The sequence below is a fragment of the Lagopus muta genome, chromosome 1 (assembly GCF_023343835.1).
Source record: "Lagopus muta isolate bLagMut1 chromosome 1, bLagMut1 primary, whole genome shotgun sequence".
NCBI lineage: Eukaryota > Metazoa > Chordata > Aves > Galliformes > Phasianidae > Lagopus > Lagopus muta.
In genome coordinates, this window is record NC_064433.1 from 108542014 (window position 1) to 108822496 (window position 280483).

Below are 280483 nucleotides of genomic sequence, written 5' to 3' on the forward strand. Positions count from 1 at the left end.
CAAAACTTAAAATGTTTGTTTTAAGATCTGTTCATGGCAAATAGATGGCAAGTGAAATGCTGGGCCCCTCCCTGATGGCTGAGGTGAAACTCCCCTATCAACTTCAGTAAGAACTGTACTTCACCCAGTATGGCATGGTCCCACATGCATCCAGCCCAGCGCAGCACAGTGGGACAGTGAAATTCAAACAGATCCCATCAAACGCCAAAAATCATAACTTCAGGTATTGAGCTAATATTTGCTGGTAAATATTGGTTGATTTGGCTGATTGGTAAATATTTGTTAATTTGCTCATCTCATTTGAGGAAATAATGAGTTAAGGGTCCTGTGGACCTTCAGTAAGTATAAAGATAAAAAACCTTAGTGTTATCTTTTAGGTCACTGTAAGAACATAGTTGCAGACAAATAATTGTAGCTGCACTTTTCGTAGAACCATAGATAGAATGGCCTGGGTTGAAAAGGACCCTAACAATCACCTAGTTTCACCCCTCCCCCCCCCACCATGGGCAGGGTTGTCAACCACTAGACCAGGCTGCCCAGAGCCACATCCAGCCCTGGCCTTGATTGCCTCCAGAGATGGGGCATCCACAACCTCCTTGGGCAACCTGTTCCAGTGTGTCACCACCCTCTGAGTGGTGACTTTTAATATTTTGTTACTAATATCTATTACATAGTCAACTACAACCAAGAAATTCTGGAGATGTCCCTTTTCATGTGCCATTGAGCTACTTGCTTTCCACTTCCTGAGTTACTTAAATGACTTGTCTTCTACTGATGAGGCAGATAGACTTATCTGAAAACACATTCCTGCAGAAAAGTAATGTGAAATGGATGTCAGGAGACTCTTTAGACAAACCTAACTACTACTCCAGTCCCAATCCTGTTCTAGTGAACTCCTGGGCATTTTGTTCTTCCATCTTTGGGGCAGGTTTCTGGTTATTTCACCAGTAGTTGACCTGCAGTTTTTGTTGTTGTTTTGCTGTAGCTTTCTCTGAAAACAAAAATTAGACTCCAGATTTGGGAATAGTGCCAGAGCAATACAGTCACAGTCTGGTATGTGATCTGGAGGCATGCTCTTGCTGTTATTAGAATCACTGTAATCAGGCTGATGTACATACCTGCAAAAGCAACAGGAAGTAAATGTACTTACATGGTGGTTTTCCTTCTGTTGAGCTGATGAGGGCTACAGTGAGGATGACAAAGAGCAAGCAGATCCCCTTTACATCCATTGCTCTTGGAACCCTCAGGCCAATGGCTGGAAAGGGAGGTGGAGAAGAGGTGCTGCTTTGCTTCAAGCAGCCTGTTTTATATGGTCCTCATGTTTACCTGGAGAGATCTGATAACATTGTTCTCTGCAAAGCTTCACCCAGAGGCTGCTTTTTTTGTTGTTGTTTAATTAGGAAATGTTACCGTGTATAGTTTGATATCCCTGAGATAAATTTCTAAGCTTGTGTGAACTTTTCATTGCGTATTTATTATATACCCCTAGATCACATATCTATTACGTGATCCCCTAATCTATTAATTGGACATTACTGCATGCCTCTGGCATTCCTAGCTGACATCATAGCCATGTGAATGTTTCAGAACACTAAGCAGCTTCAAATGGTTGCTTGTACTGAAAAACATATACATATATTTCCTTTCCGAGTGCGTTCTTTCTGCCACAAATATTCCTTGTCCTTAAGTTCAGTCTGAGTTACATTTACTCTTCAGTTTATGTGGCAAAGCAGCTGGAGCTGTGACACCTTCAAGCTATGGGACACTTGGGTAAGAAAAGGAGAGTTTTTGTGTGATATCAGCCTGACCCATTGAGGATGGTGCTTGTCCAGGGGCTGGTCCCCCACCTCCCAGCTGATACTGCAGAGTAGTCATCCTATGCAAGGGTGTCTGCCCCATGGAAATCTGGCTTCTTTAAATAACTGAATTTAATGTATGAATATTTTAATTGTATTTTTCTTTACTAGTTCCAGCTAAGTGAACCTAGATAGAATATACGCATGCTATCAATTTCAAGGGCTTATGACTTCCCAGCCACCAGGGAACTCCTCTTGCTCATAATCAAAAGTGAAATTCAAAGTTGTTTTATTTTTTCCTTGACAAAATTATGTCTTTATGTCTTTAATTATTATAGATGAGTTTATTTTCTTCCTCTTTCCTTGATAAACTTTGAACTTCTAAGACAGTTTTGAAGGTAATTTATTTGTTTAGATGTATTTTGAACCCTATAGGAAAGATCTTGGTCTACAAAGAAGCAAAAACAAAACACAAGAATTAACTTTCATAGAATCATAGAATCATTAACGTTGGAAAGACCACCATGATCATACAGTCCAGTCATCAACCCATGCCTGTGATCACTCCAAACCATGTCCCTCATCCATGCGGTTCTTGAACACCTCCAGGGACAGTGACTCCACCACCTCCCTGGGCAACCTGTGTCACTGCCTCAATACCCTTTCTAAGAAATATTCCCTAATATCCAACCTGAACCTCCTCTGGTGCAACATGAGGCCGTTCCCTCTCATCCCATTGCTGTTGCCTGGGAGAACAGGTCGACCCCACCTCATCACAACATCCTTTCAGGTGGTTGTGGAGGGTGATAAGGTCACCCTTGAGCCTCCTCTTCTCCAGACTGAACAATCCTAGTTCCCTCAGCTGCTCCCCATCAGACTTGTGCTTCAGATCCCTCACGGCTTCTTTGCCCTTCTCTGGACATTCTTCAGGCCTCAATTTCTTTCTTATAGTGAGAGTCTCAAATCCTGCTTTAGAACTTCTTAAAGACTTTTTTAATGTTCTCTCATTGAAAGCCATGATTCAGATATCAGACACTGTGTGTATCCTTCACTGCACAAGATACCAAGCTGGAGGTGGAGGAGGACTGCATGCCAGCCCTCACCTTTTACTTTAACCAGTGAGGGAAAACACCAGATCTAAAATTCAAAAATCCATTTTTCTCCTTATATGGAATGCTGACAGCACTCCCAGAGGTCAGAGGTGATGCTTGTCCTGAGGAAGCCGAGATCAGTTTTCCACCAGCTTCCTTCAGAAGCCTGGCTGAAACGTTGTGCCTCGCACGGGAGCTGTGCAGCCTTCATGCTACAGCAGCAGCTTGCAGCTGATTATTGGCCCTGCCCATGAATCAGGCAACCACGATAACATCTGTCCCTCCTGCCTCTTACAGAACATTAGTTAAGCCCTTATCTGCCAGCTGTCAGCTCTTGGGCCCAATCCTACCACATGCATAATGGCAAATATACCGCTGAGTTCTTGCTACGGAAAGAGCACATGATTGGCATCTTAAAGCAAACACTTTGAAAGAAATGAGCCCCTCGCTTTCTGCCAGCGGATCACTTTAAGATCTCTGATATGTTTATGTAGCAAAGCCTTGGACACTATCAGGGGTTTCTCCACAAATGTGTTTCTTTCCCAGAGGCCAGTATCCACCCAGACCTTTGTGTCACTCTGCATTGAGCACCAAAGGGACTGGAAGGGCTCTTCGCCTCCTTCCAGTCTCCTGGCCTCTCTCACCACCACTCTCTGGTATCCTGGGGGTTGCAATGGAGCTAAGGGCTCAGGCACAGGGAAACAATGAACGTCTCCAGTTTGTATTTCTGGATTTTGTGGGAGTCTTCATCAATTCTGCTCCTTCAAGCTCTGCAAGGGATGCCCAGTAAGGAGGAGGACCCGTGAGGAAATAGTACATCTACACCATCTAGGCAAAGCTCATCTCATGCCATTCACTGCCATGCTGAGTTTTAAGAGAATGTTTATCAGAACTGCAGGAATGAGCAACGGTCTCCTCCTTTATTGTCAGACTGTTTTCCTTATTCTACAAGGGTGCTGCAGATCAGAGATTCCTGCGCTTGGGTCATCCTTGCAGGGCATGAGCTGGAGCTGGGTTTTCCCTTTCCCTTTTAGGGAGGGCCCTGCTTTTGGACCCAAACAGCAAAACTAGGCCTCATAGACAAACTAAGAAATACTTCTGGAAAAAAACATCTAAACCAAACTGCGGAGTATGACAGCACATGAGACCACAACACTTGGAAGTGTGCATGCCGTTAAATACAGACTGAAAAATAGAACAGGTGAGACTTAGGAAAAATTTAAATACATGTTTATAAATGTAAACTCCTGGAGTACATCCAAAGGCTTTGCAGCTCTCCATTTGCACAGCTTACTTTGCAAGACACACCACAGAGAAATCTGCCCCTGTTGCAGAGGTAGATACTTGTCACTAAGAAAAGCATGGCCAGACACTGAGTCAGGAGCAATTGGAAACAGAGGAACTCTGTAACCCTTGTGTTCACCTCAGTCTGGATGAATGTTCCTTCTGAAGGCTGAGTCCCACCACACCTCACATTTCCCCACATTGCCAAGGCATCATCCTCATGGGACCAGAGCCAGAGCTGCATAAGTATGGGGAAGAACTACAGAAAGAGGTAGAAGCCTTCCCCTGTAGAAGAGGAAACACAAAAAAGCATGCAGTAAAGATAAGAGATACAACAGGGTCTCTGACAGTTCTCTGAGTTGTTTTGAGGCATACACTGTGAGAAAACCCTTGCATTACTGGTGCCAATGGGACCGTCAGCCTCCCACAAGCTGAATGAGCATACAAAAGCTCTCAGTTCAGGTTGTTATTTGCCTATCTACCGAATAACACTGTGGGTTCAAAAAATAAACAGAGGAAACCTTACATCTTAACTCTGGGAACGAATGGTTCAAAGTAAGCGTTGAGAGCCATTCAGCCCTATCTCTTAGATAAATATACCTATACCAGATATATATTAGCGTGGGTTTAACTTGGTGTGCACAAACTCTTTCAGAGGACGTTTGAAAAAGAATATGAACTTTCTACACATTTCTGTGGTCAGCATTCATGCCTAAATGGTAAAATGAAAAAAGCAATGAAGTTAATCAGATATGTAACGTCAGGCCTGAATTTCAACATCCAAAACACTCAGACATAGGGTTTGAATTTTGGGTGGTCCTCTGTGGATCCCAAAAATGGACTCGATGATCCTTGTGGATCCCTTCCAACTCAGGATATTTTATGATCCTATAACTAAATGGAACTTAAAGGGTCAGTAAAATGGGTGAAATGCTTGCAAACAGCACAGTGGTATTTACAGGCACAATATGAGGGACTGAGAATAAATATTTACCACAAAAAAAAAAAAAAAAAAAAAAAAAAAAGATGTCCTCATGCATGCACATAGATCCAGAAGAGTTAAACAAAAAAATAAAGGAAGCTACTATAAGAAAAAAGAGCCTTTTCTTTCAAAGCCAAATAAAGAAAACAGAAAAAAAGAATGAGTGCATGGAGGTAAAATCAGAAAGAAATAAACAAATAACTTCTTTTGAGATAGGAGACAAAGGTTAGTTATCACAAAGAGTAAAAGAGGATTTTTGTTGTTCAACAAACTCAGAAATGATAAGAAAATGTTGGTGAATAATGAAGTGATGAATATGCAGATGATTCAGAATTATTTGTCATATTTTTCCAAAAGTGCAGGTAACTGAGGAGTTGTAGAAATATCTTACAAGAGTGATAAATGTCAAGTGAAAGGCAGAGTAAGTAATTGCAAAGCAAAGTGCATGGAGGAAAAATAACTTAATTATATGTAAACACAAAGATGGGTTGTAAATTAGCTCTTGTCACTCAGACAGAGCTCTGCTTTGCTTTGGTTACACCAAGTGAATATTCAAAGTGTCAAGAAGGCAAATTGAGTTTTAGTTGTTATTAGAAAAGGGACTGAGCGCAAAGTGGCAAAAGTAATTCTGACACCACTGCAGTTGCCACTGAGCCCGTGCCTGGATCCCTTTGTGAGGATGCCCCACATTAAAAGGAGAAAACGCAATTTGAAGAGATGTTGAGAGAAGTCCCAGGCTTGGAAAGCAATCAGCTATGGACCCAGATTTAGAAGAGTGTAGAAACTTAGAAACTAAGTTGTCACAGGCCAGAAGGAGAAGTGTTTGCCTAGATAAGAAAGAAGGTAAAAATGTGAGAGTAAGTGAATGATTTTCGTTGAAGGGAAAGGCCAGAAGGAGCCATGCTGGGACCTTTGCATCATAACAAACTTGTAAACTGTCTCAAAACGGTGGGAGAGGGTAAAATTTGTTGGCAACACCATGGTGGTGAAGATATGAGACAGATGCAGAACTGATGATATGAGAATTTTGCAGAACTGAATGGCTGCAGGGTAAGATTGCAGTTGATACTGCCCATAAACATGAAGCACTGCTCATTTGGGAAAGGAGCAACCCTAACTCTTCAGACAAAATGATGGCCCTGAGCTGGTTCTTATCACCTGGTTGTGAGTGAGTGCAGTGTGTGATGTTGGCATATGGAGTAGAAGAGAGAGCTCTGTGAAAACAGAACTCAGTGCTTTGCTGCTGAGGAAATCAAATGGCAGCAGTGGTTCAGAAAGAGACAGCACATTGAATGGAAAACTCTGTTGTGCCATCTTATAAACTCACAGTACATCTGCTTTTCTCATGCCCTTTTTTCAGTCTCCAACTTCTAACAGGTCCAGTCATGAGGATGAAGGAAAGCTGGTAGGCTAGAACAGCATCCACACCAGGAATTACCATGTAGGTTGGGTCTATTCAGGCTGAAACGTCTACAAAGTCACAAAAGGCTGAGGAATATACCACTAGCTCATTGTCTCACCTAATATAAAAGTCTGACCATCTAAGAAGCACATTCTAAGTGGAGAAAGGAAGATGGGCATGTGGGCAGGAAGTAGGTAAGCTGTGGAATTCCCTCCTGCAGGATCCTGCATTTGCTAAAGCTTCACAGTGGGGAGTGATCAAAATCTGTAGAAGAAAATTTGTTCTGGGCTGTAAGTCTATCTCAAGAAAAGCCTAAGCTGAAAATCATTGGATGTTGGAAGAATTTGGGTAAGTATCACTGCCCATCTGACTTGCTCTTTAACTCTTTCCTTGGCATCAACTCCTGCTATTTAAGACAGGATGCTGGCTGGCCTTCAGCTCGTGTTGCTCACTGCTCCTCAGAATACAAAAATGAGAAAGTCAGTCACTGAAACAGTGAGGCTGCAGCTGCACGTGAGAAGAATATAATGTAGGACTGGTCTGGAATTCATTTCTCCAGAAGCAGAAGGCCAGGGATGTGCAAGGACTGTAAGACAGATGGTACTACCCAGCACAGAGGGCCACTGGTAGTGCTATTTATGATGTTTTAAGGTATAAGTTCTGTCTTCAGAAGGCTCTAAACTTCTTGTTTGTCTGGGATGACCTACTGGAAAGATTGGTCTGTACTCCCTAAAGCTTTCCTGTAAGCACCTGTAACTGGCCATGCCTGGCATTAGATCAGGAATAAAGATGGATCTAGCCTGGCTTAGTCTGGCCAATCCTATGATTTTATGATTACTTCTTTTGCTTTTTGTTATATTTTTAGGAAAATCTTTTCAAACTCTCCTAAATTTTGGCATTTAATCACATGCTGAAAGTGCAAAGCTCAGAATCAAGATAATACAGCTTGGTTTAAATTCTAAATCTGTTTAAAATGTCCCACTTTGCAGAATGGAAAATGCCATGATGAATGGAGATGCTTCTCGGACTCATCTGATCTCAAAGCAAACCCAGTCCTGCATATCAGTTGTGATCACTGGAAGAAAGACTCCACTGATGAAGGAGGGGATGGTTCTCCTGCAATGGTATCAATTAAACGTAGACAAAAAATAGGAGAAATGCTAAACTCTAATGCTATATAGAGAATACAAAAAATAGGTGGAAGAACTTTCAGGGAAAACCACGTGGTAAAATTCTTCAAAGGTATTAGCAAAATAATGATGGAAATAAGTAGATTTTTTTGTTTTAATTTTAAAAGAAAGAAGAAGGCTAGCTATAAAATTTCTTTGAAATTTTCCTTCTAAGGATTTTAAAGAGATTGAGCATGTGAAGTGAACTGTAAAGATTTGGAAAGAGACAGAAAGGGAAAGAATATTTTCCTCCCTTCAAAGCCAAAATCTCCTAGCATTTTAGCAGGGGAAGTAAAACATTTCCCTTTCAATTCTTGTTCCCTCTCCAAGATGTTTTTATTCTTTCCACACGGGCAAAATCAGAAACATATTATAATGTAATTTACCCATTTCAGGACATATTTATAGTATAAACTAGCTCAGGAATGGGTATCTTTCCATACAGAGGGGCAATCAAAAGGCATCATGGCAAAAAATTAAAGTTTGGGAGATATTTAGGTTCCAGGCTCTGTTTACAAATATGATCAGTATTAATCAGTATTAATCAGTATTAATTAATTAATTAAGTGGCAAAAAATTATATGAACTGATCAGAGAGCATTGTAAACCAGTGTCTTGGCAAAGGAAAATCCTTTGTAGGGAAAGACCAGCCTATAGCTCTCCATCATCTCATGCAGACTTCTCTTTGGGGACCAAGCCAAAGTTTGGTCCAAAGCTGAGCTGGGAAATCAGAAAGCCTGTCTGGTGTTGGGCCAGTACAGTCAGCATGTGGGGCTGCTGAGGGTGATGCCTTCGAGGAGCCCTGCAAATGAGGCTCTGACATAAGCGTTATGCTGCAAACAGCTTTTCACTATGTATAAGGCAGATGATGACAGAAGCTGGTGGAGAGGAAGGGTCTTTTGTTAGTGGTAATTTCCCTAGAACTGGGCTTCAGCATCCTACTAGAATGCAGTGAATTCTTGAAAGAATACTTCATATGCTCTCATTTGTAACACAACTGACATCCCCTAGCAAAACATCTCTTAATTCTTGCCCATAAATAGAGCGTTGAAAATATTAATATTTCTATAAATCAAGCCACTGCCATCTCTAACATACTTTGCTTTTCAGAAGTAAGACCTGAATTCTCAGTGTCTTTCTGCTAATGGAAAATTTCTGAAACCTAATTAAAAAGTCTCTATTCAATGGGCTGTGGAGAATTTATAGCAGTGAAGCTGCCTGTGTCAGACAAATATGCTATTGATGGTCCTGTGGGAACTGATGATGAAGGGGCTACAATTAAGAATAGATATAAAAAGGAAACACGCAGTTTGCTGGGCTCGGTTTCAGCCAGCTGGGTGCTGGTGTGTGGGAAGGGCAGGGAACGGAAAGGGCTGGTGTCAGTGCAAATGAATGCTGCTCTGGGATAGCTTCAGTGAGAGAATCAAAGATGTCCTGAGGGCTTTTACCCTTCTCAAGGAAGGGGATGCATCTGTGCTAGCAAAATAGACTCTTACATGCAGCTTTACATGGATACTGGCTGCAAAACAGTAAAAAATAGCCACTAATGAGTGCGCTGGGATTGTCAGCCAGTGCTGAGAGGTCAGAGAGGCTTTTCACCCAGGTGAGAAAAGACTTGTGCATGTACACCTGGTAGAAGAGGCGGCTGTCTACCCTCTGCAAACCTTCAAAACCCACACCCAAAGCACCAGGCAGCACATCCCCAATGGATCCCTCCAGAAGGATGAAGGGAAATAGCATCAGACCATCCAGGACACTCTGCTGTCTCTGGTGATATTTGGCCACTTCAGCAGTAACCCAACAGGCACAGCACACACAGCAAGCCAGATCAGCTACAGAACCATAGGAGGCTTTTGGGGAGATCAGGGTCTATTGCTTTCTTGGAGCTTTGCTATGTGATATCTTGCACATCCCTAGAGCCCTGCTGTGTTGCACCCTGGCTTGGTTGTGCTCCCAGCCCCACAGTCCCAGCACTTTGCAGCCAAGGGCATTGTGATGGCAGCATTCACTGCTGATGGGAGGGATAGCAAGATTTAATTATGTATGAATGACAAGTTCAGTGTTGCTAGAACCCATCATTGCCTCATTCCACAAAGGCTGTTCCTACATCATAGTCTCGGGCTGGCTGGATTTTGTTTGGAGAGGCTTATAACCACTTTATTCATCTCCTTAATAACAAAAGAGAACTTTAGAAATGTGGGAAACCTGAGGCCTCTGTAATGGTTTCGGAACAACAAACCAGCTGCCCCTACCTTTCTGCCAAAGGTATTCATTAAGCAGCAAAACTGGCCACATTCACGTAACACAGATTTATTTGCACTAGGGAGGCCACCTGCAAAAGGGGAAACAGAGAGGAACTACATGAGTCGGAGGGAGGCCTCAGAAACTGGGAGTACTGGCCAGGTGCCCCAACATGAGCATTTCTCCCTTGGGGTTTCCCCTTGTTCTCTGCAAAGTCCAGCCTGGATTGTACTCTAATTCCTGGCTCAGCCCCTTTACCCTTCTGAAACACTTATCTTTAGTGAAATTACATTAGTATTCAGAAAAAGTTCTGCCAATAGTTTAACTCAAATTATTTCTTGTCTCTATAATCTTTGATGATTGCGTTGAGATCTTTTCTGAATAACTGTTATTTAGTAAATGCTTTGTTTGCCATTCCTAAGTGTTCCTTTATACAATTGTAGATTAGATAGTTCCGTGCCCATGTTAGAGGAGCCAACATGCTGGTCTGAAATTTTCAGAGGTTTTCTTTAGTTCTGCAACTGTGTGTGGCCATTTTAACTGTAACAAAATGATCACTACCTTTAAAGACAAAATTGGGAAATTCTCAGGTATATGTTAGTATCAGAGATCTTCCACTGTTGGCTCTTGGGAAAAACAGGGCTGGAAATGGTGCAAAGAAATGGTTTTCTCAATAAAAAAGCTCCCTAAAAGACAACGTCCAATGAGAACTTGAATGGGAAGTGCCATCAGGAGATACGAGGGGTGATTTAGGTGGGCTGTTAGGTGGAAATTCTTTCCCCAGAGGGCAGTGAGGCGCTGGCACAGCTGCCCAGAGAAGCTGTGGTGCCCCATCCCTGGAGGTGCTCAAGGCCAGGTTGGATGGGGCCCTGGGCAGCCTGAGCTGGTGGGGGGCAGCCCTGCTCACGGCTGGGGTTGGGGTGGGTGGGCTTTGAGCTCCCTTCCTATCCAAACCATTCTGTGATGCTGTGATTCTGTGATTCTGTAATTCTGTGATTCTGTGAAGGTGAGCCTCTCCAGCTTTAAATGAGCTTTGTGGCCAGCCTCCAAGAGGTATCTTCACCTTCTCATGGTTGCTGTGAGGCGATGTCCCAGCATCACCAAATTGGAATGTGGGAACTGTGGGCGTTTCTGTTCTCAGTGCCCAGAGTGCTACAGTGCTCTCCTCTCTGATAGAAGCAAGTAAGGCAGCTGCCTGAATAATGTTGGCTAAACAAGGTACTTGGCCACATTACAATCCTTCTGATGTCTTACACTTTTTTGGCTGCCTTTTATGGGTTCTCCTTTCAGCTGCTTAGTTTGCTTTTGCCCATATTCTACTGGACCGTATAGATATATATCATCCATAATCTTTCCCTGTAAAGATGATGCTTACCTGCCTGTCTGAAAGCATCCTGTGCTGTCTGGTGCAATGATAAGCTGCCTCTATCAAATGACTAACAATAACAAGTACTTCAGTTGATCTTTGTAGTATGCTTTTACCTTTATTTGTTAGTACATGTGCATTCTGTTTTCTATAGTAAAATTCTTGCTTCGTTTCCATCATGAAGAGTGTCACTGGGAAAAAAAATGTAGACAGAATTTTTTCATCAGTTGAAATAGTGGCTGGAAACTTGAGAAGGAAGTAGTAAAATTAACAGGTTGAAAAATGTTTGATAGTTTATCCTTGGAAAGTCATTTTAGCCAATTTAAGTGAATTTTCTGCCTTCATCAGCCAGAAGAATGAAATATTTTCTTCTACAGACATGGCAGCTATGGTTCACAGGGTCACAGCACACCCACGTCCCGTATATGTTGCTGTGCTTCTGCTAATCCTTTTATGACAGTGAGTACTGCAGTGCCCCAATGGCCAGAGCTTCAGCTCTGCATGAACATTTGGTTCCCATTTGTGTTAGGTGGGTCACACTACCCCGACAGGACTTTGTGCTGTTGGTTTGATCTCAATCACTTCCTTTTTTAACAGAAAGAAATAAAACAGGTTTACACATGTTATTGAAGTGACAAACTCCTCTGCTCTGGTCAGAGCAAAATGGGTGGAAGAGGACAAAAAGATTCATATGCTCCATCCATCATCTGTTATGTTTCTTTGTGGTATAAAAATGTGAACCATTTATCTGTAGGCCTGACAGGAAGAAAATAAACCCTTAAATACTGTATATTTCTTTATCTTCCTTTTGTTTTCTTTCCTTCTTTTCCTAGCTAGTTAAATCTAGGAGGTTCTGGACATACATGAACTTCCATGAACATACATGGACTTTCATGAAGCAGAAGCACTTTAGATCCCACGCTTTGCTCAACTAACACTGTTTTGAACTCTTTATATTCTCCCTTGACACAGCTGGTAACTGGAAGAAGGAGAAGGCTTTTAAAGATAATTTTCTTTTAGTATCATTTTTCTTTTTAAGATGTTTTAAAATGTAAAGTCTACATGCCATGGTGGTACTTGTTTTCAAGTTTCCAGCTGCACTGCAAGCTACCCCTCTGATGGAGTGTCACCCAAGCTCCTTGTGGGACCTGCATATCAAGCTTTGGAGGGCTTAATGTGCCAACACCTTTCCACTGGGAAAAAAAAGCCCAACAAAAGGGATTATGCCAACACTGTATGCTCATTCCTCCTTGGCTTTTAATCTGGTACACAATGAATGAGCATCCTGTTGGCCCAGAGCCACCCTTACCCACCAGTCCTCACGCTGCATGAGCAGGGCTGGTAAGTGCAAACCAGGTGTTTGCCTTCTGCTTTTTCTTCTTTACCAGTGTTGGGACAAGAAATATGAAGGGAATAATTACTGGAGGTCTTCTTTTTTTTTCTCTGTAAATTAAGCACGTTGGAACCCAGGGAGCACTGAGATCTTCCAGCGATTTGTGCTCAGCTTTGTGAGTAGATTTCGCACTCCCTCTTCTGGCATGTGGGCTGGGTGCTGTGGAAGGTGAAGGAGAACAGTGGTGATGGTACCCTGCCCAAAGGTGCTGGCAGCTGGGACCTACCTGCCCTCAGCCCTTATATGATCTGCTGCTTCCAGCCCAGCTGTCTCCAGTCATCCCTGCCCCCGCAAAAGGACTCTGGTTCCTTTTTGAAAGAGAAACTGCTTGATCCGTCTGTGCCAGGAGCCTCCTGTTTGAACTTTGGGAGGTGCAGACCCCCATGGGAGGGTCTCCTAAAGCAAAAACCTTGTGCTGGGGAAATGACCCTGATGGTGCTTGCTTTCACATTTGGGCCCTTCAGCTCCCAGCTCTCTCATGAGAGCATGGAGAAGTTCTCCACTGTTGGCACATGGGACCAGATTTGTCTTCTTGCCAAATGGTGCTGGTGCTGCCCACGCTCACCTGGAAGATCCCAAACACCTACACAGAGCTGGTAGGACCTACAAAAGACCACGGTCCTGCTGGACAGACAGTTCTAAACACTATTCTCAGATGTATGTGGCAGCTCTGGTAAGATTCAGCCCAAATCAATTGTACTGGCACTTTCATCCAGAAGTACATGATACAAATATGTATGTAGTGCACATGTTAGGCAGCTATAAGGTATCCATATTTATAGCTAATAAGGCCCCTACTTACAGATGTCCACATGTGCTGAGGGTCCAAATGTTTATTATGTACAATGAGGTTTGAGATATGATGCAGTTGCCTATGCCTGCCTCTCCAGTGCCATTGTGCATGACTGAAGCCACTTCCAGCTGCTGCTCCAGGGCACATGTTCCCTGCAAGCCCTTCAGGTCCTATACCAACTGAAAAATTGCAGAAGTAGTTTTTGAACCAGAAGGTGTATACTATACTAAACAGAAGCGTGACATTAAGAAATACAGACAAACAAACAAACAAAAAACGCCAAACTATTTCAAGGGTCATTTTGACATAATATTTTTGTTTTTCTGTTATATTATATAATAATATAACAGAATAATATTTTCTGTTTGAAGCAGAAAAGCAAAACTGGTTGAATAAATACCTGTAACTGAGCCCTTCCTTCTGCAGGTCATCTCTATATTGCTTCCTTTACTCTGATAATGATTTACTCTGGGAATTCAGGAGTCTTGCTGATCATTTCTGCTTGTTCAGTCATTAAAAGAAGGTGAGCTCTTAAACACTCTACTCACTGTTTATTATATTTTTTCCTGTCTGAGAGAACATTTTAAAATTTGAACAATCCTGCTGCTGCCAAAATTGCTCAAGTTGAACAAAGATCTTCCTTGGAGTACACTTTGTTGCCTGCACAGAGCCAAGCCAGTGAGGGGCAGGTGCTGGTGTGCTCTCTCTGCTAGCCAGTGATAGAACCTGAGGGAATGGCATGGAGCTGTGTCAGGGGAGGGCAGCTGGGGGTCAGGGAAAGGGTCTGCACCAGAGGGTGGTGGGCATGGAATGGACTGCCCAGGGCTGTGGGCACGGCCACCAGTGCTGGAGTTCAAGGAGTGTCTGGACAGTGCTCTCAAACACATGGTGTGATTTTTGGGTGGTCCTGTGTGCAGCCCAGAGCTGGACTTGACAATCCTTGAAAGTCCTTTCCAATGTGGCATATTTTATTGTTCTATGATCCCCCCAGCTATGGACAGGAGACACAGCAGCTCAACCCAGCCTACCAGGCAGGTCATAGCTTGGATGGAAAACTGCATTGCTGTACAGCACCAGGCAGCAAAACCTGCTCTTACAAGATGGCTGGTGGCACTGGTAGCCTCACAGCCCATCCTTCACATAGTTCTGCTGCTGTTGTGTGACATTTCAGGTAAGTTTTTCTCATGGTGCTGCATCATACAGTAAAGTCATGTTCTAGTTATACACTGTTGAGAAATGTCCATAATGTTGCTGTGTGTTTAATGCTGCACAGTGGCTACATGGGTTTCTCCGCAGCCCCCTCATGCTTTAGCTGCCTTCCAGAAGCAGAACAAAGCAAAGCCAAAAATAATGTAAACAATATACATTTATGTATGTCACAAATATACGCATACATATATGTATATATATATTATAAAATATATATACTTATATATATTATATTATATATATATAATATTATTTTAATATTTATTTTAATAAAAAATATTATATTTTTTATTTTTATATATATATATATATTTTTTTAAACTAACTAATCAGTGCAGGTGCTCCAGGGTCACAAAGCTGCTGGTCACATATCAGACATAGCCATGAACTCAGACTTACATTCACTTCGCACTATAAATAGGAATAGTGCAGGTCAATGCCTTAAGCAAAGAGCTACTTAGTGAAGAAGGCTGTGGTCTTGGCGGACCTTCAGAAGTGCAATATGCTAATCCTTACAGTTTAAACTGACTCTCTTTGCATTATCCCTAGTGCCTATCCGTACTTACAGCCATACCATTGCCTTACAGTGTCACCTGGATTAACCTGTGAGGGGCTATTTCTGCACTGCCATGCAAACACACTGCTGAGAGTTGTGGCAAGCTGAGAGTAACAGGTACTGAAAGTTGCCTAGGTGTAAGCATGAAGCAGGGCTTGACTGTTAAATAAAACATGAGACAGGGCCACTGAAACTGAGAAGAATGTGGCAGAGTAGTTCTGTGTGAAAGGGGAATGGGGATCATGCAAAAAATCCCAGCTCCTCTATGAAGGTGGGCTTGCTGAGTGAGGAATCTTCCTTCAGTCTTGCCAGGCAAAAATGTTCACTTTCCTGTGCAGAATCCATTGTTGCACCCTGCCTGGGTGCCAAAACACAGTGGAAATCCTTTCTTTCTTACTTTGCATCATACTGCCTGTGCACATCATACTGCCCATGCACACTGCACTGTGATATGTGAAAGACTCTCTGAGTGACCCCTTTCCTCTGCTGGATAAGCTGCAAGCACTTGGATTAAGAACATTTCTCAACAATGTATAACAAGGATAATATAGGATGATACCATAGAAACTTATTGAAATAAATCAAACATATTAGTAGTAGATTAATGACACTCTTAGAAAATCTCCTTTACTTCTGAATATTGGATTATTTTTTGAGTTCAATTAACATGGAGAATGAAAATTTATTAGGTCTTTTGTAATGCAGTACCCTAGAGATGTTCCCAACACTACTTTTCCTGAAGCCATATACCTGGCAGAGAAGAATGCATACACAATTCAAAGCAGCTAAATAGCTTCATTGTTTCACACTCTGCCTGCAGAGTGATGCTGCTCCTTTTGAGCTGCTGAGTAGTTAAATTAAATCTGCTTGCTACCAAACCAAGAAAGACAAAAATCTGCAGTAATTCCCAATCAGATTCGGAAAAAATTAAGTTTTTGGTTACTCATTTCTGTAATCAATTCTCCCACTGGGAAGTGTGCAGGTTGACCTTACCAAAACACACTTGTTCACTGCCATTCACTGCTATGTAAGAAGCTGTCTCTGCACTGCGTCACACCAGCCTCAGAGAAATGTCATCAATAACCTTCTGTCCAGCTTTGTCCCAGCACCATACCACGTGCAGTGCCATCCCACACATCCACCAGAGACCATCCAGACTTCAGATGAATCTGATCACAGCCTGCATTGCTCTTCTCCGCCTTTAGTCTTTGGGCAGAGTGTGTGTCTGTATGCTCATTTTTAGAAAAGGGAGAAAGGAAGACTGCAGGCCGGTGAGCATCACTTCTGTGCCTGGGAAGATCATGGAGCAGATCCTTCTGGAAGATATTTTAAGGCACACGGGTTGAGATGAGAAGGCAATCTGAGATCATCAGTGCAGCTTCACCAAGGGCAGATCATGCCTCACCAATCTGGTGACATTCTGTGATGGAGTGACAGCATAGGTGCACAAAGGAAGGGCAACTGATGTCATCTACTTAGACATGTAAAAGGCCTTTGATGTGGTCCCACACCATATCCTTATTGGAGAGATATGGGTTTGAAGGCTGGACTGTCAGGTGGATAAAGAATTGGTTGGATGGTGGTACCCAGAGGGCTGTGGTCAACAGATCTATGTCCAAGTGGAGGCCAGTGTCCCTGAGGGGTCCCTGAGGGGTCAGCTGTAGGTCTGGTGCTCTTTAACATCTTTATCAACAATATAGACAGTTGGAGACTGGTGGTGAAACAGGGGGAAGCAGCAGTGTCCTGAAGGGGGGTTGGTAATGAATAACAATATAAAGTTCTTCAACCTGTTGGTCCAAGTCTTTTTATCTGGTTGGCCAGAGGGGTTGTGGGGGCTGTAAGAAAGAGAGGTGCTTGGTTTCTGGATGTCATGGTCTCTGCAGGTTCTGCACATGGCCCCATGCCCTGGAGCAGGGGACTGGGATCTGCCATGTGTGAAGAAAGGAGCAGGGAAATCATGAGGTTGCCATAGGAAGGGGACATGAAGGACAATCAATGGCATTTAGGGGAGGGAAGGTGTTTTATACAGGGATACCATGGGTGGGTGGAGAATGCAGAGGGCTTGTGAGATGAGAAAGAGGTCTTGAGAGGTAGACAGGATCCAGGGGCACTGCAGGGAGGAACTATAAAAAACAGAGATGATGTATGTGTGTGGTGGACATGGGGACACATCACTACAAAAGGCAGGGATGGAGATCCTGTCTTCAGCCTTCCACTGGGAGAGCAAGGAGGCTGAGATAAAGGAAAAAAAATTGTAAACAGACCGCCTGCTTTCCCTGCACCCAGCCTACATTTCCATTTTCCCACTAACTTTAAGGGTTTATTAAAATTAACTTGTCTGATGGATGTCTACACACAGCTGTAAGTGCTTAGCACTGGGCCTCCGTACCAAAATATATTCTGTAGCAGACGTTTTTCACCTGAGGCCTGCAGGTTGTGATACTGTCCTAGTCTGATGTCAGTAAAAGGGAAGGTCGCTGAAAGTTTAAATAAACATTTATTCGTTTATTTATTCTGCTGAGCGGAGGACGTAGGCGAAATTGTGATGTATGCTGCCATCTGCTGTGGGATGAATATTATCCAGAGCCTTTCACATTCGGTGCTGATGGAGGCAATGCTGCAGAGGATAGGGATGCTCAAACAAATGAGAGATCTGCAGGAGAAACCTCTAGGAAGGAATTACAGTTTACTGGTGATTTCAAGTGCAAATGATTTCCCTTCCCAAGTAATTTATGCTGCTGAGCTTCAAGACAGCCTTAAGTTACACCTCTCTCCTCATTTTTCACTCTCTGACTACTTTTCCTTTCTCACTCAAAAACTTTGGGGTGACCACATCTATTTTAAAACTATATCTCAGAAAAGAAGGCCTTGTCCCCATTATTGCCCTCTGCAGTTATTTGAGTTTAATCAAGCAAAACCCATGCAAGGACATCCTTCTCAGGAGAGCCCCAAACTTCCATAGTCCCACCAGCTAGCCCCGCAGCAGGCTTGGCAGGGGACCTTAAAAGATGGGTGCAGAGGATAGGATCCTTCTTGCTGCAGCTAATTTACATTTATGTAAGTCTCTGCTAATAGATTAAAATATATATTTTTTGCTTCATTCTGTGAACCTTGTTTTCAGCTGTACAGCTGTGTCCAGCCCTGGCAATATGGACACAGCGTAGGTGCCCGTAGTGATTCCAGGCTCACAGCTCAGCTTCAAGTCCTGAACCTGCAGTACCCTCGTGTAAATACACTTCAGCAGTAATAGTTGGGAGATCATTAATTTTTTTCCTCTCGTCTGTTGGAACATTCATATTGCTTTCCATATTCATACTGCTCAGGCTGGCAGCTATCAAAGAATTCTTTGAAAAATGAATCAGGTACAGAGTCGGTATTCTTTACCAAAAATTACTCTGTTTTCTGCCATCCCCATAACAACTTTTTTATTTCTTGCATGCCAAATTTTGAAGCCAAGAGTTCAAAATCCTGCCTGGCTAACCAGTGCTAATGCTGGGGATGCAACATTGCTGTGGAGCTCCACCAGTGAGAAAATCATGTGGCAAAGGCAAGAAAACAAACTTGGAAACCTCCATCTTGTAAAACACATAAAAACAGAGATGAAAGGCAATGATCAAGTGTGCTCTTTCAGTTTAGATAAGAAACACTTCCTTGTACCTTCCCTAAAGTTAAACACCTGAAGTAAGCTCATTTTTTACTGTGCTCTATGTAATCGCAGGTTCCTGCAGCTCACAGGTGTGATACTGCTTTTCACAGGGCTTTTTGTTGAAGAAAAGAAACTTGATCCACATATCTTGAAACAGTAGTGCACTCACAAAGATACTGGAGAACATACCCCTTCCAATGATCGACCCAGGTTTGTCATCACAATAGCTGGATTTACAGTGCAGCAGTTAGGATAGAAGCTGGGTGTTGAAGACTGTCAAAAGTTAGATGAGCCAAATCTGTTCTTTTTTTAAGTTTAATGTGCTGTTATTATATTTGTATTTAGAGCCTTACGTGAATCTCGACAGTGAGAAAGGCCTTATGAGCCCAGCTCTGTTTCATACTCCCCTCCTTGTGCAGTGATTGCTTCCTGGTGCAGGATGTGTTACCATATGAAAGCATGTAAAGCCTCAGGAAATACTTCTGCTTTCTTGAACATAAGAAACACAAGCTTGCTCACACAATTGTTCTTATGCTAATCTCTGTATCACGGCAGAAACTGTCTTTCTATTTATGCATCATAAGTGAAAAATGATGTTATTGGAGCATCTGGAAAAGCGCATATTGAAGAAAAGTTCATCCAAACTTATTAACTTTGTCTGATTTTGGGACAAATATCATGATGACAAGAACAGGTGATAGATGGTAAAATATTGTTTTTCATATGCTAGATATTTATTGGAAGTTTTACAGTGGATGAATTTTCTGAGATGCTTGCTGTTGGTGCAGGTTTGCTAAATGGGTGGTGCAAAATAGGTTGTATTTCTAAGGGATACTGTGACTGTAATGTAATCCTTCCTTAGCAGCTGTTTTAACTGGTGATGTGAGTTCACAAGATAGAAGCTGTTTCATCAGCCTCTTTAATAATGCAGTAGACATACACTCCTCTAGAATAAAGATCTTAAATATTTCCAAGGTGTTTGCCATGAAACTCCTAATCAAAATTAGTTAATGAGAGCTGCCTTCATCTCCATCTGCTTTGGCAGACCTCTGTACATAAACATGTGATGTAACTAATTATTTTCATTGGTCAGGAAGAAGAAAATTCAAGGAAAAGAACAGGCATGTGGTTGTATCATCTCTTTGAAAAGGTACTTTATTGTCTACTAGTTCATTCCCTAGAGACCACCTCATTGATCCTACCTCTCTTTAAATAAAAGAGAGATGGAAATGGCCATCTCTGTAACAAAACTCTTCCCACAGTAAATGTTCTAAACCTCCATGTATCTCCACCTGGCTTAGCAAAAGAAATACGTTAGTACTGTGATTAAAGTTATTTTTAAACCTCTGGCATTCTTATTAATGGCGTAGGTTGGGGTAGGAAAATCCAGCTTTTTGGAGTGACTCTTTTGTGATTACATTCTTCCTCTACCTGAGACACCATGGGAAGGGCCATGACAAATAAAGAGCTGCAGCTCTGAGATCTTGGGCATCCATCACTGATGATCATTGATTTAGGGGATAATGTGCCTTCTTGTCTGGAAGACTTCTCCATGGTTTACATTGGACTTCTCTAAAATATAAAGCAGAGCACAGTGGATGTTTACCAAGTAGTCTTTTTATGGAAATAGAATAATTCAAAAGGATTTTTCAGGGGTATTTTCAGAAATAATGAAATAACTAATCTATGAACTGAGAGCAATCCCCTCATCTCCAGACTGCTGACAGTATCATATATGCGCCATACTGTGGCAGTGAAAGTGTTATGAAAACAAGCACTGAGCAATAAAACACTTCTGAAAACCTATTAGTTACACAAGGATTCAGCATATTTCATTTTAATTCTGTCAAAGTTCTTTCAAGTTGAAATTTCCCATTTTATTCCAAGTTTTGTGTCAGATTTGCAATGGCACTTCCCTCTTGCTTCCAACATGATGTCCCTGGAACTGTTATTCCTACAGCACTGCAGGTCTTTTAGCCACAGAGAAGGGTACTGGTGCAGTGACCTCTGGGTATATACTCAGTGTTCTCAGAGCAGTGGGGAGGTTGCCAGTTCATGCTGGTTTACTGTTCGCTCTCAATTTACAGCCAATGTGTTGTAGTGAGAAAGCAGTTCTCATTTCACCAGTGCTTTCTTGCAGCTGTGAGGGGTGGCATTTGTGATACAGATACTGATTTACAGGCAAACAAAACTGCCTCCAAAACCACATATCAAGCAGATCAGCAGCATGTGATCACCTGATAAGATCAGTTTTGGCTGGTACTGAAAATTTCTGACAACATTATGTGTTATTCAGCCTACCTAGCCCCTAGAACTCAATTCTAATAACTTGCATCCCAGGATTTTAACCAAGAACAAGTACAAAATGATGAGGCATTTTTCAACATAACAAGACGTTGTATTAGCATGGCTTGTAAAACAGGAAACCACAGCAGCACTTCAGCTCCTCTTTTCTTTAAGACTGTTCAGCGATCTCAGAGTTTTTCAGTAGTTACAGTCTGTACATTGCTCATTTCCAAGCCATTTACAGCAACAAAATACTTAAGAATTCCACTTTAGGGACTTTGCTCACATCCACATGATATAAGACTTGAATCCTATGATTTTTTTTCTAACAAGAGTTGAACATACTTGCCAAATGTGTGCCAAAACTGCCGGCTGCTTGCTTCCTACTTGCTTTACGGCTATAATGAAAGCTGCTGGTACCTGCAAAGCAGCTTGAGCTTTACATGTGGATATTTTCAGGAAAAAAAGTATTTTTGATGCTTGATTCTTGGAAGAGAAGTATCAAAATAGTAGGAAGCAACCTGATCTGAAGTTCCTGTAGACTTGTACACATGGTGCCTGCAAAATGTTATTGCAGCTTTCTGGGTTATCAGTTTTAGCACTTTTTTGATGTGTGAAATTACTAGCTGACAGGGAATGCACACGCCTATCACCCGGAATGAAACTGCCTCATCCATCCAAAAGAGGCTAAAAGTGCAGTAGTTTTCCTTAGGTACAGTTACCAGTACAAAAAAAAATGATTAAAAGTAGCCCATGAAGATACAGAGCTCAGAGCAGGTGTCCAGAAGAGTGTGGTAGGTCCTTCTGTGGGGGAGCATGGATGTCCAAAAGCCCAGCAAGTCAACACGCCCTTCAGGTCTGCAACTCTTCTCTCTAGAAAGCAAAACCAATAATGTATGTATTCTGCTTGCTTCCGTTTGAACCAATGGCACCACGGGTCTGCTGGAGCCAATTCTGCCATCTGAATGGTTGTGCTTGTTCTTCACAAAAATACACCGTCTCCTCCTGATGGAGTGCAACTCCCATCACACGTACTGTGAAACTGAGGAAATGCCATCGGCTTCTCTCACCACTTGAGTTCACTGATTGCTAACTTTGTGTAGGCTGAGACAGGAACAGAAGATTCGAAAAGAATTATGGTTATGGGGGATGGTGGAATATATTAGCAACAGCAGCAGCAGACACTGTGCATGGGATAATGCATACAAGGAGCTAAGTAAGATTTGAAGGGCTTTGTTTTGTTTCTTCTTAGTTGTTCCATTGCTGCTTTCTTTCTCTTTTTTGTTTTCATTTTTCTTTCTCCTGGGGTGGGAATCTTTCATGCCTATTCAGATGCACTAGCTAAAGCATAGTAGATCTCAGATGGTAATGTATGTAGACCAATGGTACTCCCATTCTGCACTACAAACTTTGCTTCCTCCCCTAGTGCTTCAAAATGGAAGCAAGAGAAACTACGCTCACAATGTTGGATGAACACTTTGATAAGCAACATCACCTAACTTTCACTCCTAGAGGAAAGCAGTAGAAAACTTTCCATTGCCCTCACAAGAGAGAGTCATCAACAAAATATTTGCATGCTCCCAAAAATCTGCGAGGCAGAAGCGCTTACCTCGGGGTTTAGACTAGGAAATGGAAGATCAGAAAATGCAAATACCTTCTCTTTGATTATGCCTGGCATTAAATGAACAGTCCTGAGAGTTGAACTGTCACACTGTCAATTTCCAGAAAGAAAGCATTTAAAGGGCAAGCTGATGACCAAGCTCCTTATCTTGCTATTTTACATCTCTTAGATCAAAATGGATCCCTCTCCCAGCCTCTTTGGTAAGCCTTAACTACAATAGTTAAGTTAGTGTGAAGAACATAAAGGAACTTCTGGAAATACCAAATGAACCCCAATCCGTGGTGTGCAATAGCAGCTAAGAGCAGATCAGAACTGTGGTCTTGTTTTCGAAGTTCACATTACATTATCTTTACTTTCTTTTGGTTTCTTTCAGATTGCATTACAAAGTGTCTGTGTTTCTGTGCTGCAACTGACAATCTTTTTGAGGAGGATGAATAAATGTCTAACCTGAAGGATGTCCCTGTGAAAAATTATGACTTGTTAGCATCTAGCCAAACAAATATTAAACTGTACTTTTTTCCCTCTTGATTACTTCACCATATATGACATTCATCTGAAATGTCTTCACTTATCTTGAATATGCAAAATGCCAGCCATTTCTGGAACCTATGGTTAGATGTAGGGGAAACACAATGCCAAATATACTGAAGGGAAAGGAGGGGAAGAATACCAGAGGTCTGAAAGCTTTGGGCATGTTATCCTGTCTTCTCTAGCTTTGTCAAGTGGCAGATGGGCAGTGTGATAGTGTTAACTTTTGCATGTAATACAGACTGTGAAAACAGCATGTCATGCAGTATACAGACTGAGCTGATCTAAGACTGCACACATAATCTTGTTTTGGGAATTTTCTCATCTGAAAGTGCTTGACATTAGTACTTCAGATTATGGAGCAAGTCTAGCCTATTTCATAAGCAAGATGAGGCAGGAGTGATTCCATCACACAGCACTGTGGCAGTACAGGCAGGTGTTAGGACTGGGAGTCATGCTGCTGCTGCTGGCACATCACCACTGCTATTCACTCATTCATTCATTCATTTGCTCATTCATTCATTTCAGTAAATTGGGTGCTGGAATAGCAGCACTGGTGCCTCTGTCCTCTCTGTGCTGCTTTGGTGCTTGGAGTAGTTTTATCTTGGTAGGAGAATGACACGTAAGAGCCTGTGTATAGATGCTTACCTGTGAGCTGTGACTCACCCAGGTAGGTGAAGGTGGCTGCAGCATCCCCACACTTCTTTGCCTCTGCTTTCCTCTCAGCCAACACCTTCTCTCCCCACTCCCAACACCTTCTCTCCCCACTCAGCTTCTACAGGACAGACTCACTCTTGTGTCACACACTGCCATACAGCAAAAGTCATCTGTGACAAATATAGGATGAATCCTATGTGGAACAGGTGAAGCAAAGCTACAGCTGGAGATGGAGACAGGGCAAAACCACACCTCCATCTGCTCATGTATCCAGCCCAGGAAGGAGGTAGTTCGGCTGTAGACACCAGGCTTGTTTGCTTCTGCACAGCCCACTCCAAAGCTGGTGGTTCCCACCAACTTCCAGATACTCATATCTTCACATGCTAAAGGGCCCCCACTGTCTCCCTGGAGAACAAAGAATTAAGACAAATGTCAGTGCCTCAGACACTTAAATGAAAACTTGTGCACTTCATGCCTTGGTTTCATCTTGTCCCTTGTGTGATTGTATCTGGTAACTTTGCCCCTCATTCATGACTAGCTAGGTGAGCCTGCATTACTGTGTGTGGGGCTGAATTATTGGCAATCCACTGATACTCAAATCCTTTTTTCCATCCCTCTGCCTCTACGTTTTCCAAAGTTCCACACTTCTTATCTTCTCATGTATGCTTTGGCTGCTTTTCACTATGGGGTTTCTGCACCTTGCAGGTCTCCAGAACTGCTCACAGTGCAATTCAGTGCAGTGCAGAGGCCATAGTCAGGGCAAGGAAAGGATGGTACCACATTGTAGCACATACAAGAAATTTAAAAATGTCTTAAGTAAATTTGGCTTCAGAAGTAGCAGATACGGCCCGCAGAAGAAAGGTAAAGAGAGAATTGTAGTGCATGAATGTGTGCACAGTCAGTGGCTTGTATTCATGGTGAACAGAGTAAATGGTACAAGAAAACAAATATTTGTCCAAGAAAAGCCTGGGAGTGCCTTCTGATAGCTTATCACTCATGTTTTTCCATCACTGCTGTTAATGAGCACACTTGCAGTTTGGAAACTTCCATACCTGGCAGGTGTCCACCCCTCCCTTTAGGAAACCAGCACAAAGCATTGAAGAGGTTATGATCCCACCATAGACATCTCTGTGATTGCAAATTCTATTAGAAATCAAGGGAACACCTGCATAATTCATGGTTTCAGATGTATCACCTGTTCAAAAACAGAACAAAACCAAAAACTAACAAACGTTGAAAGTAATCTCTACCGTTGAAAGTAATCTCTACTGAAACACAGAAGATGCTTTACAATATGAACTGGCAAGCAAGAGTGAGAGAAATGTAGTTATAATGGAAATGTAATGTAAGTCTCATCATGTACATAATCTGGTAACTAGTGACTGCATAGAGCTGGGCATTATCATAGTGTGTAATAAAAATTGGTGAGCTGTATGTTTCTACTTCAATTGTGAACTTAAAAGCTATTTGGGCTCTGTCTTCTAATTCTAGTGCACAGATTTGTTTTGAATTTAGTCTCTGTTCTATTCATCAACAAATCACCTGCAAACATCTGTTTTATTTTACAAGTATTCATCAGAGTCTCAGTGAATCATATCCACAAACAGGAGCACTTGCACACTATCCTTCCAATTTAGATCTCATCTTTTTATGTGGTAAACATTGCTTTTTCTTTTTTCCCGCCTTTTGCTATTATCTATTATTTTGTTCCCTGAATAACGGGAACATTTTAAATGAGACAAATGAAGAATGAATAAAGAACAATAACATGAACATTCAAGCACTCTGAAGTGAGTCAGTACATATTATTGACTAACGTAACCCACGAGTCATGCTAAAAATAAAATATTCCCTTTTGTTTGTAACATAATTCACAAATCTAATTTCTTTATCATCCAACTCGCCTGAAAATAGACATGCTCTCTCTTGAAAAAATGAATGCTTGATTCCTGCATTTCTGCTCTGCTTTGTGTGCTTGAAGTTATAAAAAAACATGAGAGGTTGGAGGGTGCTCTGCCTAGATGGTACTGCACCTACATGAGGTTTTCATCCTTTTCACAGAGTGTATCCATTCATTCCTCATGTTAAGAGTTAGTTCAGCACTTTTGTCTCATATTCCCCCCATATTGCAAAAGACTGAATTCCCTTTCCAGGGTGACCATAAAATGTAGAGATATGTCATCTTCTTCCCCTCAGATATCCCAGACAATTTAATGTTGATCAATTGCTCCAGCCAAATCCTATACTCTGTGTGAGATACTTTCATGTACTGTAACTGACAGCAGACATTTAAAATACCTCCTTCAACAGTTGCTCCCCATCCTGATACCCAACACATTTTTCCTTCTGGGAACTGTTCACCAAAATTAGGCAGACAAATTGGCTCTATGTGACCTAGTTAAAAAAGACAAAAAAAAAAAAAAGAAAAGAGAAAAAAAAAATAAAGTAGAGAGAGAGAGAACAAGAGAGAGAAGGGAGAATCATTTTCAAAATCTGACACAAAGTCAAAGCTTGAGTAAATCTTTCAGGATATGGCTTGCAATGAAATTTCTAAGAAAACTATCCACTCATCACATAAAGAAACTCAGTAGTTCATAGGATCATAGAATCACAGAATCTTAGAACCATTACGGTTGGAAAAGACCTCTAAGACCACCTAGTCCAACCACCAGCCCATCTCCACCATGTCCACTAACCATGGCCCTTAGTGCCATATTCACATGGTTCTTGAACACTTCTGGGGACAGTGACTCTGTCATCTCCCTGGGCAGCCCTTGCCACTGCCTCACCACCCTTTCAGAGAATAATTTTTTCCTAATATCCTACCTTCTATAAGTTTTGTCTTATGGCCAAATACCTACAGCTGGCTTAGTTTTCATCAAGAAGGAAGTAATAAAAGAGGTGTTGGATTGTCAATAAAGTGAAGAATGAGTAAATAAGAAATACATCTCGTACTCAGCTGATGGATACAGAGAATTGAGACCCCATGGCATGCTGCTCTGCCAGAGAAAAGGGCCATGGATAGCTGTAACTTGACTAGTATAGTACCTTGTGATGTGTTTTGTGCAGTGGCATGTGAAAAGAGCTGTAAGCATGCATTACTGCAGTCTTCTGAAAGGGCAGCACGATGTCTGGGGTACTCTTTCCTTCCTATCCATGTACTCATAGACCTAGAGTACCTCTGTGCTCTGGGGTACTGAATTCTGTGCAATACAGTTAGTGTTTGATGTTCACCGGGATGAACTACAAGCTATCGAGGTGGCCTAGCACTGCACAAAGGGAAGGAACATATGATGTTATAGTGGGTAATTCCTAGCACTACCCTTCTCCACTATGCAATGATTCCAGCTAAAAGCATCGAGCCTACAAGGCTCCCCAAGCTGCCCCTTGTCCTCAGTTCAGATGCAGAGCTTTTCCTGTTCTTGGCGGGCTCACAATCTTGATCCTGAGCAAAAGAAAACAGCAGTGGCAGAAATTTCAAACAGAACAAATTCAAGGTGAATTTTTATCTAAACTGGAAGTTGGAAAGATTTAATAGAATAGAATCATAGAATCACTGTATGGCTTCAGCTGGAAGGGATCTTAAAGGTCATCTAGTTACACTCTTCCTGCTGTTTCAGGAATGTTTTTTCAAGAGTATTGATTTAGGAATGGGCAATCTAGATGCATCGAGGAGCCAGTCCACCGTAGCAGAAAGAGCTCACAGTGAATAGGAAATACTGGTAGGTGGTAATTTATATTCATACAGTATTATTACAAATTATTTCAACTCACTGATTAGTGTCAGCCATAGACAGCATCCTACTAAGAAAATAAGACTGGTTTCAATTCAAAAGCACTGTTATGTTTGTATTGTGTTGGCTTCTCTTTGAAATTTAAAATTGATTTTCAGCTTTGGGCACTGCTGGACCTCCCTATATTCACAGAAATAAGGATATAGTAAAAATCTCTGTGATGTCCAAGAAAAATCAGGTGGGATGTATATTTTAGAAAGGAAAAATTATTTAGAAAGAATGAAGTTAATATTTGCCTATTATTAAATGCCTTCAGCAAGCCAACACCAGAATGAATTGGAAACCTGCAGTGCCTGTGATCACACTGTACCTCTGTACCTGAATACAGAGTACAAGTGTTTCTGGTGTTGGGGCTGGGAAGGCTTTCTGCTGCCATGTGGAGACAGTACTTGAAACAGTAGCTAAGGCTCATGATATGACTGCTGGTGAGCAAGGGGAAATAAGCCAGTGCCATTTGGGTAGGGACCCCTTGCCATCACAGCAGCAGGCTCACTACATTTATGCTGCTCTTCTCTCAATGTTTTTAGAGGCAGTGAGAATGCACCCAGATGGCCTGTGTCAGACCAAAAGAACTTCCCAGCCCGTGCTCTTAGCTAGAGAAGTGAGAAAATCAAGTGACAGCTCACACAATGAATTACCATTGAAAGCAAGCGGTGCTGCCAGTTTCATCAGTGCTATATCATTTCCCATGGTCTTGGGTTTATAATTTCGATGGTATATAATCTTTTCCACTGAATATGTGTGAACCTGGGTATCTTGCTGAGTCACAAAGCCAACTTGCACACTCCATGAGCTTGGTAAGTACAAGCTGAAATGAAGAGGTAGGGGAAAGTGAGAAACCTTTAAGAAAACTCTTAGGTTGTCATTTGTCTCCAAAGCTTACAAACTGATTGATCCTGTTAAATTGAAAAGCGTCTTGTCATTTACTTAGGAGCTTCTGAGTACTTTAGTACTCAGCAGCCAAGTAAAAAATTCCTCCTGGGCCATTAAATCACATGCAACGTAGAGAAATCAGTGATCTAAATTCTAAATAAATGATTTAACATTTATCAGTTGTTTAAGTTGATTTCCCAGGAAGCTGAGAGTTTCCAGAATTTCTGAAAATTGGGCTGTGTGATTTGAATACTTCTGTGGAGGATCCTTTTTCATAAGGATTTGCACCAGTACAGAAAGAAGGAGAGACAGTTTAAATGCTATGGATAAAGTCTGTGAAATCAGGAGCAGAAGGCAATCTCTTCTGCAGGTTTTCGAAGGACAAAGCGCAATGCTTGAGCCTTCTTCTGCAGTGTTCCCAAGATGTGCTGCAAATAGAGTCAGTGGGACACCTGAGTAAGACAAGTTAGAAACTTACTCGTAGACACAGTGTGCAGCTGTGATGATCCAGCGTGGGGTGATGACAGACCCTCCGCAGAGGTGGTGCCCATGGAACTGCAGGCTGACCTGCCAAGGCCACTGCTGGGGCAAGGATGCATTGCCTCCCACAATCCGCGGCCTGTAGCTGGCCCGCATCCCGCATGCTGTCAGAAAGCAAAGTTTACAGTCCATGGGGGAAACATGGGAACAGTTTCTGTGACCTTAGGAATTCTACTCCTAACCCTGCCAAGGCCAGGTGGTCTCTGCGGCAGGACCATCTGCAAGCCCATCTCCAACGCCCACTGACTTTTCATATCCCAATTGGAAAACAAGCTGGCATGGACAGGTATGCATTGAAGTTCAAGAATTCAGACAGAATTTCCCTTTCCATGCTAAGATGGCAAAGACTTTGAATTGTAGCACCAGATCATTGATCCAATGCACAATCCTTACATGTCTACTTCCTGCAATTATTTTCACTGAATCATTCTTGCTATGTGATACTCCAAATCTGCCCTCCAAGCCTACTCTGGACTCCTGAAGTTCTCTGAAATTTTATATAAGAAGTACAATTTTTCATTGCGTGTGAAAAACTGACAGTATTCCCCTGAGTATCCAATTCCTCCCTGCTCTTGCTCTGAAGTGGATGAAGGACAGGTTTTCATCTTATTCTCACTTTTGCTAATGCTTACCCAAACACTTTAAGATGACTACATTGCCAGAAGTGCATTCTTCCCTAAGATAAAGAGACAGTAAAGTATTAGATACAATTTAGGAATACCATTTTTTCCCTAGTACGCATGTTTACATAAATATAGAATTCATATATTAAGAGAGACAAGAAGACAAGCACTCATCCAATCTACTTAAGGCATTTAACTGAAGTATGTAAGGAAGGAGCTTAGACACTGTCAGGATTCTGCAGACCACTTGCTGTCCTGCTGAAGAGTGTTTCACTCTTCTGTGATGGGAGGTTACTTTTAGCACATGATCTGTGTCTCCTTGGATCCATAGCTTGCTTCTCAGTGAAAAGCAACTAAGAAAAGCAAGCTGTTGTCAAGATAAAGAAGCACATAATGGAGGGACTATATTCCCTCTGGGAAACAGCTATGGGTCTCTAAACTCAAAGGAACTGCTTTATGTTAGAGAAAGATAAGTGCCTGGTGTCTATCCATTTTCTGTAAAGGGACTGTGGGACAGACAACTTTGTCAAATAGCTCATTAAATTCTCTCTTTCCACCAGTAAGAACAGCCTGGTTTTCTGTCATTCAACCAACAAGTTAAAGTGTACCTCAAGTTTGTTGCATTGTGCAGGGATGTCACTTGATCCATGGGTAACCAATGGCTGAGGGATACAAAATGTCTTTGAAACTGTTTTTCAACAGCAGCCACGGGCAGGTAACCTGAACTCACATAACTGCAAATAAAGCATAAATACCGCTTCATCAGACAGACTTCCAGTAATCCGCCTGAATAATTTAGTGCCTCTATTAGTGGAAACCAAGTGCAGCAGCCACAATTATCAGATTATGGCACTTGGTGAATTCATCCCACTCCCTCCAAGAAGTGCTTCGTATAATGCACGCATCCAGTACCATGTCAGAAGTCACACATACCAGGAGGTATTTAACTGGCAGAGAAAGTCAATTTTAATTCTAATGTTGTGCTAGAACTTCACTGTGACTGGATGGCAAGTATCTTCAGCAAGTGTCAATGGATGTCAGTGGGTGCTATGTTTTCCACATGGAGGAATTCAGTGACACACCTTTGCTTCATACACACTTCCATGTGTCAGACGCTATTTTGTCAGACTGCCCCTCTTCTGCCTTTTGTCACATGGCAACAGTATGTAATGGGATACTGGTGGGAAGGTTCAACCTCTGCCGCCATACCACCAACATCCATCTCTGATGTTGTGGGCCAACATCATAAAATAGGAGAGGCATTACTTGCTGAGCAGACCTCACATATAATTTTTCTGCTGATGTGGAAAATGAATGGAAAATGCTCATATGTTGCACAGTGCTTCTCAAACAGGTTGCAGTTACTAGGGAGACAGGTAGGATTCAGATACCTGCAACCCATAGGGAAGACTTAACAAAACCATTGCTGCTGCATTGCTGCAAATCTTGCCGTCATCCAGGATTTACAGGAGCAATAGCTGGCATTTTCAGTGTGCAAATATTCATGACAGTTTCCCACATTATCCTCAATTATATTATTCACAAGTAAGGATTAAGTCCTTTTTCATTTTAAAGCACGGCTTCATGCAGGGTTTCACTAAGGAAATTGGAAATGTCAGAATTTGTTAAGAATGTCAAATAAATTCCTTCTGTTTTACATTCATACCTTGAGAAACCCAGGTGTTTACAGGTAGTATTTCCATACTCTGCCTTCCAGTCATCAGAACACACTGTTCGCCATGATCCAGAGGTGAACACCTGCAGCACAGCTCTCTTGCCACTCAGCCTGACTTTGAGATTCAGAGGAAGAAAAGCCTGAGTGAGATGCAAAGAACCATTGGGACAACAACATGAGCACAGCTGTGTAATGCACCACTGTGGCATCCACATTTCCTGGCTCTTGAAGTTTTTACTACTTGTCTTTTTGATCGCTTCAATTCTTTAGCAGAACTTTTCTGTGCATTTTTGTTTCTTAACTTTAAGGAAGGAATTAGTAGAGGAGTTTTTCCTTACGAGTGTCCCTCTTGGTAATATACTGAGGCACACTTATGATAGCACAGTCAGGACAAAAAATCTGTGCTAATCACAAATCATAAAATATCCCAAGTTGGAAAGGACTCACAAGGATCACTGAGTCCAGCTCTGGGCTGCACACAGGACCACCCAAAAATCAGACCATGTGTCTGAGAGCACTGTCCAGACACTCCTTGAACTCCATCACTGGTGGCCGTGCCCACAGCCCTGTGCAGCCCATTCCATGCCCACCACCCTGTGGTGCAGCCCCTTTCCCTGACCCCCAGCTGCCCTCCCCTGACGCAGCTCCATGCCATTCTCTCGGGCCCTGTTGCTGTCACACAGCACAGAGCTCAGTCTATATTCCTCTGTCTCACTGAAATTCTTTACAACACATCTCTCTTAACAATGTGCCAGACACTGCAGGAGAAGATAGCAGGGATTTATAATCGCATCTGAATTACCACATCCATACTCATCTTCCCCTTCTTTACAGTTGAAGACACCATTGCACCTGGCTGATTTCTGGATACACTTGAAGGATGATCGACAGCGAAACTTCCCAATGCAGTTGTATTGGACTGGCAAGAATGGAAGAAAACAAGGTGATGAAACAAACATTCTTGCTTTCATTATCTGGCCGTATTTCTACCTTGCTGAGGCAAAGGCAACTCCTGTACTCTAGGAACTTCTGAAATACAACCCAGACGTTGCTACATGGTGCTGTTAAACTCATCCATTAGTAATGAATTGTAGGATGAAACAGCTTTGCTGCCTGTGCTGCCTCTTTCACAGCTACCTTAACCTAGTTTATGTTCCACACCAGGATAAGTTTCCAGTTGCTGTGAACCCTTACCAACAAAGCAAGGAAATCCTTACTCATTCCAGCTGTGAATATGAACCACTTTACCACCAACATATTTGTCACCTACCACTGGGTAGGACACACCTTCCAGTCACAATTGAACTTATCCTAGCTTTCTTTTCCTTCATACAGACTTGTTATAGGGGAAAGTTTTCTGAAACCAAACTGAAAGTACTGATTTACAAGACAAAACTATGCACGTTACCTTAAGTTCCCCTTGGCTTCTCAATTCTTAGAGCACAACTCAGGAGGAATCAGTGAAATTAAAGGAATCAGACTGGAGAGTTTTCTAAGTCCTACAGGCTCCCCTGTGTCCTAATTATTACATCAATCTTGTCGTGAGTACCAGATCTATTTTATTTGTACATGTAAATAAAATGTAAATCCATCATTCCAGCAAGACTTTATACTTCAGTTAGCAAGTGGCAGTAGCAGGTTAATTCCATTCTAAGTAAAAACCTCATGAAAAATTAAGAATTAGAATGGTTAATTGAGAATGAATAACTAATGAATAACTTAATGAATAACTAATTGTACTCACCACCCAGGCCAGTGGCAACTGCTAGGATTACTACAAAGAATAAAGCACAGACGTAGGGAAGGTATTTGGGGGAGGTTAATAGTTGGCACATCGAAGGTGGTTCAATATCCCCTAGAAACCAAACAGAGATAACAGCTTCTATGAAGTTTAAACAGCTGGAGTTTGCAGTGAAAAGATTTCTCTAACATTAAGCTAGATGAAGCAGTAACTGCTGCATGCAATTCACAATCATTCCTGTCCATGACATCTCCTGACCCTTGCCTATACCATATCTGTGGTCCCAGTGCTCCCACCAGCAGCAACCCCAGCTGCATGGTGCTCTGAGCGCAGTGTACAACCCCATGCAACAGCTCCACTCTTCCAGTGCTGGGGGAACACTCCTGTCAGGGAGGAAGAGGTGCTAAAGCTTTGAACGTGAGCAGGAATATTGGAAAGACAGCACCTGTTAACAAATAGCATTCAAGGCAAGAAGGAAGAAAGTTTTGGACTTTGAAGCAGAGTTGATTGAAAACAGTAGAAAGCAAAAAACCACGGGACCTCCAAATTAGAAGATAGCTTGAAAAAGTGTCAAAAAATGTGATCTGGAGGTAATTTTACTACAAAGGCAAGGAAAGAACCAAGTAATAGCTCTGTGCTGAGATTCAGCTTTCAAGGAAAAAGAGGCATCTGAAGTTAAAATAGACACCAGCAGGAACTGCTGAATGCATTTCATGAGCAGGAATGATCCTGTTCACCTCTGTAGCTGACCTCAACTTGGTAGCATTGTGATTCAGAAAAAAAAACCAATGGATCCCATTGAAAATAATGAATGATTCACTTGTGACAAACATATTCTGACATACAGAACGCAAAGTATGGGAAAATAGCCTACACAGCTTTCTCATGTATATACACAAGAGCTGTTAGAACCTTGTTGTCAATTTTAATCCATGCAGCTCTTAACCCCTTTCATCAAGCTTTGAATCTAAGATTAGCAGGAACTTAGAACCAGTCAAGGATGCTGAGTGTATCCCAGTGTTCATAGAATCACAGGTAAATCCCAACCTTCCCAAAGCCTCCCTAAAGCTACTGAGCAACTGATTTTGACAATGGAGTTGGTGTCTGATATCCAAAATTTTACACAGCTGCAGTTAGTATATTTGCCATGAAACCTAAGGGAAGTAACCAACATGTTTGTTATTCCTCCTATAGATTGTTATATTGTGCATTCAGGTTTTTTTTTTTAATGGGCTGAATTTCCAGTTTGGAAAAATTTCAAATAAGCCAATGAAAACAATGTCAGAAAAGCGTGGGCAAATATCTGCTATGTGACAGAAGTGTGTGGATAATTTGTCTATAAAAAATGCTTGTGCATGCAAGCACAAGACAGAAGATGTCATCGCCTGCTGATATGGTGGCAAATCTCACGCCTGGGGGAGTGAAGTTGTGTTTCTTGTTCCTCCGAGCAATTGCTTTCTCTGAATGTGTGGGCAAGCTAATTAGCTGTTCAGATTACAAAGGTCAAAATGCTATGCAGCATCCCTACCAGATCCATCTGCACTGGGATCAACTCTCACTTGTATGCTGAAAAATCTTTTGAAGGAGAACTGAATTTCTGGTACTGGCGGTCCATCTTCTGTAATAGAGATGATTTCAAGACTTCCAGTAGTGGGATTTGCCCCTTGAGCCTGGCTCGACAGAAGAAATAACGAGACAATATTTAAGCAAATTATTTCTATTATCTCAAAAAATCTGACACTCTTCTTCTGATATGAAAGGATATTTTCTTCCTACTTCCATTGATAATTCTTCTTCCATGCAATGCAGATAAAAAATGAATCTGCAGACACACCTGCAAGAATACTACGTTTGCCCAAAATAAACCATTTCTTCATGATAAAAGAAACCATACTTCATGAGAGAAGCTCTTGCAATTAATTAACCAGCAACTACAGAAGTTAAATTATTTTCAGGTTTGTCTAAGCACATTCAATAACTGTAGTTGGCGACTGCGACAAATAACTGACTTCTTTTTTTCCCTTAAATTTCAACCTAACCCCTGTGAGGTGCTCTCTTTAATTGCAATCAGAAACAAGAGAGACGGAAAAGCACATTACATCTGTACAGTACCTGGCAGCAACCTCATGCTTGGGCAGAATGAATTTTAGCCCAGAAAACCCTTAATCTCTTCCCATACAGTGGAGAATTATTAAAACAGGCCACACCAGAACTCAAGGTAAGCAGCTTCAAAATTCTGTTTTCTAGCTTCAGTTCCAAGCACTATCAGTGACAAAAGGTATCAGGTTTTTGACCTCATGATGGTGTGAAATAGGTCCAGGATTGCTAAAGACAGTGGAGTTTGTAAGGTGTAAAAGCAGCACAAGTGCTTTTCAAAGCAGTCCCAGAAAATATTTATAGTGACACATTTTAGGCAAAGTATATGTGTTTTGTTGGCGGCACTAATCTCTAACCACCAGGAATATCTTCACTTCTCAGCAGAGTTGCAACGGGGTTTTGATAAAGTCCAATTTTCATTTCATGACCATAAATTAAATTTCATATGTAGCCCACTAATTTTAAGGCAGATAAAAGGATGGTGTGCTGTATATGATTTTTAAGTGTTTTTAATACTCTTCTACCCTTAAAATCCTCCTAACTGGCACAAAAGTTGTTCATCTGTAAGTAAAACAGCATTGAGAAGTATAAACGACATGAGAGATAAGCACAGACATGTCTTCTTTAGAGGACACACGCCGTCCCAAAGCTTCACTCACCTCTTCCTGAGAAGTCATAGTTAAAAGCAAAACTGTTTTCTCTCTTCATCATCAAAAGAAGCCAAAAGGAAGTCCTGAGGTTGCTAAGCCAGCCCACTCTGAGAGGTTTCCTGAGCTGCCCTGGGCCGCCCGTTCAGCCACTGGTCACAGGCAGCTTTGTGGAGACGGCTGTGAAATCCAACCTGGGGATGGATATCAGGTAGCTTCGGATGGCATGGCTACGGAAAGGGGGGAGATAAAAATTCAGCACGCGTTTTAATCATCCTAAGAGCGTAAAGTAATATTGCAGTATTTGCAAACCTTTCTGTAACCTTCCATGGGAAGAAATACCGCTGAAGTTAAACCATGCAGGCTCATGCTTGCTCATCTTTGATCAAAAACTGTGTAGTGGAGGAGTCTGCCTGCAGCCCTGAGTGGCAGCAGGGAGAGGCCCAGGTGTTTCTTCATGTTGTCACACAAAGCCCTTGGATGATGCTGCTCCTTCTTCACTTCCTTATCCTTTGCTGTGTGCTCATAGCAAACAGCACATTTAAACTGGGGTGCTGGGAAAAAAAAAAAACACGCACACATATGTTAATTATGGATAACTTCCATTATCAAACATTGCACAATCTTTTGGAAATGCTTTGCAAGTGGTAACTCATTCCTGAAAACAGTGTGCCTGTACTGAGAGTGTTGTATCAGCTTATTTGTAGTCTGGTTTTAGAAAATGAAAATGTATGTTCAGCTTTGTAAAACACTCAAAAGTAGTCCTAATTCGGCTTGCGGTTTTTCAGTAAATAGAGAGATGTTGCCAAAGGGAGGGTGGAGGGAAGAAGGAGAAAGAGAGCTAAAGTAAAAGCTAGTGGTAGTGTAAGTGAAACAAGACTCCTTAGAGACCATGGAAGAAAAGAAGGCTTTCCATGTAAACACTTCTCTGGATCTTCCTGCAGTGAGGGAAACCAATCAGTCCCTTCACTGTGCAGGATGGAAGCTGGCACTTACAAAGGACAGAGCACAACATCACCTTCTTATTTACTGCTCGCATCCAGGTTGTGCCTTTTGGGTTGCTTGAATGCTCTCCTCACCAGGCTTCAGAGATAAAGACTGGGAGAGGCAGCCCAGAGTGCTGAGTTGCCCCAAGAGGAACTTCAGCCAAGAAGGAGATAGCGATGGCTTTTTTCTTGAGACCAGCAGCTCTAGAGACCCTATCATTCCCATACTTCCTGGATAACAGTGGTACCATCAGCAAAGATAGCCCAGGCTGGGGAAAGCTGCCTCTGCCATTTTGCCTGCTCTGACCACCCTGGATGTCCTGCGGATGGGCCAGATCCAATTTTTGAAGTCTCCATTAGTAGAACAGCACTGTCTGGAAGCACAGGCCTCAATGAGCTGCCTCTCTGAACTGTTCCAAGCACAGACCCAGGGCACTGTGTCTAGATGGGGTGCCTGGTTTGTCTTTGAACAGTTGGTCAGCTGGTGGACTATGGCTGTGGCCATAAAGGGGTCCAAGTACAGCTGAAACTGGAGAATATGAACGTTGAGCCCAAGAGGAATGAGTTCAGCCTACAAAATAACTTCTTATATGATGCAGGAGGTCCCCTCCCTCTCCAATAGAAGCTCAGATGGATTTCTTGGCTTCCAGAAGAGAATTTAAAATGAAGATTTAGTCTCAGACTGTTCAGCAAGTCCACCCTGACTCTTACATTTTCCCTTGGACAACGCGTCTTGTTCTACTAGGGCAGATGGGAACAGCCTGTAGATTTGCTTTTTTAACTGCTTTAAAACAAAAACTCAAAGACGCGCAGGTTATGAAAACAGGATGTCAGCTTTTGTCAGAGAAGATCACAAGAAGTTTGAGGGTTTTTTTATTCTAGCTGCCTCTTTCTCTTTCTTTCTCTCTCATTTTCTTGCTCCCTCCCTCCTCCCCCTCCTAATTTCTGTCAGCACCGAGCACAGCTAGAGGGAGAGAAGAGGATGGCGGTGGCTGAGACGCAGCTGTATGCAAAGGTGTCCAACAAACACAGGAGCAAAAGCCCCTCTGCACTCCTGGAGTCTCTCCTGGCCAAAGGATTCCCAGCTCACATTGCGTGAGTAATGTTTTCAGCTACTTTTGTACAGTGAGAGGTGTTTCTTGTATCTACTTAAATGCAGACAGTGTGCATTTTCCATCAAGAGAACAAGATGCTTCTTGGGGGTAATGTCTCCATAGGAGGAGCAGGTCTGTCTCACTTTGAATACCTTGTAGAGCACTGTGTATTGATCTTATCGCTAAAAAAAACTTGTTCTGTATCCATTTCTAAAACTATTCTGTATATTTGAAGACACGCTTTTCTGCACCTGGAGTTTGAGAGACTTCACAATGAGTTAAGTTGATATGTATAGTTCACTCTTGGGATGAATCCTTTCATTTTTTTCTACTTACCACTGTTATTACAACGGAAGTAAATGTGGATGTAGCATCTGTACAAAGATTTTTTCAGGCCTGGCAAAAAAAAAGTGCTTGCTGGGTTTTGTCACAGGAGACTGTTTTAAAAGGGTAAGCTTTCATTAACAAGATGCCACGTGAGTCTGTCCCTTTTTCTTTCTGTCCTAAATATGAATCTTGTTTCAAAAGCACATCCTTCCTGGAAAATGTCAGGCCCTGTCCTTGGCAGCTCCATCTGAGGGAGGATGAACTGGTGGCAGCACTTCCAATTGAGTTAATAAAAACTCCATTACTTGAGTTAATAAAAACTTGTTAATAAAAACTTGTTAATAAAAACTCAGTTACTTGGTGGTAAATCCTTCCCCAGATATGGCTCTGGTCAGAAAAAGACGTTTGGAGGTTCTACAGAGCATCAACAAATTTCTGAAGGGAAAGTCTGGACTCTGTGGTGGCAGACAGTTGTGCCATGGACTTATGACTGAAGAAAATAAGTCCTTTCATTAGAATGTCAGGGGAGTACTCACATAAGTGTTTGAAAAAGGACATCAGTATCTCTGTAACCTCCATTTTGATTCTAGATTGAAAATTAAACCAGTTGATCAGGCTCCATTTTTCAGGAACACCAGGTGCTTGGTGAAGCATCTTTAGATGTGATGCGCACAGTTTACAGGGAAGCTGTGGGTTCATTATTCCTGGTTATGTCCAGTGGAATTTTAGCTGTGGAACTTAAAATCTGTCTTGTCATTTCTCTAGTAGATAATATTAGTATGGTCACTCCAAACTAAGGTCTAATTTTTATTCTGTATTTTATGTTCTCCAAATTGCTTTCAAAATATTCTCCCCAATGATTGATGAGGCTTTGTGCTTTCTAGGTCAAAATCAACAGATGGTGGACAAAGTGCAAAGCAGTCAACATAAAATGGCAAAAAAATCCAAAAGCACTTTATTTATTTGTTTGTTTTTCCTTACAGACTTTAACACATTGAAAATTTGGACTGTAGCTTATGAAACTTCTTAGTTGTTTCTGTAAGTCCTGGCTTCAAACATTGATGAACGTTCTGAAAAATTGCTTGTCTGTGACATCCTGGCCTATAAAAAATAAGGCTCATTGGAAATAGTATAAAATCTTTCATAATATAGGACCAGCATGCAAAAGCAACATTTTTAGAAAGAACAAAACACAAATACTTGAGCAAGTGAGCATAATGAATACCTCATGCTTCGGTGGAACAGAAATGTGATAGCTGTTTTCTGCTTTAGGGAAGAACTAGCTTATTCTCCCCTATAAATACATTACTTTTAATTCAAATTTTAAATGATTTATTCCTACTGTTTGTCTGAAAGTATTAGGCATGTATAGAATTTATCGTATACATTATCTTTCAACCTCCTTGGAAGCACAGGATGTCTAATTACAGCCTAACATTTTGCTAACACTGGGGGCTGAGAAACCCTGCTGGAAAGTATTCTACTACCAACCTATGTGATGGGATGAAAGATGGAAACAGACAGAGGAGCATGGGGGAGCAAGGAGATGATGCTGAGCATCATGACAGGCCATGGCCTCAGGTCTCCAATGGTCTTATTACTTTTATGATTGCACAGAGTCAATGTAAAGGAAAACTGCTGTCAAGCTCTGCTTGCCTTTGGGGCTGTTTACAAAGAGCTTGTTACCAAATGGGAGGAGCAGCATGGCATAAAATGATAAAACACTCACATTGAAGTGTAGCAGTAGGTGACAAAGGCTGGCAGTTCTGGCCAAGCAGCAGTAAGCATTTACATTCCAGCAGGGTATGACAGGAAAAGCTGCATGGGGAGCACAACAAAAATACAAGTTGTTCATGTTTGACGTGACAGAGAAGGGAGAATCAGCAGAGAGTCAGAAAAAAAAAGGATGCAGGTCACAGGGAGGACCACAGAGGAAACAGGGTCATTTTTGACCAACTAGCTCATGGTTTGGGGATTGATTTGACCATAGTCGTCAATTCTAATTTTAGAGAGGAGAAAGGTAGAAGGTAGAGCTTGAGTGAAAAGATTGAGTTAGTCTTCAGCTGTGCTGATCCTCCACTAAGAACCAAATATGGTTGCACATGCACATATGCATATTTCATTGTTTTTAGCAAACCAATATGTATTTTTGCATTAGAAAGAAAAGTCTGGGAAGAAGCAACCACAACAAGATTAAGACTTGCTCCTTAATGCACTTATAGCACTCTAGTACATGCACAGATGCCATGTGGATAGAGGGAGATAAAAATGTGAGGATTAAGTTAAACAGATGGATGCCCTCAGCACACAGCGGTCAGAAAAGATAACCTCAAGAAAGAAGGAAGGATAAGCAGATGTGGAGTAACTTGGCAGTTTTTCTTCCGTTTCTGCTGTTTCTCATTCCCCTTCATGTCACTTCTGAGAAGGTTACAGGTGGATTGCAGGGCTGGAAATGAGGTTCATGGGTGCAGGTGCTACTTAAACACAGGGAATCCTTCACCCTCCAAAAACTCAGCATTTACTCACAAAGACTCTGTCACATAAAGAATGTCAATGGCATTTTGAAAGCTCTAGCTATTCTCCTCTCTCTGGTGACCAGCAATAAAACCTGTGGGAACTGAAACAGGGGAAGGCCAGGTTGGAGGTTAGGATAAGGTTCTTCACCAGAAGTTGGTGGGCATGGAATGGGCTGCCCTGAGCAGTGGTCACAGCCCCAAGAAGCTGAAGCTCAAGAAATATCTGCACAATGCTCTCAGACATAGGGCTTGATTTTTGGGTGGTCCTTTGTGGAGCCAGGAGTTGGACTCCATGATTGTTGTATGTCCCTTCCAACTCAGGAGATTCTATGATTCTATGAAAAGGAAATATGAACCAAATTTGATCCCAAAGAATGTCAGTTGAATAAAAGGGGGAGAAAATTGAGATATTGTATGTTATCTTGGAATTAACCTGTGGCTTAGGTCTGGCTCTTTCTGGGCTATGGGAAATCCTCAGTCCAGAGTTTCAAACTCCAAACAAGTATGTTTTGCTTAGGTTATATGTGTGGACTTGAATCTGGCACTTGAATCTGGGCTTCTCATTAATTATCAACAGAGCAAACCCTGTTCTTACAATGTGTGAAGGGACAACTAAACCAACCCAAAGGAAGCCCATTTAATCAGTAGGGGTGCTAAGCAAATTTCTTCAAAACACATTCTGTGGATGTTGTGTGGAAAGGGCAGATTACCAGTCTACAAGGAATTAAAGACATGCAACAGATCCGACTGTCTGGAGAGCTTCTAGAACATTAATATGTGCCAGGAATAACCTTGTCATTATAGGTTAGGTTATTATAGGTATGTATTATGCTGAAAAATAGAATTGGTTGTCACGTGTCCATTCTTCTTTATTTTATTAAAATCAAAGAAAACAATTTTAATGTTTTCTGTTATTCTGATGAATCCACTTGGTTTTCATTTGGTTTGTGTGGTTTTTTTTCTAGGCAAAAAGCCTTGGTTGCTACTGGCCAAAAGTCAATAGAAGATGCTGCAAAATGGTAAGCACCTGTGATTTCTAAGGAGTGCTTTCAAATTAAAACTGACTAAAAACACTTGTTTACATACTGATTCTGTTACTCAATTTGAAGTTAGCTGCTTCTAAAGACTTTGCATGTGAGTTTCGTTTGTTTGTTTTTCATTTTAAATCATCACAGAAATAAATAATTGTATTTACAGTGATTCTGGGAAGCAAGATTATTTGCAGAAGGTCTGGGGTAAATTAAGAGCTGGGGAATAGACTCCTGGGCAGAAGAAACTACTTTTACCACAGTAATGTCTCACAGGATTGGGGGACTGGCTGCTCTGGGCAGACATTTATCCTCAATTTTAAGTCTCCTTCTTAACTGTGGGCTATTCACTGCAGTGGGGCTATAGTATCTGAGCTGCAATTGTGTGCATGCATGGGGCATAGCCAGACAGGCATTCAGAGCTGTATCACAGTAAACGTGCTCCCTGCCTCAGCACAGTGCTTGTGTTTGGTGCGCATCCAAGGAAGCAAAGGAAAGAAGAGTAGGTGGCTCACATGCTTTCTCTGTGTGACATGTTTTGATTTCAGGTTGCACTCTCACTGTAACGATCCCTCTTTGGATGACCCCATCCCCCAGGAATATGCTCTTTATTTGTGCCCCACTGGCCACTTGTTTAACTGCCTGCAAGAGTTTTGGAAGGAGAGCAAGCGGCAATGCGGGAAGAACAGAGCCCATGAGATTTTCCCTCACATCACACTCTGTGACTTCTTCACGGTAAGGCACAAAAAGTAACTACTGGTGGAACTGGACAACCTGGCAAGTCCATGCCAAGAGGCTATTGCTATGGTACCATTGCTATAGAGCAGCTGCACAAAATAATTGTGTAAATCATACTATGATGTGAAATGCTGAGCATAATGAAAATAGAAGCATTTTGTTGCAAAATATAGAATAGTGTGGTGCCCTGCAGCCATTTGTCACAATTATGCAAACCAAAAAACATTAATAACTAATGCTGTGTTCTTGAGAAGTGTCGAGTTTAAAGGCCTGACCCTGGAAAAGATGCCTGAATTGTAAGTCTCACCTCACACACCTCAGCTCTGTTTCAGATAGTATATTTCTAGGGATGAATGTACACCAGTGCTATTCTATTTTCCTCAGCTGTCAGTGACAGATGACCTGGGTGCGTCCCATATAGGATATAAGACTCCCTGCCCTGCTCCTACCTCCCAGCCCAACCTCTTCTGTTTCCTGACACCGTGCATCTCCTGCACCTGAAAGGAGCAAATAGCTCTGCTAAGGAAAAAAAAACAAACAGTGTGGAACTGGAACATCATTAATGTCTGTAACTCTGGCTGGATGGCACAAATTCCATCTTTTTCTATTTACTTCTTAAATTGTTTAATTGACACTTTTTGTGGAAGCATGGCTTTGTACAATCCTTTAATTTGCTGTAACTAGGGGACAAAAGATTACAAAGATTCTGAATTAACTTTCCTATGTACGTTGCTCAGCTCTTAAATTTTTTACCAGAGCAAAGAACTGTGGAATAACAATAATAAAAATTCTTACTTAGAATTGAAGAGAGAAGTCATGCTCTCTAACTCATTTCAGATTACTTCAGGTGGTAAAATATCTTGCTTTTTCTTCCTTCACTTAATGGTAAAAGACTTCATCTCCTCATACAGTACCAAGACACTGCTGATCAAGCTGGCAAATATTAATACATTTAATACCAGGAATTTCAGGCATGTTTATAGACACGTTATCTTTCTAAGGAAGTAATGCCCATCCTGTTTTCTGGTGTAACTTTACAAGACAGGCTGCCTCAACAACAGGCTGTTGATCTTAGAGGGTAAAGGATGTCCTTCCTCTGTTTTCTTTCAGTGTGAAGACCAGAAAGTGGAGTTACTGTATGACATCTTAAAGAGAATCTGCAACAGCTTTGCACAGAGATTTCCACCAACTATTTCCCTATCATTACACTCATCCACCAGCTACCTTGGTTTCTTTGTTGGTGACAGCCATGCAAATATCCTCAAAGAGTTTGCTGTGGCCTTCTCTTCAGAGGCTTCAGCCCTAGCAGGTGGGATCAACATGAGAGGGAAAATGAGTGGGCTGTTGTGCAAACGCTTAGACATGATAATGAAACTATCTCCCGTGTCTCCACAGCAGTGTAGCAGATGTTTTACTGCTGGCAAGCACATTTTCCTCCTACAGATTCAAAAACAATGTGGCTAGAGGAGCTTGATTTAGACTCTGAAGATATGCTGCTTTTGTCTAGGAGGTGTTTGTTGAACTCTATGAACAAGAAAAAAGAAAAATACTAGAAGTCTTCATAAATTTATTCTATTTAGTAAATCCAGGTGAAGGTTTTGCCTGGCAACATCTTTCAAGCAGCAATCCCTTAAAACAATATCTTTGTTTTCTGGGCACTTACACTGTGCTGCTCATAATGGGTTTTGAAATGACCAGAGGTTATTCCATTTTGAGCTGTTACGGAGTAATTTCTGTGGGATCAACTTTATTGGGTTTGTTGTTTTCTGGTTTTTTTTTTTGTTTTTTTTTTTTTGCTTTACTTTTGTTATATTGGTCCACAAGCTGAAATGTTTGTCAGTATAACTTGAGAGCCCATCAGGATCAGGATATGTAAGATAGAAAGAGATCTACTCCTAAATACCCCTAGACCTCTGTACCCAACCTCTACTCTGTCTTTTCTTCATCAGGGACCAGTGCCATGATTGTGTGAGGACAGAAACAAAAGAGAAAATACATGTTTGGAGGAAATAAACCAAATCTTAACTATACCCAGTTCTCTGTCTCACATGTAGCCTTGGGAAGACAGACCTTTCCACCTTGGGGATATTCAATTCTCCATGGCCAGACTGAGGAGGAAGGCGGAAATGAAAAAGCAAAGAAATGCAGCCCATTGGGCCTGGGTTTTCCCTTGTGCTCACATAAGTCTGTCTCCTCCTGAATCTGAGTCACCCATCTCCTTTCAGTGGTTGTGTGCCAGCTGGGGATCTCCCACACCCGCAGCATTCTTCATCATAGCGAGGACAAGCATTTTTTACCTCACACCACCAATGGGTGAAGTGCTTTTTACATTCACAGTTGTCAGGGTAATAAATACAATAAGGAAATGAAGATGTATATTTTAAACCAAGCTTACGGAACTAAGGAAGGGAGACCTCTATAACTTCCTAGGAGCAGACACATACTTCAGACACTGGTGCAACAAACACCATATAAACATTTCCCATGACACTGGGAAACCTCAGACTGAAACGCTGCTGCCCTTGGATAGCGTGGTCTGGGAAAGACAAATTCTATACATCAGGCTGGGAAAGGAATTCCAACAGTTTGTTTTTCCTCTCAGCTTAAGCCAAGGCTCCAATTCAGTCCAGATTTCTGAATTATTTTGGCATAAATAAAGCTATGACATCTGGTAAAACAATTATTTAATAAAACTATGGTCTACTCTTCTACTAATTACAAAGATATTTCGTGAATCATGCAAAGCATGCAGGATAAAACACAAAGAACTTTAAACGGCCTTCCCTTGTAAGTCATGATATAAGTTGGTTGCTTTATTCCTAGACTGTCACGTGAAGCCCTGCCTAAAACAGCTCCACCTTACCTTGGCTCACAAGTTCTGTCCTCACCACCAGAAGACTTTGGAGCAACTCGCCAAATGCATTAACCCAGAGGAGACCTGCCACTGGGTAGCTGCTCTCTACTCAAGGGACATGCGTTTTGTGCATTACCAGGTACTGTCATTGGGTTTATTACATTTCTGGGTCTGTAGTTGGAATATTTCCTGCAGTCATCTTATATGTTTTGTTTTGTTTTCTATGGGGAAAATCAGTGCATGCACAGTGCAGTGTTCAGAACGTATGGCTGCTTCAAGTATCTCTTTGGGCTGAAAAAACTGTATTCTTGAGTCTATAGGAGATATGTTTATGGTTACCTGCTTGACCTGCATGTCAGCAAGATCCAATCCCAAACTGCAGCAGCAGAACTCATCTTACAATGAGCTATGAGAAAATAAAAGAGACAGGAAATGATGACCTTTGAACATTTCCTTGTCAAATCACTGCTCTGCAGTAAAATTCCATTCAACAGAATAAGTTTTTTTTTTTTTTTTTTATTGTTCAACAATGATGAAAAAGGCACAGGTTAAACTTCAGTGAGCACAGCACAGTTCTCCCTGGTCAACTTCAGTTTACCAAATTCTTAGTTTAAAACAGTCAATATTTTTCCTGTTTTCATTTCCAAATTTAAACTACAGAAATGATGAATAACAGCTGTTTTTTTAATCCGGACCAGTATATTGTTTGGTTTTGAATCTCATATTTTACTTGAGAGAGCTACAAGTAATCACCGAAATAGCTGACAATCCTTTTGCTGTGCCTTCTTTCAAATATGTCACACTAGTTACAGGAAAAAAGAAAAAAAGCCCTAATATTACGAATACCAAGTGCCTATTTTTACACTCAGTGCATATTCGCAGTTATCTGTCTGCTGAAGTAGCGAGTCAGAGCAAGCTGCAGTTGGGAAATGGTGCTGATGGCAGTGGCTGCCACAAGTTTAGCACATGTCCCCTGCATGCTGCTGCCCCTGCAGCCAGCTCCTAGCCTGACCCAGCTCTGTCCTTCCACCAGACACTGCGGGCTCTCTTCCAGTACAAGCCCCAGAATATTGACGAGCTCATGATCAATGCTGGGGACTTCATCTACGTCAACCCAACACAGCAGTCTGAAGTCAGCGAAGGCTGGGTCATCGGGACCTCGCACCAGAGTGGGTGCAGGGGTTTTCTTCCTGAAAACTACACAGAGAGAGCCAACGAGTCAGACACGTGGGTTAAGCACAGGTTGGTTGTGATCCACTCCACAGGTGCTGGAGTTTCTGGGCTTTCATGACGCAGGGTTTTTATGCAGCTGCTGTTCCTCCTTGCTGCTGGGAGAAAGCTGGAGGTGAGGTGAGCAGAGTGTACCTTGGTATCTGGGTGGGAAAATGAAATTTCGTAACAAGAAGTGATAGGACACATGCACACGGAAGCCTGGAGTCCAGCTGATCAAAGGATAGCCTGCCTGTGCTCTTGAATAATGTGAAGCACAGAATCACAGAATGATTTGGGTTGGAAAGGACCCTAAAGCCACCCAGCCCCAACCCTCTGCCATGGGCAGGGCTGCCACCCATCAGATCAGGCTGCCCAGGGCCCCATCCAACCTGGCCCTTAGCACTTCCATTTCTTCTTTTGTCTCATTTCAGGAGGTAGCAAAACCAACTTGAAATTAAATGAATTAAACCATGGAAAGATTACTCCAACACCTTGTGCTCATCCTTGCCTTGTCAATTCAACCTTTATCAGCAGGCATTTCATTGGCTTCCTGTGTAGCAAATGATTCTTCCAGATTAGATCTAATCTTTCTAAGCAAGAGGTATAGATTTCATCTGTGCTGAGCCCTTAGAGGCAGAGTGGTGACAATCAGGTATTATTTCCTACTTGAAGCTCAGAATTCAGAATAGTTACATCCAATGCATGTCATCAGTTCATATAATTTACTCTTATTTTTACTGGGCAGATTACGACCTGAACAAAGTGATAAAATGGATTGCATGTGTGTGAAATATATTGAAGAGAATATGGAATCTTGGTTGTCATATGCCTATGGACAAAACCTGGACTTAAAAATCCCTTCTGTTTTTGTGTGTGCTCATATGATGTGTGTGCACTGTTTTTGCTTTTTCTACAGGGAATATGCTTTTGTGCCAGCTTCAAAATTTTTCACCCAATCCACAAATGATCCTAATGTTAAGCTGAATGGAGAAGTCCATAATCCTGTTATGTCAAGGAGTGTAACTGATGTTCTTTCACTTCAGGTAGTTGGGATTTTATTTCTTATCTTCACCATGTAGTTGTACATGATGTGCTATTAAGAAAAAGCATATATTAAATTTAATACTGTCTTCCTGGTTCTCCTTAACATTTTTCATGTTATAATGAATATATGTAGCGTATGCATACACTGCACATACATTTACAGTACCATATCCCATAAATATTTTGTAGTATATGTAATGTGGTATTAGCCTTGCCATCTTTTACAAAACTCTCTTTTGCAGGAGCTATATGTCTTTCCACCAATTCATGTGTGCTCTTTAACCCTCTTGCTTGGATCCATGGCGGAGCCACTGCTTGCCCTGAAGAACACTTTTTGTAGATGTGCACGTCTTTAATCTAAGCATTTCCCCAGCCTATGAGCTTCTCCCAGGAAGAATGTCTAGACCACAAAACCTTAAACTCTGATCTCATAGCAGTTGATTGGTGCCTTACGGCAGAAATGCAGAGTATTAGCAAAATAGATATATATATGTATATATATAAAAATATACATAAATATGTATCTCACACCACTTCTTAAGAATTCCCTTCTCTGTTATTGAAGATACACATCACTAACCTTGATGTTGCAACAATAATGCTGTGATGAATTGTTTTTTAAAAAGTTTTAAAGCTTTTGAGGTATTCTTCCTTATCTTTTCCTCTCTGTATTCATTGTAAACTAACTCCTACATACTTAGAACGTGTTTGTAGCCTCGTGCAGACTATGGGAAAACAAGGCCTCAGATGAGACCTGGGCTCACTAATCACTTAGCCATACACTGTTGGAAAAATGTAAAATCTCTGTTTTCATTTGGAAAAAAAGATGCGATTGATGTTAGAAAAGAATATTATTACTTAAATCAGCTAGCTGCTTTTCCTTTTTGTTTGTACCAACTACACAATACATACTAATGTAACTCCTTCCCACAGTGGAATTAAAAGATTTATCAGTGCTACCTTTCACTAGAATAAACACTGAATTTAAATATAACCTGTAGCCCATGAGGATCAGAGATGTTCTTCATTTGCTTTCAACAGAGAGCTAGTCAGGCTTATTTTTGTCCTAAATATTCTAATCCATTTTATCAATTTAATACTCTCCCCCTCTGTGGTTGTTATCTATCTCTTGGGACAGCCCTGCTGGTCCTTGCTATGTTAGACAGCATCCAGCAATTTAGACTTTCCATGCAGGTTGTATATTATATTGTAATGGAAAGTAATTTTTATATAGCTTTCTCAGAACACCAATCTGCGAAGAGGTTTGTTGGTGATGCGCCATGGAGAAAGAGTTGATCAGGTCTTTGGGAAATCTTGGCTTCAACAGTGCTTAACTGCAGATGGTGAGTAAGATAATGGGAGTTTCTGAGCAAACCTGACCCAGAACTTCTTTACCCCAGTATCAGAGTATAAGGGATACAGGCTTCTACCTGTAGATGTAAATGCTGACACAGAAGAGTGAATAATGATGCGTAGTCAGACACAACACTTCTTTGACCTGCACCTAACCATCATCATGTCATAGAATCATAGAATCCTTAGAATTGAAAAAGACCTTTAAAGCCCATCTGGTCCAACTTCCATGCAATGAACAGGGACATCTACAGCTAGAACATGTTGCTCGGAGCCTGGTCCCACCTGGACCTTATGTCCCACTGTCTTTTATGTTTGTTTTGGATAAACACCACAGAACAAACATTGCTCTGGTACGGTTGTCGCTGACAGAAGCACAAAACATAAAATCTCTACTATTAGTTATTCAGATGACCTGGTTGAGGCTTATCAGACACCTCCACTTTCTGTGTTCTTTCTCCTCCACTCCCTTCTTTTGCTCCTTTGGAGCTTGCAGAAGAGGTGTTATTTTGCTACGACAGGTGATTTCCCAAGTCAGTATTATGAACTTAAAACGTGATCTCTTTGAGGTAATTGGTAGTCACTGGGATTTTTTAACAGGGCTCCAGCCTGTTTTTATTTGCCAGCAGAAATATAATTCTGGTCTGAGAATTCAAAATGAATGGAGCCATTACAACGAAAGGCAGACGGTGTATTTTGTTGCTGCCTCCCTCTCATCACAGCAAAATGTTCCACCTTGTTTTAGGAAAATACTACAGGGCAGACCTCAACTTTCCTTCCACCCTACCAAAACGGAAAGACAGTGTAAAGCATTTTGAGCATGATCCTCCTTTATCTTCCTGCGGTGTTTTCCAATCAAGACTTATAGGTAAGATGGATAATATCCTACAGCAACTATATGGGTTTGGGAAGCGATCTTTCAGCATCTGGCAGAGCTCACACTGGCCTAGTAGTAGAGAAACTTGCTAGCAGCATTGTTTGTGGTAACCATTCTGGATGGACAACTGCTTGTTGTCTTGTCTTAACTACTTGTTAAACAGTAAAATAGAGAGAGAGGCTGGTTGTTCATCCTAGAGACCCAGTCTGCCAGTTCCTGGCCAAGATAGTTAAAAGAAGGAAACTGCAACACTACCTGTGCCCTGCTGCACATCTGCAAGAGAGTGATGTCTCATTCAATTGTCACTGAGGGAGAGGGCTGGCTGGAGGACACAGCTTCGTGGTCAGCAGACTGTGGTCAGCTTATCACAGATAAAACTGCTAGCTGGGTGATATGGGTTAGTCTGACTCAGTTCACTCACCAAACAAAGTTATTTCTGCACCCTGAGCATGCACGTCTGATGTTGACAATACAAGTCTGGTGCAAATGCTTAGCTGCTGTTGGCAGATTTTGTGACAGTCTTCTGTAATTACCTTTCCAATGCTTGGTCCTAGCTTTTTTTACTGAAACACTTTTGCAGTAGTTTCTCACTTACAGTGATGAGTGAAACAGCACCTCACGTTGCTGTTCCCACCAGGGGAAGCTCTGCTGGACCAGGAGGTGACAGTCAGCTACATGTACTCATCGCCTGCCCTACGCTGCATACAGACAGCCCAACATGTACTACAAGGTAAGGCATAAAAAATGAAAATGTCTTTGTCAAACTGCCATCAAGTTTCTGGGGGTAGCCAGCAGGAGCAGGGAGGTGATCATCCCTTTGTATTTAGTACTGGTGTGGCCACATCTCAAATTCTGTGTTCAGATTTGGGCTCCACACTACAAGAAAGACATCAAGGCCATGGGGCATGTCCAGAGAAGGGCAGTGGAGCTGTGAGGGATCTGGAGCACAGGTCTGATGGGGAGCAGCTGAGGGAACTGGGGTTGTTCAGTCTGGAGAACAGGAGGCGCAGGACAGACCTTGTTGCTCTCTGCAACCACCTGATAGTAAGAGAAGTTATGGTGATAGTGACCTCAAGTGAGCCAGGGGAGGTACAGGTTGGATATTAGGTACCATTTCTTCTCAGAAACAGTGGTCAGGTGCTGGAATAGGCTGCCCAGGGACTAGATGATCTTCGCCGTCTTTCAGACTTCAATGATTCTGTGTACAATTGTGTGGTTATTTATTGCAAGCCAAAGGATTTTAGTTCCTTCATGCTTCAAATCTCTTTCCTTCCTCCTCTTCCATTCCCTCTTCTCCTCACTGTTCCTCACCTCTCCCCTCTAATAGATCTGTGAAGGGCTCACAGTTCATCATCATCCTTACATCTTCAGTAGGACATGTGCATTTCTTATGGGAAATGGTGCAACCCTGTAACCTCTCTTGAGAATAATAAACAAAAGAATGTATCTTTTTACAACAATTACATTAAAATTCTGCTGTAGAATGATTTATTGCCCCACAGAGTGGTCACTCTACAAAATGTTATATACGAATGGGTAAAAAAAGACATTTCCTTTATAAAGTTTATTCAGATTGAAACATTGCTGAGGTCTTCTGCTCACTTCTGTACTTTGAAAGTATCACAAGAGAACTCCAGAAATAACAACAATAATAATAGCAATATAGCTATAACATAACAAAAATGTCTCATTTTTTGTGTGTCCTAACATTAGTCAGACAAGAATATGTTGCCTTCATTTAAACACAATCCTTTTTTTTTTTTTTTCCAACAATAAGCAGTTTATTTGGTTAATGAAAATATTACAGCAAACAAAACAGAATGTACTGCCCAAATGTGACAGTTTGAGTATACCTTCTTCTTTTTAAGAAATACAGTTTGTCTTTGCAGGGCTTAAATTAGACCAAAAAGTCAAAATCAGAGTGGAACCAGGACTGTTTGAATGGACCAAGTGGGAAGCAAGCAGAGTAATTCCAAACTTTATGACTCTCACAGAACTGACAGAGGCTTCTTACAACATAGATACAAGTTACAGGTAATTTCTTCCTCTCTAGCTGTTGAAGCCAGTTCTTCTTCTCCTGAGGTACCTCCTCCCTCTTTATATGTCATAAACCTTTAGGGACATTGCAAACAATGGATGATGCTAATCAAATTCAAGACGGCGTGGTCTATTCCCAAAGATATGCAGTCTTCTGTCTCATGGCAAGAGTCAGCTTTGTTGCCCTAACATGGAGACAATATGGGCCTTTTTAGAAATGGGCACATGGGCACACACTGGAGCTTGCATACTGCATTAGCCTTGCTCTGGTGCTGCTTTCATATCCATTGGGTTGAGAGAGGTGTCCCCAACACGAGCCAGCTTTCCTTGTGATCTGGAGGGTGGGGTTGGGGGGCAGCAAAACAGTTCAAGCCACATTCAGTCGAGGAGAGCGTTGTTATGAGTTGCAGCAAGGATTTTTTTGGGGCCTCCAGAGCTGAAAGAGGGGACTGATGCTATTTCTGAGTACTTGCAAACCACAGAGGAGCAGGAAATGAATGAGCTCCAATTTACCTAGCTGCTTACTGTGCTCTCTGGGGCTGCTCCGTGTGTGCAGTGCACAGCCAGCTCCAGGAAATTGCTCAGCTAATAAAAGTGAGCGTGTCTGAGGTGTCCCACTTGTGTAAGAAAGAGGGAAAGGAACTTCTCAGCTCATAATGTATTTCTTACAGCCAAGTGAGCATCTTCATTTTAAACTTTGTGAAAGAATAAAATCTTTCCTATTCATGGGACATAGGTCATTCTAAACTTTTTCAACAGTTTTTTCAATATGAGATCATTTTCCTCAAATTTCCACACAGGACAGAGTGCAGGTATAGAGCAGTGGGAACTGGAGAGGAAACCTTTGCAACAGTGCCAACTGCAGCCTTACAGCTCACTCAGGTCCAGGCAAAAGCAGAGAGGATAAGCTGTAACCCTGCACATTCGATGCCACTTTCTTGCTGTCGTGGACAGGGTTCAAAATCCTCTGGTTGCAGAGGTAGTTTTACCATATGCACTCACTTCAAGGAGCAGCTTTCACCTGGGTCAAGTCCCAGACTGTTCCATCAGCAGACTTAACCTAGCCAGAATTAGTATTAGCTATGATTAACAATTTAGCATGGGCCTGCCACATGGTTTTACCACTTATTTTCTACTTCTGTAGTTTGTGCTGCTGTAGTTTACCTGAAATGTATCAAGGACTCACTGGTAAAAGTACACTTTGATATCAAATCTTACTACAATATATGAATCTAATCTCTCTTCTGTCTATTCACTGAAAAAGGAGGCTAGCAAAACAGCAGGGCAGTTTTTTTGTAGAAAGAAATAAACATTCTGGATTGTGTCACAGCATGTGCCTAATCATATAATCACACTTGCCAGCCATGGCTGTGAATTTTTCTAGCTCTCAGATTCAAAGGATGATATGAAAAATAGGAAATGAGTTTGAGGAGGCTGAATTCTCTTGCCAAGAAGACCTAATATAAGCATCAACCAAGAAAAGCAAGGAGATTGTTGAGAGGCAGCAAATCACTGTTGTCCTGCTGACTATTTTGCTAGTCCTCCAGCACTGGGGAGGCTGGTAGGGCTCTCATCACTCGGAATTTGGCCTTCTCAGCTGCCTATCCTTGGCACCACCAGCCACTGTGCACCAAGACATGGTAGACTCTGCATCTTTTTCCAAGTATGGACACAGACAGGTCAAGGAAGCTCCTGAGAAACTTTGGGATGGGTCTTAATTTAAACAACTTCCACTGTAAACTAGGAGCTTTATTAAAGCATGGTTTTCTCTGCTTCTGGTGTTTTATGAACTACAAGATGTGGACTTAAGTTTTAATGTGAATTGCTGAGGTATCGGTATGTCAGTCAGGTCAGTGGATAAACCCACATCCTTTTAACCAAGCGCTTCCTCTCATGTGTGCTCATTCATCTAGATGAAAACGTATTTCTGATTATATTGTCAGGGGAATCATCCCACTCTCTTCTCTGGTCCCATCAGAAAGTTATGAGGAATATGTGAGCAGAAGCTCTGCAGTTATAAAAGAGATTGTCACTGCCTGCCCCAGCAAAGGTAAAGGTTTCAAATCTTTGTATATTCTGCAAGATACTTTCAGCATCAGGAATAGGCATGTGTTTGTCAACAGAGGCACATTTATCATTGATTATTTGTTTTGCACAGAGTTCAAGGTAGGCTTGTAGCTGTTGGCCTGTAGTAAGTAAAAATAAATACAATTTACAGAACAGAAAAGAAAAATCAAACTTAAACAGAAGGCAGTAAAAAATTACAAGAGTAATTTTGATCATTCTACTTGTGCCTTGGGATGAAGATCAGCATCAGAAAATTGCATTTCTGGAAAGCTGTTCACTGAGCAAATACTTTTTCTCATTAGCTGCCATGTCTGCAACATGTCAGACTTTTTCTGACCAGCGCAGTACACTCTGCCACATTAACAAAGATGTCTGCAAAGTCAGACAACACCCTAACTACCTTTCTTTTCTTACTATGGTGTTTCAGGTGTCATCCTTATTGTGGGGCATGGCTCTTCCTTGGCATCTTTCACCCGACCTCTGATAGGACTCCCTGCCAGAGACAGCAGCGACTTTGCCAATGTAGTTCGAAAGGTAAGAAGACTTTTTATTCAGTAGGCAGCTTTCTGTATGTGTTTCTGTACTTTCGGTATCGAGCTTTCCCAGGTGGTGAGATTTGTAACGACACGTCAATACCACTGACATTAGCTAAGTACAAAAAGATCTATCTTGTGTAGTTTTAGCATAGAACTAGTGGTCAAGAGAAGAATTTTGTCCTGTTAAATAACATATTAGGAGATTTTCATTCAACACCCATGCATAATCAGTATCAGGTAGCAGCTACATGTGAGGTGTGTGTGGAAACATCTCCCTCTGGCATGAGCCTCCTAACTACAGAAGCAGGACTAAGAGCCTTCCTTCTCCTCATAGTGTTATGAGCATAAATTGCAGCTATATTCAGTAAGTGACTCTTTAAATTGTACATTTTCAGGTCACTGCAAGTTCACAGCTTAATTGCTCAGATACAGGGCAAAGCAGAGAAGGCTTTTCTTGCCAGCTTCACAAGTGAGGCTTGCCCTTGAGACTTTGCTGAAGAGTTTTTTTGCTTGTTTTACTTGTGTATTATCACCAGTGGCAGATTTTTTCACTTCAGTTTTCCTTATCATCTGTCTCGGTATTACTAAGAGGAGAATTCAGTCTTTAGACGTGATTTTACTTCCTACAGTTGATGCATAAGGAGTGAATACATCTTGATTTTCAAATCCAAGTGTGAGCTCAAGGTGATGGCACAAGCTCAGCTGTTTCACCATAGGCATCCAGCCAGTTTTCAGTTTGTCTCAAAAGTGGCAAAATGTTCCAGGCTCTATCTTCAGAATGGTCTCAGAATCTGCTCTTCTGTTCTGCTGCAAAACCAAATCAATGACCCTGCTGGTAACTGCTGCTTGTATCCTTCCTTCCTAGATCCCTTCTCTGGGCATGTGTTTCTGTGAAGAGCTCAAAGAGGAGAAGAAATGGCTGATGGTTAACCCTCCAGTGAAGACATTAACTCATGGAGCAAATGCAGCATTTAACTGGAGAAATAGTATCATGGAAGGTTAGAAGGCCAGCTTTGTCCTTGCATCTGCCAAAAACAAGGTGAAGATAGCTTGTGGTACAGCACAGTCCAGCAATACATCTAGAAAAGTTAAGAGTGGATGAGAGTTGTCCTCTCTGAGTAGTCAAAGCACAGAAAGCAGTTTGGTGCCTGAACTTTGCTTTCTTCTCAGTGATTGAGGAAAAAGAACATAGGCATACAAGAGAGCAAATTCTACTGCTAAAGGCACTCTAGTAGACATTATTACATCTTCCAAGACCAAAATATAACCAGTTCAATGCAGTAAAAATTACTTGTTTCATGCACTTCTGTATTTTCAGTCAGGCAGAGAAATAGAGACTGAAAAAAGCAGTCTCCTACCCAGAGATATCAGCTCTACCCAAGGCCAGTTGGTTTCCTGTTGACTCCTCCAGTTCTGCAAGAGCACAGGAGGAGGGGAAATACCATACAGACAATATGTTTACCTCTGCTACAAGATAGGTTCATTTTCTACCACAGCAATTCTCCCACTGTTTCCAGAGTGATCAGTGTTGCAAAAAAAAAAAAAAAAGGCTTTCCTTCAGAGAAGATTGAACCGATTGCTGTAGTGTTACTGGGGCAAACAAAGATGCCCTGTGTTACTTGTACTGGTGACAAAACCTTGATTTGAGCAACTCTATCTGCTGAACACTTCCTGAGATGGCACTGGCAGGACAACAGCCATGCTGTGTGCTGCTCTGTGCCAAATCATATGAATTGTGACACACTGCCAGATGGGTTGTTTGACTGGTCTCCATAGCTCTTTGCTTGATTATTTGTCTGATTAAAATGTAGTCCCAACATTTTATGCACAAACAGGAACGTGCCCTTAAAGGGCAGTGTTGAGCTTTGCACTTGTGCCTATAGCCTGAGGGCACGCAAGGGGAGCCCATCCAGCACACCACACAGGCACCCACCAACCTCCCTTAACAATGGCATGGAGATCTCCTGTCTCAGTCTTGCACCTGAAATCATTCATTTTGGTTTCCCAGATCCATCAGGGATGCTTGGGCTCCTGTTCTTTTAAGTCGCTTTGGACACTGAAGGGTCAGGAGTAGCATGGGATGAGGACCTGGCCCTGGGCATGTTATTCCATGGTGCTTCCAGCTTCATTTCAGCTGAAGTACCAGCTCCCACTTCATTGCCCTCCCATGGGATCTTCCTATCTGTGAATGTTGTTGCTTTTGGTGAGATTTATTCTGATTTCACCAAGTGATTGCACAGGTGCCACTGGAGAATATGTGAGGCCAGAGCTGCCACTGCAGACTGAAGCCCAAATGCAAGAGGGTGGTGTCGGGGGCTCTGGCTGGGTGTGTGTGATGGCGTTGTGTGGGCTTCTGAATTGAGCTTTTTTCTAGGAATGCAGCCTCCAGATGGAGAAATGGCCCTGTCTTAATGCATGGGAGCAGCTGTACTTTGCTGCTATTTCACACTGCTATTGTCCCTCACCTCTGACAAGTTCCCTTTTGAGCTCAAAGACAGCTTTGCAGTCTGTGTCTCAGCCCATCTGCAATCCCTCCTCCCTGTGTGCGAAGAAATGCAGGCAAATGGCAAGCTGGGCCTCCCTCCTCCAGCATGACACGCTTGTGCATGGCATAAGGGGAGAGGTCTTGTGTTTGGTGACACTTCCATCTGCACTGCTTGGAGCTAAATAAAAGCCCAGGTGAGGATAAGGATGGGCAGGAGCGATGGAGCTGCTCTCAGTTCATGCGACAAGGGAAAAAGCTCACTGCTGAAATGGCACCTGTATCTTCCTTTAAAGCAATAAAACACAAAACACCTCCTCTCTCTTCATCCAGCAGCATCAGATCCATTTTCTGTGTGGCTCCACTAGGAGGGTGATCTGCAGGTACAGTGTCTTCCTTTTTCTTTGAACAGTTCCCTTGTGCTTTTACCACTGCACACAACATAGTAATGCTTTGCTTTTCATGCCTCTCCACCTGCAGAATGCTTCTTACAGCCAGTTTATTGCTCTCTACTCCTGTTCATGTTACTAAGTTGGTAAGCACTGCTTGGCAGGGCTTTCCTTACAGGTGGGGGCATAGGGAAAGAATTCAACAAATTTACTCAGTTCTATCATGCAGAGAGCCCACAGAGCACCAAGAAACCCATCTGCAAACCAAATATGCTTGGTAGGAATGTCATTAAGACATTTGCACCACAGAAAAAGACAGTGTACTGTTTTTCACTACATATACACTCCAGTAATTTTGAATTTGGTGAATGCAGCGAATTGAACCTCAGAGCATGTAGGAAAGAGGATTTGGGGACTTGAATATTTTTCTTGTGGTGTTTTCTAAACCTCATACTGCACCGCTGAGCAGAAGAGGAGAAAAGTTTTGTTGCAAAGTTTTGTTTTAGCTTATACAGATTTTATTTCAATCATCCAAATTAACTGAACAGGCAGCAGAAGTGGCAATTGTAACCAAAGCTCAATCAAAGGGCAAGGATAAGCTCTTCTACTCACAAGTTCCCCTTTTTGGGCTTTCCTACAACCCCATATGAGCACAGACTCAGCTCCAAAAAACATTTTGTAGGATCAGAGCTGCAATTATATCTTTCTTCTACAACCTACAATCTAAGAATCTACAAGGATTTTTAGCTGTAAAAACTGGTGCTTAGAAGAGAGACAGAATTCCTGATGGGATGTGTTCATCATATGAAATAAATTGCTGAACACAGGTAAAGCTTTTATTTTATTTTATTTTATTTTATTTTATTTTATTTTATTTCATTTCATTTCATTTCATCTCATTTCATCTCATTTTTTGTCGTAAGCAAAAGAAATGGAAAATCCCTTTACGGTTTCTTGATTTTTTTTCATGTAGCTTCAAAATTAAATATTACCCAATTGTAATTTTCTTTAGTTGGATCTATTTCATTACAAAGTTGTGTACTTTAACAGATAATTCTAGTAGCACATAGAAGATCTGAATGCTTTGCTTGTCTTAAAAACTGAATATGAAATTTTGTTAAAGACGTACAGTGAAGTTAATCTCTGGTGACACCTTGTGGGAAAAGAAAACCTCAGCCTTACTGCCTACATAGGCTCTTTATGGTGTGATTGAAGGATGGGGGGGAGAGAAGCGACACCTATTGTTTTTTAACAAGGATGAGCAACACTAGATTAGTCACTCTTTGAAAAGACAGTAACAAAGAAATTCATCATTTAATCACGATTTTAAGCACACAACTTGAAGAGTCACTTGGGTCCAGTTCTTCTGAAAAACAGAAGAGCAAATCTGTGGTGTCTGTCCTGATTTTTCTGAAGCCCTTTGCCAGCACTGATATTTGTTCAAAGCAAATGTGAAAATCTGTTTACTCAGAACAGTAGTTATTTCTGTTCCCTTTGCACCATTTTAAGTCATCAGGCATTGATTAAAGCTGTCAGGTAGATTTTTGACTGTCTTGGAGGATTTATTACTGAAATACTCTGGAGCATAAGGATAATTTTTGGAAAGATTGTATGAAGCAGTTTTTGGTGGATCTGCTCTTGATCTTCTTTTTTTTTTTAATGGATGATTAAAAATTAAAATGTTCGTGCCTCTTTGGATTTGGGAACAACATAAAAGTTTTGAACAAACAGAATATTGTTCTCTGGTGCATATGAAGGAGTTAGTGAATCATCAAATTTTACAGTCCAGCTTTTTGTGGAGATCTTATGCCTTTCACAGAGGGTCTGTAGAGGCCAATTGACTCTAACATCTGGTTAGGACTGTGTTCAGTGTCTATATCCTTCAGCAATATTCTGGCTTTTAATCATAACATCAAAGCAATTACTGTGTGAAGCTTGAGGAGCTGATAACTAGTCTTGGATTTGCAGTTCTTATTGTTTCCTGCATGTCTTGTGGAGGAAACTCCCAGTGGGTCTTGCAGCCTCACTCTTTCCCTGAGCACCGGACTTTGCTTGGGAAGCAAATTCCCAGTAGTCTGCTATGTCCAGAAGTAGCTTCAGCATCTTCTGGCAGCAGCAAATGTCCATTCACCTGTTCTCTTCCATTTCTGCAGTCCACAGAATCATAGAATCACAGAATGGTTTGGCTTAGGAGGGGCCTTTAAGATTGGAACAGCATAGGCTAGTAAACCCACTAATCTATCTGCAAGGCCATGTCTGCTGAAATAGATGTTTTCAGATCTCTTTCAGATCCTGCCAATCTGCTTTTGATATTCACACTCTTCTTACTTAAGCTTCTGTACTTCCCAAAAGGGAATCAACCATCAATATTGTTGTCTGCGTTCATTTGATAGGTTTGCTATTTAACACATACCTTCAAATCTGTGACCCCATTTAAGCAACGGGCCAGTTCAGACGACAAACTGAGAAAGCATTTAAAAGCTGTGGTAAAGACCAGAAAGCCCCAGTCTCTTTTGTGAGGGGGCAACATAGGAGCACTCTCTCCATACTGGCCTGGGAGCAAAGGTAACTGGTAGGTTCACGGGTGCTCATCTTAGAGGTCGGGCCCTATGGATCACTTATGGGTCCATGCTACACCATTTTGTACTACCATGAGAAACTCTCAAGTTAAATAAATAACTTAGTGGCTATTTCTCCATGCTCTTTTCAGTTGGAGGGGAAAGATATTATGGACTTCTAACAGAAGGAGCTCATGAGAATTTTACTGTCCTGAGGCTGATGGGTTTGGAAAACAAGCCTGGTACCCCGGTGCCAACATTTCCCCAAAGCTGGTGTAGTTCTTAGGAATGTCTTATAGCACAAAGTCAGTGCTGAATACCTGTGTAGACATGGCCTCTGCATACTCCCATGGAGAAAACCTGTGAGAAACCTCCAGCTGGCATCTTCCTGAGCTTCCTTTACTCTTGGTAAGGAAACTCAGGATGCAGCATCTCCTACCTCTCACAAAAAATAAAAATAGGAGCATGATGATAAAAAACATTCATCCCGACTAACCTGAAGGTGCCTCCTTAATGGAACTACTTGTGTAATTAAATATCTGGAGAACAAGAGCTTAAATCTGAAGCACATTGGTGCTCATATTTTGCTGGAGGGGAAAAGCAAATAGAGATGCTGGTAACATACTAGTATTTTCTAATCCACTGCAGGATTTTATGTTGCGGCTTTGTTTATGTAAATTCACCAATACAATTTTGACAGAATACATTTAAAATATAATGACTTTATTTCTGTCTTTTGGAGCTCATTTTACCCTAACTTTTTTAGTTGCTAAAACATTGCTTCTCAGGTGTCTGCTAGGTTTCTCTTGTTACCTGTGGGCTTGAACACTGAATAAATAATACAATGCAATATAAAACACGAAGTATAACCTATTAGCAGTACCAACTCATTAAAAGTACCAGCTTACTCAAAAGAAGCTTTCTGAAGCATCAGTCTTTTTGAAAAAAAAATAGCAAGCCAGATGTATTTAAGAAATGGGGCTTTATGATCACACAGAACTTGTGTCAAAAGTTGTTAATTTACACTGCGGTGTTCAATTTAATATCACCTACTGCATCACTGTGCTTGAGGGAGGCTCAGAAATTGTACAGTACTTGAAAGTAACTGTGCTATTTTAAAAGCCTCTGAAGAGTCATTTGTGTAAATGCATCTGCCAGTGAATTTGTGATTTTGTAGGTTGGCAAATGCATCATAAACAATTGCTCTCCTTCATGAATGGAGCCATACCATGTATTCTGGATGCAAGAATAACAAATGTACTTACAAATAAAATTGCAGATTCTCTAGTTATCTGTTCTTTTGCAGGGCTAAAAGGCAAAATACCACCTTCTTTGCTGTAGTTTCACTCTTCACCTGTCCATATGGCTTAGTAGTGATTTGTACAGAGAACTTTGTGTCCGTGCCACACATGGACAAACACTCTCAGAACAATGCAGACATTTTTTCACTCTAGTTAATAATAGCATCAGTTAGCTCAGGAACAGCTTGATACTAATGTGACTACAACTTATGGACCTTTAGCTGTTACCTGCAAAGCACTCTAGTGTTCTCGGTGAGTGTAAGAGTTAACACAGCAATGTATGCACTGCCTTTCTATAGACATGTCCTGTTAAAGTCTCTTAGGAAATCTCTTTGCTGAGCCTACAGGCCGAATAGGGAAGGCTACCGAGGACTGTTTCAAGAGGACATCACCTTTTGTGGTGTATATGTGGGTAAATTGTTGCAGTCTTTTAATAATTGAAGGGGAGATCATAAGAAAAAGAGAAAGAAATCTTTTTCAAAGGCATGTAGTAATAGAACAAGGGATAATGGTTTAAAAACAAAAGGGAGTAAATTAAGATTAGACTTAAGGAAGAAATTCCTTATCAGGTGCAGGCACAGGCTGCCCAGAAAAACTGTGGATGTCCCATCATTGGCATTGCTCAAGGTCAGGTTGAACGAGTTCTTGGCAGTCTGATCTGGTGGAAGATGTCCCCGCCCATGGCAGGAGTTTGGAACTAGATGGTCCATAAGGTCTCTTCCAATTAAACCATTTTTTTTGTTTTGTTTTGTTTCCCCAGCTGTGAATGTAAAATAGGCATCTCTCTGAAGGAATTTAAAATATTTGCACTTTCAGGAAGTACGTGTGCTCCAGACTTTCTTGGTATGAGATGGACTTGAGAACTCCAGGTGCCTTCTTTAGCTGCAATGAGCTCTCTTGGTGAGCTTCCTTCTTCACTGTGGAAAGAATCCTATCTCTGGGGAAGAGACAGCTCTGCAAGTGAAATATGACTGTGTTTTCTGATTCTTATACTCAGCATATTATTCAGGTCTCAAACATGACTACTGTTTTCTTTCTTCATTGCTGAAAAGTGAAGAGGCAGAAGGATGAGAGGGACTAGCACACCTCAGTGCACCAACTTTTGGTCAGGTGTTTCTCTCCAAAATAGGGATGAAGGAATTACTGACTTTACAAATTATCCTTACGGTATTTCTGAAAGTTACAGTGAAATGAAATGCCTTCTTCTACAAAAGCATTGTTTTCCCTAAGAAGTAAACCATCTTCTCAGGAGCCCTTTCTAACCCATAGAGGCTTCCAGATGTTTTTAGCTGTATTCTAGACAGTTTGCACTTTTCGCAGCTTTGCCACTGGAGGTCACTAATGTACTAATAGAGGGTACAGCACTGGGTGCTGGAGGGGAAAAGGTAATTTCCTAAATCCTTCAAGAATTAACTCTTCTTGAACTGAAGAGTACCTTTAAATGGAATTGAACTGGGAAATACATTATGTTGCTGTTTCTCAAATTTACAGTAAAATATAGTGAGTAAACAGCTGGTAAACTAATGATTTGTAAGTTTTTATTACAAATAAAAAATTACTAAGCCAAGTATGCTTTGATCAAACTATTGTAATAACACTGCACTTCTCTTCACCAAAGAAAGCCAAAAGAGGAAAAGGCAATCACCTCTAAAAGTGCTTACTGAAGTCACAATTATGTGAGAAGAAACTGACAAAAAAATAAAAAACACATGTAAGGCATTGGGGAAAAGTTTGCATGGGAAATTTCTCACTGTGACATTTCTGATAGGAGAAACATTTCGGGAAGAAGTAATAAACTCTATTTATTTCGTGTGACTCACCTCACTACCCCCATTTTATCTTAATCCATATTTATCACTAGCTTAAACTTCTTGGCATATCTTTGCTTGAGTTGTTGAGTTGTCGAGAAAAGGAACTTGTTAAAAGTTTTCCTTTATTTTCCCCCAAAGGAAAATTTATGAATAAAAAAAATTCAAGTCCTGTTTAAGCAATGCCAGCTCAACATCTCTTACCCTAATCAGGCCCAAACCAGTTACCTTACTTTGAAAGCAAACTGCTGCAGGGCAGCAACATTCTGCCTCAAACTCCAAGTCCATCAACATTCATACCAGTATTCTCAGAAGTATAAGAAAGTCAATTAAACAGATGAAACAGAAGGTTTCATTTATATATTATCAGGAAAACAATGTTTCAGAGCAGCTTTTTTTTTTTTCCACTTGAAGAAGTGTAACATATATGTCTGTAACAAATTGTGCTTTCACAATATTTTGTGCAGCTCTACCTTGCTCTTTACTTTTAACTTATTATTTATAGGATGTCATTTGATTCAATTCTGGTAGCTTCTGGAGGCCTTCTTCAGCTGAAATCTCCTGGTAGCTCTCTTCTGAGTGACAGGTTCCTGCTCATTAGGGATTGATGGTTGGAGTTTTTTGTTGTTTTGGTTTTGGTTATTTTTGTGTGTGGTGGTGGATTTTTTGGTGTTTGGTTTTGTTTGTTTGTTTGTTTGTTTGTTTGTTTAGTTGTTTGATTTGTTTTTTGGGGGCTGAGGAGGAGGTGCTGTTTGGGTGCTGAGTGAAGGCAGAAACTTTCATCCAGTCAGTGTGAGACTGTGCTCACCAACAATCATGAGCTGCTGGGCCTGACCTCTGCCACCAAAAGAGAAAGTCCATGTCCTTGGCATAGTAGTGTCAGTCTAGACCTGGATTGGGCAGGGGGATGTTGTATCCACAATCTGAGTTGGTGTCTCTTGGTGAGGCTCTGTGTAGTGATTTAGATGTTGCATTATTGCATAAAAGACTTGTAGGAGGTGTGGAGACTGTATATCAGTAAGGAGGGCAAATGAGGTATCAGCAGCGTTTCTCTAGTAGCAAAAGCCTGACTTGTGAGGTTGAGGTGATGTCTAGGGACTGGACTGGGTGGAGTGTTGGAAGGATTCTCCCCTGAGCTTGTTAAAGTTCATAACTTCTGGCAGCAGGAGAAATGTTCCACCATTGCTGCTTAGACCTGGATGTAGAGAGTTGGTATTGAGGCCCAATAGCCATGGGAGGGGAACAGAGGATGTAAAGGGAGGCTTCCAAGCTAACTGGCCCCATATGAAGCATCAACACTAAAGAGAAACAGCAAGTGTTAGAAGCTGGAGGTCCTCTCCCATAGGGGATAGAGACACCTGTCTGTGTACCAGATATGCTGTCGTGGGAGGTTTGCTGCTTGACAAGTGACCAGACTGTGGGTATTGTAGAAGCATGGCCGAAACTCATCCTGTCCAATGACCATTACCTCCTTGTTTGCTCATTGGTGTGAATATCAATTATGCTACTCAGGGAGACCTGGAGCAAAATAAGAGTAACTACAGGATTCTGGCAAAGGACATAGGAACCCACAGGACATCTCCTTCATCCTCAATTGGAAGAGGTCAAGTAGGAGAAGATCAATCCTGGGTATTAACCGCTGATAATGTGGCCGTTGCTAAAGGTAGTGCTTCAACTTCCATCATTGTGGGTCAGTCTTGGAGGAAAAAGGAAGCACAGAAGCCATTTAACAAAGTGGAATAACAGTATCTCTGCCAACAGGTTTGCAAATCAGGTAAGGAGAGATTTGAGCTTGGTATCTTGGAGAACAGTGATAACAGCTTACAGTAAGTAATGTGGCCCTATACTTGGTTGTCCAGTGATAGTAGATACAGACCGAGCTGGAGTTCTTGAGTTCACTTCCAGCATAAAAGATTCTAAGACCATATTTGAGCATGTTAACTAACTTCCAAGATGGATATGATGTTCTGAAGTTTTGGGCAATACTGATGTATTCATCAGGTTTGAAAATCTGTCTTCCTGTGAAGAGATGAACATAGGTCACCAAAAGCAACCTAATTACTACAGGGACAAGTGGTTCAGTCAGTTATTGGATGCATATATGTTCTGCCTTAGAACTATCATGCCAAATGTTTCAAAACTTTGATTCCATGAATGTGTGAGGACTCAACTTTATAGATCCAGAATCATCCCATATTGAATTCAACAACTGCCTGCCACTATGGAATGAAGTGGTCCTGAGATGGCATACTCTGGGATTGTAAAAGTTTTGGAGAGGTATATTCCAGATAGAACAGTAACAGAAATGTTTATTCAAAAAATAACAAAGATACAAATAAAAATATTGTTGTACATTTACCTTAACCAATGATTTACTCTGCAATTTCCTTTTCTGCCTTTATTTGTCTTTAGTTGTATCCAATTACTCTGCTTCCTCTGATTCCTCCTCATCTTCTAAACCAGCAGTTCCTGTGGAGGCAAAGTTTGAAAAAAAACAAACAGAAAACTGAAATGAATTTTATAATAAAATACTGGAAAGCAATTCTAGTAGCTTAAAACATAATTCCAGAATCACTGTCTACCCCAGTCCTCCTTCCTACTGGCCTTTGCTGCCAATTTTTGAACTTAACTGACATAAATTGTTTCTTAGCTGTCAGACAGACTCTGTACACACACACTGACTGCCAGCCAGTCCATATGTAACTCAGAATAGCTAAAGAACATCTCCTATTTAGAGGATTTTCATAGAAAGCTGCCCTTGAAAAAATACTACTACTACTAATAAAAAAAACAATGAGGATATCAGATCTACTTTACTGTAGTAGGCCAGAAGATCTGTTAGAATCAAGTTCAATAAAAAATCATTTGAGTCCAGCAGACTTTGAGACAAATCAAGCTCAATGAACTCTTGCCAGATCCAAAGCAGAGCTACACAGGAACCCTGCTTTGATTTCTGCTGGATCAGCTGAGGGATCCTGTAAGATGTCAGTCCTACACACCTGATCATCTTGTTGGCTAGTCTGTGCTGAAGCAAGAGATTACATTCAAAGGTGATGAGTGAAAAATGAGATCAAATAAATTAACAGAATTCCAAGACCTGTCCTTAATGTTTATATTGTACTTCTATGCAATTTTCAAGGTTCTTTTACAGTCTTTCTGATCACTATAGATAGTGCTTTGCTCTGATTTATTATAAAATGTGTTGACTACAGATGGAGAAATTTATCTAATGTTTTCCTACATCAGAAGTTTGTAAATGTTAACATTTAACAAATGAAAAAAACACAGTTGAATGGAGGCTTATAAGTGATGTATGGGTAAACACAGATGCTTCCTTTCATGTTGCCTTTTTGTAATTTTTTATAAAAACAGGATTCCAAACTGCCTGGAGGAAAACCTGAGCATCCAAATTTCAAAGCTCTTTGCCTTTTAAGAACAATCAATGAGATACTAGCCTTTGTGTCTCCAAATCATAATGTGTAACAAAACCTAAGACTTATTTCTTATTTAACTTGGGAGGACAAGAGCATACAGTTCTATTCATGATAGAAAAATCATGTTCTCAAAAATACCTGAATTCCCCAGTCTACTCTCACATTTTTTACAAAAGGAAGCTTGCAAATGTGATCACTTTTAAACTCAGCTCTTCAAGTACTGTCAGCTCTGTATTGCACAGGTAGTGCTGCACTGCAGTATCACTGATTTGTACTCTTTTATCACTGTGCATTTATATCACTGTTAAATACATGAATTTGACTACTCAAAACCAGTTTACAGCTTTAGAGGAGCTCTATCCTGTGACAAAAGGTAGAGTTCCCGTGTTTTCTTTAGCCTGAGAATGGGCCTCCCCGCAGCAGCCAATTGACATGCATGGTTTCCAAACCTGATTGAGCAAGGAAGAAGAAGCACATCTCCATCATTCCTCACCTTGGTACTCTTCTCCTTCTTCATTTTCTTCTTCCCTTATTTCCTCATCTTCTACTTCTGCATCCTTTGCTGGGCTGAAAACTTCACTGGATACTTTATGAAGAGAAGGCATATCATCCCTATGTTCAGCAGATTCGTCAATGACTGAAATATGAAAAATTAGAAAATTTGAGGAAAACTTATTTTTACAAATTTGCACTCAGTCATTGTTTTCATGCCACAATTAATAACTGACTGAACTCTTCAGACTTTACTCACGTGAGAAAACCCATACATATTTTTGCAACAATTTATAATCAAGTTTGTATAAGAGGTGATGACATAGACTAAAATGATTCACAGACTTCCCAAGATAGTTGTACCTTGTGCTATGTGAGATAGAACAGATGTGTATATATACTGTCCCATTTACAGATAGGCCTAGAAATCCTCAATATTAAGTGTAGGGTAAAAAAAGTGAGAGAAAAAAATCCCTCTCACAGTAATTAAATTTGAAAAACATGGTTTCACAGGATAGTCAAAACACAGGGTTTCTAGATGTCCAACAGAACAAACCTGGATTTGTTTGCATTTTGTCTTTTTCGTCTGCTCTTTCTTCCACTGCTTCATCTGCTGCTGCTGTCTCTCCTGCTGCTGCTGGGGGGCCTTCACTGGGAGAAGGTGCTTTTTCCACCTTGGGCATCCAGTGTATTAATTTAGTGATTTCTGTTGCTTTCCACTTTGGTGCAGCAAGTACAGAGGGCTCCTCCTCTTCTTCTTCCTCCCCTTTATCCTAAAAGACAATTCTCAACATCCAAGGTCTCTTCTTATAAGTATTAAAGGAGTAGTTAAGATGATTTTGTACATTAAAAGCTCGTAAAGAGCTGGGCTCAAATGGCAACATGACAGTCTTTTAAAGCACTGACAAAAGGAGGAAATTCAACAGCAAATCTTGCAAGAAAACTATGCTTTGAACCTTGTTGAAGCTGGCTGACCAATACTGATGATCTATGCTTGCCAGTTTTCTTTCTTAAAGATAAAATTTTGTCTCTCCCTCGAACAGAATAGCTGAGAGGGACCTATTCAAGCATGGTTTCTCTCAAAGGAATATTGTTCTGTTTTTTAAGATAATTGCCAAATACCACTGATAAAAAATTACAGATCCATTGTAGAGAGCCAGAAAAATAAAAAAGAAAATTTTGGAAAAGGTAAAATGTATGTAGTAGAAGAAAGTTGCAAGTTAGTGAAATTATATCATGAAACAAATATTGTAGCAGAGAATTTTTAAAGAGCATGTAATGGGAATTAATGTGCTGGACATCAGAGGTATAAAGCTCAGGTATAATGTGTAATATTTTCTTGGAATCAGAATATTAAGATACATTTCTTATTGTGATATCTATTTTATATCATATTAATCAGAAAGACTTAGAAAAGTTCATGAGTGAAGGAGAATTAAGAACGAGCCCTCATCCCAGCTGTTTCTACAATTAATTGCTATGAAAATTAAGCTTCTTACAGGACCAGGAAAACGATGGACATGTTTCCAAAACAAGAACCTTTTGCAAATCACCTTTTGCAGATGTAGCATCAAGCAATTCAGAAATACAATAATAAATATTTTCTTTGTTTTCTGGTGTTCAGAACAAAGTGGAACAGCAGTTAAATTTACAGACAAATATCTATGTTCGTGTAGTTTAAAACCACATAAACCTAAAATATTTTGGGCAAGTCCTGATTCTTCTGAAGTTTAAGAAAGCAGACAGATTCCTGTTTGCAAGCAGGTCAAAAATCACATCATATAGTTGTCTAAGCTTACACAGTGGAGAAGATAAATTTAAAAAGCAGAATGAAACCTTATTTAGTATTGAAGAAACCACAAGTTTGCACCCTTTTTTGACTGGATAGATCTAGGATACCCTATATGTACTGATGTTAAAGTATTTTATATGATAATCAACAGTAGTTACTGAATTATTTGATACGCAGTACACCATTACATATTTTTTTTTTACCTCCTCTGACTGTATGTATTCACCATGCTGTTCACATCCAATGTCAAAGATATATTTGCCACGACCGACAGGCTGCACAAAGAGATGCAAAGAAATCAGTAGAACTATACAATTAAGAAATTCTACACGTGTGAATATAAAATGTGCTTTACTACAAAATTCATACATTAGTCAATAACAATACTGTACTACAGAGACATGGACATGCAGGTGTAAGTCCAACAGAGAGCCACAAAGATGAACAAGGGACAGAAGCACTTTGCCTGTGAGAAGTGGCTGAGAGAGCTGAGGGACTGTTCAGCCTGAGGAAGAGGAAGCTCAGGGGGAATCCCATCAGTGTCTATAACTATCTGAAGGGAGGATGCAAAGAGGATGGAGTGATGCTCTTTTCAGTGGTGCATAGTGCCAGAACAAGAGTCAATGTGTACAAAATTGAACACAACAGGTTCCATTGGAACACCAGGAAGCACTTCTGTGCTGTGAAGGTAATACAGCATTGACAAAGGTTGCAAGAAAGGCTGTAAAATCTCCCTTGTTGGAGATCTTCAAAATGTGCCTGGACACAGTTCTGGGCAACCTACTCTGGGTGTCCCAGTTTGATCAGGGGGTTGGAGTAGATGATCTCTACGGGTCTCTTCCAACCTTAACCATTCTGTGATTCTGTAATACTGTTTGAAAGCAAAGTTACAGACACTTGGCTTTCTGCCTTGCAGATCAATTCAGTTTCATCTGCTACATTGATGGTACAAGAAATACTACACAAGAACAGGATCTAGCTTGTCATTTTAAGTGCAAATAAATCATATTAAGAAAGTTTTATGCTAACTGTTCAAATTAATTGAGCATTTTCTAGCACACTCACAATTCCATCCAAAAACTTGCCCCTATATCTGTGATTTAGGTGGATAAGCTCTGCTTCTCCTTCCTGTATTCCATTTACCCAACCACCAACATACATAGATCCAGTCTCTTTATAGATGTATGTACCTTGTCCATGCCTAGGGAGAAGAAAAATTGATTTATTTTATGGAATATGAAGAACATAGGATGTTGTTATACTTAAGGTATTAAAACTGTATTTTTTAAGTGGCTGAAATGGCTGAAGTTGGGCTAACTTGCAAATGCCATCCAGTAGCACTTGATTAGCTGCAGTCAGCCACACTTTGAAATAGCCATCATATTGTGATGCTGCAGAGGATGACTTCAACCATCATCATAAGAATGAAACAAACCTATTGTCGTTAAACCATTCTCCAGCATAGGTGTCTCCATTTGCGTACGTATATTCTCCATAGCCATGTCTCCGATCATCTACCCAGCTTCCTTTAATGAGAACATACCAATAACTTAGTGAGATGTGGTATATTTAATTGTGTGATATAATGGTCAGTTTGTAAAATCATCATTCATTAATTTAGCTGAGTCATTAGACATACACATCATTAGAGAAGGAAAAGAAAACTACAACACCATTATGACTGACTTCAAAAACAAACAAATCCTGCTCTCTCCTACTGAACACAAAAAATCTCAAGTGAATGGGAAACATCTGTCAATTAAACTCTAAGCATATCTGATTTGCCTATCAGGGTTTAAGTATGTCACTGTTATTATCAACACAGATTATACCAAAGAAGTACTGAAGTACTCTGGCAAAGAAAAGGATGATTTATTATACATCTGACAAATGGATGAGAACTCTGCCAGCCATCATTAGATGCAACAGGGTGGATAGCAGTTCCAAATGCAAGACTCTCCAATAACTTTCCACTTTCTGATCTGAGTATAATTGTATGAACGAATTCTATGTTAGAGGCAAAGAAAATGCTAATGTTCTCACTTGAGATGGTTTTCTTCCTCTATTCAGATACTATCTTCTTTGCTCTTTGTTACCAAGGAAAGGCTTCCCCATACACAGAATTTCCAAGTTCTGTTATCTGTGTTTGCAAGTTTCCTGCTTATTCACCTCCACTGCCTTTTTTTTTTTTTTTTTTCCCTCATTTGTTACTTCTTAAACAACAGTTATAAAATCAATACAAAGAAGACAATATGAAAACAGAGGACCATAGTATTTGTCATGTCAACTATACTGGTTCTGGCTTGAGACATATCCTGTTATATACTTTTTCCTTTTTTATACTTTTTTTCCTTTCCTTCCATCTGTAGGTTTCAGCTGACATGCTATCACAAACAGGAGTTCCTCATTTCTCTCTCTAGAACAATTTTGAGATCACTTTGAAAAAGACAGTATGGGTAACTATACTCAAAGGTAGACATAATATTTCTCCCTAGTTCCCTGCCACCTCATTCCGGGCCCCTCTCATTCTTTTCTTGATCAAACCCTTCTTTATTCTAAGCCCTTGCTCTTTATTTTTTTTTCCTTTGTCTGTCCCTCTCCTCACATATTTTTTCAGCTACCTGCGTGTGACACCTCCACTTAAAATCAAAATGAGTTCTTGTTTAGTTTAGCTAATTCGCTAAAACTGTCCTTCCAGCCAGCATGCTTATAAATGCAAAAGAATGCTAGATTTTGTGCCTTAATTACTACTCTATTCAAACTTAAAAAAAATAATAAAAATACATTACAGATGAATATTATCCAATAAGCAATAACTGGGCTGCTCTTTTTGCTCTGTGCTTCTAGCTCTTACAGTGTGAAGGCTCCTTCTTGCCTTCTTTAAAGGACAAAGACTGTTCCTTGAAGCCTAACTGATATTTGGAGAGTTTTAGGTATTCTTCTGGAAGAAGGGAAATAGAATGAGAGACAGACACTTTAGTGGGGTCTGTTGTGACAGCATGAGGGTAAATTGTTTCAAACTACAAAATAGATTTAAACTGCATATAAGGAAGACATTTTTTACAATGAGGCACTGGAACAGTCTGCCTGGAGAGGTGCTGGATGCCTCATCCCTGGACACATTCAGTGTTAGGCTGGACAGGGCTCTGAGCAACCTGATGTAGCTGTAGGTGTCCCTTTTTATTGCAGGGGACTAAATGACCTTTAGGGAACCCTTCCATCTCAAATAATTATATGATTCTATACAGAACAAAGCAATTCTAATCATCATGAAGATGATTAGATATAAGCAATTATACTCTCTTCTATCAAGATTGTACCAGATTAGACACGATGCTTGGCATTTCTCAGCACCTGTAATACCTCACTTGAAATAAGGACACGTCTAGAACAAATTGCTAATAAATACAACACTTCTCACAATATTCCAAGTAAATCCCCTAACTAACTAAATAAATAAAGCTGCTCTCAGAGCTCCTAGTAAAAAAAGGAATAACAGGAAAATGTTTTATAGCAAATTTATCTTTTTAAAATAACCTTCACTTTGCTATCTTCTTGCATTCTAGGAGTTGGAGAAACATGTCTTTTTAATTACAGAAATCTTTGCAACTGTGTTCAGTATTTACCTTCATATTTTGATCCATCTGGATAATAAAAAGTACCATGGCCGTGCTTTTTATTTTGAAGATATTCTCCAATGTAGTAAGCACCAGTTTTAAATCTGTAGGTCCCCTGAAAGATATTTGGTATAGATAAAAGACTTGTCAGTTCTCACTATTTCAGTACAGTGCTGAGACTCACAGAACGCAGAAACACAAGCACACAGCCACTGTCTGGTCACTGTCTCACCTGCCCGTTTCTGAGACTGTGCTCATATTCACCCTCGTACGTATCACCATTGGGCAGCTCTGCTTTCCCACGTCCATGCCGTTCACCTTCAGAATTGCGCTCACCATCGTACTCCTAATCGAATGCAATTAGAAAAATCGTTTAAGAGCGATAGACCTGCTTGAATCCAACCTAATTAGAGGAAGCCACGTTTGCTCAGAGGTGCTCCAGCTTTGCTCCAAGCAGAGCACGCAGGAGGGCTCTGCAGAAGCTCTCCCCTCAGATCCCAGCACACTGAGCCCTTCCTCCCTTCTTGACTCAGTGGTGGGAAGAGTGGATGACTTGTGAAGAAAATAGGTTCCAGCCAAAATAGCTCAGCGCTCCCCTCTGCATCTACCATACCCACTGATATAGCACTCTGTGATCTCCCCATGGGGCCTACAGTATCAAAGCCCCCATAAGCAGTAACGTCTCTCTTCCCTTCCCCGCCCTGCCCCGAGGCCCCGCTCCCCGCCGAACCCCCAGGTAAGCCTCGGCCTCCTCCTCGGCCTCCTCGTCGCTCAGGTCCGACATGCTGCTGCCACCGCGTCGCAGCCGTCGCGATGGCAACCGGGCACGCGCCTTGTGCTACCGTTATGGCCGGCGGGGGCGCGCCTGCTGTCCCGGGTGCTGAGGGCACGGCCCCGCCCCGCAGCAATACTAGCTGTATGGAAGAGACTTATTCAGCATTTTACACGTCCCATTTTCATAACATCAGAAAATCAGAGAATAGGAAGATCAGAGAATAACAGAATCACAGAATGGTTTGGGTCGGAAGGGACCTCACAGCCCACCCACCCCAACCCCTGCTGTGAGCAGGGCTTTCCCCCACCAGCTCAGGCTGCCCAGGGCCCCATCCAACCTGGCCTTGAGTGCCTCCAGGGATGGGGCACCACAGCTTCTCTGGGCAGCTGTGCCAGCGCCTCACCGCCCTCTGGGGAAAGATTTCCCCCGGCATCTAATCTGAATCGTCCCATCTAAGTTTAAAGACACTCTCCCTTGTCCCATCACTGTTTACTAGTGTAAAAAGTCACTCCCTCTTCTGCTTAAATGTTCCCTCCAAGTACTGGAACACTGCAATGAAGTCTCCCTGGAGCTCTCTCTTCTCCAGGCTGCTCAAGCCCAGTTCGCACAGCCTGTCTCCACAGGAGGGGTGCTCCAACCCTCCGGTCAGATTTGTGCTCTCCTCTGGACTCTCTCCAACAGCTCCACATTCTTCTTGTGCTGGGGTCCCAGGCCTGGACACAGTATCCATATGGGGCCTAATGAGGGCAGAGCAGAGGAAGACAATCCCCTCTTTCTCCCTGCTGGCCACTCCTCTTGTGATGCAGCCCAGTGTACCACTGGATGTCCAGGCTGCAAGAACATGCTTCTGGCTCATGTTACGTTTTTTGTCCACCAGCACCCCTAAGTCTCTTTCAGCAGGGTTGATCTCAAAGAATTATTGTCCCAGTGCGTACACACATCTTGCATTGCCCAGACCCAGCTGCAACATCTTGCACTTGGCCTTGCTGGACTTCATTAGGTTCACATGGGCCCATCTTTTGAGTGTATCAAGGTCCCTTTGGATGCCACCCCTTCCTTCTATTGTATCAAATGCACCATTCAGCGTGGTGTTGTCCACAAACTTGCTGAAAGTACACTAAATCCCTCTGTCTACATCACTGATAAATAATTCTGGTCCCAGGACACTACTGGTACACCTGGGTGACACTACTCATTACCAACTCCACTTGGACATTTCACTATGCTTTGTATGTGAGCTGCGGTATGCTAGATCAATCATTCTCATAAATTTATTTTATTTACCTGAGTGCAAAGCAATCCTTTGTTATTCTTTAGGTAAACACTCTAGAAACCTTCCCTGGCTAAGGAAGTTACTAGTCATTAAAGGAGTTACTGGTCACTAAGGGAGTTACTGGTCACTTTGCCATAGCTCATTCCTGCTTGCAGATGTTGTGGGCAGGTTGCCTCGCTAAAAGCAAGGAGTACTTTGCTTCTCTGTGGCAGCACTTATGCCTGCTTCATAGTGCTTACAGGCAAAGACTAGGGGGCTGCCAGTCCTGCTTGAGCAGGGAGTGGACCAAAGGATCTCCAGAGCTCCCTTCTCACCACAGTCACCATGTGATGGTGTGGGGCAGCATACTGCCTTGCTGTCACATTGTGTCATAACTTAATGGCTGAGTTTTCACAAGAGGAGTCATGTGAGGTTATGTGGGGTGAAAAACAGCAAACTAAGTGCTGGGAAGTGGTGGTGAGGTGACTGGAGCAGGCAGCAAAAAGAGGGGTAACTGGTTGGAAAGTGTGGCGGAGGTCACCTTGTCATCTAGGTCAAAGTTCCACCCAAACCAGGAGGAAAACAGGATCTCTGTACAAAGATAAGCCACGTGTACTGGTCATTTTGTTGTTCTCGTAAGTAGAAATCAAAAGAGCCAGTTCCGAGTTGTGTCACTTTTTAGCATGCGTCTCTTTGTTTGTCATTTTAGTAAAGATGACAAAGGAAGAGACCTATTGTTAAATACATCCTGTTCTTAGCTAATAGGAACCCCTCGGGCTCCTCAGTTAGCACTCAGTCATTACTTTGAGAGCGCTCTCTGTCTGCAATATTTAAGAATGCTGAAATCACATTTTGTTAGCTGGCAGAGCATTACACAGCCATACATTTATTAACTCAAAACTATGTGGTTATTTCTCTTTCATGCAGAGCACCAGCATTTGACAAGGGAAGTCTGATTTGCATAATGGCTGCCCTGTTAATAAGTAGCTGCAGAGTATGCAAACTACTGCTACAACTGCTTGCTTCCTGCAGAATTTGATCTGAGTACACTTCTTCAAAGCATCAGCATTTCCTCTTTTATCACTCTTGATGATGCTTACCTCTCTTCTTTCAACTAAGGTAGGCTAGATGCCTTTATCTACAATAGGGTGATGTCTCCAACTGAAAAACACTTACTAAGACTATGAGTGGCACATTAATTGTAAGCAGACACCATGGCTCAGAGCAGTAAGGGAGAGTATTTTGGGCATGTATACAGAGGTGATCCCAGTTCAGCTCAATGACAAAAATAACCGGATGTTTTAGCTTCAAAGTTCACATGGCCAAGGGGACAGCTGGAACAGACACAGAAACAAATCACAAGCTATCACATATACCCCCTTCATTATTGCTAACTTCTTGCTGGGTAGCTTGTTTCAAAGTCCTGAAGGAGGACCCTGAAGGGTCTGAGGGAGGAACAGCTCACTTTGCTTGGAGAACAGCCAAGAACTTCCTTTATAATATTTAAATTTACTTTGAAACTTCAAAATGGCAGGTATCGTGAGTATCTGTAAGTCAGAATCTCTAAGTTTGACCTCAGTTAAATGTGTGGTGCATGCTTTTAAATTTTCTATAGCTAGAAGCTGTCCTGTGAGGATAAGATTATGTCTTTTGAGAGGTATGTAAAGAACAGAAATCAAACTATGGGGAAATATTTCATTATTTCATTAGAAAAAAAATTTATTAGTATCTTTTTCTTTATGCAAGCTAAAGACACAGGCTGATATGCTGCATGGTCAGGACCACATACTAGCAAAATTTAACTGGAGCTGTCAGAAAGATCAGTTATCTTCCTCCTGAAACTGAAATATAAAGCAGGTTGTCTTCAGAGTAAAATTATGGGATTAAAGAATTAAAATAATATTTAACAGGAAGTTCTTGTTTTGGAATATACCTTTCAGGTCTTTTTATTATTCTGCTGTAAGTGCTATCAGACACTTAAAGGATTCAAAATAGTCTTAGCAGAATGTTTTCTTAGGTTCTGGAAGCAAAGGATGAATGAAATGGAATTTACTGTGGGGTTTATTTCCCCTCCAATTCAGAATGAAGCCAGATTTTGAAATGTCAAAATCTTTCGCAGAATGGCAACTCCTCTCTGCACATCTGTTTTAAGCCCTTTACAGGTAAAATAAAAGCTGCTTAGTCTGTTTGCATGCCAAGTAAAGACAAACTCTTTTTGAGCTCATAAGGAAGCCAGAAAAACAAATGAATGACTTTCCTAGCCACCCTGCTAGGCCACCACAACTTCCACCTTCAACTGCGACAATATCTGGATGCTCTGAAAGCCAGATGATTAGGAAAGAAACAGTTGTAGGAAAGCTGTTCTGGAAATACTGGCTGAGCTTCTTTTAGTCTTGGCTAAAATTAACCCTTCAGTTTTATCCTGCAAAGTGGTCAAGGAAGAATGCTGTATTGTATTTATACTTTACCTTCCATTCCTCTGACCTTTCTTCTAATTTTGAAGCACAGAGCACAATGGGAAAATTTCAAAGCCTTTTTTTCAGGTTTTTATTTCTACTAAAGTGCAATTGGAACATATATATGTCACTGCTATTCCATGTAGGAATCACTGCAAATGTCTTTCCCCAAGGCTTTTATGACAGTCAGCATTACCGTTGCTACAAAGAAAGCAGTTAGCATTCATAAAGTAAAAAATATCTTAGGGCCAGTGTTAACAAAGCAGTGTCAATATTATTGTTTTGTTTTGTTTTGTTTTCCTGCAAGTGGATTTTGTTTATTTAAGGACATAAACAAACAAACCAAACCAACCAAGCAAACAAATAATACTTCCAAACCTTAGCTTCTCTCTTTATGTGCAGTTTATAATGACATAAAGATAAAGCAGCACAATCCTTTTCTTTTTTTCTTTTTTTTTTTTCCCATAACATCTGAAGTTCTAATCTGGCAACTCAGCATGAATTCAACAGAGAAGAATGAAATGACTGAGGTAGATGGGACTACTTTGCTGTCTTCTCATTCCCATCAGCTCACATAACTTCATACCTCACGTCCTTACTCCTGACTAGCAAGGCAGTTGCTTTAGTGTAGGCTCCCTATTCTGGCGTGCTTTCTATTTGTAACTGTTCTGGTATTTCGTTTCTATTTAAAAATGCCACAGCACTCCCTCCTCATATGATTGCTTTTTGGCAACCTGTAGCATGGAGAAATGAAACCCCTCGGTAGCCTATCTGCCTGGTTTAATCTGCCTGCTCCTCTGAAATTGTTTCTGTAGCCATGTCTTGCACTTCTACCCAACCTCCTGATCAACTAAAGAAGAGTACAAATAAAATTAAAGTAATAAACTATGTTTTCTCTTTGTGGAAGTAAAATAAATTCTTCAAGATAAGATCCTCCTTAATAAGTATTCTTCTTTTGTCTTGTTAGGTTGGCTATATCTTGCCTTATAGATTCCATTTTTAATAATACTACTTGATATATATTTTTAAATTCTGTATTGTCTGCATTCTTGATCATTCTTCCATGAGTAATTGGCTAAAGTATAATATAGCTTGTCTGGATCTCTCACCAGGGATTCTCCATCCTAATTAGAGGGTCAGTGATCCCTATAAGCAGTAGCTTTGCCTGGGACTTCATCCAGTAGTTTCTACCACAATAGACACCGTTGCTTCTATGCTTGCTTTTTTTTTCACAGGTCTTTCCTCAGAGAACACGAGGTGATGTCAGAGTTTCACTCCTCATCCCTCTGGAAAGCCCTCACAAGTGTCAGAGTAGTGTCCTACCAGCAAGAATGACTTGATCTAATTTTGAACCAATAGGCAACTCCCAGGGTTCAAACAAATGCCACATTCTTAAATGTCTTCTGTAATCACAGCAACACCTATCTTTATATAGGGGACTCAAGAAACAGTTTTACTGCCTCTTCCATGTTCCACGTGTTATAGATTTTCTTTGTAAGTAGCCCTTAGCACTTGGGCACTGACCTGATCCAATTAAGAAAAAGGCTTTGCTGACACTGGTGTCATCTGCTGATCCCTTTTTCTGGTGTTTCTCGCTACCTTTGATCCAAGATAGATGTGGTAAAAATTACTAGTCTGGAAACTGTGTAATCATACTATTGTGGCCCTGTGCCAGAGCTAAAAATTCTCACCAGCAGGCAGGGCATGCTGTGATAACACAGCTTTCCAGATCAGAGCTGGCTCACCTCCAACCATCCCTGAGGATGGCTGCAGCAGAGCTCTACCTCTCGGCTCCCATGTGTACAGATATATTCCCCACAGCCTCTTTTTTTTTTTTTTTTTTTTTTTGGCTCTTTTGCATCTATATATGTATATATATTTACTTGCCAAAGCCTGATGGCATGTTATATTTGGACAGCTCCCAATATTGATGTGAATTGCTTATACAATAACCCAGCTGCTCTGCTGGGAAAACAAAGCACGCAGAACTAACAAAGGAAACTAAAAAGCCACGCATTTATCAGTCCTGGGAAGTGTAACAGCCAGCAGGTGTCAGTGATGCTAGAGGAATGGAATAGGAAGGTGCCTGCATTTTAATGGAGAAAGTAGGAGAACAAAAAAATATATATATTTTTTCTTTTGTGGCTGCTTGGTTTGTGTTTTTAGCATGTGGTTTGTAGAAGAAGATAGAAAGATCCTAAAGCAAGGCTAAATTCTTTAAGGAACTAAAAAGGGCAAGCTAAAATATATTTGAAATATATGAGCATCCTTCATGATGATGGTGGTTGCTGTGCTAATTCGGAGCGGCTCACCATGGATACAAAATGTACCATGATGGGGCTCACCTTCCTTGCACATCTTCATTTTGCATGTATGCTGATTGGAATAACCACTGCCCGGGTGCTTTCCCGTGGTGGTGCAGCCACCCAACTCATGCAATTCACTTCCTGGGGAGTACTCCCTTTCTATTTTTCTCTCTGCTAAATGGCTGTTACCGCAGAACTGACAAACATCGGCATGCGCAGATGTAATGTCCCACTGTAATTACCCCATCTACACCCAACGTTGGTGTGTGCTTTTCCACCGCAGGCAATGGCATTTCCATGACAAGCCTGCACAGAACAAAGAGGATTGAAGCGTTTCCTTGTTCAGTTCATGTACCATCATAGTGGGGATTGTGAAGGCGGAGGGCAACTAGGAAAAGGTGAGCCCGAGCGGCAGCCCCCATCTGCTGGTGACAAGATGCGAAGCAGTAAGCTGTGCAGCACAGTGGTCACGCTGAGACCCTGACTGTTTTAAGGGAGAAGGGTTCGTTGTGACTGCATAGCAAAGCTCATGATCTAAGCCTTCAAAACGCGGGGTAAAGTCACAGCAGGGATTTGAGCGTTTTCTATTGGCACTGCTGGCACAGACAGTGTGAAGGGAGAAAGGAGGAATGAAAGAAACCGCAGCATTTCGGTGCGTGCCATGAGGTTGCCGGCGTCAGGATCAAGAAACCAGAAAGCAAACAAAAGCTCAGAACGGCAGAATAGTTTGGGTTGGACGGACCTCACAGCCCACGCCGCCAAAACCCCTACCGCGGGCAGGACTGCCCCCTACCAGCTCAGGCTGCCTAGGGCCCCCTCCAGGTCCCAGGCCTTGAGCACCTCCAGGAATGGGCCAAATGCTTAAATGGTTATTATCATTATTATTATTACACCGTTTTCCCGTTAGGAGCGTGCTGGGGGCGGCAGCTTTCCTCCGCCGGCCGTTAGAGGCGGGCCGGGGCCTCCGCGCCGCCGCGGCAGCCCGGTCCATGGCGCAACTCCTAACGGCGCGGCGGGGAGGGGCTCGGGCGGACCGGTCCCGCCGCGCAGCTCCCGCGGCCGGGGTGGCGATACGCGGCCGCGCCCGGCTCTGCTCGGCGCGGCTCAGGCCAGGCAGGAAGCAGGAAGCCGCCGGCACCGGCTGGGAGAGCGGCGGCAGCGGGTAGGCGCGGAGGGCGAGGGGTGGCCGTGCACCTGCCGCGGGCCCGGGGAGGGCCGGGAGGGAGCAGCTACGGCGCGGTGTGCCCGGGAGCCCGGTGGGAGTGCAGCGGCCAGCCCTGAGGCACTTTGACCTCGGCCCGCGCTCGGCGTTCGGGTGCTGGGCCGGCCTGTGCTCCCTCGGCCCCGGGGTGGTTTGTAATGCGGTGTTACGGGCCCCAGGTAAGGGCTTGCAGGAACCTTTGGCCTGTGTTTTTTAATCTGTTTCCTGCTTGCTGCATTAATGTTAACCGGCATGGAACTGTGTCAGGGGAGCGGCAGCTGGGGATTAGGGAAAGGGTCTGCACCACAGGGCGGTGGGCATGGAACGGGCTGCACGGGGCTGTGGGCACGGCCACCAGTGATGGAGTTCAAGGAGCGTCTGGAGGATGCTTTCAGACATAGGTTTTGATTTGGGGTGTTCCTGTATGGAGCCAGGAACTGGACTTGATCTTTGTGAGTTTCTTCCAGCTCCATATTCTATGGTTCTAAACAGATATGGACGTTTAGGTTGCCATACAAGCTCTAAAGCCAATGGATCTGACTATTTCTGGGCGAGGCTTTGCTGCTGAGTATTACAATATGCCTCCGCTATGTGTATGTCTGAAGGCTTCTTGAGCCCACACCCTGAGGACTTGGATTTGGTGTATGAGAAGCAGCGGGCAGTGTGTGCCTGTCCTCAGACACAGCAGTGCGCAGAGAGGCAGGCACCAGGCGAAACTCCACACTGTTCCTCCAGCACAGTCGAACCATGGTTTGCAGTATTTCTGGTGAGAAAGGCCAGTTATGAATGACCATGTTTTCCTGAAACAAGGAGAGAGCTGTGTTTCAGATGGTGCAGTGGAAGCCTGGAGAAATAGCATAAAATTTCGAAGGTTAAATACAGATGCTAAGTACTACTGCTTCTAAGTGTTGCTTCATGCATTGCAGTACAGCCAAGAGGAACTACAAGTATTTGCTCACCCTTAGGTAAAAATGTTGCTGAAAATGGAAGTACAAAAGACCAGTTCAAGTGATTGAAGTTTGTCTTTGTGCTTCATTTGTGAAATGAAAGTGTAACAAATGTGTTGGTAAATTACCAGTTATTTGTTGTTGTCTGTTAGTGCCCTTTCTGAATAATAGCTTGTTTTAAGAAACCAATCTCATCTACAGGAGGATATGATCTTTATAACCTGTTCACGACTTTTATTGTCACAAGTTTCTTGGCTTTTGTGTGAGAAGTTTCATTTGCTAGTAGAGGCATGACCTGGAAGCCAGAGAAACTTCTGGGTATACAGAGATAAAGCGTTGACAAGGCAGTAAGAACTTGAGGCATGAAACATGTTGCAGACTTTGCACAGCCGTGGTCTGGGCCCCCTCCTGCACTAGATAAAATGAAATCAGCCCCTGCCAAATAGACTCCAAGTGTAATTCCAATGTCCAGTCCTCCTTGTGGGGCTACAGGGCTCTGCATTTACAATAGGGATTTAGGAGCTTGTGGTTTTAGCTTTGGTTGTTGGCTTGTTATTTACTGTCTTCCCAATAAGCACTTTGGAGGTGTGAGTGTGATCCGTGCAGCAGGTGTAGGGATTTGCAGCCTTCTGTAAACACAGAGCACTGAAACCTTTTGTAAGATGTTTGAAGTCTTTTTGCAACTGCTTGAGCTGAAACTGTAAACAGTAACCTGTTGAACAATTACTTTTCTGTGGTGGCCATTGCCTCATCCCACGATATTGTAAAGGAACCACATGAATAGGCTTAAGACTTTGGATCTTTGTTCTTTGCAAGCCTCCCACTTTTTTTCCTCAGTAGATGTTTCTGCCACCTCACAGTGAGATCACTTAACTCAAATACCAAAACTGTTGTTTAACTGAGAGAAGGGGAGATAGAGTCGGGATGTTGAAACAGATCAGCTACTGCTGGAAGAAAAGTTCATTCTGCTCCTTTGCCCACCTCTTTTTCCTCTTGCTTCTCTTTCACAGGAGCTATCTGTAGCTCATTTCCAACCAAATGTGAGATCACTGATGGCCATGTGTTGGTCTGGAATTTAGCTGCCATAACAACTAGCTGTTGCTGTAACGGGGCAGTGCCACCTTCAGTCCCTGTCTTTATACTCCTGCTGCTTCAGATTTATCCTACTTATCAATTTGATGGCCACAGAGGGCGTTAGTATTTTCTGTTGGATCATCTGGTTTTCAGGGCAGATTTTGTGATAGATCAGCCATCAGAACCATCGATGTGTGGCTACAAAGACCAGTACATAAGGAGGCAGGAACCCACAGCTGGGAGCGGGAGCAGGGAGGAAAGCAGGGTAGGAGACTCCTGGCAGGAAAGCTGGGAATGATTGTAGGGTTTGCTGTTTGATTGCACAATCTGATGGAGAGTGCGGGGAAGGAGGTGGAGCACACCAAACAAGATTAGCAAGTCCATTCACTTTCAGAGAAGGGAGATAACAAGGACACAATGTGCCTTGCAACCCAGAAAGCCAAACATTGTCCAGAGAAGTGGTGTAAGCCCATCCCTGGAAATGCTCAAGGTCAGACCAGACAGAGCTCTGAGCAACCTGGTGTAGCTGTGGTTGTCCCTATTCATTGCAGAGGAGTTGGACTAGATGGCCTTTAAAGATTTTTTTAAACTCAGACAATTCTATGATTATATGACGCTGTGAAAAACAAAAGGCGTGACAAAAATATGCATTAGAATAATGAACCAGACCCTTGATCTGGTCAGGTTTGGCACAAGGGGACTGAGTTCATTGTTGTTATCCAGCTGGCTGAGGACCATCAACTTTGATTTCTGTAATAATGTGAAGGATAAAGCTGAGAGGAGAGAGGCTCATACCTCAGCCTGCGGGGTGGCAGTTTCTAAAATTTCCAGGTTAAGCCAGTCCTTTGGTTTTGCCAGGTGTGCTTTCTTCAGAAGAGGTTTTGCTTTATCTCACTTCCCATTGTTTTCCAGGAGACCTGTTTCTGTATCCTACCAACTTCCAGGCTCAGGAAAATGTGCCTGGTGCTGAGTTTATGAGCTTGGCTGGTGACAGGGCTGGGGGTACGTTGCAGATCCTGGTCATAGTCCTGGCACACTGTTTGTCATCCTGCTGGGATGGCCCTGCTGTTAGCACACAGGGAGGCTCAGCTTGCTTACTTGGTTTGCAGTCACACCTTATGCCCACAGAGCCTTTTGTCATCTTACTCAACAGCTGGCTCATGCTTGCTGCAAAGTAATTGCAGCTAGTTCCTGTTGCAGCACCTGTAATAAAGGATCAGCTGTTTCTGTTGAGGTGCTTCAGCTAGAATTCTCCTACATTGTAAATCGATCTGAATCAATGCTGCCATAATCTCACCATTTCCCTGCATGCCAGGGGATGTCATTCACATATGTGCATGAGCCTGACTGCTGGGTGAGCTGCTGTAAGGAGCTCAGATGGGGACATTTTCTTTCTTTGTTTTTTCAGCTTCACTGACAGTTTGGTGCCTTGTGTGTCACTGATACTTGGACAGGGGAATCAGGCTAGAACAGGGAGTTCTGGTCAAGTGTTGCTGATAGCATTGTTCAGCTGCACCCGATTGCAAGTTGAAGAATTCTCTATTCCTGGGCTGAAAACACTGCAGTTGTTTTTGAGCAAATTTCAACCTCATGAATGTTTATGATATGTTAAAATAGATCTTTCTAAGGTGGCTAATTGCCTATTTGTACTCTTTCTGAGACAAAAGCAGTGTTTTGATGCCAGCAGGCTTTGGATCATGTTTAAAGTGCATCTTTTCCTTCTGCTTCCACTGCTCTATGCTAAGCTGACTTCTCAAAATAGACTGTAAATGATAAAATGTAGGAAAGGTTGCAATTTATATTGGCTTGAAGTTGTCTGTTACATTTTTTGATGTCTAGAAGGCTAGTTATGGTAATGACTTGTGTCTTGAATAGATCATCACAGCTGAAATATTACAGTTAGAAAATACTAAGTACCTTGATGAAGATGTTTACTTACCAGATTTTCTTTTTCATAGATCAGCAATTAACAAAAACAGAGAGAAGCACTTGCCACGTAGTGGCTGAAGGTACAAGACCAAGATCTAAAGGGAAGTCTTCCAAGTTTGCAGCCTACAATTGCATGGCTTGTGGAAGATCTTTAATACACATTCTGAACAGCAGCTAAGGTTTTCACAAGCACGTAACTGTCGCCTAAAATTTGATACCAGCTGTAGATGGCTCAGCTGCCTCCCGGGATTTGCTTCATCACTTCATTTTCACGAGATCAGTGGTAAGTCTTGAAGTATGGTGCTGACAATGTGAGTTTGAGTCTGGGATAGATTATTTTGTTCTCTTGCTCTGTTTGTGCTTTTTTATCACTTGGTATGTGAAGCAAAAAATGTTGTAAGTTGTATAACAAATATTGCTCATTTTAAAAGTATTAGTCAAGTATCCTAGAGGATTTTCCTGTGCAAGATATGCACTTGAAAGGATAACTTTCACATTTTTATATTCAAACTCTTGAGCACCCTTCTCGACTTAGATTATGTGTTTTAACCAGAAGTGTGTATTCTTCTCCATGAACTGATGTGTGGTACAGACCTTTAGAATTAGGTTTTAATTCTTAGTACTGTAATATTTGAAAAAACAAACAATCCTGATAAGTGGATGGCATTGTTTTGTGTGCTTTCTGAAAAAGAATACTGAATTAATTGTGTGTGAATAACAAAAATAACAAATGGAAGACCAAGCACTTCTGTTGAAACAATTTATCACAGTACAGAAGCAAGGACAGTGTCGTCATACTTTTATAACTCATGGCAATGCCTTCAGTAATAAGGGTGAATAACTCAACTCACAGTAAAACTCACCCCTTTTTTTTTTGTTGTTAATGTCTTTGTATGTCAGAACTATAAACAATATCCTTGCTATACAGAAGTTTATAAGATAGGAGTCGATTGAAGATTGATTAAAAATTAGGGACTGTATTAAGCTGTCTGCTATCAGATCTTCTTATGTGCACATGCAGTTTTATTTGCAGATTTTTACATTAAGATCAAGGCTAGAAAAAGCCAGCAGGTATACTCTGATCTCTCTGTGTTGTTAAAAGTAGAAATCCACAAAACCACCTCAGCTTCTTAAGCAGCTGAAACATACGTTCTGTAGGTAGGGAATAGAATAGATTAGATTGCTGCATTTATTTTATGCTTGCAGTGGTGGAGTGACCTTATAGTTCATAGGAACTGCAGAGAAAGACCCCAGGATGCCCAGTAAAGTATGAGGGAAAAGCCTATCCAAACCCAAAGCTGGAGAATTATGTTCATACGCTCCAACTGACAGCACATGCAAGCAGTGACCATGCTGCAGTCCCTAGAAATGGCCAATTGCTGTTGTTGCAGTGGAAGGCAAAAATAAAGCAAAAATCCTAAAAGCAGCATAAGGAAAGAAAAAGGTAATAATTCACAATAGTTAAAATGACAGCTCAGCCATCTTTTACATCTTAATTGTAACAGAAAGCTGGCTGAAACCATAAAGCGTGAGATATGACTATCTGTATGTTTAATGTTTAACTGTCTTTTAATAGCCCCTGAAGGAAGATTGTGAACGTGCAAATCAGCTCTGCAGACTCATGTGTGTCCTGCATATCACCTGTGTATCACTATGCTCCCTTCCAAAGCTAAATGACAGCGGGTACTACTGCTAGGGCGATTCTTCTGGCTGTTAGAGAATGTGGAAAAAAAAAGTTGTCTTCATCTATTCCCAGATTACCATTGTGTAATGTTTTCTGTAAAAGCACTAGAAGTAAGTTACATCTTTTTTTTTTTTGTATTACAGGTATAGAGCCTTCATTTTTACTCTCACCTTCTTCTTATATGCCAGCTTCCATTTATCAAGGAAACCTATCAGTATAGTTAAGGTAAGCAAGGTTGTGTTGTTATTTAAACATCCTTCTATTGTTATAAAACAAGGAAGTAGTCATCTTTTTCAGTGTTTTCTTTTGTAAAGGCCATGTTTAACTTGGAATGGTTTTAAAGATGGAAACCTGATGACACTGGCACACAGGGATATTTACGTAATAAGTTTGATTGAGACCATTCCTAGAATGTTGTGTATACTTCTATTCTTTGGGCTTAAGACTCAGAACAGTTGTGCCTGCACTTGAGGCAGTTCATGTGAATTAATCCATTGTGTAGATATGTAACAGAGAACACGTCTGCATTCTTATATTTGAGAAAATCTTCTTGCAACTGATGACTCAAATGTGCTGAAATTCGATTGACATTTACATGACTGCATGAGTGCTGCTGAACATCATAGTTGTCTGTATGCTTGGGACTCCGTGCTTTCACTTCTGTTCCCAGTGAAGCCAGTGACAAGATATTCTCTATCCCTATGTTTTTCTCATTCTAATGTCATGTACCTGTAACTTGCCAAGCACAAATCAAATCTGCCAGGGTTCTTGTATATAACTGGTGAGTAACAATGGATATGGTAGTTCAGGATTAGTGAAGAGTTTTGAAATTCTGCACTTACAAACACCACTTCTCTATAGCACATCGTTACTGGCCACATGGTTACTCTTTGGTGTAAAGGTGGCTTCACTGAACAACAGCAGTTAATAATGGCTTAAAATTTTACTGATTTCATTGTGTTTGACACAGGTTCACACAGAATTATTAAGTTTCTTGCTGTATGAAGCTTAACAAGGGCTCTGTTGGAAGTGAATTTTCCGTTTTCAAATTTCCTTTCTGTATCAGGGAGAACTACATAAGCATTGTGCTGCTTCACATGAAGTTGAACTCAGCTCCTACAGAGAATATGCTGCCCAGATTCAGTCTGTCAAAAAGCTGTCTAATGCATCTCAGTGTGGATGGGAGCCATTTGGTAAGGCATATTTTTCTCCCTTTTTTTTCCCCCATAATAAAGTGCTTATATTAGTAACTAGTTTTTCTGCCTCTTGCTATTCTTCATACATGGGGAGATTCAGGGGTTGTATATGGGAGGGATGTTTTTTTCAAAGGAAGTAAAGACTTAGCTTGCAATGTCTTGCCTCCTTAAAATCACTTAAACAACTGATGTTGTTTTACCTGTTAGAGCTATAAGGTGGTTTCAGTAGAGCTATTTTCAGTCAGAAAATGGGCCTGAAATGATGGATGGCTTTGGGCTCTGCAGGCTGGAGATGCAGGGCAGGTGAGACGGGATGGGATTGGTGGTGATACTGGCACTGGTGGGCTGGATGGAAAGAAGCTTACAGTTAGTAATGACGTGGTTGAAAGCCTCTGGGCTTCAAGGGACAAGGAACTAAAGTGGATGTCACTGTGGGAGTCCACTATAAGCCATTCAGCCTGGATGACGATACCTATGAATTATTCTTTATTCTTTTATGAAATATCTCAAGAAGAGCCTCTCTTGTACTAGTGGGTCACTGGTCTTTAAAATGTTTAAGGGACAGGATAGAATAAATGGTTATGATTTTCTGCTACTCAAGTTCAAGGTGTAACAGATACTGAAATTAAATTACTTGGCGTTTATCCAAACTGGAAATTTTCAGAGTCTTTATTGGGAGAAAGTATATTTTTTTCATCATTCTGCTGGAGATTAAAATCTTAGGACTTAATTGAAGAATGGAGTTGACAGCGTACTGGCTAGCTTATCAACATGTCTTTTTACTCAAAAAGAAAGAATATTTGCCTACTTAGAATGTAATTGTACTGGAATTTAATGGAGATTTCAAATCATTCCCTGTCACTTTAATCATTGCCAAGAAAATCAGTGAAATAGAATAGTCAACTCCAGTCTCACTAGCCATCAGTAAGCTATTCTAATTACTCTTTAATTAGCAATTTTTTAAAAATCCACTCATCAAAGAGAATAAGAGAAAATAAGAGCAGAGAGCTCTAGGCTTTCTGACAGAATTCTGTGTACTAACTGCCTGGTAGTCAACTGAAATAATGTAGTCTCATGTTTTCAAATGTTGTCATGTGCAGTAAAACTGATTGATTCTGGGTTTTTTTTGTCCCTTGACCAAGGGGAGACTGAGCTTACTTGTCTGATACTAGTTGGATTTATTAATACTGAAAACTTCTGAGCTCTAGCGTCCTACTTTTTTCCATGAACACACATGCTGTTGCAAAGCTGTCTCTTTGAGATGGCTCTTTAAAGATGCTCTTTCAGCTCTGTTTTTGAGATGTCAGAGCTGGCAAGCTGGAATGTCACTGGAAAAAAAAGGGCGTTTTAGTAACAGCAACTTTATTCTCAGAGTCAGTGGGAGAGACATGGACCTGCTGGAGCATGTCTGGAGGTGGGCCTCAAAAATGAACCAAGGGATGGAACACCTTCCCTACCAGGTCAGGCTGAGAAAGCTGGGGCTTTTCAGCCTGGAGAAGAGGTGGCTCCAGGTGGCCTGTCAGTATCTAAAGCAGGAAGAGTGAGAGGGGACAGTGAGAAGGAAGGGAACAGACGTCTTTTTTAACGGGATCTGTTGTGATAGGACAAGGGGAAATGGTATCAAGCTGAAAGAGAAATCTAGGCTGTTATGTTACAAGGAAAAAGTTTTTATGCTAAGGGTAGTGAAGCATTGGAACAGGTTGCCCAGAGAGTTGCTGGATGCCTCATCCCTGAAAACATGCAAGGTCAGGCTGAACAGGGCTCTGAGCAATGTGATCTAGCTGTAGATGTCCCTGTTCACTGCAGGGGAGTTGGACTAGATGAGTGTTAAAGGTTCATTCCAACTCAAGTGATTCTATAATTCTTTGAATTGTGGCTCCGTGCAAACGTAGTTGTCATTCTTGGTATGAATTCAGGTCTCTTGAGGCTACACATGTTTTTTCCATCTGGATGGAGTTCCTCCTGCTGCACTCTTCCATCCTGCAAGTTCCATTTTGTTGTGATTATGGTCATTTCTTGTAGAGAGCTGAACCTTATTTTTCTTTTTTTAAACTAGACTTCTGTCACTGTGGCTTATGAGAAGTTAGAGAATGAAGTGCAGAAGAATTTAACCATTCAAAAAACTGTATTAAGATGATTCCTTAAAAAATACAATTCCTTAAAAAGCCTGTACAATGATGGATTTTTAAAAAAATCTATTAAATCTATTTTTAAAAAGGTATTTTTGCTTTTAGCACCACATATATAGGAAACTCATCCTTCTGCTGCGCTTTTGAGAATACCCTTTATGGTTTAGTTGTTTGGTGGCTTTTTTTCCTTGGTTGGGCTCTATTTTTTGTTTGTTTGTTTAAGTAGCTATAAGAAGTGGTACCTTGTGAATAACTTCCTAAGTGATGTTTTGAGTAAAGCAGAATTAAAAGTGGGCCTAGAAATATTTTCCTAATGTGCTACAAGAGAAAGCATAAATTGTAGCTGGTTTTTTTGTTGCTGTTATCAAATGTGTTTTACATAATATGTGCTTAAGTCCAAATAAATATCCAATGTACATCCGCCGTGTCCTATGCATGTCATTTTTCTCATCATATATAAAAATTATTGGCACGTATAAACTGGTGATTTATTTTGAAAATATGTTCTTAGATAAGAATAACTACAAGCAGTTACTGGGAGCACTGGATTACTCATTTCTGTGTGCGTACGCAATTGGAATGTATTTAAGGTAAATCTGATTCTCTTGGAAATCTTCATCACTTACTGTAGGAGACCATACTATTCCCGATATATTGTCCTATCCTACTGTAAAGTTTCTCATGAAGAGAATGAGAACTCAAATGTTGATGCCTTCTCCTATATCTGTGCTAATTGCTATAGAAAACGATGCATCTTCCTTAGTTCCCAGTGGTATTATACCTCTTGGTGTGCAGAAAGATTATTTTAACTCTCCCCACTGCCTTGTGCATGAGTGCTTTTCAATTTGCAGTCTAACCTGTATTTCTTTGGGGGTGCAGTGGGGTTAGGAGACGCATCCCCAAATTTTATCCGTGTCCAATACACTTGTGTAGACTGAGGTGATGTGTCCTGTAGTGAAAGAGCAGTAGCAGACACTATCAAAACTATCCACGGGTTATTAACTGCCATTTGGAGTTGCCTCTTTTTCTTTACCAAAGTTGGAACCTTCATAACTAGAGTCATTAGTGAGAGAGATAAATCTCATTTTAAATGACTGGAGATGTTCCCAGTGCTGTGGGCCATTTGGAGAATGATTCTGTAAGTCACTTCCAATGGGCTTCAGGTGAGTATGTCCCTGAAAGATTGTTGTGCAGATGTTAGTTCTAGGCACTTATTGATCATGAAACATTTATTGCTTTTTTTCTGTCAAGTACTTTACTAGTAAACTTTCCCTTCAACAAGAATTAAGCAACACAAGATATTACTTATTCCTGAAAGCCTTATGATCCGACTTTTAATTACAGCTTCTCTTTTTCTTTCCTTCCACATTTCAAGTGGAATAATAGGAGAACGGCTGCCCATCCGGTACTATCTGACAGTCGGAATGCTTGCTAGCGGGCTCTTCACTGCAATGTTTGGATTGGGTTATTTCTGTAATATACATAATCTGTGGTTTTACATAATGGCCCAGGTAGGCATGATTTTCTTTAGATAGTCTGAGTTTCCATGGTGCTTTTTAATGTTATGTTGCTATTGTTTCTTTTGAGTTCCTAGCTATGATTAGTGGTTAGATGGGAGGATACGAAGGCTGACATCTGTCATCAACAATAACGTACAGAAATGATAGAGTAGGTAGCCCCAGGTTTAAAAAAAAAAAAAAAAAAAAAATATTTGAAAACAAATTAGTGTTTTAGTCTGTGGCAAATTCATTGATGATCAAATCTTTGCGAGCTTAGATGTGGATGAGTTTTAAAACAAATGTATTTACTTTTGTCATTCTGCCAAGACCTGAATGATTCATCTTGGCTTCCTCTTCAGGAAAATTACATTTTATGTGCCTAATGTTGGAGTCTCCCACGTTGGTGTGGCTGAGAAACTGTCAGCCTTTTTAATAAAATTTGTTGTGTGGGATTTTTCAGAGTGCTTGTAGATCTAATCACGCATCACAAGATTATTTACCATTGACCCAAAATGGAATTTTGATCATGACCAGTGTATGATTAGCACTTCTGAGTCATTTTGGACAGGTCTGCATTGTGCACTGTTGCTTTCTTTGTATTATCTTGGTTGCATTTTCACAGCTGGCATGTTTGCGTGGCATGTGTAACATGACTTGCAGCAATACAGACTTAAGCACTGAAAGCTTTTATTTCACCAAGTCACCTGTAAAATGTATCAGTGCCCCAAGGCTGTTAGCCTGTGTGGTTCCCAAGACTGGAGCCAGCTGCCTTAGGCATAGGCTGTGTGCTTACCAGTGATGTGGACAGTGAGTCCTGTAACATGAAGGTGTGAGATTGCTTCACTTCATGTTCAGTTGCTCATATGCTGTAATCTTTGGGTTAATGAACGATTGCCTGACAGGTTTTAGGAATTGAGTTAGGATTCCCTTACATCTGTGCAACTTGCAGGCCGAAATATCTCTTACCTCAGTCTGAATACAGTGTATTACGTTTCTCCTCTAAGCTTATTTGCGTATGTCTTTTAATCACTTTAAATCCAGTGTTCAAAATTGTCCAGTCTTCATGAAAGCTTTTTTATTTTTTCACTTATATCCCAAATATTACTTTGCCATATGTTCAAACTGAGTGAAGTATTGTGTAGCCCTTAGAGTTTGGGGAATTGGTTTGCCTGTTTTGTGTTGTGCATGAAATGAGATTTTTGGTAAGCACGTGATTGAATTTTACTTTTTTGTGGTTTGCATTACTGGAAATATTTATGGACAGGGAAGAACCCCTGTGAAACATTTCAGCTTGTTTATTCTTGAAAAATAATGCTTTTGAAACCCCCCAGTAAACTTCTGAAATCAAAGCACTTGTTCAATCTTCCTGACACAGCACTCAACAGGGATTATGTAGGAACTTAACTTGTCGTAGGCTATGCTTATTTATTATTGTTTCTATATGCTTTCAGATAGCTAATGGGTTGGTGCAGACTACTGGCTGGCCAAGTGTCGTTACATGTATTGGCAACTGGTTTGGAAAAGGAAGGTAAGTAATACATAATGCAAAGTTTTGGAAGTACAAATCAGTGCATTCAGGGCTATAAGATTGTAGTCAGTATCTACCTATCGCTTCAGTGATGCTTTGGGATAAAAGAAAAGGTAGGTGGATCCTTGACAGAAGTTTTCTGGTTAGCTTACATTTCAATCTGAAATGTTCTCTTTCATGTCAAATTAGTGTTATCTGGTAACTCCTTTGTTTGATGTTTAATTTTTCAGATGAATTGTTTTGAAATTCTTGCAAATATTACCAGTCTAAAACCACTTTTGATAAAGGCTGTTATCATGCCTTTTTAATGTGTTTTCATCTGTGTTTCAAAGCAGTTGTCAGAGTACAGCTCTAAAGATATCTTTTTGTCTGATATATTCCTTCTAACACACTTAGAAAAACTTGAAATTTAATTTAAAAAAGAAGAGAGATATCATAGCTGACTTAACCTTTCTTTTTGTCACTTTCTTTAAATAATCCTTTTTCTTCCTTTATTTTTTTTAAATCCTGCATAGAGATCACTCTTAATGCTTGTTTTATCATACCATGCAGAAATCTTCCATTAATTTTGTGAGAGCTGCATATTAAATTTATTGCCTCTGATGATGGTTGATGGCTGTAGCATATAGTAATGCTATTTAGTGCTGTCCATTGTAGATATCATCAAAGGAACATTACTGTCAATCAGTTCCAGGGGAGTACATATGAAAATTCAGTATAAATTTTCTATGTAAAATTGTGAGATAGTTGAAAAAATACAGTATCAAACTACTGGAAAGAATTAACAGGTCTGTGCATAGCAGATGCATTCATTCAGATTTTCTTTTTTAAGCAAAAGCAACAGTCTTTAGTTTTAGGAGGCTACGTAATGGGCTGTTGCATAGAGCTCTGGTCCAATGTCACTGAGTTTCATTTTGCTACAAATTCCTTGAAACGTGAGCAAACTTCTTGGATCTTGTCTCCAGTCAAAGAAAAAGATTTATTTTATTTAAAATTAGGTTGCTCCAGGTAACCTCCTGCTGAAGGCAAGGCAGTTTTCCTGAGACTTACAAGGATAAAAGCCTGCTAACTGCCAACACTTGAGCAGAATTGTTGTGATTTACAGTGGTTCTGCTGGAGCTATTCTATAGCAGCTCTAATCTAGGATTTCCAGGCTGACAAGTTCAGTGCATCTGTGAGTCATGTCTGTGAAGTGTATTTGCAGGACTTCTGCTCACAGAAGCATTGCACTTAGCGTGTATGTATGTATATGCTATGCAACATCTATATACATGTTTCTACCAAAGAAACTCTTATCTGGATGTATGCAACCCCCCGTGGTGCTTTTACATGCAGGATGAGTTCTGTCATGCACAGAGAAGTTCTTGGAACACTTCTCTAAATATTTAGATGCTTTGAAACTGACAGATGAAAGGCTAGCATAAAGAAGTGGTCAGTTACAGAGCAATGAGTTTTCAGATATTTCACTGTCACCACAGGTAAGCAGTCTTTTTTTATATACTTTTTTCAAGATTGCTTACTGTTGGAATAATAAGAAATGTCTGTGGGACTTGTTTGTTTCTTTTTAATGCAGGCGAGGTTTGATCATGGGAATCTGGAATTCACACACATCAGTGGGAAACATCTTGGGATCCTTAATTGCTGCTTATTGGGTATCTACGTGCTGGGGTCTCTCCTTTGTGATGCCTGGTGTTATCATTGCTGTGATGGGGATTGTTTGTTTCCTCTTTCTTATTGAACGTAAGTGCTTTGGCGTGATAGAACCATGAAAGGGCTCATTATTGGCAAATCATTGTTGTTTAAGCTAAATGACCTGGGGCATAGTAATAGCTAGCAATTATTCTTCAAGATACACTTAATACTGCAACAACTTTGTCCTAGAACTAGATTAAGAAAAATCTGTGTGTGTCTGACAAGTTAATACACCCAGATTATCATATCTGAGAGTAACACTTCAGAATTCAGTGCACTGTCCTATCTTTAATCCCCTGTCTTTAAAAAAAACTGTTCAGGTGTCAGACACATCTAAATATTAGAATATCCCACCTGGCTGTAATGTGTATTCTGTGCAACCATTCAATGTATGACATCCGTATTCTGTTCTACAAATAATCACACAGAATCACAGAATCACAGAATCAAATAAAGAGATTGCCTGATAAGAGCAAGTTCTGTGACCTTAAATTAGAAATGAGAAAGAAGTCCTTTCATTTGTCTCTTTGTAGACTTAAAGATAGCAATATGAATGGTTATTTTTCTGCATCTGTCCTGTCTGAGGACATAAAAAGCTCTGTTGACACAACTAGAATGATGCAATGAACTGGGCTGCCAGATAGAACTGTTGTCTTAGAATGCAAAGGGTACCGTGAAGCATCCTTTTCTGTTTCTCTAAATGTATAACCAGATGTTCATATGAGAACTATCTTTGTATCTTCTGTACTGTTGGCTTATTGGTAGTAAATTATACTACTGATAAGTGTTCTAAGAGAGATTATTTATGCTTTCTTTCATTATTAACTACGTGTGTTATTGTATTTCAGATCCTAAAGATATAAGTTGCTCCTGCACTCCATCCAGTGTAAGTGAATGTTTTTTCTGCTGTGATTTTTTTTCCTTTTAATATAATATACATGTTTATAGTAGCTCTAGTATTCAAATCATCTTCATGGTCCTTTTGTGCCATGTTGTTATAAATTACCCAGATTTGAAAGAATGATTGGTCCTCTGTGCTTCAGTGGTAAAGCAGAAGCTTACTGTCTACCAAAGCAGTACAAATGAGGAGGTGAATGACTTGGTTTGAGCTAAGGTTTTGCAGCAGATGAACTTAGCACAGCAAACTCAGTAAAAGCTCTTCATTTTTCTTCATGTTATTTTCCTCCAATCTTCCTGAGTGTATTCAGAGTGTTTTGACCGGTGTCCTTCAGTTTCCCTACTTGCTTGGATATGAGATAGCTGTCAACCATGGCCTATCAAGGATCTCACTGTTAAGAACCCTGTACTGGGCGCTGCAGAAAGTAAAATGCAAGCAGCCCTTTACCTAGTATGTGGTCTATGAACCTTGTATCTCTGAGCTTGAACAAAAGGTGTGATATCCCTTGGATAGAGGGAAGGGCAGCAGGAACGCATGACTGGGGAAAAGAGGAGCAAAAAATGTATGTGAAGCTGCAGTTCATAGAATCATTAAGGTTAGAAAAAACCACTAAGATCATCTAGTCCAACTGTTAGACATCACCACTGTGCTCATTAAGCTGTATGTGCCATGCCTACGGTGTTCTTGAACACCTGCAGGGATGGTGACTCTCACCTCTTAACTAAAAGATTAAGAGACTAGGGCAAGCAGTCAGTCTGTGGCAGAGAATTTTGTTGTGATACAGTACAGCCTTTATTTAAACCAAGCTAATCAGAATTACTACGGGCTGTATTGATATTAACGAAGAACTGTGAAGTGGAGAGAAAAATAACTTGTACTTAACGGTATTGGTCACATGACAGTGCTATGTTGTGTTTGTGTTGTTTTTTGTTTGTGGAGTCATAGAATGATTTGATTTGGAAAGGATCTCAGTAAGTCATCTGATCCTACCCTCTGCTTGTATTAGGACTGACTTTTACATTGGATTAGACTGATTAAGGACTGTCTAGTGAAATTTTGAAATCTCCGAGAACAGAGATATGTTATTTCTCTTTAAATATTAGGTGAGTTTTAAAATGTGTCAGTTATGCAATTTACTGCTGTCAAAACAGTCTACATGTGAATACATAAGCTATCTTTGTCTTGCTGAAGATTACATGCGTTCTTCCTTGTGCCGTTGTGGCAGCAAAACTCTAGCTTTCAATTGCTTCTAAAAGAAAATCCTTTTGTTCAAATATTTAGTACAGGGTTGTTCAAACACTGTTTAAAGTAAGTTGGTTAGTAGTGAGCTCTGGTACTGAGATGTTTGCCCAGTACACTTAACACAGAAGTTCAATTTTTGTGCGCTCAGAATTAAGTAATGTAGAAATCTATGTCAGTGATAAAGAGATGCGCCTTTGAAAACTTCAGCTGCTATGTGAGGATCATAGAATGGCTTGGGTTGGAAAGGACCTCAAGAATCATCAAGTTCCAACATCCCTTCCACATGCAGGGTTGCCATCTACTAGATCAAATATACTAAATCAGGTTGCCCAGTGCCCCATCCATCCTGGCCTCCAGGGATGGGGCATCCACAGCTTCTTTGGGCAACCTGTGCCAGCACCTCACCATTGTCTCAGTAAAAGAAAACTTCTGGACATCTAATCTAAGTCATCCTTCCTTTAGTTTAAAACCATTCCACCTTATTCTATCACTGTCTACCTGTGTAAAAAGTTCATTTCCCTCATTCTTATAAACTCTTTAAATATTAGAAGGCTGCAATAAGGTCTCCCTGCAGCCTTCTCTCAAGGCTTCTCTCAAGCCCAGTTTGTTCCACCTGTCTTCATAGGAGAGCTGTTCCAGCCTTTAGATCATCTTCATGACCCTCTTCTGGACCCTCTCCAAAAGCTCCAAATCTTTCCTGTGTTAGGGACCCCGGACTTGAATACAGTACTCCAGCTAAGGCCTCATGACAGCAGAGCAGAGGGGGACAATCGCCTCCCTCCCCCTGCTGGCCACCCCACTTCTGATGGAACCCAGGATAACATTGGCCTTCCAGGCTGCAAGCACACTGCTGGCTCATGCTCAGTTTTTCATACCGGGACCCCTAAATCCTTCTCAACAGGGTTACTCTCAAGGAATTTTTCTTCCAGTTTGTATACATATCTGAGATTAGCTCGACCCAAGTGCAAAACCATTCACTTTACTTTCTTGAACATCATTAGGTTCACAAGAGACCACTTTTTGAGTTTAAGGTCCCTTTGCATGGCATCTTTTCCTTCTGCTGTATTAAGCCACTCAGCTTAGTGTCATCAGCAAACTTACTGAGGATGCACTTAATCCCATCATCAATGTCACTGACGAATATGTTAAAGAGTACCTGTCCCAAGACAGACACCTGTGGGACACTGCCCGTTACCAGCCTCCACCTGGACATAGAGCCATTGGCCACAACCTTCTGGCTACAGCCTTCCAACCAATTCCTTATCTGGTGAACAGTCCATCCTTCAAATTCACGTCTCTCCAACTCAGAGATAAGGATGCAGTGGGAGACCATGTAAAAGACTTCGCAGAAGTCCAGGTAGATGACGTGAGCTGCCTTCCCTTTGTCCACTGATGCCGTCACTCCATCATAGAAGGTGACCAGATTGGTCAGGCACGACTTTCCCTTTGTTAAGCTATGCTGACTGTCTCAGATCACCTGCTTGTCCCTCATGTGCCTTAACATGTCTTCCAGGAGGACTTGTACAATGATCTTCCCAGGTACAGAGGTGAGGCTCACCATCCTGAAGTTCCTGAGGTCCTCTTTCCTCCCTTTCTTGTAGGTGGAAATGAGGTTTCCTTTTTTTCCAGTCCTCAAGGACTTCATGTGACAGCCACAACTTTTCAAATATGGTGGAAAGTGGCTCAGCAGCCACCTTAGCTGACTCCCTTAGGACTCTGAGTCACTGGGGTGCGTGTCATCCTGCCCCATGGACTTGTACACATTCATTCTCATGAGAAGTAGATTCCTTTCTTGATTTGTGTATCTGTAACGCAAGAGGAGGGAGGCAATTCAAGCAGAAAGAAAAATAATAGACAAGGAAAAAAAACAAAAAGGAGAGTACTTGGAGACCAATTATGTTACAGAATGTCATCACTATCCTCCTGTTGTTCCAGAATATGTTTGTGGGTTCATCTCTGTTTCATGTTCAGTAAGACTTTGGTATGTGTTTGTTTCTACTGTAACTAAAACACAGAGCAGTATTTTGCTCCAGGCTGTTTCTCCTTTGACTCCCAGGGACCCGTGGGCAGTCAAGTCTGCTACATTTTCAACTAGGTCTTTGGAAGAACAAGAGAGCAAATATAGGTCTCGGGGTTTCCTGTGTGTGACAGCAAGTCAAGGCTGCTGAGGAGTGTGTTAGAGGCAGGGTCCTAAGGAATCCCATATGTCTTTTCATAAAGTAGAGAATTACTATATGTGAAGGCTGTCTGCACGTATATGTGAACTGCACCTACTGGTTTCAGGTATCTCAGACAGATAGTTCAGGGATGATTTCTGCTTTTTACTGTGTTCACCTTCCCCTCCTCCCCTCCCTCCCCCCCCCCCCCCCCCCCCCCCAAAAAAAAAATATCTTAGATGGCTTTTTATGTTGTAAATTCTCTCTTTTCTTGAATAGTAACTGATGGTGACTTTTCTGCTGTCTGTTATTTTTTTTTTCTTTACCAGTTAATGGATTTTTTCCTCATATGGAAGTTTCCTGATAAAGCTTCTGATTGCCTTTAATGGTCTGTGGAACTCCTATTCTTAGTTTGTTGCTGTGAGATAGTTTGTACTTACAATGAGCTCTGTATTTTTCATTTATTTCTTTTTCACTTATTAAAGGTAACTTCTGTCAAATATGAGAATCGTTTACATGACTTGTAGAGACTCCTAACAAGAGGCATTTTTTCCTTGGGCTTTATGTCGTTCACAAGTTCTCCTGCAAAAATGTCAGCTGCTTCTATAATACCTTGAGCATAATATTGTCAGTATTGGCTCTTAAGCTTTGTGAAAGTAAATGTTTACTATTTGTCTCTAATGCACTTTTATTGGGAAGCATGACTAGGAAATTGCATGCAATAGCCTGTTCGTATGCCTCAAGGAGCTAGTAATAAAAAAAGGCCTTTCTTTGACCTAATCTCCAGGGCATCAGTAAGATGCACTGCACCACGCGCAGTCTCATTGTATAGCATTGCATTTGGCATTCTGTTTCCCTGGAAACCTTACTCTGCATAGCAGAAGGCATCACTTCTTCCTTCCCTATTCTGCGTATCCACATCTGCAAATATTCTAGGGTTTTGTGAAGTATTTCCCTGCCTGCCTCTAATGTTTCTCAGATTCTCTCTTGGGAAGCTGTATACCACTTTAATTGCTTAGATATCTCACTTCAGACCTGTGTAGTCTACAAAATACATTGGGTCACAGTTTCTGCTCACTATGGGGAGGGCGGTTTTAAAAGTTAAGGAAATCGACAAGAATAGAAGTCTGAGAAGATCTCCTAAAAATGCAGATGTGGTAGTGATTGTATCTGATTGCTGAATTGAAGGAGGAAAAAAAAAAAAGAAAAAGGAAGGAAGATACATGTAATAAGACAGACTGTTGTCACTGGGAACAAACTTCCAAACTTGTTAACCAAGGGTTAAAATTTGCTGGCATACATAAAATGGTAACTGTCACTCTGTGCTCAGTCATCTCAGGTGACAACCAGAACAACTTGTGCTTTTGCAAATAGGTAGAAATTATTATTAAATATTATTTAAGAAATCAAGGAAACATGTCTGTTTGTTTTACTCATAAGGCTGTAGCTTGTCACTTAGGACAAATATTTTGATTGGGTGCAGACAGCTGTGCCAGTTGGTGCCAAAAGCTGAACCTCTAAATGGAAGAATGAGGCTGGTTAAGTTCAAAGACAATTGAAATAAATAGGGAAGAATTGAAGATATGTTCATATTAAGGTTTAAAGGTTAGGTTAGTCTCTCTGTGATATCACTATCTTAGATGAATTTGGTCTACTGTTTATTTGCAGCGTGATCATGAGCCCAGTATTTCTACAGAGTTTGTAGTGGTGAGTAATCTGATTTCACTGAGTTGTCCAGAAGAACAGATGGAGAGCCAAGCACAGAGCCTCGGATGTGCAGTTCTCGTTCCTTATTCAGCAGTTCCTTCAGTTGTGCTTTGTTTGCTCATTGACTCTGATTTATGAATCTGGGATTTGCTTCAAGACATTTGATTATGATAAAGGGCTTTTGAGTACTACAATTGGAAACTTAATCTGCAGCATTCCAGAAGGATATACCCATGACAAATGCAAGCAAGAAGTCCGTGGGCTTTATTATACGTTGATGTACTATTTATCATCAAAATTGAAGGAAAGGTTTAATGGCATTTGTAAAATATGATTATTTAAAACTGTATTTATTGCTTCTAGTCTTTTCTCCCTGTGCTTTCTTTTTATTTTTTTTCCTTCTCATAAGTACACATATTCATTGCAGCCTGTTCATACAGACTTGCCTTTATTGTCTAAGAACTTTCTTTAACCTGACTTGCATTTCCAGGAAACCTAGCTCTCTTAAACTCCTTTGGCAACGTGCTTGTGCTTTTAGAAGAAACCTGCAGTTTTTATCTTAATGAAAAGAAGAAAGATGTTCTAAGCATTAAATGTGCAGCCTCCATGTCTAGTCCTTATCCCAAGACATTTCCTTTTTGCCACAGTAAATCTTATTTTTTCAAGTCAAATGAAAGTCTTGTTTTTTTGGTTTGGTTTTGTTTTTGGTTTTTCTCTACAGATAATGGATTTTTTTTTTTCCCCACAGATTGTTATAAATCACTTTCTGACAAGAGTTTAATTTTCTGTAAGACAAAAACCTGTTCTTCTGCCCATGGGTGTTATTCGGTTTTTTTGCAGAATGTATGGCCAAGACTGCTTGTGCATCAGCTCTGCATTGTGCAGCACAAATTTTGGTATTCATCCTCACCTCTCAGAAGTTTTTTGCCCTCTTAGGAGGATTTGATTGATGAAAGGCAGTTTGTGTAAAGAAAACTGCATTATATGTCCTTGTATTTTTGTTGGGCAGGAGTTACCAAGTGATTCATCTTGAATTAAAATGTTCAGTGAGGGCAGGCATTCTTTTTTTGATTTGTGGTGGTTTCTCATTCATTTGTTTTGATGTGGCATTCAGAATGTGATTTGACACTTGGGAAGCAGATATCTCATCCCTGAGGAATGTGCAGTGCCTCTTATGGTGTTAGCAATAGGTTCTCCTTCCCTGACCACAAGCCTGCATTGAGGCTGTATATTTATTTCACTAGGCACATTATAGCCTCCTTGGCAAGTCATTTTAGGCCAAGGATCTCAGGATAGTGTTTTATAAGGAATGTAATTTTGGTGTGAACTGATGCAGTAATGCACAGGGTAATAAATAGATGTAAAAAGCAGTGCATTAGTTCAGGTCCATCTAGGGCCTAAAACACAACTCGTTGCCTTGATTTCTGTGTACCCCAGAGGCTCTCTGACTTTTTGGTAATCCTCTGGAAGCGCCAGGCGCATGGTCTCTGGTCCACTTCTGAGTTGGAATGGAGTGAACTTAAACAAGTGGAAGACACTTTTAGCTTAAATGGGCGGAGAAATAAAGAAACAAAGTTTTTCTGGGAAAATAGAATTAAATAAAAATCTGTAGTTGTCACTGAGATAATTTCCATATGAGAAAAAAATGTCAGCAATGCCAAAGGAGGCTCAGTAGAGAAAGAAGCTGGTAAGATGGTGGAAAAATGGTGGCTGTGCTCTAAATTCAGTATAAGGCTGCTCTGTAAAAAACAGTACAACTTAAGCCTCCAAAGACATTTTTAATTGCATTTTACATATATTGCCATAGGTCTTTGTAAGAGCTTAAACACAAAACACACACAGGCATTTAATTAAGGATTCTTCATTTGGGATTATGCTATATGTTGATGCTATGATACACATAGGCTTCATTTGTGAAGAAATTATTAGCACTATGTAATCCTTTACAAATCAGGTAACAGGAGTATGAAGGATTGTTATTTTTCTTTCAGAGTTCTAAAGCATTCCTGAATGGTGCATCTCGGTTCAGAGTCCAGATGACAACCTTAAATGCCAAGGAAACTAGCAAGTCTCAGGTAAAATGTGATGTGTTATTGTAAAGCAGTATAGTAGAGTTTCTAAACATCACACAGGAAATTTACAGTAGATATATTGTTGGCAAAGGTTGGTCTTTCTTTGTAATGCTGAAATCTACTTTCCATACACAAATGTGACATCAGATAAGGGATCTAAGCGTTATCTTGCGTAAGTACTGCAGGAGAGATTAATAAGATAGCATGGTAACTTATTTGGCCTTAATTTGTGATCTTTGTACAGTTCAGCAGATGTAATGCAGTGCCAGATGTTTTCAAGACAACCCATTTGAAATCCTTTAAATATTTCAGTGGATGTGTCTGTCCCTTCCCTGCAGTCTCACTTGTCTCCTTATGTAAAGTAATAAATGTGTATACTTACAGGTGCGTGCAAGGATACAAAGTTCTAAATATGAGCAGTTACAGGAATAAAAGCATGCAACTGTAATTGCTGGTAATTATCACTGGAAACTGAACTCTGGATGTGCCAGTTTATAGGCAAAAAGGAATTTTATCTTGTGATGAAAATTAACTGAAGAAATTCCATTTGAAATACTGTATTTGTATTCAGTACACTTCACACATGATATCCTGAGAGGATAGCCTTTTGTTTATTTTTTGTTAACACTTCCTTAGGACTTTTACAGGAAAACAGAAACTTCCTGGTCTCTTCAACAGTAATTGGCACTGATGGAAAGGTTTTGTACTCTTTAAGAAAAAGCTCCACCAGTATTTTGGTTGACTCTCTGTAGCTCCTGCAATCAGTGCAGTGTAATCTTTGTTCAGTGGTTTGGAATAAATGTCAGTAAACTCAGTTCAGAGTACCACTGAGCTTACTTAGTGTACCAAGTTTACTCATGTTCATTTTGAGTCACCTAAGAGCAGTCTCCAGCCCAGAAACCATTTGGCAGTATAACTTGACAACCATCTGGAAGATAAAGGGAGAAGATTTAAGAATCTAAGTAGGTGTCTGTAGACAAGTCATGAAGACAGAGCTAAAATATAGTCAGCAAATTAGTACACACAGATTTCTTCTCTAACTATGCAGAGAGTCTGCATAGCAAGTGGGCAGAGAAGAGACACTCTTGCACAACAAACCAGGAAGGCACTTAATGGCAATCCTTTCAATATTCCCCCTTTTTTTTTCCCTACTAGCTGAGTTATGTGTGTATTATAGAGTACTGGCAGGGCAACTGTTTTTGTTGTTGTTGTTTATTTGGCTTTGGGTTTTTGTTTGTTTTTTAGAAGAAGAAAAAATGAGGGTTGGGGGGAATCCCCTTTTTATCACTGCTAATTACAAAAGATAGTCTTGTCTGAGTGAACACCTCTCCTTTTCACAGCAGTTGTGTTATGGTGATACTGAGATGAGGATCACTGTCAGCTTTTCTGCTTGTGCAGGCAGCAGTTGTTCTGCTCCTATGAGCCAGTCCTCCTCCAAGCACACCGGAGTGGCAACCTTGACTGATATATTTTTTTTTTTTTTAATAACTTGTCAACTACTGTAAAAAGCAGACACTTAGTAAATGCAACGATCATGGTATTGGCCACGTGACCTGGATATCTGCATGTGTTTGTTACTGCTGATGAATCACAGAATCACAGAACTGTAGGGGTTGAAAGGGACCTCCAGAGATCATTGAGTCCAACCCCCCTGCCAAAGCAGGTTCCCTACAGCAGGTCGCACAGGTAGGCATCCAGGCAGGTCTTGAACATCTCCAGAGAAGGAGACTCCACCACCTCCCTGGGCAGCCTGTTCCAGTGCTCCGTCACCTCACTGTAAAGAAGTTCTTGCGCACATTTGTGCGGAACTTCCTATGCTGCAGTTTCCAGCCGTTTCCCCTTGTCCTGTCTCCACTCACCACTGAAAAGAGTCCGGCCTCGCCATTCTGCCCCCCACACCTTAGATATTTATAGACCTGGATCAGGTCCCCTCTCAGTCTTCTTTTCTCAAGGCTGAACAGACCCAGTTCACTCAGCCTTTCTTCATAGGAGAGATGCTCCAGGCCCTTCACCATCTTCGTGGCCCTCCGCTGGACTCTTTCCAAGAGATCCCTGTCTTTTTTGTACTGGGGAGCCCAGAACTGGATGCAGTACTCCAGATGAGGTCTTACCAGGGCAGAGTAGAGGGGGAGGATCACCTCCCTTGACCTGCTGGACATGCTCTTTTTAATGCACCCCAGTGCAGATGACAGATTGGTCTCTTAAAAATAGTACAAAACGAAGGGATAATGAATCTTTCTCCAGAGATGAAGAGTGTGTAATCACACTCCGTTACAAACTGACAAGGCTGAACCATAGTATCTCTGCTAAGCACAAATTGATGGTTTTATTAATTATTCAGCTATGTGCAATGCATACATTCCATTTTGTTGGTAAAAGTTTCAAGTCTGAGTTACTAAATAAGTTATTTGGATTTCAGTCACTCTCACTGTCACATTTAACCCTCTGTATTTATGTAAGTTTCCTAGAATAATAGGATTGTTTGACATGGAAGGAGCCTTTAAAGGTCAAAAGTACTGCATATGTAATGACATCTCATTTTCTTTACTAAAATACAGCCAAATTCAAATGAGACTTAATTCTTCAGTAAGGCTTTATTCAAAAGCACAAGAATGGAAAGGAGGAAGACAGTACATAGAATACGTTTATAACTTGTAGATGCATACAGCTTGGTAAGCTTCTCCAAGAGCAGTAAAAGTGAGGGTAGCTAAAACCTGTTCTTTTTCTTACTTGGCAAAGAAGTACTATTAATAACTGCATTTTTTTTTTCAGCTGTGAGATGTAAATTTTCAATTCTACTGTGAGTTCACTGTGGTTGATGGATAAAAATAAGCTGCGCTCATGGCTAGACGGGGGCAGCTTATTCGTGTCAAGTGATAATTCACTCACTAGTATTTTTAGCAGCCAGTGGAACTATTATTAGAATAAAATCCTTCCTAGTGGTAAAAAAGAACTCAGAACTTAGTTCCTAGGCAATATTGGTTAACGTCAGGCTTTTCAAAATTTGTGGATTGCAGTGCTCAAATGAGACAGAGGTGAAAAATCAGTGCTTAACATGAAGAACTCACTGTCCATACCTCACTTGGAAAAATGGGCTGGCCTATAACTTAATCAGTGAACAAGATGTTACAGAATCTGGAAAACAAGCTTGATATTAATACGTAGAAAAGATAATAATTGGTTTTGTACAGAAATGTAGATTTTCAGTTGTAATTAGACCACATTTAAGTAGCGAAATTGGAAATTATTTTTTTCCTTTAGGCCATAGTATGATATGTAAGTTTTTTGCAACTTGAAATAAGCCACTACAGAATGAAAACTTGATTCCATAAGTAAACAAGCAAGCATAAACAATCAGACTTATTTCACTCTGTTTTTCATATACACTGTTTGGTTTCTCTATATCCTCTATATCCAAATCAAGATATTTAAAAAGTTATAACTATCTGTAATAAAATAGATATGTTTGTTTAAGAAATTATTTTGGAATGATTTGCTAATTTGATATGTGTTTTGATACATTGTTCTCTTCTCTTGTGTGTGGTGCCACTGGGGGGAATTGCAGGATGCAGAAATGCAGCATTTGCTTATTGACAGCGAAAATTCCATGACATCACAGAACTGCATTACTATGGGCACTGGGGAAGGCAGACATGGGACATCAGCTATCAGCTTCCTTGGGGCTTTGCGAATACCTGTGAGTATGTGTGCTGTTGTTGCCTGTTCCTGCAGGAATCAGGTTTTGCCTCCATGTTTCCATGAAGTTCTAGATGAAGTGATAGACATCACTAACTTTGCATCACGAGCTTTGATTGGTGACTCTGGTGTACATAGGCTGAAGCAGATTTTGATGCACGAGACAAACATTTAGGCTCCGGTGTTGCTCTTTTTCAGCCTGTAACATGGAAGTTCACTGGTGTCAATTAGAGATATGTGTATTAGGAATGGAAGAGCGTATGCATTTTTCAGAGTCAGATCTTTCTTCCATGGATTATGTTTTATACTTCTCAACATTGTTTTTTAAGGTTTTCATTTTAAAATCTCTTATATGGTTTGTATTGACAAGTTTGAGATAGTCAAAGCATCCAGACAGCTGGTAAAAGAAAGGAAATTTCTTGTAGTTCAGAAACAGTAGGTCTTGATTGTACTGTCAGCTTCAAGTCTGTCAGCTTCAATGCAGTGCAGAAGTAATAAGAGTTATACCTGAACTGATTTAGATCAGGTGTAAAAGGTAGAGAGGGAAGTCCCCAGGACCCAACCACTGTATTCCTGCATCCTCTCACTCTATCAATCTGATTGTCTGTCTCAATTGTTTTTCCCATGGCAAAGTGGAAAAAATATGTAGAAAAATTGCTTCTAAAGTTCTCTGCACCTCCTCAGTATTTTTCCTGCCATACAACTGTTGGTGAAGTAGAGCCAGCTGCTTATATGTGTTCCTTGCAGTACACCATGCTAGGAATTTATAAATGCCTGTCTTTAGCAAGAAGATATCAGTTTGAGGGGAATGAAGGTAAGTCACTTTGACACTTTAGTTACATGTCTGTGCAGAATCACAGAATCACCAAGGTTGGAAAAGACTTAAAGATCACCCAGTCCAACCTATCACCAATATTTCTCACTAAACCATGTCCCTCAACACAACATCCAGTCTTTCCTTGAACACCTCCAGGGTTGGTGACTCCACCACCCCCCTGGGCAGCCCATTCCAGTGCCTGACCACTCTTTCAGAGAAGTATTGTTTCCTAACGTCCAGCCTAAATCTCCCCTGGCGCAGCTTGAAGCCATTCCCTCTGGTCCTATCACCAGTTACATGAGAGAAGAGGCTGACCCCTCACTACAGCTCACTACAACCTCCCTTCAGGTAGTTATAGAGAGCAAGGAACTATACATTTCATATATCCAGCAAGAGAGGAGATTGAATAAATTAGTACTTGAAATAGGCATCTGCCACATCTATGATTTGTTCTTGCTACTTAGTAATTTGAGCTGTGTCATACCGGTTAACTGGCTGTTTTTTAAAGAGTGTGGCAATAAGGGAGAGGTCTTAGAGCCATCGGAAAGATAAATGTAAATAACATAAAAGTATATTCATTTCTCTGGAATACGATTGCACCTTGCATAGAAAGTCTCTAAATTAGGAAAATAAGTGATGCAGCTGTCCAAATAGTATCCGATCCTTCCTGTTTATTTTACTGTTCTCTCTATTCAGTTCAGTGTAATTAAGGAAATGTATATAAGCAGAATACTGTAGTCTGCTCTGACTGTAAGCTTTCTTTTGTCAAGGGAAAAATGTCTTTTGGGAATTCTTGAGAGAAAATGTGTAAAATGCTTCTTAGAAATATTTCTATAATGGTCTTTGAAAGTAGCTAATAACCATTATCAAGATACTGACTTCCTATTTCCTTTGTTTTCTTAGGGAGTCATAGAGTTTTCCCTATGCCTTTTGTTTGCAAAGCTTGTGAGCTATACTTTTCTCTTCTGGCTTCCCCTCTATATCACAAATGTAGGTAAGTATCACAGTAAGGGGAAACAGAATTATGACTATGAAGTGTCTAGAAATATGGGCTTAATAAATAAGAGAGTAAACGTTACTGCTTCTGAAATAGGCTGTCTTTGCTAGAGTAGCAGGAGGGCTGTAAGGCACCAACTGAGATGTTTCTCATTGAATTCAGTATGATGAGAAGACATTAAAAAAAATAAAAAAATAAAAATAAAAAAATAAAAAAAAAAAAAAAAGAAAGTGGATTGTCTTCAACAATTCCAACCTGTAATGCTGTGACTCTTGCAAACCCATTCTTTAAATGTGCTTTGAATTACCAAAGTGCAGAACTACTAAAATGCAGACAGACTTCTTTATCTGTTCACTAGTGCTGTTTTTCACTGAAGAGTGCAGAGGAAGGAGTTCTCCATAGACAGAGAGTTCTTGTGAGTGATGAAGTGACCTTTAAATCCCAGCTAACAAAAATGCATTGTTGGCTGAGTCTAGCAGTAGCAGACAGTGGAGCGAGACAAGTTTAACAACCCATGAAAACACACTCAGCTGGAAATACTATAGCTAACGGCTGTTGTGTGGACTCCCAAGTAACCAGTGCTACCTTGAAAGCAGCTGCCTGGTAATAGAAGATATTTATCAACAGTCCTCCAACCTGTGCTGTAGCAGATTTATTGTTGGTGAGGTTATGGTAGCACCATTGACACCACTGCTTTAGCACATGCTGCTCTTTCAAGTGTATTGCAGCAGCTTTTAAACAATACATACCAAAGGAGGTTAGAAATTTAGCTGCTTTTGAAATGCCGTATTTAACACAATGGAACTTAAGTTGCCAGGCTTCCTGAGAAGCTTCTGGAAATCTGACCTGGTAGTACTTGAGTGACTACATTAGTCTAAATGTAAATATATGCCAACACTGGTCCTTGCTGTCAATAACAGAGAGTGGACTTGAGAAAATCATTTGTCTCTTCATAGTCTACAGAAACTGCACTGCAAGTGCTGGGCTGAGCACGTGTCCAGCCATCTAATGATGAATATTACTTGACATGTGATGGAAGCCCCCAGGATGAGGCTCTGTAAGTGATCCAAGTGTATGCTAATCATTATTTTAGAGCCAAGAGCCTCACTTAGGAGCACTCATTAGATCATAAGACTGTGGCTGTTCACAAATTGGAATATTGTTAAGCCAAATTTTAACAATCAACAGCTCTACTGAGTAGACTTTATAACTGAAGCATTAAAATGTCCTCCCTTGGGTGTAATTGTATTCAAAGGACTGTATTGCTGAGTGACTGATTATGATACCCATCACATGACTGTACTGAGATCTGCTTTTCATAGTCCGGAAATGAAGAAAATGGTTTTGATTATTTTTGTTGCTGTTTTGTTTTTGTTTTGTAATTGTCACCAGAGCACCTTGATGCCAAAAGAGCTGGGGATCTTTCTACACTGTTTGATGTGGGTGGAATCTTTGGTGAGTTTAAACATCAGTATTTCATCTTCAATCAGACCAGTTTAGCAGAAACAGTAGTGTACACAGCTAATGTATATTAGTAGTCTTCTGCCTTATATCGCCTGAAGTAGAGTGGCAGTAAGGTACAAAAAAGAGAGAGATCAGACATTGAAATCCTTGTTAAGCATTTTCACTTGGACAACACTACTGTCTCCCTGATTTGTTCATCCCAGACTGAGCCAAGTACTATGGAATTTTTTAGCTACATTGTGCATAATAGATGTTCTGCTTCTATGGGCTGATCTGCTTCAGACGCTGGAGTACTGGCAACAACCTTGACTGGTTTTGTTTTTTTTTAATAACCTCTTCAACTACTGTAAAAAGCACATTCTCAGGATATGCAGTGATTGTGGTGTAGGCCATGTGACCTGGATATCTCCATGTGTTTGTTACTACTTACGTCAGATTGATTTCTTAAATATAGTACAAAATGAAGGAATGATGCATCAATCCTTCCCCAAAGATCAAGAGTGTGTAAATCACACTCCGTGACAAACTGACAAGGCTGAACCATGGTATTTCTGCTAAGCACAAATTGATATTTTCATTAAATATTCAGCTATGTGTAATGCAGATATTCCATTTTGTTGGTAAAATTCCAAGTCTGAGTGATTATCCTGAGTTGGTATCACTGAGTTACTGCTTTCAGTCACTTTCACTGCCACATTTAACACTCTATTTTAAATAAGCTTCGTAGAATGATAGAATCATTGGAAGGAACCTTTAGAAGTTGTCTGTTTCAACTCTGTGCTACGGGTAGGGACACCGACAGCTACATCAGGTGGCTCAGAGCCCCCTTGAGCATGATCTTGAATGTTCCCAGAGATGAGGCATCCACCACCCGCCTGGGCAACCTGTGCCAGTGTTTCATCACTCTTACTTTAAAAAAAAGCTCAGAGCAATATGTCAGAAATGAGCAGTGTTTTACCTCAGACAGCCCTGGTCAGGTTTGCTGTGGGATTTGTGCAAGAGACGTCCCGTAAGACACTACTTAAGATACATCTTCCATTAATTTTTAAAAATTATTATTATTTTTAATATTAATAGCTGGTAGTTTGCATTGCTACTGTTAAAATAGTTCAAGTTCTGAAATTGTTCCAGTAATTCAGAAGATAAATGGTGCTGCTGCTGGAATAACTAATGTGCCATGAGATAATTTTACAGTGCTAAGCTAGATTTCCCGTGATATTTTTTCTGTTCTTCTGCTTCATGCAGGGGCAGGGTCTCCCATAAATCCTGCATCCTGTCTACCAACTCAGTACAAGTGTTTAGAATGCTGCATGATAGCTTCTAAGATTTTAAGTGCCCGCATGGTTCCTTAGTGTCTTCTACACAGTGTTCCTTGTTGGTGAGATGATAGTAGTGCCACTGACACCACTGTTCTTTCAAATGTATTTCAGAAACTTTAAAAAAAAAATACCAAATGCTCTTGACTGTGAATCTTTGTCACTTTTCCTTGTCAAAATGTTTGTTTTAATGTAGCTGAACTATCCCTGCTGTACACTTGTGTATTTTTTGTGGACGCAACAGTGAATGGCCACATTTTTTTTCATAATGTCTCATATAAAATGAAGTTGGGAAATGATACTGATCATAGGGGTGAGATTATTCCTTTGTAACTTGTGAGGACACCACTGAATGATTGAATATTTACTGCAGTCAGACCATATAGTTCCCAAATAAATAAGCACTATCTCAAAATTTATGTGTACCCTCTCCTATGCACCCTGCAGCGCCCTTATGAAAATTAGCTTTGTATCAGTCTGTTGGAAAACGATACTTGTAGTAGGGGAAGTTTCACTGTGTCAAGAGCTGTGTAGGCCTTGGTAGTTGACTGTAGGAGTATTGAGGTGTGTTGCAGTTACTGTTTCACGCTTGTGCTAAATATTACCTCTGCTTATTACATCCTAGACAGCTGAAGCAAGAGTTAGTGGTACCCTGGGGATACAAACGACTTCTTTCAGCTTCGTCTCATTCCACTGTGAATGCAAGGTTAACAAGGTGCCCTGTGCTATTTCAAACTGGCATTTACATTTAAATTCAAGTATGATGTAGACACTTGGAAGATGGGAAGCTGGGAGGGGAGAGGCAGGAATGTGGAGAATCCGAAAAACTTCCTTTCTTTCTCCCCGCACCAAGTTCTCTGTACATCATTTTGACAGCTCTTTCCCTTGGGCCTTCACACTTGCATCTGCCACATACTCCAGTTAGTACTTCTATGTGTGATCACTGGGACATGCAAGAAGGGAAAACTGAAGAGCATGGAGTGACTGCATGAAGTGAAAAACAAGTATTTCATTTGTCCCAGGATCTAAACCAGCTAATTTCCTCTACAAACGTGACATGGACAGGGCACACTACAGCTGAGTACTGTTGTATGTCAGGAGTTCAGAGACCAGTAACTAGCTGGGATGCAGGCAGAGTGAGAGCATGAGACACTGTTGCAAAGGCATTTTCTGTTCAAAAGCAGCAGAACTATAATTTCTAAGTTTTTTTTCAGTCTCTGTTCCACCCTCATTCCTGCCATCTTGGAAATTCAGTTGGAATAACCAGTGAAACCTTCCGAGTCAAACCTGGCTGAGTTATAGGATATCACCAAGTGCCAAATATCTCATAAGTTCTATAATCTGTGTTGCTGTGTGTAACTGCATTAAAAGTCATATATTGTTTTAATTTGAGTTGAGTTTCATTAAGTGTAACTGATGCCTTTTGTGTAAAACGTACACAGTGTTACATACCTGTCTCTTCTTTCAGGTGGAATTTTGGCAGGCCTGATTTCAGACAGGCTAGAGAAGAGGGCATCGACCTGTGGAATGATGTTATTGCTTGCAGCACCCACAGTAAGAATTTGCCCTTCTTTTACAGCTGTGGCTGGGACTTTTACAGCACTCCTTAGGAAGTTCTGCAACAGTGTCTTCTGAGTTGGACATGGAATTCAGACCAGACTAAAAGTGAAAGAAGTTGAGCATATGAGGAAGTATAGATTTGGACCACCTTTACATAAGCAATCATACCAGTGTAATCCACTGCTTGTTATTTCTTGTGCCTTATATCTTGTGAGGAAAAGCAGAAGTAATAAGCGGAGAGCTAAGTTGGACACTGAAAATCTTGCGTAGTTTATCACTCTTTTAAAATTGATGTGCAGTCCTTAGCCAGAATTTTAGTTGCTCGAAGACCGAAATTACTGTGCTCTAACTGAATACTGGCAGCTGGACATGTCAAGTGCATTTTTTTGATGTATGTTTTGATTCTTTTGTGAATTCTTCTGTGCTGCACTGAAGCTGACAATTTGAGAGTTTAAAGTTGAGTGATCTCGTCACACAGCCCTTTCTTCTGACAAGACACATGAGGAAATAGGAGCATAGCCCTTATCATCTCTCTCATCCGTTCCATCAAGCAACCATCCTGCTGTGATCTAAAAGGGTTATTTTAAACCTCAGATGCCAGAACTATTTTTCACCTGGTGCCTCAGATATTTTTAGTTAACATGGGGGAAGTGGGCATCACTGCAGGTGTTGGTATTATAGCATGTGTGTTTTTTCATTTTTGCAGTTGTACATGTTCAGTACAGTCAGTAAAATGGGCCTTGAGGCTACTGTAGGTGAGTATTTCTAAATTGTTGAATGCCTCTCACTTCACACGAACTTTTCATTTACAATCCTTTGCTCTGCTTAGCTCTTTATTTTCCTTTTTATTTTTTTCCTTGAGAGAAGGAAGTATGGAATGAAACTCCTTAGACTATGCCTTGCTTTTTGTGCAATAAGGAGAAGGAATACAAACTAAATAATTGGTGGTATGAGTTATGGGGATTCTGTTAACAAATCGTTAGTTCGTGTCAATTAATTGTAACTAACTGTTGGTTGAGCTAACAGTGACTTAGGTAGTATCATTGCTCTTTGTTATGAGGTTTTATTTCAGCATAGGCATTATTATACAAATAATGCCTGTGTATTGTATTATGTGTATGTTATATGTATTATGCAAATATCAGAAATGTTTTAAGTCTACTTGTAGTGCTTTTGAAAGCAATTTCACTCATACAGGCTGATTATGTTCATTCTTTCTATTTGTTGTTACAGTGAAGTCTTTCGGGCAACTCATGTTTTCTGTTTTTTGTCCAACTTGCAACAGTGATGCTGCTTATCAGTGGTGCCCTGGTGAATGGCCCTTATGCACTGATCACCACCGCTGTCTCTGCTGACTTGGTGAGTTTGGCTTCCCCTCTGTTTCCACCTTTGCAGCTTTGACCTCCAGAGAGAGCCATTTGACTTCTGAAGGATTATCAGAAGAGGCTGCACTGTCCTAAAGCAAGGTGATAAGGAGGTGCTTAAGCTGTGTTGAGCTCAGACATTGAGATTGTTCGTACATGAGTAAAGAATAGTCTCCTGCCCGTGAGACACTTCTAAATTATTCTTCCATAGTAACAAGATTAAACAAGTCTTGAAGGTGACAGTCCAAAGTGGACATAAAAGTTGCATGCAAGGCCAAGACTGTACAGACTTCTCTCTACCCTCTTTTATACTTTGTATCTTTGAATGAAGGAAAGGGCTATATTTGTGTGAGAGAGAGAAGCTGGAGACTTAATTCTCATCAGTGTAGAAAGCTATGTCTGGTACTTGTCCATGCTACCATTTGAACCTTCAGTTGGATGAGGCCTGTTGGTTATGAATGCTACCTGAGACCAAAGGTACCCTAGTACCTTTCATTGGCTAAGAGTTTGAAGGTTGCTTTCAAAGGCACTGGTTTCTGAAGGTACCAAGTGAGAGTCCAGCTTCACAGTGTACATCTAACGTGGAGAGGTGTAGACTAGATGCTACTGTAGAAACTTTGTCTGAGTTCGACTCAGGATGATTCTAAGCAGTATTTGTCACTTTAGGGTACCCATAAAAGCCTGAAAGGGAATGCAAGAGCCTTGTCCACAGTAACAGCGATCATCGATGGAACAGGATCTGTAGGTAGGCAAGAGCTTGGCTGTGGTAGGTAAAAACAAAAGATTTTTGAGAAACTATGCTCTCTCCAGGTTTTGTCAAGGCTAGGTACAGTTTAGGAATTGAGAGCAAGAGCAAACTTAGTGTTTAGCACCACTAGTGTTCCTATGTTTGAGGGAGGGTGAAGTAAAAAAAAAAAAAAAAAAAAAAAAAAAAAGTAGATGTGATAGGGCTCTTTCTGAGATCAGTGATTGCCTGTGGCTCCTGCACTGGTATGTAGAAGAGAGAATTGAGTGGGATTTGTCTTGATGTGGAATAGGCATATTTTTAGCCAAAGAATGACATTTCTCTAACTTCCAGTCTTCCAGCTTCCCCTATGTTAGGTTCCCTATTGGCTTGCAGCTATATCAGTTACATTTTGAGCTTTCTGGGATGTTTTAGAACATCAGGTAATACTGAGTTAACTAAGTTGAGAAACTGATAATCTGTCTCAGAACAGCTATATTTCAGCATAATAAAACTTGCATTGCATCACTGTGACACTATCAGTACTATATTTTAGGTGCAGCATTGGGGCCTCTCTTGGCTGGTCTCATTTCACCATCTGGTTGGAACAATGTGTTTTACATGCTCATGGTAGCAGATGGCTGTGCCTTGCTGGTAAGTCTAAAAGTACTTGTTGCCTGCTGTCTTTATGCTAAACTGTTTGTCTTAAAATGCGTGTTTTCCTTTTGCAAATGCAGTGCTTTGTTGTCTAAGGAACATCCCATTGTATAGGAGATTTTCAATAAAAGAGCAAAGTAGCTTGTTTTGAAATTTTCATTTAATTGTAATCAGAAGTGCAAATTAGTTTTGATGCACTTCAATTTGTGAACAATTACACATCTGTTAATTGCTGGCTGAGCAGATTACAGCAGGCAAAATTGTAAGTGAACCTTCACATTTAAAGCTAAAAGATGCCCTAGATTCCACTCAGAGAAGAATTACTTCTGTTTTCCTTAAAACTGGTTTACTGGAGCAGTAACAACTGTTTGGCTATGTTGCTGTGTCACCAAAATCACCACGATCATGAAACTGTTGAAAGTTAATACATTACGTTCTCCAGGTGGGCGCTAAAATTGCTGTGCTGGGTTAAACAAAAAATGACTTTCTTGGTTTTGACAGTAATCAGGAGTAGATGTTAGGCAAAAGGAGCGTGACATGCATGGTTACTTGAAACAAAGTATATCCTTTTCTATTTTTTATGTTTTTCTCCTCCTCTCTTGTTTGAGATTCTGTGTGCTGGATAGGAAGATCTGATAAGGTGTCTTTTTTCCTTAACTTGCACTACTTTGCTTTAAAGACCAAAGAAGAGAAGATGAGGTGAGAAGAGGCTTTGAAGTCAGCCTTGCTGTAGCCACCTATAGGTTATGTTTCTGTGTTTGCCACAGACTTCCCTAGCAGGCATTTGTACCAATTTGGTCTGTTCTCATAGAGTGCTGCCAGTCATGTTCTCATGACTGTACTGAGATATCCTGAAGTATCACTTGCTTATGCTGTCCTTTTGAAGTCCTGAATGGAAGTGCTCATGAAAGGGTGGAATGACTGTGAAACACTTCAGAACTGCACCTTCCTCTGTACTGGCTGTGCCCAGACAAAACCCTTTGTCTGCATGGTTATTTCACTCAGCTCTGTACTTCTGCAGAAAGACCAGTTGAGTGCATCACTCTTTTCTCAGACAAGAAAAGCAGGTAGCACTGTTTGGAGTTGGGATGGAAGCTTTCTTTCTAAACTGAAGTTAAGCCCAAAATGTTGAACTATTTTTTTTCTACATGTAAGATGTCAAATGTCTGGAAATTAATTAAATTAGATATACTAATAGTTTAAGTATGTTCCCTCTGCTCTTGTAATACTTTTTTTGGTAACTCCTGCATCCACTGTTATTTGCTGCATAGCGTATAGATGCCTGCATTCAACTTCTATTTCTTCAAAGATACCTGGAGAGGGGTTGGTCTCATGCATGATATTCAGTTCCATCATGATTGGCCACTCATATCTCTGAAATATTAGATCTAACATCTTAAAACACCACTACTTATAGTATTGAAAAAAATTCCTTTTATAACAGTGAGACTGAAGATAAGGAAATCTATAAGAGTGAGGAACCCTAGAACTTCTCATCCTATCTTTAATATATGTGGGAATCCTCAAATTTTGTTTGTAGAATCACTTTCCTGGAGGCTGCCTCAGTTAGTAAGCCTTTTAAAATGCAATTTGGAGGGCCTGATGCCATGTATGCAAGTAAATGTGGCTGACGTTGCTCATCACTGTGTGGTTAAAGTTTTTCACACAAGCTTGTTTTCAGATTAACAGCTAAAATAATTTTAAGCTCCAACATTTCCATTTGCATTTTCTTTTTGAGTCTTGGGTTCCCCCTGCTGGATTCTTTTATGTCTGCTGGGAAAGTAACTGGAAAGCTGTTCTGTTTTTTACACAGAAATTGATCTCACGACTCTGAAAAAGAAATTATTTTTTGTTTCATGTTCAGTGTGAAAACTCATTTTCCAAACATTGATTAAGCATCTGTATTTTTTTTAATGGTTTCAGCATTACAGAGTAATGTTTCAAATAGAGAACTCTGAATAACAGCGTGCAGCTTGCTGTGAAACTTTGTTGGTATATCTGTATGGATAGTAACACAGACGTTGTGTCTCTTTACAGTTCTTACTCCATCTCATTCAGAAGGAACTAAGGTGTAATGCAGATCATACCCTGTAAGTGTTACATACAGCTGTTGCTCTTAAGTAACAACTTAAAAACAGATTACAAAGATATTGCCCCCTAATACCTAAGTGTAGACAAAACATAGAAAGGTTTTCTGTATGTCCATTTCCATTTGTTGTTTTCAGTTTTGCTTCAAAAGAATAATCTTGTCTTAATGTTTTTAATCATGAACTTTCTTCTTTAGGACATCTTGTTTTGAAAAGTGCGTGAAAACCTGATTTCTTTTTGCAAAGCTTCTTAGTTATGGTTTGTTGTTGTTTTTTTTTTCCCCCAAATATGTAATCTCTCTGGTTTTCACCATGGAGTATGCAGGTGGGGAATGAGCAGTCAGGTAGCTTCTTGCTCTGTGTTGCTGGTAGTTTCAAATGTAGCTTTTTCTAAAAAGTCTCCTTAAAGGAAAAAGTGACTGGAATTAGAGTGTTGTGAATTGGGAAAGAAAATCCAGTGAGTTAATGGGGTTACACTTGTCTAAGCAAAATTTTAATTCAGCCATTGGCTGTTTTGCAGCAGTGAAATAGATGAGGAAAAAAAATACATAGCAAAGAATATGGACCCTGCATTTTGGCTGTTTATATCTCACACCTAAACTTTACCTGCCTGGTTGCTGTTCTTTCCCAGGTTTAAGGAACACTGAGTTGAGAGACCAGATTTGGAACAAGGACTGCACAAGTGACCAGAGCTCTTCCCTGAAAGAAACCTTAATGGAATGTGTTATACGTATGTGCTATACATAAGAGGTTCTGTTCGGTGAAGAATTTTGCACGTTTACTGGAAGCAATTTGAGAAATGCAACTGGTAAATCCCTGAAGCTCTTATTTTTGCACATGAATAAGTACCTCAGGATGGCAACTATTCATCAGATGGAGGAACAGGAACTTTGGGAAGCTTTGAGCAGACCGCCTCAACTGAGCCAAAGAGAAATACCAAGTGCCTTTTTTATTTCTTTTGATAGGATGTTTTTAATGAAAATGCTATACTGTGTATTTTCTAAAAACAAGTCAAAAGTGGAGCAGAAGGAGGTTGAAATCATAACAGACAGCCTAGCAGTGAAATGTCCCCTTGTTGGTGAGCAAAGTATCCTGTACGTCATCTTGTGCATCACTGTGACTGAGGGCATCACTTTGTAGAGAATAATACCATCTGGTTATTAATATGCACTGCTGTTAGTATTTTGAAGCTGCTCAGACAATGATAACCTCATCATATTATTAGTTTTTAACTACAGCACAAACTCTAATCCCAAGGATAACACCCAACCTTGTGGTAAGTGATGAAATAGAATTTATAATCGCAGTGTATCGTAGTTAGAAGTTTTCACAAACTATTTGGGTGTGTGCTATTCTACAGTTAGGATTGTGTAAAAATTAGTCCTGAGCATCAAAAAGTAGATTATGAGTCAGAATTTCCAGTGCAGGACTCAAATAATTTTCAGGGCATTGTAGTAAAATGATTGTGGAAATGTCACATCGTTATTGTGCTGCTCCTCTAGGCTGGGTTGAAATGAGAGATTGTTCCTTTTGAGGTGGCAGAGAACTGTATGCTGCCATACCTTTGAATTACTGGATTGAAAAGATGAGCTGCTGTAATGGTCAGTGCCACAGTGATCTCTGTTGGGTACTTGCTTATTTCAGTGGTGTCATTTATATTTGGAAGTCTTTGACAGCTCAAGGCCTTAATAGCCAGAAATCTCTTTCACATGGCTAATTTAAAGTGGCTTTGAATTTCAGATTCAGAGCCAGAATATGTGTCTGTAAGAAAAGGTGGTAGGTTGTAAGAGAACATTTCAGTAACAAGTGTTACCCAGCAAACAGACAATTCAGTGTCTTCTAAACATATCATTTCTTCATCCAGGTATCTCCTTAGGAAAACAGGTGTTTCTGTGATCTTTTTTTTAGAGATGTACAAAGTATAAAGGAATTTTTTTTTGTATGGGGTGTTTCTACTTAGATTGTGAAGGTTAGGTAATTTAAGCTGTGTATTGTTCATAACTATATTTATTAAATCTGTAGGGATGTGTCACATTCTGAACTGTGCTCTAAGTTTTGCAAAACAATGCAGTGATCTTTATACTTGATTAACAAAACAGCACTCTAAAATAGCCCTGCAAAGTGTAAAGAAATATCTCATCAGCTGCTGATATGCTGTTCCATGTGTTGGCACAATCCTTGATTTCCAGGGCAGTTTTGTCATTTTTTAGTCTCTGATGAGTTACTTCCCTGGTTTGGCTCAGCATGTGTTCTCTGCTTAACTTGTTGTGTTCATTTTAAACTGTTTTGCTGAACGGAGGCACACAGAAGATTTTGGCCCCACAGAGGCTCATAGCAGGTGCCAGAATCCTTGCAGGTGAATGCTCTACAGTCTCAGAAGCTGTAGTTCCCTAGCTGAATGGTTAGCTGCACGCCTTTTGTGTAAAGCTGTTGAGGCCAGCGGGAATGCTCAGCCTGCCCTCACAAACACATGCTGCAGTTGGGCCTTAGGCTGCCAGTTAAATGTAGCAGAATTCTGCTACAGATCTGAGGAATGATTTGTGAGGAAAAATAACATTGCAACCCCAAAAGAGCTGCGCTGGCGCGACTTCCAAGACCTGTGTGAGAAGGGAGGGATGGAGGACTTCTCTAGCTGAAGATGCCCATCCTTTCCCCCAGAAGGACTGCAGAGCTGTGTTGCTAGTTTGTCAAAATGATTTATACTCTTAAACTCTGCTGCACTCAGACTTTGAGGGGTTGTTCCCCATGGGCTGTAGTCTTAAGTTAAAATGCTTTCAGTTGTATTGAACAGTTGTACACTGTAAAGATGTGGAAGTGTGGATTTTCTGTTTTACTTGATGGGGCTGCTGCTGTTATTTATTTATTTATTTGAATAGCTTTTGTACCGAAGTGACTTGGACATGTGATTATGACAATATTGGAGGTGCTGGCTGAGTCCTTCCTTCCATTGATCACAGGAGGTAATTGGGACTCTCGCTGCACTGGTGGCTCTTTCCTTGCTTAACGAGCAGTGTTTCAGATCCCTCCAGCAGTGAATGTGTTGGACGATAAGGTGAAGATGCCTGCTCTTTTGTAACAACCCCAGGGGTCCCCAAAAAGTGAGCAAGCTGTTTTGTTAGTACTGGATGTTAATATTCATTAATCTGGAAATGAACAAAACTGACAAAATGTTGTATATAGAAACATGAGTGACTGATAGGTAGAACTCAATTTGAGTAAGACTACAAGGTTTGGATTTTGTGGTTTTTTTTTTTTAATGCTGGTTATTCTCGATTTTTATCTATATAACTTCTGTGTTAAATAAAAACGTGTTCTGCTTTAAAATGTGATATGGTCATTACTTCATCTTTTACATCTCCATGAAGGAATACTTCATTTATTGCTTTGGAGGACAGGCATCTCTGCTGAGACAGCACTTCTGTCTCTTGTGTGGGTAATGGAAAGGATTCATTAGGAGAACAAACTAGAACCTTTTGTTTTGAAAACAATACCCTGTTCAACTCAAACAGGTAATTACTTTTTTTTCATAATGGGATTGTGGGTTATACAACATATTTGTGATCAGCTGTGTTAGATATTCTGCCTTCTCCTTTTTGTCTCATAGGGAAGGAGGACACTCAACTGAGTCAGAGACCAAACCCAGCTCCTACAGCGTAGCTTGAAGGTGCCTTTTTTGTTATCCTCAATTTATATGGAATTTAAACGGAAAAGCTTTTTATCTCTAATCATCTTGAACATCTATGGTCTTTAATCCATTTAGTGCAGTGATATAATATCCATACCCACAGGTATACTGGGATAAAACTGCTTAGAAAGGAAAACAATTCTAGTTGGAAAAAAGTGTCTGGGTCTTGGACAAAATTTATCATCAGAATGTGCCCAAAGTGCTTTTAGGAATAGGCAAATAGTAGCTAGGGCTTTTTTGTATAAGAAGGGAGACTCAGGGGAAGTTTCTGTTCTGCCTGATCTGGAGCAGGAGCCTCCACCAGTGTAGCTGCACCCTTATGAGCCAGCTGTTGGTAGAGATGTGGCATTTGAGGTTTGTCTCATTGTGTATAGGAAGAGTTTTCACAGTGGGAAACTGATAAAATAGCTAGTCACAAAGTGATATTCACAGATCAATTTGAGACTTTATAAATAGCTAGCGAGAAAGGTGTGGTATATTCACAGAGCACTTTAAGATTTCTTTTGCCTTTAAGTTAAACTGCTAGCCTATTCCATGTGCTAAGATGATTCATTTCTTCCCAAATATTCTGCCAGTTACAAAATTCCAAAAGGGATTTTGCCATCCAGTTCTGAAAGTTACTGCATGTGTTCCTTAATAATATCCCTGGAACAGTAATGAGAATCCTTCATCTGTGTTCATGCCACTGTTACACTACCTCAGACTTAGGCAGCGTTTATGCTTGGGAATCCATTCAGTTGCTGCTGCTGGGTTTCTCCAGTGATGGATGTGTGGAGTTGTTTGCATGAAAAGTGCTGCTCTAGGTTATGTAGGCGTAATGGGGTATAAAAGAAATCAGAGTACATTTAGAGCAGTTGGAGGCTGACTGTTCTTCACACAGAATTCAGTTGAGAAAGATTGTTCGCAGTCTGATGAAATTATTAGGCCTTGATTTGGTGATGGTGGTAATCTCTGGTTGGACTGGAATTTTACGGCCTGCATATTATATGGGGGTTTGGATTAGATCATGCAATGATTTCTCCTGGGCTTGAAGTTTCTCTGATAGGCTGTCCTTATTGCTGCATTTTGTGCTCCCAGCAAATCCATTTTGATTTTTTTATATTCTCTGCTAAAGTAACAGTGCCGTAGTTATGGACTGTTGCTCCACTCACAGACTTCTGTGCCTGCAAGTTGACTGCAGGCACGGGGCTCCATTTCTTTTCCTGAGAGCTTTGCACCTCAGTGCTGTGGGGCACTGGTAACCTTGAACTACATTCTCTCTCATGCAATCTTAAAAATGTGACTGCCATCCTTACCCAGGAGTGTACTGGACGGATAAGTGTTGAAGGTCTCCCTCGATGCTGCACTGAACTAGAAGGTTCTGTGCTTGAGTGCAGCATTCACTGCCAATTTTTTAATCCAGTGAGAAATGGAAAATGTTTAAGATCTCTTTCCGTAAGTGGAACTCCCACTGTGACTTCGTGTTGTAAAGGACTGTTTGAGTGTAAGTGGACCTATTCTGTGCCATGTATAAGGGTACATACACGTACATCTGCAGAATATCTTTCTTTGTGGCTGTTGGATAATTATCCAGATGTAAATAAGTCTTTGTTTATTTATTTATTTTCCTGAAGAGCTATCACAGAATCACAGAATGGCCCGGGTTGGAAGGGAACTCAAGGATCATGAATCTCCAACCCCCCCCCCCCATCACATGCAGGGCTACCAGCTTCCACATTTAATGCTAGACCAGGCTGCCCAGGGCCCCATCCAACCTGGCCCTGAACATCTCCAGGGACGGGGCATCCACAACCTCTCTGGGCAGCCTGTGCCAGCTTACCACTCTCATAGTAAAGACATAAATATATCTGCATGTTGCAGTATTTAACGGGGGGAAAAAAAGGGGTAATCAAGTATGCATTAGTGTAAATAGAGATAAAGGATAAGGAAAAAATGACAGTTGCTAGAAATCGGTGAGAAAAGCAAAAAGCTGGCATCAAAAACACTGAATACCTATTGCCTAAGAATAGTTGTTTCCTGTGCTTCTGTTAATAGTAAGCAAACTCCAAACCACACAGATAAAGCATGTTGTGGGTGAAATGTTGCTGTGGGAGCAGGGAACCATATAGTGGTTGGTCATTCTGCATCTCTAGGAATCACTGTGTCCCCACTGCAATTGCAAATTGTGTGCACGGATAGAAGAAGCCAAGGAGAGAACAAGTGAGACATGGAGATTGTGTTCCACTGCCTCCACAGAAGACTGCAGCCAAGAGCTTGTCCAGATGTCATCTGAAAGAGAGCAATGTCCTTTGGCTATGAAATGCTACCTACAGATAGAAAAAAAGAAAATGCAAACACAGAATCTTGGAAGTCCATTTTGGATAAGGTGTGGGCATGTCCCCATGGAGCCCAGCCTGAATTTCTTCCATCATCTTTACGTTGCCGTGGTTATGCGAGCCTTGCTTCAGAAACAAATGTCAAAGAATCCTTCATACTCTGTTATTTGTTTACTTATCAACACACTAGCTGATTTCTTCAGTTCTAATCACGTGCCTATTGTGTCTTTAAAAGAAAATGAATTAAAATGTATGTCTCATTTTTCCTTACCCCCAGAGATCAATTCCTTGCATAAGCCTGGCTCTGAGTTCGTAGGGTTTCTCCCAAGGTTGTGGGGTGCAGATTTCATATTTGTTAGGAAATTGTGTTTTCCTAGAAGGCAGAACCTTAGAAGGGTTATATTGGACAGATGAAGTATGGCAGAGTTGAGGTACAGTTAAGTCGTCCACCTTTTCTATCTTAGTGCTTTAGCAATTGTACCCACAGGCTGCAGTGAACATCTAGTGAATATCTAAAACCTTCAGACATTGTTTCTAGGATGTTATTCTCCTTTTACTTGTGCAACTCAGGAGAAAACAATTGAAGAATCCAACAATTTTATTTATGTCCTTGCCATTTAAGTTTATCTGATACCCAAATCCTTAACAGGTGGCCTGAATTTCTTGGGTTATTCAGAAAGTAACAGCAGCTCATTGAGGTCAGAACTCAAAGCAGCAGCCTGAGTTCATATGCTAAATCAAGAGGGTCACAGCTACATTTGTGTACATATATACATGAGTTGCAGCACAAATAGGGATCAAGCTGAAAGAGAGCTGGACTTCCCAGGGGATATGGAGATTCTGGCTCAAAAAAAAAAAAGATGAAGTGTTCAATAACTACTGAATTTTCATTATTTCGTTTCTGTGATAGGAAGGGTAGTTGGCACGTACTGCACAGAGCAGCCAATAACATCCAGGCTAAACTTATAGAAGTGGGTTTCTTCTGCCTCCTCTGCCAAACACAATGCTGTTATTTCTGCTGCAGGGGACGGCGTATTGTATTTGAGTCTGAGTCATTCAATTTGCTGCAGGCCACGTGAGACTTTAGCTTAATAAGTACAGCAGGTTCTGAAGCTATTATTAAATCACTCCTATCATCTGGTAGGAAACATCTGAACATCGTGTCATTCCGTGACAGAATCTGCGTATTTGGTTTTCCACTGGTACATGGGGCTAATAACCGTGTAATGGAGGGGTACAGCTTAGCTGTCGCTGTTGGGAGTCTTGGTAAAGCTTCTTCCCCTTCTCCTCTGGCTGCAGTTTTCAAGTTATCTGAAAGGAACAAAGCATCTAGCAAGAGAATAGAAGAGCTCTCAAAATCTTATCGTGTGCATGTTCTCTGTCCCCAATAGAAGAAAGTGAAATCAGGGTCCTCTGTGCTGTGGCGATTGCTCCATCGAAGCGTGGGTGCATACATCTTGGTGCCAGCACCCTCTTTTCTCTCTTGGGGGTTAAGGAAGTTTGCCTGTTTGCTTTGCACTGAGGAGAACATATTAGCACAGCTGGTCAGCGTGTCTGCATGCAAAATGTAGTTGCATAAAGCAGTGAAATACAGTGAGAAGCCGCCTGCTTTCCTTGCTCTGGTATTTACGTTGGCAGGTCTCAAAAGTGGGGTCACCAGCACAGGAATGTGAGATGGGGCTGTGTGATCAACGTGATGCCTAAGAATGTGTGCTTTACTGACTGATATCTGTGCTAGAGCTGTTGGACAGTCTGACTTCTCATATGCTCCACTGTCAGGGGACTCTGACCCAGGCTCCAAATTTCAGTAAATAATTACTTGAGGGGAATGAAATCCCTCTCTAGCGAAGCACCTAACAGTGGTGAATCCATTAAACTCCTTGACCACTTGGAGCAAAGCTAACACATCTCATTCTCAGGATGATTTTCCCAGCACTGTCATTTGAAGTAAGACTTCTCAGTAGGACGGTTGATGTAAGCTGGTCAGTAGCAGGGAAAAGAGATCTCCCGCATTTGCCTGCTTGAAATCCGCTAATAGAATAATGCATCTGTCGAATCAATGTCTAAATCTCATTCCCGTGTGTCACCAGAAAGGAAATGTTATTCCTCAGCACAGGCTGATTCCTATACACTGTTTTTTTCAGAATAGCCAGACCCATGAAAGCAGATAAAATGAATGACTAGCAGCCCCAGTATGTTCACCTACACATCCCTTCTGTGTTGTTTCTGCTGTCTCTGTTTTCCAGGCATAGTTGAAATTGCCCATGTAAATGTGTTCTGCTGAGAACAACAACAATAAACAACTCTATGATCAACTGTATCACTACTCTTATTTTTTCTGCCAAAAAAGGATCCAATAAGCACTCCAGCTCTGCATGATTTTCTAGCAATTTTCTTATTCTGTGACATCAGGCTGTTTTCAAGCAAGTTTGCCCCCAAAATTCTCTCATGAACGTTCAGTTCTCTGAGAATCAAATTCTAGGTCTGTTTGGAGTGTGCAGCCTTTTCTGCCTCTGCCCTTCAGGTATTTCAGCTTCCTCCAGCAGGTGATGCCTTCTGTGGGGAGGCGCTGGATAGCTGTGGCTGGGCATGGATGCCAGAGGCAGAAAGTTTTCACATAGCGATCCATGGTGATGGGTTTTGTGTCTCTGGAGGGCTCAGCTGAGCTTACATTCAACAACAGTTACAGCATGAAATGAGCCAGTTGCTGAAGCTGGCCAACTCTCGAGTAACTATGCCAAATGAAGCACAGCGCAGATGCACACAGAGAGCTGTGAGAAGAGTGGGAAGTTCTGTTGAGGTGGTAGTGGAATTTCCTAACCTTGTAAGAGGTTCAGATGTCCTCATGGACGTCTCAATGAAAACTGCTCTGAATAATGCTCAAAAATGCAGGAACAGCTAGAAATAGGTGGCTGTTCTGCATGTTGCAGTATGATACTACAGCAGGCTATCGAATCACAGAATATCCTGTGTTGGAAGGGATCCATAAGGATCTTTGATTCATAAGGATCTCCTGGCTCCACACAAACACCCAAAATCAAACCCTAGCTCTGAGAGCACTGTCCAGATGCTTCTTGAGCTCCATCACCAGGGAGCGTGCCCACAGCCCTGTGGTGCAGACCTTTTCCCTGACCCCTAGCTGCCCTCCCCTGACGCAGCTCCATGCCGTTCCCTCGGGCCTCGTTGCTAGCACCAGAGGGCAGCAGTGCTGGGCCTGGTGCCCCCTAGGCGCAGTTGTCCCTTTGGCTCCAGGGCACACTGTTGGCTCAGGTACAGCTTGCCATCAGCCAGAACCCCCAGGTTCCTTTCCCTGGGACTGCTCTACAGCCTCTAGCCCCCAGTCAGTACATATGTGTAGGGTTGCCCTTGATCCTAGGTGCAGCACTTACTCTTGTTGAGCTGTGTGTGACTGATGATTTCCCAGCCCTCCAGTTTGTTCAGGTCTCTGCAAGGCCTCTTTCAATGGAGTCAACAGCTCCTCCTGCAGATTTACTTAGCACACCTTCAAGATTTTTATCCAGATCATTGATGAACGTGTTGAAGAGAACTGGCCCTAAAATGGAGTCCTGTGGAGCCCCACTAGTGTCTGACTGCCAGCTTGGTGTAGCCCCATTGAACATAACCCTTTGAGCCTGACCCATCAGCTCACCCATCGCATTATGTTTCTGTCCAGAAGAATACTTTGAGAAACAATATCGAGAGCTCTGCTTAAATACCAAAAGATTACATCAACTGATTTCCATTGTTCAGGTAGGTGAGTAACCCTGTCGTAAAAGGAAATTAAGTTCATTAAACAGGACTTTCCCCTTGTGAACCTGTGTTGGCTATGACTAATGGCTGCATTGTCTTTCAAGTGTTTTTCAATAACTCCCGGAATAATCTTCTCCATAATTTTACCAGGCACTGAAGGGGGACTGACAGGCCTATTATAATATCCAGGGTTTTCTTTCTTACACTTCTTGAAAAATGGGACAACTTGTGCTGGATGACTGTAGCAATGGTTAATTTATGGTAACCGGCCCACATCTCACCCAGCCATGTGAGACACCCAGGTGCACCTCTACACAGCAGTGTTCAAGCAAACCAAGCTGGTTTCTGAGAAGCAGCTCTTTAGACACAGGCACGCTTTGCCAAATGCAGCTCCAATCTTGGTTGCTTGCTCCAAGAACATGATGGTTTTGGGTTGGAGGAGGGGAGGGGATGTATAGAAGATAAATAAAAGCAGACCAAATGCACCACTTTATTAAGTGACACGTTGCCTTTGGCTTTTCCCCTAGCAAATGCGAAGGATAAATTCTCATAGGCTCCAAAGCAAGCAAGACTTGGCTTCTCTGCAGAAATCATATAAGTAATTCTGTCTCTGTAGCTTTTCTTCTGCTCATTCCTTGGGCAGAGAGATGAAGGAGAGCAGGGTTGTACTGCTGGCAGGAGAGGCAAATGGGAAACAGCGTGGAAAATGAGCCCCTGAGATGAAATGGGACAGAGGAAAGAGCATGGAGCACTCTTGGCCATGGTGAAGGTACAGGGTAGGTAGCAGGGAGCACTGATCAGGGGACACAGTGAGGGAATGAGCAGCAAGAGAAAGTGCAAAAAGCAGAAGTGCAAGTAGAAGGAGTGGAGCTGAAAAGCAGAGCCAGCCACAACTTTGTTCACTTCTTAATGGAGGGCTGCTGGGCTTCTGTTTTTTTCTGTATGCCCAGAAAGTTTCTTCTCATTTTCTTGTCAGAAAACTTATTTACTGCCTGTGAGAGGTTCATGCCTCTCTTTTGAGACAGTGACTGACAGCCAACAGGGCATTTTCATCAAACACTTGGGCAGAGGGAGAGAATCAGAGAGGAAGAAACCTTCCCATTCAATGTCCAGATTGTGTGGAAGTGGCTGAAGATGAAAGGATAAGAATTTAAAAACAAAGATTAAACAATCCAAAGTGAATTCAGTGAAAAACACTCAAAGGAGAAGGATAAAGAGAGGAGGGAAAGGAGAGAGAGTGAAAAAGTAGGACAGAACCATGTCTGTGTTGCAGAAGATCCAGCCACTAATGAATCCTCTCTGGGAGAAGTTTCCCAATAAAAGCCAGCAGCTCCGAGCTGTTAGGGATGGCAGTAGACTGCTGATGATCCCTGAGCTGCTCTCCTGGCAGCGTACCAATAACCAGTGCCCCTGTGCAGAAAAGGGAAAGTAGCTCTTGTTGCTCAGTGGTAACCCTTGGCAAAACCCGATTTCCCTCACGTGGCTCCTGATCAGTCCAGGGTTGTGCAATTTGTAGTGCCCATGGTCTGTTTCTAGGGACACTGGCCACACAGTTGTGAAAAGACAGAGTGACTGTTGCCTTGGCCTCTGAGCCCCAGCCTGAGCAGGGCTGCCCCTCCAACAAGAATGGTGCTGCTAAGGGAGCCTTGTCACTCTGACACAGTTGAGGAAGCTGTGTTTATGGCACACATGTCAGGACCTCAGGACATCTATTTACTGTTACACAAGAGTATTGGTAGCGCACAAGCCTGGAGGTGAAAAGCAGCAATGAGCTCTGATGACTCCAAGAGGCAGGACTGGCGATGGAGAGGCTGACCACTGCCTGCCTCAGGAGGGTGCAGAAGGCACACTCAAACCCTGCATGTGGTCATCAACCTAGGATTAACCCAGGAGACAGGAGGAGGGCTTGGAAGGTGGTGTCCCTTGTCCCCAGTGTCACTGCAACTGATCCTGAAACTAAAACCTGAATATAGTCTCCATGGTTCTTGGCTGCTGGACAGATGGCCTTGGACATCCTGCCCTTGTGCCTGGAGGCTGGATGGGCTCCTTGGATACCACGCATACTAAGTCCTTGTCTGTGCACAATATAGGAAGGGAAACACTGCCTTGAGCTGTTTTCCCTTACCTCTTGTGATATCTTGAACTTCAGCATTCACATCTCAACACAAATGTTGCTGGTCTTGGGGCTTTCCTGGGACCATCTGTACCAGCAGGGGCTCAGGAAGAGGAGGGAGTGTGGGATGAGACACAGCGCTGTGGTGCAAACCAAGGAGGAAGCTGCGTGGGATAGAACCAAATGAAATAGGGTGAAAGGATGGTGAAATGCACTGACCAAAATACAACTGTTTTTGTGTGAGGCCTCCCATTCACTCCATAAAATGCTTCCATTTCATTTTCTATAATACGTCAGTGCTGCCCTTTCTCCTGACCATACCATCAATTGTATGCTATTTACTGTTTTCCTCATGAACCAGAGCCTTATTATGGCGTGAAAATCCCAGTTCAATTTTGTTCCTTGGTGAACATCTCTGGCTTTCAAACTTGTAGAGGAAAGCTCACGTACATGACCTGGGTGAACAAGCAAATCCAAAAAAACAGAGACGAGTAAAAAGAAAGATCAGAAATGTGTTATTTGAAAGTAGATACTAATGATTTCTTATCTAATCTTCTGTCTTGCTTTGGTCATGACCTGTAGCTTTCAGAAATGTTGACGATGCTAATGGAGGGATGTATAATAGGTGATTGTCTAGGTAACGCTCCCATGGAACGGCGTCACTGAACTCAATCTAGTTTCAGAAGCTGCAAAAGTGTTTAAAATGTCCTTATTTCATACAGCTTTCAGCTTTCTGCTATAGCAGGTCAGAAAACTTTCAGCGCTGCCTGGGCCCACGAAGTCTTTGTTATTTTTTTCACACTGAATCTGTGGCTCTGTTCTGGCCTCCCACACTAAAAGATAAGACATTTAATCTCTTGTATGGAGAAAATACAATGGACTTCTGCCCATTAGAGGAAACTGCACTGAAAGCTCTATGCAAAAAGAAAAAAAGTATGAAAAAATATGTGGGAAAGTGTTATGTATGTATCTGATGTATATTTTAAAAATCGCATTGAAATAGAGTGTTTACTGCAAAGAGTTGTTCAAAGTCCCTTAAAACTGACTCACCAAAGGTTTACATGGCTGTGCCTCTCATGGAATCATGGAATCGCAGGGGTTGGAAGAGGCCTCAAGAGATCATTGAGTCCAATCCCTCTGCTAAAGCTGGTAGCCTACAATAGGTAGCACAGGTAGGCATCCAGGCATTTTTCATGGGATGCTTGTGTGCCACAGCTGAGGAACCATCTCTCACCCAGTGCCCTCAGTTTGCCAACACATCCAGCCTGCTGAGCAGCTCCCTCCCCCCCCTCTCCCCCCCCCACCCCGTGCAGTGCAGCGTTTCCCAGCCATCATATCCCTTCTTGTACAGGTGGATGCTTGTCCTCTCTCTGCCCATGTCAGCTCTTTCACCTAGAAGCATGCAGACCTTCTTTCCCCAGGCCCCATCCCATGCATGCACGAGACTGGTGCCAATGTCAGTAGCCTTTTGTTAATCCTGGGGTTGTCACAAAACTTCAGGATATATGAGTGTTGATATGTGCTGAGTGTTGAGCAGCACTGAGCTTTCAGATGGCAGTAACCCAGAATATGCATCTGAGGATACTTTACTTTCCCATGCTGTGTAAAACCCCAGGCAGTTTTCATCCAGTATAGCCATGGGTTGCTTACCTCCTGTTTGGGAGCACAAATTGTGATCCCCCATTCAGACTTTCTTGCCAAGAACATGAGCCAACCTTGTCCAGTAGAGGGAATTTACTTTTCCACTTCTTGGCTCTCAGCCCTCTAAATGATGTAACAAGTGACTCCAGACACAGTTAATTTCATTTACATTTTCCCCATCAGCCATTGAAGGTTCCAGTCGGATCTGCTGATTTCTTCCACAACCTTATAAAAACACAGATTTTATAGCTGGGCTTTCCCAGAAGCTCTGCATCAGGGCTCCAGTATGCTGGATGAATCTGCCATTAGTGTTTGGCTACGGTTTGTGCTTGCGTGTATGCATCTCATCCTTCACACAGTATACAGCTGGGTCAAAAGCGAGATTGCAAGGCACTTGGGGACTCTTGAATCTATGAAAATACTTCAAATGAAGGTCTTGGAACAGAGGACTGGATTACGAAGATGAGACTGGGAAATGAACAGGGGGAAGTGGAAAGCAGAGAGCTTTCATGAAGTGAAAGAATCACCCATGGCCTGGGACTGCTCTTAATACAACCACAGATAACTTGGGGTTGGAAGAGCCTCTGGGTCCATCTGGGCCAACCCCAGCTCCAGCAGGGACACCCAGAGCAGGTTGCCCAGGCCCACATCCAGTTGGGTTTTGAAGGTCTCTGAGGAGGAGACCCCACAGCCTCTGGGCAGTTTGAGCCAGGACTCCATCACCTGCACAGTGAGTAATTGTTTCTAAATGTTTAGATAGCCTCCTATGTTCCAGTTTGTGCCCATGGCCTCTTGTCTTTCCCAGACCAGTACTTCACATGTGGACAAGTGTGTATCTTTCCCATGATTTGAAGTGTCATATGAAAGTTTCAAGCCAATGAGGTGCTGGCACAGGTTGCCCAGAGAGGTGGTGGATGCTCCATTCCTGGAGACACTCAGGGTCAGGTTGGATGGGGCTCTGAGCAACGTGGTGTAGCTGTAGGTGTCCCTGTCACTGCAGGCAAGTTGGACCACATGATCCTTAAGAGTCCATTCCAATCCAGGTGATTCTATCATTTTATTCTATAATTGTAAAAGCAAAAACCATTGGTACCAGAATTTTAACAATGATTGTTAACATAGTAAAGAGCGCATTATCGCTGTGGTGGCCAGCATTGTTGTATTAAAGTGAAAAAAGCTGCCCATTAGAGTGTGTATTTCACACCCTGGACTCCAGACCAGACTTGTCAAAAAATGCTGCAGTTGCCTGTCAGCCCATGTCTCTGGGCTTTGATGAGGAAAGTGGGCTATGTGCGTGATCACGGCTGCTGAGATGACCAAGAAATGGAACTGGAGCTGAGAGCAAGGTGAGGAACTGAACTGCTACATGGTGAGGGCTCAAATTCAGGATTTCGAGGTCCAGATAGAAAGATTATATGAAAGTCTCAGTCTCAGTGTTAGCAATCTGTAATTAGCATCAAATACGATCATTTCCAGACCTGGACCTGTAGAAACCTGACAGCATATGAAAGAAATGTGCGAGTAAAAGAAGTGAGTAAAAATTTCCATACCCAGAAAGTCCTACACTTTCCATAGGCATACGGAAAAGAGTTAAAGCTGAACTGAAGAAGCTTCTGCCATAGACATGATGGAGGAGCTCGTACTGCTGTAACCAGCAGTTCAGTCATTAGCAGCCCTGACTCATGGTGGCAAAAAAATATCCCAAGAGAAGCAAAACAGAAAAAAAACAGGAAAGGAGAGAGTGGCTGATAAAACATCCAATGGAACAGCCAATGGGATAATCAGTGACGTAGTTTGTGGGATTTTTAATGGGATATCTGATAGAATGACCAACAGGATAGCCAGTGGGATAGCAAGTGGGATAACTGATGGGATAGCCATTGGGATAGCCAATGGGATTCTCAACAGCCCTACAGGGCTCTTTCTCGAAAGCTTCAGAAAAAAAATGGTGATGGCCCCAGAAAAAGCAACTCAGCCACACTGTGCTCACAGCCTGTGCCATGCAAAGGCAGAGGAGAGGCTGTCTCCAAGTCCTCTCCCCTCTGCGACCCAGCATTATCACTGCTGATCTTCCAGCTGCCAGTGAGCATGGGCACAGCAGAATGGTGTGGACACACAGCACTTGGTGTCCTCTCAGAGGGTTGGCCATCATGTGCTTTGCTCCCCTCTGGCTTTTAGGCTACACCTTGGATGTGCTTCCCAGGGTGCTTTGCACTCCCCCATTCCTTCATGAGAGAGTACGGGCTTTGTGTCTCCTTTGTGCTTTTGGAACTTACAACTCTATGGCCACAGCTTCCCCTTTCCATCTTTCTCTTTCCATCTAACAATGACAGGAGGGATGTGGAAATCAAACTGCATGGTTTTGGTGGAGGCAGCCCCAGCGGATGGTTAAGGGTACATCCAGCCTGCTTGCAGCCTGCAAGGAGCTCACTGAAAGTGTCAGCACTAATTAGCAATTATGGTCTTGTTTCAACACACAAATGAATGACACCTCTCAGCATTCTGATGGAGGAGGTCTCCCCCCCATCAGTAAGTGCCATTCGGCTTGGCATGTGTCACGGGAATGCCAAAAAGGACTGTTGCCATGGGAATGGACGCATCTGGAGCCGCTTCCCCCCTCCTGCCCACGGCAGCTGGATGCGGAGGGGAGCACCACGGGAAGGAGGTGGCGGGGAGACGGGCACAAACAACGCGTGCACGTTAGAGGAGGGACCTTCCCAGAATGAGAGTGCCGTGGGACACAGCGGAGCGGGGACACCGAGCTGCCAGGCAGCGGTGGCTCAGCCTGGTGGGATAAGCCTTGTTTTCTGCTCTGGCGGGAAGCCCAGTAAAAGCCCAACAGTAGCAAGATGGGATCTGCCTCCTCAACTTACCGGCCCAAGTGTATTTATTTGGATATTGATGGAAGAATTCAAAAGGTACTTTCGCTGTTTTTCGCAGAGCGGCGTCTCCGGACGCAGCGGTGGTGCAGGCGGTGTGTGCGCCGCTCGCCCTGTTCCTGCACGGAGAGTCGGACGCGTGATGCATTCAGCCTCTGCTGAAAGGGAGGGGGGTCTGGAGAGGATTCTGATTTTTATTTAAAGGGGAAGGGGCACCCTGCAGCCCGTGAACACCCGGTGCGGCTGGCAGGATCTTGGCAGAGGTGCGGGACCCCTCTCCGAGGGCAGCCTCCCGATAGTTTGCAAAGTTTTGCCTGTGGAGAAATGCTGGAGGGCACGGAGATGTGTGGGACTGCCTACCCGGGGGTTGAGTTTTCCTAGGGAGAAGTTACAGGGCAGGCAGGTGCCGGGTGATGCCTTGCGGTAACGGTGTGGGGGCACCCGCCGCACTTGCGAAGCCGTTCGTCGATATCGGTAGATGTTAATAGGATCTTGAGCTCCCGTTCCCCACCTGGCTTAGCGAAAGGTCACGGCACAGGGGAAGTTGTGGGGGAAGTGTGTTCTGGCTGAAGGAGAGAGCTCACGCCATTCAGCAGAGAGCCCACAGCTTTTCGACAGAAAAATGCTTTGGCATTCCTGTAAGTCCGTCCTCTTCTTCTTTCTGTTGGCTGTTCCTTGGCCACAAAGCAAATGCCTTTCATGCAACAAAGCAAAAGCTACCAAGAGGCTCATGAGCAACTCAGCTCTGACTTGCAGAATCCCAGTCTTGATCCCTGGTGCTCCTGCTTGGAGTTCCTTTCACACGTCTGTGCTGTTTGTTGCTCCTTTAAAAAGAAAAAACAGCAAAGATGCCCTTCCCCATCCCTTCTCTCTCCTGTATCAGGCAATGGCAGAGCTAGCAGCCCCTGCAGTCCCCTTTCACTGCCTGGGGGACCCCCTCAGCCTCATTGCACGGAACCACCATCGGAAAGAGGGCCCTGAGGAGGCTGGTGCTGTGAGAGTGCCTTCCAGAGGTGTCAGTCAATCACATTGGCTGTCATTTCCACTGGGGTGAGTTTATAAACAAGAGTGTTTCTCAGAGCCTTTCTCTGGAGAGTACTTTTGTCACTGAAAACACAGGAGAGACCAAAGCACATGGGCAAGCAAATGCAAACCCAGCCAGTGTTAAGCATTATTTTTTTTCTGGCCTGATAAACATTGTCTCTTTCTTTTGTCAGATGTGAAATTCCATCTGTGCAGTGTTTGGAAGGATTCCTGCTGTAAACATACTGCTTAAATGGGGTTCACCCAGGGGTAAGCAGGGCATAGCGCTGATCCTCATGCCTCCTCAGTAACAACATCAGCTAGGACAAAAAGCAGACCTTAATCTTCTGAGGAATGCGGTATTGGAGACTTCTAAAGGGAACTCATTAAATCAATGCTGAGCCGGTAATGAGGTATGAGCTTCATTAGAGCAGGGCTTGCTGAGTTTGAAAGGGCTCAGCTCCAACTCGCAGCTGGCTTGCTGGGTCTGGCAGAACCCTGTAAAAGGGCTGCCCGTACTACAGGAGTGTGGCAGCCATTATTACGAGTGAATTTCGTGTTTCCACCACATCGTGTGTCCTCAGGTCACACTGCTGACTTTAGAGGTCGTTGTTTGCCCTCTGCACTGGAGGTAAGGAAGCGATGCCCCAGGCTCAAAGGGTGTCCACTACCCCTGGGAGCCTACAGTTTGCAGATGAGCACTGGGAAATGCTCTGCAGCAAGCACTGAGCTGAGCTAAGTAGGTTTGTGTGTCATCAGGTCCAGAGAGGCACAGTGGGGAGGGCAAAGGGATGTGGTTTAGTGCTTTGCTGCAATGGTCAGAGCTGGAGGAGAGTTTGGTAGCGCTGAATAGATGCAATCCATGAGACAAACAGGGCAGGATTTTTTAATGTCAGAGCCTACAACACAAGGGGTGACTTCTGCATCCACCAGGAGAGGGCTTCTGGATGTGGCTCTGGGCAACCTGGTCTGCTGGTTGGCAATCCTGCACATAGCAGGGGGGTTGAAACTAGATGATCATTGTGGTTCTTTTCAACCCAGGCCATTCTATGATTCTATGATTCAGGATGATGGTGGCTATGTCCTGGCCAAGGGATGTGGGATGGGCCCTGTGGTGGAGGCAGAACAGAGAACTGTCAGGCCGCTTAGGAGGGAGATCAAAGGCTTTGCAGTGCTACAGAGAAGGTGCCCTGCACAGGACAGCTTCAAAGAGGCCATTTGTTCTCAGGGCTGAATCAAAAATGGGGTTGCAGTGTAATTCATCAGTATCTCACCAGTGCCTACGCAACGTGGATGCACACCTGGGGGAATCAGCACTACAGGATTTATCTGTTTCTAAAGGATACTCTTTCCCAGAGATATTACAAAAGTTCCTAAGCCACTTCCCTGGTCACTCACATTCCTCTGTGCTGTGCATGCACATCTCAAAGAAACACATCCATGTCCCCCTCATGATAGCCAGGCCTACTCCAGCCAGGAAGACAGCAGAGTGAGGAATGGTGCCCATGTTTCATGGAAGATAAGGAGATCTCACAGCACCGTGGCAAAGATTTCTCCTCAATCCCGGAGTGCCACTGGATGGGGTTGAGCAGCCAACCCCCAGCCTACTAGCTGAGAAGCCTGAAAAACTCACAAGCCACCAGCTGTGGCTCTGCAGTCTTATTTTCCTTCACATCATTAACCCTTTGGCTGCTTTTAAAAGAAAAGTTCCTATTGACTGTTTTGTATTAGAAGTCTATTAGCATGAAGATCACACCCATACACACACATATATATATTTCTTCTTTTCCACGCAGAAACTACTGGGGAGTACTTGGTTTTGAGCATTGAGATTACAGGGGTGAGAGCAGAGCCAGCCAATGGCCACATTCCCAGGTGGGTGGCTTCATGGCTCTCATTTCCAAATGTCAAAGGGTGGTGGCTTTACTCGCCTGGTTGTGAGGAGTTGCTCTGAGAAAATGCTTGACTTGAGAGGATTTCTGTTTCCAATGCCTTAATCAACATCATATTTGAAACGAGGATGGAAAGTCAAATGGGTACAGAGCCTGAATGAACTGGAAAAATGAGGACCGCCGACTTTGTCAGAGCTAAGGAAATCACTCTGGTATTTCTTCCCCTTCACAAAGCAAGTAAAGAATTTTGGAGCCATTTTACTGGCTTACTGAGTCATTCTGGATGCCGGGCAGAGTAATTAGCTCTCTCCTCCTCAGAAAAATGTACTTTTCCCTGTGTCTACCATGCGAATCCGTTGAGCAGCACACGCACATATCCACAGCTCTTGCTCCTCTTGGCCTGAGACACACAAAGAGGGGAACAAAGCGAAGATTGAGTTTTGGGTTGCGGTAGTTGCATTGAAATGTCAGCGCATGGGAATAGTTTCTGTCATGTGAGCTTTGCTTTTTAATTAGAGCAACAGCCACTATGGTATAAATGCCTAGACTCCAGCAAACCCAACAGATTTTTTCAAAGCTTGCTGCACTATTTTTAACACACCAAACTGAATTCAGATTAAAAACAAAACGCAGCAGAAAAATACTGGCTTGATGATCAGTTCAAGGCCATTAAATATCTTTGTATCCCTAATTGCTGCAAGACAGTCCCCGTGATTCTCTTGGCAAGTCATTCACAGGTTCCTCCAATGCCAAAACCCTTTGTAGCCTCTTCAGTGAGGCTTCAGTATGTACTTGTGGGACCAAGGCCATTTTCCTATGACTGGCAGGTCTCTGTGGGCAATGGAGGCTGTGAGGTAGTGCATCCAGAGCCTGGCCAGCACTCTTGACCAATGCTGGCTCTGCAACTGAAGCCGGCCCTGGTGAGCCCAAGGCAGCTGCTGGATGTTCTTGTAAAGCAGCAAAAATGAACAGCAGTGTCTCTCAGACTCCAGCATGTTACAGAGTGTGAGGAGTACGTAAACATTTGAAAAAATAAAAACGGCTTCAAACAGGCTTTTTAAAAATGGCATAAAATGTTACACTGGAGGCCATTTTCTCTTTCCTTTCCTCTCCTTTCTGTCCTCCACATCTAGTGGTAGTGCAGTCCATCCTCATGCAAAAGTTTAACTGCTAGTGATACCCAAGGTTTTGGACAAGCAAACCATACCAACATATGTTCCTCACGTGCTCAGGGTAGTACAAACAAGAAGAAACCATTTTGTTTCTAGCACCTTTGCCATTAAACTCAACAACTACCAACTGGCCTTTCACCTCTCATTGCTTTTCCTTGCTGTAATGACTAATATCACATGTTTAAAAGTCTTATATTATTAAACATGACGGAATGTTATTATTAATATTAATATTAATATATTAATACATTGTTATTTTTGTGAATAATTTTGAAACAAGCAGCCTAGCTTCATTCACATTTAGTGAGGACATTTGGTGCCAAAGCAGCCTTATTACCTAGTTTACAAAATATTTTGAGCCTAATGCATTAGAGTGCTACAAGGTTAATTGTGATTAGTACTCCATTAGAAGCTATTGTGTGCCCTTTCTGTGTTAATAGAAGCTAGAGCATGAACATTTCAGCTACTTGTCAAAGGTTGAAATATTTCTATGTCTGCTATAAATGCTAAGAAACTTCAGCTCAGCTTCTCAAAATCAGCCTTGCTAGTTCCTGGTTGCATTCTGTCATTAGTACAGAAAGACTGAATATTGACAATGTATCTCTTAGTATAGTCAGTAGATTGCAAAAAGTTCTCATTAATGTATCTTCCTTTCTCTACATACTCTCAAAAAATTAATGAGATCCTTCCTTGTAGTGACAGAGCCCACCTTTGCCATGCTGTCCCTTTCAATGAACTTCCAAGACTCATGCTATTGCATCATGAACATTTTCTCTTTCCTAAAAAGAAAGACCTCCTTTCCCATAGTGTTCTGTTCAGGAATGTTATAAAGGATGGGAACCATGACTTACCACATACCCACATGCCTCAGTTCTACCTGAGTCCTATTTCTCATTTCAGAGCAATGTACATAAGCAGAAAATCAATAGTAATCACCCTACCTAAACCTAAACCATAGTCATCTAAAAGTCAGTAGTGACTACTCCAAGTTAGTCATGTGAGTTCCCCCACAGGCACTGGGGAGGAGGATGGTATCTCCAGAGGATGATTCATCCAGTCTTAAACTGGATTTTGGAGACACGTGGGCTGATTTTCCTGTTGGAATTATGTGCTCCTCTTCCTCTACTGACAATATTCTTTAGACTCAGTGTCTAGCCAGGCAACATAGATGAGACACCTCGCCTGTAGACAGTTATGTTAGATGAATCCTATTGTACATTTCATTTAGGTACCATGGTGAAATGAATGAAGTCCAGACACTGCTCAGCTGAAAGTTAGGTACAAACCATTGGGGCTGTGGAGCAGCCTTACCTTGAGACATTCAGGCTGTACGGGGCTCTGAGCAACCTGGTCTAGTTATAGGTGTCATATATAGGTGTTCATTGCAAGGGAGTTGGACTAGATGGCCTTTAAAGGTCCTTTCCTACACATAAAAGTTCTATGATTCTATGATGAGCTCTTGGCAGTGAAAGTAAAATGTCTGCCACATTCCTCACTGCCTAATACAGAGTCTGAAGAGTTCAGAGGGAGTTTTTATTTTTGTTTGGATTCTTGGCCAAGGGCTCTTCCTTCCTTCCTTCCTTCCTTCCTTCCTTCCTTCCTTCCTTCCTTCCTTCCTTCCTTCCTTCCTTCCTTCCTTCCTTCCTTCCTTCCTTCCTTCCTTCCTTCCTTCCTTCCTTCCTTCCTTCCTTCCTTCCTTCCTTCCTTCCTTCCTTCCTTCTTTCTTTCCTTCTTTCTCATACAGGTCTATGCATGCACAAACTTAATTTTTGTTCCCCTCTTAGTAAAGCTCCTTACAGCATCTAACAGATGGCAAAGCTGGCAAACTATTTTTAATACTGTCTAACATTTGAAGCTCAGAAAAATGGAGAGATTTCCCAAATATCTGCTGTTTACTATTGCAGAAAAAAAAAGAATACACAGATGTCTTTGAGGTAGCTGGACTCATGTTATAATATTTGTATCTGAATTTAAAGAAGTCTAAGAGATGTTTAAATGCAGGATGCTAGGTAAGGCTTCTGCTGAATATCAGGAACAGTGCCTGATAAAGTAGATGCTCTTATCACTATTTTTTGAGGAAGACCTATTTGCTTACAGGTCTGAAAAATCAGTTTCTATCAATGATTTCTGCACTGTTAACTGAGAGCTCTGGATTCTGTTCCATTTTGATACGGACAACAAATCATGCTGGAGAGATTCACATCAGCCCTCTGTCTTGTTCAGAAATCCTCCATGAAAGCTGCTGTAACAGAAGCAGCAACGATTTCCATAGTCCATGTGAGATACATAGCTGAGTTTTACCAGACTCTTCTCTGACACATATCTTTCAGTCTCATTAGTCAAAGATTATCATTTCAGACTGCTTTAACTCCACTATTTCAGCCCTGAAAGGGTGCTCTCCTCGTGAAATGAAAAAGCACCAGCAAGTGCTAGAAGTCTTGAATATAGCAAGCAAAAGGAATTGAGATTACACACTGGGGATAGAGTAGCTTTGAAAATGTTCCTGTATTATTCACTGAGGAGTTTTAGTAGAGTAAAAAAACACCAAATACTAGTTAAATACTTGGAAAACTCAATTACCAACAATAGATCAGGACAGGATAACACTTTGGACAGGGATTGCAGTGTACAGAGAGGATTAACTGTTCTCAGGATCAAATATAGAGCAGAAATTGGATTTGTAGGCCATGTTTTTACCCATCCTATCTCACAGCAAAATATAATGTGATTAGTTGTAAACTCATATGTCACAGAGTGAGCACTGTGGTCCCATACTGATATCTCCATCATGACCCTTAACATTAAACTAGTTCTCTGAGTGAGAAAGCCAGACAGATACCAGCAGTCTTAATCTCTACTTATTTTAAAATCCTTATCCCCTGCCAGAGTGGATACTATGGGTCAAGAGAGGATGACCTATCAGATGAAGAGTTTCCAAAAAGCTCAGAACTTTCTCCAGCACAGAGAACAGCCTCCAGTTTCAGCCCACAGAAAGGATCTCTGGGCTGGGAACCATGCATCACTCTTGAGCCACTCTGTCCTACTTCACAGCTACTGCATGCCTCATCAACATCTTATTTCCACTCCAAAAAGCCTCAGTTATTATTCATTATTCTTTTTTCCCCCTTTGCTTCACATCACCATCAAAAGCAGACAGAGTGTAATACTCAAAGCTGCAGGGCAACCACCTTCTCTAATAATGGGAAAAAAAAATGTATGTCCTAGCTGGCTCAAGTACAACCACAAGCCATATGTCACTGTATTGGCTTCATGGTGCTAATGTCCCTGCTATGGTAATGGACTTGAGGCAAATTGGATTCCTATACCGTGCTGGAGCCGTCAATAGTACACAGCACTGTCCAAAATACATTCCAGTCGTATTCCACAGACACACACAACTGACACTGGCTTTATTGGGAACATAATCATGCAGGCAATAACAGGAACAATTGCACAGTTCTGGGAAATGTTTGAGGCTGTCTGCTTTGTTTTAAAAGAGAAGGAAGTTGGTCAGGAAAGCTCAGCAGGTTGCAAAAGCAGAGAACTTTAGTAGTTGATTAGGAGGGGAAAAAAGGAACAGCTGGAAACAACCATTTACATCCCAAGACGAGTATCAAAGTACAGTGGGTGATTCACAAATCCACTTTTAGTAAACTTAAAGAGAAATGTCAAATATGGAAAGATATATAGCACATATGAGAATAGCTCACAATCTAGAAAATAATATCTACAGTCTTTGTTTTGCTTCCCACTCTTTCACTATTGCACGGAGTAAAGGGAGGCATTAATGTTCCTCCTCAGTACACTGAAAGCTCCTGCTGCTTTCTGTGAGTCAGGTTGCATTTCTTACCTTTAATGTTTTTTAAAATATATATTTTTAACCTTTTCCTCTGCCCCAGTCAATAATTGATTTCCAGAAGAAGAAACCTCAATACCTGAAATAGCACTCCCATCATATCACAAGCCTTTACCCTGTGTTCAGATACAATTAACATCATCTGCTCCATTTCTGCTGGTACCAGTAGTTGGTAAAGGAGCAATTTCCCAGCATTCTGTCAGCCAATTTTGGCAGCTAACACTCCAATGGGATGCTGTGTTTTGCTCTGAGCAGGATTCCATACTATCTGAACCTGATCAGCTCTGCTTTATTGCTTTCATAACTACTTATTTTAAAAAACAAGGGTAAATCACAGAAATAGTTAGGGCAACCTTTTAGAACACACCCAGACATTAATCCCACCCATTTCCTCACTAACAAATGCTAACTACTAGCAATCAATCGCCTTGGAATTTACAGTGTAAATAAATTACCTACTATAATTTCATTTGGGTCAGGAAACAGGGAAGGTGAGTGTGTGCTTCTGTATCAGTCATAACTGTCTTTTGAGGAGATTGGTGTCACACAGCTAATGATGCCCAGCTGAAAAATAAGAGAACTTTTAACTGCCAGTGCAAACTGAGATCTGACGTATTGCTCCAGCATTGGAACAAGGGTGTGTTGAATCACATCTCATGCACAGCAGAACTGAGTCAGGGCGGCCAGACATTGCGTTTTTGCCTTGATTCTTCCAGTGTTTCAGGAGGAAAGATGGTGAAATAGGTTTCCATAAACCTCCAGCTCCAAAAGGCAAGCTCATATTGATCTCAGCCTATACTCCTACAGGGCTGTAAGTGGGCACAGAGCTAGAGCTTTAGGTCAGGCGGGTTGTGTGGGTGTATGAGAGTCAGGCTAAGGTGAACTGAGTGGTAGGTGAGACAAGAAGCCAGAAAAGCTCATGCTGGAACAACAGTGTGGAGGCGTGCATGGGCAGAGGAAAGAAAGCATCAGAGAGCATACTCCCGGTAGCACAGCCTCTCCAGGGCCTGGTGCTGCCTCCAAAACTCCCAGAGTTCACATTTTCCCAAGCAATTAATAGACACCCACCCTTCTTGCTGGCAGAGCATCCTGCCTCCTCCCTCTGCAGCTTCATCTCTGTGAGCAGCAGAGCTCTGGGTTGGGCATCACATGACATCTCTGTGGTACCAGGAGTGTAGGATCATGTCACTGAGTGCCAAGTGAATGCTGTGTTCTCAGTCTCACTGCTGGCCTTTTAAGGTGTGAGCTCTGACCTTGCATTAGGAACAACGCTGATAGACCATGGGGAACTGGGCATGACCGTGGGGAAATGCTCTCTTCTGCTTACAGCAAGCTTTTGGTGGAGTAATCCAAATAATAGTGCACTTTTATGCTATCCAAGGAGCTCCTTATATCTGGACGATATATGTTTAAAAGAAACAAAGTCACTTTCAAAATCCAGGGCGTTGCTTAATTAAATCTGTGGTTGTTGCCATCCTGCAGTTCATCTGCATTGTGAGATACCTTCTGCCATCAGTCGTCATACATTACTGCTCTGCTTCAGAGCAGCACAATTAGGTCTCTTGAGCTTTCTTCCTTTATCAAAATGAAGCACAGGTATTAAAGCTAGAGGGGAGAAATATTCCAGCTCATGAGTCAGATCAGATAATTAAAATGATAAGATTAGCCTTAACATTGTCCCACTTCAAGCCTGAATAGAGTTCATATCTCACTGGGAACTAACTGTCCTTTCTCTGCCATTTTTTTTCTCCTTCTGTTGTTCTGTTTGGAAGGTGATCTTCAGTAAGTACTGCAACTCCAGGGATATCATGGACCTCTTCTGCATTGCAACAGGGTTACCAAGGTAAGACTCTCATTTATCACATGCATTTCACTATTGCTCTGATACTCCTAGGGACAATTTAAAGCTGGGCCCCAAATGGTCTGGTTACCTGCTTTCCAGGCTTCTTTTTTATTCCAGACTGCTGGAATAATTTGGGGGCTGTGCAGAGAACTCAGCTGGAGAAGTGCACAAAGCCCTGGTGAGTGCTTAGTTGCCTATTCTACAAAAATTACAGGCAGCACAGAAGTCTAGCCAAGAGCATATGCAGGCTCTGTGCATCTACCAATTATACCCATACCCCAGCACTACATTTTTGTCCCTAGAGACTGAAACACCATCATAATTATAAAACATGATTTTTAAGTAAAGAACCTGAGACCACCGAGAAACACTGCCACTAAATCATAGAACCATAGAATGGTTTGAGCTGGAAGGGACCTTTAAGATCATCTGGTTCCAACCCCCTGCTATAGGCAGGGACGGCTCCCTCTAGATCAGGTTGCTCAAAGCCCCATCCAGCCTGACCTCGACTGCTTCTAAGAAGGGGGCATTCACAGCCTCACTGGGCAACCTGTTCCATTGTCTCACCACCATCACGGTAAAGAATTTCTTCCTGATATCAAGTCTAAATCTACCCTTGCCAGTTTAAAGCCATTTCCCCTTGTCCTGTTGCTACCTGCCCTTATAAAAAGTCCCTCCCCAGCTTTCCTGTAGGCCCCTTTCAGGTGCTGGAAGGCTGTTCTAAGGTCCCCCTGGACCTTTCTCCAGGCTGAAGAGCCCCAGCTCCCTCACTCTGTCCTCATAGGGGAGGTGCTATTTAGATACACTACAGACTAGTGGTAGGCTGAGAGAGCTGGATCTGTTCAACCTAGAGAAGAGACAGCTCTGAGGAGATCTGAGAGCGGCCTTTCAGTATCTAAAGGGAGCTGTAAGAAAGAAGGGACAGACTCTTTAGCAGAATCTGTTGTGATAAGACAGGGGGAAATGTTTTCAAACTAGAAGAAAGGAAATTTGGGTTGGATATATGGAAAAAGGGTGGTGAGGCACTGGCACAGGTTGTCCAGAGAGGTGGTTGATGCCCCATCCCTGGAGACATTCACAGCCAGGCTGAACAGGTCTCTGAGCAATTTGATGTAGCTGTAGGTGTCCCTGTTCATTGCAGGGGAGCTAGACCAGCTGGCCTTTAAGGGTCCCTCCCAACTCAAATGACTCTGTGATTCTATGATTCTAATCCCAGATATGAGATAGTAAAAAAACATCCCCTCAGAACCATTTCACAGAATAAGGGATGGCGGTCCCCCCAGGCATGTCACAACCCCACCCTTATCAGAGAGTATCCACTGTCCACTGGTGACATTGAGCAGTGGTAGAAAGCTGTGCAGCAGCACTCAATAAGCCATGCTGTTTATCTCTGTACGTACAGGTTTATCATACCAAAAGAAAAGAAAAGAAAAAACAAAAACAAACCAAAAAACAGGGAAAAGAAAATAATCCTTTAATCGTGTGGGGTTTTTTTTGCATGACTCTAGTTTGGGACTGAAAGATAACATTGTTTGTAGTCTATTCTGAGTCTGCACTGACTTGGAATTTGCATAGACTGCTGCACATAGTACTTTTTTCTGTTTATCCTTTCCTTTTCTTCCAATTTGACATCAGAGACCTTAATAACTCTTGTTTGCCTCTGATATCAAGTACTTCCACTCCATCAACAAGGAAACACTGTTTAGTGGTCAGAATTGTTAATGAGTTCAGTGTTCCCAGCATATCTGGCCTTTTATTTTCATCAGAGGACTTCCACAATCTTCCACAATTTTTCAAAGAATCAAAGAATCATTTGAGTTGGAAGAGACCCTTAAAGACCATCTGGTCTAAGTCTCCTGCAATGAACAGGGACACCTACAGCTACTTCAGGTTGCTCAGAGCCCTGCCCAGCCTGACCTTGAATTTCTCCAGGAACAGGGCATCCACCACCTCTCTGAGCAACCTGTGCCAATGCCTCACCACCCTGATTGTAAAAACTTTTAATTGTTCATTGTAATCAGGCTCCTGGAAACGAAGAAAACATCCAAGGCTTACATGTGAGCCTATGAGATCACATGTAGCACAGGATGAAAATAAAGGCTCCATATTCAGCAAGACATCTGTTTTGTTTGTTTTGGTAAGGGAGTAACTAGATAATTTAAAAACTGGTAGTCATTTGTGTAATATGAGTCAATATATAGCTGCCGAGTCGATGTATTACAAAACATAGCTTTTCAGCAGAAATTAGTTGATGAGTCAACAGCATACACAAGTTAGCAGGGAGCAAAGTTTTTTCTGAGATCAAAGATGATCATACAACATTTTCCCAAAACCATCTCTGGTAATTGAAATGGGTGAAACATCAAACCTACTCTGATCATTCTTGTGCCAAGTTAGAGTGTGGATGGGGCAGTGTCAGGAACATAGCATAGGGGAAGCTGGCTACACGCAGTACACAGCAGCACAAGATCTCAGCCAGTGTTTCTTGCTCAAATAAAGATCTGTGGAACATACTTTTCAGGAACACAACCATCTCTCTCTTGACGGCAGATAATTGCATGGTGTCCATTGATCCGACGATGCCTGCAAACTCAGAGAGGTAAGTCTCACGGTAACCTGCTCTTCAGGTTACCCTTGGTGATGCCCAAGGGAAAGTGGGTGTTGGGTTGCAGATGCCTCTTGGTATGCAACACGAGGTGAGCAGCTCTCCAGGGAAAGCCTATGGAGAGAACTGAATGCCAACTCAAAGTGCTGACGCCAGCTAGTTTTGAAAATTTTTGCTTATTGTTAAATAGAAATTATAGTCAGAAAAAATTCTGCTTTTAAGTATTTGATGTTGAACATCATTTCCCATTCCACTCCGCATGCTGTCAAGGCTCCCAGTGCCTTTGTTGCTCTGTTAGGACCAACAATGACTTCAGCAGCAAGTGAAGGCACAACTCTTTGATGAGGTTGGGCCTCTTCCATGCTGGCGTCAGCCCTTCCTTTCTTCAGATCCCTTTCTCTTTTTCTCCTTGGCTTCCCGTTGCTTGTTCAACTTTGCACTTTTATTTTCACCCTGTCTGCTTGCAGTTACCACATTTGTTTTTACTTATTTCATTGTGTATTCCATCATCACTTGTCACTGTCATCACAAACAATGATGCCATGTTCTGGGCATCTCAATATAAGGACATTAAACTATTAGAGACCGTCCAAAGGAGGGCTACAAAGATAGCGAAGGGTCTGAGGGCAAGGTGTGTGAGGAGTGTCTGAGGCCCCTCGCTGTGCTCAGCGCAGATCAGAGGAGCTGAGGGGAGGCCTGATGGCGGCTGCAGCTCCTCACAGGGAGCGGAGGGGCAGCGCTGAGCTCTGCTCTGTGTGACAGCGACAGGGCCCGAGGGAACGGCATGGAGCTGCATCAGGGGAGGGCAGCTGGGGGTCAGGGAAAGGGGCTGCACCACAGGGCGGTGGGCGGGGAACGGGATGCACAGGGCTGTGGGCATGGACCCGAATGCTGGAGTATCAAGGAGCATCTGGACACTGCTCTCAGAAATATTGTTTGATTTTTGTTGGTGCTGTGTGGAGCCCGGAGTTGGACTCAGTGATCCTTATGGGTCCCTTCCAGCTCAGGATATTTTACAGCTCTGTGATATTTCTCAGAGAATGCCTATGTGAAATGCAAGCCGCAATCTCAGCACTGCTAACATCAACCCTCTCCAACTCTTCCAGGTCTCCATACAAAGTGATACCTGTTGCTACTGGGCAGCTCTCAGGTAAATAATTCTTTTGCATTGTATTTGCTGAAACTGAGGTTGCAGTCACTTCCATGTGGAAATTACATGGCTGTGACACAAGAAAGATGACTGTCGTGGTTGTAGCTATGGCGGAAAGAAAGTATTCAGGAGGAAAAGTAAAAAAAAAGTTGTTCCCACAATTCGAAGTCTTTGAAGATAATGTAGAATGGCTGGGGCCCAGGGGACTTCTAAAGCACTTAGCTTGGGCCCAACTCAACATTGCTGATATCTCAGGGAAAGCCCCTCCTTGAGCAGCAGTTCAGCTAGGGCATCGCCAACCGCATTTGCAATCCCATTTTTCAGCGCTTTGTTCATCTCTAAGCAAACCTTTGCTAAAAGCTGAGCACTGTGTTTGAACTCCATGTTATTTCCAAATGGCTGAGAAGGGAGCAGAATCTCTGTAGCAGGCATGGTAGCTTGGAGTGTAATAAATATTTTAAAACACATGACATGATTAAAAGAGGCCTGGATGAAAGATGACATTTGGATTACATTCCCTGGTGCACAGTGGTGTTTTCCCTCATGGACAGGACTGAAGTGGCACTTCTACCATTTTTCTTTGCACGTCACTGTCAGGATCAGTCCACTGTCAGGATCAGGCACTGTAGCACATTGTTTGCTTGGGGCAATTCTTGCACAGCATCCAGCTTATGACAGCCCACATCTGTGTAACTGCAATATCTCCTATCACTGGTTCACAGGCAGCCATGAGCAGGACCTTATGCTGTACACTGGGGATGGAAGGGTACATCAGCAGGAGACAGCCTGGAGGAGTCAAATGGAAAGGTAGAAGAGTTGGGGACAAGAGTTTAAAATCATCTTGGGAATGGAGAGAACGTGGGAAGGGCAGGAAGGAGACAGAAAGCCTGGGACTGGAAAAAAATAGTGATTTACAGAGATGAGTTAAGCTCTCGAGGCAGGAGCAAACCAGTCTGGATGTTTCCTTGCTAGTGTCAGGTCCCACCTCTTCTCAATGTCCAGATGGAGATCAGTAATGAGTGGTGTCCCTCAGGGATCAGTACTAGAATTGATGCTCTTTAACATCTTCATCAGTTACACCAGTAGGGAAACTGAGTGCACACTCAGCACATTTGTGGATGACACCAAGCTGTGCTGTGCAGTCAGCATGCCTGAGGGACAGGATGCCATCCAGGAGACTCCAGCAGTGAGGCCAGATGAATCTCATGAGGTTCAACAAATCCAAATGCAAGGTCTTGCACCTGTGTCATGGCAGAACCCACTATCAGGACAAGCTGGGGACAAAAGGACAGAGCACAGCCCTGGAGAAAGTGACCTAAGTGTACCGGTGGATGGCAAGTTGGACAGACATAAGCCAGCAATGTGCCCTTGCAGGACAGAAAGCCAACTGTATCCTGGCCTGCATTCAAAGAAGTGTGGCCTGCAGGGTGAGAGAGGTGATCCTGCCCTCCTACTCTGCACTGGTGAGGTCTTACCTGGAGTACTCCATCCAGATGGGGAGTCCTCAATACAGGAGAGACATGGAACTGTTGGAAAGCATTCAGAGGAGGGCCACAAAAATGGTCTGAGGAGTGGAACACCTCCCCTATGTGGATAGGCTGAGAGAGCTGGGGCTATTCAGCCTGGAGAAGAGAAGGCTCTGGGGAGACATGAGAGCGGCCTTTCTTTATCTAAGGAAGACTCTTTCACAGGGTTTGTTGTGGTGGGATTAGCAGAAAGTGTTTCAAACTAAAAGAGGGGAGATTTAGCTTCTATACAAGAAGCTTTTTAGGACAGAGCTGTTGATGCACTGGCACAGGTTGCACCAAGAGGTGGTGGATGTCCCATCCCTGAAGACAGTCAAGGTCAGGCTGGAGAGCCTCTGAGCAGCCTGATGTAGCTGTAGCATGGGAGTTGAACAAGATGGACTTGAAAGGTTCTTTCCAACTCACATGATTCTCTGATTCTTGCTTAGGCTTTTGTGAGAAAATCTAATGTCTGTGAGTACTGTTTTTCAGAGAGGGGAAAGATAGGGAAACAAACCCATTCTATGATGCACCCATGTTCCTTGTGGCAGAAACATCTGCAGGAGAGGGCACAGCAAGGCAACATAGGAGGATGCCCAGGGAGACTCTGAGGCAACAGCGAGGCCCTTGTGCATACAGAGAGCAAAGGAGAGCAGCTGGAAAACAAGGAAGAACTTTATCACAGAGAGGTTTGTTGCAAGTCATAAACAGGTCCCAGGTCAACAGTGAAAGCCAGGGGACACACGTGACCACTAAGGGGAAGGAAGCTGTCTGCTGAACTATTTCCTGATCCTAACAAACTCAGCAGGAGCAGCAACACACTGCACGCATGCATGATCAGGTCAGAGGAGGGATCTCAATTGGAGTACATTTATCTGCCAAAGATTGAGAAAGGCAACTGCTGGTGGGGCTGCACCAAGGAATGCCACTGTGAAGTACCAGCATGGAATCCGGATGAGGGGCTTTATAGAAAACATCCTTTTTTCTTTCTTTTTTTTCCCCCCACGTGACGCTAGCTGTATATTTTTATAAGACCATACAAGACTTTTCACACTTTCCCAAGGCCCTCATACTTCAGCCTAGCTGACAGCCCATGGCTCTGCTTTGTTCTGAATGCAGCTCACTGTGTCGACAAGGTCTCCTCTCTCTCTCCATGTTTTGTAAAACAAAACTTTCCTAAAATTTGAGCTGAAAAGGGAAGAAAAATTCTGGTGGTTGCCAAAGCATAAAACAGAGTCTGCGATGGAAAGAGGCAGAAAGCTGAACTGTGTGTGATGGAACGAGTGTTCCTTGGTGTCTGTTTCTCTTTCACATGGGTTGTCATTAATCTTAAGCATTCCTGACATTTTGCTGAGAGTAGGAAGAATGAGCAGAGTGGGAAATTGTTCTTCATTAAAAGAGAAAAAACAGTTCTGTTCTGGCCATCACTTCTGAAACAGCTCTGCCTACGTGATTCTGCCTCCCAGAGTGACTCTTCCAAAGGCAAGGAGGGTAACCCCATTTCCACTGTGTGGGAGCTCCTGAGCATCTTTCCAGCAGTCTCCCAAGCAGCTGGATGAGAGCAGCCCATGCTTCAGCAGAACAAAGGCTGTTAAAGGTGGGACTGAAAAAGATGATCCTTTGGGAGGAAAATACATGCAGTGGCTTCCATCCAGCGGAGGAGATATCCACCAGAGTCCTACTGAGAAACTGTTCTTCATTTCCTGGCCATAGCCACGGGAGAGGGTTGGAATTAAAGAGGTTATTACTCCAGCATCTGCTGGATGCAGCTGTGCTCTCACAACCAGTTGTTTGTGAAGTTACTGCATCCACCACCTGCTGTCCCCTGCTCTTGTCTCCCTCTTTGAGGCATTTGGATTCCCAGGCAGACACTGTGTTCACCTGGTCTGCAGAGAACCTTCTTCCAACATCTCATCCCTCCCAGCAGCAGTGGGACTCTGGTCTGTGTGATCAAAGTGGAGTGGGATCACAGCTCACAAACTGATGGCCCCGCTTAGGTTGTTATTGTAGTTCAGGCACATTCATTCAATGTTGTGAAGATAGCAATTAACAAATCCTGCTGGCAGCACGCTCTTGAGAAGGAAAACTGAAGACTACAAGGCTTCTGACAGCATGCAGGAAGGACCCGTTGTGCTCAGAGGTTCTGACCCACAGTGGTCCTGCATGGGAGGAACCATAGGCTGGAGATTTTGAACCATGCCTAGGTTATCTAAGCAAGCCCAGGGATGTCACTGGGGATATCATCCAAAAGAACATGAAATCTGCTGAGCTTGGTCCCCACTCTCCCCACACCACAATTTATGGCTTATTCTTGTGGGGTCTCTAATATGAACATCCCATTTCCCATGAGACACAGAGAGAGCAGTGCTCTCACTGCTGTCCTGATGGGACTAGAGGCCACTTCAGCACATGGGTTTCCTGGACAATTCAATGTACAGGGTCCTGTGCAGGTACCTATTTGCTTCTCGTAAAGCAACAGAAGCTTCTCCTCATGTCTAAGTCTTTGTATCCCTGTTTTCTTTTGGAGGCACATGCACACCTATGACTGAGATGAGAGAGAAGAGGCACAGAGCACATGAGAAAAATCCCTGTTGCCCCTGCTGCTGCCCCCATTGCTTCCTGCTGCGGGGCAGCTGCCTTGGGATGACTCACCTGTCAGGGCTTACACACGCAGCCCAAACTATCCCAAGCTGCCAAGTGAGTTTGGCACTCAATACTGTGCAAAACATGGATGCAGGCTTTATGCACGTTCCTTTTCAAGGCTCCTGTCCACCTGCCTGTGTGTTTCCTAAATTCCTCCGACTGCCCAGATCCCCAAACAAACCCCAGAGAGGGAAGCACAGGTGGGTGCCTCACCAAGGGCACAGCACACATGAGGACGAGGAGCAGGGCAGACACCCATGTTCTCGTAGCATTGCTTGGCTATGGCAGAAAAGAGGTGGACCACCCTGTGCCCCACCAGGCAGGATGGGTGCACCCCAGTACATCAGCCCTGAAGGCTGGGGAAAAAAAAGCCCAGATTTGCAGGGCATCTGAGTTGCCTTGCTGGCATCTTGCTGCCTTGCTGCCTATAGGAGCTGCAATCCAAAGGTGGGATTGCTCCTTTCTCAAGGGAAAATTGGGGTGAAAAAGTAAAGCAACTGAGGCACATAGGTGGTATGGGCACCTGGGGTGTCAGCGCTGCCCAGAAGAGTGAGTGAAAGTGAGCAGATGCTAATGGAGTGATTGGACTTAGGTGATCTTAGTGGTCTTCTGCAACCTTAGTGATTCTGTGAGCAAAAGGACACTTGTCCCTTCTATTCCACAGTAGAGGGGACAAGCACGACTTAATGCCTCATTTTCTTCTGAACTGAGATTTACCGGAGGTCCGCCCCTCCGACAGGAAGGGGGCAGAGAAATGGCTCATTGTCCCTTTAAGATGAGGCGAGCTGCCACTCTTAGTCATATATCTGTACTGCACCCTAGGGTTATAAAAACATACATCTTCGTTTTGAAAGTCTTTTATTACATCCATAAACATCAGATTGCAGCTGACTGTTCCTGGGATGAGAGCGTCCCAGTACTCCCAGTGAGTTTTGACAAGGGGAGGGAACGAGAGGCAGCCTGGCTGCTCTCTTACTGGAGCCGTGTTATCGGGGACTCGCCAGCTTCCCGCACGCTGTCAGCGCTCAGAGCGGTGCCGGCAAGGACGCGGGTGGCTCTGCTAAATCTCACCACTGGACTCTCACATCGTCCCGGTGCACGGTAAGTTTTCCTTACCTCCTTAGATAGGGCACAGAGCTTGCTCCGTCAGACCTTCAGTGCTGGACTTGGGTTATTTTAGGGGTGAGGAAACTGGGAAACGGGTTTTTGTGATGGGAATGGATGTCGTCTTGCAGCCAGCTGCTCTGTTGGGAGTCAGGCTGCAGCAGGAACGTGGGGGTTTGCTGAGAGCCCCCCAGTCGCTGAGTGCTTGTTCCACTTTGGGACCTGAGGAAGCAGGCAGAGTGCTTTGTGCAGAAATAATCCCAGGGAGTATTCTGGCATCAGATCTGAAGGGTTGCAAATCTTTTCAACAAGTACAGGAGCTGTTATTTTGGGGAATGTCATGAACGCTGGGCTGCATTTCTGCCTCATTCATTTTGTGCTGGTTCAGAAGTAGCTTAGGAAATGCCACTGAGGTGTTTCAGTGCAGGGAGTGCTCACTGACTTGCAGTGTGTGTACAAAGCGTGCACACCTCCCTGCTCCCAGGGCACTGGAGCCCGGTGTCCTGGCTGGGGACACCCAAGGGATCTCTCACTGCTTTCACACCAGGTGCCTCCCAACACCCCAGCACAGTCCTGGCAGAGTTTTCCTGCAAGCTGCAGGCAGTAGGGGAAAAGTGGAGCAGAGCCCAACCTTCCTGCCCTGATGCTGACACCTCTCAGAGGACCAGAGTGCCTTTTTGATTCATCACAGAGCCCCGTCTCAAAGATGCTGAGTGTCTTTCCAGTATATATACATATATATATATGTATATATTTTTTTTCTCACATCTCCCTTCTGTTTTTTGTTTCTTTCTTTCTTCAGAGAAAGAAGAATTGTTCCAGAATTTACTGGGACAGATTGCCGAGCAGTTCTCAAGGTAGGACGCTGAATGTCATAATTTATTTAAAATTGTGTTTCTTTCATCAGCCAGAAGTGAAACTCTGCCAGGAGGCAGAGGGGTGTTTAAGGTCTCTCTGCAGTCCCACTCCCACGCTACATTCAGGCCCCATGCACGCAGCCCTCCTGCTGAGAGCAGTGCAGTATCTTCAACCAGTAGCAGCCCTGGCTTCTCTTTGATCTAAAAAGGAGATCACATATTAAATATAAATGCTCTTATTGTGTTTCTGCCCCCTTAAGAAACAAAATAAATATTTATGTGCAGAACACAGAAATCATCAGATGTGTTCCATTTCGCCCCTTTAACACATGAAGCTCTCTCCTCAGTGGAGACTTGCAAGCATCCATATAGCTGATAATTTCACTGCAGCTGCTTTCCATAGGGCAGAACAACCTCATCACATCTCATCAAACCTCCAGCATCACTCAGAGGAGAGCTCAGCACCAAGACATTGCCGTTAGGAAACGCTATGGGTTTACATTGCCTCCAGAGGGACACGACAGTGAGTTGCTGCCCACAGAAGGGTGCAGAACCACAGTGCAATCCCAGAGCCATTGCCATGAAAGATCTCCTGTCCCTTATGGCAGTCCCAAGCGGTCTGATCGACCCTCTGGGAAGCATGGAGGGTTCTGGCAGTTGGCAGCTAGGGTTGACGCAGCTCTAACTGTATGACATTAATGCATGGGGGTTTTCTTTCCAGGGTTTTTAAAATCAATGAACTGAAAACGGAAGTAGCTAATCACTTGGCAATGCTGGAGAAAAAGGTGGAACGTGAGTGTCCCTTTGCTGCCATCGTGCTGTCTCATCCCAGGGCACCCCTCCTGCAACCCTGCCCTCCCCATCCCCAGTTTCAGCCCCCCTGCCACTCCATTATTTCTGATAACTCTATGTCACCCTCCTTTTTCTGCTTTTTTCCTGCTGGGAGTGGGGCTGGGCTATTTTCCATGTGCAGCAGAGCAGACCCTTATCCCCAAGGCCTACTTCTTGTCACTGCATGCCCTTGGGGTCCTGTCCATCCCCTGGGCCACATGCAGCAGGCTCACCTATCACTTCCAGCTCACCCAGCTTGTTGAGTGAGCTGACAGTGACACGGTTGTTTTTAGTTGCTGTGCAACAACAAAGTAAAGTTCATCTGGCCAAAGAGCTCCTTTTCTTTCCAGGCAGCATCCTACTTCCATTCTTCAGTCTGTTAGTGTAGAATGGGCCCAAGAAACGCAGGGTAGGAGGGTGAATAAGGCACTGTCACATGGTGCAGTTTCAGCTGCCAAAGGCCACATCCTCATTGAGATGCAGCATTTAAACTTCACTGCCTCTACAGCTGCAGAAAACACTTTCTCACTGGGCTGGCTGGAAAAAAAAAGAAAAAAATCGAAGCTAAAAAATAAACCAACAAACCAACAACAAAGTTTCTGGTTCATGGAAAGAGTTTTTTTCTTGAAATTTCTCCCAACCAGAAGCTACCTCGACCCCACAGCTGCTCAGTGAAAGAGATGCCTTTGTCAGCAAGGCGGGGAGAAAAATGTCCTTCTCCAGGGACAGCCACAGGGGAGCCCTTCCAAGGTCACCTCTGTCAGCCCCAGGCAGTGCAGGCACCCTGCTGCTCAGTGTGGGGCCTCCGAACTGCCATGTAGCCAAACATACAGCTTTCATCTCCAGGCAGAGCAGAAAGGAGGGAGAGCCCCCGATCCAAGCAGGGATCCCAGAGACTGCTCCAAGAGCCCTGCTGCAAGGCTGGACACAGTCCAAGGATTTCTTTAGACAGCACAGGGTCTTTTCAGAGGGTATTTCTTAATGCAGGATAATATAATGGGCCCTTCATCAGCACACATGATGAGGCCATTTATTATTTGCAAACAAACTGGGAAAAGAATTGTGCTTTTGTTTTTCCTCCTTTGGAGATCCCTTTCCCACCATGCTCACGTATGATCTCTGAGACTTCTACAGTGGGATGTGTGTGCAGGAGCAAGTGCTCACAACAGGACCATCATCTCACACAGCCCATATGCAGCAGTGTGTTTGAGGGATCTATTAAGGCATTTTTTAGACCTAGTCTAAAGCCTGTGAGTTCTCCTTGGAAAAGTTCTCTGTGCAAGGAAGGCACTGGCAGTGATCCATGCTGTAGTTCCACTTTCTTTGGAGCAGGGAAAACTCTTTACACACCATCTACCTTAAGAAAATAACTGTGTAAATTCCCTGCTCCCCTGGAGAGGATTTGGAAGCAAGTTAAAGAGACTCAATAGGAAAAATGCTCAAGGCTGCCATTTTGCACCACATACCCCTTCCCCTGCAGTCGCCTGCCCCCTGCCCTGTGGGGCTGTAACCTTGCTCTGCTCGCACTGCTTCCCATGGGCACCAGACAGCATCTGGTTTCTATCCTCACATTGAAGTTGCCCAAAGAAATTGCTTCCAACAGCTCTAGGCAAAAATACGCATTCATCTGAAAATGGGATTTAGAAGTGGCTAGTATCTCCATAGTCAAGCATAAATCACAGAATCACAGAATTAGAGATGATTTGGGCTGGAAGGGATCTCAGAGCCAATGCCACCTCAACCCCTGCCATGGGCAGGGCTGCCCCTGCCCCCATCAGCTCAGGATGCCCAGGACCCCATCTAACCTTGCCTTAAGCACCTCCAGGGATGGGGCATCCAAACCAAACCCCTTCCCCTTCCCTCTCCTGATAGGCAAAATTTTTGACCTGGTTCAACCTCTTCTTTTTCCCCCTTCCCTACTTCTTCATCCAGGATCAGCCTTTGCAGTTACCTGCACAAAGAAAGACAGTCTCTTCTTATAAGCAGAGCTGTGGCCTTCCAAGACAGCTTTTGATCACTTGGATGTTCCCCTCCAGATCAGTGCAATTCTATAATTCTATGATTCTGAACAAAGGAGCTGTGAAATGATGGCATGTGAGTGACATGGCCCTCACAGATGGTGCCATGTTCCATCCTTGAGCACACTGGTAGCTCACAAGAGGGAAGGGAGGACATTCTCACCCTTGCTTTGTGTGGGGCTGTCCCAGCTGCATGGCCCGAAGTGCTGCAGCACAATCAGGCAATCAAACTTCTCGCCTCGTGGCTTTTCTAATTGCACAGAGAGGGCATATAGGATTTTCTGTGTCACATGCAGAAATAACCTTTGATTACAACATTGATTGGCAAAGGCAAGCGACGGATCTTCAATACACATAAAAACGAAATCAATGGTTACAGCCAAAACTTTTCGACATTTCTCTCTCTCCTGCAGTTTCACTTTGGACTCTCTGCGCCCAGCAATGCCTCTCAGAGCCTCTCAATGCTCTGCATGACCTTTCAAATTAAGACTTTTCATCTTAATGGGAATTCTAATCCCTCTGGGACGCGTTTGCCGAGCTGCACTTATCATCCCATCGCAGAAGGGGTTTTGCTCAGGATTTCCTTTGATTCCTGCTCTACAGCAGAGAAGCGAAGGCATTAGAACAAGCTGGCTGCTGCTCACAATTGCGGGAAAGCTGAGGCGCTGAGGCCAGTCTGCGAATTAGAAAGCTCATGCTATTATCTAAAGCTGGCAGCCAAGAATGCCTGTGGGCTTCCATGACACACTGCTTTGGCAGCACCCATGTGTGTGGGGCTCACCGGCTATCTGGGCTGCTCCCTTATTGAAGCCCTTTGAAATTCTGCACAACTGTGAAAGGAGAGCCTTCGGATTTTGCCACGGTAACACCCCTGGTGTTTTCCTTTGTTGACAGTGGAAGGCCTGAAAGTTGTGGAGATTGAGAAATGCAAGAGCGATATTAAAAAGATGAGGGAGGAAATGGCAGCAAGAAGCAGCAGGTAAGTTCTGCGCCAGTCCTAGCAGAGCAATAGGCGGCTGCTTTCAGGCCCTCCTGCAAGATATCTGCAGGATCCAGCTGCCTGCCAGGCTTAGAAGGATGGAAGTAAGGAAACAAACATTGCATGAATTTAATATTTGTGGATCTAGTGCCGTTCATCTGTTCAAATAGTTGGAGCCATGTGAATAGAGAAGCAGGTCTTGTAATGGAAAGTGATGTTCCACCATGCAGAATGGGAATTCTTCTTCCAGATGTATGGGGAGAGGAGGAATGGGATGAGGGCTTCTGCTGAGTGTTGTGCTTCCATGGGTGTTGCATAGAGCTCGAGTTAGTTCTGGTAAGATTCAAACTACATTCTGGGAATATGGCAAATATATGTGTAACCGTTTTTCTAATTATGATCTCATGCTATTATACAGTATCCATTTCAATTCTGACAAGAAATCGGGAATGAATTTTCTACTTTGAGGGCTTGCTGCTGTTTTCAAGATCGGTTTTGCTGCAATTAAAAGAACTGCAGAAAAAAATGCACTTTGCAGGGGATGTGGTCTCAGCCAATGGCTCTGCCCCAATGTCACTGGGAAGCCCACGCAGGATGAGCACATCATCACTAAGAGGCCATGGGCACTTCTGGGGGGGTCACTGGAGAGATGCTCCTTGCTCAGAGTGCAGACAGAAGGGGCTTTGCAACAAGAGTAGCTCTGTGTGCTGATGTCTGCTTGTTCTTTATTTAGGGTCAAATTTGGCGGCCTTTAATCAAAACTATTTCCTATTGCTAGGAATGCTTATAAACATCACTATCCACATACGCCAGGAGGCAAGGTGTTAATGCAGTCCTGTTAAGAGTAAGGCCAAATTCAGATATTGTACTAGCATCGCTGCAGAGTAATGCTATTAACCTCAGGAGACCTTCTCCAGATGCACACCAGTATGACAGATTGCAGGCTGCCTCATGTCCCTTCTAGGTGTGTGAGGAAATCTCTTTAGGAAAGTTGAGTAAAGCCAAAAAGCAATGCTTGCAAGTTCACATTCTCAGGACAGCTGCCACAAGCTTCAGGAAGTACAAGGCAGTTCCAGCAGCCATGAGTCATTCCTCTCCCAGGTTGCCTTTTTACAGCCTATGTTCTGTAACACAAACAGCAACCTGGTAACAGAACAGCAGGAGCAGGGAGTGCTGCATCTGCCCTGCACAACTGGCCCCAGCCAGGCTGGCTCCTGGTGCCCCTTGTCTCCTGCTGTGAGCAGGGGCTCTAGATGGCTTGGCTGCTATGAGATCCCCATTGGAACAGGCACTGGCTCCCCCTCCCAACAGGCTCATAGAATCACAGAATCATTCAGGTTGGAAAAGAGCTCTAAGATCATCTAGTCCAGCCGTCAACCCATCACCACCATGCCCCTAACCACATCCCTAACAATGAACAACTGTGTTGGGAAAAATCACCATGCATGTGAAATGTGTATCTCTACCCTGCAGAGCAGCAACCCCACTTGCATCCACTCAAATTGTGTTTTTTTCCCAGTCTGTTTTTGTGTTCATGCTGGCACATGCTATTAGCATTGCAGTGCACTTAAACTCATGATCATCTGTAGATACAGATTTACATTTCTAAAGGTCCAATGTACCCCAACTCTGTTCTGTTCCCCAGTGCAGCCAGATGAAGGCTTTAATGTTTTATTGCAGCTGGGAAATAGGGGCAGTTGTCTGGCCCAAAGCTAGAACAGCTTCATTTAGGGCAAGGAGTGCCCCAGTCTCCTTACTTTGACCCCACTAACACCCCTCACAGCAGAATTTTGAAGAAAACGTTTTAAAAATGATGAAGAGAGCTTTTCTCCAGCTAATAGTTCCCTTGAACAGGGCAGCGGGAGGCAGAGGGCGGTGAGGCGCTGGCACAGCTGCCCAGAGAAGCTGTGGTGCCCCATCCCTGGAGGCGCTCAAGGCCAGGTTGGATGGGGCCCAGGGCAGCCTGAGATGGGGGGCAGGCAGCCTTGCCCACGTCAGGGGTTGGGGTGGTGTGGGCTTTGAGGTCCCTTCCAACCCAAACCATTCTGTGATTCTGTGACATATCTCTGCTGGCAGATTTAAAAAAAAAAAAAAAAAAAAAAAAAAAGAGAAATTGTATCAGAGGTCAACTTTAAGAGCAGAAAAATAGACCTGATCAAATTCCCAACGGAGAAGATGCTAAGAAGAGATGTGAAATCTGTGAAATTCTGAAAAAAAATAGGGTCAAATCGTGTAGCTGGCTTTGTTTGTCAGGGAAGCTGAAAAATGAGAAGGGGTGACCCAAATGCTAGGAGTGGTGGGAGAAATGCAAAATGCAAGATCAACATCACATGAGAGTTATCAAAGCCCATGTGATCAGTTACTGCTGAAACATATGCTGAGCTAAAAACCTCTACGTGATTGCCGGGGGACACTCTATGGAGCCATCAGTTTTATTGTACCTCTGTGGCTATGAAGCTGCTTCTGCAGCTGGCTACAATTGCAGCAGCGTAGATGTCCTGCAAAGACTATTGGCATATCCCACCATCAGATCAGCCTTCTGCTCAGATGGGATAAAACAAGCTTGGTGCTTCTAAACTTTGAGGAAGAGTAGGCAGCTGGCATCTGTGTTAGTGGAATCACAGAATCATAGAATCATTTCAGTTGGAAGGAACCTTTAATGGCCACCTGGCCCAACTCCCCTGCAATGAACAGGGATACCTACAGCTACACCAAGTTGCTCAGCATCCCATCCAGCTGACCTTGAATGTCTTCAGGGAGGGGGCATCCATCACCTCTCTGGGCAACCTTTTCTAGTGCTGAGCATCCAGCTAGTGACCAGGAAAATGTTTACCTGTAATTGCTAACAGTGATTCCCATTCTCCAAGATTAGGGAGCCAAGCAGACCATGCCTGCTGAGCTTGGTGCCTCAGTGCTGCTGTCCCACCTAAGGGAAAGCAGTCGAGTTGGTCTGGCCATCAGAACAGATGGTTACCAGTTCTGACGCAGTCTTAGGGTCTTCTAGAGGTCTCTATCATGGCATCTGCAGACATAAGATGCTCACTGAAAGAAAAGTTACTTGGTTTAAGTAGAAGCAGTGGAGTATCTATGTGTGCTCCTTGCTCAAATTCAAATTCACAGAGAAAGAGCGAGAAGGGCAATGGACAAGAAGAGAAAATCCTACAGAGGATCACACTTTTAAAGCTTTTGAGCAGCAGCAAAGTAGAAAGGAGAAGTTAGGAAAAGGCACGGCTCTCCTGGCAATGCTAACTGTGATACCTCAATACTTCTGGCCATTATTGAGGCACTGTGGTTTTTCATTCCCTGAATATTTCATTTCAGGACTACCTGTCCCTGCAAATACAGCTTTTTGGATGAAAACAAGAGGCCAACACCCCGGCGAGATGTGCCGTCCTACCCAAAGGTATGGTGCAATGCTTGCTTTCACCACAGCCTTGACAAATGCTGGTTTATGATGCCTGTCTCCTCACTGCCCATCTCCTAGCTGTGCTAAACCCATGGCCTGATCCAAAATCACTGGAAGCTAAAAGAAAAGCAGTCATTACCCATGGGAATCTTACAGTCGGCTCCTCAGTAATTTTTAATTCTTGAAAGCTCATTTGTGATTGAGGTGTTAATGAATATTTTGCATCTGTCAACATTAAGTGCTATTTTGTTTAGTTGTTTATTCTGCATTCACGTAGCAAATAATCAGACAGGCCTATAGTGCTGTGTTCTAATTAAAAACAGTGCTGCTGCCAGGTTTCTCCTAATGGATTATTTCTTAATTTAAAAAGTAATTTATGGGGATGCTTCACCTAAGGAAACAAAGAGAAAATGCAACACTGGATTCTCTCTAGGCCATTTCAGTGTTCCTGCAAAAAGTGGTTAGTGTATTTGTGAGAGAAAACTGCAATACTTGTAGAAATACAAACCTACAGTGATGAATGTGGATGGAACTATGAAGCACACCAGACCTTCAATCCTTGCACCAGCCACCTTTGCCCAAAGGCCTTATTCAGAGCTACCAGGTGTGCTCTGCTCCATGCCCAGCACACACCTTGACAAAACACCAGCTCATTTTGTGTGCAAACAACACAAAGCTGCCTTGGTTGCTCTCAAGGCATGTAATGTGGACGTGCATCCTTGCATATTGGTCTTTAGAGCTTTAGAGAGTAGCATCAGGAAACACCTTATATTTCTTTTCATTAACTTTTACCCATTAGTCCTGAGTTCCTGACACTAACACATGTTTCCATAAAACATATCAGTTGTAAAACTGATTTCCTTCCCTTGATAAGTATATAGGTCAGATCAACTTCTTTAGATCAATTGCTATTATATTAGGACCTTGAATTAACAACTACAGTTGTACTGAGTGATTGCAGGGTAAGCCAGTAGTCTGTATTGCCCAGGGACCAAAACTCACAGGGATTTTAGTTTCAGAGGGAGCTTGGCTTCTGTTAGATGAATTTGGTAGATTCATTATTACTTGTCAGGGACTGGATTTGTCCAGTTTCAAGTGAGGCTAATAATTGATGGATCCGCTGAAAGGAGATGTTACCAAATAACAAATCAGTACAACCAATTCATTTCTTGCAGAACATCAGATTACATGAATATTATATATTCAGAAGCAAAAATAACTGGCTTCTTGAGAAGGAACATTCATCTTCAGTGTTATCTTCCTTAAGTATCAGCAATTTGAGACTCAGAAAATTTCGTTCACTTGCTCAGTGCAGTAAGCCCAAACTAATTAGAGACAGCCACAGTAAATGGGCCAATTAAAGCTACAAGGCTTTTGTGTCCCAGAGAGACTCTGATCAACAGAGCTTCAAAAATGTGATTCAGGAAAGAGCAGCTATGGACTGGTCTTTTAGCCCTCCACGTTCCTTCTTTTTATTTCATAAACAAACTGTAACTGACCGATGAGCTCCATTTTGTTCAAAGCCTCTGAGCATAACGATAAAAAATTGCTCTAACCACACAGGCTGACAACCACTTTGAAAACATGGGCATTCTTGAAAAAAATACTCAAAGTGAGAGCATAAATCACTCCAAAGCTGATGTATCACAGCCGCCAGCTAATTTAGCACTACAAGCACCAGCTCTGCAGCATCTCTCTGAGACCAGCTACACCGTGTGTTGCAATGCTTCGTGCTAGTGCAGCCAGTCTGTGCCCTGTGCCCTTTGCAAATTTACCCTCGAGCCCACCCATAACGCCTCTGCTCTCCTCTCTTTCTTCCAGACCCCTCCCTCCTGTTTCCCAGGTAACAGTGATAGGACAAGAGGGAATGGCCTTAAAGTTGTGCCAGGGGAGATTCAGTTTGGATATTAGGAAAAATTCCTTCTCAGAAGGAGTGTTGAGGCAGTGGCACAGGCTGCCCAGGGAGGTGGTGGAGTCACTGTCCCTGGAGGTGCTCAAGAACTGTGTGGATGTGGCACTGAGGAACATGGGCAGTGTGCATGGTGGAGGTGAGCTGGTGATTGAACTGAATGATGCCAGAGGTCTTTTCCTACTTAAGATTCTATGATTCTATCTCAGCCAACCAGCAGTGAGCCACTGGCAAGTAGAAAATGTGTTGCTCTTTCCTTGGGAAATCCAGCTAAATCCCCTGTGGATGGGACTAGTTAAGGGGCCCTCACTAACTCTGGCTGCCTTTCTGTCCACAGTACATGCTGTCCCAGGAGACCATAGAAGCACTTCGGAAACCAACATTTGATGTCTGGTTGTGGGAGCCCAATGAGGTATTGATGCCCTGCTAAGCTAGTTTTGCTGGCTTTCTGAGAGCCAGCAAAGCCAGAGGAATCCATTCAAATAGGCCTGAGCATTTTTTTCTTTCCCCTGCCCTTTGCTCAGTGTATTTTTTTTTCATTCTCATTTCACACCATAATACAGTACTTTTCCCTAACACATACCTGATATGCTGATTGTGATACTACAACTTCTCTTTATTTTTCCTTTAATCTCTTCCTAGTAATGTCCCAGAGTAACCATTCCACAATTGTTTCTGCCATAGGAGCTCTCCTGTGCTATTTGGTCTGAATAGTTCCATCCCTAACAAAGTACATGCTTCAGGGCACCAGCACTAACTTTGCTTAAATCAGTGGAGCTTTATGCTGCCGCATGAAGGCAGGCAGAGCTGCATGCATTGATTCACATCCCTTTAGGAAAGGGTTTTTTGCAGGGCATTGTGAAGAGGCTGCATGAACTTATCAGTCTATACTTACTGATTTATCTTCTTATTTTTCTTATTGCTGTTGCTGGGTGGTTCTAGAAGCATCTCCAGCTGCAGTTACTTTAATTACTGTCTCAATAAGAAACATACAGAAGTCATTCTGACTCTATAATAACATGACAAGGAAAAACACCCCACGCTTCTCCTACAGAAGCAGCCTATATCCGGCTGGATGTTGCCTCTGACTGATGGGAGAACAGAGGAACTCTCTGGTACCTTTGGGTCAGTCTCCCTGGCAGAGGCTGGCAGAGTGTCCCTTGGTCTTTGCCAAGCCATGGCTGGTGTTCACCACTTACTTCCCCATCCTTTTCTTACATACCACAGCCATACAAGATGGCTCGCCTCCAGATTTTGAATGGCTGTCAATTCTTTAAAGCAAGACAGAATTATGACCTGCCAGGTGAACCACAGCATTTTGGCTCATTGCTTTGGCTATTAAGAAAGAACAGGGACAAACCACAGACAAAAACCATTATCTACGGATTCTTGTGTGCTGAGACATAGAGTTTTAGCACAGTAACTCATTCAAAGTACTAGGAAACACTATCTGGTGGAGTGAAGGAGGCTAACAGGAGGGTGAGGAGATCAGGCACGCTCTGAGAGGAGGCCTGCTGCTCTGCAATAATATGCTGTGCAAGCATGAGAGCAGGGCACCATATGGGTTTGTCTCAGCCTTTCTGCTCTGGTTCATGTTTACAGGAAATATTTCAATTCTGTCAATGCTTATTTAGCAGTGAGCATCTGCCCATGTGCTCCATGTGGAGCAGGCAGGCTGCAAACCCTAATTTCTGCGGTTCAGATGGGCTAAGAACAAGTCAACAGATCTACAGCAGAATCCTGGCCACGTGGTGTGGCTTCTGGTCTTGTAAGAAAATCTTTTTCTTTCTGTTTGAATGACTCAAAGCCAGCCCCCTTGGTACTGCGTGAACTCTGTGTATTCCCTGGGTAAGCATAAAAATTCAATAGATGAAAACTTTTTTCTTTTTTTTTTCTGGAGAGTTTAAAAGAGACCTAACATCTCCAAGGCCACATTTGTGACATTATACTCAACATATTAAAATTCCTGGCTCAGTCCACAGTCTGAGAACCATAGTCTGAGATCAGAGAACAGGCCAATGTAGTGAATGCATTTATCCTCTGTAGATTTTGCCTTCAGAGATGGAAATATGAATAACATGCACTCCTGAACTCCCAGTAATCTGTTCAGTTCTAGTGGGTGGCAGCTGCTGTGCTCCCAGATACCTAATTATTGATACCCTTCATTTGTAATATTTTCCAACTCTGAAAATGAACTGGGAGCAGCAGTGCCTGCCTTCCCCTTCCTGCTGCAGATCAGATGCATTCAAAGGAGCAGCCCACCTGTGCATCGTAGCTGCTAGAAGTCCCAGCTAGAGCTTAGGGTGCTCACAAACCTCCTGTTTTTGTAGCATTGAAACCAGAGGTCTTCTATTGGAAAGGAAATCTGTATTAAAAAAGTTGTTTATAGAGCACAGAAATTCCCAAGGAGAGAAGATCTAGATATATTTCTTCAAAGATACCTTGCTTGCTGCTGTCATTTTCTGTACAACTAGAACCTCAGCCATCTCCATCACTGATTTAAATGAGCACTAGAACAAGACCATATCCCTCCTGAGTTAGAAAAATGGCTATACTATTTCATGAGAAGGAATTGCTGTGATTCACATGAATCACCATTACTGAAGAGAGGGGCTATGACTCAAACCCTAGCACAAAACCTATGAAGTCCACAGCAATCTGTCTACTTCAAAAAGCTCTCAGAGCCTTTCTGCCTCCCCTCTTGCACTGTTTTTAATCATGCAATCTTCAAACATCTTTCTTTCATCTTGACAAGAGGGCCATGCAATTACTCAATGTGTACAAGGAGGAAATTCACTTTGCAACATATCATAAACCCAACTGACATTTACCATGCCAATAACCTCTCTTTGGCTGCAGATGCTGAGCTGCTTGGAGCATATGTACCATGATCTTGGACTGGTCAAAGACTTCAACATCAACCCCATCACATTAAAGAGGTGGTTGGTAAGTGTTTCAAATTACTGATGTTTGCAATCTTTCTAGTACAAAACAAAATATTGAAACGAGGAATTCATTTGGCTCACACAAGTTATCCCTCTAAAAGCAGTAAACTATACAAATTCTTAAAATGTAAGTCCTTCAGCAAATGTTTGCATTCTTGTGGTCACTGATCACAATTCTTAATGACAGTTTTTTGCCATGCATTGGTTTGCTGAGCTGTCTATTGCAGAGAGCAGTTCATTTCAGTGAATGCTCTTGGTACCAAATGGAAGCGGAGATGGGTGTCTTCAGATATGGCCAGAAAACCTCAATTTATAGATATCTAAACAATGGGAATCCAGTGGATATGCCAGGCTCTTTTCAGTGACACTCAGTGACAGGTGAAGAGGAAACAGGCACAGAATGAAACACAGGAAATTCCATACAAAAATGAGAAAGAACTTCTTTATTGTGAGGGTGACAGACCACTGGCACAGCCTGCCTGGAGGGGTTGTAGAGTCACCTGCTTTAGCAGGGGGTTGGACTACTGATATCCAGAGGTTTCTTCCAACCTCTATGATTCTGTGTTTCTGTGATTTGATGTGTTAAATCACAAGGAGTAAAAGAGCAAGACAGGATGGAAAAGGAATTGCTGAGAAGCTAAATAACTTTCTTTCTCTTAGTCTTTATTGTTGAGAATGTGGGAGAGATAAAAGACATGAAAAGGGCAAGAGCATACCAAAACTAAGATGTCTGAAGAGGCTCTGGAGCATTAAAAAGTCAGTGGTATCGGATCCAAGGAGGAGCACAAGAAAAACAAATTTCTAAAAAGCTTAACATTGGCTTTCTCAGAAAAACCCATTGTGTTCCTAGAGGACGAGGAACAGTAAATGTTCTGCCAAATTATTTAAGAAGGATCTGATGACACTCTGAGCTACAGTTAGTAAAACTTACTCCTCCAGTCAGCAAGCTGATCTAAATAAGAATTAAAAACATCATGTTCATTATATGGATGTTCCATATGATTCTGGTAAAGATGAATTATGTCTCGACAATCTCTCCTAACTATTTGAAGAGTATGCAGAGAATGGAGAAGGTTGCTTTGAATGATTACCTCCAGAAAGGACTTAACAAATTCCATACAGAAGGTGTCTAGGAAACACAAAGCCTCATTCCAACAAGAACAGCAAGAGCAGCAACACGCACAGAGCTGAAGTTATCCCTGCTTGGGGTGCTGCTATGGGCTGATTCCAACAAGGCATGAGAGTGATTAGAGCTGGAATAAGAGATAAATGGACTGATGTTACCAGGTCTCTAGATAAGGAATAAGGTTGGAGCTTATTGTAGGAGCTAATGTAGGACTGGTTTAGCCATTATAAAAGAACGCTATGAATACACTAATTGGGAGAGAAAAAATGATCAAGACAGGGGAAATCTCTCCCCAAAGAAGGCAGATGAAAAGGTTAGTAGTGCAGAGCTTAAAAAGCAGATGAACAAAAAGGGTGGGATGAAACCCAATGTAATCAAGGCTAAGACAGAGCAGATAAAACAGAAAATTTCCTCCTCCCGTCTCACAGCCTGAAAACACAGGAAACAAGGTGATGTGTCAACACACATAAACATGCTACCCACCAGCACTACAGCAGGCAGCTTCCTATTAGTCTGCATTCCGAGTCATTTGCTAGCGCTAGCATTTGAGAACAATATGAGGAGCTTTGTATGTATTTTGCACAAACCTACAGCAGGGAGAGGATTCCTCTCTCAAAAACCAGTTTCACAGAAGGCTGATTAAAAAACCCGAAGGACTCTGCTTCCACTATGTCACCTCCTCAGGCATAGCGTGGGCACCAGTTTGAACGTAAGTGGGTGAGAAAAAGCCACCTCCTGCATACACTTGCTTTCCTACTGCTACATACGCTGGCTATGGAAATGTTCCAGGAAGCAGAGGGAAGGATGACTAATACTGCCCAGTCACTACAGTGCTCTGAGTCAGGACTCCCCGGGGATGTGCAGAGCTCTGCTGTAGTGTATACATCACATCCCTCTGTGCCGTACAGTGCCTGGGCACGGCCACATGTCCATGCGGTGGCTGTGAGATGCCACCCACCACTCGCAAGCCTGGTTGGATAGCAGGAAACATTTCTTCTCAGAAGGAGTGGTGTGGCACTGACACAGACTGCCCAGGGAGGTGGTGGTATCACCATCCCTGGAGGTGTTCAAGAGCCGTGTGGATGTGGCACTGAGGGCCATGGGCAGTGGGCACAGTGGGGGTGGGCTGATGGTTGGACTGGGTGATCTTAGTGGTCTTCTCCAACACAAACTATTCTATGAGTTATTAATATAAATTAATGACATATTTCTGAAGTCCATATTGCAAAAGAGCTTTTGCAGTGAAGCTGACAAATATTTCATGAACATTGAATACCCAAAGGTCTCTTGGCTTCACAAAGAGCCTTGAGGCCTCCTAAAAGGCAGATCCCCAGTTGAAGGGTTTGATCCTGATGAGGCTTGAGGACTCTTATAGGAAATTTATCCTTTGGAAGGATGCATTAAGCAAGAAGGGTTCTGGGGGGTGTACTTTGAGCTCTCTGCACACTGTTGATGTTTACCCGCTGTGCAGTTTGAAATGCCAATTCAGTATCACAGCACAGTGCCCTCTCTCCAGCCTGGGTTGCACCTCTTGCAGGCTTCATCTGCCAGCAGACCTGGAAGACAGCAATCTCTTATCCTTCCCCAGAATCAGACCCTTGAGCTGTCACCCTGTCCTAGCACATTAGGATGCTGGGCTCTGCAGGGCTTTGTGGAGCCAAAGGGTGTTTACAGGAGGGACGAAAAGCACGCGTATATATATTTTCACAAAGAAAATGACTCTCCTTCATGACCACTCTGCACCCTTTCCCCACAGCTTTGCATTCATGACAACTACAGAAACAACCCGTTCCACAATTTCCGGCACTGCTTTTGTGTGACCCAGATGATGTACAGCATGATCTCACTCTGCAATCTTCAGGTATGCGTATTTCTGTGCAAACCAGATCTGATTCAGTTAAAATCACCTTTTTTTTTTCTTTCTTTTTATTTTTTTTCTTTTTTTTTTTCTTTTTTTTTTTCTTTTTTTTTTTTTTTTCTCCATAGCTATACAGTTTCTGGCTTTTCTTGCCAGGAAGAGTATGCAGAAAAACTTATCTGAATGGAAGTTCATTCTATTCAGAAGACACTGTATTAGTTTTTCTCACTCTTGTCATGGATTTAGTTAATAAGCATGTCACGGCAGCTATGCCCCAGCCCTGCCTTAACTTATCAAGATGCTCAAGTGACTTGTAAGGGACAGTGGTACTATCTCAGTGCTTTTATATCATCTCTGAAATAAATTTTGAGAAAATTGGCTTCTCTGTGCTGCTGCTATTTAATATAACAAAGGCAAATCTGAGTCATTTCTGCTGGAAGGGAAGGCGGAATTCTCTTTCTTCACTGAAATAAACTGACATACAGAAAAATACTTCATTTTGCTCAGTTTGCCTCTCCTTGAAGTGTAAATGTGGGTTTTTTTTTCAATTCTGTTCATTTCTGGGGACAGACTTAATAGAAATCACAACACTACATTAACGTGTTTATTTTGCAGGAGAAATTTTCCCAAATTGACATCTTGATTCTCATGACCGCAGCAGTGTGCCACGACTTGGACCATCCAGGCTATAACAACACGTAAGTCTGCTTGTGCTTGCCTTGGGTTCCGTTGGGGAGGTAAGGCCAGCCGGCATTTTTGGTGGATCAGGTTTTCCTTCTCACAGCTTGAGCTGGCAGTGGCCTTCCCCCAAGGCCCTACTGCTAGCTCATACGTGGGCCAAGGCAGGAAAGCTCAGGTTGGTTTGGGGCTGCCAGCTGGCCTTGGCTCTGAAAAGAAAAGGCTTTTTCATATTTCTGCCTCAGATCTTCCCCCAGCGCCTGAGAAAACAAGGTAAATATTTCAGAGAGGAGAGAATGAGTGCAGAAATGGGTATAGTTCTGCTAAGCGAGATGGAATATTTGCACAAAAAGTGCCAAGGGATATTTGACTTGCACATTATTTTGCAATTACAAATGATGAAATGTACATTATTCTATTTATTATCATACTGGAAAATAGCTTTGTTGACACATGGTCACCTTTGTGTGCATTCACGTATGAGAAACAAAACGTGATAATCTAATACATTTGCAGATACTCATTAAATAAGCACAGAACTCAGTTGACTGAGACCAGTAAGAATCTGTCCGTCAGCATCAGCAGGGGTTGGATGAAGCCAGGTTCCTTCTGTGTTTGCTTTATGTCATTTTAAGCTACTTGGTTAAATAGGATAAATAAATAAATAAGTGGAGGGGAAGAGTGCCTGAGATGATATTAAAGTAATATCCGTCTTCTCTAAAAATCTGATTTAGTATTAGCAATAAAAACCGAACTGCAGCTAATTGAATAAGTATTCAGAAGAATGTAAATAAAAGGAAGCAGCTGGTGTGCGTCTGCAGGAGCTCTCATTGTTTTTCTTTATATCAGCTATCAGATAAATGCACGAACGGAGCTGGCGGTACGCTACAATGACATCTCCCCACTGGAGAACCATCACTGTGCTGTGGCTTTCCAGATCATTTCCCAGCCAGAATACAACATTTTCTCCAATGTTGACCAGGACCAATTCAAACAGATAAGACAGGTATGAATTCCGGTCCCATCTGTGCAATACAGACTGTTCCTGGAATATGCACAGCAGGGAAGGCTGCGGTGCTGCATCAGTCCCCAGAGGGCAGGACTGAAAAAAGCCCCTCACACTGGGAGGATCCAAAAGGGATCCTTGGAAAATTTCCAAAGGAGCGCTCCCTGGAATGTCTTGCTAAGAAATAATGAGCACGTTCTGACTATTAAAGACTATGACATTTTTTGAAGGAGCCAATTAGCTCTGACTGGGATTATTGCTCTCATGCCAGAAGTTTATGCTTTAAGAGAATATTGCATTAGTTTTAAATGTGGGGCTTCTAAATAGGAAAAGATGCTCAACAAAAGAACACTTCTACTGTTGGAAGAGGCTCTGGTGGACTGAGAGTCGTCATGGCTACTCCTGAGACCAGGAACAATGCTAGAATTCCCATTAGAGCAGTAAGGACCAAAAATTATTTTTAGTTTATACATGATGCACACCAGCTGAAACAGTAGATCAGTGCAAGGGCTCATGTGCTGGTCCATTGCGAGCCATTGATTCTGCCAATGCATGAGAAGCAGGCATGAGCCACAAATGGTCTAATCTGCATAAAAATCTTCAATTTTAAATTAACCACATATTTTCCCATCATAAGTCACGTCTGTCAGGAGCAAACAAAGCTCTACCATATTAGTTGCAGCTGGATATTTCAAAGCCCTTCAAACAAGGAGGATGAGCACTTGAGGACATCCACATCTACTGTTTTTTTTCTCTTCTGTGTTGACTTTGTTAAGAGTCACTATCAAAGTACATATTGCTTTGTAAGGAGCCAAAAGTGGTTCTTGGTGAATAGAAAGTGGCCTTTAACATCCCTTTGTAGAGCTTCTTTCCACAATTAGTCAATCAGAAAGGAAAAATCTCAATGGCTTTGGAATATCACACCAGTTACAGATATTTTCATATACTCTTTGTAACCCTTTTCCAGTTTCCCTGGTGATTTCAGGTCTGATCAGTGTTAACAGCATAATCATCTGAGGGTTTCTGTGCATAAGCCTCTATTTTTCTCTGCAATAATAGACTTTACAAAGAATGTCAAACTGATGTATTAATATGTTTTCTCTCCTAGGGGATAATTACATTAATTCTGGCTACCGACATGGCGAGACATGCAGAAATACTGGACTCTTTCAAGGAAAAAATGGAAAATTTTGATTACTCAAATGAAGAACACATGACCTGCGTAAGGAGATTTTGTGGATTATCATTTTTCTGTTCTTGTAGATGAGCGTTCATTCGTTTAAAAATCAAGATTCAAAACACACTGTTAAAAACCAATTTTCTACTCTACCAAAAATATTTAAAGTTTGGAATTTCTCTATAGAAAATAGACTACTCCAGCTTTAAAAATCCTGGAGCCTTTAACATCCAGGGAAGACATTCTCCATGGCCTCTGAATGCTGTTCCACAAAGAGTACGTGGTCTTTCAGGGTTGATTCTCTTCACACAGCAAGAAGCACATGTCCCACTGGGATTCATCCCAATGTTATAGGCAAAAAAACTGAGGCAGAGAGCATATAGATAAGTAATTTACACGGGGTAACTGGGAGAGTGGAATATAATCCATTTAAGAACCCTCATTTAATCCTAAAGCTGTCCTTTCTGTTTGAGAGCATTTCCCCTCACCATGTTATGAAGACAAGTGTTCTATCTGGAAGAAGTAGAGCTGGCATGAAAACTGCAGTATTAAAGTATTATCCTCTTTCAGCTGAAGATGATACTGATAAAATGCTGTGATATCTCCAATGAAGTCCGCCCAATGGAAGTCGCTGAGCCCTGGGTAGACTGCTTGCTAGAGGAATATTTTATGCAGGTAAGAATGAGGGTGCAGCACACTTGCACAGCCAGCTGCTGTGGCTGCATCCCACCTGAGCCATGAGAGCTCTGCTGCCATATAGGCCAGGCTATCTGTAGGACAGAAAGGGTTCATTTATGGAAGGACAGCATGTCAGCAATAGAAGCTGTTCAGAACACAAGTGAATGCAATTGACTGTAGATCATAGAGGAAAGACAACAGCAACCTAGAAATCCTAATGCTAGCAGACAGCTTGTTCTAGCAGCCTTTCAAGGTTGTTTGACACAGAAATGTTTTTTGAGCTAAAAGGGCAAGAGCAATGGCAGAAGAAAGCTGTCAAGTGAATGATATCAAGTCTTACAAGAGAACTAGTTCAGATTATTTTTTTAATGCGTGAACATTTTTGAATGAGAAAGCAGAAGACTTGCTGAGGTGTGCAAGGTCAGATTTAAGCTCCCTAAACCCTTGTTCCTCACCAGATTCCCAGCTGAACACAGCATCTCGCGAGAGACAAATGCCTTGAATGATGAGTCAGGAACACTTCTAGCTCACGGCATCTGCACCTTTTTTGTCACAATTACAATATTCGTGTAACTTACTGTTTTAGTCACCCAATGAATGCACTTTGTGCTCACAGAGTCAGTAGGTGAGAGAAAGTCTACAACAGGATCATTTTGCAAGCACAGTCTGTGACATTGCCCATGAATCCACATAGAAACAGTGAGTTATGCAGTCAAGTAGGTAGCTTAATAAACTCATTTCAGTCAATAGATTTATTCTCCATTGAACAAGCTAGCCAGAACTTGTTTTAATCATTACTAAAGAAGGTCATGTAATTTCTGGTTGAATACCTGCTGATGCTGTGCAGATGTAGCTAATCAGAGTTCTCTTTATTCAGAGGCAGGATGTATTAGCCTGAGGGAAGAATATTGCCATTCCATGTTATCTCCAGACGTTGCTGAGATCTGCATCTGAAAACTGCTGTCCTGTAGCTAGTGGACTCCTTGGTACATTGCTCTCTTGGCTTCTAGCCAAGAATAAAGTTTTTTTAACTCTGAATTTGTTCCAGAGTGACCGAGAAAAATCGGAGGGTCTTCCAGTGGCGCCTTTTATGGACCGTGATAAAGTAACCAAGCCAACTGCACAGATCGGCTTCCTGAAGTTTGTTCTCATCCCCATGTTTGAGACAGTAACAAAGGTGGGTCAGCCAAGGCCAGAACCAGACCTGGGAGCTTGCAGAGCTTCAACACTGGCTCCGGCATGTGTGCAAGTAGCTGTGGGGATATTCATTTCACAGTCTACCTTTAGTCTGTTTCTAGCAGGTGCAGGTTTATGAATACAAAAAGAAATGTTGCACTTCTCTCTCTTGTTTTCACCTAGCTATTCCCTGAAGTGGAGGAGATGATGCTTCAGCCCCTTTGGGAGTCCAGAGACCGCTATGAGGAGTTAAAACAGATAGATGATGCTATGAAAGAGGTAAGCTCTAAATATCTGTTTCGTAGAGCAAATGGTATGATTTAGTAAGTTAAACATTGCAATTTAATAGCCATTTAATTCTGAAGCAGTAGGAATGCTTACAGCATCCTCATAAACATGAGAACCATATTCATCACACCAAGCTGGAAGCAGGTGGGTGTCACAAACTGTTGGCATGCACATGGGCATCCTCCAGCCACCCCAGCTCAACCACGGGGAGGGAGATGCCAGCAGGAGAGACACCTGAAGGCCAGCCCCAGGGATAATGGCCTGGGGAGTGTAGCAGCAAGCTTTTCTTCCAGGGAGGAAGCTGCCTTCCCCTGGAAGGAGCTGGCCTAGGCTAGGTAACAGCAAGGTATTCAGGGCCTGTGCAGTTCAAGAGACTGCACCACTGAGGCACAGTTTCCTTCTATGGCAAGATACACCTTCCTTGCAGGTCTCTTCCAGTGCTTCATTCCCCTGCTGAGAAAAGTAAATAAAACCTATCAAAATGGCACCACACTCTGGGGTTTTCTCTGACATGAAAAAATTCATCATGTAGACGAAACTCTATCACTGTGTCATTAAAATAAATTGGCAAGTGCCCCAGAGTACTAGTTGTGCTGATATTTCTTGATATATGGGAAATGAAGTTTCATTCACGTGATTGTCCCTGGATGGATGAGGGGAATGGTGGCTTTTGGCTGTAGATCTTACCTCCTTCCAAGTTGTTTGGAGGAAAACCTTCTCAGCAGCACAAATACTAAGGCTGGTTAATCAGAGAATGTATGTTTTGAGATCACTGAGTGATAAAGGAGTAGAAAATCTTTTATGAGCTCAAAGGAGCGAAAAAGAACATAAGATAAGAGCAAGATTTTCCATGACCTCTTCATCTTTCAAGCCAAGCTGAAATTTTACTTCTGTTTATAGAAGCTGTCAAAGCAGAAAGTTTATACAAACGGATGGAGCTATAATTAACGGTGTGTTGTTGCAAGAGTTCTTAGAAAAATAAGAGCTGCCTGAATTCAGACATCACCTCAAACAATAAGAGTCAGCGAATAGCCCTAGAGTCTAACAGGAGAGATGATGAGAAACACTGAGTTCTGTTTCCTCCAGACCTAACTTCAGGGCTGTTGAGATGAAACAGGGCCTCCTGTACAACAAATTGTAGGGAGCTGGGTGCTGGAGTCTCAGCAGTGGAAAGCTGCACTGTTTTGAGTCCGTGGCGCTAATACTGTTTTGTTCTTCGTTGCAGCTGCAGAAGAAGAAAAGTGACAGCCTGAACACTGGCACTACCGAAAAGTGAGAAGAAAAAGACTTTGAGCAAAATGTTGCCCCTACAGTTATTTTCTTCTTGAGAAACATTGCATTTGCCAAACGGACGTGGCGGAATCCAGCAGAAATTACACTTGGGGTGAGGTGGCCAAGATGGACACCAAGATGGTTGCCCTTTCCAAGTGGTGCCACGCAGGCCATGGCACAGCTCCTTCCCCGCTGGGTTTGCCTCTATGGCCAGCACTGGGAACTGCTGTCTCCAGGGACGAAGTGGAGCTGAGCTAAGGAGCCGTTTCTGTTAAACAAACCGCTGGTGTCCAAAACAAATGAAAACTTGTTTTAGTCAAGATCCTGCACATACCTGTACTGCAGTATGCTATTACAGCACAGCTTAACAGATGCTTATGTAATGACAGGGGCCTGGCAGATATTTTTGTTTGCCAGGTAGGCCCTAATAACACATTTCTCTGTATTATCCTATGAATTTTATAGTGTTCACAGTACATTCAGAAGCCCAGCATAGTGGATGCAGTTTTCTTTTCTGCACTAGAAGTCAGAAGAAGCCTTCATGGACTTACAGGTTTGCTTTGTGCCCAGCAGTGTCAGGGGTCCTTTGGCATAAGCAAAGGGGAGCACCACACAGCACCACTGTGCAGGTTTTTATCCTCATGAATGGAATGCAAAAGGTGACAGCATCAAGAAGAACCTTCAAAGATGTACAGATTTTTATTTTATTTTTTTTTTTACTTTTAAACTGATCTGCTAAATAATATATTCTTCTACAGAAAGGGGTGTCGTAGTCGTCCTTGTTTTCTTTCGTGTTATACACTCAGGTAGGACCCAACTCTGCTGCCAGATGAGTGCTTTCGTAATGAATACAAGGTGAGAGGCTGTACAGGAGAGGGGAGGGTCTGCTCTCCTGAAGAGAAGAGGCTTTAGTAACGTTGCTGGTCTTACAATCACATCACAAGGGCAACACTTCCAGCAATGTCTTCATAGAGGCAGGAGCCCAGATTCTGCTGCGGGCTCCAGTGCACTGCCTCACCATGCAAATCCCCTTCCCACCAGCCATGACAGGTGAGCCCACACCAGGCTGCTCAACCACTCCGGTCTTCTTGCAGTGGGGAAAGGCCGCCCTACACACACAAGGCCTTCTCCTCACACAGCTTGGCTGCCATGGCACTGAGCCACATGCCTGCCTCCTGGCACGACCTATTCCTCCTTGCACACCTCCTCAGGCCCGTGGGGACCCACAGTCAGCTCTCTCTACCAATGCCTCTGCCTGCCTGGCTGCTTTACCAGCTATTTGTGCATGTGCCTTTGGGCTTGCTGCAAGCAAACAGAAGCAAGGCCTGACCCTTGGATTTGCGCAGTCCTAGGGGAGCCCCAGGGAGATGAGAAGATCCAAGTGTGGGGTCAGCTCCAAGCTGCACAGACATCCTCACAAATGAATGAACTAAGCCCTAGATTTGATTAACCTCAAAACTTGTGGTGCTTGGGGGCTGGATCTGGGCTGTGTGGTCTGGGCCTTTTCTTCTGCACTAAATCCTGTAATCCAAAGTACATTGTGACCCAGATTGTTTTGCTGTGGAATTCTTCTCTTCTTTTTCACAAATAAATCAAATTTACCATCTCTACTTGAGCGGATTTCCGTCACAAATCAGCTCCCAAAGCAGATGTGCTGCGCAGGAGCTATAAACAATTGCTCAGGACATGCCAAGTCCTGCACTGAGCTAGTTATATTAGATGAGAAAACCTGCTGTAGGAACACGACTGCACCCTCCTCCCATTAAAATTGTTTAAGGGCTAGATCCTGATAGGAAGTTTTGTTTCAGTGGAAGGATTTGCTCTAAAGCATAAACCCTAATCCAACAGGGACTTATGCATGTGCTTAACTCCCGCGTGCCTCACTGGGGACCCTGGCATACAGTAGCTAATTGCATAGTGCAAGCTCCAGAGCTTTCCCTAATTGAAGTGCATGGAATTTTTGTAATGGATGATTCTTACTGCTTGTTTTGGCTCTGTTATTTGCCTGAGCAACCTGAAGAGCATTTACTGTGGAGAAAGGATAGAGAGATGCTGGTGCAATCCCACTGATCTTATTGGAAGTTCTACAGAAATGTGGTGAAACTAATGACTGTCATGATGCTGCCATACGTGGTGTGGCTTACTGGAAGCAGGGAAATAAACAGGCTGTTGTTTAGAGACAGTTGTGAAAGAGAACCTATGCAATCACGACCAGATGATACATACAGGAATGCCACAACATTCTTTGATCTCTGGAGAGATAATTTAATTTCTGGAGAGACAATAGAACTATAGAATCTTCCCAACATAAGTTTAACCAAGGGGAGTGTAAGGCGTTCTCTCATAATTCTAGTTTCTTTTACGTTTTCCAAAATATTTGATGCTGTGATTCATACGCAAATGAACAGATTTGTGAATCTTGGCAATCAGCCTATTAAAATGTCACACATTTTCAGGGTGACATTCTAAAACTACACTTAGCATGAAAATGAAGTTTTCTGAGACAGCCAGACAGATGTCTGAAGTGTGTTCTAATCTTTTCTCTCCCTAATTCACTGACTGAGAGTGAATACTGTATCTCAGTTTTTGCTCTATTCTATGGTAGATGCATGGTGAAGAACTTTATGCAATCCATTGCACAAATCTTTTCAGCATCGTACTGCGTACAGCGTTACTTTGCTGCTCACAGGTGAACATGAAACAGTTTGAAGCTGTTCCATGCTGCTTAACTTGAAAAACTAATGATGAGCCTTGGGACTTCTAATTTTTTTTTTTAAATGCTGAGATCCCACAGTCCCACATGCACTATATTCTCAAGTACAGCTTTCGTAATCAGATCAAACCACAGCTACAGTGTAACTACACGTCTTGGGGAGGAAATGGCTTTTTATAAATGTGAGTGCCCCCACAGCAGCCAATTTGCAATGAAAATTTACTGTGTGTTAAATACATGGGTTATGTAATGCCGGAGAAATATCTGTACGTGGAAACTGCTAATCTCAGTGCTGCCTCTGAGCAGCAATAACAACAGCATCTGTTCCATATGGGAGCGAACAGAGGGTTGGTGCACAGCGCGAGCCCACTGGGGAAGCCCTGTCAAGCAGCGTTAAATCCTCCTGCCTCGACAGCAGGCCTTGCTGAAAGCTCCCCCCTCACTTGGCAAACTCCAAAGACGGAACAAGTCTTATCTTTGTGCTTGGTTTGTGGTATTAAAAGCATGCATGCTTCTTATCCTCCTCTCATATTGCTCTGTCCTGTTGTGAAGGTTTCTGCAAGGCAGCAGATACAGTTGGCATCACACCCGCCCTGCTCAGGCCAAATTTCTCTGTATTTACCACATTCCCACACTGCCATTTCCTCAGTTTCCTGTGGGCCTCCTAAAATGTGCCTGGATGCCACAATAGTACATGAGACTGCGTCTGGCTCCACCACACCCAAAGAACAGATGGGAATGTGATGGGGATATTTGAGGGACATGGTTTAGTGGACAAGATGGTGATGAGTTGGAGGCAATGATCTTGAAGGTCTTTTCCAACCTAAGGATTCTACGATTCTATGATTCTATGTGTGGGCATGGTGGTGGTGGTTGTTTAATAGCTGGACTAGATGATCTTAAAGGTCTTTTCCAATCTTAATGATTCTAGGGTTCTATGATTTCACTGGTCTTTATAGCAAGCCTTGCTCTTCCACTGGCTTCAAATCCACCTGGAGTAGGTCGCCAAGCCAGGGCTTTTCTCTGCTTTCTGTGCAGCACCTCATGGTGCTCACTGCAAACTACTCCTCAGTGACACAGCCTGGAGCTGCTATTTCCAGAAAACGTGACTTCATAGAAACTCCTGGCCAGAAAACTTACTGGACATCCTCATAAACAGAGAAGCTGTAACTAACAAGCCAAGAACCTCTTTCTTCATCACCCAATTGTGCTAAGAGCTGTCCCATTGGCAAAGTCACACTTCTCACCACTTCACACACACCAAAAAAAAAAGCCTTCTGACTTCTCTGGCACATAATCAAGGGCTGCAGGTGTGCTCAGGCACACGCTCACATTCAGAATCGCTATCTGTGGACATGTTTATAATACTGCTCTTGGCACTGTTGCAAGACAAACGTAGAACCAGGAGGGCTTGGAAAGCTTAAGTAGCCTTGTCACAGCCAATGCTGGCTATGATAACTCAGGAAAAATCTCTGTTTTCCAGCTTGTGTGGAAACACACTTACTGCCTGGCTGATGGACATGGCGGAGCCCTGTCCCTGAGGGTTTGGTGGCGACAGGAGCCTGGAACAGCTCAGTTTCTTTCCACAGGAACTGCCCTGCTGCAGTGCTGAGCTCTGGATAGCTGGGACACTCCAGGCTAGAAAATACAAGAAAAACAGTATGAAAATGTATAAATCCTCATCAAGCCTGTGTCTCCAATTCATACCTTCTAGCATTTACACTTAAAGGAAGTTTATTATGGGCACATAGCATACCCTTGCAATTTCTCAGCTTCTTTTCATTTTCATGGAATCTTAGAATGGTTTGGGTTGGGGGAAACTCAAAGCCCAAGCTGCCCCAACTCCTGCCATGGGCAGGGCTGCCCCCCACCAGCTCAGGCTGCTTAGGGCCCCATCAACCTGGCCTTGAGGGATGGGGCAGGCACCACAGCTTCTCTGGGCAGCCTGGGCCAGGGCCTCACTGCCCTCTGGGCAAGGAATTTCTTCCTGACACCTAATGTAAACCTCCTCTCTTTTAGTTTAAAACTGGTTCCCCTTTCATCCAAGTTTAGTTTCTGAGTGCCCATGGCTCACTTCTGACACAGCACCTCTTCAAGAAGAAGAGCACAATGTGGGCATTGGACAAGTGATGGATGCACTGGTCTCTGACCACTGGTCCTTGAGCCACCACCACCCTTGGTGACACTGCAATGGCTTTGATGCAGCTGCAAACACCTGGCAAGGTGAAGGTGACACCAATGGGGCATTGGTTTTGAGAGTGGTTTGCTCCTTCTAGCCTTGTCTCAGAGAGCTGCTGTTTGGTGGTTGTTGGCATTTCAAATGGGAGCTCTAGGGAGACATCACTGCAGCCGTCCAATGTTTGAAGTGGATGCCCCATCCCTAGAGGCATTCAAGGCCAGGCTGGATGTGGGTTTGGGCAGCCTGGTCTGGTGGTTGGGGGCCCTGCACATAGCTGGGGTTAAAACTAGATGGTCTTTGAGGTCCTTTTCAACCCAGGCCATTCTATGATTCTATGATTCTTCATCTTCTTGTGTACGCTGGATGGGTTTTTTTTCAAGCACTTTTTCATTTGGATCTGCAGTGCTCAGTCTGCTTTCCACATCCACATGTGGAGGTAGCAGCGCTTTGGTACTGCTGCGGATAGTGCTTTGCTCCACATTAGAATCAAAGAATTATTACGATTGGGAAAGACCTCTAAGATCATCCAGTCCAAGCAGCAGCCCAACACCTCCATGCCTACTAACCATGTCCCTCAGTGCCACACCAAAGCCGTCCCATCAGACCTTTGTGTGGGGCCATAGGGGATGGCACCGGAGGATGAAATCACCCCTAGCAGTGTAATTGCAGATGTGGTTGAGTAGGGGCCAGCCCATATGAAGAGGTTTGAACAGTCCAGAGGGAGTTTGGGAAGGTTGGGAGTGGGGAAAGAATCCTCTGCTGGTCTCCTCACAGCTTTAGGAAAGAAGAGCAACAGGGATAAGAGGGGTTCCCATTTGATGAGCAGATACTACCCCATCCCACCCCACCCCCAGGCTGCAGAGAGGTGGCCACTTATCTCTTCAGGGAAGAGCTGAGGGAATAAGTCTCTAGGGGTTATAGGACAACAAGTCTAAAACAACATGTACCTCAGAAAGTTCACCGGGGCGATGTGCGCGTTGTAAATGACAATTTTATACCTTCCACGCTGTACTTTTGTTTCCCCCTGAGACTTTGATCCTCTCAGTCACACTGGCTACTGTGTATGTTGCCAAGGGCAAGCCCTGGTGGCAGGGCCTCATCCTGCACCCTTGGCTGGCAGAGGACATGCTGCTCGCCTTGAGGAAGGTCGTGGATGTCCAGAGCCAGCAGAGGCCAGCACAAACTTCACCTCCCTGTCTGCACCCAGGGTCCTCCACCACCCCAAAGTCCACCTATCTCACCTGCTTTACCTTATCCTGCCAGCCAGTCCATCTACTCATCCTTCGGGGTCATCTTTGCATTGACACTTCATGTCACCACTCACACCCATGCAGAGAGCACGAGAGACAAGGATATGGCAGAGCACTCAGCTTCACCAGAAGGAGAGCATACTTAAAAAGCAGAAAAAATGTATTCCTGTGGTGACATCTTGGTTTAATTATGCATTTATTTCATTTATTTAATTATTTTGAATAAGGGGACAACGTTGAGTGCTCAGATAATGGCACCAACAGTTTTGAACTGCACTGAATTGTTGGCAAACTTCATTCAGGTTGGTATTAGGAAAAATCTATTCTCGGAAATAGTGGTGAGGCAGTGGCACAGGCTGACCAGGGAGGTGGTGGAGTCACCGTCCTTGGAGGTGTTCAAGAGCCATGTGGATGTGGCACTGAGGGACATAGTTAATGGGCATGGTGGGGATGGGCTGGCTTAGGTAATCTTTGTGGTCTTTCCAACCTTAATGATTCGATGATAGAGGTGTTGGACACAAGCAGGACTCCACGTGTATTTTTTGCATGAAAATACATAACATTTAAAAAGCTTATGACCTGATTAATACAAAGTCTGTACCGATTAGTATGGTAGACCTCTGTTTTTCAAACATCATCTTTGCAGTCTAACTCAGGAGACTTTTTTTTTTTTTTTTCAAAACTTGAGATTAAATTCATTATTTCTAATGTGACAATCTTATAACACCTCTGAATCTATCTCTAGGACAAAGGTCTTTTCTCATCCCAGCTGTTAAATTTTAACTAAGGAGACAACAATCACCTTTAAAGACATACTGTACAGAGAGGACGTGGTAGCGTGACTTACAGGATGAACTCAACGTTTGCAGAACAACAATGGTGTTTGCAGACTGTAAAAGAGAGTGACAGTCCCAGGAATGTTCTTTCAACAGAGGTGAATCCTGGGCTGCACTGCACGGGATGACTTGATCCTCATCCACTGAGGTCAAAATCAAAGACCTTTTGCCTGAATTACCTTATTTTCGTGTGTATACACATATATATATAAGCTCTGTTGGGTTTAGAGCTTCTCTGTATCAACCCTCTGAACACAAAGACAACACAGCACCTCCTTCTGTGTTGGAGGCAAGAACTGGCACTGCAAAACCAGCAGGAAAGAGGATGTTGCCTTCTCTAACATGGGCTTTGTATTTGAGGATAAAACAGAGGACTGTGCTGGCCCTCATCAAGAAACAAAGCATTGGGCACTGCTGCCAAGTAACCAAGATAGCAAATAAGAAATCCATAAAATAATAAACCACCTGGACACAAGAGTTAAATCACAGAGTCACGGAATGGTAGAAAGGTTTGGATTCAAAGAGATCTTAAAATCACTTGATTCCAACCCCGTGCCATGGGCAGGGACACCTCCCACAGGATCATGTTGCCCCATTCAATCTGTATGTCAGCACTTTCACCCTTTTGGCATGGTTTTGCAGCCACAACACAGCACTTAACAAAGCATGTTTAGCAGCTAGATTTGGATACGCTTTTACATAGAGCCCTCATTAACAAAGATCACAATTAAGCAAGCAGTGAGCGCAAGATTGGCAGAAGGATGGGCCCAGCAGCCTTACAGTTTTATGCTATATGATGATTGTGATGTTTACATCAGACATCATTATACCCTTCTCTGCCCAAATGCAGATTCACTAGTCAGCACCAGCGCCATTCATTTCCCAGACTGCCCAAATCTGAGACCTTTAAGTGTCTGCAGTTTCTCACTTTCTTCAGATCTACAGCATTATCTACTCTAACAAGAACCCCTTTCTTAGCCCATCTAAATGTATTCACATCTATGTAAAAGTACCATAATAACAAGAAAGCATACAGCAGTTTGGCATCTCCTTTTATGCAGGCACTTACTGTTCAAACATGTCCTAGAAGAATAGGAATGATGTCTGTCTTTCCACAGGTGAAGGGGGCTAATAATTTGAAAGGACTCTGCATCTTTGGAGGCGTGCCACACAAAGCACACCATTTTATTACCCTTCTTGCAGAACACATTGCCCTGGGCAACCTGCTCTAGTGGGCGGCAACTCTGCCCAAGGCAGGGGGCTGGAACTGGCTGGGCTTTAAGGTCCCTTGTAACCTAAACCGCTTTACAAGTCTACAAACACACACCTGTAAAAGCCCTCGACACTTCAAACCTTTCTGCCTTGAGTACTTTTCCATAAGTAATGTGCATCAGCCACCCAGAGGCTCTGTGACCCCAGGCACAGCTGCCCAGAAGGATAAGTAAGACACGCAGCCACTGAAACCACAAGAGCTAGAGACAGAGCTCACCCTCTCAACACTGAGAGCACCATGAATTATTTTCCACATTTACTTCCTTCAGACCATGATGAGATGAAGCCATCAGCCATTTTGTAGTGATCCCTGATTTGTAGTGAGGGTTTTGGGTGCACATTACCCCAGATGGTTTCAGCTCAATTGTAACCCTGACTCCTAGTTTTCATCTATTACATCTAAACACTTCAGCTTCTGCTTAGCTCTGATAAGAACACTTCTAAATTGGTTATCCACAGAGTAACAAAATAAAACATGGGCATTTCATTTGGACGCCTTTCAGCTTGAAATTCATCCCACCTTCTTGAAGAACAGCCACATCACCAGGAAAGGGATGTCTGTAAGGATGAAATGGAAATGGGTGTCTCCTTTCCCCAAGGGAAGTTGGATCAGATGTCATTAGTTCTCTCTTCACCTCTAATCCTGTACATTGCTTTCTGATGGAGGAAGACTTCATACTGTGATAGCTCTGAATCATCGTGCAGTTTACAAATGCTAAGTATGGCTTCTACCTCAAGCATATCACAAGTGGGACATTAATTCAGATGGCAAGAGGAAGGAAAGCTTTTGCAATGTGTACCCCAGGATGGCTGAGAGGATGATGGCAGTACTCTGATCATGATGAATGTTCTCATTCCTCAGAGAAAAAGAGAGAGGGAGGGAGGGAGAAGGAGAAAGATAGATGAAGTCATAGGGATGAGGAACTCAATAGACTGCCCAAGGAAGTGGTGGGGTCACCGTCCCTAGAGGTGTTGCAGAACCATGTAGATGTGGCACTGGGGGATGTCATTAGTGGGCATGGTGGGGGTAGGCTGGTGGTTGGATTAGATGGGCTTAGAGCTCTTTTCCAAGACCTTAATGATCTATGATTCTACAAAATTACATTTTCCAAGGATAAAGTTTCTGGTGCAAACCTATGTGTGTATTTCAGCTGAAGTTGCTCAGTCAGCTTATGGCAGCAATGTTCACAGGGTTTCTCCTGCTGCAGTCCAGGAAAGACGTGCTGTCTGCACTGACCCAGCCCCTGGCAGCTTGTGCTGAGACAGCTCCCTCACTCCTGGACAGAGATCTGAGGGGTAAGGTGGTACAGAAGTTTCTACGAGGAGCTTGTCTGAACACTTGGATCCAGACTTTCTCTTCCTCCTCTAGATCTTGCCTAGTGTTAATCCTACATGTTCAGCTTATCTGTTGACTTTAAGTTAGGACAATTTAGATATGCTTTCCTCTTGGATTATATAGATTTATGGTAAGCTGGGAACACTGTGCTCAACTCATTTAAGTGCAAAGAGTCCATTAAGCTCCAAATAGGATGAAACAAACAACCCTAGGGCAAAAAGCAGCTTTGCTCTTCCCAGAAAGAGCTTTTCCTGTAAGTCAGAGTGTATGACAACAACCACGAGCCTGTCAGCTGGAAATCAGTGCCTCCCACTGCCTGGGGACCAGGGCACAAATGTCATTGCAGAGTTACAATGACAAACTTCACCACTACCCGGTGAATGAGGGCTCATTACAGCAAGAGGTCAGCACCTTGTGCTCCCTCATAAAGGCTGGGGTTCGTGGGACCTCATTCAGCTAGAGCCAAGGCAGAAAGGAGCCTGATGCACACATTGTACATGCTGGCAGTGCAGATGCAGATTGCTGCAAGCAGGGTGGACCAGCTCAGGAGCTCACTGTTCACAACGGAGCACCATTTCCTGACACTTTCTTCATCTCTTGAAACTTTGATGTAACCTAGTTTTTAAAATGGCTTTTTTCCTTAATATATTAATTTTTAAATAGGCTGACGCCAACAAACTCTGTTCAGGTTCATTGGCCTTGGCAAGTGAGATCACCTCAGTTCTCGCCTGCAGATGAAAGAGGCGGCATCTCTGCTGGTTTTCATGTCACCAATAGGTGAGGGACGGATGGGGGAAGCCCATAGTACCCCCCTGGAGAGCACTCACAGCAGGGCCATTTGTCTGTTCCTGAGCTCTTTTTCTGAGCTGCTGGGTGCAATTGCATACCTTGCTCAGAGAGCTGTATCATGCCAGGGACATGCGTGGGGACAGCCTGATACCTGCCACTTGTGTCAGCGTGACACCAGATGTCAGATCCCAGATGGAGCAGGAGTGCCGGGTGCCGTGCCAAAGCACAGGTGGTGTGCGGGAAGGGGAACCGAGCGGAGAAGACATCAGGTCAGCAGGAGAGCGTGGATTTCCTCTACACAATCTAGATAATACAGCACGCAGCCAGGCTTCCGAGAAAACATAAAAAAGCAAATAGGGCAAAAAAGGCTCTTGGTTTTTGATTTTTTCAAACCCATTTTTAGTGTTTTCCTAAACACAGCCATTATTTGTTAACAGGAAGAAAAGGATGCAGCAGCAGCTTTTCCACGCAAGGTAGCTGACATGTAAATCTTAGAAAACTGAGAACTACTGTGGTGATGTTTGTTGCTGGGTTGTTTTTTATTATTTTATTGTTCTTGCTGGAAGTGGCCTCAAACAAGAAAGCCCTGCCTTGCTTACACTGCAGAATTTCCTGGTCATGTATTCTGCAAACAGAGTCTATGCAAATCTCAGACATTGATTAATGATCACAATTATTATTTCCTTGGAGATAAGAAGCCTTCATTTTCTAATGGCTGTTCTATCTGCCGAGTACCACTACCCTTAGATATGATGAATTTTTATTTTAGGTAAAGCCAAATGGCACGTAGATAGCAATAAAAATTCTTGGACAGGCCAGGAAATAGGAAAAATTGGGTGATGGTTTGTTTTAATTTATATAGCTGATGTGTCACATCCTACCTTTCTTGTGATTTGGATTATTGGAGAGCAAAGGAAGCACTCCAGTCTGAAATGCTGCAATTATAAAGTCAGTGGAAAAATCTAAGGCACTCGACATTAAACAAAACTAACCAGAATTTATACAAGATGCTGCCATCTTGACAGGATGCTGAGGAGAAAATATAGTAACACAGTTCTTATTTAAAATCACAGAACCTTAGTGGGCTCCAACGCAGCTGTAGATGTCGTTCATCAGGCTCTCCTCCTAAAAATCTGCACAGGCAGAGTGCTGAGAAGTGTGTTTTAATTGGTATTTTTCACATCGAATACTTTGTTTCCTAACTGCTTTTCCCTGGTTGCCACTTCAGAAAGGACCAACACCAACAGCGACTTTCTTGCACATAGGCAAAGAAAACTCAACAGGGTCACTGTTGAGTGCTCAGCTCTCCTCATGTATTTCCCATGTAACTTATCTCCAGAAAATCCTGATGGCAGCAGCTTAATATACTCTCAATTTTAGAGTAGCATACACTGAAGGACATTTCTCCAAGTAACAGCAGAAAAAGACAGCCAAGAAAAACAGATCTAAGGGTATTTGAGATTGCTAAATTACATAAACACGTATCTTGTGCAATACACATACAAACATTGAGGCGTAGCCTACAACATTATGTAGGGTGAGCCTCACCTCTGTGCCAGGAAAGATCATAAAACAAATCCTCGTGGACTCTACGTTAAGGCACATGGAAGACAGGGAGGTAGTATGAGACAACCAGCATGGCTTCACCAAGGGTAGGTCCTGCCTGACAAAACTTGGGGTCTTCTATGATGGTGTAATCGCATCAATGGACAAGAGAAGAGACATTGATGTCATCTATCTGGACTTCAGTAAGGCCTTTGACACAGTCCTCCCATAACATCCCTCTCTCCAAAATGGAAAGATATGGATTTGATGGGTGGACTGTTTGGTGGACAAAGAACTGGTTGTGAGATTGTACCCAGAGAGTGGTGGTCAATGGCTCAGTGTTCAGATAGAGATCAGCTACAAGTGGTGTCCCTCAAGGGTCAGTACTGGAACCAATGCTGCTTAATATTATCATCAGTGATATCGACAGTGGGACCGAGTGCACCCTCAGCACATTTGTGGATGACACCAAGCTATGTGGTGTGGTAGACATGTCTAAGGGATGGGATGCCATCCAGAGGGACCTAGACAGACTCAAGCAGTGGGTCCATGAGGCTCAACAAATCCAAGTGCAAGATCTTGCACCTTGGTCACGGTAACACTCAGCATCAGTCCAAGGTGGGAGATGTAAGGATAGAGCACAGCCCTGTCCAAAAGGACTTGGGGTCCTGGTGGATGGCAAGTTGGACATGAGCCAGCAATGTGCCCTTGCAGCCCAGAATGCCAACTGTGTCCTGGGCTGCATCCAAAGAAGTGTGGCCAGCAGGGAGAGGGATGTGATTCTGCCCCTCTGCTCTGCATTGGTGAGACCTCAGCTGGAGCACTGCGTCCAGATGGGGAGTCCTCAGTACAGGAGAGACATCGAGGTGTTGGAGTGTGTCCAGAGGAGGGCAACAAAAATGATCAAAGGGATGGAACACCTCCCTGTGAGGACAGGCTGAGAGAGCTGGGGCTGTTCAGCCTTGAGAAGAGAAGACTATGGGGAGAGCTGAGAGTGGCCTTTCTGTATCTAAAGTGGGGGGTCTAAGAAGAAAGGGGACAAACTTTAGCAGGGTCTGTTGTGATAGGACAAAGGGAAATTGTTTCAATTGAAAAGAAGGAAAATTTAGACTGGTATAAGGAGGAAGTTTTTTATGCTAACAGTGGTGAGGCACTGGCACAGGTTGCCCAGAGAGGTTGTGGATGCCCTGTTTGTGGAGACATTCAAGGTCAGGCTGGGCAGGGCACTAAGCAAATTTGCTCAGTAGCTATAGGTGTCCCTGTTCATTGCAGGGGAGTTGGACCAGGTGAGTTTTAAGTGTCTCTTCCAACTCAAACAATTCTATGACTCTACAATAAGCATCAGTTTCACTGATATGAATAAACTCTTAACTGAAGAGTCATGGAGATTTGGGGCTGGGCGAATGGAGAAATGGGGGCAGCCACCCCTTGATGCTCAGCTTGTGTGTTCAGAAACATCTTTCTTATGCATGAAATGCTTCCAGTAACTGTAACAACAGAAAATGGAGGTGGAGGAAAAAAAAAAACAGCATTAAAAGCAATGCATCGCTTGTGCTGTGAGCTTTCCTCAACACAAAGAATCAGGTCAGGTCACACAGCATGTTGTTCATCAATGTTAATGACTCCCCACAACTGTGCTTCATCCCAAGGCACCCACAGGTCACAGCAGCTCTATTTGAAAACAAGCTCTGAAGGATTTTAGCTGCTGATCCCTGAGGGGCACAGTGTTCACACCTTACATTCTTGCAGTTAGGCATTAGGCTTACCCAAACACTTTAAGCTGAGATGCACTCATCCTCAGGCAGAGCCATACTCACAAGCAGTGTGCCCAGCACTGGCTAAAGTCATGACACAGCTGCTCAGGGCTTGTGTGCATGTGTGCCATCAGCTGTGGCCTTCACTTGCTCATTCCTTCCTTCTGCAGGGCATCCCATCTGCTTTCAACTCTTGGTTCATCCCTTGGCTGCTCCTTTGCCTTCCAGAGACGCATTCTATGGCAGGCTCAACCTAAGGGAAAGGAAATGCTGCTGTGGGGCACCTATCGAGCAATGATTGACTTCTAAGGGCTCTTCAGCTCCGGCAGAACTTCGCAGAACCTGAACGTTCAGAGATGCATGCTAACTTCTACAAAAACACTGGATATCAACACCGTTGGCCTCTCCACCCATTCAAGTCTCTAGGCATTTTTCTTTTCCATCTCTCCAACTGCAGCTATTGACAAATTGTGTCCAGTCTGTCCTTTCCCATTAGTGAGCCCTCACGCTCCACTGAGTCACCCCGACCTCTTTCACAGCACATGACCAGGTCTGAAGGCAGTGAGGACACCCAGTAAGCCCACAGAGCTTTTCCTTTGCAGGTCAAAGTACTTCATGCAAAATATTTCAGAAGATAACAAGGAAAACTGAAGCAGACTTTGGAGTACGTCAAAACTGACAAACTTTTTAATAGCCTGAGTGCAAAGCAACTGCATGGAATTGGGATTTCCTAACATTTTTTTAAAGAAAGGAGTGCTATTTGCTTACAGATAGCACATTTACTCTGCAAGAAAAAGCAAGTTTTGTTTAAAAAATGAAGCCTGCTCTAAAGCATGCCACTGGGGTGCACCTGATTAGGATCCCTTTGTGCTAGGAGAAATAAAAGGTCACTATTCAAAGATTTGTTGCTGAAAGGGTTTCAATGAAATCTCAGCAATGTAAGGAGGAAAATATATTTCAGTCTCAAATGCTAAGGAAATAAAACTCAGTATTGCATCATCTTTCCCCCTTACTTGCATTTTTAAAGACTCCTTGGCTTATCAGTGTGCAACAGCATCTGACTGCATTCATCTCTCATAAAGAAAATATCAAGAGAAGCAGTCCCTAGGACACTGCAAAAGAACAGACATGCATGGCTTTGGAGCACATCAAGCAATAGACCAGAGATGTTTGCAGAGGAGGACCCAACAAAACAAATACAACTTAGACCAAGAATGTCATGTCCCTGCCATGACATCCTCCTGCTGGAATTTGGTTAGCAGATGGATGAGCAGCAGTGAAAGAGGAAGAGGAATGCAGTCAGTGGGATGCACAGAGGAGCTGCAGGAAGCCCGAGAAAAGAGCTGCTAGAGATGCCAGCATCAGGCTGAGACATGGAGACCCACGGGTTTGCTCTTGCTGTGGCACCTTCAGCCCCTTCCTCCTCATGCTTCAAGGCCTCAGGTAGGAGCCAAGATGGGACAGGGTGCTCAGGAGCACATATCAGGGCCAGCTCTTGCTCCCCATTGTGGGAAATGCCAGGCCCAGCTTACCATCATGCCTTTCCCCAGTGCTTTCCCAAAGGCTGTAAGTGGGACCATATCCCAACCCAACAGCACCATGTGCCACGTTGCAGTAGGACGCAGCTCCCAAATACCACCTTGGCTGTGAGCTACCTGGCTCTCCCTAGGCAGGAACATCTGTACAACATCTCCTCTTCCCTCTGGGCTTCCTGGCAGCTCCCTGCTGCAGGGTGAATACAAATGCACTAGAAATGCAGCAACACCTCCATTCAGGTGTGGCACCCCGGGCATTTGACCAAAGAACTCACTGTTCATCACAACCAGAGCTTAGGAATCACACAACCCCCCTCAAAAACAAACCATCACTGTACAGAAGCCACTTCAGCCTCCAAGTTATAATTCGTATCCATAACGTTGAGCACTTCAGATGGCAATTTCTCATCATTTCTTGAAAAGAACAGTGTGCACTGTCAGTGTTAGGTCAGTGCATTTAAGTGCTCCAAATACAGTGAAAGCACTTCACACATGCAGCTGTCCATTGCAAGACTGAAATTACAGTATTTCTTAGTCCTAGCTCCTAGTCCATGTGGGATACCCTGTGGACACAGCAGTGCATCTTTATTTCATATAGCTGGACTGTAGTAAGAACTACTTCACCTTCCATTAGCAGCAAGGCAGCTCCTGACAGAATTGAGACCTTTAATCGGAACAGGCAACATCACTCTTGATACTTCACAGCATTTACCCAAATAGACTATTTCCAAGGCAACAGGTCCCCTACGAAAAGGAATCAAAGAAATCAGACCCTGGAAGTGAATCACCGGCTCTGCACTGATGAGAACAACACTTCATTCTTATAAATGCACTTTTAAGTGAAGCTAATATGAAAATCCATATGAAATCTTGCAGCATAAGAAAGAGTTGTGGCCTCTGGGACCCAGAATAAGGACAACACTGCAGTTTTGAGCAGACGTCAGCTCAAGTTTTGCTTCACGGCAGAATGGCTGCTATTCTCAAAACAAGCTATATCTCAGCAATGCCTTCAACATTAACATAACTAAACTTTGAGTGCAAAATTCATTAGCATCTACATAGTCAGGAGATCACAGATATAGAAAGAGACTGAGGAGAACAAATTATGACTCAAAGGCTAATGCTGAGTATCTTTAATGAACTATACAGATACCAACACCTGGATTTTACGGTCTCAGCTGAAGTATATTGTATTATATATCATACAGCCAGGATGCCATCTGGTAGATGAACACACATCTTCTGCCATGTGATGAAGCAGCAACTGACCCCTGAAGGCTCTCACTGATAACTTTTCAAAAAGATGTGCCTCTTGGCTAATTGCAACATGAAAGAGTTCTTGTTGAATGAAGCAGAGCACACTCCCAAGCATTGCTCACAGGCCTTTCAAATCATCTTCACAGACAGACTGGGATCATATTGCAACAGAAGAATCTTCCAATAGCATAAAGTTGACTGACACTTTTCACTTTTACTTTTCAGGGTGTAAAACCTATTTCTGCACTCCTTCCTCCAAAGAGAAGCATTGAATTGAAGCCAGGCAGACGTCTAACCACATTAAATGGAAACCCTTCACAGGCAGCAAGAATTATGCAATAGCCCCTTTCCCACAGCCAGTTACGCTGTGCTAGTTACATTAACTAACTGAATTTTTAAAAAGTGAAAAAAATGTCAATTTCAATCAGTGCACTTTCACCTGAAGATGCAAGCCTGAACACAGTAGGCAAAAGGAAAATCCTGCTTCAGAGAAAGCCACCAGTAATCATACGTCATGCAGCAGAGATCTCTAGGACTGAAATACTGACATTTTTATGCTCTCAGAAGCTTAGACATACAGTACATAAAATAGCTGCTGCAAGCGGGATATTGCTACAGTGGGCTGCCTGAAAACTTGAATTTGAGTTTAAACAAATCTTCTTCCATTAATCCTTTTCCATTTAAAAACAGTTTACAGTCCAATCAGTTCCTTCCAGCAAAGCAAAAGTTACAAGCCAACAACAAACAGTGTCATAGTGATGATTCTTCTGTTTTGATCTTTTTGGTTTGTCCATTAGCATCATGTTGCAGATTCTGCCTTTTCTTTTTCTGCTTCTGTATCCTTTCCTCTTTCCTCTGTAGGTAGACAGCCATACTATCAAACGAAGCCTTGTAGAGACTGCTGTAGTGGCTCTCTGCACCAACAAACCCTGCAAGTGGGCAAAACAGGAACACAAGACATGTGTTAATTCCCTTAGCAGTCTCACCAATTATTTCCTGAACTGGAGTTTCAGACAATGGAATTTCAACTCATTTACTGTAGTCCTATCCACTTAATTAAATACAGCATCAGCACTGTTTGTGGGAGTATCATCTGTTCTGCATTCACAAAGCCAAGTGCAACCAAGCTAAAAAAATTAATACTCAGGCAGGCACCTGGCTCCCAAGCAAGGAAAGCACACAGCTCTCTTTACACACTGGACACTTGCACAGCTTCAAGGCTCTCGCTTTTATATTACTGCTGTAGCAACCTATTATCAGGCAGCCTGCTGGCATTCTTCCCCAGAGCTTAAACACTGCAAAGGGCATAAATTACTACGCAACTGTCCTTAGTTGACTTGTTTCCTAGAGTTTCTTAGATTAAGCCCAGAGATGCAGGCATCAAACAGTCATTTCTTCCAGTACTATGCATTTCTAAGCATTCATCCGAAGTGATTTTGTTACAATTCTGTGAATCCAGCATAATAGTCATCATAGCATCCCCAGGACTGTAAGTTTAGAGGTGTTTAAACAGGTAACTACCATGCAAAAGATAGCAATCAGATTATTATTGCAGAGAATTCACCATGGCAGCAGCTGGTTAGGTTCACATTTCTGAAAGCTTCCAGAGGATCCATTTGACAGAGCCAAATATCACTGGTTCCCCTTTGTATCCTTACCTTTTTTTAACTTCCAGAAAATCACAAGCATGAAAATCCGGTTTTGCAACGGTTTGTTCCTGAAGCAAGTGTGCTTCTTCACAGTAATGTACATACACATACTGCTGCTTTTTGGTACACAGACACAGCAACATTGCCTCGCTAGTAGTTGGCAAAGTACATGGTTTTGCTTTCAAGGGTCTTGCACCCACACAGAAACCAATTGAGCAGCCTTTGTCCCTGGGACAAACTGTATGCTGTCATTCTGAATATCTGCTCTGCACTCTGCTTGGTCAGTCAGCACAAAATCTTGCTCAGCCTTCCTTCTGGGATCAATTCTAACATAATTTCGAACTGTTCAGCATTTGCTTCAACACTGACCTACACATCTTAAAGCCTAAAGAATCAGCGAAGAGCTGAAAGATGTTTCTAAAAGGCAAAAAGGAGGCTATGCAGACATTTGAAAAACTGGTTTAAGCAATACAATGATCACCTTTTTCAAGAGAAGTAGCTGCCTTTTCAAGCACTAATAATGGACTGGAGTAAGTGCTTATCAAGCGAGCCTTCCCTTACTAATTAAGCATAATAGATCCTGTCGAGGAGCAGTCCTCCTTTCCCAGCCCCAGATGCAACAGGCTATCATGTATCACAGTAATTTGCTACACTGGAAAATTATGCTCAGAATCTCTTCTCCTGCATGCTCTTATTAGTTCCCTATTATTCATTTTCACTCAGCCCTTGTACTTTTAATAGTCTGTCTGGCTGTAACTATCAAGTCTGCAACATCTGCATGCAAACACCCCCACTTCTAAAAGGGCACTTGACCTCCTTTGAGATTTCGAAGGTCGAGCGCAGCTACCTTAATGGCAGCCACTATCTAGTCTCTTACTATCTCCACCATACTTTCATATCAAGGTAACAGACAAGAGAAAAAAACATGTAGTTCAGTATCAGAGCAGTAAGAGAGATTGCAGCAGATCTGTGATAGGGTGTTTATATACAGCCATATACTAAGATATCTGTGTAAAACAGATTCCTGCACTATTTTTAAGAACAGTAACTTGAATACCATTCATTATCAACACAAATTTCCATACCAGACAGAAAGATGAAGCTGAAAAGGGAAAGCTGAGAGATTAAGTAACTTTAAGAGACCTGATCAGAACTCTGATTTTGCTCTTAAAACTTTAGCTCTAAAATTACAGTTCCTAGGCCAAACTTCTCACCTTCAAATGTTGTCCAGTTGTCAAGAAGATATTTAGACATCCTCTGCAATTCTTCATCATCGGTTACAGACTGGAAAAAGGAAGAACACTGCATGATATTTCATGCGTAAACAAGGAGTCTGGTGTTTGACAGCAAACTGAAAAATGCAACAGCTCACAGATGAGCACAGCAAAAGGACAGCGAGTATTTTTAAACTAAACAAGTGCAGCACCCAGAGAGCACAAGAAATGCTTTAAAGTACTGTGTGCCATAGCTGACAAGCATTCTCTTTGATGCTACTGCACCAGATGTTAGCTTTACCAGAGAAGAGACTGGTAATGAGCTCTCAGTGGCTTTGCGTTATACAGACATAAGAGAAGTAGAATGTGTGATATCTAAGACTTCTATTCAGTCTCAAAACTGAAAAAGAGAAGCATATCAGTTGTTAGTTTTCATGGAACATAGTTCACCCTGGTTTTGTTATGAGGTCAAGACAAAACATCCACAGTATTAGCATAACATCAGTATCTACCTTCCACTGTCCATCACATGGTCTGTACAATTGAAGAGGGGCTTCACTGTCTTCCTGTAGAATCCAGATTTCTCCTGTTTCCCCAAATGCAATGTCCCAACATTTATGCTTCAAAGAAATTTGCTCTCTGTAAACTAGCTGCTGGGCAACGGCATCAAGCTGAAAGATGTAGACTGTGGGAATACTTTTGAGAGGAAAAACTTAATTACCATTATTACCAAATCCACCTACTGCCATCATTTCTCAGCAAATGACAAACACCCACTCTAAATCCAAACAAAGCCAAAGCAAATCATTAGGAATTACAAAAAATACCCTAGCACTTCAGGTTTGCTTACAGGGTCTGAGGCAGAAGCTGCAGACATGTAATATGTCAGATGGTCTTCCAAATGTCATATGAAAGAAAAAGCAGGCCACACTGCCTTTTCTTTAAAAGAAAAAGGTAGTAAAGAAAATTACTAAGGATTTACATGGGGAGCATTCCATCACAGTACAACTGGTCTAAAGGAGTTCAAATGAAAGAGTATATATCTGAGCACTGGTAAAAATAAAAAAGGAAAACAATTACACGCCAGGGAAATGAAGGAGGAATGAGAGGGATAGGAAACCATGAATGGCTGAAGAACAGATTTGTAGCACTGCACCGGCAAGGAACTCATCTCCATCTTTCCTGATAGCCCTCCTACCTTCATGTACTGTGCTCCCCAACTTCCCTGGACATCTCCACTCCCTCTGGCCTACAAGGCCTACACAGCAGTACTGCTTAGAAATGCTGGGCTGTGGAGGTGTAAAAAAGAAACTTTGACAAAGAGCACGGCGTGGCTCCCGGCTTATGTAGCACAGACACTTCAGCTGCCGACACAAAGCCTGGCAGTACATGCCAGATGGTCCTCTGGCAAAGACCAAGTTCACCAAGGGGACAGATTGCTGACTGTATGGACAGCTTTGGCATCTCTCCCTTTCCTGCTGGCATGCTTTTGTCAGCAAGAACAGTTTTCCCGGCAGACATTAGGGGCTGCAGAAAGAGAAGGGAAGACTGTCCATCTCTGCAAGGTATCTCCCTGCCAGCTGGACTAGAAGGTTTCTTCAGCTCCAGAGTGCTCACACAGACATATACATTTGATCCAAAAGTCAACACATTCTCTTGGCAGTTTTAAACTGAAGTAACATGGTGATTTTGAATAGAATGTCAAAATTAATTTACAGGAGCAGAACACGGCACAGGAAATTTGGGTACTCGGTACTACAGCACCCCGTACAAAACACAAGGGCCAGGCAGTGCCATCGTGCCCAAGATTTGCATCCTCCTGTGAGGGAAACGCATCACAAATTCTGCAAAAGCTGCCTAGGTCAGGTAGCCTTTACTCAACTCTGTATTCAAACCATGTACAAAAAGGACTTTCAGACTTCCCCCATGGGAAGGGGGCATCCCTGTGACACTCAGATCAAAAGTACCAAGTACTTCAGTTTGCTAGGAAATGGCAGCAGCTGTTCTCTCCTTTAGAGGAGCTGTGGTGACTTTAGCCATTATTCCCTTTACTCTTACCAGTCACACAGTATGGCAACATAACTTCCTTGACAGCAGTAGGCTATTCTTGAGACAATATATTTCTATGAGAAAAAGAAAAGGAAACATCCTCGTAAATTGAGACCATTACATAGGCAGAAAATTCACTTTCAACTTTGTGTCTTTTAAAAATTCAGCAGATGTCTTAATTTACAGCAAGCTAAGCAACGTAATTAAACTGCAGTCAAATATATTTCGCATCAGTGTTTGCCGTTTTATGAGGCTTTCCACACTTCTCCCTTTGCAGCCATCTTAACAGAGATAAAATATAACAGTTTTAATGAACTACTCTCAATAAACTAACTATGAGATAAGACAATGCAGGAAAGTACACCCTTAAAAATTCTTTCCTGTAATGCTAAGCTGCTATTACATTTGTTATAAAAAGAAGACAGTGATGCATAGCCAGTATTCCTGCTGGTTGCCCCTATTTTCAACCTGCATGTGAGTGAAGTCATACCGCCCAACATGAAATACGTTCTGAAGAACAAGGCAAGACTATCTCAGGCCATTTTCCTAGTTTTAAAGAAGAAAAGCTAACTATACTGTATTTAGAAATCATACAGTTTCAACTGAGAACCTGGGAGAAAATCACGGCAATATCTTTGCAAGATAAACCATATCACTTGAAATATATAACAGCTGATTTGAGTGTCCCCAAGTGGGAACTAACAACTGGAGATGAGCATAAAATCTGCAAGAAGATGCCCCAGGGTGCTCTTTCAAAAGTATCTATCATGCGGCATAAAAGATGAGACTGCAAAAGCAAAAAGGCTGGTTCTCAAGGATATTTTTAAGTTGTGATAACATTTCTGATTAATAAAGCCTTCTTACTAGAGTAGTAGTCAGTTGCTCCCTTTAGGGCAGGGAAAATGTATCTTCTTGTCATTTTGCTGGCAGAATTCAGATGTGTCCTCAAATTCCCCTTCATTTTACTCCCACTCATCCCTCACCTCTCCCTAACACAACACTGCTCACAAAACAGAGCCTCTAGTCCACCAACTTCATCTGAACATTATGTTTGAGTCAGCAATTGATGTACAGGTGTTGTTAGGAACCTACCCCACAGTTTTGCAATCAACTGAAGGAAGCAAAACAAGCCCTTACAGCCTCCAAGCATTCTAGTCAACAAGTTTAATACAAGAAGCTAATCCTCTTCTGAACAGTACATGACAACTGCTAGAAGATGAACTAACCACAGGAAGGAAAATTAATTAGCAGTGTAATTATAGCTGAAAATCAGTGCTTCTCCAGCACAAGAGACAAAAAAATCTCTTGTGATACAATCTCTTAGAGGAGGTGAGAGAAAGAAAGAACAACAGCATGCAGCGCTAGCAGCACATGCTTCTCACTTTTTCACTCCTTTGGTTGGGCAGAAGAGGAAACACTTTCTAAAATCCTTTATCAAAAGGATGGGATGTGTCAGAGCTCTTGTAAACACATGGCATTAATCTCTTGCTCCACTGCAGAAATACAAAGTTGTTATTTCATATTTCACAGGGGGACCTCAGGCCCCTGTATAACACAGATATAACATAAGCCTGCTATTTCAAATACTTACTAGGATGAAGATGAGTGGGTAGCTACAACGAACATTTTAGATGTAGTTACTGCAGGGAGGAATCACTTATACCATAACTTCAGAGTAGAACTGACAACTCCTTTATAAACCACCAGTGGGTTTTCTAGACATTCAAGGAAATAATCCAAGATGATATTTATCTCTAATAACAAAGCTTCTCTCTGTCTCATGCCAGCTTTCACAGTAAGTGCAGTGATGGAAGCGCCCACCTACACAGTCCACGCTTTGTCACAGAGACAAAGGGTTCTGTGAACATTACACATGCAGAAGCTCTCTCCCACTCCTCACCAGGGAGACAGGAGGAGACTTTGATTTAAACCAAATGCTACTCACAGCTGGACAAAGACATGGAAACACATCTTCTTAGCAAGCTCCTTCCTTTCCATGTTTCTTTAATGGGGAAGTTCACAATCAGTGAATTGAATGCAAAGCCCAGAATAGTATCTTGTTCAAGGACAAGCCTATGAAATCAGTTAACTTAGAGAATAGCTGTGTGAACAGCCTGTGATAAACAGATGTTCACTTGATACTCTCTTCACTTACTCAGCACTTGTGTGCCAGTGTTATCAGCTTGCCAACACCTTAAAATTAACTCCTGATGTTGTCTGTGAGAAGGGGAAGCTCAATGGAAACTTAATGTACTGGAGCACTGGGGTGGAGTTGTGCAATTCATGTTCTGGACTTTAAACAAGCTTCTGTTGTCAAGAAGATCAGATGGGGTGAAAGCTCTAAATCAGGAGAATATTTATATAGCACCATGGAATTAGAGAATTGCTTCCATTCTAGTGGGAAAACTGAACAAGGAATTTGCAATCTATAAACTGAAACCAGCACTACACTGCTCAGAAACACTCCTACATACCCAAAACAGACAAATTCATCATCTGCCAAGGAAAACAAGCCCACATCTCTGCACTCATGTGGCCCACCACTACTTGCAATTCCATTATCACTATGCTTCAAATGATATTTTGAGCTTCAGTTAATTCATAGCGGGTAACAGTGGCAAAAATGAAATGTAACACGAAAGAAAGGAAAAAAAACAATTACAACCCCACGTTATCTTCGGTTGCCAGAGTCATTAGCAGACTGAGTGGCACCTTTAAAGCACTAACTCAAGACCCTGTTACCTTAAATTCCAACTATAAATGTCACACTTGGTTTGAAGATAATCGTTGCCCTTTTGTACAGCTGGATGCACATCATGACTAAATACCACTGCTGGACATCAATTTCTCTGCCGTTTCCAGCCCTACAATGCCATCAAAACACTCCTCTGGTCCGGCCGGCCATCAAGACAAAAACAATCTTTTAAAAAAAATTAATGCATTAATGAATGGTCACCACACAGGCTTAAAACAGTAGAGCTGGTCTGCCAGAAGTATGTAGTGAAATCTGTTTAGCAATACAGCACAGTTAATTTATATGCCAGCTAAATAATAAGCCAGTCTAAGCAACAAGTCACACAGAAGTAATAATATAGCTCCATTCACAGCAAGTTGCTTACTAGATTCCAATGACCCAATAAATCTAGCAGGCAAAGTATTGTAAAATAAAGCCATTCTCAAATAAATACCCTGCAACTTTACTGAAGACATAGATTCAACAGTTATAAAACAGTGTTGTTTCAACAATGCACTCTCTTTTGACAACAAGTGTAAAACACCCAGATTACACAAGGATACCAACTGGGTGGATTTGTGATCTAATTTATTGAGTCAATTTTTCACTTACGGGAAAAAAAGTCAATAGCGACTTCGAAAATCCAGATTTCAAGCACTAAAGCAGAAACGATTTGAAAGACTTTGTGTATCTGGACAGGAGTTGGTTTAAAATTTCAACTATTTTTAAGTTCAAGAGCAGGTTACATCGTCCAGATAGTTGTTACGAACTCCTGCTCAGAGGACATCAAGGGCAAAAACAAGTGTTTCAGTTTCTGAGGTTAGAATCCTGTGATGCAAGTGGGCTGCCCTCAGAGCTTCGTTAAAGACAGAAATGAAAGTTGCATGTTACTATCCCTAAAAAACAGACAAACAAACGAAACCAAACACCCACTGATGTCTTCTGCGTAGAAAAAAAACGAGCTGTCAGGTCTGTCCCTAGGAGTATTGTCCCTCCATGTGCAGTCCTCTCAGTTCATTACAGGCATTCTGACTAACAAGATCAGGTCAGTTCCCCATTGGCACCCTGAGCATGTATGTATCATACTACTCACGTACAGACTGCAGTATAAGCACTGCTTCTGGGATATTCAGTTTCAACAAGCAACAAGCAATACATTTTCGTTTTGGACACTGCCCAGTTTCAGAACAATCAAAAAAAAAAACAAAAAAGAAATCCTAGCAGTTTGATTCCACGGGGCAACACTATTTCAGATAACTGGTTTCAAATATTACAAAGCCTCTTCACTCAAAAAATTCAAAGTGCTGTTCAAGTTGCAATTTAAGTATGTTACAAATGGGTCAATTTTTTTTAGATTTTTCCAGTCTTACAGTATACTTTCTAGCTAAGGGACTAAGACACCAGTGTTTTCTGAAAAAAATAGTAAGTGAAGGCTTATTTTGGTTTGCAGAACGTGTATTCTGCAAGAACTAAGAACAGCTACTTTTAGTCATTGCTTAGCATTTTTAGAAATTCATGTAACTCATGTAAGACAAAAACGAATTTCAGGGACTTTTTTCCTTCCCTTAAATTCCAGGCTATTTAACAGTTTCTAGGTCTTATGTAACTTCCAATACCACTAACAGAAGGGATGCACTCCTGACAAAATGTGACAAACACTTCTGGGAGTCATAAGGATCCACAGGACAGCAAAAGCATTGACACAGCCATACCTGGTCCACTTTGGTTGTCTCAGACCCACAGACACTGCTTAGATGACAGCAGTACACTTCTTCCCCAGTTTCATATTTCCAAAGTCTTAGAGTGCAATCCTGGATAGATTGAAGCGAATACAAGTTGATGACTAACAGTTCCTCAGGCAAAGAGTGGCCACTTGTGGCCTACAGCTAAATTCTATTTCCCTGAAGAGATTCCCACAGAAGTTCCTAAGTAGTTACTTAGCTAAGACTTCAAATTGCAGATAAGGCATTTTAATTAACACAATTCACCCCCTTTCTCCATAATTCTAAATTATTCAGTCATGATGACTGTAATTCTCCCTTTGAAGTGGAAATTGGGTAGCTCTAAGACTTGTCATCACCAAAATTCTCATTTGATTCAGTAACCTCCTGGAGAAAAACTGAACACCTCTCTTCAGTGACTGTTTTTCCAGAGACTTTGCAAAGAATGAAATACAGCCACACAACACTGACAGTAGAACTGCTTAAAAAGAGGAGCAAGAGACAGGAGTCTTAGGGAAGCAAGAGCAGGAATTGAACATTAATGCTAAGAATTGCTACAATCTTCAAAATTGTTTCTCACCTATTCAGTTTTGGTAGTTTCAGATACCAATAATACTGTTTCCCTTAATTCAGATTGGTGTCTGGTGTGACAAAAGAATCCCATCAATTTAAGAAAAGGAATGGCAGGGAGTTAAAACACTTCTTCAGTTGTCATCCAAGCATTGTGTTATACTGCACTGCAGTCCCTACTCAACATACACTAGATGCATTTATGAGGACATATAGAAGAGGACAACTCAGAGCATGTCTCACACGGGGAAGCAAGTGGGAGGGTGACTAGGGAACAGTTTTCTCATCTTAAAAGCTCTAAGAAAATCTGGGATTCTAAGGCAGTTAATTCTCAAGACACTCATTACCACTGCAGGCTGACATAATACTCATTTGCTTCAAAGTTGTTTAAATAGTGCAGCAATTAAAATCTGTCAGTGCTCCAAAGCAAGAGTTAATGATGAAGAAATACCGAGGGCTTTGCAATTTCTCCATCCCAAAGATCTTAGTAAGAAGCTAGCTTTGCTGCAAACATTGTAAATGGTTCTCATGGTCCAGCAATAAAAAGGCTTAACACTAAACAGAAAGCTGGGAAAGGGAGGAAAAGGGAGAGAGGACAAGCAAAAAAGATTATTCCAAGTGTCCCAGGAGACCTGCGGAAAACACAAGCAGACAATGGTTTCAAAGTCTAAGTTTTCAAGAAAAACACTTTTTGGAAGAAACTGCAGTACATACCCCAGAAGCTGACAACAGAAGATCAGGATAGTTGGGTACTACAAATATTCTGCTTACAAACCTAAAGGGAAAGAAGTCAAATACTGAACTCTCTCTTCCATAACACTCAGGTCTTTTAAAACACACTAAGAGAAAACACCAATTTCAAAGAAAATCTTATAATAAAAAAAAAACAACCAGCTTCTCCACATAAAGCCAGTTAAGAGGAGAAAAAGGGTATGCCTACAGTACTTAGTACATTATATACATTATAAGAACTTCATATCTAACATAAGTATTTTCCCACCTGCTCTCAACACTCTTCTCTAACTTCTTCCCAGCTGAGAGCATTGCTATTGAGACCAAAAAGAAGGCTAGTGTAGACAGATTTACTCAGGTAGATCTCTCCCTTTTCTCAATTCATGCTGCCCACTTAAACCACTTATCAACAGATGCTTTTAATACACATCAACAGTGATGACTCAGCTTTCATCTACAACACCTCTCCCATCACAGCTGGAGATCATTCAAAACCAATCTTTACAAAGTTCTGAAACAAGTCTGTGACAATTTACCACCAGTGTCTACATTCAGCCAGAATCCTTGTCTTCCAGAAGTATTTAATATTGCTACATCTACTTTGACTCATCTCCGGTGGACAACAAGGACCTGAACTTCTGAAGTTTATTATTATCTTACAGCTCAGCAGTATAAAATGCAATGCCTTGAGTGGGACTGTCTTGCTTTTGAAAACAGGCACAAATTTAAGACTATTAAAACAAGAAGGAAAAAAAAAAAAAAAGAAAAAAAAAAGGAAGAGAGAGATTTGGTCACTGTAATGGCAAACTTTCATGACAAAGCAGTAACAGCAGGTGCATGAAGGTGTAATAGAATAAGAATCACCATGCAGCCCCCCCAAAAGAAAAACCAGGACCATGAAACCAGATCCATGAATTACAGCTGCTTTCTGCAGTCCTCTGCTTATCCATTCCTTAGACACTGAATTTTTGCATACATTTCAAGCAATTTACATTAAGTGCCTTTCCTCTACACAGCCATTAGTGAACTCTCTGCACAGGCACAATAGCCCCGGTTTAAAACTGCCTTCTGGGGCACCAGGTTCTATTCATTAGGAAGTAGAACTGTGTACAAAGCAGGCGGAAAGTGCAGATATGGCTGTGTAAATATGCTATAGAAATTATCTGATATCAAAGGCTACACTTTAACATGTGTACTTTGGAGGTTTCATATTATTCTGGGTCTATACAGGCTAGATTATCAAATTGAGATTAAAAAAAAAAAAATCAGACAGGCACTCCAAATTAACGCATCCTAGATGCTCTGTTAAATACTTAGCTGGGTAAGTTCAGATAGGTTGCTCCCACGCCTCAAGTTCCAAAGTCACACTGTCTTACTTTAACTCTTGCTCCCAATACAGCAAGCTGACTGCACCATGTCGTGTCACCTTATGAACGTGCCTGGAAGGCTGTAGTTATCCTCAATTAAGTCTGTAGCCAGCCAAAGAGAATTAAGCATGTTCTGTGACCTGTGACATCTCCTTTGTTACCCTATCACTATGGTCTTCAAAATGTACTAATGGCTAAGGAAAATAAAATCATAAAATCACAAAATCACCAAGGTTGGAAAAGACCTCCAAGATCATCTAGTTCAACCATTCACCCTCCACCAGTATTTCTCCACTAAACCACGTTGCCTAGTATCATATCTAAACGTTTCTTGAACACCTCCAGGGATGGTGACTCAATCACCTCCTTGAGCAAGTTCAATATCCCCCAACAACAAAAAAAACTCCTTAAAAGCCCACAAAACCAGAGATGGAAGGCAAACAGAAAATAGCACAGACATTTTACAAAGCAAAGTGTAGACATGGGAATCTTTTAAAGTCTGTTTGCCATTTGAGTCTTCTTAATGAGAGAAGAACTACTGAGAAGAGAAGGTACAGTCCCTCCTGCAGGCTAGCACTGCTATACCAGCTAGAAGACATCCCTTACTACTCTCGTAGCAGGTCACATTTTAGATCATGGCAGCATCCTCCTATAAGGATATCCCCTAGGACACATCCACATATCCTTCTATTTGTCTAAATGTTCTTACCCACAGCAAAAGAACAGTTTCAAGAAAAACACCAAGTCCCTTTGCTCAGCAACCAGAAAGACCAGAAAACTACATTAACAAGTGTGATTCCAGGATTCTGTTTTACAAGACTACTTTACAGTCCCTAGCTCACTGTAGCCTAATGTTTAACGGAAGAGTGCTCTATCCTTCCCATCAATACAGCTGTATTTTAAACACACGAAAAAAACTACCACAGCTTGTATTACCACAGAACTTTCAAGTTCGATCTCCTAAGATGCCATTAGATGAATATCTGTTCAAACAAGACACTCCCTTCCTAAGACTAAGACTGTCTTGAGCTAACAATCTCCAAAGTTTGCAGTCTTGGTAACCTAGAGCTGGCTGACATTTAATATAATTTGGGCAGACAAGCACTTCATTTGTTCAGGCACACTGAAGAATTGAGCGCAAGGAACTTACTCTTCATGTCCCAGGCAGTAAGATACAATGTTGTAAGGAGCCTTAGTCAAACTGACTCTGATCTTCTCATCTCTATCTGCAGTGAGGATATAGCGGTCATCGGGACTCAGTGCCTGTTGGTAAAGTGGCAGTTTTAGTATCCAGTAGTCCAGTGTTTGTTTCAACACACTTTTCCCAACCAGTGAAAGACACAAGCAGTCAACTACCTCATTCTCTTGAGGCTGAATAGCAAGTGCAAGCATTAAGCCACACACACTTTCATCTACGATTGAGGCACAAATTTTTATGAGAGCAACTTGCTTGCTTATTAAGACAAGTAGCACAGACCACTAAGGCCAGTAAAATCCGCTGAATTGAAAGCACTACAGCACAAGTTCCACTGCATCTTCAAAAGAAAGAAACTTATCACACTGAAGAGCTAAACTGACATGACAGACTGGGTGAATTCCATTATGCTCTTCATCTCCAAGCCTTCTGTGACTGTAACACAATTTTTGAACGGTCACGTATCCAGCTAGATAAACCCACATGCTTGCTTCTTTTCCAAAATCACCATTCAGACAAACTCAGTAGGAAGAATTTCAGGCCATGTATGTAATCTATGCCTAAAGGAGGCTGATGCTCTTTTGCAAAGAAAACTACCTCAAGTTGAGAGAAGAGAAACAATTAAAGACCTGAATACAAGTTTAAGGCCTTGAGGAATCAGACAGTAGGACTTGATGAACTTTGTAGGCCCCTTCCAATTGAACTGTTTTGTTATACTGTATGAAGGAATGAGAGTTTGCACACTAAGTGCACAGAGGGATGTGCTTACCGCATCCAGTAGCATGGACAAGTGACCCAGTTCAAATTTGCCCTCTGCTTGTGGTTCTGTTATTGAGTACGAATAGACATCACCAGATTTGTCTGCCACCAGAATCTTATCCTCTGCAGCTGTAATAACGAGTGAAGTGCATCTCCTATTCACAGGCCTGAAAGAAAAATAGCTGTGCTTTAAAGAAAGTCTACTGGATTTTCTTATATTCTCTGTAAGACAAATCCAGTCTAGGCACAAGGAAAAAAAGAAAGAAAGGTAGAAGCTCTTAGCTCCTACTTTGCAACCACACATTAAAAACTGCCTTGAAGTCATTTCTCCAGTAGTTACTCTGTATTGTACAGCAAAGTCCTCTGTGAGCCTTACAGCAACTTCTTCCTCATATAGAGTCAGAGAGATATAGTCCCAAGGCTTCTTGTCCAGGCAAAACCCTGAAATGGAACTTGGATTCTCCCAAATCACTTGCCAGCATTTTATAGCTCCAGTTGCCAGTATGTTTTTTTCACAACTTTTCAAGTAAATTTAAGGGCCACATATACCAGAAAAACAAGTATTAAAATAGACTTAATCACTTAAGAATGCTTCTGCAAATTAACAGCCATTGCTATTACTACTATTCTTCCATTTTCAAAACACCTCTTTTCCTAGTCTATGTCCTGAATGAGCATACACAGACAGTGGCGATCATAGGAAGTGGGCATTTCTATTCACATACACTGAAGCCCAGCGACCTCTAGAGGCAAAAGAACAACATGTTACGCTTCCAAAAGACTGACGAAAGTTTTCATATTCTTAGTGACTGTGAATAGCATAACCCATAGGACATGAATGCCTACTAACAAACACACTGCAGCACATTTTCAAAATAGGATACCTTGCCATCAAGGAAATCTTATTTCAAGTTTGGCTGTACTGCCTTTGATCTTAGACTCAGAAGTTCCTGGTCTGACACAAGCTTACTTATTACAAAAGCTAGCACTATGTGAAACCTTTAATACAGCTTGCCACAAAAACCATCACAAGTTACATAACTCAGCCTTGGCAATCTATTTTTCCATGCAGAGATCCTTTTGACTCTATTTCCAGTTTCCTAACAGGAGGAGGAACAGCACAAAATTTCCATCTGTGATCTTAGCTGACCTTCTGGTTGAAAACTAAAAATGTCAAACAATTATCCAGTGGCATCTTACAGGCAGGACAGGACAGGACAGCAAGGAAACGAGAACACAGAGTGAATAGAATTTGTCATTTCTGATTTTGTCAGCAATTACTCACTGCACCACTGATTAACCCAACATGGTTAACCCAGAGGCCCATCATGTATAACTCACACACACAGATAAGCTGGGAAGAGCTCATTCTGGTTTTGCACTTGTCAAGATCACCAGAGGCAGTGTCCTAACACACTGAGTTACCTACTCAGGAAGTCCTTCACAGAACCCTTTTTTTTACAGAGGATTGTCACAAGCAGCAATGAAAAACTTGTAACTGGAGGACCTCTGGTGGACAGCTGAAGACAGTTTTCAGAAGAGAACTGCATTACAGACAGGAAACATCAGTACTACTAAAGATACTCTTTTCAGACAGAGTTCACAAACTCCTTAGAAAATCTTCTCCAATCAACAGAAGCAGACAGCATGTTCACTAACCTGCTCACTGTCACTCTTAAAGGCTCAACCTTAGCACTCTCCAGGAGAAGGTAAAGTCCCAGTTCTTAAAGATGGAAATATTGTCTTTTGGAATAAGCAAAGTGATTACCCTTTTGCCAGACAACATAAACATCTGCACTTCCACTCTTGGTGTGGGATGTACCACACACCACTTCTTGGTACGACACAACAATCTGTGAATTCCCAAAAACATTAAGTACTAGGGGGGAAAAAAAAAAAAGAAAAGAGGAAGCTTAGCAACAAGAAATGGCTGCACCACAAGTCCTACTACATTATAACTCTATCTTAATCATCCATAGCTCAATTACAAACAGAAAAGTAAAATCCTGCTTCCTTACCTGATGCTAATGCATTCCCAAGAGGGCTTAGTCCGAAATAGAATCAGCTGTTTGTTGTCATCTGTCAAGACAAAATAATCTCCTGATGGGGAGAAGGCAAAAGCTAGGATGTTATCGCTTCCTTTGTCTGCTGGTTGTCCATCCTGTCTAATAGAGAGAAGGGAAAGGAAAAAAAAAAACAAGAGTTCACAACCTGAAATTCTCCAGAGAAGGTTGTTCTCACTCCACCAGCAAGAAGGAATACAAAGAAGAAAGTACAATGCTAGAAGTCATGTTTGAGCTTAAAATGTTAAGCTAACTTGAATGTTAAGGCAAAGCTATAGGGACTCTCTTTGCCCACAAAATCTTTTCAAAGATGCTTTCAGGTGTGTTTCAGATACATGATGGCCTAACTTAGAACTTAACAATGTCAATTTAAAAAAAAAACAATAATATGCCACAGCTAATATTCTACATGAAGACCTGCAAAGGCACATCACACAAATAACAGAATAATTCAGTTCAGAAGCGCACTACAATTCAAGACAAATTACAGCAAGCCGCTCAGGTTCTGTGCAGTGAAATCTCAAAATATGTCTAAGAATGGAGACTCTACAACCTCTGTGTGTCCTGCTAAAATGTTTAAACACTCCTACAGTGAAAAAGTTTTCCTCTTGTGCCTTGTACTGACCTTCTGTTCAGACACAACAAGCTCATATTCTTTATACTCACCAAGGTAATAATAAATAAGATAAACCTTTCTTCTCAACTCAAGAGGTTGGAATTTAAACAACCAGGAATAAACGTACAGCTTTTAAGACACATCTCCATTTCACGATACAGGACAGTGCACAGAGCTGATGGTTGCAATGACTAAACCCTGAATCACAATCACCATGTGAGAAATTACCCTTTATTCAAACCAATCAGTACAAACAAGACACAGAACTTTGCTGTACTCAAATTCAGACAGGAATCCTGGTTTTCATACTGCTTATTTCTGGGTGGTGCACAGTACAGGAACCTCCACATAAATTCATAAGAAGATAGCACTCCAAGTGTATGGTTATAGACAATAATTTATTTAATACTTAGAGCGTTTTTAAAATATTTAACAGCTTTTATAATCAGGAGGCAAGTTTTACATTTCTTTTTTCTCTGTGGTGGGAAAGAAAAAGCACAAGAAGAAGGAAACTGATGTAAGGCCAAGGCTTCGCTATTCTTTCCTTTAAAAGTACTAGAGTTCAAGCTAGCATATCTTCATACACTCTGAAGGAAAAACAGGAAAATTGGTTATGGATATAACAATGGCAAGTGGTTGAATTTAAATTAAGACCTCTTCATCTGTTTGAAATCTCCTAACTTACAGAACAGACTCAAAGGAAGTTATATGTGTGCAGCAATAGAACAAGGGGCAATGGGCAGAAACTGGGACACAGGAAGTCTCATACTAGCAGAAGGAAGAACAAACTCAAACAGGATGCCCAGAGAGGTTCTGGAGTTTCCTCTGAAGATATTCAAGACCCACCTGGACGCTTTTCTGTGCAAACTGCTGTAGGGAAGCTGCTTTCAGCAGGGAGGATTGGGTTGGATAATCTCTAGAGGTCCCTTCCAACCCCTACAGTTCTGTGATTCTGTGAAGACTGTGCCAATTTGGTTGTTTTTTTGTTTTGTTTTGTTTTGTTTTCTTAGTTGCTCTAATCAAAGATACAGCATTTTTTCTGAGATGAAACTAAAATATATATATACATTGACATATATCACAGAATCACAAAATCACAGGGGTTGGAAGGGACCTCAAAAGATCACTGAGTCCAACCTCCAGCTAGAATGGGTACTCTACAGTAGGTCACATATCTAGGTAACATCTAGATAGATCTTGAATATCTCCATAGAAGGAGACTCCACAAACTCCCTGGGCAGCCTGTTCCAGTGCTCTGTCATCCTTACTGTGAAGAAGTTCTTCCGCATGTTGGTATGAAACTTCCTGTGTTCAAGTTTTACTCCTTGTCCTATCACTACAAGCCACCAAGAAGAGCCTGGCCTCATCCATTTGCCTCCCACCTCCCTTTAGATATTTATAAATGTTTATCAGACCCCCTCTCAGTCTTCTTCTCTCCAGGCAGAACAGACCCATGATACTCAGCCTTTCCCTCATAAGGAGATGCTCCAGGCTTTTCTGATCTTGGTGGCCCTTCACTGGACTCCTCCTTGGAGATCCCTGTTTTTTTTTTTAAACTGGGGAGCCCAAAACTGGGCATAGTATGCTGAATGTGGCCTCACCAAGGCAGAGTAGAGGGGGAGGATCACCTCCCTCGACCTGCTGGCCAAACTCTTTCAATGCACCCCATGATATCACTGGCCTCCTTGGCCACAAGGGCGCACTGGTGGCTCATGGCCAACCTGTGGTCCACCAGGACATCCAGGTCCTTCTCTGCAGAGCTCCTCTACAGATGATCATCCCCTAACCTGTACTGAGGCATGTGGTTATTCCTTCCCAGATGCAAGACTCTACATATCCATCAGGTTAGCAATGAGCCTCTGGCCATCACCTATTCAAGGAGCAATCTCAAGGGTTTATTACCTTGACAGTCACATAACCTCAGGCACAGATGCACCATCAAGGAAAACACCATATATATATCCACACTTATTTTCTCACCCTTTATTTCCTAAGGCCTTCTTTTCCACATTGGCACAGTCATACACGAAGAGAGTATCATCCCTGCAAATAAAAACAACAGAAAACAACACCTGAGTAAAACTGCAGGAAATGGAATAAACACGACTTTAACCACAGAGCATGTCAACTCTTCCAGAACATCTTTTGCCATTATAAGCTCAGCTGATCCCTGCCCACTGCAAGCAGGGCTGCCCCCCACCAGCTCAGGCTGCCCAGGGCCCCATCCAACCTGGCCTTGAGCGCCTCCAGGGATGGGGCACCACAGCTTCTCTGGGCAGCTGTGCCAGCGCCTCACTGCCCTCTGAGGGAAGAATAGGGAAGAATTCCTAACTTATAACTAAGCTAAATATCCCCTCTCTCTCTTTAAAGTCAGTCCCCCTCGTCGTGTTGCTACACTCTGAGAGTCAGTTCCCAAGGAGCCAAGCCGGAGGGCAACCCCACTCCACCCGGCACGCACTAACCTCTCCTCCCCTCTCCGCGCTACCAGCAGCCGGCTCCCACCGCCGACGGCCATCAACGTCCCGCGGAGCGCTAACGTCGGGCCGGGCCCGGAGCTGCGTCCCAATCCGCCCTCCATTCCTCTTCCACGTGCGAACGAGACGCGGAATGTGGACGTCACCAGAGGGCGAGACGATGATGACGCACGGGAAGGGGAACGCGATTTAAATAAATAAATAAATAAAAAATAAACGGAAAGGATCGCTGGGAGAGCAAAGAAAAAAGAAAAAAGAAAAAAAAAAAGAAAAAAAAAAAAAAAAAAAAAGAAGGCATTGGTGATAGAGGGCAGCACCGGGCTGAAGGAGGAGGACAAGATGGCGGCGCCCTCACTGCTGAGCTGCGGCCGGATGGCTGCCCGCAAGGTGGGGGTTTTACAGCACTCCCAGCTCCAAAGAACCTCGGCCCGGGGCCTCACCGAGGCACGGAGCGGCCGATCCGGCCGCTCCGTGCCTCGGTGAGGCCCCGGGCCAATGGCTGGGAGCTTAATGGCTGTGTTTTTTCAGGCGGTGCAGCTGGAGGCCTGGGGGCTCCGAGGGGCGACGCTGTGCACCCGGCCAGGAGGCTCCGGGACGCCGCCGGACAGTAGTAAGATGCTTCGATGTTAATTTTCCTGCAGCTTTCTGGTTTCAGAAGGTGCCGGGAGACCTGTCTACCTCTTTCAACCGTCTGCTTTCCCTGCATATGGTTATGTTTAGTCTATGTATGGGATATAGCTATCTTTTTCATGCTCTAGCTAGAGGGTGTGCACATTTTGGCTGATGGAATCAGTGATGGGGAATTGACCTGTAAGTTCTGGATACCACCTTTCTGAGCGTGAACCTGTTTTAAACACATATCAATAATCGTACTGATGTTACACCCTAAGTCGCTTCTGATAATAATATTCTTGTTTTGGATGTGTTGTTCTTCCATCAGAATCAGTTCAGTAATGACCAAATACAAATCAGGCAGTGAAAAGTTTGAAATACCCCAACTAAAGAGTAAGCTCATGATTATGAGTTGAAATGTGACTTTTCCACATATCTAAATATAACTGATTAAAGTATTTTTCCAGCAACACTGCTTCTTAATGCTGAAGTTGAATGCTATCTGCTTTCTTCATTTCTTAGGACATCTTAGTACTAATACTTCAGCTTTTGCCTTGGTTTTGCTCGTATGTCTTCCCTTTGAGCATTCTTGAGTTCTTCCTCAGCAGTTCTTTGAGACCTTTTTAGCCTTGAGGGATGCTTTCTCAAATATTAGATTATACAGGCTGCTGTGCTTTGCTGTTAGTCTGGGCAGGGATTCAGATGTCCTTCAAATGCAATTACCAGTTCTCTTGCTTCCCCTATCCTCTTTCCCCACCCTGTGCCTTTAGTCCAGCAGAGATACATGTCTGAAATTCTCTGGAAGTATGACCTGAATAGTAAACTGATTCTCTATTGTTTGCATTTATTTTAAGAGCTCTATATCTCTATTTTTGGCTTTTAATTAGACGTATCTGTCTCTTCTGTGATATTTTTATCTCAACATTGTTAAAAGACTTGCTTCTATTCAGAGCTACCTACTTACAGTAACTCCTTAGGTCATACAGGGTATTACTGTAGAACATTAGTAAGGGAAAAAACCTGCAGTCTACCTTACCTTACGTCCTGTGAAGTAGGTCTGGGCTTCCAAACCGTGCTGATATATCTGCGCAAAAGTGTGGAAATCAGCTGAACTACACTACAGGTTGGAAAAAAAAAATGCAACTCCTATGGATGGAATGGACTTTTCTATAGTGAATAACAGTAGTGAACTATCTTGTTAATGTGCTCTCAGTCCTTTTTGTCCTCCTGTTTTCTCTAACAAAAATAGTATTTGCTGTTGATCTGCTTCTGGAGCCTCTGTGAGGGAGAAGAAACACAGGTTCAAAAGCATCTGGGAGTCTTTTAAGACTTGTTAATGAAGAATTTTTAAATTTCAAACTAAAATGGGAAGTAGAGATAGAAAAAAATAGTATTAAACTGAGATGCAGCTTGGCTGGTAGATCACACAGACCTATGAACTGGTAATACTTCCATGTATGGCCTCAGGTATCTCTTGTATTAGTCCTAGTTCCTTGAGAGTCATCCTTCCCTACTGCTTACAAGATAGCATTAGCCAAATTCTTGCAATAGCTAGATCTGTTTACTATGTCTTCTGCTCTGCTAGCCTGCTTCTGGACAAATATTTGAAGATCTCTGCTGACAAGCTGTCTGAATGTTTGCCGGAGATTAGAAGGTGTTTGTAACCATCTCCAGTGATGCAGAATTGAAGCACAGGAGAAAAAAAAAAAAAAACAACAACTCTTGCAAGGAGCAAAAGGCGTTTCAGCATCACAGCAGCAGAAACTGTTCAGTGCTAACTAGCGCTCTAGTTTCTTTAGCTTAAAATGCCTTAGAGCTTTCTGCTTCATGTCTATGTTCACTTTAATAACTTTGTAATTTGCTTTTTTTTTTTTTTTTTTTTTTTACTAGATTGTGTCAGAAAGTTAAATTAAATGGCTAGCATTGCTCATTAGCTGGGATGTATGTGTAACGATGATAACCATCTTTGTGCCATTCCCTTTATGTAGTGGCACCACAGGGAGGCACCATGATACTAGCCACCAAGGCAACAGTTGAATTTCCTAAAATGCTGTCTTCTAACTCTCACCCAGTATCTGCAAAAGAAGGTGGGAGCACACTGAATACTAATCCAAAGGAAGCTTCAAAACCTGATGAAGATCTGAGAATGTTGATGTCAAAAAAAACTGTGGTTGCATTTCCTCAGCGAGTGATTGTTTCTTCCCTTGAAGAGGCAAGACTTAGTAAAATTGCAAAAGGAGGAGGCATAAGGAAAGAGCTAGCTGAAGAAGAAACTTCGTCTTCATCCAGCTCAGATTCAGATTCTAGCTCAGATTCCGAAGAAGAAAATGATGATGGTGATGAGTCAGGAGTTTCCTTTAAAACCAGAGTGGAGTTTCCTAGGCGAGATTCCATCTTTTCTGAGAACACACCAATAAAGACATCACAGCTACCAAGAGGTGACTTGTTCCAGAAAGACCACGAAGAATACGTAGCTAAGAAGAAGCCAAGCAAAACGGAAACTGATGTACCTACTATCAAGAAGGTTGCATTTTCTAAAGCATCAGTCAGTCATGAAACATTAAAATCCAAAGCAAGGGACCCGAACACAAAATCAACTCCAAAAGAAGCAGATCAGCAGAAGCTAGTTTTAGAACCACACTTGAAAAAAAAACAAGTCTTGACAGATGCCACTCTGAAATCTGATTATTTGGAGGAAAAGTCCCCGAGAGCCCAAATGGCAACTACTCAGCTGAAAGCTCCATCAGTGACTCAGGAAGGCAAAAAGCAAAACCTGATATCTAGAACGGAAGGAAAAAAAGGAAAGGAGACACAGAAATCAGAAGCAGTAAAGGTAGCTTCTCCTAAACAGGAAGAGGAGATTTCTGAAAGCACAGCGTTGGTGATGGGTACAAAGGAAGAGACTGTTCAGGAAGCGGGAGTCCAAACTGGAGAAAGCAGCACCATAGATGGTACACCTTTAATTTCTTTGATCTATGTTATAGATTCTTCTGGGTTAGGGTGTATTTTTTAAAAATGGTTTCCAAGTCATCTCTGATTGTCTGATCTTTATACTGAAGCTAATGATGTAGCAGTGTCTTTCTAGAAGATAAATTCTTGTTCATTGCTAATTGTTTTAAGAGCTTTGTAGCACTCAGTTTCCAGTTACATTGTGAAAGGAAGCTGTCTTCCTCTCACTGTACTTGCAGTTTCATAAACCAGTTGTTACTGATAAAAATGAAAACAAAATTATGAACAAAATGAACAGTTTTGTATGACAGAGCTCATCTTCCTTCTTTGTCAGAAAGTTTTGGCAGCTTTCCTTCTCTCTCCTCCCTTTTTTCTCTCGAGCTCTTACAATGCTTCGGATTTCAATAGACTTCAAGAAATCATAGTGTAATACCAGGAACAGCTGTTGATTGTGAGATTGGTAGGTTTTAAGAAAGGCATGTTGGAGTAACATAGAGTTGACCTCATAGCCTAACTCTTGTTGAGAAACAGAGAGCAAAAGGTGTTGTTTTTTTTGTTCGGTTGGTTGGTTAGTTGAGTTCTTTTAGTATTGTTATTTGTTAGTTTGTTTTGAGGAAAAAGCATCATGCCCTCCCTAGCTATACTTTCCTTTCCAGCTTGGCTTTCTTAGTTGCCACCAGTCTTGTTAACTTTCCTTTTGATCTCATTCTGCGTATTTAAATAGTACATTCTTCTCTGTCAAAATCTTTTGTGACTTGCTGTTCTTGATTTCAAACTTAGACAGCATCCTGTTCTTCAGATCGCCCTTTTGACTGCTTCTTTGAATTAAAAAAAAAAAAAAAGAAAACAGAAAAAAAAGGAAAAACTTGCTTGAAGCAGAAGCAGCATCGTTATAAAGCTGTAAGGATAGCATCTTTCCTATCATATCCTTGAAGAAGCAGCCCTACAGGGTCTTGGTGGACAGCAAGTTAAACATGAGCCAACAGTGTGCCCTCATACCAACAGTATTCTAGGCTGCGTTAGGATGAGTGTTGCAGGCAAGTAGAGGGAGATAATTCTTTTTGCTCAACACTGGTGGAGCCCCACCAGGAGTGTTAGATCTCCAGTTCTGGGCTCCTCAGCACGAGGCATGGAGAGATTCAAATATGAGTAGGAGGGGGGCGACTTGATACTGAAATGTGCTCATGATTCATAGTAAAGCTTACAACACCCCATGGATCTATTGAACAGCTTTCACTACTCTGACACTGACTCTGACACTGCAAATTCAGAGTAAGATTAAGCCTAATGTGACAGACTTTTCCTGTAGATGTGTAACAGCCATATTGCAGATCTCTTGTCAACACAGCCACACCAGCAAAACCTTAGGGATAGACCTGGCTATTCTGAGAAAATCACTTTGCTATTGAGCTCCTCTTGCTGTGTGGAGGTGGTGGGGCTGAGACAGCAGAAAATTTTCTGCTAGCTTTGTGCTGAGTCTCCACTAGAGGACTCTGCTGTTGTGGCTGTGTGGGAAGCAGGGATCAGTACAGGTAAGTTAACACACCTTTACTGCTGGTGAAACATCCTTGGGTGTCAGGAGTAGCAGAGTGAAACCTAATTACACTGTTCAGCAGCATTGCTACTGTCTTTAGGCTGTCCTCTCTTCTTTTTGAGACCTCCTTTGGAAACAGCTACTGCTTTTTCATGTTTATTGTTCACAGTTAATGATTCCTTTTGTTGTCTATAATTCTGTCCTGTTCCTATATTATTTCAGTCATCTGCAGCAAGTATACTGAAGATGTAGTAGTTTTAGTAGTTTTTAATTTAATAGTTTTTCTCATTACAAACCTAGATGTTAAGCTGATGTCATCCACTTGGTAGAACAGACATGCAAAAAGCTGCTGACTTCAGCTGCTCAATAAGAAACAAAATAGCATGGTAACTCAGAAATATCCCTCTGATTCATTTCAGAAGGACATCCTGAGATATCCTTGCTCTTTAAGAGAGAAGGCATAGAAGTCTGGAGTGCAAGGAGAATGAAGTCAGAGATAAATTTTTCCTTTGAGAAGCCAAGTACAGTATATTTGGGCAGAGAAAGCGAGACTCCATCTGCTTTTCTTCCTGAGCATCTGTCTCTTAATTTGCAACAACTGTCTCTTGCAGGTTCAATGTACACTTCCCTACGCTTCCTTGTTCTTGGGGCTATTTGCAGCGAAGCCTATATCATCTGGCTTTTATATGTGTAGTGGTGTCTCCTGTGGGCTGTCTCAGTTGGAACTGAGCAGCAGGGATAGGGGTATTTCTTTTCATAGGTTGTGTGTTATTTTGCTGAGACTGTGCCTTACTACATGGCATTTGATAAGCAAGCCATGCTAAATTTTATGTATACGCGCTCTTAAACCAATAGCTTTACATTGCAATAATTGTGTCATAATTAAAGGGAAATTCTGGTTCGAGTTCTTGTATTTTTATTGTAGGCTGTTGCATTATAAAAAGAAGCTTAATACGGTCTAACATAAACCACTACATGCAAATTTATACGAGGAAGCTTTTCACTAGATTATGCTTATGTCTTTCCTATTGCTATAACTCTGAGCATACGAGAATAAATTAATATTGGGAATAAAGCTTTATTTCTTGCAATTTCCTTGGTTGTAAAATCAGCCCGTACCAGGATCCTTTTATGTAAATATTACTGCCTAAATTTGCATAATATTTTAAAAGTGAAAGAATTAATGTTGGTTTTAATGCGAAATAAAGAGTTCTGAGCAACACTATTGGATTGTTCTTTTAGGAAGAACTGATTACAAATTTTGAAAGATTCTATCACAATTGCTTTTTTTCTGAGAGAAAGAAAACGTGTATCAAAACCTCATAATATATTATTGTTAGTATAAGCACATTTGAAATTAAACTGTGAAGATATCAGTAATTCAATCATTCTCCCCGTGGAAAAAAAAATGTCTTCAAAATTCAAATGAGCTGTTCTGCCCAATTCTCTCCCAGCATTAGGTGGTAGTTTGGATTTTGAAAACCTGTGCTGTATTAGATGGCTTGTACAGATTCCTGTTCCCCTGTTGCATAATAATGTGCTTCTTTAGGATCTTTAGGACCACAATGATCATCTAGTTTCAACCCCCCTGCTGTGTGCAGGGTCACCAACCACCAGACCAGGCTGCCCAGAGCCACATCCAGCCTGGTCTTGAATGCCTTCAGGGATGGGGCATCCACAGCCTCCTTCGGCAACCTGTTCCAGTGTGTCACCACCCTTTTGATGAGGGATCTGAATGTTGCCCTCTCTCATGGCATTCCTGTAGTCACCAGTTACTGTTTCTTTTCACAGAGGCTACAGCAGCTGCTCAGCCTGCTCCAGAAGAATTTGATAATTCTACCTACAAGAACCTCCAGCACCATGAATACAACATCTATACCTTCGTTGATTCTGTTGTGGATCTCTCAAAATTCAGGCAACCTCAGCCATCTTCTGGAAGACCATCACCAAGGCACTGAAAGACCCACAATTAAATGCACAAGCAGAATGATAAATTCTTCTATTTAGCTCTAATGTATCATCTGTTATAAATCAATAAATGCATGATAAATAATGCTTGAGTTTTCAAACAGTTTTTGGTTCTTGGAGTCCCTCAATTCCTGATTTTTATGATCAAGCTACAGGTCAATGAATCATCAACGAATAAAAATAGGCTTTTTAACTCTGAATGTATACACAGTGTGAAACTGTCCTTACTTTTCCATGTTACCAGAATTTTCACATTGACCAGGTACTGTGTTGAAGGAAGTAATGGCTTCTGTGGATGTGTCTGTTCAAAATGTGCTGTAATATTGCATGGTTTTAGCAGGTATTGCTGGAGATGCTCAGGGCCAGGTTGGAAGGGGACCTGGGCAGCCTGAGCTGGGGGAGGGCAGCCCAGCCCACAGCAGTGGGGCTGGAACTGGATGGGCTTTAAGGTCCCTTCTGACCCAAATGATTCTGTGATCTCCATAATGCAGTGGGCTGTTCACCCTGCACACAGATGTTTTGTTATTTAGAGGTTACTCTTACTGTTTTTGGATGTGGAATCATTGGCTGAAAGCAAGTCGCATTTGCCTCTTGTGGCAACAGTGCATGTTGTACGTTAGCAGATGAAGGAATCTCAAGTTGTGTGTTGTAAAGGGGAAATGTAACATAACTTACTCTTCTGCTGAGCATGCTAGCATCCAGGCAGTAGTTAAAGCCATTTAAAGTATATGAAAACTTCAGTGAGCAGCTAGTATTGAATTATACCACGTTGATCGAACTTTAAGAAATAACATACTTATATGAGTTATATTTGCTTGCTATTTAAATGTGACCAAAGCAGCATTGAGGAAAATCAGCTCCTATGGTTGTGTCCAGCTCCTCTCTTGCTCTGCAGAAGATGTGACAAATGAAGCACTTCTCAATCTGTACTATCAGCAGTTACAGTTGGTCTCAGTAATTTTGTATTTCCATCCTATTAGTAACAGTCTTCTACCTTCTGGGAAAACTGCCTTGATGACCACCAGCTGTTGTGGGTTTGGTTCCATTTTGGCTTCTTGTTCATTTCATTTTTCGGTGTTAATTGGTCTTTGTGTGGTTGTACTGGCAATAGCAGACAGGTTTTCTATCACCTGTCTGTATTCTTTCAAGCAGCAGAATATGCAAGATCAAAGGGACCATGGAGTCAGCTTTAGTAGTCTATCTGGATACTGGGCGCAAACCCCTGGGTGCAATTACTAGAACAGCTATTTTGTACTCCGACTTGGCAAAAAATGTGGTAAGAAGGATCAAGAGGCCTACATCAATCTGCTGTTTAGATTTTTTTAAGTCAGAAACCTCTGGCGAGCAATTTTATTGTCCTGTAAAAACTAAAAAGCATATTACTGACTGTAACTACGAAATTTTAAATCAGCAAACGCATAAATCCACACCCTTAGGAATAAAGAGCAGAAAGTTGCTCTGAGCCACTGATGGTACCACGTGCACTGCACTTGGGAAAGAAATTTGCTGTTAACATTAAAAAGATGAAAGAATAAAGAAATGGGTCTTCAGAATGAGCTCTCGGACACTTCCCTTATTAAGTGCCCACTGGAGGGCCACTGTAAAGCTGCTGTGTTTTGTCGTTAGCTGAAACTCAGCGTATTATGTAGGTTAGTCTGTGCTGGTGCGTAAGTGTGTTCCCAGTTGCTTATTTTATGATGACTGGAGGAGGCTGCAAGCTGCCAGAATCTAAACAGTAAAAGTAAAAATCAGATGGTGCCCATTAATATGCTTATGTGTTTGCTAAGCCTGCTCACGGTGGTTGTGATTGTTAGCTGTTTGGAATCAGAATTACTCACTTAATGCACTTTTTATTTCTAAGGAGGGTTGGTGTTACAAACACTGAGTTAATCAGCTAGGGAGGAGTGGGCTGAAACTGAAGTGTCTTGTCTTCACTCAATTCCAAAGTTCTTCTGAGGTGGATTTGCAGCAGTATTTTAATCTGTATTGATGTGAGGCCTTTTGCTCCCCTTTTTCAGTGATTACAGAAAAAAGTAGTGTTGAATGCCCTTCGTGTAATCCTATTTGAGTGCTTTGTGGGGCTATCTTTTTGCACCTCTAAAGTCAAGCTTGAAAGTCAAGCAACTTCGTAATTCTAGTACGTTTGGTACGTGTGTGGCATACACTCTGTTCAGTGAATCAGTCTGAGAAGGAAAATAATGTAAGGAAGGGAAGAACACAGACTTTTTCCCACTGTTGTGTCTCAGACTTCAAAGAAAAAGGCTTCATTTTTTTGGTCTTTGACTATTATCTGATGTTATTGTGTTTGAGTCATATGCTAACATTTAAATTTCAAGCAGGATGTGATACAATATGCTCATATTCTGTGATGTTATGATGATGAATAACTCCCTTGTTCTGCCTGGCACTTGTCAGATACAGTCAGGAAACTTGTTTTAAAGAATGCAGAGTCTGGGATACTGACATAATTCCTGGAAACTCTCAAATGTGAAAGAAAGAAATCAAGTCACAGCTTGGGTTTTGTGAAAATCAGTTCTGTAGATCCAGCATAGAATTCAGAAGTGGGCTTTTCAGTGGAGGTACTGTGTCATTGTGGGAGTACATGAAAATATGGAAAGTGGGATTCACTGATTTCTCATTAAAGAAGGTGAAACTCCTGCTTCCTTTATTGAAGGGAGCAGTTTTCAAACAAGTCCTTCTAAGCTTTTCTCATGTAGCAAATGAGTTACCCACCAATAAAATTGCTTTCAATGATTCCCTTGCATGTAGATCTTTCAGAATGAAATTATGAACCCAGAAGTTTATGGATAGTGGTTGAAAACTCAGACCCTAAGGTCCAAGGTAGTGATGAAAGCAGAGATTGTGCTGATTACTTGAGGTATTGCAAGGTCAAGATTATTTTGGTCCTTGTGGTGCCTCTTTTGGCAACCAGTCATGATAACCAAGGCAATCCACAATGCCATTTTGAAGATTTATTTTAAATCTGAGACATGGGACTTTTATCTGGAGATCTTCCGAAGTATGTCCTTGGATTTCAACAATCAAGACACATTCAGCACATCTTGCTCTGCTTGCCTGTAAATTTATAAGCCATAAAAGATTTGCCTATAGTCTTTTCTCTACTGCTTAAGCTATTTGCACAATTATGTTGTCTACTCCTATCTGAGGATGGTACGTAGTCCTTCCTTTCCTACTCAAGCTAATGGGAACACAAGAATACTGCCTATTGTTGTCCAAGTCTGCTGAAGATCTGTAGCAGAGCAGGACTTCCCATCTTCATGCTGATCAGAATCCCACAGCTCACGACTGGGTTCAGGTGAGACTTTGTGACCTTGAGGTATTCTGGGATAAAGAATGGGGGAAGCCTGTGAAAGCAGCTATCTCTTCCTAACAGCTTTAATTCTTGAGTTGGCCCAATCAATGACTACTCCCATCCCATGAGGGAGGAAGTAGAAAGCATGCTCACAGCATCCTGAAGGATTGTAACATCAGAATGATGGATACTGTGGTTGGAAGCAACATCCTGAAACTAGGAGTCCTCTGCTCTGCAGCAGGTGCAAGTAGATCTGGTTGCACCAGGCCTTGTATGGTTAAGTTTTGAGTATCCCCAAGCATGGAGATTCCACAGTCTTTTTGGTCACCCCCAGCATTTTAACATCCTCACAATTCAAACAAAAACAAAACAAAACAAACACAAAAACAACCAAGCAACCAAACAAACAAACAACAACAAAAAAAAAAACAAAACAACCAACTGATTTCAGTCATCTAACTGAAATGTTTGGGATTGTTACTCTCATCCTTACTGCTCCTTCCCTACCACTTTAACTTCATCAGAGAAGGCAGTCAGCTTTGTCAGGTGCTATTGACTGCCTTAGGTAGTTCTGTTCTGACTGTTCCCAGTGATCTTTTTGTCCTTCATAAACCTGGGCATAGGTCCTAGAAGGATTAGTTTTACACTGTTCCAAGGAACTGAACTGAGGATGGCTAAGTTGTAGTTTCCCAAGTGTTCTTTCTTATCTTCATTAAGCAGGCTTGGTGTCAGCCTTTTCCTCAGGTATCAGGAGCTTCACAGAGTCCCCATGACTTCCCTAAGGTGAAAGAAATTGGCCTTACTATGGCCCAGCTCCCTCCACACCCTTGAGTACCTTACCTTGTACAAATGTATCTTAGTGCTTGCGTGGTAACCTTAGTGTTATCTCAGTGTTACGCTGTTCCCAAGACATTGTTTGACATCTTTTAGAACTGTAGAATCGTGAAGGTTGGAAAAAACCACTGAGATCACCAAGTCCCTACTGTTGTTTTTTTGCCTGCAAATACTTAATTACATTTGGAAATTCACACCCATCTCTGAAAGTTATGGCACATTTGGGATAGAAAACAATGTGTTTACAAATAGGTAGGGCAGACATAGGCTTAAATGTCCGTTCATTGTAATAAAGTATCCCACAGACTTTGGGTCAGTATAAGGGGTCAATAGATCAGATGCCAACATTTATTTTGGGTGTCCCTGTGCTCTCAGAAATGTTTTAAATGTGTTTCAGTGAATCTGAAGCCTCGAAGAATGCAGCCTATAGGCCACGTGTAAATTCCTAATGCTCGCAGAACTCATGCCACGTATCTTAGTGACAAGTAATGCCTAAAATTCACAGCAGCACTCTTTTTTTTTTCTTTTTTTTTTTTTCCCAGTCTGATATTCATTTCAAATGGCAGTATCCTTTTCCAAATCTGAGTGTTCTGTTAAGTCTAGATAGTTCCTGAAGCAGTCAATATCCTGTGCTAATTATTTGTGCTTTCCAGTTTAGTTGGTTGGGTTTTGTTATGTTTTCTGGTTTTCTTCTTGTCTCTCTCCGTCATTATGAGGTGATTTTGTATTATGTTTTGCTGTTTGCATGGAGGAGATGGATATACTTTCTTTGTAAAGTCAATGATAGTGACTGTCCAGCACTGGAGGGGGAATGTGCAAAGCACAGCACACCTCATACTGGGTAAATGCCAAGGGCCTGCATCAAAGAAGAGAGCAAATCTTACTTTTCCCTGGAGGCTTGGAAAGGGTTTTCACAGAGCCACCTCTTAAAGCTTTCATTTCTCATTTTCATGCACTCTTTTGTCCTAAAAACATCTCCTGTGTTTAAACCATTCTAATCCGTTGGTGCTTCCCAAACTCTCCTGGAGTGTTCTTAAAAGTGACATATATTCTGTTCTGTTAGGGTGGAAAGAAATGTAAGGAGAGCAGGAAAGAAATTCAAAATATGGAAAAGTAAAAGCTAATGTAGGAACTGAGGGCATGGATGGTCCCTATGACTCAGGTGTTGGACTGGTTCTGGATTCATTTGTGAGGCCCCTGGCTGCTGCATAGCCTTTGGCAAGTTGCATCGTTTCTTGGGTTCTCAGCCTTGTTTCACAGGTGTGGAGTTAGTGGTCCCAGCTTTCTCTCTGCACCTCACATCTATTTACAGAGCAACTCAGACTGAAAACTAGTGAAAAATACTTTTTTTTTTTTTTTTTTTTTTTTTTTTTTTTTTTTTTTGCATATTCTATATCGTTTATGCATATTGTTTAAAAACTCTGAGCTAATTCAGGTCCTCCCAGGAGATGTGATAATCATTAAGCCTACAACACAAGTACATTTCAGATAGCCTGCACAGAAATTCCAGCAAATTTGAAATTGCATTCAGGCAATGGCAGGGCAGTTTAGACTTTTTTTTTTTTTAAAAAAAGGGGGCTTTACAACTGTTCCAAATACAACTTCCTTATAGTGGAAGACTGTTAACAGACAGGAAAAATTGGGGAGGTATCCAAAACCAGCAATCCACCCTGGTGAGAAATCCAGCTGCTGGGAAGTGGAATGGTGCTGGAATTCATACCGGGTTGTTGTCTCTGGACACCAGTCAATGGCCTCCATCTTCTGTATCACCCTCCCATTAGCAATAAGGATTCGGTAGTTTTAAACTCTTTCTCTTGGTGGCTTGGGAAGGAGAAGGAACTTTTTCTCTCAAATCCTGAAGAACCTTTCCAAAGCTGTTATCCTGGAGGAACACCGTTGCTCTACTCCGCTCCTGAAGATGCTGTGGGGCAGAAGTAAATTCACAAGCTGTCTGCTTACTGCTGGGCACTCTGCATTCTCATAGCCTCCTTCCTCTGTGAGTAACTCCAAGATTTACCTTCAGGACCAACTGGTGCTGGGGAAGAAATATGTTTGAGAACCTCAAGAACCTCAAGAGAGACACCCCATCCCGTCTGCAAGTTTGAGGTGACTGTAAGAAAAAAAAAAAAGACAACTAAGAAAAAAAATTGGGAGTCCTTTTCTTTTATTTAGTTGGGCTTTTTTTTTTTAAGATTTTCCACATAGCCTCAGGGAATGGGGCAGCTATTTTTCTGGATGTTACGATTTCGGGTAACAACAGCACGGCTCCAGCTGCTTGGGCCTCAGGCTTTCAGCTATTTACCAGTTCACGTGTGCTAATGTTCAGAGACCTGGCAGTGCTTCAAGCAACTGAGTGTGAGTGCTGGGCTTCCTCTTGCCCTTTGACTCTGCGGCGGCCGTGCTGCTGGCCCTACTGTTCCCCTGCCCTCTGCCTCGGTGGAGGACCAGCCCCAGAAGCACTGAGGAGACAGCTGGCTCAGAAAGGCATCCTTGCATCACGTCACACTCGGTAAGTGATCGCTGCTGTCAGAAGGAGTAGGGTTTTCCCTTTTTTTAATAACTGGGATAGAGGTGTTGTGCAAGCTGACCACAGGGATCCTGCTGTATCAGCAGGCAAAGCTTCCCACTCCTCATTGGCGAGGTGATTCTGAAATGCCGCTCACACTGTAAACCTTAAAAAAAATCTCTGCTGGATGCCTTTTGAAACCCCTTTAAATGAATTGTTTGCGAGCTTGTCAGGTTATTTTTTTTCTTTCATTTTTCATGTTTATGTTGTTCAGATGTAAATATTAAAACCAACACAAGCAATAAAGATGAGTTGCCAGTAAAATAGTCTGGCCTCTGACTGTGCAGAGGAAGCAGACTGATTCAAGAAAATATTTTCTAAAAGTCACTTTTCTAATCACAAGACTACTCTAATAACTCTTTCTTATTTAAAATCGGTACTATTTTCTGTCTTACACGTTGAACTTAGAGTGGAAGTGCAAGTTAATCAGCACTCTGCTTCCTCAGTGATACTGGTATTATGAAGGGTACCAACTTGGTTGAGTAAAAGTGAATGGAAAGCATCAGGGAGGTATTTCTGAGGCTCCAAAAAGGGTTTGCGAGCAATAGATGATGAACTAACATGAAATGGTACTTATGAGTATATGGGATGCTGGTAAAATTCTGGCTCCAGATGAATCGAAGGAAAAATTCAGATAGACTTCTGTAATGCCAAACTTTTGCCTTGTCTCTTTAAAACTCTTATGGTGAAACTCATAGGGAGGTATGTCTTGCCCAGTTTGCATTTTGTAAAAGTATACACACGTCGAAGACTCACTGGTAGGGGATCACGTATGGGATTCTATCCTTGAAGTCGCTAAGCCGGTGAGTGTATTTTGCACCTATTTATGTTGAGCGTGTTCGGCAACTTGCATGAGGAATGCCGTATCCTGAAGGGCTGACTTCATAATTTGCAGCTGTGTGTATTTCCTTCATGCAACCACACTAGTGTTTCTTTATTATCATTGTTATTTTAAAGGTTTCAAAGACTTCTACTTCTCTTTCCTTAAGTCCCGCTACCCCATGTTCCACATTCTGACTTGTTAGATTTCAAGTCTTGGCTATGGCGTTGAAGCTCAGGTTGCCAGCTGGGAACATCTGGATAGGTTTGAAATCTGTGCATATCAAACTCAAATCTCTTAGCTATACATTTTGAGGCTACATTTTCATTCCTCCTCTCTATCTCTCATTCTGTATCATCTTACTTGCACGAATGTATACAGTCTCATTATAAAAATGCTTTCCTTGTGCACAGTATGTTTTATTTTTACAGCTTTACATTTGCTTTCTTCCTCTCTCTCTCTCTCTTTCTTTCTTTCTCTCTTTCTATCTCTCTCTCTCTCTTCTTTCTTTCTTTCTTTCTTTCTTTCTTTCTTTCTTTCTTTCTTTCTTTCTTTCTTTCTTTCTTTCTTTCTCTCTCTCTCTCCTCTCTCTCTCTCTCTCTTTCTCTCTTTCTCGTCTTTCTCTCTTTCTCTCTCTTTCTCTCCTCTTCATCTTTCTCTCTTTCTCTCTTTCTCTTCTTTCTCTCTTTCTCTCTTTCTCTTCTCTCTTTCTCTCTTCTCTCTCTTTCTCTCTTTCTCTCTTTCTCTCTTTCTCTCTTTCTCTTCATCTTTCTCTCTTTCCTCTCTTTTCTCCTCTTTCTCTCTTTCTCTTTCTCTCTTCTTTCTTTCTTCTCTCTCTTTCTTTCTTTTCTTTCTCTCTTTCTCTTCGTCTTTCTCACTCTTTCTTTCTCTGTCTCTTTCTTTCTTTCTTTCTTTCTTCTTCTTTCTTTCTTTCTTTCTTTCTTTCTTCTTTTCTTTCTTTCTTTCTTTCTTTCTTCTTTCTTTCTTTCTTTCTTCCTTTCTTCCTTTCTTCCTTTCTTCCTTTCTTCCTTTCTTCCTTTCTTCCTTCTTCCTTTCTTCCTTTCTTTCCTTTCTTTCCTTTCTTTCCTTTCTTTCCTTTCTTTCCTTTCTTTCCTTTCTTTCCTTTCTTTCCTTTCTTTCCTTTCTTTCCATCATCCCATCTTGTGTTCAAATAGGTAGAGTAAGTTAAGTAATGTGTACACCGGGACTACTCCACCATGGAATGGAGCTTTAAGTATCTCTGTTAACACTTGCTGTAGCCAAAGAAGTTTACAGCATGCAGAGGGAAAAGGTTATTGTTAGTGTAACTGAATAAGTATTAGGGTTAATATATAATGTATAGGTCTATGTAATGGATAGTTTTTATTCATCATAAAATGTTCAAATGACTTGCAGATGTATGACTGCTGCAGCTGTTGCAGACCTTGTAATGGCATTAGGCTCTGACTCAGAGAGCAGCCGTTTGCCAAGAGGTTTCTGGCAGCGGCTGCAGTTGTGATATTCCCATTGAAAAAAGTATTGTCAGCAGTGGAGATGGTGATACAAAACCGAAGTGGGGTACGAGGAAAGGGTGAGCTTCGGTCTAGGTGCAACAGGAAAGTGAGGAATCTGAAAGTCTATTGTTTCTAAGAGTTTGATTATATCAGTAGTGTCCCACCACTACATTGGCTACTAGGGGAGCAGCTGTAATTTATGGTCACTGCAGGTTGTGGCCACATGCAGCTTATGTTACACTAATTGGAGGGGAAGCAGCAAACCTTTGATAATGAAAAACGTTGTTCCTGAAGAATACTTTAAGAAGAAAAAAAGAGTTATGATTCCTACAAGCAGGTAGAATAGAATCTCACTGTGCAAATGCAGGCTGGTGCACAAACTTCACAGGACAAAAGCTGGGCTGCTTCCTGCTTTTGGAGACTGTACGTCAGGAAGCATGCTTACTTAGCAGGCAGAGGAATGCCATCATCCTGTGGATGCACACAGTACTGCAAAGTAGTATTGAGAGGAAAAAAAGAAAAAAAAAAAAACCCTGCATGTTTTGTGTTTGTTTTCATAGGTCTGATTGGAATAAAGAAAATAAGGAAGATTGACATCTGAAATAGGCATGCATTTTATATGTGGGATGTCATACTGAAATAAACATGCTGGTTTGATCCAGCTTCTTGAGTCCTGTACAACTGGAAAAGCACTTTTAGAAGGCAGTGCAGAGCAAAAGCAGAGCTTTCAAGGTGCAGTGATAACACTCCCAAAGTAGGATTGAGAGAAGCAAGCCCTAGTTAAAGCTGAACTGTGATTCTCTGAAATTACGAGTCACCTATCCATGCAGGCTGTATTTCATCGCTTCATTTTCTGATGATTTAAACTACTGATGGTGTGTACTGCGTAAATATGGAATGGACTCTTGTTTTCCACCAACAGGTACAATCTCATAAACAGTATTTCTGGCAAAATCTGTAATGCCTCTGCTGATTCCAAGTGTGTTCTTTCTGAGACTGTTCAATGTCACATCTTTGAAAAATATGCAGAATATTGTAAAAGTGATGAAATGAACTTCACTTACTACATTAAAAAATAATAATTATGCAATCTTTATGCCTTACATTAGTAATATGGAATGAATTGCTAATAGCTTGATGCTCCCTGGATAAGACAGAAAAAGCCAGGCAGCGTGACTGTGTAGGCTATTGGTTGGTGTGAGGAGCTGAGAGCTAGCTCTCCCCTCTTCCCTTGTCAAGGTGCTGCTTTCTGGGCCAGTGTAATTCATCAAATCATTCGGCGACCTTTTCCTCTGGTCTGCTGGAAAACTTTACTGGGATCTGGTCAGTGGGAAGCCATGTGCAGAAGCAGTGGGCTGCCAAAAACTTCACACTGCCTTAGGGGTCTGTTACAATGAACCTCAGATTCTTCCTAAGTGAATGATGTGAATCACAGAATCACAGGGGTTGGAAGGGATGTCTGAAGATCAGCTGGCCCAACCTCCTGCTAAAGCAGGTTCCCTACAGTAGATTGCAAAACTTTCCAGTGTATGCAGGGTAGGATTTAGCTTGGGAATGGGATGGGAGAACAGTCAAGGCAAATTTTATTTCTGGTCCAGTGCCAGATCAGATCTGCATAAATAATCCTACAGAGCTTTGCTCCATAATCATCTGCACTGGTCAGTAAACACTGTGTGCAATGAGGAAGAATTTCAGTAACAGATGAGTGGAGTTCCTGGACTTACAGCCATGTTATGGAGCATAAGGTCTGCAGATCTGTGGGATTTCATGCCCCCCTTCTGTGGGCTACAGTTTGGAGGACTCTTGCTGAGAATCTGTACCTACTCCGGGGAATAAGCTGAAAAGTCACTATTCTGCAGCCTCTATTCACTCCTCTGTAAATCCCAGAGATGGGTCAGTGTCCTCAGGCACTGCAGAGCTGTGGCAGCAGGCCTCTCAGGATGTGCCCCTATAGCAGAAAGCAGCCCTGTACTGCAAGCATCCAGCTCAGATCTGAACGGGCCAGTACTTCTCAGAGAACAGACCTTGGCAGGGATATAGGCACAGATCCCAGAAGCGGTACTGCCTGGTGTGCACAGTGCTCGGTCTCCAGCTGACTTGCCTCACCACTCAGCCCACCAGCTGGCCTGGGCACAGCATGGGGCTGGTATCACTTCTGCTGCTTCCAGAGCCACAGCTATTTCATGCAGAGCTGGTGTAGGGATCTCTGAGGCTTACTGCTCCACAAGCTGTTGATACATCCTTTGTTTCCTGGAATGTCTTCTCACTAAGAAATCTTGGAAAAAATGTCCAGAGATTCCCGTATCTTCTCTTTCTTGTGAAGAACGGCAGGCTTAGGAGTCTAAAAGGAACTGCAGTCATAGAATCATAGAATCATTAAGGTTGGAAAAGACCACTAAGATCCCCTAGTCCAACCATCAGCCCACCTCCAACATGCCCACTGCCCACGTCCCTCAGTGCCACATCCACACGGCTCTTGAACACCTCCAGGGATGGTGACTCCACCACCTCTCTGGGCAGCCTGTGCCACTGCCTCACAGCTCCTTCTGAGAAGAAATGTTTCCTAACATCCAACCTGAACCTGCCCTGGCACAACTTAAGTCCATTACCTCTCTTCCTATCACTTTTACCTGGGAAAAGAGGCCAGCCCCCATCCTGCTGCAACCTCCTTTCAGGTGGCTGTAGAAAGCAATGAGGGTTCCCCTGAGCCCCCTCTCTCCAGACTGAACTACCCCAGTTCTCTCAGCTGCTCCTCATCAGACTTGTGCTCCAGACCCATCACAGTTTCAGTCCCCTTTTCTGGATACGCTCCAGGGCATCAATGTCTTTCTTGTAGTGAGGGGCCCAAAACTGAACACAGCACTCAAGGTGGCGGCCTCACCAGTACCAAATACAGAGGGATGATCACCTCTAGTCCTGCTCACAACACTATTTCTGATACAAGCCAGGATGGCATAGGCCTTCTTGTGGGTTCAAAAAAGGGAACTAAGCCATTAGTGGTAGAGAAGTCTGTCTGTGTGCATTAAATATGATAGTCTGATTGCAATTTGTGGTTCAGAAAGGTGCTAAGCTACTGATCCCCAGGAACAACTAAGAGATACAAGAGGAATGCTGAGCCAATTGTCTCTCACCAAGCATTGACAGTTGACCACAGCTGGACTCAGTGCGGAGGAAGAGCCAGACAAGTGCAAGTGCTTACTGACCCAAGCATCCGCATGGACCAGATATGGGACTGCTCCAAAGAGGCCCCATGTGGCAGTAGGAGTGTGTGTCCCACCTGGCACAGCTCTGCAGCCTGCTGTAAGAACCATGGTGTGGACTAGCAGAGGCAGACATGTCTGCTTTCAGCCAAAGGGCAGGTGTGTGTGCAGTAGCTTCCAAAAATCCAGCTGTGGCAGAGCAAGGAAGGGGAATGTTAATGGAACACTTTTGTCCTTGGCATTTCCTATTTGCTTTTCAGTCAGTGCAGACATTTGTGTGAAGCTCAGCTTTTCTTCTGCTTTGTGCTAGGAGCTCAGGTATCTGGCTAGACAGTGGCATTAGGCAGAAAGACACATAATCCTCAACGAAGGCCAACTAATCCTCTCAACTGAATGGCCTTCTGCTTCTTCAGATATTCTGTCTTTATTTTTTTCTCTTTTATTTGCTAAGCAATGGATTTCTTTCCTCTTCCACTTGCAAAACTGTCAGGAGCAAGCTGGCTGGCCGGCCATTCCCATTCCCCACTGCTAACACCTTTTGGTTCTCCTAGGCTCCAGAATGCAGAAACCCATAAAAACAGCTGGAAGTAAATGAGTAACGGAGAGGAAAGACAGGTCTCTATGGACTGAAGAAAGTGGTCTGTAGACCACTGTTTGAAAACCTCTCATTAATTCTTCCTGGTTATTTTTTCTGCATCTCACTTTGCTGAATCCAAATCCTGCTCAAGCCAGTGGGAATTGTTCCACTGACTTCTGTCAGAGTTGGATCTAGCCCCCGGTCTGGAAGGTAAAACTAGTCTCACTGGTTTTCTTTTATTTCAGTTTATTTTCACTCTGCTTCTCAACTCCCAGAGTAAAGTGAATGCATTCACTGCCCTCCATGGTGGGATTCATACCAAATGTTCTCTTTTCACATTTTTCTTAAAGATGTGTATCATCAGTTCCACCTCAGTATCTGAATTTTGCTTATCTGCTCTTTTTTTTTTTTTTTTTTTTTTGTCCCCCTATCCCCTGAACCCGTCCACAGTGACATAAATGAAGGAAAGTCTTTTTAAGTGTAACACATTTTGGAAGAAACTTTGCAGTCCAGCAATGAGATGCTGTCAACTTTTGGCATCGTTAAAAGCAGTCACTTTGCACTCAGAAGGTAATCTGTTCATACCATCTCAAGTGGAAAAAAGATATGTTGCATTGTGAAAGATGTTTGTTCCATCACCATGGAACCCCTGGTGCAATTCCCAGGGCAAAGCATTGCTTGAGGGGTGGCAATAGTGTTTATCTGCATCATGGTTCATTCTTCAGCTTTTAAGCATACGCTGTACTTCAGGGATAAGCTCTTTTTCTTAAAATAGCATTTTGTTCAAATTAACATCCCTGATAGTGGAAAGTGAGCGGAGTAGAGCATGGCACTACAGAACGTACAGAAGGGAGCATTATCTTAGAGAGCTTTGGGGTTTTATCCTCCAGCTTGCCTAAAATTCTTTCCAAGCAACGTGTTAGATATTGGTAATGCAGTGACTCAACCATATAAACAGATGGAGTGAGTAGTATGCAGCCAGTGATTCAATTAATGTACAGATCTGGAAATTCAGATTAGATCTAAGAAGAGGAAAAATGTTGAATAAGATATAAATAAGATACAGGATTTATCACTTCTCCCTTTTTAAAGGATGTTTTAAAGGAGTTTTTAAAGCATCGCACAATAACTCCCAAAAGGACGGCATCACGATCCTGACACAGAAACTCCTTGGAGAAGTGCTGCACTGCAGTGCCAGCTCTTGGTCTGAGCCCAAACCCTGCTGTGGGACGTGAGCTCTTAATTTCTCCAGAGGGAGTGTTCCCAGCTGAGTTACACAGATCTCCATGATCTAGTTCAAGCAAAGCTTGACGTCTATTTAGACTGAGTTAACTCATTAATTTCAGCTTTAAAATCTTAAAAACCATATCCACCATAAAATAAGTTGCACATTTTTCCCAGGCTCCTCCTATGCCACGTAAAGTTGTGGCTGAAGATGGGAATGTGCTGTGCATGCAAACAGGGCACACAAAGTTTGCTTTTTGGAATGCTCTCCGAACAGCCAGAGGACATCTAAGTAGCTGACATGTCTTATTACATACTTTCTCCCTGAGGTTGTTGAAAGAAGAAACTGGTTTGCTGTAGAGACCTCCTATTGTTAAGAGATTATCACCTAAAAACTCACCTGACTTTTATGGAAATCTGGCCAAAACCCTGCTCTGCTTGGATTATTCCAACTGCTGCAACTGTGGTCTTTATTCAGTAAGTTATGAGTGCAGATTGCTGTTACCTACACGGGAATCCATCTCTTCACCTCTATGTGAATGTTTCTCTTGAAAGCTTAATTATGAAAGAGCTGAGAAGGGCACAATCAGGAGCAATGCTACGTATCTAAAAAAAGAAACCTCCTTTTCCTGAAGAAAGTTAATGCATATAAATATTGTTTTGTGCACACGGTTGTAATAATTAGGACTTGGAAATGAGTAAAGGATGCCACAGTAATCTTAACCCACCACGCAGCTGTATGTGGGAACCAGTTTTGCCCTCTGATATAGTTATGCATTCCTGCTATCGGTAAATTGCGACTGAAAGGATATTTCAGAGAAGAGATTTGGAGAGTGCTTTTCTCATTCAGTGAGACAGGATGTTAACAGCTTAGTGTCTGCAAATATTTGGTATGAGAGTGGGGATCTGGTACTGTTCTCAATAACCAAGTAAGCCTACAACCATACAAACATATCCGTACTTGCTTTAAGTAATGAGCTGTACTTAGGGAGTTGTATTTAATATGTCCAATAAGAAGAAAGGAACAGCAGCTTGAGAAACTGAGTGTTCTGTTACTTGCGTTTTCCACCCTGAATAATACTCAACCTAATTTTTACGTACCTGTAATTTGTAATTCCAAAGGATTTAAATGACATCTTATTCAACCTTGCAGATAGATTTCGCATTTTTAGATTAAAAAAAGGTAGCAGTGTCAACATCTCACTTATTTGAATGCACCTGTACCAGTGGAATTTCACAGCATCAGTAGTACTAAATGCATAGTGTGGAGAATTTCATCCTGACAGCTGCCTTTAGTCTGTGTATTGGATCTTTGGAAAACTGAGGAAAGACAACACAGTATGTTTGGATGACTAGAAATAAAGAAAGAAAATGCTACCTATCCTTTCCTCTGATTCATTTTCTCTTTTGTTTGTTTTTTTTTTTTTTGTTCACCTTTGAATTACTCTTCTCAGTTACTTCTTCATTCCTTGCTTCTGTCCTCCCAGTTCCTCCTGTTTTCCAAATGTTGCCTTGTCATTCATAGTGCCTTTCGTAAATCTTCACCTTCTGGAATCATTCAGCTGACGTGTTTTTTAAAAACAAGCTTAGCTTCTGAGCCTTCAAGGAGAGACCTGAAAGCGAAATGGAAAACAGGGACCTCTTCACAACAGCTGTGAACAGGGAATTTATAGATGGTCAATGGGAAAGCATGAGTTAGATCAAGAGTTACTTTTAGGTTAATGAAATTCATATGGCCATGTCATGCCCCATTCCTGGAGGCATTCCAGGCCAGGCTGGATGTGGTTCTGGGCAGCCTGGACTAGTGGTTGGTGAGCATGTACATAGCAGGGTGTTGAAACTAGATGATCTCTGTGGTCCTTTTCAGCTCAGGCCATTCTATGATTCTGTGATAAAGCTAGCTGACCATAAGGCATACACGTGTAGGCAGTGAGGCTGGTGCTTGAGAAATGCCATGATTTTGGGATTGAGGAAGTTAGAATGTATATTTGTACTGCAGAAAACATTAGCGACTGAGGGGAATACAGCACAGAATAAACTTAATCACAAAGGAGACCGTGAGATAGGATTGTTGGGGCTCTGAGCAATCGATCTAGTGGCTGGTAGCCCTGCCCACTGCAGGTGGTTGGAACTGGATGGTCTTTATAGTCCCTTCCGACACAAGCAATTCTATGATTCTGTGATTGCGGGGGAGAGGGGGAGATGGCAGATGAGGAATTCCTACACCTGTGGGGTGAGAGCTAGGGAAGAGAAAGCAGCAGCAGAAATAGAAGGGCAAACAGAAATAGAAGGGAAGAAGGAGGAAGGGGAATTCAAGTTGTGAAAGGTACCCAACAAAGCTTTGAAGACAGCTGGGAGAAGGAATTAGAAAGTAAATTAGTTTGAATTGAATCTGCTCTTTCTCAGCAGAAGTCGGTGAACTCCTGTCCACAGAAGCGCAGGCAAAGCGGATGGAGAACAAAGGGTTTGCGGGGTGAATCAATTGTGAGGAAAAGGCAGGTCTGAACATGGGCATCAGTTAATGTGAAGCACCGTGCAGTGAATGTGTCACCAATGAATGTGATGAGAGAGGGATGATGAGAGAAGAAAGTTGTGGTAGAAAAAGTCAGCTAGGCCACGGGAATTCTATTAGAGACGTGGCATGGCACAAGAGCAGAAATGGAGAATGAGGCTCTTGTAAGAGAAACCAAGAGTTGGATTTAATTTTTTATTTTTATTTATTTATTTATTTATTTATTTAAGTCATTCCCATGAACGCTGAGACCCAATTCACACAAGTGAGCACTCTGGATGAGCACAGCTCATTTCCCTTCCCACTCTCCCCGCTGGATGCACAAGTTCCCTCTGTGTTCACTAGCCTCACTAGCCTCTGTGCTCACTAGACTGTCCTCCCTAGACAATCGTGTGGATCGGGCCGTGCTGGGAGAAGCAGCTGGAAAAGACACGGCTGCGGGGCTGAGGGCAGCCTGGCAGAGGGTGAGGCGGCCGCTTTGCCAGCAGACAAACAGCAGCAGTGTGGTCAGTGGGGAGGATGCTGAGGGGTCCACAGTGACTGTCAGCAGGACAGGGTTTGGGTACAGCAGTTGTGGACTGAAGGCAGGCTGGGCTCATAGGAATATTTCAGCAGCCGTTCCTATCTCCAGCCTATTAGCAGTCTTCCTTCAATGGCCTGGCACAGGAAGGCATCACACAGTGCAAGATAGACCAATGGGCCCGAAGGCCATAGGCACTGCAAATTAAGGGGACGGGATACTGTAGATATGGGAGCATTTCCAGATGCTCTTCTTTGGTGAAGAGCAGTAGCACAGGCTGTGCCCGTTCTGGGCTGAACACTGAAGGAGCTTTGCTGCCTACATCTCAGAATCAAGGGGAGACCCTTGGCAATGTGCATCCTCCGAGTAAGGCTGCTGAGAGGCTTTCTGTGGTGTCGCGAGGGTCTGGAGGGATGGATAAACCCACTGAAGAGTCACAGAATCATAGAATATCCCAAGTTGGAACAGACCCATAAGGATTATCAAATCCAGTCGGTGTGTGTGAATGCCGAATAGTGTGAGCTCAATCCCTCTGCTGCAGCAGTGAGACAAACTCCTTAAACATCCCTAAGGCAAAGCCACGATGACATGAAGTACAGCTTCAACAGACCCCCTTTTCTCCGCCTCTCCCGTCTTTACACCACTTCAGGGGAACGCCGTACACCTGGCTCCAGCAGAGGAGGCTGCGCAGCCCTATCCCGGCCGTTTGGTATCTCCCTCCCAGTCGGCCTCGCCTTTTCCCCTCCTTCTCATTGCATATTCATGAGCAAGGCCTAGGGCGCGCCGGCGTAGGGCGGTGGCACGCGGCCGCCCCGCCCCCCTCCCCATCGTCCGCCGCGGTGGGCGTGCTCCGCTCCGCCCCCGGCCCCGCCCCCTTTGGTGCATATTGATGAGGCGTGATGCGCGGCGTGCTGTCGTGTCGGGCGGCGCGGGCGCCGATTGGCCGGGCGTGGGTGTGCGCGGTGACGCGCGTCGCGGCGGTGCGGGTCCCGATTGCTGCAGCCGCTTGTCAGTGTGACGAAGATTGGCACCCAGGTAAGCGCTGTCACTCAAACCCGCTCCCAGCCAGCCAGCCCGCCAGCCATCCATCACGGCGCATCCGCCGCCGCCGCCCGCCGGGCCTAGCCACTCCGCCGCCGCGCCGCGGGGCGGGGGAGATTGGGGGGACAGCGGGCCCGGCAGACGGCACGGCGGGGAGGGGGCGCCCGCATCGTCGCTCGCCCCGAGGGTGGTCAGGGGCGGCGGCGGCGGGCAGGCGCGGGCGGGAGGGAAGGAGGGAGGGAGGGGGGAGCGAGGAAGTTTCTGGAAACGCCGCCGCTGCCGCTACGGCCGTTGTGTGGCTGCGGCGGGGGGCGCGCCGACGGGGGCGCGCGAGGGCCGGGCGCGCGCAGGGAGGGGAGAGGCGGGGGCGGGCGGGGGGGCGCGCGGCGGGGGGCGGAGGAGGAGGGGGAGGAGGGAAGGGGGAGGCGGCGGCGGCGGCGGGGTCCTTAAAGGGGCAGCACCGCGCGGGCGCCTAGGGAGAGGCGGCGGTGGCAGTAGCTGCAGCGCGCAGCTCCGGCCGCGGGGCGCCCTCCGCTCTCCGTGAGCGATGGCGGGAGCGGTGCGGAGCCCTCGTGGTGTCCGTCCGTCCGTCCGTCGGGCCCTTGACAGTCAGGCCCCGTGGTATCTCCGTGGTGCCCGTGTGGAGCTCCTTGCCTCCTCTAGTATTTCTCTGGCGTCTGACGCGGGCATCGGGGGTGCGGGATGGCAGTCAGGTGCCGGGCCTGCCCCGGTGTGCCGGGCTTTGTGCTTCCACGCAGATGCAGTGTGCGCCCATACAGTAATGCGGCTCCTGCAGCCGGGTGCTGTGCACGTGTTCTGCGGGTTATGCAGCCCAGGAAACCGATGGAGGCTGTGTCAGTAACGGTATGGCCAGGCCTTGCCAGCGCTGGAGTATCAAGCAGCGAGAAATGCAGCGAGTGCTGTTTTCTAAATGACTGTAAAACCAAATGGCACAATTATCCTTTTCTGGGTCTGTGTGTAACCATATATAGTCATTAAGTTTATTCCGTCTGAAGACTCGGTTTTCACTCTTCTTGGTATGTCGTTGTTTTTATTCTGGGAGTTATTCTGGATTTCTTCAAATGTGCCCTATTGGTTTGTTCTATATAGCGTGTGGTGTGTTTTCTCAGCAGACTGCTTACTGCTCTGCATCTTTCTGTGGTATTTTATGATGAAAATAACCCCGTGAAAGCTTCAGTGTAGGTTTCACACTGCTTTCCTCACATAAGCTTCAGTTCAGTAAATGGTGGATGGAATGGCTCTGTCATAGCCTACAGCTCCTCACAGGGAGTGGAGGAGCAGCACTGAGCTCTGCTCTGTGTGACAGCGACAGGGCCCGAGGGAACGGCATGGAGCTGCATCAGGGGAGGGCAGCTGGGGGTCAGGGAAAGGGGCTGCACCACAGGGCGGTGGGCACAGCTCCCGGTGCTGGAGTCCACAGGGCATACACACTCTCATTCCTGGTCTGATTTTTGTTGGTGTTGTGTGGAACCTGAAGTTGGACTCTATGGTCCTTGTGGGTTCCTTCCAGCTTGAGATATTCTGTAATGTTCTTTGTTGGGTATAGTAGGGGACGGTGCACTGCACTGAGGCTTGGAAGTCTCTTTCTCTTCATTCTCACTGAAGTGATTTTGGGACATTTGTTTTCAGTCAATGGCAGTGTATCCTTGCCTGCATACGTTTTCATAAATGTTCCTCCTTCAGGGTGGGTCTCATAGAGTGCTGTGCTGGACAATCATTTGTCTTGTTACCGTTTCCTTTGTGCTAAGGGCAAAACAGAACTCCTTACATTTTGTGTAACTGTTACAGTTGCTTTATTCTTGTGCATTTATGTGTGTATGTATACACACACATATATACAAACTTCACTTTGTCATTACTAACTACAGTTGCTGCTGCAGCAAATGTGGAAGTGTTTGAGACACAGCTCAGTTCTTGGAGGAGCGTGACTCTCTTGCTATTATTGAGACACACGCTGAAAGCCAGGAGTGAACGATCCACAGAGCCTATGGTAGTGAGATGTCCCAAATAGAGAGAGGTGCGGCCCAAGCTGTATTTCAGAATATTGTGTAATGCTGTGAGAGCTAAATGCCACCTCTGCAATACCAGCGCACGTGGAAGTTTGCAATAAAGCAGATGAGTATTTTGATGTAAGACTGGGTCATTTTTGGTGTGTGAAATTTAAAATTCCACGGATGTGGTTTCTCTCTCTCGCAGCAGCTGGTTGCTTCAGCCGTGCTTGTTACAAGGCTGTAGGCTAACAAATGCGAAGTCTCATGGGAGGTTGTTTTACCACAGCTCAGCACTGTACAAAATGTAAAACAACGTATTGCTCTTCTAAGCAGGGGAGTCCAGGAGCAAGAAGAAAGCTGCAAATGGAGTGCCTTCCTTGGCTTGCTTGCTGCCAGATGTTACCCAAGTATTTTATCCTGTCCATTATAGCTCTCCATCAGATAATCAGATGCTAAAGGATGCGTGTTTGTTGGCTGATTCTTCACTAAGGCTGTTTCGTATCATAGCTTTGTAACACCGCAGTCACAAATAGAGCTGGAAATAGGGTAGAAAACAGAGACAGCAGGAGTCTGGAAATATCAGTCTTTTTGGTACTGGTGCATTACTGTTTATCGAGATAATAAAGGGGGATAACTTGGTTTCCTTCCTTGTCTTCGCATAATTTCTTATCATCTGTGATGTGAATGTGCTTGGTTGTTCTTGATGCATGAACTACTCCAGGCTATAATCTCCTTTTTCTCCATATATATATGGAGAAAAAATATATATAATGTGTAAAAAAGACTATTTAGTATTAAAGAGGGAGGCCATTTCAGTGCTTACACTAAAAGGGGATATTTTGAAAACGAGAGGCAAATAACCAAGATAATCATACCCTTAGCTGGGTGATTCACTGGGAATATGATGACTTTCTGCTGATGTACTGAAAGAGGAATACATTTTTTCTGTACCACTCAACTTTAATTTATATTGTACTTGGGAGCCCTTTGAATTCCATGCATTTTATTTTGGGTACGGAGGGAATACGGAAATCTGGCTATACTTCATATCCTGCTTAGTTTTTTTGAAGCAGCACAGCAAACAGAACAACGGAAAAGGGTATTACAATACTTAGCACTGAAAAAAGTAAATTCCAAGTCTTTCATATTCAAAAGAAGCAGGTTTATAAGACGTAAATTGGAGCTTCATACATATTTAACATGCCTAGAGAATGCCGAAATGTATGTGCTGTGTTGTATGGTTACATAGAATCACTAAGGTAGGGAAAGACCTCAGAGATAACCCAGTCCAACCATCAGCCCTCACCATGCCCACCAACCATGGCCTTCAGTGCCACATCCATGTGGCTCTTGGACACCTCCAGGGACAGTGACTCCACCAGATCCCTGAGCAGTCTGTGCCTCTGCCTCACTGCTCTGAGAAGAATTTTTTCCAAATATCCAAGCTCTCCTGTGCAACTTGAGGCCATTCCCTCTCATCCTGTTATTGTTACCTGGGAGAAAAAGCTGACCCCCACTTTGCCCCTCCTTTTGGGAGGTTATAGAGAGCAATAAGATCTCTTCTGAGCCTCCTGCTCTCTGGACTGAAGAACTTTATAACTAAGGAACTACCCAATCTGTCTATGATCACATAGTTCACGTATTCTGGCCCACTGGGTGTTTGTGGGTCATGGCACAAGCAATGGCAGCAATAGATCTATCCTGTGTTGCTTTTTGTTTTTTCTTAATTTTCATCTAAGTTGTTGTTTTCAGTAGCTTATTTCTTAGTCATACTGAAATTTGCCATTATGAGTATGTTTGAGTTATTCCGGAAAGTTTAGGCTAAAATGAATTGGCATTTTGAAAAAGACATTGGGAGAAAGTAAATGTGTTAATGAAAACAGGAGGATAAGTGCTTTTTTGGCTTATTTAAAAGCAACTCAGCACTTGGGTTCTAAAACTTAGAATAGCAGAGGAAGGGGAAAGGGAGTGTACACACTGACATAGCACATATGGCTGCACCTAGAGAAACTTATATCAGATTACAAGCTCTTGAAAAACTGGATCAAGTGTATAACTTGGCAAATGTTTATTAAATTGCTCTAATATTCCATATATCTTGAGTATCGCCCTGTCTGTTGGTGGCTGCATGTCACCTGACTGTGCAATCATCATCTGGACCAAGCAGTTAAGCATGATGACTCCTGCAGCATTAGGCAGTGGGTAAGTTTAATCCTGTGTAGCCTTTCTTGTTTGTGCTTCTTCCCCAGCCCCAGAGCATGTAGATGCAGTGGTACTGATGGAGAGGTGAAGACTGGTCTTTGGGGAGGGTGGGGAGCAGAGGCTGAAGCCTGGAAGGAATGCAGTAAGCCCAGGAGCCTGAAGAGATTCCAGATAGTCATAACTGGAGGGGATGAGAAGTCAGCGGGCAAGGAAGAAAAGTGAACAAGGAATAAGGGTGGTAGATGACTGGGGAGCCCAGGGGGCATGGATGGCAGAGCCAGGCTGCTCGTGTTCAACCAGATGTTGGAGTTAAAAAAAAAAAAAAGTGGTGGAAAACTTGCTGGTCAATTGCAGCTGGGTTTGGCAGATACAGGACTGGGATTTCATGTAGCTTTAGTTTATTCAACTGGCCCAAGTCAATGTTTCCTTGAAGGGCTCCAAAATCTATTGAAAACCGTTACTTACTGAGAGAGTAGTGAGGTGTTGGCACAGGCTGCCCAGAGATGCTGTGGGTGTCCCATCCCTGGAAGTGTTTAAGGCCAGTTTGAATGGGGCCCTGGGCAATCTGATCTAGTACTTGTCCTAGCGACCTGCAGCCCTGCCTGTGGCAGGGGGGTTGGAAATTGATGGTCCTTGAGGTCCCTTCCACCCCAAGCCATTCTATGATTTCTGAAACCATTGAGGACATAAAAATAAAACCATTGATATTGGAACATTTTAATCTTAAGCGTTTAAATGTTCAAAAATGTATAGAGGGGTTTTTGCTTACATATTCAACATCTTAAATCTGTTTTAATGGCAGTTATTAGTTTAATAAAACTTATCATCTTCCTTCAATTGTATGTCAGTATCGTTAAGATTTGTCTGTCATGGAATCATTGGAAACTTCTAACAGTTTTGTGATATGAATGTTAGAAAACTTCCATGCCTATGAAATGACATCCTACATAAATGTCTTGCTCACACTGTAAAGAATATTTAATAGAAATAAAGACATAGTAAGATTGGTGCTTATTTTGTGTCTTCTTTATGAAAATAAGAAATCATGATTAAAATAGAGCTTGTCAATGCTCTGGTTTAATTTAAAGGAGATGTTGCAGTGAGCTTCTCCAGAAGTAAGAGAGCCACGACAAGCTTGTGGGGATATTCCAGAGGCTGCAGTGGCGGAGATACAGGGCTGGGTGCAGCACATGGGCAGAGATGTTGTTCATTCACAGGGAGTGCTGAGGAAATGGGGAGGGTGGGCTTCTGCTTTATTAATAAAATTGTGTTTGAAAGAGTAATTAAGTATCATTAGGCAGGAAAGTTGTATCAGAATCAGTTCCAGCTGTATAACTGCTGATACACACCCTCTGGTCTTCAAGGGTTCTTCAGTTGTGTTTCTAATGTGCTCCTCTTGGCACTACAGCAAGTCAGATACCATGCTATCATTTGGATAGTAGGAGTCTTAGATGTTATGATGACAGTTTATTTGGTATATCTTGAAGGGAAAAATAATTCTCTGTCCTGTGATAAAAATAGACATATGTGAGGAATTCACGTGCTAGGATACATAAGCAAAGACCATGGAAGTCCTTCAGTTTGCACTGTTAAGAAGAAGAAATAGCAAAAGAGTCATCCTTTACTGTGTGGACGATTGGGAATGAATGAGAGTGATGGGGAGTATTTTTGCTTCCCTATGCTCTAATCCCTCAGGAGTCTCAGAGCAATTAGGGAAGGAAGCTTTCCTTTTCCTCACATTTTGTTTTCCTTTTATCAGAATTTCTAGTCCCCATAATTCTTTTCTACTGTATGGAGCTGATAAAGCAGCATCAAATTGCAGTGTGAAATGGATAAGAGAAACTGAGATGCTGCAGAAGTTTCTTGATTTGGAGAACCTTTTAACAGTTGGAAGTATGAGGTTTTATGCCTGTGAGGATTACCTTCTGCAATGCCAAGAGCTACCTGCAGCCAGGGTACCTAGCATGCTGAGTTGGCATCATTTTATGACTAGATTGGAATAGAATTCTTTCTTGTTGTTAAGAAGCATGACGGTAAATAGGCAATTACACAAGCCATGAACGTGAGCCATGATGATGTGTGCATCCCCAGAAATGTGCTGGTGCAAACCCAAAGGGTGTAGGCAGATTTAAGGAGCTGGAGTTCTTGACAAGACCCATCTGCTTTCACTGTTGTGCCTTGAGAAATGTGTATTGCCTTATACGTCCTTAGTATCTATTTTGTAAGTTACTGCATATGCAATTGCAGCATGTAAAGTGGCACCATTTTTTATATATGTAATGGTTTTTTCGTATTTAGTACCAGCAAATAAGAGAATTTCCAGAATCCCTTTAAAACACAGAAAGCAGTGTGCTCAGTGAGTGTGAACTGCTAAAGGGGCACACATCTTCTCATGAGATGGTCTGTTGTTCACGATACAGTGTGACACTGTGGCCATGCTTGGAAGATAAAACCTGTGATACAAATATGTTGTATGCCTTCTTATCAAATGGAATGATATGAAAACAGGATGCTGTGGAGAAGTAATGGAACAACAAAGCAGTACATACAGCATTGAAGATATCTTGCTGAATAAAGCCCATATCTTATAGAACTGTAGAATCATTAAGGTTGGAGGAGACCGCTGAGATCATCTAGTCCAAATGTCGACCCATCACCACCAGTGTATACATCCAAGATTCAGTGTGCAAATAAAGGTTAATGGTAGATTGAAGCCTCAATTTCTGAAAAAAAATCACCTTAGCAGTGGATTTTGATTTTATTTTAATTTTCAGTTTCTTAAAGTGTACGGTGCACTCTTAAAATTTCATCTCATCTTCATCCAGATTAATATATAAATAACTTTATTGTATCACCAAACAATAAAGGGAAAAAAGTGACACAAAGTAAATCTCATTTTACTGCAGCAGAAAATTGGTTTTGTGGCTTTTTTTAGGGCTCTTCTCCCAAAGAAATTGACAGCATAGCTGTTGTGTAATAATCGTTGAGCTGTATTTGTGTAGTGTAACTCCCCAAGGCAGGTATTATACTCCTGAACAGGAACATAATCTTTCTAAAAGTACAATATTTCTAAATAATGGCTGTACTTTGTACGTACAGAAGATAGAGGAAATGAAAGTCACCTCGCTGCTGAGTAAGGACTGCATTCTCATGGAGTGCGTTTTTAATAAACTTGTGTGCATCAACTTCACATTGATTTGTTTGTCTTAATTTTACTTAACGTCTCTTTGTAGGCAGGTCGATGGAGATAAGTAACGACTGCAGCAAAGGTAGAATGAAGCCCTGCTGGCAAGTTGTCATATGTACTCTGTGTTTTACTTTGTTATTTTTATTTGAATCTGTAATCACATACATGTATATATACATACCCTTTATGTATGCTGATGTTTGTAGATCTGAATGTATGCACAGGTCTTTGTTTCTTACTGGCTGGCATGCAAAGTGAGAGCTGCTGAACGCAGGGCTCATTTATGCTTGAATGAACAAGGTTGTATTTTACTTCATAATAAAAACCTAAGCCTTTAAGTGACAAAACAAGTGGCCATTTGTTCTGGTTTCGTAGTTAACTGTCTTCTTTATATTGATAACATGATTTTAAAGCTGGTCTGCAAGAAGTATAAAAATGAAAACACAAACGGATAACAGTAAAGTGCAGGCTCCACAATGCCTTGTTGTTGTCTCCATCCTTTAACAGGTGAGCTGCGCCCTGTTCTTGCCTCCTCTGAGGTATGTGGGAGGACAAAACATGCAAGTTCAGATCTGTATCATTTTCTTCTCTCATATGTTTCGGAGTAGGCTTTGTAGTTGTAATTGCTCTCAGTTGTCTTTTGGAAGAAAGCAACATGACTGCAATGTCCTCTCACTCCTCTGCCCAACCTTTTCTTGGTATCTTTTCAATCCAGTTTTGGGCCCCTCACTGCAAGAAAGATATTGAGGCCTTGGAACGTGTTCAAAGGAGGGCAACAAAGCTGGTGAGGGGTCTGGAGCACAGGCCATATGAGGAGAGGCTGAAGGAGCTGGGAATGTTCAGCCTGGAGAAGAGGAGGCTCAGGGGAGACCTCATTGCTCTCTATAACTTCCTGAAGGGAGGTTGTAGTGAGCTGGGGGTCGGCCTCTTCTCTCGTGTCATTAGTGATAGGACCAGGGGGAATGGTTTCAAGCTACGCCAGGGGAGATTCAGGCTGGACATGAGGAAGTATTGCTTTTCAGAAAGGGTGGTCAGGCACTGGAATGGACTGCCCAGGGAGGTGGTGGAGTCACCGAGCCTGGGGGTGTTCAAGGAAAGGCTGGATGTTGTGTTGAGGGACATGGTTTAGTAGGAGCTATTGGGAATAGGTGAACGGTTGGACTGGGTGATCTTTTAGGTCTTTTCCAACCTTGGTGATTCTATGATTCTATGATTCTATGATCTTTCACCTGGGCTGCATTTCTTCAGTACTTCCTCCATTCTGCCCTTGATGCCTCATACACGAGGTCTTGCAGCTTGCCTGTTTCTGGAGTTTCGGGAAAGGCTTTGGAAGCAAGGACTGCTTTCTTCTTTTTACATCATATTTTTTGAGTGATTAGATCTGTCAACCAAGATACTACGGGTTCTTTGCTGCAGCTGTTTCTGGATGAAAGAAACAGGCTCTTCAGATTTGTGATGGTAAAGTAGACTCTTTAGACACAAAAAAATGGATAATCCCCATTTAGTTGGCAGTGACCTATGTTCAGGAGATTCTGCAGAGTGGGAAATGACTTTTGCAAGTAGCTCAGTAAGCTGAGAAAAGTGAAAAGGAGTACCAGAATTACAGAAGGTGAATAGTGTGTGAAAAATGAGATAAATTTCTTCTTGGGGTACACAGGTCTTGGACAGCTGAGGACAGAGAGCCCTTCAAGGCTACATGAACAGGCATGTCGTTGTAGGCTGGGACTCCTAACTCAGTATTTCATCTCTTACCAGTGACTAAATCATATAATGCCTCACTGCTTCCTAGAGTATCTTCTCCGCTCTTTCAGAGCTGGTTTTCATGAACTGTGGATGGTGTCTGTATTGACTGGCCCTTAGCATTTTGTGCGTCTGTGAACTGACCTGGAAAACTGTACATATACACTATACACAGATAAATGTTGGTTCAGAAATGTAGATACCAACTTCATCTCACTTTCAGAAATGTTGGAGTTACTTTCGTTTCAGCTCTTACGCACTCAGCAGAACTGGGAACACGAGTACTTTTTTCTGTGTGGGAAACAAAGATAATCTGGTGTAAGAGCCAAACTGTGCTGTAGCCATCATTTCAGATGGCCTTTGCACAAGGTTAGCATCAGTAACCTCTGGTGAGAGTTTTGTAGGCATTCTGTAATACTTTTCAGTTAAATATTTTTATAATCTTTGCTACTTTGCTTTCTTCTTCAAGTCTTCTAAAGTAGCTTTAATGTATCAAAGAAGTGCTGTGAAATTAAATAAAATTAACTGTAAATGGTAATTTTTGTGAAGTTTCTTTAAAATTGCTGAATAAATCTGTAGCAGAACCTGCCTTCTCTAAACATTCAGTACCAATGATGGCACACACTCCTTGGTATGCTGCTAGTGTTTATCATGTAGAAGATTACTTGATTATAGCCACCGCTGGAATACATTCCACAATCAAGTAAAAGTGTGATTATGAAAGAGATTTAAATTGGGAAATGAAAAGTCTTTGCCCTTTCTTGGCTTCATGCTGAATTTTGATGCAGAAGGACTTCCCTGAAAACTCGGAGCTGAGTTGTTCCTATGAGTTTTATTTGGGGATGTGTCTTGTCTCATCTAAGCAGACAGAGAGTAAAGTATAAAGACTCAACAGCAAGCAAGTCTACTGTCTGAGTGTAGCCTTCTGTATTTTCTTTAATCATCTTCAGTCTCAGAAAGTGTGCTGTATGTTGTTGTCTCTGAATCTTTTTCTGTTGGTTCCCAGGTTTCTGTTGTGCACCTGGTACATCAGTGGGACTCACTCTGCTGGAATGAGATAATGGTGTCCTCAACCCACTGAAGGAGAAGGGTGAGCAGCTTTCTCCTGGCTTATATTTGACTTAGCCATGCATCATGGGAGCTATATAATTACATATTTTGATGACAAGTGAAGCAGGTTCTAGGCGCTTTTCATATGTCAAGCAAACTCCGTGTTTTAATTTTGTTTCTGTTGAATTTTGTTGAATGTTAGCTGCAAGAATGTCTGTTGTATTGTACATGCTGCCTGAAGTTAAGAATAAACCAATAAATAGCCATACAGAATCTGCCAGTCCCCTTTTCTCTCTGAAGTACTTCAAAAGAACGTGTGTAGTGGAAAATTAAAAGGAACAATTACATGTTAACAGGTTGGTTGGGTAGTTTCTTCACAACCCTAAGACAGTTAGTGGTTGGCTTATACCCTGAAGCATAACTATTTATATCTCTTACAAACATCTGTTGTAGCTTGTATATGTTGAAAACGATATTACTGAGCTCCAACAGCTTACTTGCACCTTATGTTAACATTTTCTGGGTGGTCCCTGCGCTCTTAGTTATGAAGGAATAAGTAGAGCAAGTGAGGAGAGATGGGCACTTTTGTCTGAAGTGTTTCAGTTCACCTTTGAGCTTTTTTCTTAGATATACTCCCCAATTTGCACAAGGTCTGCATACTTCTAATTATTATCACCCCTCTTAATTTAGCTTCCTTTCTAGCTTATGTTTTACCTCCATACTCATTTCTGTTAAAGGCTTGAATTTTTTTTCACTTTTGTAGAACACAGTTGTTTTGCAAATTCCCTTTCACCACAGATGTCAGTAGCATTTCTGATTGCAGTTCATGTGTCAGCCTCCAGTTTACATGACCTTAAGTGTTTCCTTGGGTTTTCCTCACACTTTGTTCTCAAAATAAATAAAACAAGAGTTAATAGTGTTCACCATGAAGCAGTCTGGCAGACCCCTCTCGGCCGCCAGTTATTTTTGTTATTTGTAACTCTTTGAATATAACACAACTGCACTGTTTTCCTTCTACTCTCAATTTCCTTAACAAAGAATAACTGGACTTTTTAAAGCTAATTTGTCCAGAAGTCACGTGTGCTTAGGCCCCGTTCAGATACCTTAGGCCATGTAGCATCAGGTATAGTTGTGCTGGTTAAAGATGGTCCTGCTGTGAGTTGATAATCACCACACTTGAACCAGAAATTACCACACGTGAGCCAGAAATTACCACACTAATAGGTCAGCGAGAGCAGGGGTTGTGTGAGTGCACAGTAACGTGTCTCAGACAAAATCGGCTGGTTTGCATTATAGCCACCTTTAAAAGAGAGTTGAATTAGCCTGACTAACTTTATGTAGAAGGGATCAGAAGTCATTCACATGTTGGTGAGCTCAGGGTAGGGCTGTGGAAATAATTAGCTCTGGCAGGGTGGCAGTGATAAACATCTGGGAGTGATACCAGCTTCATCTAGCATCACTGTTTGCAGAATGAACATCTGCTTAGGCTGTGTATCTGCTAACTGGGACTGGATGCTGTATCCTAAATTAGCTTATAAAAGCCAAATGTGTAAATACCTTTAAAGTTATTTTTCTTGAAGTCTAATGTAGTTTGTTTCTAACCACTACTGGATAATGAGATGTTTCTCTTTAGTGAACTCAAGTAATTCCTCAGTTAATTGCCTCAATTTAAGTGTGTCATTAGCTCAATTTGTTCTTCTTGATTTGCAGTAGTTTTCTTCACTAAATCTCATCAGTTTCTATCTTGCCTAATAGCTTAATCTTCCACTACTGTAATTATAAGTCAGAGGGGAAGCTCTTATGGGAAATAACAAATCTACCCATGCAGAATCCTTTCTAGCTATTCCATGGGGAGAGAATGGGGCTAAAGCCTTTTTTGGTGAGATTATCTATGGGTCTGGCTCAAAGCTGCGTGTCCCTTTTTTTTCCCCTTCTTTTGGCCTAAGGGATTTCTTAGTGTGGAATGTCTTTTCCTTATGGAAATGTGGAAGGGTCAGTCTAGAAATTCTTATCATATCCTATTGTCTTCACCAGTTTGAATGTGTTATCTTGGTTACTTCCGTTTTCATGTTGTTATTTGTGTCACTGATATTATCTCACATCTTTGCTAACTCCACCGCATTTCAAAGGTACTTTTCTTAAAGTGTTTTACCTTATTTCATCATTGCTAAGAGATTATCTGTCTCCCATAGCCAAACAATTTAGTTAGTGACATTTTGCAAGATTCTTCAACTTGTAAAATAATCTTGAAATAGTGGTTACTATTTGTAGATTGATGAGTGTGATCTGTTTGAACGTTTTGATGTCGAGGGTAGCCTTGTTTCTGCTTCTAGTATCACAGTCAGTAATGAAGTGTGCTCCTTTAGGGAAAGAAGACTAGGACTTTGTGCCTTTTGACTCTGTCAATACAGTCAGTCATCAATACTGTGGCTGTAAGCTATTCTGAAAAACTAAATGTTTAAACACAAGGTAAATGCTCACAGCACTTATATTTTAGAATATGTTCCCTTAAAGTTCTTTTGGAAAGGCATCAACATTTAGGTATCTGATTCAACTTTAATGTTGAATGATTCATAGCCATAAAAAAGCAATTCCAAAGTATTTCTATCAGTGAGTGTGTTCATGTCTTTCCCATTTTTTTTTCCTTTTGATGAGGAATTCATATTGTTTTCCGAGTTTCAAAGTAATAGATATTGTTGTCCTATGAAGACTGAAAGCTCAGGTGAGATGTAAGTTATAAAACTAAGTAAATGTAGCATGAAATTTGAAGTGTTTCTTGTTTTCTTTGGCTCTACAGTGTAATAGTAAAGGGCTAAGTAACATTCATGTCATTTGATGTTTAGGGTAGAAATATAAAAAGAACTCAAGGGTTTTTGTTTGCTTCTTTGGTCGGTTGCGGTTTTTTTTGTTTGGTTGGTTTGGTTTTTTTGTGGTGGTAATTTGTTATGCTTTTGGGTTTTTTAATCTGAATCTCAAAATAATAAGTGATGGCTCGTTTAAGAATGTCTCTGTTCTTTGCAATCCTTTATTTCCTCTTTTATTGGATTGGTTTTTTTCAGTGCTGTATTTACATAAAGTACCAACATTTTTTCTGCCTTCTGCTTTGAAAGGAATAGTATACGAGGAGGAAATGTTGATTTACTTTTCCTTTTTTGTCTGGAGCCTTCTTTGTGATTGGCCTTCTCATTGTTTAATTGTTAGTATTAATGCCAGCTATGTGAAAGCTGGAAGTATGGTACAGCTTGTGTAGTTGCATATGAGTAATTATCACCTGACTATGCAATAGCAGAAGTTCAAATTTTAGCACTGCACATACAGTCTTATTTATGAATATGAAATACTATTAATAAGAATTCATGTGATGTAAATAATTGTACAATATGTTGTATTGCTAAGCTAAAGCACAGAGTAGTATTTGAGAAAGTAGATCAGTGCATTATTAAAATGGTAAGGTATTTTGTAATGTGGGTTTAGCTAATAAAAAGTAGATTTGAAGTTCTTAAGTTATTCCTTGTATAATGTTTCATGTTTTGGAAAGCAAATACGGAAGGGAGGAAGCTGTAAGCCAAATAGTTGGAAAAGAGCATTGCATATTAAAGATAGAAGAGCAACTGTTGCTAGAAAATGCAAGAAAGATCATCCAGTTGCTTGGGTGAGTTAAAAGGAGCTTTGTAACTCAAAAATGTAAGATTATGATGTCTCTTCCTTGATGTGATGTGTGTTGAGCCCTCTGCCACCCAAAAGCAAATGGTGGGGGGATGATACTGGTAGGCTGTTGTATTAGTCTAAAGAGAAAGTTTGTTTTCATAATACTTTGACTAAAATCCAAAGAAGTATTCTTCGTGTTAGTATCAAAGTGAAGTCAGGGGTTACAGGGGTTGGAGATTTTATTCTATTGATGGTCCTTCATTCTTTATTAGTGATACAGCTAAGTATTTGTCATAAGAAAACACAATAAAGCTGTACAAGAGAAAGTTAGTTCTCCAGCACTATTTGTGTAAACAAAACGTAAAAGAAGTAGAGGATTAATGTTTTGGCTGGAGGTGCTTTACTTCACACGTTAAACCCATATTTTTGGTGTATGCTAAAAATACACTCAAACACCAGCATGTTAGGATGTTGCTGTGAGAAGTTTCTGGCTCATAGTTGTACAACTTTGCTGTGTGAACCAAAACTCTTCAGAGAATCCCGCTCCTACCAGATGCTTGCTGCCACCAAACCAGCAAACACTTGCATTACAGCTACCAGAAAAATAAAATCAGTCTTTACTCTTTTTTTCTGTCATCTTTATTCTTAAGAATAACTGTAGCACAGTTGTAGCACATCTCTTCCCATTCCACAAGCTGCTGAAGATGGTGTGCACGTGCTGTCTGCAGATGGAAACGTATGCAGCTACACCGTGACACAGAGCCAGGAGTACCTCAGGTGGCACGGGCCGCCACAGGGCAGCTGTGGGACTTGAGCCATAGTGAGTGAATTTATATCCAAGTTTGGATAGGGAGTCGTGCCTACTGGATTGTGATAAGCTCCTCTGGTCTTCAGAGCTGGTTTTTAATGAGTAAATAATCAAATAAATTCCACTTTGAGTAGAACTTGGTTGAGTAGAACTTGGCGCAAAGTAAGGATGGAGGTTTGTCCTGAGGAGTTACGATCCATCTCTGTGCCTGAAACTGTGAAGTAAATGAGGAAGGGAATTCCCAAACTTGCCCTGTGTTTCTAAATTAAACCCTTGTGACTGTACTTGTGACTGTTGTGATCTACAGGGAAAAATATCTGAAACTGTAGAAACTACTCTTCAAAATGGTTGTATATTTTAGTACTGTGCCAAGGTGAAGGAAAGATTTGAAAACAGTTGAAAAATTTGTAGTCATTGGACCTATTACAAAGAAGAGAGTTTTCATTTCAGATCTTAAGATGGTGAAAATTCTTATATCTCATTCTTCGATACTGAGATTAGTAGAAGAGAGCACAAAAACTGGAAAGAGTACCTGTATGTAATCTTCTTCAAGACATGAGCTCTGTTTTTGTTTTTTTCCTCTCTAATATCAATATTGTTATACTGGCTAACCATTAGTACTCCTACAGGTAAAGGAAAATTGAGTTCCATGGTGACATTTAGTGTTAATGCCTTCTTGGATTTTGTGATTTTTATTGTAGTGCCTGCTAATTTGACAAGGAAGTGAAAAGTAAAACTAATAGTTTGACGGATAACTCTGTCTGGTGTTGATGATATACTAAATATTGTCTTTTTTTAAAGTTTGAACTCCTCTGCGCAGCAGACTCCAAGTAATGCTTGAAGAGAATGCCAGACATGAATTGATTTGTGTCATAAATCACATGGAAATGAATGTTTCCCAAAGTATTGAATGACAGAGAAAATGATACTTCTGAATTCTGAAGTCCCTTTTGAAAATATGTCATTTCATAGGCCCAATTGTTTAAAAATTGTTAGAATTTGCTCTAATCTTTGCTGGGCCTTGCTTAACTTCAGTAGGAGATTCCTTACTTCAGAAGTGCTTTCAGATATAGGTTTCTAATGGAAATTTTAGGCTCTAATTTTAGAATGTAAGATTCATGCTCGTAAGTAAATTGCTGTTGCTTAACACTTTCTACATTTGATCCATCAGTTGTAGTCTCTTTGTGGTTTTGGTTACAGGAATGTTCAATGTGTCGTTGGTCTTTTGAGAACAAAGAAGCAAATCTTTGTTCCTTTCCACATTTTATGCATAACCTTAGAATTAGTTAAGTACTGCAGAAATAAATGCTAGTTTCTACCTGAAGTTTATGGATGAAATCCTGTTACATCCATCTTATTGACAATGTGATGTTAAAATACAAAATGTTTCCATGTTTCATGCTGAAGCTTGTGGTTTCCCACATGGAATTTTGTTGAGAAAATGCACATAGCTTTTATTGTCGATAAGCCTGTTGATTGTTTCAGTATTACAGCTCCATCCATTTTCATCTTTTGCAATTGATTTCTAAACGAGCACTTCTGTAACACTATTTTTTTCTTCTTTTTTAGAGTATTTGTTCGTACTGATGATGATTTGATGCAATTAACATTTTCTTAACCATGATGGCAACACAGACATTAAGTATAGACAACTATCAAGATGGACAACCGGTAAGATTGTTTTTCTTTATGAACTGACACAGTTGGCAAGAGAAAGAAGTTGTGACTTCAATGCCTGTGTTGGCATTACTATTTTTGTTTGTAAAATGAAGTATTTGAAGTGAGGAGCTAATATTCTGTAACACTTTTAAACGTTTGATAAAGACTTAGTTAATCTTTGTGTGACTTTGCTTCATTTCTGGCAGAATGGTTAGATAAGAGATTTTATTCTGATTCTGCTCTACGTGATTTGTGTGCTTCATGTTCTTGCTTTTAGGAAAGGCAAATTGGGTATCCTTAACATTTTGCGTTCATGATTCTTTGGTGTTCTTTCATGTCTGCAATTACAGTAGCCAGCTGACATTCAGGCAGTTATAAACAACTTGGTTTCAAGGAATTAAATTTGGTTATCTAGAATTATACGCTAGTTTGAATTGAAGCAATTATGCTGGAGACTGGTAAGGAGGTTATTGATAAGAATGGATGGTTTGAAAGCTGATCAATGATACTCCAGTTTTTTATTTCTGTGAAGAGGCAGGTGAGGTAAATGAAGCATGGTGGGTTATGTTTAGTCATGATGTTTCTTTTTGTACAACAAGCGATGTATTGCAACAATTTGAATTTCTAAACTGAAATACTGTTAGCTGGGAACAAGTCATGCCATTGGCCTGTAACCTGATGACCCATCTTTATGTTACTGTGTGTCAGCCATAAGCAGTAAATACAAGTACTTCTGTCAGCAGATGGCAACAGTGATGAACAGAAGAAAAAAAATGGCAACTTTTTCCATTTTATAAAAGATAAAAATGTTTATCTGAATGCGGTCTTGTGTTATTGTTTTTGTTGTTGTTATGTGCTGCTTTTATTGCAGTTCTAATTTCTCTTTCCTCTCGCCTGCCTTACCCCTTTCACTCTATTCCCTCAGCAAATACAGGCCACCCTTGACACTTCGGTGAAAGTAATACATATTTTTGTAAAGAACAGATTGGTTGTTTTCTTTTGATTTAAGCTCTCAGTGACCATATAAGCAAGTAATTTTGATGCCTACTTATTTTGTAGCATTGAAATGACCCACAGAAAATAGTTCTCAGTTTGAAGTGAGCTATTTCCTCCTCCTAGCAAGACAGAGCCCTCGCTGAGCATAATCTCCAACTTCAAACTCTGCAAATATGTGGTGGTTCAACACTTATAATCACTTATATGAGTCACCCCCTTCCATTTTGCTCCTTCCCCTTGTCATTAGCCAAGAAATGAGTTCATTAATTGCATCATTTTTTTGCAAGCATTCTGGCTCTAAGATCACCTGTGCTTGCTGAGGAAGCTTTTTACAAGGCAGGATGCTGTCTTGGGTTCGATACTCTGTTGCTTTCTCAGTTTCCTATTTTTCTTGAAGGTGGGTGGCCCTAACAGGTAATAAAGCATAAACCCTTCTGTTCGTTCAGACCCTTGCTGGAGGTAGTGTAAATGCCTTTTGCTTCTGTCATGTGCAGATAAAGTTTCACTGGAACCCTCTCAGGGAAGAGGATTGCACTCTGTTTATACCTGGAGATGTCAGTTCTGAATATGTGGGGATACCCAGAGTAGCATCTGTCTTCTAATCCAGACAAAATTTCTTAGGGTTAAAGCAGAAAAGGCTGCAGTGACTCCTTGTCTTTTATGGAAGTTGCCGGTGCTGGGAGAGGAGAGAGCCAGAGTTTGGAATGTAGTGGAGGGGTGACTGTGACTCCCTTTAAAACAACTAATTTAGCCTGAAGGGTGCTTAGAAGGGGGTGTTGGGGAAGACCATTTCCAGCACCAGTAACACCGTAATCATGTAGGCAAGGCCTCCAAGGCATTGCCAGCCAGCCAGCGCAATGCAGGCCTGGGTAGAAGCAATGGCTGTATGTTGTTTTTTCACTGGTGGCAGATTGTGTTACTGTGCTCTGAAATAGAGCTGGTGAAGCAATCCATGCAGTATAAGCAAACAGTTGAATGCGTGGATACTAAGGTGAGGGCAATGGGCAGGAAAAAGCCATAGGGAAGCAGAAAAGCTGTCATTTAGAAGACAAGTGTTCAGCTGCAGCTAATAGAACAGCAGTGTGGGAGGTAGTAGTTGTTGACCCCAGGTGGGATCAATTGTGGTAACGTGAGGAGGTATTTCACACTGCCAGGGTGGCTGTGGAGTTGTTTAGTCATTTAGGTAGATTTGTAGGTCTTAGTGTTCTTTTTCAGTAACACGTCAAATATTTTTTCAAGCTTCTTTTTAGGGGAATTACTGCTATCTCTTTTTTTTTTTTTTTTTTTTCTTTACTATTGCTGCTGTTCCTCCTTGCTCTATTTACTTGCAGGCCACCAATTTAGGTTGGTTCTTTTAAACTCTCATGCAGATCTATCAGTTCTGACTGCTAACTTCTATATGAAGTGTCAATGTTTATTTTGTATTAATAGGTGAATTGCATTTAGATAAACTGACAGATGTGTCTTAACTGCTATTCAAAAGTAGTTTTTACTTATTTTTCTTTTTCTCTTCCTTCAACATTTGCTTACATGTTTTTGTTAAATAGATACCTAGAAGCACTTACAGCTGTTTTCTCCAGGAGCTTGATATCCTTAAAATAATTGGTATGTAAATTTGAGTGGTGGAGGTCAGGGGAAATCATGCTCCTGATAAATGAGACATTGGTAGGACACAGAATATTTTAGTTCTGTTTAAGAAAATGTGCCTTTTAATGAGCAAGAAAAACTTCAGGATCTCTTTTCTGCAGTGTCTTGTTATAATGTACAGTAAAGAATAAGAAGAAATGCTGAATAGAAACTTTTCCTTTCTGTTGTCTTCATCTAAATGCTTTTTATGCAGACATTCTCATAAAATTTTTGGAGCAATGTATTCTAGCCTACTCAAAAAAAAAAAAAATCACTTCAGAGATGAAATGCTTTAACTATTTACTGATATCTGTCATTCCCATTTTTAAAGCTGAGAGCTGAAACTTAAAGTGACCTTTACACTACTCATCAAAAAGTCTCAAGGATTAAAAGAGGTTTTTTGTTCCTACTGTGGCTTCTTGTGCAATTACCAAGTCATGCCAACCTTCTGGCAATTTAGTAGCCCTCTACATTGCTATTTCCTTAGAAAACAGTATGCTTGTTTTACGTCAAGCAAGCAGATTTACTAATAACTTATCCTTTTTCTACAGATGCAAGTAGTAACAGAGTTAAAAACTGAACAAGATCCAAACTGCTCTGAAACTGATGCAGAAGGGGTGAGTCCTGCCCCTGTAGAATCTCAAACTCCAATGGATGCAGACAAGCAGGCCATTTACAGGTAGTAATGCACTTGTGCTCTGTCTTTTGAAGGGTAAAGAACAGGAATTTAAAATTTTTTAAAAAATATATAGTAGTAGAAGGCAGCTTAAAAACAGTTTGTTTCTTGGCTATATGTTGTAGTAGCATTCAGGAAAAGGAGGAGATCAATTTAAATTCACTGTTGATTTTTAGCCAAAATATATTTAAATAAAAAAACAAACAAAAAAAAACCCAATCTTCCTTTTATTATGGATTCATTCTAATCCAGCATAGTTTAAAGGAAGTTCTGAACTTGGCTGCTTTTAAAGAGCGATTTAGCATACTGTTCAGGCGGTTGAGCTGTGCTCAATGTAGATTATACAGTAGTTTTTATCTTCAATGTGGGGTATTTTTTTAAATTGTAATTAGGTTAGTTTTTACTTGCTTTTCTTTAGGGATAGCAATCTACTGCCTAGTGATTGGCTCAAACTGGATTGAATGTTGATGTATAAACACAGTAATTTGAGATTTTTTCCCAGTGTTAAGTGTTGTGCTGATTAGTATTGTTCTCTTTTTATGAGGTTAAGTGTTCTTTCATTTTTCTTCCATTTTAAGTGCTTTATAAATGCATAACTATTGCCAGTTCACAGTTAATTTAAAAAAAAAAAATTAGGAAGACATATCCACTCATTTTCAGACTTGTGCTGACGAAACCTGCTTCTGCTCTGAGCCATCCTAACCACTTTTACTGGAGGCCTCCAAGTACAGTCTCTATACTATCACCAGTTCTGTACATTTATTTGTGATGGGTAAGCAAAGCCCACATTGAAGAACAAATGGCTTTTATCTAAAATAAATGATTTTAGACTTAACAGAAAAACACATTTAAGTATGTATTCATCCTATTTATAAGTCTAAATCACTATTTCTAACATGCTGTTTTTAACATATTTGTTGCCACTAATTTACAGTAAATTATATAGCGTTTCGTACCTCTTTGTTTTGTGATTGTTCTGTTTATTTAGATATATTTATCTTATTGCTTTTCTCGCCCGTAGGTTGTGTAGTAATGGAAAAAGGAAAAACAAACTTTCATCATGTTCTGCTATAGCCAGTGGTGCTATTTGCGGTCTCATTTAAGACTTGTCCTTGTGTTTCTTAGGAGTGATTGTTACCCTGTGTGAGCTAGATACCTGACTTTTCAGTATTATAACTAGAAGTGACAATATTTATTTTAACTTCTATTCTAGACACCCATTATTTCCGTTGTTAGCACTGTTATTTGAAAAATGTGAACAATCTACACAAGGATCGGAAGGCACGACTTCTGCAAGTTTTGATGTAGATATTGAAAATTTTGTAAGGAAGCAGGAAAAAGAAGGAAAACCCTTCTTCTGTGAAGATCCAGAAACTGATAATCTGGTAAGTATAAGCTGTTTCTTTCATGTCTGAAACAAGCATCGTATTTGCCCCATTATTGTTTCCTATCTCAAGTGGTGCTTGTAGTTTCTCCTCAGATGTTTCTTCATACAAGGGATTCCTTTTTATGTTAATCCTGAGAAATAGCCTTTGAAATTATTTTTTTCCAATCCCTCTTTTTTTACATCCTTATCTGTAAATTTTTATCAATCCCTTCATAGTTGCTTCTCATATGGGTTTCTAGACTGTCTGAGATTGATGTGTTGGGGATGACCAGAAATATGAGCTTGCCTTAGCTGGGCTCACTCTGCAAATTAATGTTAAGGTGTCAAGCATGTAACCCGTGTTTAGGAAAAAAAGACATCAGTGTAAGTTTGTGGGTTTTTTTTTAACTTTTTTTTTTAATCAGGATTCGTGTAGTTAATGGAAGAAATGTTATAAAATGAGCTTAGAGAATGTAACATACTGACTTTCTTCTTACATGCCGATGTCATCTTCATGTTTTCTGAAAGTCCATCAGAACGTAAATCTTCAGTTCTGAAGATTTTCAGGAAGTGATGAAGCTGTGATTTCTGTGCTCCCTTTGTCTCTTTTGAATCACGTTCCCTAGCGAAAAGCTCTCTTGCTATGCTTGTACTTAAACTATCAACCTTCTTGTCTTTGGAGTCAATTCACAACTCAATGTTATCATGTTTGAGAGCGCTAGATTTACAAGGGTCATGTGTTAATCTGCAGGACTTTTAGTTTTGGAAGACTAGTTCCTTTAAGCAGACTGCAGTAAAACAAGTCTTTTTGAGTCTACCTCATAGGAGAAAAAGCTACATAAACAATTAAATTTCACAAAGCTAAACTGACAGTGGTTGTGAACAACATTCAGAAAAGGTATGTGTTTTATAGCTCTTATATAGAAAGATCTGTGTGCCTTTAAGAGTGCGTGTGGGAAACCAAGATGCAACGTACCTGGAGAAATCTTAGAATCAAAACCGTAACTTGATGAGAATAAATGTGAGATGCTCTTTAGAATTGTCAGAAGGGTTACAGTAAACAGCATATTAGAAGGTTTCATGACTGGATTATCGTTGTACTGCAGTTCTGGGAAATAATGTTTAAATACCATTGTGGAAGGTGGAATTGCAGGAGTCTCTATGTATAATTTGAACAATGCGAAAGGAAAGCAAGCAGAAGATAGTATATTTACAGTGAGGCAAGCTTTTACAACTCTGGATAAAGAGGCGTAGAAAGTTATGTTTTCAGCTACTTGTTATATACTTTTCACTGTAAGTTACAGTGCTGGGATGTAGATACACTAATGTATCATGTTAATGATTTCAATCTGTAAATTTAAAGTTTCGTAGTTTAAATCCTCTTTCAGGATGGATAAAGCTAACACAACTCACACTGCGCTAGCCCATCTTCAAGGATGCTTCTACAAGGCTCTCTTACCACTTGTGTTCCGGAACTGTTGATTATACAGAGACTTTTGTTTTCAGTTTGGAAACACTCTGAGGTTCAAATATGCCTTTTGGGTGGGAAAGTAGCTGAAGGAGAATGCATAATATGATACAAAACAATACTCTCAGTGTTAGTATGGAGGTTTTCAGTTTATAAATGAAGACTAGACATTGGCCCCTTTTACCAAAGTTTATAGCTATAACAGAACTGAAAGCCCCAACATTTCAGTTTTGTATCTTAATGATTAGATCTTTGTGGGCAAATTTTGATGCAGCTCACTTGAGAAATATTTACTGATAGAGACAATTATTTAGTAATCTACAAAGATACAAGTATTAACAGATACATAGAAACACAATTCCATGGATTAAACCCTATTGCAAAATGATTGTTGCCACTGCAGGAATTAAAAATAGAATAAAAAAAGAAGAAACGTTACAGCAAAAGGAAATAAATGATAATTCTTTTCTTTAGTTACTTTCCTAGTGTAAGAAACAGTGGTATAGCTTTTTATTGTTTTGATATTTTTTTTAACTTGAAATGTCTGTGGTATAACATTATATTTATGAAATACTTGTAGAGCGATGATTATTATATAAATGTAAGTAGAATATAAATGCTTCAGAACTATTATAATGACACAGCTTATCTGTGAAGAGTATCACTCTTCCACTAGGGTGCAGAAAGCTTTGGCAGGCAGCTATGGGCAGGCACTGGCTGCTACTACTATTTTTCAGATCATTCTTCAACAGGAAAGCCTTCATGCGAATTAAAAGAAATATAGTGAATTGCTTCAAATGGGCCATTGCTTTCTGGAGAGGACTAAATACAAGCTGAAAATGACAAAATGATTAAATAAGGACTAAATAAATGGATAACGAGATGAACTGAAAACTTACTGAACTGCTAGATTCAAAGAATTGCAACCAGCAGCATGAAATCCAGTTGAAGGCCAGTCATGAGTGGTGTACTCCAGGGACTGATACCACGGCCAACATCATTTAACATCTTTGTTAATCACTTGGAGGGTGGGATAGAGTGTCCCCTCAGCAAGCTGGAAGGTTGTATGAAATTAGAAGTGACTGGTGAAAGGGAACTGGGCCACCCTTCACAAGGACTCTGATAGTTTGAAAAAAATAGGGCAGCAAAGAGTCTGAAGGAGAGCTCTGCAAAAGGAAATGCCGAATCTGGGGAGAAATAATTCCATATACACGTTCATGCTACAGGTTGACCAGTTGGAAAGCTTTGCAGAAAAAGGACCTGAGTGCCCTGATGGACACCAGATTGAATATGAGCCAGCAATGAATCACTGCAGCAAAAATTTCAATGTACCTGGGCTGTATTGTGAAAAATGTTGCCAGCAAGTCAAGGGAGGTGATTCTTTCCCTCTGTGAGCTTTGTGCATCTGGAGTGCTAAATACAATTCTGAGCTTCTCACTATTAGACACAGGGTAATGGAGTGAATCTAGCAAGAGACCGTGAAGATAACTAATGGACTTGAATGCATCTTGAAGAGATGCTGAAAGCTGAGACTGGCTAGCACGGAACAGAGGAGACTTGGGAAAGAGTTGTAGGAGACAAAAAAAAAAAAAAAAAAAAAGTCTTTTTTTTTTTTTTTTTTTTCCAGTTGTGCCCAATGAAAGAGCAAGAGGAAGTAGATACGAGTCAAACCACAGTAGATTACATTAAAGCCTGAGGAAAAAACAAAACGGCTTCTGCTATAAGGGAGACTGAATATTGGAGCAGGTTGCCCAGACAGATGTAGAATATCCATCCTTGGAGGCAGTCAAAACCTAACTATGTAGGACCCTGGGTGACCTGCTGTAGTTGCTTCACAGGGGAGCTGGATGAAAGAATTGCCAGAGATGTCTTCCAACCTCAACTACTTTGTGATTCTGTGAGCCTTCAGAGGTCATTTTCCCAAATATCCTGCATGTCTTAGCCTACTTCATATGCTTTGTCGTAGATAAGTGTTCTCTTCAGATCTTGCTCACACTGGTGTAGATGGGTCTGCTCTGTTCAAATAGTACTACCTCCTGACTGACCTGTTTGTGACTTCAGTGGTGACAAAGTCTCTTATATGGTATTTACTATTACTGATGGGCTTCGTAAATCTGGTTGACTTTGCTTGAAATGGGTGAGGAAGTACTTGTTTATGTCTCATGTCCCATGGCCACTGAGATCAGTGCTGTCTGAAACTGGAACCACGTTGCAAAATCAGCTTATCTTTGGCATTGAATTCCTGATGTATAGACACATTGTTAGTGATGACTTTCTGTTACTAGATACCAAATGTAAGCTGAGTGTGACTTTTCCTCTGCAGAGGGCCAGGGTCTCTGCGTTAGCTGATGTTCTGACAGGCGGTTCAAGGGCAGTGAGTAGAGGAACAGAAGAGTTTCTGTCAAGTTTTGAAATATCTAGTGTGTTCTTCAAACTCTTCTTCTGCTTGAAATACTGATGGTTGGATAGAGAAGACTGTAGCTGGATTTAATGGCAGATTTTTCTCCATTGTGTCACATAAATATATATGTTTTTACATGGATTAAAAGCCATTTTTGTATAGATTAAAAATTACGTTGTAGTAGAGAGGGGCTCTAATATGGGGCATCTTTGTGATACCTTTTTGCTGTACTTCCCTTCTTAACTCTAACGATAAATAAACCATTTGCTTGAGAGGACAATCTAGCAGAGACTGAAGGGTGAAGCAAGTAGGCCAAGTAATTACTGGTTGTCCAAGTGTGTTCTTATCTCACTGCAGCAGAGTCAAATAAGTAAGATGTATATGTTTGCTTAGTAGCAATCATTCAGCTTGGAGCCAGAACTAAACTGAGATGAATTGAGCATTACAGTGCTATAAAGACTCACTGAGGTCTTATCAGAACAAGAGTTGCAGGCCTGCCTCAGGTAAGGAAATGAGTCACTTACTCAGCTGATTTATTTCTTTTCCTTTTTTTTGGTTTTTTTTTTTTCCCCCCAACCCAACTGCTCCATATAGGCTTTCTGACAGAGCTTTAAGTCTATGGTTCCAAAGTGGCAGAAACTAATTTCAGTGTTTCTGCCAGCCTTAACACTTTTCATTTTAAGGATGTTCCTGGCCAGTATATTGCTAAGTCTGGCTTCTCAACCAAGTTTCTACCCTTTTTGATTATTTAAGGGGTGAGATTCCATTCTTTAATCTTCATTACTAAGCTCTATAATCTTCATTACTAAGCTCTAACTTCTGATTAGTCCTGAAGAGATCAGGCAACTAGATTATCTTTGGAGGTCCGGTTGAACTATTCTATTCGTTCTGGTTAATCACACAAACAGCTTCAGTTGGTAATCTTAAAACTTCATGGCAAAGGGTTATGATCAACAAAAAATAGTAAAAGGTCTAGAAACACTAGGCCTTTTATTTTTGTAGTGTCTTGCCCATTGAAGACTTTATCAGATGCGTTGTCAGAAAGGATTTCTGGCACTGAAATAAATGGGAGCATTTCCATTAATATTGATGGCTTCTGGAGTAGGTCAAATTTTGACTTTTGGCCTGAGCGTATTTAGAAGTACAAATTTCCTGGAAAAGAATTTGGAAAGAGTGAGGGAATGGCACTTTCTCATGTAGTGTTTTTTTTTTAGTAAATGAATTTTTGAGGTACTTTGTGAAAGAACCTGGATTAAGCACACTTGAGTTTGAGTTTGTATAGCTATTGCAGTGTTTCTAATCTTTTTCTGTATGTGCATCATGTAACGGAGTCAACAACAGTGTGTGTTCAAAAGCCACATCACTACAAAGTAAACCCTCAAGCTGTACTATGTCTTCCCTGAATTATGAAGTGTCAGTTGTCTCTTCCTTTGTCTGAGAGGTGTATGAGATGCCTTTCTTTATTCTGAGGAAGAGTGTATCACTGAAGAATGCAAAGTTTAGTTCTAAGATCTGTTGAAAGAAACTCAGTAAGCTTTAGTCAGCTTCTGGACAGGTTTTTTCGTCTTGTCCTCAGATATAGGATGTCTTAACATTGTCTTTACTTTTAACATGGCTTTATCTTCCAGTCAGAAGAGGTAGTTGTCTTTGGATGGAAAATCTTCTGGGAGAGAGTTTCCCATCTCTATTGAAAACAAAAGGGAAGTGACTCTTTGGTCATTTGTGTAAAAGCCCTCTTAGAACTATTGTCCTCAAGGAGAACTTGAAGTTCGAGGGGTTCAGTTTTTATTAGCTCTACACAGGTTAAACTATTTATGGAGGTAGGAGAGAGAAGTATGAGGCTATGCTTTTGTGCACTAGATATATCTTCTCTATATATGTGAAATGCAGCATGTTGTTGAAGCCAGAATTGTGCTCTGTTTTGAATTATGTTCTACATCAGTCTGCGGGTTTTCAATAGTTCTTTCTGATTCTCGGTCATTTATTCTGTCTGTTTCTTTAGCAGTCCTTTCTGAATTCTGAAATCAGAAACTTGATTTAAGTGCCAATCAGGTGCAAGAAGTATATCAGACCTGCCCTTTTCCCATACTATTCATGGTGGGAAGGAAGTAGAAGAGAGTTCCTATGTTTAACTTGCTAGTCTGGAGCCTGCTTTCTTTCTGAGAGCTTTGACTCCCTACTCATCTTTGGATCATTATTTTACATACACCTCAGTCAGACTCAGCACCCGAAGAGATGTTTACTCTTAAGAACCACAGATTTTATTGGTCTGTATTACTAGCCAGATGTTCCTGAATGTACCTTCTCCTTTCTAGAAGTGTGTTCAACACTGCTCATAATATTGAGTATCATCTTTGAAACTCCTTGCACTTTAATATCTCTGTCTAATTTTCACAGCTGAAACAAGGCTTGGAGTTGCTAACAGAACAATGAGCCATCTTCCCTTTGTTTTCCTTTAGCCTTCTTTCGTTCTTGTAACTTACATGGGTGGGTTGTTCAGCATGAATGTTTACGAATCATTTCTAGAGTTTTCTAAATTATGCTTTAAGATGTTTAGAATTTAATGCTTTTTTTGTTGCTTACTGTTAATCCAGCCAGGACAAACATCAAGTTGCTTCTGGAGGGTTCCTACCTCTTGTGTAGCTTCTGTTAGGAGTTAACTCTTGCCATATATGAGTATTTTATTCATTTTGTCGTTTATTTTTTTCATTTCCCCACATTCATAGGGCCATAGGATGATTCATGTTTGATCACTTGATTTGGTCTCGAGAACTCAGGAGGTCAGTAGTGCAACCTCCTGCACGAAGTAGGTGCAGCTGTGAGGTCAGAGCAGGTTAAATAAAGCTATATCAAGCCTAGAAACAATATGAAATACAGTGTCTTAAATATGCTCTCACTTTTGTATTTGAACAGGACACTGCCCTTTTTGAAGACCCTTGAGTTTTTGTTTCGTGTGGGGTAAGGATTTTTGGTTCAGTAGCCTCTTCTGAAAGACTATCCTGTTGAATTCTAAGTTCTGTCAGGAAAACCTGTAGTGATGATGAAACCAGGAGATGTCATTTTGATATTCTCTATACTTTTTCTCTGTGTGCTCAAACCACATTTTTGAATTTCTAAAAAGTGTTCCTACATCTGCAACTTTTCTCAGACCTCTGATCTCACAGCTGTGGATTCAGTAGGCAAGAGAGGTTATCAAAATAAAAGAAGTGAAGACTGAATGTCCCTTCTGTCAGGCTTTGTGTTCCTCCCCTGAAGACCTAAGGCCCCATGTGGGAATTTGCTTGGGGAGGTAGACGAACAGTGAATGGATGTATTTAAGTTGCTTTTGAAATGAGAAGATTACTTATCATCATTATACCAGAATTTTTAAGATGAGTTGTCCACTTACATTTTCTTCTACGTGCCTGTGCTATGTCCCTTGAAGTCCATAAAATGTCACAAGTGTGCATTTTAACTGAACAAAGGTGAGCTGGGGATTATGGTTAACATGCTGCATAGTGTATTCTGTTCTCCTTTGTGCCCTACACTCAAGGCACTGAAAAGATAGGACAAAGGCATGATTCAAAGCATCTTAGGGCTAAAGGCATCTCCAGATGGAGTATGTTTATATGTGAACATGGTTTACTTTTTTATGTACAATAATATCAACAATATCCATATGTCTAATGGTTCCTTATGTCTTTCTACGTGTCTCTGAAGTGATGCTTCAGGTTTATTTCTTAGAGCTGAAAAGACTGGATCATGTGGTTTATAAAATTGTGTAGTTGTATGGCAGACTAAATAACAAAAACATTTTTTTGTAGACTTTCAAGCTATGATTCTAAAAAATAAAATAAAAAAGGGGGGGGTTGAGTAACATGTTGCTATTGCAATTTTTGTTTTAGTTTGAAGGATCATAGGAGCTGCAGTCAGCAAATTTCACTTGGTCCACCCATGCCACAGTTGCTGTGACACACATGGTATATTTACAAATTTTATTTGCCTTTCTAACCACAATAGCACAGCTTCCTGTAAAGGTAGCATTGACTGTAGGTGGATCTATAGAAATCTGGCTGTTGTTACTTAATCCTTGGTTCATGCTTGGTTTTGATACTAGTATAATTTTCACGTTAGATACCAACCATTAGCTTGAATTAGCTCTAATTTTCGTTGATTTTGTTTTGTTTTCCTGCAAGCAAATGCTGATACATAAATAATATAAATTTGGGTGATGGTTTAAGAAAAAACAAATAACAAAAGCTTCTTACAAAGCAAAAGTAATTCAATCATGAATGTGCTCAAATATGATATGTGCCCAAAGTCATTTTTGTTACTTTGGTTCCAGCCTAGCAGAAGGAGGATGGGAGAGGTTAAAAACAAAATCTGTGTGCGGCTAATATACGTGATCTGTGCTGTTCCACAATGTGTAAGCAATTTTATAATTCAGGCTTTTGGTCTCTGAAACTATTTGGATATTGAAGCACTACAGGGCAATCATTAGCAATTCTAAAGGGAGCAGACTATATTTAAGCAAAGATGACCTCTGTTTTGTGTTAAAATCTAGTTAAATTTGCATCGTTCAACTTGATTATGTTTAAAGGTACTTAAATGCAGTTTCAAAGGCCACCACCATTGAGGGCTGCTCTAGAAGATGCTGTTTTGTATACCTCAGTGCTGGGCCACTGCATTTTGGATTTCAAAGGGTTTTGGTGTCAAAGGTCATCAGAGTTACCAGATTTTAATTTGAATTAATTGTTTCAAGTCTACAGCTCAGACTTTTTTTTCTCTGCAGCTGTGCTTTAAAGTTGCATTTCTTATTTTTATTATTATTATTTATAGCCCTTAGTAGGGGATAAGATTTCCTTCTTTGTTATCGTTTCAGTGTTCCCATGTTTATTTTAACATACCATTTTCTCAGTTGGGTGAACGTCAAACAACAGGAATATCTTCTACTTTACAAAAAAAATAATAATAAAAAAATAAACACAGGAAAAAATGTCTGTCATAATGAAAGCTGAAGTCATTGTGAGGTGTGTACTGCCTTGATCTCCTCCAGTTGCTTTGAGTAAAGGCTGCTTCAGCTCCTGGCTAGCTTCTTCACTTAAAAATAAGAGGACAACTTGGGCTGTTGTTTCTGGTTATTGCCTTCACTGCTGTAGCTGGGTCTGTGACTGTTTATGTATGACATGTTTTTCCAAATAATGTTAAAATTAAGCTTTGCATTATGTTTCAAGGCTGAGATCTATTTAAATCCATAAAATGGGAGGATATTTTTCTTTGAGCTCTAGCACAGCAAGTAAATGTTGGGGGTGGCACACTATATTTAAAAAAAAAAAAAAGTTTTTTTGCCAATAAATTTTCTGCGTAATTGAATGTCCTGGATTTCCTACTGCATCATCAAAATTTAGACCATCTGGATTTGATTTTAGCTTCTGATCTCCTGCCATGACCTTTGCCATCACCTATGCTATTTTTATGCTGTATGAATACTGCTAGCTACCCAAACTGAGGAATCTTTTTCTTGCAGTAAGCATAAGTATTCTCAGCATACATACCTACTGCCCTTCTTTAATTTTTGTATAAGTTTGTCAGTTGGTTTCAGTGCTCTCTCATTCTATTTCAAAAGCAGTCAGTTCACTCAGTAGATTCTTCCCCAGAGTTGTTTATATTTGACATAGAAATGCACAGGTACTTCAAAACTGTCGGACAGTAAAACTGTTTTGTTACTTCAAGCTTTGCTGAGCAAGATGACAGACTTTTAGGAAGGCAGAGTCTGGTTAGGAGGTCTGATCTGACATGCGACAGATGCGAAGATTATATTGTAGTTGTGTTTTCTTTCTCCTCTACATCACAGTTTACTTTAGCAGAGTGATGATACAGATTTGTATGTAAACACATTCCTTTGCCATTTCAGGAGCACAGTGATCAGAGCTTGACAAGTCTAGTTCAGCATTCAGCAGTTAGTAGCTCTGTATTAATTGGACGGTCTTTCTTCCTGGAAAGTAGTGTTTGTTTAAATTTCACAGTGAAATATTTTTTTTAAATTAACAGTTACTTTCAATTTTTTTCCTCCCCCCTTCACTCCCTAGATGGTAAAAGCAATCCAAGTTCTTCGTATTCATCTGCTTGAGCTAGAAAAGGTTAATGAGCTTTGCAAGGACTTCTGTAGTCGCTACATTGCCTGCCTGAAGACAAAAATGAACAGTGAAACTCTATTAAGTGGAGAGCCTGGAAGTCCTTATTCACCTGTGCAATCTCAGGTGTGTTTCAAATACAATTAAATCTGTGTTGTAGGGGATGGTCCTTCTCAGGTTTATGAATGTGTCTGATGCTATCTGTTTTTAAAAAGCCCCAATGATTCTTAAAGTTTACTGTCTTACTTAGGCTTTATGTGGAAGTGTGGAAAGGCGAGTCTGAAATCAAATAGGGAAAAAAAAAGCCTTCTAAGGATTATTTTTGTATGGCTCTTAGAGCCTTACTTCTGTTGACACAGGAGGGACTGAATTTTACGTTTGGTAACAGCAGAAATTATAAATTCCTGAAGATGTATGAATTAGCATTTGCAAGGTCAAGACTGTATAAGAATTATCCTAAGCAGAACAAATGTATTATGCATCCAAGATATCTAATAAATTATTTTGAAATGGGAAGGAATTAAGATAATAACTAAAATTCTGAAGCTTTGATGCTTGTAATAAGAGCATCAAGGATCCGTTTTGTATGTCCTTTATCCCTTGTGCCTTTGGAAACTTTTTTTCTTAGTATTTATATAACTAGAATCATTTCTCTCCTATAATTACTGCATATAGTTTAATATCTTTTCTAACAGTTGCATTCATGAAGATTTTCAAAGATAATGATGGGTGATAATGAGAAAGTTAATGTAGGTAAATGATGAACTTCTAATGAAGTCTCTCCCTTTGAAGCTAATCCTGTGTTTAAGCTCCAAATGTATTTTTAGAGCTAAAATGACACAAGCTGCTTTATCTCCTTGGGGAAAAAAAATAAGTTCAACCAACTAATTGTTTTATTTTTCTAGCAAATGCCAAGTGCCATTGCAGGCACACTCAGTCCCCAAGGGATTATGGTGCCAGCATCAGCATTGCAGCAGGGAAACGTAACTATGGCAACAGTAGCAGGTATGACAACTAAAGAAAAACTGGCACCTTGCTATTTATTATGGGTCCTTTTATAGTTGTTACAAAAAATACACAAGTATTTCTTCACGTGTTTAGATTTTAAGAATTGAAAAGTTGTTGGTTTAATACAAGTGCCTTTATGGTTTCTGGATATCGATTTAATTTCTGTGTATACCAGGTATGTGTGAGTGGAGGTTACACTTTAAGTACAATATTAACAGATCTTTCTGTGCAACACTAGCTAAGTCTTAAGAGATTGGAATATTTTTGCATTTAGTAACCATCTCATGCTCTGTACAGTCTAGAACTATCCCTAGGAGTCTGTGAAATCCTTCAGGTCCAAGTAGTTGTGTTAATTTTGTATGGAGGTAGCATTTGCACGCATAGTTGACCTATATATCTAGGTGCCGCTCAGCTGATGGCTTTTGCATCATGCATCTTAGATGACAGCTGGAATAGATTGTGGTATGTTAAAATAATTGATAGATTGTCAGAAGTGTGGTACTGTCTACAGTGATGATGCATTTCTATGTTTAAAGAGAATATTTAGGGGCTTCTACTTACCAAAATGTTTTGTTTTTTCAGGAGGGACAGTGTATCAGCCTGTTACTGTGGTCACTCCACAAGGCCAAGTGGTGACACAAGCATTGTCACCTGGGACTATTCGAATTCAGAATTCTCAGGTGTGTTTCATGGGCTTCACAAAACAGTTTCCTGGGTTCGGATGAATCTCTTTGTTTTCAACAGTTTGGGTTTGAATGTGATACATTATAGGATTTACAGATTTTATAATAGGGCATGATATCCCAAGCAGATCTGCCTTGCGACGTCAGACGTCGTACTTCATACTTGTTAAACATTATATGTATTTTTCCCCTTTTCTGTCATCAGTAAAGAAAGGAAAAAAGCATTTACATGTGGATTAAACAAAACCAGCCAAATAAAAAGCTTTCTAAATTAAATACCATTTTACAAGGATTTTACATCCTTGTGATTTTACAAGGATTATAGCTTTCCTAATTGTTGAACTGGGTTTATGGCAGGATAGATTTGAATGTTGCTGTGTAATGCTGTGCTGCTGTCAGAAATTTGTTGTCTTAAGACAGCAACCACCAACACTGTGAAATTGTATGTATTCCTGTATCTCAATTATAGGAAATACCTCTTGAAATGCTCAGTGTTTCACAGTGCTCTGTATGTAGAAAAGAAAAACTGGTGGATAGCTATTGAAATTTCGTTATGAAGCCTCCATATGCAGACAGATCACTTAGAGAGTGAAACATTGTTTTGCAAATAAAAGAATGCCAAAAATATGTGCTTGTTGTAATTTGATGACTTGAACTTAGTTCAGAAATGATATTTAAATCTTGTTTCATACCAGACGTAGACATAATGACTGGCCTGAAGAAACTGCTCCCTATTGTTTGAAAAACCTGATTTGGAATAAGTTATAATTGAGTGAAATGCAATCTCATATGCAATTTATATTCTGTTTCTTATTATCTCTGCCTAAGCACTTAACAATGTATCCCCTTGTGTTCAGATAACCAATGTGCAAGCAACTTGGTTTAGCTCTAGAAGTGAAAAAGAAAGCAAAGCTGTGAAGGAAACCTGAAATTTTAGGAAAACAGTGTTGTAAAGTGAATTCAGAATATGATGGTAGCCAGAACCTTTTCCCCTTACTAGTCTTTTGCATATATCTTCCTACTTCTTGAAAAGTTAGATGAATTTATTTAGCAGGACCTTAAATACCATGGTTTGCAACTCTAATGTTTATAATTTTAAGTTCTTTGCTTAAGACCTAAATCTTTACTACTTTACAGTTTCCATAATTGCTTGTGCTTGCACACAGTGAATTTATTCAGGATGGGGTTTTTCAGTTGCTCTTCACTCTTCACTTGTGCAAGTGAGTTGGTAGGGTGAAAAGTCAGTCAAAACCCTAACGTTGCATGGATCAGTACAGAGAATCCTGTACAAGGAGGGATTTTATTCTAAATTACAGCAAATCATCATTTGGCTCTTGTGACAAGATCACATATACACCCTGAAAACAGTTGTGATTCTTAAAACAGAAATGTTCTATAACTTTTGCATTATCTGGAAATCTCATATCTTGTATTCCCTGAAAAAGATGTTTTGGAATGCTATTGTAGGTGAGCTGCTATTGTAAGCCTTCCCTAGCAAATAAAGTAGCTTTTTAGAATCAGAGTTCCTAATCTCTTTTCATTTCTTCTCCAAATAACATATATTAATGCAAAATACTGCTATTACTATGCTAACTTTCTTATTTTAAAATTATACACGCAGCTTCAGTTGCAATTAAACCAAGATCTAGGCATCTTGCATCAAGATGATGGCTCATCAAAAAATAAAAGAGGAGTTCTTCCCAAGCACGCTACAAACGTGATGAGATCTTGGCTATTTCAGCACATAGGGGTAAGGACTGAACATGATCAGGAGTCAAAGGTTTTTATGCAACTCTATGTGGTCTTTTATAATTTTGTTTCACAGGGAAGGTGAACTTACTGTTTGTGTAATCCCAGCTCAGTTTTTTCTGAAGTCATTTGGAGCAGTTCCATCTGTTGATGTCATTATTGTTTTAATAATCATGTTATATTTGTACCCCACAAGCTCAATTAATGTTGTTAAAAGGGATCCTTCTTCATTTCATTGTGTTGAGAATGTAGTGCTTTCTTGGCCCTGCTCTATGGCACACAAAGAAATACTTCTATTTGTAGCTGTGAGTTTTTTTGAGGGGTTTTTTGTTTGTTTCTGTTTTAGAGGAATTTCAAGCTTTCTGTCTTTTCCCCTTTTCAACAACACTTCCAATGCATACCAAGTCTGTTGCTACCTACTCTTGCCTGCAGTACAAGTCCTGCCTTTGCATAAACATTTATTCTTGAAGAATATTGTGGTGTTTAATATTGGTATTTTCAGTCATCTAGCAGCTATTTTGAAACAGACAAATGATGCTGGGAAAGCACGTGTGCGCTTCTTTAGCACTTTTCCACTCTTTTCATCCATTTAGTTCAGAGTAGCTTATTTTAACTAGAAGAGGCTTGTCAGTACTCTCATATGACAGTGCCTTTAGAAAGCATAACTAATCAGATCTTATCACATGCTTATTGCCCAGAGATCACGCTGTTTAATAAAGATTGTCAGCCATGAGAATCTCTCTTGCTGAATTAAACATCAACAGTTCAATGATACAGTGCATATTTTCAAGGATAAGATCAGTTTTGCATAGTAACACACTTCTTGTTAAATGATTTTTATCTATAAAAGTTTGTGAGGTTTCTTGAATTTGTTCATTACAAGTTAGATGACCTTAGTCTAACATCTTTAATCACTTGTAATAAAGGAGTCCTTATTTTTGATGAGGAAATGAAACAGAAGCTTATGTCTTTATTTGCTTTTTTCTCTTGTTTAGCATCCATATCCAACAGAGGATGAGAAGAAACAGATTGCAGCACAAACAAATCTTACACTACTCCAAGTTAACAATTGGTAAGACCAAAAACTCTTCCAACTTCTCTGTTTTTGTCTCTGTGTGCTTGTAAGATTGAGAAATAATTAAGAGTATGGCTTGGATATGTGGAGTTGAGCTTACTGTTCCATGCTACATGTTTAAGGACTAGAATTATGTGCTGATACACAAGTATCTTATTTATATCCTTCAGCCACTTTGATTATATAAAGACTTCAGAAAACTTTGCAGCCATAAGAATTAAACTCTATCGCTTGAAGAGATGGAAGTACTTGCATCTCTTCTGCAAGATAATTATATTAAAAATATATATACGTAAATCAAGATTCAAGGAATTTAGTGGCCTGAGGCTCTGAAGAGTGTTCCCCGTGTGATTATGGCTGCATATTTTACAGTTTTTTACTGTCAATAGGTCTTCATTCCACTTTTCTACCAAATGACAGTTGCTAAACAATGGTGTCCAAATGGAAGGTGTCAGTATCTCAGCCACTGTAGTTCGCAGCTCAGTATGTAGTATGTCTTAAGTTTAAACTTAAGGGTTTACAGGCTTAAGGTGAGAAGCCTGGTCTTGCAGAAGAGGAATGAGGATGCCAGCATGCATCCTATTCTACTCATGGGATTGTGTTCCTAAAATCACTGTAGTGATTTCAAAATGGTGCTGGCTGCAGGACTGCACAAGGGTTTAGTGAGGAAATACACAAGATAGTGGCTGTACAGTGGTTGCATAAGTGCATCAGTATAACTGTTCTCGTGGTGTGGAAGTAACAGAGCTGTATGGTACTGAGATTTGGCTGATGTTTCCACAAGGCATTGCATTACGCTGTGTGAATCTGACAGCACCACTCTACTTCCTTCTGAAAAATGTGCTTAGCAGTGTCTCCTGGATCAGACACCAGGCCTGGAAAAACCTGTGAGCCTTTCAAATAATTGAAGCAGGCAGGAGCTTATTGGAGTAAACAAAACCAGACCAAACTAACTAGGTTAGACAGGGATAAAATTTAGGTGAGCCCTAATAAGAGGAGTGTCAGCTTTCTGAATGGTACTGTCAACAACTTTTCTGGTGCTTAGCTTATAATAAGATCTTGAAATGTACATTTGTCATGCTGTCTGGGGAATTTTTGTCAGTAAGGTTTTTGGGGGGGGGGGGGAGGGAACGACACTTAGCAGCAAAATGAGAGGAGTACTTGCTTAGCTAGTTTGCTAATATTGAAGGATGACAGTATTCTAGGAGTTCTAGTTTTACATGCTAAAAAGAATGTCAGACTGAGCTGGAAGGGAGAAGTGATGCTTTGCAGCTTTTATACTTCTGTTTGGTTTTTTCCTACTGCATACTTTGTGAATCCAAGAGACAGAATATTAACCAACTTCAGCTCATGAGTACTTACCACTGATTGTGTTTAGGTTTATCAATGCTAGAAGACGAATTCTTCAGCCAATGCTGGATTCCAGTTGTTCTGAAACTCCAAAAACAAAGAAGAAAACAGCTCAGAACAGACCGGTTCAGAGGTTCTGGCCTGACTCCATTGCATCAGGAGTTGCTCAGCAGCAATCTAATGAGCTCACTATGTCAGATGGTAAGGAGAACTGGTTAGAACACAGAAAGCGAAGTTGGTTCCTCTATAACAGAAATGGAGAGTTTGATACATCTCGTGGAAGAAACTCCTTGACATTTCAGCATGACTCTTCTTAATTTGGAAAAACGTAACAAGAATGTCATTTTTTTTCATCTTCAGTTTATTTTTGGGAGGGATATTTTATTGGAATAAATGCAGTGAGACACTTGCTTTTATTTCAGGAATTATGAAACAGTAGGAGGAAGGGTAGGTGTGTAAATAAGTTCTCTCAGTATGTGTAGACACACCAGCTGCATTCTGCTTAATTAGAAGTACTGGACTGTCCCTTCAGCTTCACAACTCCCCATCCGTTGTGAATCTGTTCACGTTCCTTTCACCGTTGCTATCTGCACTTTTATATAAGCTTCAGGTGTTTCAAATTTCTCATTGTGAAAAAGAGAAATAGACCAATCTCCAAAAATTTGACTGCAGTAACTTCCATAGCATCAGATCCAATAATATTTCACTTTCCTAAATTGAATCTGTTTTAATCTCAGGACAGTCCTCACATTCCTGTAGCCTGCTGCTTTATTCGTTGCAGTGTTTTAGCAACTTTTTTTCCTCAGCTTCTGCTGGGTTTGACAACAACTTCATCAATTTAAGTCACGTTTTCTCTATGAACACTCCAATTTTTCTGCAATGGGTTAAGCTGGAGTACTTTGCAGAAATGATCTTGTGATTACTTGATTGGAGATTTCTTTAATGAGTATCCAGAACACAGATGAGTTAAAGATTCTAGACCAACATGATTCTGGCATTTCCTAACATTTAAGTGTCTGACAAGTTATTTAGCTTTTATTTTAATTCAGTTCCTTAGATTTTCTTCCTGTTATCATAAACTGTACTACATACAAATACGTCTTGTGAGAAACCAAGAAAGAAGCTAAAATTGTGTGATTGTGCTTCTCCAGGTGCTGTTGTAACAATTACAGCCCCGGTAAACATGAATGTAGACAGTCTCCAGTCCTTGTCATCCGATGGTGCTACACTGGCCGTTCAGCAAGTTATGATGGCGGGGCAAAGTGAGGATGAGTCCGTAGACAGCGGTGAAGACGATGGAGGAGATCTCTCAACGACAAACATCAGTGGGCTGGTTTTGGATAACAGCGATTCTCTGCAGTAGGAAGCATGAGAGTGTGACACAACGTTTAGGAAAAAGAATGGACTGACTGACTGTTTTTATAGTTTGCACAGCAAACATTTTACACAAGTTTTATTTCTAATATGTTTTATATGTAGATATAGAAGGGTGCACTTTTTTGTATTTCATAGTAAGCTTAAAGAGTGTTTTTGCAGGTGCAGCAACTTCTTTCAAATGTGGTTGTTTTGTTTTTTTTCCATTTCATTTTCTTATTTCAGAAAATATTATCTAGTAATATAAAGAACCACGTAAGCACCCCTTTATTCTCTGAATTGGAAGTGCTGCCATTTCTAAAGAATTATGCAGTTTCAATTAGTGCTGTTATTTAACACAGCTCTTGATGGGCAGGTGATGTAAATTTAAAGCATGTGAGGAACTTGATCGTTAAGTTTGAGGCGTATATTTGAAAGATGCTTCTGCACCTTAAAAACTGCTAGTCTGAGGTGGACAGCAACACACACACAAAGAAAAAGGCCATGTGTGATTCAGTAGCGAATGTATGGCAACTTCAATGAGTTTAGTTTCTCTCATAGTCCATGAGCCTGTTTATCATTTGCTATAAAAACTCCTATTTTTACCTTACCGGGATTATTGGATAAAAAAAAATATTTTTATAAATTCATGAGGAATTGGGATGACAACTGTATTATGCAGGAGTTTAAAGAAAAAAAAAAAAAAAATTTCCAGAGGGGAAAAATAAATGTTTAGTATTCCTATTTGGAAGGTCTGAAAACTGACCAAATTTAATAAACGAGCCTACGGTAGCACTCTATGATTCTCAGCTATCCTACAGTGATAGAGTAAACGTATATTTGATAATAGCATAAGAAGGGCCCACTGTTTGATGGGGTTTTGATATTGTCAAACGTTGATTTATATTATGTGTAATATTCAAATTCCATTAACTCTGCATCTAGACTTGTGTCTGAAGATATTTGCTCAATGACTGTTCAGGTAAGTAAATTCAAATACCCACAACATTTCCAGTTATTGGAGAAATTTAAGAGTTTATAGTTTGTAGACCCGATTCTGAAAAGTTAAAAGTTGTGTACTGCATCATTATGAATTTTGCTATCACTCCATTGTATTGAAAATATTTTCCCCCACTACAAAAAGAAATAATTTATGGGTTTATATAAAATTTCCTCAAATCCGAAGGTCGCCACCAGAGTATACAGCAGGCTTTATTAGAGTAGAAGATCCTCGTATGTCATTTAAAAATGAAAACCTAGCGATGAAAATATGTTTTGTGGTAACAATTAATTTCACTCTGTCCCTCTCTTCCCCCCCCTCCGAAGTTTGGAGTCTCTATTTATCCGTGAACACTTACTTTTGGAACTTTGTGTTTCGAATAAGACTCCAAGAGTCACGGTATGCTCAATGTTCTCATTTTAACCCTGTCCCTTTGTCCCTATGTTGGGTTGGATCAAAGCCAGTAATCTTTTTTCATTAAAACCAAATCTAATTGCATTTCTAACATGACAGGGAAGAGGATGTTAGCTTGCAGAATCTTCATCGTGTTTGAGCAGAACTCTGCAAATATTTGAGAACTTTATTTCTGCTTTCCAAAATACTCAGGCATGTGCTTTAAGTCCCATTGATTTCTGTGGGATTAAAGCATGTACTTTTTTTATATGCTTAAATGCTTGGAAGTAGGTCTTTAAAGACTGCATTACAAGGCTAGTTTAAATTGGTATGGAAAAAAAACTCAGAAAGAAATGCCAGGATCGCTGGTACGCATACATGTACAATAATGCTAGTTTTAAGTGATTGGTAGCTATTTTGAAAAACTGATGTTGGGACTTAATCAACACTCGTGATGTTTCTGCAATAGCTTTCGTTTATTCCTGGCTGAGGATTTTGCTTCCAAGTTCAAATCCTGTAATGATCTGCTGCAGCTGGAGTGGTACCTTCTAAACAATTTTGGTTTTCTTAAGTTCTCTGCTTTGCTGCTCGTGCACCGCATTTGTTAAAGGGCATAGCAAATGGCTGACAAAAGATAGCATGACTATCCCAAAAGCTATTGTCAAATCCATTTGAACCCTAAAATATTTTACAAGACTGCTATCATGTACAAATCACGCTCCTCTGGAAACGTTCAACCTACTGCTCCTATGAAGGATGCCAGAGATAACTAGAACCAAGAAACACATCCTGTTCTTAGTCGTCTTTGTTTTAACTCCAGAAGCACTTCCCTTTATGTAACAGGCTACGCTTTTGGTTTCTGTGAAGGGATTATTCAGCTGCCCTTGTTAATATTTAATAATGGCTCTAATCTTTGTACTTGTAGCACGTAGGCAGATGAATAATAACTTCTCAGTGCGTACAGGGCCATGGTAAAATCTGTTCTTCCAAATTGGCCTAGAAGGAAATTTGTGCTAGAAGAACAAACCATTCTGTCTCCTTCCCCTCCATGACAATTGCTCCTCCAGGTCTACCGGCAGAGCTTTCCCCACCAGCTTCAAGGCAGGCAAGGAAACAGTACAGCAGTGAACCTGGGAGGGCAGTGATGAGCCAGCAGTGAAAGGAGAAGGGTGAACTAAAGCAGAACTCAGCTTTTTTTTTCTTTTTTAAGACGACTAAAATGATTTAGTATCTGTACAGCTGGCTGGAATACATTCAGTTTATCTGCCATTTTGAACTCAGTTGAAAATAGGCATTGGGGCTTGCAAACTTCTGAAAGCTTATTTTTTCAGAAAGAAAATGTTACCAGCTTGGCTTCTCCATTCCTCCTTCCTCCCACACACCTCACTCCTTGCAGTTTTTCTCCTGAGAGTACTGTGACCTTCTCTTGATATAAATATCCAGAAAGTGAAACTAACAGAAGCCCCTATGAAAGGGAAGAACATGAAATAGTTCTGTTGTCCAACTAGAGACGGTTAATTATTAGAACAAAAGAGGTTTACCGATATAACCAAAGGTATTACTGAACATATGGAACTGGAACTCTGTATTTTAATTTGGTGAGAATTCTGTAGTAGGTACGAGCTGCATAGAAGTGTGGTTTTGTTGTTGTTTTGGTTTTGTTTTGTTTTTCACAATTTGGGGGGGGGGGGGGGGGGGGGGGGGAAGTTGTGTTCTTCCTTTTTTGATGTGTAAGATTGCTGGCTTAAACAAAGCAACGTTATCCAGGAGAAGTGTATGTTTACATTAGACAGTTATTTACAAAGTCTTTATAGGGAACCTAACATTAAACTCGTGTATAATTATCCCTGTCCCCAGTTTGTAGGCAACAGAAGAGCTCACTTGTTTTTTGGTTTTTGTTGGTGTTTTTTTTTTTGTTTTGTTTTGTTTTTTTTTTTAATCACTGCTATTCTTCTGCAGTCACAACTATTGAAACTTCAAATCTTTTCCAATCTAATCCAGATCATTAATACAAAACAAGAGGTTTTAGACCACTTGTCCCAAGATTTCTGTGATAAGCAAACAGGTCTCATAATCCTAGAATGGCCTGGGTTGAAAAGGACCACAAAGATCGTGTGGTTTCAACCCCCCAGCTACGTGAAGGGTCGCCAGCCACCAGACCAGGCTGCCCAGAGCCACATCTTGAATGTCTCCAGGGATGGGGCATCCACAGCCTCCTTGGGCAACCTGTTCTGGTGTGTCGCCCCCCACTGCGTGAAAACTTCCTCCTAATATCTAACCTGAACCTTCCCTGTCTCAGTTTAAAACCGTTCCCCCTTGTCCTATTGCTATGCAGCTACGTGAACAGCCATTTCCCCTCCTGTTTATACGCTCCCTTCAAATACTGGCAGGCCCCAATGAGGTCTTCCCAGAGCCTTCTCTTCTCTAGGCTGCTCAAGCCCAGTTCCCTCAGCCCATCTCCACAGGAGAGGTGCTCCAGCCCTCTGATCATCTTACTGCCCTCCTCTGGCCCCGCTCCAAGAGCTCCCTGTCCTTCCTGCACTGGGGGCCCCAGACCTGGACGCAGTGCTGCAGATGGGGCCTCACAAGAGCCAAGTAGAAGGTGACAATCACCTCCCTCTCCCTGCTGGCCACCTTTCTTTAATGCAGCCCAGAACACAGCTGACCTTCCAGGCTGTAAGCACACACTGCTGGCTCACATCCAGCTTCTGGTTTACAGGACCCCCAAGTCCTTCTCCTATGGGGCTGCTCTCAAGGGGTTCTTTGCCCAGTTTGTATAAAACACCTGGGATTGCCCCAGATGAAGTTCAACACTTTGCACTTGGCCTTGTTGAACTTCTTTAGATTCACATGGTCCCACATCTCCAGCCTGTCTGGATCCCTCTGGATTTCTCATTTCTCTTCAACTTTAGAAGCACTGCATTTGGTAAGCGAATTCAAATTGGTCAGTATATATATTTTGAATATATTCCAAAAATATAACGGAAGTAATAATCATACTGGAAAACATTTAGAATCAATAGGCATGGCTCTGGCTCTGCAGAGACTTTCCTAGATCTGGGTATTGGGTCATATTGGAGTCCTGCTGACCTCAGGGAAACTCCATAAGGGCTGCGTTCACCTGTGTAAGAATTGCTTCCCTCTAATGGTCCCTGATCATGATTAGGAACCTCTTCGAGAACCTTCCAACTTTCTGCATGATGATATTTTCTCCCAGTGGAAACCAGTGCATGGGTGAAGGGGTTGGAAGGGAAGAACTTCATGTGGACCTGGTGTGTGCCACGTGTTGTTTCAAGTCAGAATATGGCCAGAAGACAGACCTGCTGTGAAGGGCTAGAGGTCTCATTTCCTATGCTGTAAAAGTAGTTTCAGGTTTATGGACCTTCTTCTGGTGTAGAGATCTAATGTGTGAATCATGAATCGATTTGTTTCTCTAATCATGTGGAGAAAGAATTAGAAGGCAGTTCAGCTTCCTGACTTTATGAACTTGACGGCCCAAAAGGGTGCAACAGTCTTTCCAAGGGATGATAGTTTCTTAAAACTATTAGACGTGTAGCAGTTAACAAGGAAATAAAATAATGTATTTTGAAAAAAAATGGAAACACATGCATTTAACTGTAATTAAAGTTGATTTAAGATTTATTTTCTGAAGCAGAGTTGTCTGGGGGAAAAAAAACGAATAAGCATTTGTCTATGCAAGACATGAATGTCAAAAATGTTGTGTGACTCTTCCATTTTCAGGTGCTATATTGTTGTCTTCTGGCTTCTGGTAACTTTTTTTTAAGAAAGTTTTTTAACTTTTTAAAAGATTAACTCTGTTAATCTTTTAAACCTTTCAGCCTTATATTCAGTTTGGTTCTGAGAGGGTCGAATGCGCAAAAAAAGAAAAGTAGCTCTGGAATCCTGTTGGAAATGTAACTAAATTTACTTCTCTCATGAAAATCTCGCATGTTGAACAGTTAAGTGAAATGTTTTGGTTTCCTAAGAATAAATTCAAACTGTCACTGCCTCCTAAGGACAGAGCATATCCATGACAATGCAAGTTGGACTGTAGTATGCAAATAATGAAGTAATTGACCTTGTGTTGGCTTGGCACAGCAGTTGGCTTTGCCAGACTCACCCCCAGTCTGGATTCCACACATGCCTTTCTTGGCTTGCTGTGCTCTTTCAAATAGGTTCTGGGTTGTTTAAGTCCTCAAGTATCTTGATTGTCCAGTGTAACGCATAGTGAATTTGGCACTAACGCGCTCTTAAGAGATTGCCCAAATCGTGTTATTTGTTCATTCTTGTCACATGGAAATATAAAATGGTTTCTTTGTTTGTTTTCTGTGACTTGGTTATTTAGGGCCTGCTGAGTGATCACAGCTGTTTTTGCCCGAGAAAAGGAACAAGCAAGAAAATGGCGAAACGCTTGTTAACCTTGTTATCAACCTTGTCAACTACTACAAAGATATGTACCTTGCGTTAATTGAATCATGTGTTTCAGATCATGACAGAAGCGGCCCGTAAGGCTGCCAGCGAGTTAGCAACATTTGGTCTATGCAGCTGACAGTCTTTAAAATGTGGGCCTGTAACTTTTTTTTCTCCCCTTCCTTGTTAAGCAATTTTGGAAGCAACCCATCCGTCAAAGGATAGTTAAAAATCAGAACGTGCTTCATGGCTGACTTATTTTTTGTCTGCTGCTCTCTGTGAACTCAAAAAGCACATTTTTAAAGCAAAGCGCTCACGTTACTTTAGCAGTATTGTTTGGCTGAAAGACATGGGTGTTTTTTCAAGAGAAATCTTGAGCTAAGTTTCAAACTTTTTAACTGTTTTGGGGGCAGGGTTGGATGGTCTTGGGCTTCTGTTTGTTTGGGTTTTCTTGTTTATGCAAATGAAGAAAAAATGTCTATTAGTCCTCAACAATATGGGGATTTTTATTATGCTTTTGTAATGCAGGAGCAGCTTTGATGAAAGAAAGAAATAGCAGATAAATAGTCCATAACGTGTGTGACTTTGGGGTTTATTTTTGTTGTTGTTTCAAAATTGTTAATTAAAAATGGCATGGACATCAAACTTTCAATAATGGTTCCAAGCATATATGGTAATGATTTATTGGAAGAGAACTCATTGGTGCAACACCCATGTGCTGACTTGTGTAGCAGAGTAAACTACAGTGCGCTTCTGAAATCATGATGTTCCGCTAGGTCAGGAATCAGGAAGTGAACAGCCTACATATGATGATATAGCAGCTCCTCGTTAGCATGGAACTCAGGCTCATTCCATGTCTGAGTCCAGTTCGGCAACAACTGTGCCCTGCTGGCTGACATAGCCTTTATGTGGCAGCTGGATGGATGTGGGCTCCTTCAGAGGTTCCTGGGCATCTCACAGGCTATGTTGAAATGGCTCAGGTGGCCATCAGCCTTCTGGTCACCTCTATAACAGATGTCCTCCTACTCAAAAGGATATGCACTTAATAATTGACTGTTTTCAAAGTAAGTGGTCTTTCTACAGCTATCTACTCACTCCAGAGCATGTTATCAAGGTCCATATTTTATTTTCAAAAAAAAACCAAAGTTTTTTGACCATATTTTGTTTTTAAAGTGTTAATGTATGATTAACTGAACAGTGTGTGTTCTAGACACAGGTGTATTATCATAGAATCATAGAATTGCTCAGGTTGGAAAAGACCTTACAGATCATCAAGTCAGTTCTCTGGTATTAAAAGGATGCTTGCATGTAGTGGGGTCAGAGATGGAAAGAGTTTCAACTCAGCTCTTCCTTTGCACCAAAACAAAACCATACAAACTCC

General features: G+C 41.8%; 9 protein-coding genes across 28 annotated transcripts in view; 5 read left to right on the forward strand and 4 right to left on the reverse strand.

The window, feature by feature from the left end:
* The window catches only part of LOC125696768 (trefoil factor 2-like), a 4138-nt gene extending 2909 nt beyond the window's left edge, over nt 1-1229 (reverse strand). The window contains exon 1 of the mRNA XM_048952911.1: nt 1151-1229. Within this exon, the coding sequence (XP_048808868.1) occupies nt 1151-1229 (79 nt within the window). The remainder of the gene's footprint in view (nt 1-1150) is intronic.
* A 22139-nt stretch (nt 1230-23368) lies between these two features.
* Nucleotides 23369-36040, reverse strand: TMPRSS3 (transmembrane serine protease 3). The gene is made up of 13 exons (XM_048933090.1): nt 36023-36040; nt 34795-34936; nt 33270-33380; nt 32328-32444; nt 31517-31640; nt 30459-30584; nt 29860-29903; nt 29166-29331; nt 28453-28622; nt 26319-26414; nt 25073-25215; nt 24273-24425; nt 23369-23479 (listed from the first exon to the last, which is right to left on the reverse strand). Exons 1-13 carry the CDS (start codon nt 36038-36040, stop codon nt 23369-23371), a joined length of 1521 nt encoding a protein of 506 aa, XP_048789047.1.
* A 1700-nt stretch (nt 36041-37740) lies between these two features.
* Nucleotides 37741-63060, forward strand: UBASH3A (ubiquitin associated and SH3 domain containing A). Of its 4 annotated transcripts, XR_007374365.1 has the most exons (16): nt 37741-38091; nt 41899-41952; nt 42510-42696; nt 43810-44008; nt 45523-45692; nt 46587-46795; nt 47682-47808; nt 49044-49152; nt 49908-50030; nt 50677-50769; nt 51929-52073; nt 54020-54126; nt 54571-54677; nt 55545-55718; nt 57498-58377; nt 62226-63060. XR_007374365.1 is itself a non-coding variant. In XM_048932985.1 (15 exons), the coding sequence occupies exons 1-14, from the start codon at nt 37979-37981 to the stop codon at nt 55680-55682; spliced, it is 1881 nt and encodes a 626-aa protein (XP_048788942.1). In that variant the 5' UTR covers nt 37741-37978; the 3' UTR covers nt 55683-55718; nt 62226-63060. The 4 variants fall into 4 exon arrangements, 3 of the variants coding, with proteins under 3 accessions (XP_048788942.1, XP_048788928.1, XP_048788950.1); XM_048932985.1 differs by lacking the exon at nt 57498-58377; XM_048932971.1 differs by lacking the exon at nt 62226-63060 and having other exon boundaries at nt 57498-59089.
* Nucleotides 63061-63173: 113 nt separating this feature from the next.
* RSPH1 (radial spoke head component 1) lies at nt 63174-73378 on the reverse strand. Its single transcript, XM_048933142.1, has 9 exons — nt 73283-73378; nt 72785-72898; nt 72562-72667; nt 70371-70461; nt 70001-70136; nt 69139-69210; nt 67700-67916; nt 67145-67288; nt 63174-65686 (listed from the first exon to the last, which is right to left on the reverse strand). Exons 1-9 carry the CDS (start codon nt 73334-73336, stop codon nt 65640-65642), a joined length of 981 nt encoding a protein of 326 aa, XP_048789099.1. The 5' UTR covers nt 73337-73378; the 3' UTR covers nt 63174-65639.
* Nucleotides 73379-75985: 2607 nt separating this feature from the next.
* On the forward strand, nt 75986-120375 carry SLC37A1 (solute carrier family 37 member 1). Of its 9 annotated transcripts, XM_048933019.1 has the most exons (21): nt 80313-80503; nt 83476-83565; nt 84522-84775; nt 86320-86401; nt 87243-87369; nt 90013-90091; nt 90877-91012; nt 92452-92528; nt 94102-94268; nt 95069-95106; nt 102215-102298; nt 105861-105992; nt 107712-107802; nt 109198-109260; nt 112054-112139; nt 112852-112900; nt 113431-113504; nt 114176-114254; nt 114790-114887; nt 116928-116980; nt 117609-120375. In XM_048933019.1, the coding sequence occupies exons 3-21, from the start codon at nt 84720-84722 to the stop codon at nt 117622-117624; spliced, it is 1587 nt and encodes a 528-aa protein (XP_048788976.1). In that variant the 5' UTR covers nt 80313-80503; nt 83476-83565; nt 84522-84719; the 3' UTR covers nt 117625-120375. The 9 variants fall into 9 exon arrangements, with proteins under 9 accessions (XP_048788986.1, XP_048788989.1, XP_048788979.1 ...); XM_048933029.1 differs by lacking the exons at nt 80313-80503; nt 83476-83565 and adding an exon at nt 75986-76113; XM_048933032.1 differs by lacking the exons at nt 80313-80503; nt 83476-83565 and adding an exon at nt 79716-79739.
* Nucleotides 120376-133157: 12782 nt separating this feature from the next.
* PDE9A (phosphodiesterase 9A) lies at nt 133158-175523 on the forward strand. Of its 3 annotated transcripts, XM_048933061.1 has the most exons (18): nt 133158-133399; nt 143076-143146; nt 145668-145745; nt 146858-146901; nt 152956-153010; nt 153732-153802; nt 156754-156838; nt 160160-160241; nt 162491-162565; nt 165013-165099; nt 167981-168085; nt 168698-168780; nt 169610-169766; nt 170875-170988; nt 171514-171618; nt 172670-172798; nt 172981-173076; nt 174311-175523. In XM_048933061.1, exons 1-18 carry the CDS (start codon nt 133331-133333, stop codon nt 174359-174361), a joined length of 1557 nt encoding a protein of 518 aa, XP_048789018.1. In that variant the 5' UTR covers nt 133158-133330; the 3' UTR covers nt 174362-175523. The 3 variants fall into 3 exon arrangements, with proteins under 3 accessions (XP_048789018.1, XP_048789029.1, XP_048789037.1); XM_048933072.1 differs by lacking the exons at nt 133158-133399; nt 143076-143146; nt 145668-145745; nt 146858-146901 and adding an exon at nt 151802-152150 and having other exon boundaries at nt 174311-175520; XM_048933080.1 differs by lacking the exons at nt 133158-133399; nt 143076-143146; nt 145668-145745; nt 146858-146901; nt 153732-153802 and adding an exon at nt 151802-152150 and having other exon boundaries at nt 174311-175520.
* A 15161-nt stretch (nt 175524-190684) lies between these two features.
* Nucleotides 190685-210196, reverse strand: WDR4 (WD repeat domain 4). The gene is made up of 11 exons (XM_048933141.1): nt 209955-210196; nt 209473-209535; nt 206832-206978; nt 204824-204980; nt 204010-204122; nt 201475-201535; nt 200182-200280; nt 195745-195809; nt 194199-194382; nt 193687-193756; nt 190685-191752 (listed from the first exon to the last, which is right to left on the reverse strand). Exons 1-11 carry the CDS (start codon nt 210068-210070, stop codon nt 191574-191576), a joined length of 1254 nt encoding a protein of 417 aa, XP_048789098.1. The 5' UTR covers nt 210071-210196; the 3' UTR covers nt 190685-191573.
* A 24-nt stretch (nt 210197-210220) lies between these two features.
* NDUFV3 (NADH:ubiquinone oxidoreductase subunit V3) lies at nt 210221-217116 on the forward strand. 2 transcript variants are annotated; one of them, XM_048933139.1, is made up of 4 exons: nt 210221-210353; nt 210495-210576; nt 212567-213529; nt 216853-217116. In XM_048933139.1, exons 1-4 carry the CDS (start codon nt 210306-210308, stop codon nt 217017-217019), a joined length of 1260 nt encoding a protein of 419 aa, XP_048789096.1. In that variant the 5' UTR covers nt 210221-210305; the 3' UTR covers nt 217020-217116. The 2 variants fall into 2 exon arrangements, with proteins under 2 accessions (XP_048789096.1, XP_048789097.1); XM_048933140.1 differs by having other exon boundaries at nt 212651-213529.
* A 17901-nt stretch (nt 217117-235017) lies between these two features.
* Nucleotides 235018-273940, forward strand: PKNOX1 (PBX/knotted 1 homeobox 1). Of its 6 annotated transcripts, XM_048933106.1 has the most exons (12): nt 235018-235123; nt 245277-245360; nt 251346-251447; nt 254609-254736; nt 255947-256118; nt 266037-266207; nt 266987-267086; nt 267672-267769; nt 269394-269522; nt 270517-270593; nt 271975-272147; nt 273098-273940. In XM_048933106.1, the coding sequence occupies exons 3-12, from the start codon at nt 251397-251399 to the stop codon at nt 273307-273309; spliced, it is 1311 nt and encodes a 436-aa protein (XP_048789063.1). In that variant the 5' UTR covers nt 235018-235123; nt 245277-245360; nt 251346-251396; the 3' UTR covers nt 273310-273940. The 6 variants fall into 6 exon arrangements, with proteins under 6 accessions (XP_048789063.1, XP_048789071.1, XP_048789057.1 ...); XM_048933114.1 differs by lacking the exon at nt 245277-245360 and having other exon boundaries at nt 235060-235123; XM_048933100.1 differs by lacking the exon at nt 235018-235123 and having other exon boundaries at nt 235562-245360.
* Nucleotides 273941-280483: the final 6543 nt, after the last annotated feature.

Coding starts and splice junctions, on each gene's coding strand:
- UBASH3A (XM_048932985.1), top strand. CDS start 37,979: ATGGCGGTGGCTGAGACGCAGCTGTATGCAAAGGTGTCCAACAAACAC. Junction 38,092..41,898: donor GGATTCCCAGCTCACATTGC/GTGAGTAATGTT, acceptor TTTTTTTTCTAG/GCAAAAAGCCTTGGTTGCTA. Junction 50,031..50,676: donor TTTCCAATCAAGACTTATAG/GTAAGATGGATA, acceptor TGTTCCCACCAG/GGGAAGCTCTGCTGGACCAG.
- WDR4 (XM_048933141.1), bottom strand. CDS start 210,070: ATGGAGGGCGGATTGGGACGCAGCTCCGGGCCCGGCCCGACGTTAGCG. Junction 209,536..209,954: donor GCGCGGAGAGGGGAGGAGAG/GTTAGTGCGTGC, acceptor TTTTATTTGCAG/GGATGATACTCTCTTCGTGT. Junction 204,123..204,823: donor TGTCCATGCTACTGGATGCG/GTAAGCACATCC, acceptor CTTTACCAACAG/GCACTGAGTCCCGATGACCG.
- NDUFV3 (XM_048933139.1), top strand. CDS start 210,306: ATGGCGGCGCCCTCACTGCTGAGCTGCGGCCGGATGGCTGCCCGCAAG. Junction 210,577..212,566: donor CGGGACGCCGCCGGACAGTA/GTAAGATGCTTC, acceptor CCCTTTATGTAG/TGGCACCACAGGGAGGCACC. Junction 213,530..216,852: donor AGAAAGCAGCACCATAGATG/GTACACCTTTAA, acceptor TTCTTTTCACAG/AGGCTACAGCAGCTGCTCAG.
- PKNOX1 (XM_048933106.1), top strand. CDS start 251,397: ATGATGGCAACACAGACATTAAGTATAGACAACTATCAAGATGGACAA. Junction 251,448..254,608: donor ACTATCAAGATGGACAACCG/GTAAGATTGTTT, acceptor CTTTTTCTACAG/ATGCAAGTAGTAACAGAGTT. Junction 272,148..273,097: donor TGAGCTCACTATGTCAGATG/GTAAGGAGAACT, acceptor GTGCTTCTCCAG/GTGCTGTTGTAACAATTACA.
- PDE9A (XM_048933061.1), top strand. CDS start 133,331: ATGGGATCTGCCTCCTCAACTTACCGGCCCAAGTGTATTTATTTGGAT. Junction 133,400..143,075: donor TTGATGGAAGAATTCAAAAG/GTACTTTCGCTG, acceptor TCTGTTTGGAAG/GTGATCTTCAGTAAGTACTG. Junction 169,767..170,874: donor AATTCAAACAGATAAGACAG/GTATGAATTCCG, acceptor TTTCTCTCCTAG/GGGATAATTACATTAATTCT.
- RSPH1 (XM_048933142.1), bottom strand. CDS start 73,336: ATGTCGGACCTGAGCGACGAGGAGGCCGAGGAGGAGGCCGAGGCTTAC. Junction 70,137..70,370: donor GAATGGTTTAACGACAATAG/GTTTGTTTCATT, acceptor TCTTCTCCCTAG/GCATGGACAAGGTACATACA. Junction 69,211..70,000: donor GCAAGTTTTTGGATGGAATT/GTGAGTGTGCTA, acceptor CTCTTTGTGCAG/CCTGTCGGTCGTGGCAAATA.
- TMPRSS3 (XM_048933090.1), bottom strand. Junction 31,641..32,327: donor GGAAGATGAGTATGGATGTG/GTAATTCAGATG, acceptor TGAATCTCAAAG/TCAGGCTGAGTGGCAAGAGA. Junction 26,415..28,452: donor AGCACCGCTTGCTTTCAATG/GTAATTCATTGT, acceptor TTTTTTAACTAG/GTCACATAGAGCCAATTTGT.
- SLC37A1 (XM_048933029.1), top strand. CDS start 84,720: ATGGCTCAGCTGCCTCCCGGGATTTGCTTCATCACTTCATTTTCACGA. Junction 91,013..92,451: donor GGTTTTACATAATGGCCCAG/GTAGGCATGATT, acceptor ATATGCTTTCAG/ATAGCTAATGGGTTGGTGCA. Junction 94,269..95,068: donor TTTCCTCTTTCTTATTGAAC/GTAAGTGCTTTG, acceptor ATTGTATTTCAG/ATCCTAAAGATATAAGTTGC.